Raw genomic sequence first — 285376 nt, 5'->3', positions numbered from 1 at the left:
TGCAGTTTCTGGACTACTTTATTTAAAATCCTTCATAATACTTTACCATTGCTCATAACTAATGTATTCTTTAGCCTAAAATTGACTCTATACACTAAGTAACCATTGGGTTTGCTGCTTTTAAAAGTAATAAAATAGGGTAGTACTACCAGATAAACTGGAAAGCACGGCCAATCCCACTTCTCATACACAAGACAGCACATAATTAAGTGACATTTCTTCACCACCCACACGGTTTTTGATGTAGGAATCAGCCTGCAGAAGCCCATGAAACATCTGCCTACTCAGCATTTAATGACTCTGTATATCTGCAATTACTTGGATTCGGACACTTGCAAATTTAATTGGTGTTATTTACTCTTTCTCCACAGCACATAATGACCAACATATCAAAGAAAGGCGTGCACGTCACTGGGACAGGAAACAAAGCATTTGCAATAAAAACTGCTTCATCAGGTTTGTTTATTAAGGAGAACAAGCAGCTTGACTAGGTTTTACCAAGGGCTTTCAGATGCTGCCCAGACCACATTAATGCCATTAGCTGTCTACAGAAGTTGTTCAGCAAGTCCAGTTGGTGTGCAACAATTACTGCCCAAAAGGACAACCTGGCACTATTACATGCTCTTGGTGAAGGCTAAGAGAATTCATTCATGGAAGAGGCTTTCCAAGTCTGTTGCGTTAAACCAAAGTAAGTGATTTATGGAGTTTTCACCTTCTTCCTTAGAGCTTCTAAAAGAAGAAAACTGCATGTGTAAGTTACCTGATGTCTTGGGAAAACAGTTTCTACTATCTGCTGGTGCTTACGTGTCTTGTGGGTAACTGCTATGACACCACAGTTAGGTTAATTTCCAAAGCACAAAATTTAAGAGCTATTTATTTCAAAACATTCTGGACCAAAAAAAAAAAAGTTTAAGCACACCCAAAAGCGTTTATTACATCCTGTAAGAAAACAAATCAAGTGATGATTTGACACACAACTCTGGAATGACTGTACAGTTGTAAAAATCATATGTAGTACATGGAATAGCAACTGGAAAAGAGGTACTAAGAGCCACCTGTTACCAATTTAAAAGTGTGAAGTAGATTTCCAGGCACCAGGACAAAGAAAGGACTCGTAACACAGCAAGGCATAATAGAGAGCAACTATCCTAACTGCATTCATCATTACTTAGAACACCATAGATTTTTAGATAGGCAATCACTATCAGAACACAAGCATGAAACCGGATTTTAACTGAGTGACATCCCCTCACTTTACAACAGAAGTGAACATGTGTACAGGAGAACAGGAATAAAAGACTAAGTAAAAAAGTCACACACTTCCTCCATGGTCAAAGGTTTTCTAGGAAATACCACCTCAGACTTAAAAGATACAGAGTCTCTTTATAGTCCTGTTAACCTCTGCAAAATGGGTTATATACTCATAAAAATGCCCATCAGATTTTTGCCATTTAACTCACCAACTTCAAAACTAGCATTAACAAACAGGTTTACAAGCAATATCAAACTACCTCAGTGTCTCTGAGGGTTTTGCAGCTGCCTAAGCAAGTTGCCCTTGCGCTAACACCTCTGACCCCAGCCTGCACTCTGCTGCTGCCTTTGCTACTGAACACAAATCTACCCATGGGATGAGCTTCCACATAGAACATTCTGTCACTTCTAAAGCACTCTGACAAGAAAACTTCCCAAAAGTGCTGGGGAGAACAGTTCAGATGATTCAAAGAACAAAAAGCCTCTAGTCTCCCCAAACACTCCTACACAAAAGACCTCCATGTTTCACAAATATACCGAACCTCTGGTTCAACAGAGAATTTTATATCCGCTGAAAATTAACAATACGTTCAACCTTCAGAAAATAATTTAATGTAGAATGTATGAATGGTCAAAAGAGGTCTTCAAATAAAATGTACTGGATTTACTACTGGTAGGCCCAGTGATTGCAAAGGATGTCATACATACAGGTTATCTGATGAACAGTTCAGAGCACAAGAGAAACAGACCTCTACTAAAAGAAACCAACTTTTAAACAGTTAAAATTTCTGCCTTACATCCACTAGACAGAATCAAGGACAACTGGCAGGTGAAGGCCACTAACAGCAGTCATGTCACAGCACACTCACATCTGCACATCACACACTCACACCTTCCTTTCACCAATGCCCTACACAGGAACAGGTTTTAAACTCCAATAAACGAGGACTACTGCAAGACAATAAACAGCTTCCAAACTCAAGTTTAACCTTGACTACAGAATATTTCAAAAGTGAAAGACAATTTAGCTGAGGAACAAGTCACATTAATTGACATTAAAAGTCGGCATTTCTCTTTCACAATGCAGGCACTCTACCAACATCCCTTATTTAATGCTCCCCTCTATCTCCTCAAAACAAACTAATCTTTAGAAAGCTGCCAAAATGGACACATTTTCCATCAAAAACTTTCCCATGTACCTCCACACCTGCATGTAGTACCAGTAATGAAACACAGCTTGATTTCATACGCTATTTTTATGCGCTTCTTTGAAATAAGTTTGGTATTTTATATGCTATGTGAAATACAAATATTTAAAATTGCTTTCAGAAAAAGGTTTATCTCAAAATTTACAAGATGTACAACATACTCCTCTTAGAGGAAGTTCCATACTCACTCAGATATGCTACTTAAAATTCACAAGCTTGTGATAAATATCCTCAATTATAAAATAGCATGAAAGGTACCTCTATCCTGTATCATTTCAGAAAAATGCAATAAGCAAGCAACTGTGTTCACTGCAGTTCAATGCTATACTGACTTCAAGCAGAGCAAGTCACTGACTTCTACAGCAGGAATACCCAGCAACAAGAGCAAGTCTGAAGGTGAATTACACTTACATGCCACCTGTCTGCAAATAATGCAAAATAAATACCTTTCAGCCTACATTGAATTTTAGGAGCTATTATGAACTTCCCAGAATTTTAAGATCCTGTACCTCTATGCTTGTAACTCCTTGAGATAACAGTTTCTTTTAAATAAGTTTTGATTCCCACCTATGTAGGATTACCTTCTCAAACACACACTTTTCAAATTACAGATAGCTGAAACATCACTGTTGTAGGCTTTAAAAGCAGAGTTAAATTTACAATAATTGTATTTATGACAATAACTGCCATTAAGCAAAAATACAAAAGAACCATGATGCCATTTCCAATTTGCACAATGAGAAATGAGATTCATATGCACCTAGAAGTTACAGGCTTTGTGCAGATATATTTTAAAGTCACCTTGGGTAAATTACTGTTTACTAAAGCATTACTACTGGTTTTGTTGTGGACTTTTGCATGGTTTTACCTGATCATATTTAATCCTCAAAGGCTGTATGAGCACTCTAACAGGTGACAAATCTGCATGCTCTCAAAAATCAATCTGAATATTTTTAAAAGAAAATCCTAGACATCACAAGAAAAACTGAGAATTCTAACTTGCCAGTGTTGCAAAGGCTTATGCCCTCCTTACAGCGGTGAAGTAAACCACAGTGAAATTGGTCTGTATTTAAATGGAATAATCTTGCTTTTTTGACAGCTATTATGGGACTCTCTACAGAACTCTCAACTCAAGTTTCTGTATTTGTTAACAGTCTGAAACATTTTTCAAGCCTCTGAAGGCTTTCAATGTATGCTACTTTTGAAACCATCACAGCACTAGAAACATCACTGACCTTAGTAGAAGCCTGTATTAAAAAAACCAAAAACCAACCCATACTCAGTTGTATTTTCATTTCCCAAGACACACTCTCCCACCAGGAAAGCATTACAGATGCCATGTCTACAAACCCAGGTCCAGATTTTGCAGGTGAGCAACAGAAAGGCCTCCCTATGAGGAAGAGGTAATCCCTAAGCACACATGCAATTAAATTGCTCAGCTGCAAAGCACGCAATGTTTCTGCAACACCTCTGACCTCAGTCACTATGCAAGTGTAACTCTGGGCTTAGGCAGGAGAAGGAAGCCACCTACAAGGACAATAAACAAAGACTTTGTTATTTACTTCAATTTGAAAATGAGCAAGCACAGGTGATAGCTGACTGGTGGATGTGAACACACTGCAGCTACAGCAGAACATTCAACAATTGAGTTAATTACTTAAACTCTTGTGAGTGCTGCCCCATCTTCTGCTTTTAAGGGTTCAGCACAACTGCTCATGCTTAACTGGATCTAGGCAATCAATCTTGCTGGGACACAGCACGACAAAAGCAATTGTTTACTTTCTGCTACATTAGGGCACATCTACCTCAATGTGCAGATGGAGTTAATGGAGAAAATGATGCAAAGACAGTTTTTGTGTCAGCAGCACAGCAAAGAAAGCAACAAGGCACAGGCCTTCAGAGTAATTTCAATTTCTAAAGGCTGTATTGCAAATTATTTATTGCAATTTCTACTAAGCTCCACAGTCACCACAAAGCACTGCACTGAGAGGAAGCCTTCATCCTCAGATATGTGGGCAACAAGTCAAAGAGTGGCTTTTGGATGTGAAAACAAGTGTTTAGCACTGGCTGAAGAACATGTGAAAGGTGCTGCTGGCAGTCTGTCTTGCTCTTCTAATAAATTACACTCTCCCTGTACAGAACTGCTGCCATGCAATTTATAAATGCTGACCCACGGCAATCTCTTCCTTGTAGGTAAAAATATGGGGCTCAGTCCACAGAAGAAAACCATTAAGAGAAAAATCAGTGCCCCTAACACAAAAGAGCAAAACTAGTCTTTATATAAAACCACTGATTTTCAAACTTTGTTCACTTTGTCTAAATGTTACAAAGCCTCCCCAAACAGCACACTGGCTGTTTAGCCACAGCTGGTATGCACAGCAGCAAGACACCAGCCCTCTTTAACTGTGTTTTCTTGTAACCCTAACAGAGTCTTCTGCTGTCCTCTCCTCATGATACACAATCATGTGGGATTAGAATAACAACTGTACTTGGATCACTTCCAGCTGCTCCAGCTCATTATGGAAGTGCGGGCTGGGGCTACGTTTGTAAGACCGAGCATAATACCATGAACATAACTTATCACCTGGAAAAAAAAAAAAAAGAAGTACTGAATTATCATGAAAAGTCTGAAAAGAAAAAAACCAAACACCTCTGGAATAAAAGATGACACAACCTGGCAAAGACGATTTCGTTTGCCGGGTCTCACCAGCGGGGCTGCTGTCGCGGCTGCCCCAGCAGCGCGTCTGTGCCTTACCGAGCCCGCGCTCGCTCACCGCGGTGCCTCTCCCGGGGCTCCGGGGCACAGCGCGCCGGGAGCGCGGCCCTTCCCCGCAGCCGGAGGAGCCGCCCCTGGCCGCCCGGCTCGCCGCGGCGGCGGGAACCAACATGGCCACCCCCACCGCGCCACATGCGCCGGGCGGGCCGGGCGGCCGCCGGGGCCGCGGGCGGGGCGCCACACAATGGGCGCCGCCGGACCGCGGGCCCCGCTCCTGCCGGGCCCCACCGCAGCCGCGGCCGCCGCACGGGGGTGGCGGTGCCGGCACAGCCACAGCGCCCGCCGCCCCCTCCCCCGCCCCGGCCCCTGCGAGCGTGCGCTCCTCGCCGGCCTCCCCGGCCAGCCGCCTCCTGCCTGCCCGCCCGCCCGGGGCCCCGCCGCGCCCTCGCCCATCGCGGCCGGCGGAGCGGCGTCTCGACGAGGAGGAAGAGGATCAGGATGCGGTGGGAGGCTAGCAAGGGAAAGGCGGGCGGGAGAAGGGACCGCGGCACTCACCGGCTCCACCGCCGCCATCTTAGAGCGCTCGGATCGCGGACGCACCGCGGGGCGGGGCGGGGGCGGGTAAAGGCCCCGGGCCGCACGTGATTGGTCGCCTGGTGGTCACGAGCGCCCGGCGGCCGTTTGGGGCGCGCTGCCCGCCGGGAGATGTAGTCGTCAGGCGCGGGGGCCGCTGGGAGCCCCTCCTACTGTCGCCCGGGCAGGAAGAGGCGGGCGGGGGCGGGAGCGCCCTCTGGCGGCCGCTGCGGGAGCGGCACCGCCTGCGCCGAGCGCACGGGGCGGCCCCGAGCGCCGGAGCCGTTTCTGCCTAGAACGCAGCGCTCTGAGGCGTCCTGTGCCCCGAACGCAGCGCTCTGGGGCGCTTGTGCCCCGAACGCAGTGCTCTGTGACCCCCTGTCCCCAGAACACAGCGCTCTGGGGCCTCCAGTCCCCCAAGGATAGCGGTGTGTAGTCCCTTGTTCCTTGAACACACCGCTCTGTGACCTCCTGTCCCCAGAACACAGCACTCTCGGGCCTCCTGCGCCCCAAACACAGCGGTGTCTAGCCCCCTGTCCCCGGAACAGAATCAGAATCATTTAAGTTGAAAAAGAGCTTTAAGAACATTGAGCCCAACTGTTATCCCAGCACTTCCAAGCCCACCTCCAAACCATGTTCATGGTCACATCCACGCATTTTTCTGAACACTGTCAGGGATGGTGATTCCCGCACTGCCCTGGGTAGCCTGTTAAACCCAGCCATGGGATTCATTTTAGTGCTGTGATTTGATTAGTACTTATCAAAGGCAAAGGGTTCAACAAAGAAAAACACAACAAAAATATAATTGAGTTCTTAACTTTTTGTAATGCTCTTGATAAAACAAATACCGTAACAGTTTTGAAAGTTAAAGAACTGGGGCATATCTTTATCCTAGGGACAAAACAGAAATTGCAATAGAAAATACTTCTTCCTAAACCATACAATTTTCAATCACATTATGACGGCAAAACAAAAACATAATCTCTGAAATTTGTACATTCAAAAAGTACACGAAGCTTTTTTAAAATTTTTTTTCCTTTTTTTTTTTTTTTGTCCAGTGGTATACAGTTCATTTTACCAATTTAGTACAATTTGATTTCTGGTAATTCTTTATAGATGGTTTGATGCAAAACAGTAATTCATAAATCTTCCTATTTATTTGCCTAATATGCCGCCATATGGATCTTATATTTCACTTTACTTGTTTGGCAGCCAAGCACATTCTTTGACTGCCTGTTTTAATCCTGCCTTCAAGTCTCTTAACATAAACAAAGATAATCCATCCAGAATCTTCTTCCTCCCTGATAATTTTTTCTTCATATTCTTCTGTGTTTAACTTTGCATTTTTATTCTCAAAGAGCAAAGTGTACAGACCTACATTTTACAGCCCTAAACATCATTTTACTGAGAAGAACTATAAGTGAGTGTAAACCACCAAATTGTATTGAATGTCATAGAGCATTTGGCTATTTCATTTCTCTCATGCAAGGCAGGAAGAACAGCATGAAGGTCTCTATAAGACTGTTATGCTTATTAACAGTGTTTAATTAGCTAGATGAATATAGCATAGCTGAGCTCAGAACATGGCCTACCTCATTGGCACACAAATGGGAAGCAAGCATTGTTGTGGTTTGGGATATGTTTTCCTTTGATTTGTTGAGTTTTGGAGGCAAAAAGCCTCTAAAGATGACATCAGAAGTTATCCAACAACTTACAATAGCAATGAGAGGATTATGAGCTACTGTCATCTTTTCAAGTGGCTAGCACACATCATAGACAAGATGCTCAGAAGTGGTGTGGCTGCCTTGCAAATGATATAATCTTCAAACTAAGAGGAAATTTAAGATAGAAAGCAGAGGTATCACAGATACAGCGAGGAAACCCCACCTTTTGAAGTTATAGTAGAGAAAAAAAGGGGCTGAAGTAAAGAAATGCTGAGTATCTCATCTTCAGCAATCCTTCAGGGATTTATCAGTTTCCAGTGTGAATTTAGGTAGTTGCTGGGAACATCTTCATTGTGCAAAGTGTGGCATCCAGGTCAGAGGTGTGTAGGTATGAGCTCTAATTGACCTGCACACCTGTATCTCACTGATTTTTAGAATCACTGTGTTTTATGTCATTGAAAACCTGATCATCTTAGTTTGATTTTGAAACTTGAAAATAAAAAGCATTTTTAACGTCACACAGTATTATTCATGGTTTCTAAAGTGGAAATAAAACACTGATTGTATTTTACTACTATTAAATCTATTTTTATGGCCCTCTGAAGACACAAACAGAGTGAAATTTCTTTGGATATCAGTAACATTCCTGTTGAATTCACTGGGCCAGAACTTCACTCCATGACTTCTACTCTGTTTCCATAGCAAAGAATAAAATTTTTCTCATCTCCAGACATATTCATGGATTCTTTCAAATATTTCCAGCAGCACAGTTTCTCCCTTTACAGCTTGCAACTTACTGGTTAAATAGGAATGCTTTTTATAAAAATACCTTTTTTTTTTTTACAAAGATACAGCTTGTTTCCCTTTGATCTTGTCCCAAGATAAAACAACCAATTTCATATGCATACATTGGAAAATGCTAAAATTCTTACATACCAGAAGAGTGTTCTTGAATGCAGAGAGAGCCATTCTTACATCATAGTGCAAATTTGATTCCCTATATTAATACAGACTCTGCAAGAGTGAACAATCAAATAAAACAAAACAAAAGGATGCAGGATCTTCCTTTTCACCACAACTAAATCTTGCTTGGGATTGGCTTTGAGTGAGGCTGCTCCAGCCTGGATTGTGGCTAGAGTGGGCCTTTCAGTAGTTTAGTTTACATCTGCACCAATGGAGAGGGAAAGAGTGGTGGGGGGCTTAAAATACATTGCAACCTCTTGACTAAGGGAATTGGATGAAACTTGAAATCCCACATGATTTTTCTTAAAGAAGGAAAATGGAAGCAGGTATTTATTTAATGCGATTGTGTTCATTTACAAAGGATGTTTACAATTATTTTTTTCTCTATGCTCTTAGGAAGACTATTTTGCTTTGAGCACAGGTTTGTCTGTTCCTCTAGGTAATGTTTCCTATAGGTCTGATTTCCATTCACTTTTTAGGATCATGCTTTTGTCACCATCTTTGAGGTGTTTGTGATGGGTTTGCAATTTCTCTTTTTTGCATGCACATACACACACACAAAACCTACATAACTGTTGCATTTGGTATTAGAAACTCACTAAGTGCCTGTACCATCTGGCTGAGCCACAACAGTGCACATTTGCATGTGGTCTGGCTCCTGGGTGGCATTTTTGCACTGTTTCAGCCCTCCCTAGACAAAGAGGCATTTAATTGTGTCTTCAATGAGCCTGAACAGGAGACAGCTACCAAGAGCTTCACTGGGAAAGGGGGACTGCCCAGCTCCCAGTGCTGCAATGTAGAGAAGCAAAGCGAGGAGGGGGGCTCTCTTAATTAAGTAATGTCAAATTCAGTGGCCATTTTGTCCCTGAGCTGCAGCTGTCTCAGCTGCCAGCTGCTCTTGCTTTTCCACGGCTGCTCTGTGACCCATGAGACATCACTGACCTCCCCTTGTGCCCTCTTTGCTGCCCTCACATTCTCCCAGCCCTGCATCACTTTGGAGAAGTTGGGAGGACAGCAGTGGACACAAATCAAGCATCATGAATGGGCTATAAATTCGTGACTCATGTGCTGGTCTTTGTGTGTGTTGGTCTGTAACACAGGGGGACAGGCAGCCAGAAAGGGATGTGAAAAGCCTGACAGAGAAAAAAGACCTCTGCTCAGGTAAGGTCATAGCAAAGGTCAGTGAACTTCCCCAGTGAGAATGAGTGTGCCACCAGATAATGGGAAACGACATGGATGGACTTCCAGGATGCAGGAGCCAGTTCACTTTGTAAATCAGAACATCAAGGCCAAATTGGAAAACAAAACACTGAAATACCACAGAAACCACATAATTTTTAATACGGGGATGATGTAGGGCTGTTTAAAAACCATTTCAACAGCAAACTCTAGGCCAAATCTTTCAGGATTTGTTATTCTAGGCTGATCTGCCATTGCAGTCTGTGTTCTTTCCAAAAACTGCAGAGAACAAGTACACAAGTTTGCAAATTCCTCAATTAGGGGGCTTGCTGTTCTTTAAATTACACATACATTTAAATTGTTTAATTAATACATGCATCCTTGGCTTCTCTAAGGAAGCAGGGAAACAGCATGCCTTTAATTTGCACTTCAGAAATACACCAAATAAATGAAACCAAATCACAGAAGGTACCCCATCTACTAGTTAGAGCAGGAGTCCTCTTTTTTCCTTACATGCCTCCTTGTTGACCACTACAAAATGAGCACAAGCATATACTGACATTGTTCCAGTAAGAATGAAAGGAAATGAAATGGGAATAAGTTGTGAATTTATATTCAGATATGAATTTGAATGTTAATTAGATGATCATAAAATTTAGTAAAGTATCCTAAATTATTAATAACAATTGTACTGAAATCTCATCAAGAAGCAGATGAAGACATTTGAGCAGGAGACAGACACCAAAATTAGATCAGCCACTATCCTTCAGGATTTTTATACCATGTCAGTGACAACAGGTACTTGCAAACCCTGCTTAACCAGGCAAACAATGTCTGCAACTCCTTAGAGTTCCTTAAATGGAACAAAGAGGCAACTTAAATGTATGAGGGTACCTGTCCTGCTTTGCTTGATAGCTTGGTTTGTTGGTTACTTGGAAAAGCAGCACTGATTTTTCACAGCACCTGCTAGCACATGGGTCATTAAGGGGTGATCTGCCCATTCAGTAACATTTTCCTTTAAGAAAAGGTTAAAGTAAGCACTCAATGATGTGTCCTTTAAAGATATTCCATGGTGTTGGTTGGCAGTTGGTTGCCTGTCTTCAGAATTTGGACATAAAAAGTGTCACAGTGTGAGCTGCATGAATCAGAACACAGCTACTTTCACTTGTTTAAGAAAATAATTATTGTAATCTTTGTGTTTTGCAGGCACCCTAGAAACATTCCTAATTTGCTCTGACAGTGAATTCACGCTTTCTACAAGTGGTAGGCTATGATACAAGTATTACCAGTACTGGAGAAATGAAGGTGGGAACTGTCAGAAACACAGGTGTCCACCTGCAACCACACTTCAGTAATAGCATGACATCAAATTCCTTTGGTTAATTTGCCATGCTAAGTGAAACAGCTTTTCACACAGCAAACCTGGGTCATGCACTGTATCTGCTGCCCTTGTCCCATAGTTGGCTGGGCTACTTAGTCACTTTTTACCAATCAATGCCATCATAATGCATCAAGTAGATTTATATATATATATACTTATTCTGAATATATTCTGATATACTTATTCTGAAAGAATAGGATCTATGCTTTTCTGTTCTGGAAAAGCAGAAATTTTCACCAAACCTCTAGCCTAGGAGATAAGCCTAAAGCCTAGGAAATAAAGATTTTTAAAATTACTGTTATTCTTTATTAAAATGGGGACAGAAGACCACGGGAAATAAGACAGCTGCAGAAAATACTGAGATTATAGTTTGGATTTTGAATCACACTTTTTGGGGAGTCATCTGGATGCTGGGAAAACAGGAGAATATTTTGTGTACTAAGATCAGAATAAGGATTGGTGCAGTTTCATTGAAGTTAATGGCACTGAAGTAGAAAGACAGAATCTCATCCTGCAAAGTTTAACTGAAATCATAGTCTGAAATTGCCAGCAGTGGGAAGACAGATGAAATTTAAACAAGGAGTGGGATCCCAGTACTAAGGGCTGGATCTTGCAGATACATGCTCTGAAGGGTTTGCAGCTATTCTCCCACTCAATAGGCATCTCCTCGTGCTCTTTTTGAAAGCAACTGCTTATTGACATGAACCAGTAAAAAGCATCTCGCTTTTTTAAGCAAGATGATATTAAGTTAGAGATGTTTTAGTACACAGGATAGTGATTGTTCCTCTGTGATACTGTTGAGGCTGCATCTCAAATCCTGTGTCCAGTTCTGAGCCCCTCACTACAAGAAGAACATTCAGGTGCTGGTGCATGTCCAGAGGAGGACAGTGGAGCAGAAGAAGGAGCACAACTCTGGTGAGAGGCAGCTGAGGGAGCTGGGGGTGCTTAGCCTGGGGAAAAGGAGGCTCAGGGAGGATCTTATTTTTCTTTACAACTGCCTGAAAGGAGGCTGTAAGTCATCTGGGGGTTGGTCTCTTCCCCCAGGTAACAAGTGACAGGACAAGAGGAAATGGCCTCAGGTTGTGCCAGGGGAGGCTTAGACTGGATATTAGGAAAACTTTTCTTCATGGAAAGGGTTGTAAAGCATTAGAACAGGCTGTTCAGGGAGATGGTAAAGTCACCATCCCTGGAAGTGTTTAAAAAACATGGATATGGCACTTGAGGACGTGGTTTGGTGGTGACCATGGTGGTGGAGCAATGTTGTCAGTTGGACTTGATGATCTTAAAGGTCTTTTCCATCTATGATTCCACAATGACACTAAGTTTGACAACACCCAGAGAACATAAGCAGTCATCTTACAGGCACAGGTAGTATCTTTTTTCACTCTCTAACCCATGCAAATGGAAGAAATATAATATGTGCATTAATCACATTTATTTTTATGACAGATCACTGGTTTCTAGTATTTCTCTTTCCAGGAAGACAATCAGCATCCTTCATGTGACAATGTCACCTTGACTCTGCAGCCTGTTTTTCTAATTTTAGTTACTACCTTACTGAATATTGAATTTGTGATGGTTTTACCTGGGCTAAAAATAGAGCAAAAGAATTGTTATAATTCTTTTGCACACAGACAGACCTACATACCACAGCCCACACTCCATAATAAAGAAGATATGCTCGAGAAATTTCTTGTACAGCCTCGCAGATGAAAACTACGGGAAGTTCTTCGCTGAATCAATTATGGTTGGAGGGGACCTCTAGGGATCATCCAGGCAGGGTCACCCAGAGCAGGAGTGTGTCCGTGTGGGTCTGGAGCGTCTCCAGAGAGGGAGAGTCCATGATCTCCCTGTTACCCTCATTGTAAAGAAGGTCCTCCTCATGTTGAAGTGAAACTTCTTGTGCTTTAGTTTATGCCGTTAACTCCTCATCCCCACCGAAAAGAGTCTGGCACCATCCTCTTGACACCCGCCTTTGAGGCATTTATGCGATGCCCTCTCAGCCCTCTGTTCTCTGGGCTAAACAGGCCAAACACCCTCCTTGCTGTGAGGGCGGCGAGGCGCTGCCACACATCGCCCAGGGAAGCTGCAGATGGCCCATCGCTGGGAGCGTTCAAGGCCGCCTTCCATGGGGCGTTGAGTCCCCGGAACCTCCTCCCTCCCTCCCTCTCCCCTCCCTCTCCCCTCCGTCCCTCCCTCCGTCCCGCTCTCCCCGCCCGCCCCAGCCGGCGGCAGCTCCGGGCGGCGGCTCCTCCCCCGTGGCCGCCCGGCAGCATGGCGGCGGCGGTGGAGACCCGCAGAGTGTGCGAGACCGCCGGCTGCAGCAGCGAGGCCAAGCTGCAGTGCCCCACCTGCCTCAAGCTGGGCATCCAGGGCTCCTACTTCTGCTCGCAGGTGAGCTCCCCCGCGGCCCAGCCCCTCGCTCGGCGCTCCGGGCGTGCGGCGGGCGCACGATCCAGCTCCCCGCGCCGGCTCCCGGCCGCCCGGGCCCGGCCCGGCGTGCCCGGCTCTGCCTCTCTGCCCGCCCGCCCCCCGCTAGCCTGGGCCAGCAGCGCCCGGCCGGGGGCCCCGCAGGAAGTTCCCCCTCGGTTCCTCGGTTGTTGGAGCCGGGGGAGCCGGGCTGGCGGCGCCGGCGGGGAGGGAGCCCCGTTCCTCCTCGTGGCCGCGGGCGCTGCGGGACCTCGGCGGCACCGAAGCGCAGCCGGGAGCTCGTGAGAGGGTGCACGGATGTTCTCTGCCTGAAGGGATGGGTGGTCCGTGTGCCCCCCTTGAAATAAAGGCTTAGTGGGACAAAGTGAGGACGTGCTCATCAAATTCCAGCGGCTGCGTTTCCCTGCCGGCGTCTGCTCTGGAGTTGCTCGGCTTTGATAGACACCGGGAGACTTGTTGCTCTGAAAACAGATTTTCTTTAAGTTATGAGTTTTTGTGAAAACTATTTGCTACTCTTCCGTTTTTGTATTATTCCCTTTTCATTCCTAACTTCTTTTTTCCCCACTGTGTCCTTTGGTGTTCTGCTCTGAGGGTGACAAACAGGAAGGTTCAGGTTAGGCCACATGTCATAGAGCAGTCAGCTCCCACGCAGAAATGTGGGAATTGGACGTGTTCTGTGGGCCACAGTGGTAACAGAGTGTGGTCCTTCTATAGAAAGAGCTGTCTGATGACTGTTTGACTGCGTTTTTTGTTTGTGGGGTTCCTTTTGGTTTTGTTTGGTTTTTTAATTAACTTTCAAATGTACACTGAAATACATAGCCTAATCCTTTGAACTTTTTGTATGTGTAATTCTGTCAAAATCACGGAGGACTTACGTGTTCAATTCAGAGATTAACACTAGCTTTCCTTGTCACAATTATAACTCACAGTAAAGTCACTGAACTTTTGTGGATAAGCATGAGAAAATAATTCAGTCACATCAGCTAGATTAATTTATTAATTGGGAAGAATCTTTTTCCGAGTCAGGGTGTAAGCTGATAGTTATGGTTTGCATAGCACTAGGGGAAAATTTCCCACGTGCTTGTGACACACCCGCTGCACAGCTTCTGGTACTTTCCCCTGAGGTCTCTGTGCCGTATGCTGGGAGTTGCTGCCAAATTAGAATGACTGCAGCTCAGAATTGTTCTGACAATTCTGCATCTCTAGTTCCCACGTGGTGCTTGTAGTTAACTTCTAGGGATTTGCTCTGTTTTGACATGTCCGATATAAAACTCATCATAAATGCATCGTCAGTGTATACAAATATTGGTTGGTGATGACAAAACCATTTGTTAAGAGAACGAACAGGCCAGTGTGAAGAGTTCCAGTTACATCTTCACTCCCCTCCTTCCCACCTCTAACTCAGCTAATTCCATGCAGAGATTCTGGTTTTCTATATACTGAGTTTAATTATTTGGAAATATCTGCTGCTGCTTTTAGAAAAAAGGAGAATTACTGGAAATACTTTTTGGCTTGTTAAAATAGGCTGCTGGATAACTGTCAACATGCTTGTAAAGCTGTCCTGCCTAGAAAATGAAGTACTGAACTGGGAATCCCAGTCATCTCATTTCTGAGTGACTTGGGGCGTGTTGTGCCTTGCTGTGCCCATCAGCAGTGTGGGTAAGCACACTGAAGGTGCACTGGAGGTTTTGGGGCAAGGTGTTACAGAGAAGGACATTAGTGACAGCCTGTTTTAAAGATGTGCAAGAAATGTCATGCACAGAGAGGAGTGCCCATGTTCATCCTGTGGCAAGGACCCTCAGCCCCCCTGAGAGCCCTGTGTTGGCCCAGCGTGGATGGAGCTGTCCCGAGGCTCCAGCTGTCCTTGTCACCCGGTGTGTGCCGTGGAGGAGACTCACTGCTGTCCTGCCCTGGTGTCTGGCAGGCACAGTCAGGAGGGTGAGGGAGGTGCTGCTGACAACCTGGCTGCCTCTTCAGATAAGTACATGGCAGGTGAACTTCCAGCTTATTTTCTCTGAACTTCCAGCAATTTCAGCTGACAGCAGTGGACTGGTTAGCATCGGTGAAACTTTTCTGGAGTTCTCTCTTTGATAGTTTTCTTTCCATTCTGGTCTTCCATGCATAAATAGCTCTTAGGTAAGCTAGTGAGTGGACCTAGGATGTTATTCCACCTCACAGCACAGCCTGTGTTGTAGCTGGCTTGGTGCTGCTCCCTCCCTCTGAGGATGCACGCTTCTACCCATTGCCTTAGGCTGTCCCTGATTCCTTGGTGAGCCACTTCTGAGGCCTTCAGAGTTTTCTTTTAAATGGAGGAAAAGGAGTTACATTAATTATTTGGGGTTTTTTTTGCTGGTTTAGCACTGCAGGGTCATGAAACACTTCAGGAGCATGCTGCTGAAGAGCAGGCTTGCCCACTGTGGCCCAGTTCAGCCCAACCACAAAGTCAGCCTGTCCTTATGGAATGCACTGGTGGTAGCCAGGTGTGTGGGCGCCTCCTTTGGGCTGAGGGTGGATTGGGAGCCACAAGCTGTCTGCATCTCCTTGGCAGGTAAAAGCATCTGTATGGCCTGGACACCTGGTAATTAATCTGCTTGGAAGCCTACAATGACTTTTTCTTACAGCCAAAACTCCAATCAGAGCTAAAACCAAATTTGTAGGAATTTATTTTCCCTAGTGCTAAGATTAAACAACAGAAGATTGTGAACTGCTGTAGGATGGTAACCATGTGAAGCCATGTGTTTGGATTATAAATCACTAACATATCATTTGCTAAGAAAGAATTGATAGAGGACTGAAAGGTATAGGAGGTATAGTAAGTATAGGGCTGAGGATCCCAGTGTAGTGTGGAGATTGATTAAAAATTATTTTTCATGACTGCACATAGAGAATTGAAGTGAACTTTCCAAGTAGATTGTGTCAAGACAATGATTTCCCTTGTGAATTTATCATTTGAGTTTCTCCTTTCCAGGAGAAAGGGTGTTATTCTGGTCACTTAATTTTTTTCTCTTTCTCTGCATCAGAACATATTCCTCAAAAACATGCTCTGAAAATGCTTAGGCTGGAGTAATTTGACATTCTCTGGGATTCCTTTGGGTCAACACTGTTTTCTCTCTGGCTGTTGGGCACCTTGGAAGCTGGGTACAGCTGCTAAATAATAGTTGTGCTTGTGGATCATGGACGGAAAGGGGGCCATGTTGCCTAGCAGGGAGGTTTTGAACTGGTCATGGAGACAAGGTGAAAATGGCTTTTAGCAGCAGAGAAGCTCTTGAGGTGGTATGTTGAACCCTGGCTTGTTTTTTTTCCCTTTCACTTCAAGCTGTAACAAGAGGAACTGTTCTGTTGAGGGATTCTGTCTGCTGTTAACCCTTAGTAATATTTTAGGCTAGTAAATCAAGTACTGTCACTACCAGCTGCCTTTTTTCACTGTCTGGTTTTCCTTTTATTTAGAGACTTACTGCAGTGTTGTGTGTGTTTATCATCTTATGGCGAGATACAGTAATTCAGTCTATCTTCTGAATGTGGAAATCACACAGATGTCCAGCATCACATCTCTCAGGTGTAGAGTTTCTCTTGCTAAGATGAATTTGTTATTGTGAAATCTGCCTTACAGATACGGTCACTTGCGTGTACATTGTGTGTGGTATACATAAAGAGTTTGTGTTTAAGTAGACAATTTGCATTTCTTTTATATCTTCTACAAGTGGCTGAAGGATAAAGAAAGGGAGAGTAGTGACTGTTCTTGAGAACTCCAGTTACCATTTTTGTATGAGCCTTCTAATTGTGAATGGTTCACTTATAAGTGATTTTGTGTTACTTTCGTGAAAAACTTTATCTTTCATACTACTTATGTAAGTGTCTTGGGCAAAACAATAGGTTTACTGTGGTGTGGACTAGATGCTGGATTACAGGGCCATTTCTCCATCCAAATTCACAAATATCTACTTGTAGACACATTCAGGAAACATTCTCTTCCTCTGAAGTCAGTAGCCTTTGCCATTTTTGTTTCTCTGAGAGCTGGTGGCCATGGGTTGTATCCTAGTAGTAGTCATAACTTACTCAAGGAGAAGTGCTGCCCCTTCCTGTTTTGTGTGCCCTTGTGCTGTCAGCCCCAGGTGTATGAAGTGTCTGGTTATGGAGTCAGAAGGGAGGACTGGGGTTACCTGGTGACTCTGCCATGTGTGTTTTGGGTGTTTGAAGGGGTAGCATTTCTCTGGACTGTACAGTCAGGGTCAGTGTCTCTCTTGCACTGGTGGGTGCCTCCCAATATCTCGTGATACCTCTTGACATCTGAGGTGGGGTATGATTTTCTTCAGCAAAGAAATGCTGTTTTGTTCTCTCAGTGAGTTTATATACAATTTACTGCTTTCTGGAAGGTACATTTTCACTGACACTCAGCCCTGGGCCCTTGACAGCTTTGGATGCTCAAGGTGACAGTAACTTGTGAAAAACTGTGGACCTGAAGAGAAGATTGCTGTCCCATCTGCTGCTTTGCTGTTCCCTTTCACTGTCAGGGTGCTGGGGATGAGGGAGCAGGGAGCAATAGACCTGGATGAAACTATTTTTTGTCCTCTTTCACATCAGACCATAGGACCTCAGTGCAGTGTTTCATCCTTGGTTCACTGTTCTTTGTGCCTGAAATAGGCTGGAAGCAGCTGCTTGGATTCAGCTGCAGCACGCAGGAGTTTCCTCAGGCATAAATGGCACTCAGCTGATACCATCTTCTAGAAAATCAGATCTCCTTCATCAGGAAGCTGACATTCTCAATTGCCTATAAATCACCATGAATACCTGTGTCTGAGGTAAGCACCTGATTGTTGGTGAGATTTGAAAGCTGAGCCCTTGTGACTTTATGAAAGTAAAACTTCAGACTCCTGTAGGGAGACCTGCTGAGCTAGTGTTCCATGTACTGACAGGATAGTCCAGTTGGAATTCCTCTGGTCCCTTGTTCACTCAAAAATCAGTTAGATATTTCTGTAAATTTGAAGAGCTGCAAAATGCAGTCCCTTCCACAAAGGGTCATGAGGGACCTAGGAGTCTCAGGGTAAGATGGGGTCTTAGATGAAGGAGAAAGTCAATCAACCCTGCTGACACCAAGGCTCTGCATGTAGGTGCGTCTCTTGGAGTTGAAAACACATATTCTGAAAACACATATCCAACTCTTCTGAAAAACTGACTATTCATGTGTCCTGCTTTGGGAATTTTGTGCAGAGTTTTTCAGGCTGGAGGCTGTCTCTGTGGGCTTGTACTGCCCTAGAAGTATTTCACTATGCTGAAAAGTATCAGCTATTTCATTTAACATCAAATGTATTAACACCTCAACATACTTGTACTTATGGGTAAAATATGAATTAATCTGTATTGTATTTAATATGTATATATAATTGATAGCCTGGTATTAACCTAAATGCTGTACTTCAGAGGGGTTTTTTTTGTCTTCTGTTTTGCATACCTTTAAGGTATTTGGTTAAAAATGAGTTCTCATTATGCAAAATGACTTGGTCTCAGGTTAAGCCCCAGACAGTTTTACATTCTAAAGGACATTTGTAAATTCTGTTAAAAAGATTGCTCAGAGTATTTTTAGCTACAGTGTGCTGCTTGGCACTTGCAGTTTGTCCATTGCAGTTCAGGATATAATGACATGCAAAGAGACAGTCTGTCCTCACAGTCTTGATTCTTTTTTTAAATTTTCTGTAAAGTAGAAAATGTTTGAAATTCATTGCCGTGGCTCTAAGTGATGACCATAGAGGATGGAGGGGGTGATTCAGTGGAAGTTGGACACAGGTTGGAGTGCTGACAAGGGGATTGCCAGAGCTAACTTGAAATGAGCCTTTCCCATGCAAAGGCAGTGCAGAAACACTGTCTGTCAGCAAGTCTTGGGTTCTGTGCTGTGGTGGACTTGGCTGTCATAGAGTGGCCTGGCTTGGAAGGGACCATAAAAACCATCAAGTTCCAATCTGCCATGAGCAGGGACACCTTCCACTAGACCAGAGCTCTGTCCATCCTGGCTGTGAGCACATCCAGGAATGGGGCATCCATGTCTCTGGGTAGCTTATTTAAATCTAGTTTGTTATATCTGTGCTGTACAGAAGTTTGTAGTATAGTAATATCCTAGTCTTGATTGAGCATCCTTTTTTCCTCTGGAATTTGCAGTTGGCTGTACTTTTCCACCTCTTAATCAGATTGTATGCATACATGAACTGAATCAATAAGAAGCTTTCTGTTATTATTGTAAAAATGACAATAAGCATAGAAGAATTTTTTCCCCTAATTACTTCAATAACTATTTTAGAGGGTTTTGTTCTTTCAATGATTGATTAAAAAAAAAAAAACTTACCTCGAGGTATTTGGTAGTGATCAGTGTGTTCATAGTGAAAATGCACCATACTATGAAACAAATACTGCCATGTCACATGATTCTCTTGATATTGGACGAGTCCTTAAGGTAAAAATCATTTTCAGAAATAGCACGTTTTCCACAAGGGGATCCAGCAGGAATCTTTTCAAATGGTAATGCTGGTTGTACCATGGTTACCTTTTGATATATTCTGATGAACACTGGGTTGAACTTGTCTCTAAACACAAAACCAGTGGGATTGGCTTAAGAATGTCCCGAAGCCAGAAATGTTGTTGGAGGTTTCAGTATGTTGGCTGCCTTTGTCTAGAAGACACATTTATATTTTTCTTTCTGGTAGAATAGTTGTACCCAGGATTGCCCTAAACAAGTCAAGGATTACCCCTCTGCTTTTTTTTTTGGGTCATACATTTGACCTCTCTTCTTGTACAGTCCTCTTCAGTGCTTCAGACATGGGTCTGTCTTGATTGAGGTGTAAAAGTTACATGCAATAAAAAAGAAAAATGCTTTAGGTGCAAAGGGTGGGGATGTTAATATCAGGCATGATATTGGATTATGTAGTGCTTGAAATGGGAAGCACTAGGAAGTCTTCCAAGGAACTTGAGGCCAAATTCATATTGTTCCTTTGTACTTTCCCACTGAAGCTAATGTTTTAAAATATAGCCATGCAGTGTTACATGTTCCTTTTTTCACTCTATCTGGAAAAAAAAATCTTTAGTTTCTTCATTTTAATATTAAAAGTCACCCTGGATATTTTTCCCCTTGGATTTTGTTTATTTAGTCATTGAAAATTTTCTATCCTGACCTGGATAGGAGCACGGAAGAATTGTTAAGAGACAGGAAGGGCGATAGCCAGATTGAAGTAGATGTGTCAGGAGAAGGCTCAGTGAAAAGCATGATTTTCTCCAGAAAATACTCCAAAAAGTGGCCCAGATGGAGAGAAAGAGTAGGTTTCTTCCACAGCTTGTTGGGAAGTCTGCAGTATAGAGGGTGAGGGTGTTTGCAATGTGCAGTGGTACTTTGGGAGTGCTTTGTTGCCAGAGCCATGGTTCTCCACCCTGTGAGATGACAGCTGCCATATTTTTGTGTGGAACTGCCAAGGCAGAGCTCTGCAGTCATGTGCAGTGTGGTGCTTGTGCAGTGGGTTGTTAGATAGAAATAATTTGCATGTACCCGGTCAGTGCAGTGCTCGCAGGGAGCGTATGACTGATCCTACACAAAATAGATGGGCTGTAGGTGGATGTGCAGCATGTCCTGTGAGTGCCTCCCAGCAGTGTCAGACCAAGGCACAGAGACTGATGGATTGTACAGTGCACCTGTAACAGCCCCTGCTCACCAGAATGTTCTGGATGTACTGTGCGTGCCTGTTGCAGTTGATGGCTGTGCCGGTGTCTGGCTGTAGTGAACATGGTTGCACCTTTAGAGCTGTGCCCCAGGAGTTCTGGCAGAGCTGCTGCTCCTCTGGAGACAGAGGGCAAGTAAAATCTGGGAAACATGTTTGGGACAACTTAGGCATGTGACAGCCTTATGCAGAATCATCTTAGGTTGTCCACAGCTGCAGGAAATGAAAAGCCAAAATGGAGTTCCTCAAGTTATGCTCCTGTCCCTGGTGCTGTGTTCGCCTGTTTTTTTCTGGTTGGGGGCCAGCACAGTGGAAGGGCTGTTGGTATAGGACAAAGCCAGGGCATTGGAGAACATCCCCCAAAATTTAATGGGAAAGCAGAGAATGAGCTACAATCAGTAATTGCCACAGCTGATGTATTCCTTCCTTCCTTCCCCAAATACTCCTTTATTCAAAATAGTGGGTTCTAGGTTTGCAGACTTGGTAGCTGCTCTAAGTCCTTAGCTGCTTAGTCCTTCTTTTATGCTTCAGAACAAAGACCTCGTGTTTGAAAGGGGATTAAAATCATATTGGTTCTTCCAGTGTCCTTGAAATAGCATTTTTAGATATTTATTTTTATTATTTTTCTTTTCCCTAAAGCAGGCCTCAGTTCAAACCTGTTCTTTCTTCCCAGCTGCCCAGCAGAGAACAGTGCAGTGCAAAGGTCTGTGTTGCAGTGGGTTATGTAAGTGTGACAGTAAACTTGGGCTGCTGTTGGAAGTGGCGTTCTCTCTGGCCATCGGAAGCGTTGCTTTCAGAGCTCCTGGCAGTGCAGCCCCTGCTGGTGTGTGGGGCAGCACAGCACAACCAGCGGCTGGTTCTGGTCATGAGGGGACAGCACACACACAGCAGGCTCTCTTTGAACGTGGGTGTGCTTGTGCACCACTGTTGTGCGTGTTTGTGCGTGCACTTTGGTACCTGCTGCTTGCAAGACTGATGAGGGAGGAGGGAGAGGGGAGGGTGGCTCAACACGAGCAGACTGCTCAGAGAGCTCCGGAGCAGCCCTGAAGCAAGGGTAGAATGTTACAAGCTGGGCTCAGTTCGCAGATGTGTTGTCTTGGACTGGTTGAGGGTTGTATACTTTAGGTTGAATCAGTTGTTGGCTCTGGGTGGTAGTTTTACAATGATGATTCAGCATTAGTATTGTTTCTCCTTGAAAAGAAAACCAGTTTGCTTCCTGCCTCTTTCTTCAGAAATTCAGCTGTAATTGTCAATGATTGGAATTAGCAGTTTCTTAATGGATGTTTTGAGTGCACATAGGCATTGATTTAGAATTTCTGCTATAAACCCAAGTAATTTGCTAATAAGTACCTTATAAGGATCACCTTTAATGCTGCCTTCTGCAGTTTTTCTGCTTAAATCTCTTTTTCTTTCATGTCTTTTCTTCATCTTAGTCCTTCTTTATTCTCCAGCTGCTAGTCGTTTCCATCTGCCCCTTTGCTGATTCTTTGTTCCTTGCATTAACTGCTCTATTTGTGCTTGGGAAGAAAAGTCCAGACTCCTCCACAGTCACTCTTTTCTTGATTTCCATTTCAACTTTCTCAATATTTTTTTTCAATTTCCTATTTTCACTCAGTAGCCCTCATTTCCGCCCTTTAGTCTACTTCATTAGTTCCCCTATGGTTGTGCTAATTGGCCTCTGTTGCTTTGCTGTGCTGGAGTAGGAGGCAGAAGGGATGCAGTTAGCAGGAGGAGGTGGATTTTTCTTGGAGTCAGGGGAGGACCTTGCTGCTCACTGCAGCTGTGTAAGGTCAGGTACAGAGAAAAACTCTGTTTCAGCCAACCTGCAGCCACCATGGTGTTTAGATAATGATAAATAGTCAATATGTAGGATTATGTCAGTGTATTTCACTGCCATGGGTGTTGTCTGTTTGGCTGTGCTTTTTCTGCCTATTCTGATTAATGAACTTTTGAATGTGATGTTTTCTATTGCTAAGACTAGCAGTTACCAGTAGCATTTGCTGCATATTGCTGCAAGGGTTAATAAAAACAGTCTTCCAGTTTTCTTTAAAATCCATTTGCTTCTCCATTTTATCAGCTTGGCATGTCTGTCCATGTAAATACTGCTTAAAACATATACTTATACATTTTTGTTTGCAATTCTAGGAATGCTTTAAGGGAAGCTGGGCCACTCACAAGTTACTACACAAAAAAGCAAGTAAGTACATTACTTTTTAAAATGCATTTTCATATTTCTTTGAATTGGTTTTGTCCTGTGCAGTGAGCTGTAGGTGGCCTTGCTTCAGCTGGGGATTGGACCAGATGACCTCCAGATGTCCCTTCTAACCTCATCTGCTCTGTGCTTCTCACCTTGGAATGGTATTGGGTTTTTTCCCAAGATACCTGGCACTGGGTGATGCATATCTGAAATTTTGTCCTGGTCTCAGCAATCTAAAGCACTGTGTAAAATTTCAGAGGCAGAAGTTCACAGAAGTGTTTGTTTCTGTTCACTTTTCTATTTGCATGAATTACTGCTTGAGCTACATTACCAACACAGAAAGAGGGGTGCTGAAATAAAGGACAAGGAGAATAATAAATCACTACTGTAGGGCAGTGTTCCTTCATAGCATTTTGATGTCTAATGCAGTCAAAGGCAGTGCAGTGGGAAAGGTTCTTGCAGTGTCTTTGTGATTAGACACTTGCTGGAACACAAGTGAGTCAGAGTGCAGCTGTTCTGTACATTTTTGGAAAAAAAGGGAGGATGCTTGTGTGCATGGTGCAGCCACTGATAGAGGATGTATCATAGCTAGGATTTTGCTGAGTTCAGTTCAAAGTAGTAAGAGTATCTGTGTGCCCTAGTGACAGCTGATAGCTCTGTCACAGAAATACCAGGAGACTGGTAGATTCTACCTTGTCTGAGTAGTGAAAATAACCCCTAAGTTTAAAACCAGAGAGAGGGCAGACCTCAGTTCTGCCTCCTCCCTGCCACCACCCTGCCTATCTTCATTAAGCCCTGATGAAAAGTGAGGTAGGATTAAAAAGTGATATGGCAGAAACTCACATCCTCAAATAATTTACCTCCTTTCCTAAAACCCAATAAAGCTTCTTTTTTCATGATAAATGTTGAATGGTAAATAGAGTAGTACTGATAAGTACAAATGTTTTCCTTCTTTCTGCCTTGCCAGTGTAGGGATCCAATAGTTCACACTTGCATTCTGCATCCTATTAATTTGGGTGATTATGAACAGCTTTGGACTTTCAAATTGTTATTTCTCAGTTTCATCTGAACTGAATGTCATCTGAGTAGATGGCTTAGATGTCAGCCACAGAGGCTCTGAGGAATTGACATTAGGCTTGCAATGGCAGACCTTTTGCTACCTCTTCATCCTTCTGAGATATAAAAAGAGAAAACAAACAAGTTATCCAGTTATGAGTTAAAGATTAATGTTATCATGCTCTTCCTTAACCCTTGCCTTCTGTTTCTGAATTCTCCTTTTGGTATTGCTCAGGATCTGCTTGTTTCAATCCTTTATTTAAGCACCTTCAATTTGCCCTCATAGGAATATGTTGTTTGTGAATGAAGTCAGTCATTGGACCACATCAGACATGAATTTCACAAGGTTTGGAGAGCTGGGAAGCTCCAGCAGTTTGGGACCATCTCCTAAGGTGTGAGCACTGTTTGTCCTGAACTGCAGAAGTGGCAGGACCTGCACTCTCTGCAGCAGCTCTGGAGGGGTAGCAGCCTCCATGTGTTGAGCCTGACAGTAGGATGGCCTCCCTTCCACCTTTGGATGGTCTCCTTCCCACCTCAGGTCGTTTTGGTCTCTGGGTGCTAAGGGAGATCACAAGGAAGGAATGTTCCCCTGCAGTGCAAGGGTGTTAATTGAAGGGATACTGAGTGCCTCTGTAGAAACAGGCTTTTTTCCCAGGAATGAAACAAGCACTGTGTTATAAAACTGCAAATGAAGAACAACTTAATTACTGCACTTCCTTTGTGCATTCAGTCCTGACATTCCCCAGTTTGCTGTTGAATAGGGTGGGAAGAATCTGAATTTGGAATGGACAACACAAAATGATAACTGCTACTTACACTTGCATATATCAGTATCTGAAATTCCAGAAAGACTCAGGTCTAGACTTAGGCACTTCTAAGTCACTTTCTAGACCCACAGTTCTCATTCTTACTAGGACAGGTTTTGCTGCTGCAACTTTTCCCCCCCTTTTTCTTATCTTTTCAGAAGATGAAAAAGCTAAACGTGAAGTTTCCTCCTGGAGCCTGGAAGGTGATGTCAACACAAATCCCTGGTCTGGTTATCGTTACACTGGGAAACTCAGGCCACACTACCCACTGGTAAGCAAGAGGTGGCACTACTGCAGCACTGCTGTGTTCTGAGCAGCTCATGGACCACTCCTGACCTGATGAACTCTCGCATTCTTGCTGAAGGAGGAGAGCTTCTCAATCTGAACCCGATGGCAAGGACATGATGGCTGTCCTAATCATGGTTCATTTTATTTTAACTTGTTCTATCTCCTGGTATATTTATAATTAAGGGAATGCCTGTGAGCATCAGTAACAGGATTAAGGTCATACTTTTTGGATGTACACTGTGACATTTATTCTGCAAAAAAGCTACTGCTAGTTCAGATAATATCTCCCAGCTGTTGGTTGTCCTCACCCGTTATAGAGCAGTTTTCTGTTTCTAAAAACTTCAGGTGAATTCATTTAGAATTTAAATAAATGGTTTTTTATTATATTATGTAAATGGTTTAAAATAACCTGGTGAGTGAACTGGTGAACAGCTGAAAGAACAGAGGTTACAGTAATCTCCTGCACTGGAATGGTGAAGAACAGCAGAGGTCAGTAAGATCTTTGGTTGTGAAAGCAGATTGGGTTTAGAAGATGATGACATATAACTCTGTGTATATATATATGTATTACACACACACAGAGGGACATACAGATGTAACTGTATTTTTAACTTGGTACAAGTTTGTACATGGAGTAAGCTTAAGCTTTTTTTTTTTTTTTTTTTTGCAGCAATAATAACATTTTCTTTACATTTGTCTTTTCTAATTGGCCTCTGCTAGAAAAGCTGCCCCAGTGGCATTCTCTCTCTAAGTCTTCTCCATGTTACAGGCTCATTAGAGAACAGATTAGCTGAACCTGAGCCCATGTGTGTTTGTTAGTGTTGTTGGAGAAAAAGGTGTTCGGGACATTTCACTGGCTAAGTAATTTAGTTGTGTTATCTCTGAACTTTGGCTTTTTTGTCTCATGACTGCTGTAACACTGATGCAAGTGGAATTAGAGATTTTGACTAAGATGATGATTAGAAGTATTCTCTTGCTAAAGAGAAGAGGGATGTATTTGGCACTAGTGCTCTTGCAGTCTGGAAAGCAGCAGAAAAAAATGCTACAATAAGGCATAATACATTATGAAACCAGTAAGATTCACTTGACAATAAAAATTTGATTTTTACAAAGCTGTACAGTTAGTTATTAAAAGTTGTATAATATGATAGCAATAGGGGGTAACAGCAGAATGTCTGGGATTGAAACTTGGAATTTTTGGAGTGTTTACATACTTTCCAACTTTTTCTAAATGGATTTTGCCATATTTCACATGAAATATTTCATATTGTATTTAATTTTACTGTGTGACTCTGGTTTTGTAACTATAATAAGTGTTGCTGCAACCTAACCAGCTTTGCCTGTGATTTATTTTAGACACCCACAAGACCTGTGCCAAGTTATATTCAGAGACCGGATTATGCTGATCACCCACTAGGTAACCTGAAACAAATCACAATTCTGAGTGTTACGTTTGCTCTCTGTTTTCCTTTCCATTGAAAAAGCCTTTAATGCATGAAGGAGATACTGGAGAAGGGAACCTCTTGTCTGTTCTCACCTTACTACTTCTCCCCAGTAACTTACTCATTTTTAAAAAATCATGGTTGCAAGTATTTTTTGGAAGTCCAAAGTTTGTAATTGGTTGTCTTTCAAAGGTGTACAGGAAATGGAGAGTTAGTTAATTTGGTTTTGGGGTTTTTTTATCTCAAACATACAAGTCCTAGTTCTGTTGCTAATTTGATAACAAGCAGCAATCAGTTGACTGTCACAGATAAATGCTACTAAACCATTCTCTGTGGCATCAGTGTATCTGTTGAAAGTGTATTATTTTATAACAGAACCAAGGAAACCTTGCAGTATGCAACCCCCCCAAAAGAAAACTGGGATATGAGTTCCAGCTGGTTTTGGACAGAGAGGGCATGCACATTAAATTACTTACTTACTGGATTGTTTTGGTATATTCCTCTTTTTATACCAGTATTGGGGCTTTGCATTTCCCCAAAAGACTGCTATGAAGTCTATTAGCACTATTTTTTAATCTTAAGATATTCCATAGTTATTTCTTAAAGAGTGTGAATATTAAAACAACATAAAATACTGGATTTTCTGGAGTTGTTTATCTATAAAGCTGAGATTGCACAGAATTTGGTAGGAAGGATTTACATGTTTTTGTCCACTGAATATTGCAGTAGTATAACCAGGTATATTCCCATGCTCATTATGACTGTGTTAGAATGTAATTTTCACTAATTATTTTCCAACAGCAGCTGAAAAATGCCTTTCTATGATTAACACCATTTCCTTGTCAACCTGGTATTTAAGGTTGTGTTTTGACTAACTGGACATGATGGTTTTATGCAGTAAGTAAATGGGTTTCCTGAGCACATGGGGCATTATGGTGTTGTGGAAGGCTTATGAATTCCAATTAATCTGAATAATGTTATCATACTGTGGCTTGGTGGGTTTCTTTCTTTAGGCTGTGGTGAGAAAGTCTGTACTTCTATTGCCCTTGGTAAGCTAAGGAAGTTCCTGGATTGGATATGTGTAGCAATCATCACTCTATATAGCATGGAGTTTTTTCTTTCTTTTTTAGTCTTCTCCCTTTTTTCTTTTCAGGAATGTCTGAATCAGAACAAGCTTTAAAAGGAACCTCTCAAATAAAAATACTGTCATCTGAGGATATAGAAGGGATGCGAGTAGTGTGTAGGGTAAGGGGGTTTTGATTTTTCTGGCAAAGTGCCTTTACAGTCTTTAAAAATCTATAATAATTTTACCCCTTTTTCACAGCACATTTGAGAGTACAAATGTTCAAACCACTTTAGAGTGCTGAAAAATAGTTTGGGAAGCTTGATATCTTCTGGCTTTTTTCCTTCTTGTGACCCCAGTTCCCAGTGAAGTATTTTGCAAGCAGAAGGATGACTTTTATCTGTTTCGTGCATTTGTTATTACTAGTAAGGCAATCTGTGCCTGACACATTGTGTTTGTTAAGAATATGTTTTATAGTGCATAAATGAGAACTTTTTCCTCTCTTGGAGTTGGTACTAAGTAAAAACTAAAGAGCAGAACAAAGCCCCATCCTTAAAAATTTTTTAAAAAGAGCTGGTTAATTGTAATCACTTCCTTGTGCATAAAGTCAAACTTTGAAATGCATTAGGTAGTTTGATTTAAGATTATGGCATTCAAGGAAAATGTGGTCCAAACCTTAACTGGAATATTGTCAGCTCTCACAGAGGTGGCTGAGTACATGACCTGGAGGCATCTCAAAGTCTTTCTAGAACCCAACTTCACACAGCTTTCCTGGTTATTTCCTGGTTAGTGTAGCTGTCAAAAAATGGGTTACAAATCTTTTAGAGAGTAGTTCTGGCCTGTTTAAAATGAACTTAAATTGAGCCAATAGATCAATTTAAAATCGGTTTTAAATTTTTTATTTGTTTCATTTGCAGCTTGCTAGAGAAGTATTGGATGTTGCTGCCATGATGGTGAAACCAGGAGTAACTACTGAAGAAATTGATCATGCTGTCCATTTAGTAGGATAAGTTTCTTATTCTTCTGGTGTTTATAAGTGTTTTCTTCTATCGCTTTATTTTAAATGATTATTGTGTGGTTTTCTTTGTTGCATGAATTCCATTTCTTTATTTCACACTGTTTCCCACTTTGAAATTGGTAGGTAGTGCAGATGGCAGAAATGAGCTGCAGTGCAATGGTAGGCTCAAAGTGGTTTAGGAACTCCTGGGCCTCTCTCTGTATTAGTTGCTTCCATATTTCTGGCTTCAGATATCTTCTAAGTTTCTTCGCTTGCTTTCTCAGTTAACATCATGTTTTCTTTCTTCTAAACCCTTTTTGCTCCACAGATACCATTATATAAAGAACAACATTTGTAGGCCATGGACTTCTTGTACTCTGTGGTTGGCTAAGACGTACAGAGGAGAAAGTTAAATTATTTATGATTGGGAATCAGAACTGAGGTGCCTCAGAGAGAACTGAAACAAGATGTTTGATGCAGTCTGACAAAGCCACAGTCCAGTGAAGTGTTTAAAAAACATGTTCAAGAATGCTTCCTGCCTTAACTTTCTATAGATATTTGAACTTTGCTTTGCTGTCTTCTCTGTGAATCATTTAATCTGTGCATTGTGAGAAAGGAAACAGTTTTGGTATAGTTAAGTTTGTTAGAGAGCTTCCTTTTTGTCTGCATCTGCAGGTGTTGAGCTAAGATGGCTTTCATTAGGCTGGAGACTTCTGTTGAACTGCATTAAACAGTTCAAAACTGTTAAACACAAACTACTGCTTTAAACATCAAACTGCTTGCTTAGGCACATTGTCTATATGAACAACTAGTAGTTAACATGGAGTTACCCCTCCTCAACAGTTTATGGAAACTTTGGCAGGTTGTTGATAGTGACTAATATCCCTAACTGGTATTTTTCAGTTTTAAAAACAGTATTTTTTTTAGAAATTAAAAAAAAAAAAGGTAACACAACATTTTTTTTTCTCAGTACTTTGCTCACAAAGTATGTGTATATATGTATGTGTAAATATATATGAAATGTGTCAGTTTTAAAAAATACAGTAAGGTTATTACAGTGAAAGGGAAACAGCTTAAGGTTTTAAAGCTGGGGGGGAAATAGTGCTAAATATTATTTTGTTTAGCTTGTGTGTCTTGCAGAAATCTCAGACTGAGAGCTTAAAAGCAGTAATTGAAAATGACTTTTTAAGACTGAGTCAGTATTGACATGCATTGTTCCAAACCTGAATATCTCAGCATTTGCAGTCAAAGATGAAAATGAGTAGAAACAAAATGAAAGTAGCTTTTATTTCTTCCTGGTAAGAGATGCAAGGTATAACAAAAACATTGCCCGGAAATGCTTGAAGAATCTTATTTTCTTGAGTCACTGCTTTTCGGCCTGTCATTCTTACTGTAAAGCTGTTGCACATATGTTTTTTACAGTGTTTTTTCTTTGTACAAAACTTACTAGTGTAAATTGTATTTTCTCTATTTAGGCTTGTATTGCAAGGAATTGTTATCCTTCCCCTTTGAATTATTATAATTTCCCGAAGTCGTGTTGTACGTCAGTGAATGAAGTGATCTGTCATGGAATTCCTGACAGGAGGCCATTGCAGGAGGGAGATATTGTTAATGGTAAGTGCTGTGAAAATGAACCTTCAGCATTTTTATCTTGTGTGCACTTAAACCATGCAATAAGGTGAAGTTTCAGAAGCAGGCAACATCATTAGAATAGCTTCTTAAGAGAGGCTTTTGTTCTCATTTAGCAGTTAGGTTCTTCTCATTTACCTCTACTCTTTACATACTTTAATTAATGAATTTATTAAATAAAATAATTTCAGAACTTCAGTCCACTTGAAGAGCTTTAGTTCTTCTACCCTGATCTGTGCATTAGTATAGTTCCTGAGTATTCCACTTGTAGGCTAGATTCCACTTGTTCCAGTGTATATATAGTGAATAGAATGTATATTGAATTATTCAACTGGATTAATTCCGTGTGAATTCTTGATTAGATGGCTCTAGATTGTTGCAATTTTGCTATGCTCATTGATGATTATGATGACTGTAGAGGGTCCTAATGTGCAGGCATTGTATAGGTGTATGTTATCTTTTTTTAAGCATCTCACAGCCTAACAATACCAGCTGATTTTTGTTCTTGGTACTCAAGGTGCTTAGGCCTTCTTGGGTGGTGAGAAATACTTTTATAAATTATTTGACCATGTCTTGTTTTAACCTTCATTTCTTCTTGGTTTGGCAATAAAAATTAATGACACTTTTTTTGTACAAACATTTTCACTTTTGTTTATTGCATTGGTTTGCTTTTCTCTTACCTGTAAATAAATACACAGAGTATGCTAAGGTTTGACCTACCTCTAGAAGCAGGTTGTAATTTTTTTAGATTATCAGATATTTAATACATGTTGGCTTGTAATAATAGCTGTTAAGTCTACATCTCAGTGCTGTGGGTACCAGCCTTTTCAGAACAAGTCTCATGATTGCTGCCCCTGTCTAGGTAAGGTATAGTCTGGTTGAAAGCTCTGAGCTTGTAGGTACATGTAACAATGTATGCCAAAGTTCCTTTGTCTTACTTCAATTTCAAAGATGATGTCTTTGCACAGCTCTTTATTATTGCCAGCTATTCTGGCATTGCTGGAGTCCAGCCTAAGAAGCCCAGCTCATAGAATCATGGTTTGGGTTGGAAGGGACCTTAAAGATCATTTGGCTTCAACCCTTGTGCTGTTGGCAGGGACACTTCCAGTATAAACCAGGTTGCTCAAAGCCCCATCCAGCCTGGCCTTGAACGTTTCCAGGGATGGGGCATCCACAGTTTCTCTGGGCAGCCTGTTCCAGTGCCTCATTACTCTCACTGTAAAGAATTTTCCTTTAGTATCTGATCTAAACCTACTCTCGGTTTGAATTCATTCCTCCTTGTCCTCTCTGTACATGGTCCTGTAAAAGTTACTCTCCATCTTTCTCCTTGGCTCCCTTCAAGTGCTGGGAAGCCACAATTAAGTCACCCCAAAGCCTTTTCCAGGCTGAACAATCTGAATTCTCTCATGTTTTTCTAATTGAAGAGGTACTGCAACCTTGTAATGAATATGGTTGGCTTCATCTACACATCTCTGCTATTTGCATACCAAGGCTGTACCTCAGCCCTAGAGAGCACCTTCTGTAAAGGGCTCTAGTCACACCTCTGTCCACATTCCTGCACTTGATTGAGCTTGGAGCCTTCTGCTTTGTTATCATGAGGAAGAACTGGGCTTCTTTTCTGTAAAGTAGAGGCTCAAAAGCCTCTTGAAAAGGAGAACCAGAACAGTTTACTAGGAGGGATAAAAAAGGTACCTTGGAGGGAATGTACCCAATGAACAACTGAAAGGAAGCGTCCATCTTTTTCTTTATTTAAAACTTTTTAGCCTGGAAACCATGCCAAAGTCCAAAACAAGTTTTTTGAACCCCAGGAACATGTCATCCAGAAGGTGATGTCTGGTTGTTGAGACCAAAGTGTGTTTTCCCACATCTTCCTATCAAGATGGTATTGATCTCTCTCAGCAGCTCATGTATGATTTTCCTAAAGTATTATTGAACACTACAGCTCCCTTCATGACTGTTTACCTGGGAGAGGATTTGGGTGTGGGTTTCTTCATGAATACCAGAGCATTGGCCCTTCTAGTGGGTTTGGTGATCTAGCAGCTATTAGACCTACCAGCTGACCAATGAAGACTTAGAAACAGAAGTTCCCATTCTGCCATAGCAGGACAACTTGATATGCAAAACAAGGACTACATACCTTTTAAAATTTAATTTCCCCCTAGAAGTGCTGGAATTAATTCTGAGAAAGTACAATAGCCAGGTAAATCCCCATAGACCAAGGAGCTTCTCTTTCCCATTTTTATATTTAAAAAACCAATGATAGCTTGCTGTGTTTGTGTTGCATTGTTGGGGGAATTTTTTCCTCCTCTTCCCCCTTTTATTTCATTAAATCAAACTGTTCACCAGTGCAACACTAACTTACAAATTATTATATAGACTCTACAGCATAAGCATGAAGGACCTGCTTCTATTGGAAGAGTTTTCTTAGGGCGTTCTTGTGCAGTAACACTTCACAGTTGGAGTGCCCCATTTGTTTGGGTTTGTTGTTTGAGCAGCGGGAGGCCGGGGTGAGAAGCAGGCGCTGACTGCCCGTGTGTGCTGTGTTGGCAGTGGATATCACCGTCTATCGCAACGGCTACCACGGGGACCTCAACGAGACCTTCTATGTCGGAGAGGTGGACGAGGGTGCCAGGAGGCTTGTCCAGACCACCTACGAGTGCCTCATGCAAGCCATCGATGCAGGTGAGCCCTGCCTGCAGCAGGAAGCTTTAGGTTCTCAGAAATGCTTGCTCATGTTGCCTCTGCTCAGGGCGGCTCCTGGTGAGCGCACAGAAGCACTGGTGTGCGGTCACCAGCTGGTGACGGGTGCTGTGTAATGCAGTCATGCTTCTGGGAGTGCTGGCTGCGACTTCTTTTTAAATGTGGGCTGACGAGGGAAATGTATTTGATGCTGAGCTGATCTGCTGATGATACTGACATGGAAACAGCCTATTTTTGACCATTGATGAGTAAGAGTCCTTGATCTGAGTAACTTAGAGAATGCAACAAGCAAATTATGTTTTGGAAAACCCTACTTTTATGATTTGTATGGTGTTGCACAGTGAAATGATAAGGTAAAACATTGTGTGAGCACCTAAACATATCTCCTTAGCCCTGCCAAACCTGATGGTTACTTCATAAAGCTAGTTATGAGCTCTTGATTTTGTGTGGCAGTGTGCCAGAGAAGACAGATCCTTATCTTCCAATACCTTCAGAACTTTAATTATCTTGCTTAGATAACAGTCAGGGCAGCTGCATCAAGATATACAATGAGATAAACATGCAGCTACCTTTCCGACTTCAGAAAACAAAAGAAGAATTTCTCAAGTCCCTGGAGGTACTTGTACCATTTGTATCTTTTGTACCGGGCAGCTTCTTAAAATCCCCATTATAACTTAATCACTTCTTGGCCTCTAAAGATTGAAGTTTAAGGTAGTATATATATTAAGGCTTTAAACTTGCATTTAATGAAAAGTAAATGTAAATAAAAGACATTAAAATGAGCACAATTTGGGTTAATAATTTGGAGATAGCTAGTCCAGCTGAAAAGACAAAAATCCATAGGATTGATGTCTTGTGGATCCGTTGTGTGATCAAGAAATTACTGCCAGGTTGAGCTGTGAAGAACAAATTACCTCTTTTTGTGGGATTACTGTTCTGAAATGACCACTTTGTTTTTTAGAGCTAAACCAGAACAGTGTGTATCTTTGGTCCTGTACTTTTTTATAGCAATTGTTACATGGGTTGTCTCTTATCCTTTGTATGCTGGCTTTGATGTAGAAACTATGACAGAAATTTCCCTGTGTTCGTTACAATGAGATTAAAATTCTCACTGTAAGTCTTTTTTACCAATTTTTTAGATGCTGTAATGTGTTTTAAAGGGTTTTAGACGTTGCATTTGAGTAGGATTTGTGGCAGAAAGTGTCTCACCTGTTAAAAGGGGGTCACCTCTCCCCTCTTTAAATCATCTCAACATCTTGATGTTGGACCAGCAGAGCTGTAGCTCTATGAGAGAGAAGCAGAGGGCTCCTGGCTCCATTGAAATGAGTTGCATGTGCTGTCAACCCCATACTTCACAGCTATTTAGCACAAACATCACAGATTAATCTCTTCCCCACCATGTCCTTTTTGAATTTTTGGAGAAGTGTGTATATTCCAGTAATACAAGTTTCTTGTTATTTTCTGTAAATTCAGCTTAAGGGTTTCATTTGTAGTTGCTTGCATTAGCAGAGAATTGAACTAAATAGTTGCTTCACATAAAGCTTAAGTTTTATGTGAACTCTGCTTAAGATGGCTCCACACAACCACACATGTGGCTCCTGAAGAAGCAGCATATATTTAGGGAGTTGGGAATAGTCTTGGGAAAGCTTGATATTTTGTTTTAAGGGGCTCAAGGTTGTTTTTGGGGTGAATCTTCATTAGCTGAATGATGAAACATTGTTGCTTTTATGGTATTATTACTCCCTTGTCCAAGTGCTCAAAGTGAATTTCTCACACCATTTTTGTGTGTTTCAAATTCTCTAACTTGTAAGGCTTCCTAAAGGGATTGTCAAAAAAGTTCAACCTGAATATGAACATTCTTATTTGTGTAGCATTGTCACTGAGAATCTTGTCTAAGAGTAGAGATACCCATATTCCCTTTATTTTTCTAAATATCAATCCTTTGTGTGTGTTTTGCACCTAGTAGAGGGATAAATGTATATTAAAATATGATTCCTACATTCATTGCAAAAAGCACTGCAGCTCAGGGTGTGAGAGCTCACCAAGTCCTTTATTTTTAATTTCAAACTTTGACATCCTTTTAATGTGGGCAGTTGCATCCATGAAAGGAAGAAAGTAGTATCCTTGTGAAAAAGGTGTTTTCTTCTGTCTCTCTTGTTTTTTTTTTTAATATGAGACAGTTTCTTCCCTCTCTCAAGTTACTGCACTCACATACACACTCAGTGGATGAAGTGATCGTAGGAAGTTGCACACTGGAACAGATGGACACACAAGCCATGAGTGCTACAGAGATGGTGTTTGATGGTTAGCTGTGTTGAAGGAAAGCTCTCTCAGTTCCCTTCTGTGTCTCTTTAATTTTGCAGTGAAGCCTGGTGTTCGGTACAGAGAACTGGGGAACATAATTCAGAAACATGCTCAAGCAAATGGATTTTCAGTGGTTCGGAGCTACTGCGGGCATGGAATCCATAAACTTTTCCATACGGCTCCTAACGTGCCCCATTATGCCAGTGAGTATTCATTCCCTTTGAGCTGTCCTGTAGACAAGTGATTTGCAGTGAATGCACCCAATCTACTTGAGCCATCAGGCTGGCATTTTGGCACTTGAGAAATAATTTTTGTTTTTTAACTCTGAACCATAGCATGCTTTATGAACCTGTGCCTACATTATCTGCCTGCACTAATGGTTAGTCTTAGCTCTTATCAGTACTGGGTAAGTGCTCAAAGTTTTTGCCTGAATTCCCAGCTGAATTCCCTTAGACATTCTTGTCTGACATGAACTGCCAAATGTTTCTCTCCTTAGAAGTTCTATGCCAAACCTCACTGCCATTTAGAGATGCAAATAAAAAGCTCTTTGAATAGTATAGATGGGTGTTGTGCCTGAATATGGATCCTGTTTCTTTCACTTCATTTGAGTGTTGTCATTTGGTATTTCTGGAAACTTTATCCTAGTGTGTGGCAGAGGAGGAGTGAGCATTCCCCCAGTAGTGGTAGTTTTTGTCAATGTCCATGGCACCATGACAATTTTTCCAGCAAGACTAAGAAACAACATCCACAGAGGCAAAGGACATAAGGTTAAGTGCCAGTGGACAACTAAGGGCAGAGTAAAAATCATGAGGCAGTGATCAGCAGTTCACACTCACTTCAGCTGTAAAGCTGCCCTGATCATAGGACACTTATTTCCTCAGACCTGACAGGTGCCTCCATCTTCCCATCTCCTAATGAGCTTTAACATGTGTTATGGTTATAGAATATAGTCTAGCAGTTCCCAACTTTCATGTCATCATTTCCCCAAGTTACTTCTCTGACAACAGAGAAAATCTGTTAATTGCAGGGTAAAGGGCTGTCAATTCCTGGTATGTACTTTTTGTTATGTAAAATGAAGAAAATATGGATTCTTTGGAGGTGGAGAGCTTTTTATACCAATTAAAATGCAATTTAATGCAAAGGAAATTTCTATCTTTCCTGGCTATTTGGAAAGATACTTTGAACTTTTTGTTTTTCATTGGGCAAATATGTCTGTTCCCAGAAAGAAAGATTCTGGTATTTTTAAATACAGAGTCACAGCAAAAGTGGAAATATCTGACGGACTTAAAGCCTCTTGGAGAAAAAAGAATGCTGCTGCTTATTTCTACCCTACTCTGAAAGGAGTTTGAAGAGCAAAAAGATAATTTTCTAAGAAAAATGTTCTGTCGCTGTTGTGGCAGCTTGATGTCTGAGATTTTTAAAGCCTCTAGGTGATTTAGGCAGTGTAATAATTTAACACAATTAAGGTTAGATAGAGGGATGTAAAATGAATGCAAATTGTCTACAGCAGCAAAGTAGCTTGGAGCTAGTGGTTCCTGTGCAGTTCTGGAGTTTGTTCCAGCTCTCAGGCTCGGTTACATCGGAGCTGTGCTGTCCTTCAGGTGAAACAGGATAGAGGAAATGGGCTGAAGCCTTTCTCCAGTCAAACTGCACTCTTGGAGTCATGCTGTCCATCAGTTCATGTGCTTCCACATAAGCATTTTCAGTGCATTTAACATCAAAATGTTCCTGTGATATTGTCCTGGATGCTTCAAAATGCTCTGCTATTTTATGTTAGCTGATGAACACAGCATTATCCCTCTGACACTGCTGTGACCCCATTATCCAGGTGATGAGGAGGCACTGTGTCTTTCATTAATGGAATCATGGGATTACTTAACCACTGTCACATTTTGACAATTTATTGGAGCTAATGGCTCAGTGCAAACAAGTAAGGAGATTCCAAGCCTTCTCTAAATATCTTGAGTGCTTCTTACTTCTGTTTTTTAATTATGATTTTCCATTATAGAAATGTGCAGAAATTCCTGTATTATATTTTGTCAGTGTTTTATAGAGCTAGAGTTTAAATTCCACTTGGAATTGGAGAGAAAGACAGCAATTAATTTTAAGCATCTTGAGTAAGTATTACAGTGTTGGTGGATGGGGGAGAAGGAAAGAGCTAAAGGAAATTTTTATGTATATGTAAAAATGGAGAAGTGAACAGGTCATCTCAGAAGGGTTTTTCAGACTTTACTGTGTTTCTGTTGTATTCTGTCAGGACAAGGATTTGTTCATTTTACTAGCATGGTATTCTTCTTTCTAACTTGAGTGTTTATTTTATTGCAGAAAACAAGGCAGTTGGAGTGATGAAGCCAGGCCATGTATTTACAATTGAACCAATGATCTGTGAAGGTGAGCAGTTTTAGCAGTAGAGTAAAATGGTTACTCTCGTTTGCTCCTAAGTAGTGATGGAACAGGGTGCTGGTTCTATCCTGTGGAGCTGATAGATTTTTCATTTCTCTTTGGGGGAGTGATGGCTGTTATTTAGAAGCTGGCAGGAAGCGATGCTCTCTGTTTCAGGGGGCTGGCAGGACGAGACCTGGCCCGACGGTTGGACCGCGGTGACGAGGGACGGGAAGCGCTCGGCACAGTTTGAGCACACGCTGCTGGTCACAGACACGGGCTGCGAGATCCTCACCCGCCGCCTGGACAGCACTCGCCCCCACTTCATGACCCAGTGATAGCCCACACTGAGCAGGTGCATCAGAACCAGAAATATATATCTATTTTTTGCCCCTGTACTATGCATTTTTTAAGAGTACAGACTAGAAAGATGTCACCATTTACTTTGTTCTCGGTGATTGTAGATAAGAGGAATATCTCGAAGAACCTGACCCAATGTCTGCAAAAGCAGAGAAGAATTTAAAGAATTTCCTGCTTTCCTCCTACCTACAACACTCACGCTGTACTTTCCTTTTTTCTTCAATTATCTCTTTAGCACCTTTCTTCCAATTAGACCCACAACTGCTTCTGTTGCTGCCATGATATTAGCTAGAAAAGCGTGGGTAAGCTTTCCCACTGGGAGTTGATATTTTGGGATCCAGGTTTTTTTCACCATTTCAGTGTGCCCTGTCACTCTTGGTTTGTGAGAGGCACCTGAGATTTTAAGCATTTCTTATTCCAAAGACTTGCTCTTACTTCTGCAGATACTATTTTGGGCCTTGTTTGTTTATCAGTTGAGAAGGGGGCAGAAGGGAGAAAGACACGCACGTACAAGAATGGGCTACCTTTAATTCTGCCCCCATCTCTCTGCTGGTGGTGATTGCCACTGTGGGTGGCACACTGTGTTAATGGCAGGACTCGTTTCTCTTGCTGGAGATTTGATAGGATGGGAAGTTAACAAAGTCTGTCTTATATGCAGCTGCCTGGAATAAGCTGCTTTTTGGCAAAGCAGTACTTGCAGGCAGCCTCCTGCACCAAAAGTTTGGTGAAGCTGTTGTATCAGACTTGTCTAGGTAAAGGAATGCAACAAGAACCAAAAAGATCCCATGATTCATGGGATCCCTACGTCTGTTAACTGTGGGGCATCTTTAAAAAGTACATCCACAGTAGCTGTGGGGGATTGGATTTGCAAGACTTACAGTGAAGTATCTCAAAACAAGTCTGAGTGTGTGAAAATGAAACACGTTCAACACTGTATTCATTTTCTTTTGGTAATTTTTAAACGGGTCATTTTCTTCCCCCTTGGTTGAGTGAGTTAGAGGCTTTTGGGAAGTCTTAGGGGGGCAGCTATGAAAACTGATCTTTTTTTCCTCAGACAGGGTATAGAGTGGGCAACGCTGGTATAAATACCCCTTTATATTTTGTTAGTGGGTCGTGGTGAGCTGAAAATGGTTGTGTTAAGGAGTGTGGATTGATTAAGCCTCTCTTTTCTCTACCCTTTTATTTTCCATGCCCATTTCCCTTCCATCATCTTTAGTGTCTCTGCTGAGGGAATAAATTTTTTCTTCTGAATTGTAATGAAAAATTTTTCAGACCCCATTGTAGACTTCATCTTACACCACTGTAACACAAGAAACTTAAGCCAACACAGACATTAAAAATCATACAATCATGGGCATAAAATACACCTCTTAGAAAATGTCTGGTGAATTTGTTGCTACAGATCCAAGAACATGAAGTGCTGCATACCCTTGGCTCCCTTTGGCACTGCAGAATTCAGGTGGGGGAAAGGGGTTAGTGCTTCACAGAACTGGACTCGTCTACTTCCAAATTTGCCAGAAAACATCTCTGCCCTGAGTGCCTCAGACCTCTGTTGCTGTATCACTGCAATGTTTTCATTACTTTATTCTTGTTTTAATTATGCAGTAAAGCGACCTGAAACGATGCACAGAGTGCGTGTGCGTGCGTGTGCGTGTAGAGATTTTTAACAAAACAGACTGTAGTACCTGAGTGGGATTACCTGTGCTGAATGAGCCGTGTTGAGGAGATGCCTGTCCTGGAGGTTTGCCCACCATATCCTTCACTTGAATGGTTACAACGGTCTTGCCTTTTCTATGTGTGTGTGTATGATGCAGGGGGTGGGGGGCTTCATTTTTGGTCAATAAAATAAAAGTTGCAGCTGCTTTTAACAGAAATAAGGTTTTTTTTGGTCTTGTAATCCAAACCCAGACATAGAATTTTCAATTACATCCAGGTTTGCTTGCAGTGGTGTAAGCCCCACTGGTAGATGCAGGTACCCACCAGAACTCATCCTTAAACCCACACATGTGCCACTTGGATACCTCTTTGTTGTTGCACTGATACAACCAAATTTAGCACATTTTTAATGCAAGTAGTCTATGACACTATGCATTTCTGCCTATAAATTGAAATCATAGCATGGTAACTGCTTGTAATAAGTTCATACTAGTGTATTTTTAAATGAGTGGGAAGCTTAGTTAGCATCTACACCTGATCTTGCAACATAAGAGGGCACATCAGCCTTGAAAACAAAATTTATTAAATAAAAATATTAAGAAAAACTATTTTTTCAGCTATCTAGACATGACATACTAGACTTGTTCTGACTGGATTGTGGAAATCAACTATTTTTATTGTTACAGAAGTTGCTATCTACTTAAATAAAAGATCCTATCTTAAATCTCCTTTTAATGACATTTTTAGCAATTGTATACACTTTTACCAAAAACACAATCCTGCAGCTAGTTCTGAATCAATCTCTTAATGTATTTTTCCTTTACAGGAGTAAAGGGAAAAAACATTAAAATTACTTATTTTACTGTAAGTCAGTGTGAAAATCCTTCATGCTGTTCCTGCAACTTGACTTGAATATTTAAGGAGAGGAGGTTTGGTAGATGGTGTTGAATAAGAGTACCAGCAGGAGGGGCCAGCCTGCATGTTTCACATGCCAGCCAGAGAGTGCATGCACATTGCCATCACAGCGGATGCGCAGTTCAATACAGTACCTTGGTCACCAAAAATGGGGTAGAAGCTCTTGGCTTTGAGTCCCTTGGTTTGCTGAACAACTTCAAAAAAACCCTATTTCAAACATGCTCCGTTCAGTCAAAAGCTTTGCAGGATGAAGTAGTGGCTGGGACAGCAACTCCTCAGGCTGGGAAGAAGCTGGAAGTCTTTAGCCCAAGCGCTGTGGTATCACTACATTGTTTGTTGTTGGTGTTACAGCCTGGCTTCCCACAAACACTCTGAGATGCAGATTCTCTGAAGTAATAATGTAATGCAGACAAGATTTTGTGGTTTTCATCTAGCCTGTGCAGCACAGAGGAACAGCTGTTCAGTGTAAGTATGTTAACTCTGTTAGATCCAGCTGGGGGGTGGTTTGCCAGGTTAGCTAGTATTGTATTGATATAATCTTCTAATTATGGACTACTCTCACTGGAACAGCTTAACAGCAAATTTTCTACTGGATTTTCTGATGTTCAGCCGGCCTTCCTGGAGCTACAAGGTATTGAGAGTCACCTCATTGCTGGGCTAAAAGGCTCAGTTTTATGTTACCAATTCAACTTTTATTTCCTCCTGATGCTCAAAATTGAATTCTTATGATATTCACATTTGTTCTTTACTGTGTAAAATTAAGTAGAAATGCAGTACCTCAACTACTTTCAGAATGCTGTAGGGGATATTTTTTAGTGAGAGATGGAAAAGATGTAATTGTCCCAGTTGTATAGCAGTGGCTTGGAGTAATTGTTGGTGGTGAGAGGGAATTTCTTCTAATAAGATTACTGTTTGCATTCTGTGTTCTCTGCTAGAAGTTGTTTTGACCAGAGTTCTTTAAAACATGAAACTTGTCCCTTAATCAGTGTCCTTGATTCACTGAGAAACACTGAGTTTCTGTGTATCTAACTTTTTTTTTTTTAACTGGCTGGGCTGCCTCTGCTTTGCAGTCTATTTTCTGCTATTTCTTTATGTTTTTCTGGATGTGAGGCACTGATTCCAGGTTTCAATACAAAAAGAACCTTATCTAGTCAGTTCACTAAACCTAGAGTTAAGAAAACCTGCAACTCCAAAACTGAGACTTAAACCCTTCCCCTCCAACAAAAAAATCCCAGAAAACCCTGCAGTCATCATCATGCAATGCTCTTTCCTGTTCCCCTGCAGCCCTCAAGAGCAGACTTGCTCTAATTGTAGTATATATACTGCTTCAATGGCACAATCAGGTTTCTGACTAGAGGTGGCAATCCTATGCTGTGTGTTATTGCAGTGTTGGCTGCAAAGTTTGCTTCATTTGCCAGTAAGTTAAGGAAATGGGACAACTGTCCTACTGCAGCCTTGGAGGACACCACTAGAGCAAGTGAGCAGAGCAGTTTGTGCCATGATCTTTACAAGAGGCTGCCAAAGAGACCAGTGAGAAATAAGGCAGAGCACGGAGCACCCCAGTGAACATGGGTAACCCTGGACACCAAAGTCTGCTCTACATTTGCCTTCACGGTGATCTGGATGTAGTTACAATCCACTGTAGCCCTAGAATAGCCTCAGAATCTTGGCAAGTTCTGGCCCCTCTCTCAGCACAGCTGCAGCAAATGCAGGCTGCTTCTCACCCCTGTGCTCAGCTGTGCCTTGTGCAGTGAATCCCACAGCGTTTGCTGCAGACTCTGCAGAACACTCCCTGTGTCACATACACACTGAAATCACTAGAGGAAAACAAGAAAGACACAGTCACTCTTAATGCTAAATAATTCCAACACTGGGTTTAGAAATAAGCTTTTATTAAGTCGATTTGAGTTAGCCACTATTGAATTTGAGGAATGAGTATAGAAACAGAAGTTCCATAATCAGGACTAATTCCATAATGCTATTCAGTGATTAACAGTTTATTATTTAGTACCCAGAATGCTCACCCTAAAATACACATCTTTCTAGTCCCAGTGAGTTTTCAGTTGCTTGATTCTATCTTCTGTCAAAAATTCCATTATAACAAGGCAGTCAGTCAGCATGGTGCTGGCCACTTAGAAGATCCATATTTGGCTCTAAAATTTCAGGACAGTTCGAATGCTTAAAATAAAAAAAGAAAAAAAAATTACCAAGAAGTCAGTTTTCTCCCCATCTCTCCCCTCCCTTTCATTGTTGAGACATATTTTAACTTCTGTCTTTTGTCATGAATGAAGTCATGCTTATGCCTATGATATTTATTAAAAATCCAGGATAATGCTTGTTCTCTTCAGTTTTTCTTTCTCTCCTCCAGTGAAATAAACTCCAAATGAACTCTTTTTCATACTAGGTGTCACCTTTCAGTAGTAGCCAAGGAGCAGTAATATGTACAGGCATTCTCCCTTTTGTCTGTTTGGAAAAGATTAGGTAGCTTTCATTATTAGTTTCCTTGGACATGCTCATGTATGAATAAAACCCTGAAATGATACTGAAGTTTGTAACTGGGACAGGGATCAACTGCTGGATGAAATTTGCATAAATGCAGTGTTTCCAATTGTAACAAATACAGTCGACTGATTTATCCAAAATAGAATCCATATGAGCTGAAGCAGATAGAGCTAATACCTTCTCCAAAGTTACATACAATAGATAGATATGAGGACTGAGATCAAATACAAAGACCATGCTGGTTTCTGGAGACAGTGGTCAAAACTATTTGTCTATCTGCAGAGGATCCTAAATATTACTGAATAATCTTCAGTCTCTTTAAATTCCTTATTATAAGGGAGAATGTTTAGCAATGGTGAAAGCCTGAGACTGACCTGTCCCCTTTACCAGCTTTTCATCTCTTTTTCTCTTTTATACTGTTGCTTGCTTTTACTGTGTGCCTGTGTTTTGGCACATGCCTGGAAAGTCAGAGAAGTGTGTTTTTATCAGAATCAATGCATGTGGTATATGTTACCCTTTAGCTTCCCTGTTTAAAATATGACAGTGGGCAGGGAGCCTGTACTTTGACAGTGTCTGATCAAGAAGTGTCTTGTATACCTTTCAATATTGTGAACATTACCTTTTTCCTGAATGCATCAGCTCAAAAGCCTCATTGATTTTGTCAAAAGGCAGCGTGTGAGTCACAAATTCATCAACCTTGATCTTTTTGGACATGTATTCAGTCACCAGTTTTGGTACACTGTCTACACTCTTCCAGCCTGAAAGAAGGAAAACATGCCTTGTTTTTTCCTTTTTCCACCCATCTCAGAAAATTAAAAACACAGCCCTAACAAAACTTGTATGATCAATATGAAAAGGAGCAGAGATGAGTGACATGTCTGTCCCTCCTACAGAGGTCTGGCAAAAGCACACATTACCCAAACACAAGTATTGGTGAAAAATCTTTTACTAGGTGTTTCAGCATTCAGCACTGACAGCAGCCCTCACCTAGGAAAGTATACACATGGCATCTCTGTCAGGCCCTCTACATTCTTTATAACCCAACCCAGTAAGTTTTTTATTGCTTGGACAAAGAGCAGTGTAATAATTCAAAGTCTGAAATTGAACTTCCATCAACTTCAACAACTACTGAATTCTCAAAAAAAAAGAACTCAATGTGGTTTTGAGTTGACAGCAGAAAATGTGTATCAAGCACTTGTTTTGTCATGTTGGCCTCACAATTTACTTAGTGGTTAAGCAACACAAATATGTAAGTTCCCATCTCTCCAAAGACCAAGTCCTTTCACTGGATGGAACTGAAACAAACCTTCACTTGGTGGTAAAGCAGTTTCCCTATCCCATTCCTTTAGTACTGAGTAGGATATAGATATATTCTCTCTTCAAAATATGTTAGATATGATACCAATGTGTTAATCTATACCCTTTCTATAGGAATAACAGATTTTAAGAGTCTTTATCTTAAAAGCCAACGTAGCATTTATGAATAGCCTGTCAATAGTACATTTCTTGCACAAGCAAAGCCAAGGGGGTGTGTTCTTCCCACCTTTAGCCCAGAGTAAATTATTTTTATCCCCACAGCAAGAGAGAGTTACCTCCAAATGCAGTCCCTTTCCACGTCCGCCCAGTTACGAGCTGGAATGGCCGTGTGGAGATCTCCTGGCCAGCAGCAGCCACTCCGACTATCACACTGAGTCCCCAGCCTTTGTGGCAGGCTTCCAGGGCAGCCCTCTTCATGGACAGACAGGACAGAGCAGGGTGTTTATTGCTGAGGTTTACACTGCCTGGACTGGCAGCACTTCCTTTCCCCCAATTAATGAATTGCCACATCAGCATTTAAGGAACAGTAAATACACTGAAAATTACATTATATTTTTCATTCAGGGTTCAGATTCCCTTACACTTTTAAAGATTCACTTTGCCCTTTTTATATCCTATCTAGTTTTCAGAGAAGTCACTCTGAACTCCCACTGAGAGTCAGGATAAACTGTAATCACAGACCATATTACCAACAGTAAGGAATGCTACTGTAATTCCTGAAAATCCAGCCTTACATTTAGTAGTACTTCTGCATTGCATTTCCAAAGGTGAAATTAATTACTTGAGAAATTAGGGAAATGCTTAGTGATCCCTGAGATTTTACTGTTCATTGCACAATAGATTTTATAAGAGTTTTGTTAATTTCAACTGTCAGCACAGAGAAACTCAGGACCTCAAAACAAGTCTGATTAAGGAAAAAACATTTGTAAGTGCCATTTTCAACCCAAGAAGTAGCAGCTGCTTCCATTACATAATTAGGATTGAGTGTGAATTGTCCTTATGAGTCATAGCAGGTATCATTATTATTAAGAAAAAAAAAAGATTAGTGAATCTGGCATGTTTTATCTTAAGAAAGCAGCTGATCTTGCTGTTCAGCTGAACTGGTCCCTCCCTGCACACGCTCCTGTTTGCCAAGCACTCACCATGACTCCGACGTTTCCAATGCACTCAAATGAGTAATCCACACCACCATCGGTCATCTCAACCAGAACCTCCTGGATGGGCTTCTTGGAGTCTTGGGGGCTGATGCACTCAGTAGCTCCAAATTCTTTGGCTTTGGCATACTTATCCTTGTTAATGTCAATGCCAATGATCCGGGATGCTCCTGCTACTTTACAGCCCATAATAACCGCCAGCCCAACGCCTCCCAAACCAAACACGGCACATGTAGAGCCAGGCTCCACCTAGGAGTAACAAAGGAATCATGAGCAACAGAAAAAAAATTCATCCTTCCAGGGGAAGAGGAAATGCAGGTTAAGGAGGTTGTAATAAAGGAAAAATGGAAGCAAATATACATGGCTCTGAGATTTTATAGACAAGGGAAGCTATATAGAAATTTAATTCTAAAAGCTCTTTAGGCACTACACCCCTTCTTTTGTCTGAAGACTCATGCCCACACACCTACCACTTCCATCTCACCCTGAGCTTCAGGTTATCAGAATGACTTGCAGCAAGATGAACATGAACCAGAAAAGTAATTCATATATAGCTGCTGTCAAAAGGGGTGCAGAATACTCCACCTGAATTTCCTCCAAAGGGCAACGGGGTTTTTCTAACCTGATCTGGCCTCTTATGGGGAAGTTAGAAATTCTTAGCTAAATTTCAGTTTGAAAGTTGAAGAGGAAGAAGGAGCACAGATTTGGTACATCCCCTTTTCAGTCCTAGTGTAGTTGCTAAGCTGTGTGTGCCATAAGGCCAGCCTTACCTTAGCAGTGTTGACAGCAGCCCCATAGCCCGTGGAGATGCCACAGCCCAGCAGGCACACTTTATCCAGAGGTGCTGCAGCATCTATCTTGGCTACAGAGATATCAGCCACCACGGTGTACTCAGAGAAAGTGCTGGTCCCCATGAAGTGGAAAATCTGCTTTCCCTTGCAGGTGAATCTGCTGGTACCATCAGGCATGACTCCTTTCCCTTGAGTGACTCTTGAGGCAAAGACAGGAAAGTGCAGAGCTTTAAGCAGCAAATACTTTCACCAGATGGAATCCACCAAGCAGCACAGAGAGGCAGCTGCATACTTGCACCTTTGTATTCTGACCACTTTAGTAAACCTAGAAGTTCACAGAAGTGAAATGCTAAACTCCTAAAACCTTATGCAGTTAATTCCTCCAGGGAAAACCTGAAAGAAATGGAGTTTACTCACATGTTGACCTTATTAGTTACCAATGCTACCTGTGCCACAGCACCACACCACTGTCTTGGCCTCCTTCAGTGCCCTCCCCTGAACAGCACCTGTCAGTTATGTCATTGGGGCTTTTTTTGAGTTTGGGAGATTTTTTTTTTCAGAACAGGAGCTGCAAATTTATCTGGGAAGCAGGTGTTAAGGAAAAAAAAAGAGCTGCCTGTATGATTTTGTACCACTTGAGAGCTTTGGTGTTCACTCCCCAGAGCTACATTCCCTGAATTGGTTCCCTTAAGTATGGATTAAGTATGGAGTCAGAGCATTTATGTTTTCCAACCTGTGGACACAAGGTAGTAGTTTGCACCTTCACATACTTGAAATGAGAGAAACAGTTTTATTTAAAGGAAGAATAGAAATTTTAAGGAAGACTGCAAAGAATTGCCTAAGTGGCTCCTGAAACACCTGCCTTCCAAGTCATTAAATGATGCATCAACAGATTTATTCTTCAAAGAAAACTCCTGTCAATTGCTTTTGCTAACTACAGCAGGTATACACTGAACAAATACCATAGCATGTGTCAAAGTCATACAGACCTTATCTTCTGGCACAGGTTTGTTTTAGGATTCTTACAGAACTTGCACTCTCCACATTGTGGGATGTACAGAGGGATAACAGTGTCCCCTAAGGAAAAAATATTCTGTGTCTAGTTATTGAGTCAAGCAAGGCACTGTGAAAAAAAATGGAAGTTACTTGATTCTGCATGTTTTTCTGTGAGCTTGAGTTCACTTAAAACCTTTGTGTACTAAAAGCTGTTTATTGTATACAGAGGTATTATAGAGTGCTAGATAAACAACTTCAATCCTGGCTGAGCAGACAACCCATCTGAAATTCATCATTCCAGAACAAGTAGCAACATTATTGTGAAACAAAACAACCCTAAATCAACAGTGAACAACAAGACTAAACACTTTAGGCCTTTTAATTAAACCAACAGATAAAAACTACAATTTGAAAAAATAATAAACCCCCAACCCTCTTGCAATTATACACTGATCTGATTTCAAGTAAAATAATGCTCTTCTGGGCTCTTTCAAGCTTTAAATCAAGAGCTCATTTAATAGATTAGTGTTTTGTCTCACAGACCACAGAAGTCTACACAGACATACACCCCAGAATAAAATACTGTATTAACTCCTGCAATATGGCATTTCAGTGGCCCAATTTGACAGTGAGTCTTCAAATAAAGTAACACTTTCAAGGAAGGCAGAAAACCTGTAAGCTATTTCCTTACCCTTCTTTACTTTTGTTACTCCTTCCCCAACACTCTCTACAATTCCTGCTCCTTCATGTCCCAGGATCACAGGGAAACATCCTTCAGGATCAGCACCACTCAGAGTATAGGCATCAGTGTGACAGACAGCAGTGGCAACTATCTGTGAAGAAATAAATCATCTGAGACACCCTGAAGAACAGAATAGTAGCACAGATCTAAACAATTCCCTGTAGTCAGAAATAAGGAACAATTGCCAGGTCAAAGTTCTGGCAGCATTTGGGATATGGGCAACATACTTTCAATTCCTGGCAAGCAAGTTTTTCTTATTTTGAAAATGCAAAGTCACAACAGTACATTTTTATAATTTCCATCAACCAAAATGTGACATTGAAAGGGGTAAAAGATGACCTGTCTTTTCCTATAGCTAGAAATCAGTGCTCCAAGTCCTCTCAAAGTAGTTTAACATCTCAGATTTTAAATAAGTTAAGACTCAGAGGTAAAATTTCCAGACAGACTGTGCAGAACTCTCAGTACTGCATAATTCCTGCTTAAGTCTTCAGCACCATGCATAAATCCTTTCCACAGGAATAATTTTCACATTAATGTATACTTTTTGGCAGACACAGGCTCCTGGAAAGTCCTGATGAAATCAGAAACTTGGGTATAGGGAATCCAAGAGACCAATCCCAGCTCAGCAGCCAATAACTTATGGCCTGACTGAAGTAAAATCCAGCTGGTTGCACAGCTGCCACAAATGACAAATGGCTGTCCTTGAAACAAGATAAAGGTGCTCCCAGCCTCAGATATTTTGAGAGAACTTGGTCTGTAACAACTGGAACTGATTCTCAAGATTAGCCATTATCCTCAGACCAGACTGTGAAGTGAGACTAGTAGAAATTAAAGGTGTTTTCCATAAACAGAAGATCTAAATACTGTCATTTTCTTCTCTGTAAAGCCAGATGAGATACTAATGAACTAATGACATCTATTCAACATTTCTTCTGTTGGCAAACAAACTATTCATCTTCAATACTCAGTCTCCTAAAATAGAAAACATATAGGTAAGAACTGATGTAATTACCTTGATACGAACTTCATGAGCTTTTGGTGGAGCAACCTCCACCTCCTCAATAGAGAGAGGTTTACCTGCCTCCCAGGCAACAGCAGCTTTGCATTTAATAACCTAAAAGACAAGACCAAGAAAAAACAAGAGGACATCTGTTGTACGGTTAATTTAAAATAATTCTTGTTCAGCCAAGTGAGAAAATAAAAGCAGCACTAGTGGCTTTTGGAAAGAATCCCAGATCTGAAATTCATAATTTCAACACAAAGGTTTAATTGCCCCACATTTGCTTTCAGCAAGCTAAACAATAATGAGTAAGCCAAGATCTGAAATTTGGATGTCATTCTCTTACTGTGTAAAAATATAATAAGCCTGGGAGTGCTTGGGAGACACGCTGCAGTGAAGGGAGCAACATGAATGGAAAGGCTGCGTGAAAAAATGGTGGTTTAACATCCAAGACTGCCATTCATTTCAGGTATGTTCATTAAACACTGTGCTTGAAGCTGGAAAGTTCAGAAAGGGAACTGTGGAGAACCACATCAAGACTGAATTTCCTGTTCCTGGTCAGGATGGTTTCCAAGTAGGATTCCAGCAAGGAGATGCAGCTGACATGCAGAGCCCCCAGCGATGCAGAGGGACTTTGCTGTAAGGCTCTAACACCTCTGCTGGGGCCACAGGGATCACTGTTAGCAAGTCTTCACTCACTGCTCTCAGTGCCACAACAAATCCTGCTCTGCAAGGTTTTCAATCCCAACGGTGAGAGCCTGGATAAGAGAGCAGGATCTCTGGATCTGGAAATCCTATTGACAGCTACATACACACCAGTGACTGAGAAAATTAGCAGGCATTACAGCCAAACACTCTAGAGCAGCTTCAGGATAAGCATCTGGATTACCCTTAGAGGTTGGTTTCATGAAGATGACAAGGTCTAAGCCATTGCTATTAGAAATATAAACCAAGAGAAGAACATGACATTTTGTGTGTTCAAAATAGCTGTGCTGTACCCATGGAATGCTTGAAAGAGAGGATTAATGTAAATTCCCAAGATCAGCAATACATTTACTCAGCCTTTTTGAAATTTCACTTGCTGGAAGAAATTACAGTGCCAAGAGCACCTTTTGAGCTTGCCAGCTCTCATGCATCACCTGTGATCAGCAGAAAATAATGGCTAGTCTATGCCATTCTTACAACAGTATTTCTGTTGTACAATAAACAGTACGAGGCTTTGCCAGAGCCAGTTAAAATCCTCCCTGCACCTGTGATAGCAGAACTTAGATACCTATCTTGGCTTAAATTTGGTAAAATAAATACTACAGACCCAAAAAAGCTTTGTAACAGAAAACAGGTGCCTATTCCAATAGCCAGCAGGGGTGTAAATTAGACAGAAATACCCCTAACTAGAGCTATGAAATCTTCTTGTCCTGCTTTTTAATACCAGGGTAAATATTACAAAAATGCACGGAATGCGCCATAGTAACTAACTGTGGAATCACAGGGTGAGCCATCAGTCATAATCTCTAAATCTACCAAAGATTTTGCCAGAAAAAAAAAAATCTAAATTCAAAGCACAAAGTGCAAGGGGAGCCATCATTCAGTAAATCATTTACTGGTTTTCAATCCATCCCCTCATCCTCCCCTCATTAAGTCATCACTTGTTCTTGCATGGGAGACTGCGCACTCTTAAAATTTGATTTCCACAAGCTTAGTTAAACACAAATTAAAGACAGAGAGGAGAAAAAAAAGTCTTCTTACAGGATAAATTCTGATCCTCTAAAACTAACGGTATGCATCTGGAAGCACATTTTGAAATAGTAATTTCTCAATCAGTCCATACAGCCACAAAGGCTCCTGGACTATTTAGAGTGGGTATCAGGAAAGCCCCATCTTTTTCTGCCCTATTATTATTCATAACTTTCCACTGTTGCTTTGCTGAAAATCTTGAAGCCAACAACTGGAAATAAAAAATTGGAAATAAAAACCAAAACACCAACTTCTAGCAGTTCTTCACTTCCTCTATTACCATGCTTGTGGCCGCGCACACCATCAGCTACCTCAGTCGGGATGAAACCGAGCTCTGGCAGGGACAGAAGCCGCTCCAAACCCCAATGCCCGCCTGGAGCAGCTTCAGCGTCCGGCCAGGCGCGGCCGCCGACCCGGCTCGGGCCCCGGGCGCTGACCGCCTGCACAGAGCTCAGAAAATACTGGCACAAGGTCTGGGCTATGGCGCTGTTCCTACAGCCGCGCAGCAAACGTGCCAGCAATGGCTTTGTGAGCAGGCAGGTCTTGTTTTATCCCTTCTTTCCAGCCGGTTCGGTCGCACCTGCCCGAAACCCACAGGAAACACGCAAAGCTCAAGGTCTTCTGATCATTCCTCCACGCCGCGACCCAGGAGCGGCCGGAGCGCAGCCCTCAGACCCCAGGACGCGCACGGGGCTGGAGTACAACACACGGCGGGGAGGGAACGCGTGTTTTCCTTCGTATCCTGCAAACACTCACAGCGGGAGCCTCCCACGCCAGAGCAGCGGCACCGACCCCGCATCACGCCTCACACGCGTGGAGCAGGAGCGCGGAGGAACCCAAACAACCCCAGAGCCCCGGCCAGCGCTGGGGCCAGAAAGGCCACGGCGAGCCCGGCCCGCGGCCCCGGCAGCGACGGCAGGGCAGGGCAGGGAGGGCTCGCTCGCCTCGTCCTGCCCGGTACGGGACCCTCCGCCCGCCCCGGGCGACCTTCCCGCCGCGGAACGCAGACGCTCACCCCGCTCGCCATCGCGCACGGCTACGGCTGCCAGCGGAAGGGGAAGGGAAGCCCGCCTCCTTCTCCGCTGCCTCTCTCTCCGCCTCCCTCTCAGGGGCGGGCGAAGGAAGTGGTTCCCTCCTCTCTTTTTCGCCTCCCACCCTGGTAGGGTGCGGGGGCGCTGGAGCAGTCGCCAGCTCCCTGTGGGCTTTTCTTCTCACAGACCGCGGTGCGGGCCAAGGTCTCTGTGTTTCCTGAGGGTGCCCGCAGTGTAGCCTTGCCGTGTGGCCGGGTTTGTGGCTGCACCAGTGTCTTCCATCGCGGCTCCTTTGGTCCGGCCGGCAGATGGACGTTACTGTGCCCGTGAGGGAGCAGCCCGCTGTCCCGGCCCATGGGCCTGTTCTCCCTGGTTGCCCACATTCCTTCGCAGCTAACGGGACGCCACGGCCGCCTCTGCGCCGCTCCCTGAGGGCCGCAGCAGTGCCTGGGTGTGCCTGCCTTCCCCGGGCGGGGGAATGCCGCCCTGGCTCCCGTTCTGGGGTGCTTGATACCGCCTACGTCCCACCTGGGCACAGGGGCAAGCCGAACATGGCTGCAGAACCATGTCCTTTGTGCCTGAATCTGTTCTTGGCTGGACAAACTGCAATGGTGCAGGCTTTCCTGGGTGGCAATGTGGAGACATTACTTCAGACTGGGTGAAGGCAGTGCACTGCCAGGGTAGGTGAAGGGATCCGCAGTAGGATGGAAATTTTGACTGGGCTTCTTGACGTTCCATCCAGCAGCCTTTGAAGCAAAGGAGCTATTGCTGCAAGATGGGATCATTCACTGGCTCATGTTGTTGTTTCATTTTCTGAAAAACAGTTTTTCTCCAGGCAGGGTAGGAAGGGCTTCTTGTGAGGTCTGCAGACATGATTGTGTAAAATGAGGAGAACAGTTCTGCCCTGAGCTGTTGGGATTTTCCACAAGAGGTGATGGTGCTCGAGGAATGGCAGGGTGTAACTAAGTCACCCTCAGTAGGAAAGGGAATTTTTAATTTCCAATGACATGCTAACAAAAGCTTAGCAAATATCACAGATAGACAACAGCACCAGCATTTGGAAAATTAGTAGCAGGACATAAGCAGCTATGGCATTTAGTAAATAACATGAAAGTAACATTTAAGAACAAAACTAAAATGAGAAACTAAATCTGTAGGCTCATGAAAGCTGCCATGGAATTGGAGGGTAATATGGCCATATGAAGGTAATATATAGGTTACACACCTTGTTGTTTAAATCAACACAGGTCTTGTCAATTTCCTTGGTTAAATTCAGTTCTGCCAGCCTCTCTCGCTAGTTTCACGCTCTTGACCACCCCTGATTTGTCAGTGCTTCCAAAAAGCCTCCAAGCATTTTATGTTTAGCTAAACTCCACAGATGCTCTGCTTTTTTTAGTATCTGAAAATTGTAGGCACTGATTCTGGTGGACAAAGAGACAGATACATAAATCAGACCTCTTTAGCACTCATTGTCCAGTTTCAGAGATGAAAAAAGTTGTTTATTTTTTCATCTTTCCTTCCCTTGCAGTTTTGTGATGCTGCCCCCAGTGTTGCTGTGTGCTTTTGGAAGCCCCTGGATACTGTAAGTGGTTTTGCAACTTTCTTTCTGTTCTCAGCACCGTGCAAGCAAATCAAGTTACCACTCCATGATCTTGACTAAACTATCCATGTTTTGTCACATGTTTCAGGTTTATGTAGGTAAGTTCTGTAGGAGAGGACTTCCACTGCTGCTCTGGATTTTACATTTATTTGGTTTTGGTGTTGTTCTGTCAGGTGTTACATGTTAATCAGGAGCATCAGCTTGGATGTGGAAAAGAGGAGGGCTTGGAAGCACTCTGAGCCTGTGGGAGGGAGACCTGGCAATCATGTTCTTGTTTGGTGGATGTGGTCTGTCATGTGGGAAGAAAAGTCCAAAACAACTAGGGATCTGTATTACATTTTCTCCCACCCTAGAGGCATTAGTTTTTCTGTACCTTAATTTAAGTTTGAAGCACAAGAAGATGTGGGGGAAGAAATCACTTGCAAGCTTGGGAGGCAGTGTATGGCTGAAGGAAGATGCAAGTGATGTGCCCAGGTGCCCATCCTGGGCCAGTGTGAGTGCCAGTGGCAGAAGCTGGCTGTGTGCCTCCCTCAGAAGGAGGAGCTGCTGCTTTGGCACTGGAGCTGCTGGTGACCAGATTGGCAAGGCACAGGGAGGCTGGAACAGACTGACAAGTCTACCCAGAAGCAAAACTGAAATGCATTAATACAAATGTTGCCTGGTTTGTTTTTCCCAAGTAGATATGGTCCTAGATTGACCCACAGGTAATTTCCCTTCTATTAATACTGTTAATTTTCCAAATCAAACCAGTAGTTTTGATGGAAATATTTCATTAGAGCAACCCTTTTAGAGCTGGGGTAACCTGTGCACTAGTTCCAGCAGTGGATGCTTGAGTGTAACTCTATTTTTGTGGGGCATTGCTTTTAAAGCCATCTTTTTGAATTCTGATTTAAGTTTCCTACATTTTTCTGTGAAGTACTGGAGGATAATACTTGTGCTCAAAAATGCTCAAAGCTGGTTGTTATTTCTTTGGGTAATTCTTAGGTAATTGCAATATTTTGTAAAGATAAATATAAATCTAATATTATCTGGTAATTCAAGAAATGGTTGGTTCCAAAGGAAAAACTTTAGGAATAATTTCACTAATTGATCCTAGTATAATTCTAAAGTATACTAGAGTAAAATACCTTTTCAAAGCAAATCTGATGTACTCAGAATAAGTGTGAAAGTGACCATGACAGTTTTGCAGTAGAGACACATGAAGTTGGGATGCTGAAAGATGTTTAATATTTTAGATATGGAAATAAGTAATTTGGGGATTTGGTGATTAAATACTCTCAGGTATCTGCATTCGCTGAAAACCAAATAAAGCACAAAAAGCTGATCTAGATCTAATAAGTGCTGATTTTAATATGTTAATATTAAAATAACTATGCAAGGGAAATTTGAAAGTTGAAAGTGTGAAAGTGTTGTGCTGTCACCTCCTTCTTTGCACTTGGCAGCATTTTCTTCTGGTTTGTATAAATGTCTTTGCTTTCAAATGTGACTATTTGGCCAGCTGTGAAACAAGTGATGTTTTAGGAATCAAGCAGAATTTGAGGAGCTCTCTAATTATCTGCTAAAATTTGAAGTCCTGCCCAGTTAGTGATTGTTGCCGAAGGGGCAGGAGGATCTCCGAGATCCAAGGCAGCATGCCCGGAGAGCAGGGACAGGTGACCACCAGGTGGCCCTGATGTAGCGGAGAGCTCCTCAGTACTCAGAAGGGCTTACACAATTTTTCATGTAACAGCAGTTCAAAAGAATTGGTAAAGTGCAAGTTACAATTTACTGTAGGCAGAATTTTTAATAGTGACCGATTTTTTTTTTCATCTAGGTCTAGATTTTTTCCAAAAAGGAAAAATTACTATCTTTTGTCTCAGTCCTGCACAGGTCTATGTGTTTACATTTGTTAGACAGATACTTGGCAAATTGATTACATTTTGAGACTTACCACCTGTATAAAATTAAGACGCATGTGCAGTATAGGGAAACATTGTTTATTGGAAGTTCTTGGAGTTTTCTCAATAGGGGAGTGCTAGAACTCAATTAACATTTATTGAATTATATTGATGTTGACTCATTACTGCCACTCTTATTGTCTTATGTTTAAAAAGTAGTTAGGTGAATTATAGCTAACTTTATCTCACAGCAGAGTAATATGTGCAGAAGGTACTAAAAATTGGTGGACAGGATGGGATTTGTTTACCTTTGATAACTCATTTGTGTGTTCATCATATTCTGTGTAATTGCTGATTGTGCTAAGGGGTTTCCAGAAGTTCAAAGGGCTGTGGGATGTGATAAGTGTTGCATAAAAGAGGTCAAAAGGCACAGTAGTGTTGTGGGTCAAATGTTCAGCACTGAAAGAAGAATTGATTTAGCAGAATGACCATTTGAAGTGACAAACCTGTCCTTTGGGGAAGATTTTTCAGAGTTGTACTGTAATATACCATGGGACTTGGTGTGGAAAATATATTAAAAGTACAATAACATTTGCCAAAAATGAAACAGCATCCATGGATGCTCTATGAGTGTTACATCATTATAAGAAACTTAGCTACTGCTTTCTATAATATGCTTCAGAGCAGCAGCAGCAGAGGTGGTTTCCCTGCTGGGCTTTGCTGGAAGTTGCACCATTCGCCCATCTGGGACAGGGGCAGAGAGGAGAGGGCCCAGTTCTCTGAGGGAGATGAAGGTGGGAGGCAGCAGCAGAGGAGGGGCAAAGGCTGTTGCTCACTGCTGACAACAAGGGTGTGGTAGAACAGATGTGATGTGAGGGGGAGCTCCCCCTGCCCCCTGGAAACGCTTTTCATTGAGTGCACGGCATGGGACAAGTTTAACAGAAAGCCTTTATTAGTAAAAGCATTTTCCTGGGAGAGACGTCCTTTTCTGTCCTGTCTGGGCACAGCAGGACCAGCAGTGACAGCAGCACAGGTGAGTTCCTCATTCTCTTCTCCTGGTGCCCCACAAGGGGAGGTGCTGGTTGAGAAGGGACCAGGCCAGGAGAGCACCTGCTGTGCTGGTCCCTCCGCTCGGCTTCCTAGGCCGCGTCCCTCAGAAGAGCAGGACAGTGCGGATACTGAAATGTGGAAGGGAAGGGAGGCTTGGCTGCAGCTCAGGAGCAGGCAGTGTGGCAGGCAGGTGTGCCTGGGGACTGGCCACCTTCTCTGCCATCCAGCCTCTTCCTGACTGAGCTGCATGAGGCGTACAGCAGCAGGGAAGCCTTCAAATCCTTGCTGAGGGGAGCCCCTCATGGGATAAGGCCACAGGATCTGTGCTGAGCTGAACCATGAGCAGGAGGGTTCCCTGTGCTGAACATGGGCTCTTCCCTCTGGGCTATGGCACAACTTGCCAGCACTCAGCTGGGAGGCCCCGCTTCCTCAAAAGGCTCGGGTGCTCTTTGGGAAGCCAGTGTTGCATGTTCTGCCTGTTGGAATTTTAGGAGAAGGTGCTGAGGTTGGCTGAACCTCCTGCTGGTCAGGGTCTCACCTTTTTCCTGCACGTAGCAACTCAAATCCCTCGTTCACTTTAGCAAATGGCAGGGTGTGTGTGATCAGCAAGTCCGAATTGAATTTCTTCTCCAAATAGCTGGAAACTAATTTGGGGATACATTCTCTCATCTTCCAGCCTAGAAACAGGAGAGAGCAGCTGCCTGAATATTGGGAGAAAGGCTGTTTTGGTAAGGTAGTCTTACTGTCAGGGTCAGGACTAGTGACCAGTGCTGGTGCCACACCCTTGTGAGATGTTTTCTGCTCTTTGGGATGAGTGGGTTACTGTGAGACACAGGTGGAGGATTATTTTCACGTCTAATGCTGATGTTCAATACAGGCAATGCAGTGCTCCTCTTTATTGTCTTTTCCTTGAAAACCCTCTTTTACTATGATTTGTCAACTGCCAAGAGAGGAAAAGCTGAAATATTTAGAGTGCATTCTTAAGTTCACTACCTCCGAGCACAGTCCCCTTCCATGTACGCCCAGTCAGCAGAAGTGTGGGATCGATGGAAATCTCCGAACCAGAATCCAGTTCTCCAATCATCACACAGACACCAGTGCTCATATTGCAGGAAGCCAGGGCAGCAATCTGATGGGACAGGCAGGAGAATGAGTGAAAGCCATGATGAGTTGGTCATGAGAGTCCTCTTTTTGTGCAATCTCTTGCTCCTCCCTGGTAATCTGAAAACACATATCCCCCCTCGTGGAGCAGACCTGGGGAGCTTGTGGGCTCTTTTAAGATTCGTGCCATTTTCTCTCAGAAAGATATGCCCAGCAGTGCAGGCAGCCTGTGAGGAACTTCCCATGGGGGTGATTTTTGCCCTGAGAGGGGCCTGTGATGATCTGGGAGGGAGGACAGATGCTGAAGTGCCACCTACCATGGTGTCCCTGTGCCCGATGGCCTCAAAGGAGTAGTCCACGCCCTGCCCGGTCATCTCAGTGAGCACCTCCTGGATGGGCTTCTGGAAGTCTCGAGGGTTGATGCAGTCGGTGGCTCCCAGCTCCTTGGCCTTGGCAAACTTGTCCTTGTTGATGTCCACACCAATGATGCGGGAAGCTCCAGCTGCCTTGCAGCCCATGACAGCAGAGAGGCCAATTCCTCCAAGTCCAAAAACAGCACAGGTGGAGCCTGGTTTTACCTGCACAGATGGGAGCCTATGAGTCTCCAGCGGGAAGAGGAGGAGGAAGAAGAGAAAGTTTCTTTTGTACAGGATTGATGAGCTTGTGAGGGTGGCTGTGGTGTGCTAAACACACCTGAATACCAACCTTGGCTGTGTTGATGGCAGCCCCATAGCCTGTGGAAAACCCACAGCCAAACAAACAGACTTTGTCCAGAGGTGCTGCAGCATCTATCTTGGCAACAGTGTATTCTGGGACCACGGTGTATTCTGCAAAGGTGCTGACCCACAGGAAATGATGGATCTGCTTCCCTTTGCAAGAGAAGCGGCTGGTCTTGTCCGGCAGCAGGTGTTGTGGTTCAGAGATACTGTGGAGAAGACGCAAGTATTTGTATTTGATTGAGTGAAGCGCTGATGGGGGTGTCAGATTTGTCATAAAGTCAATCCCATGTAGGTGTAGGGGAAGGCAAAGTAAACTTACTGAGACTTCTGGCAGAAGTTGGATTCAGGATTCCGGCAGAAGCTGCATTCCCCACACTGAGGGAGGCAAAGTGGGATTACTTTGTCACCTCAAAGAAAACAATATCCCATGTTATGTGGGTCTAAGGATGCTGCCCGTGTGAGAGCTGATTCCTGGGCATGTGTTTGTATGTGTGTGTCAGTTACCTGGTTTCACAGAGGTCACTCCTTCTCCAACACTTTCCACAATTCCAGCTCCTTCATGGCCAGGGATTACTGGGAATTCTGCATTGGGAAAGCAGCCTTGCAGAAGGTGTTCATCTGTGCGACAGATGCCTGTGGCCACAAGCTATTTGGAGAGGAACAAGCAGATATTCTGGCCTCTGTCTAACTCAGTTTGTAGAAGCAACTTTCCCAGGGGTGTTTTGATGCCCCTCAGTCAGTGCTGGCACTCTGTGGCAGCATACAGAGCCCAGGCTGGGCTTTCCCCTTCTGCTCACTCTGCTCCATGTGGCTTTCCTCTGCACTGAGCTGGAGGTGGAAGAGGAGGGGAGGCCACAGTGTGGGTACCAGAGCCCTGTCCAGCAGAGCCAGGGCTGGAGACAGGATGTGATAGCTTAGACAAGAATTAGTCCAAAAATCCAAGTTCCTATGTGACAGCTTAGACAAGATTTAATCCAAAAAGGAGCTCCTGGAAGATAGTGCATTTGAGCCAAGGTAGCTCTGGGCAATGAAAGCCTCTTGGAGGACACAGATCCCTGAGTTTTACTGAAGTTATAACCACAAGAGGAGCAATTCCCAAAAGGAATGAAGAAAAAGTTATTGAGATGTATTTTTACCTTGATCCGGACTTCCCCTGCCTTTGGGGGTGCAACTTCCACCTCCTCAACAGAGAGTTTGCCCGGGGCCCAGACAACAGCAGCCCTGCACCTGATAACCTGGAAACAAGCGAGAGGAATTCATTGCATGGGAACATTTGCCTTTAAAAGCCCACAGCTGGGGGAAGTCATCCTGCAATCACCTAAACCCGAGGTGCTCAAACCTGGTGATGCTCAGCTGCACCTGAAACCAAGTGCTGTTCAATAAAGACTGGCCTAGTTTAGGGTCTGAGGAAACCCCATTTGTGGTTTGTGATCCAAAGAGTATCAGGTGTAGCCTTGGAAAGCTACTGGGTTCTGATGGCTTTGGTGGATTTTTCACAATATCCCCATGTGTTACTGGCCAGAATGTGCTGTGATGACCACTGCAGACCCTACCTGGTGGAAGTGTCAATGGAGAGCTTTGATGTCACCTTTGTGACACACTGGGCTGAAGGTGAGAGAAGGGTTATGGAATTGTCCCCATCTGATTGGTACCTGGATAATTTCTTTCCTTTACCAAGGTTTGATTTGCGTGTGACATGGCACAAACCCTTCCCCAATTCAACTCAAAGCAGTTTGGCATCAGCAAGATGGGGCTTGCAGCCTGAAAAGGATATTGCCATGGACAAGGCTGAGTGCAGGAGGTGAGCGGCTGAAGAGGGCACCACTGGAGAGCTGCGTTTGCTGCCAGAGCAGGAGCTCGGGGTGGGATTGAGCAGGAGGGTGCTTTTCAGGGCAGCACAATTGCAAATTTTGTCTCCTGAGCAGCCGGGCAGGACAGAGTGGGAATGCGCTACCGGATGCAGAGTCTGGTGACATTCTCAGAGTTTTGGGAGAGGAGGGGGAGTAAGGTCAGAGGAGAGAGGGCCCGCGGAGTGCTGTGCAGGCTGAGCCTTCTGCCGCGGATTTGGCCAAGAGCAGGGCACCTCGGAAAGGAGGGTGGGAAATGCCTTGTCCTTACTTTTCCCGCAGTGGCCATGTGGTCGTAGCAGAGCCGTGTCTGTCGCTGTCGCAGGCTGGAGGGAAGCTGCTGCCCGGGCGTGCTGCAGGATCCGCCAGGCGTGGAGCGGGAGCAGTCGCGGCGCGACGCCGTCTCTGGAGAGCGCTGGTTAATGAGTGTCGGGGGCTGGATGCTGCACAGGGAGTGCTGAGGGGAGGAGCTGGACAGCGGCAGGGAGACGGACGGGGCAGAAGTCCTCCAGGGACTTCAGTTTTATCAGTGACTCTGCCCTTGGGTCGTTGCCTGCCCTCCCTGCCTGAAAGGCTCAGAGAGCTCAGAAAGGTTGGTTTATTTCTTCCAGTTGCTTCTGGCAGGTGTGGAGGGAGGAGATCTGCATCTCTGCTGGGGCTTCCTCGGAGTCTCCTTTTTGCCAGTTTGGAGCATTTGACCTGGTGTCCATTCACACCACGATATTTGCAAAGAGGTTAAAAATTTTTAAAAGCTAAAATAAAACAAATGCAAAGTCAGTGAAAATGTGGTGGATAAAGACACATGTCCCTCTGGGTTGAAGCTTTACTGTCTGTGATATTGGATTTATTTTCAGAGCTATTTTCATCAGAGCAGTAAGGGGAACGTCTGTCAAGAAAGGAATGGACCCATTTGCTTGACTCCAGTGTAGCCAGGTTTGTAGGTGGTTTCACACCTCCTAGGCTCTTCAGGTTCTTCCAGAGCTGTTTTCTGCTGAGACATTTGAAAAAGTGATGTATTGCAGGGATTGGATGAGCGAGAGCTTGTTGGAGGACCAGGCTGAGATGAGTAGCCCGACTGTGATCTAACCCCCACTGTTTGAAAGGAATCTTCCTTCTGTGTGAAGACACTTTTGCAAACCTAAGGAATGCGATAATTTCCTAGAAGACGGCCACTAATGACATAGACCCCCTTCTTGGATCTCTAGCCTTTTAGAATGCTATAATGAGGAGAAGTCAGCTCTTTGGCTATTGAGAAAGTTTATATGTGTGTGTGAATATATATATATTATTTAATGAAAAGACATTTGTTGACATTTGGATTAGCAAAAAGGACTGGACATGATCAGAAAAAAGTGTAGCATTCTTGGATAAGGAGGGCATTGTTCTGTAGATTTAAGCTTGGCACATTCAGCTCTACAGTTGATTCACACGTTCTTCACAAAATCACAGAATGGCCTTGGTTACGTGGGACCTTAAAGATCATGTTGTACCACCCCCCCTGCCATGGGCAGGAACACCTCTCACCAGAGGAAATTTCTCATAGCCACATCTGAGTGGCCTCAGATGCTGCCAAGGATGGAGCATCAACAACTCCTCCTCAGCCTGTTCCAGTGCCTCAGCACTGTCACAGTAAAGAATTTCTTCCTAATATCTGGTCTAAACCTACCCTCCCTCATGCCTGTTATCCTAGCAGGGCACCCACCAGATGCCGTAGAAGAAGAATACAGTTCTTCTCCAAGATTTTCATGTATATATTTTCCTGTGCCTTGCAATCCTCACTTTAGCCCCAAAGTGGGCTGATTTAGGTGCTCAGCCAAAACCAAAAATACTCTGTAGGCTGTTCAGACAGATCCACTTTACAGAACTCCTGGGACACAGAGTAGTTGACTTTGATTCCCATTCTGTCTTCTGCATTGCACAAGGGCTGGAAAGCACTTCCAGAGGATGAATGCTCTATGGCAGATATCCCATAGGGTTGGCAGTGTTTGAAGTTGAAACCAACACATTTCAAAAGTCCTGTAACAAAGAAGGAATTCATTCACCTGCTTCCTAGATAGCATTCCATACAGATGGCTTATGATTTCATCTCACACCTAAGGACGTAAATGTGCTACTTGTGCTGGCACTTCATGGCTCTGAAGACGTGTCTAGAGTCTGCTGTTGAGTGGATAACCTACACAATGGTTGTAAAAAGATCTTTCAAATATGTACTGTTATTTTTCCTTAAAACATCCATGTGATGCTCTAGTCCCCCAGACCTGCAAACCCACCACTGATGTGTAATGAGAATTTCTGTCTGCCCTGCTTGCAGTTGTTAAGGGCCATGGGGAGCTGGCACCTCTGCAAAACATTTGCAATGGATATCATTATTGTAGGGAGTTGATACTGAGATCTTGTTGCTGTGCAGATTTTTGTATCTATTTCAGACAGGAGGTTGTTGTTTTTGTCTTATCCAGGTAATAGAGGGAAAATAAGATCAAACTTGTATGTCAGCAGGCATGGCTTTAATGATTAACTTTTTAATGGCCATTCCTGTGTATCTTCGTTCTACAATATGTGCTATCCTGACTTGCTGTATGTAGTCATGTATTTTACAAGCTTTAAGAGCTGATCTGTGAGGTCAGATGCCATTACATTCAGGCACAGACCTCAAGGTGTTTGTCTTCATCTTGGTAGTCAGTTTTCTGTCCCCCTCTTTATGTTCTGTTTGTTTGCTGCCTGTATCAAAGAGGCGGAAAGAAGGTAGAATATTTGACAGAAATCTCTGTGGAACAGATGCTGATGCACTTATGAGGGCTAAGTACAAATCTTATCTTTCCTGGTGCCAGCATCAGGTTTCTGTAATTTTTAATTACAAGTCAGAGTCTGATATGAGTTCCTTTATTAATGACCCAGCATTACATTTCTGTCCACAGTGTAAGTGGGCACCTGATCAGAGACAATTTTTGCATTCTACTGTGAAGGACAAACTAGACCATACCCTACAGGATTTGTTAGCAGTATTAATAATTCCCTATTCTAAAAGATGCCCTGGCGCTTTAATTTCCATAAGAATAGAAATATTGTGTACCTCTTACAAGATGATAGCAGTATGAGGCAAATGAGGTAAGGAAAGTGGGAGTTAGTCACCCTGATATATTGTACCTAGCAGAGATATAGAAAACAATTCTGACAAAGATCTATTAAAATGAGCAATTGATTGTGTTCACCCTAGTGGAGGAGAATGGCTGAGGGAAAAAAATGCTAAAATAGAGACCAGGACTCTTGGAGCAATTGCTGATACTGAGTCCCTGCTATCATAGAATGATGGAATATCTCAACTTGGGGGGGACCCATTAGACCATAGCCTTGCCTTTCTGTTTTCTTTCTTTTTGCTCAGAAAAAATTCCTTTGTTGGACTAGCTACGATCATAGTACATCCTCCAGAATTTCACTCTGCAATTACGTTACTGAGGAGGAATTTTACTTTATGAATTCTGATAGCCTAGGTATAGCACCTCTAGCACCCACATTTGTGTGTGATGGGACACAAATGCACATGTAATGTCTCTTCCCCATTACAGTCTGTACATTTCTCTGAGGTTTTTTCAAGATGAAAACTAGAGCAGGAGAAAAGCCTCCGTTCTAAGATCAGGATCTAGAGAGGACAAATAAGAATGAAGGAAGGAAAACTGAGGAGGGAATAGTACAGAGCACAGTGATGGGTCTCTAGTAGATGCCCATGGTGACATCCACGTTATTTGTCTGCCCCTTGATTCTCACCCAGAGGCTCTCAACTGTGCCATTACATCTCCATACATTCCAACCCTTCTATTCCATGTAGTGCCACCTGCCTGCCTCTTCTGCCCTGCCTTTTCCTCCTGAAGAGCCTGTAACCATCCAAGAGGGCACTCCAGTCACAGGACTTGTCCCACCAGTTTCATTTATGCCAACGATATCGAGTCTCTGGCACCTGGCGAAAGTTTCCAGGTCACTGTTGCTTGTTCCTCAAGCTGCATTCATTGGTATAGAAACATTTTCACGAGTGGTGCTTTGCAGCCAACACTTGTGAAGCAAATTGAGGGGTTCCCTTACTGCTCCTGTCCTCACGTTTTGGCACACAATGCCATTGTTCATCACTGGCCAGCCTGGTATTCTCCCATTCCCCTTCCCAGAGTAGTTTAAAGCTCTATCAAGGAGCCCTGCTAGCTCCTGTGCTAGAACTCCTTTTCCCCTCTGAGAATGGCTCATCCTGTCAGCTGTGTGTAGACGAGGTGGTGAATAGATCACCCCACAGTCAAAAATGCAGTATTATTTTTTTGCTTGCGCCAGCATTGGAGCCATGCATGGACCCCATGGATCTGCCTATTCCTACCCGTATAATTCCTCGTTATCGACGGGTCAATGAAATCACTACCAGTGTTCCTGATCCATCAACCAATTGTCCCAAGGCCCTGGAGCCTCTGTTGATTGAGTGCACTGTGTCAGATGAGTTGGTTTAAAAACCTTTATTAGTAAAAGCGTTTCCCTGGGAGAGACGTCCTTTTCTGTCCTGTCTGGGCATAGCAGGACCAGCAGTGACAGCAGCACAGGTGAGTTCCTCATTCTCTTCTCCTGGTGCCCCACAAGGGAGCTGCTGGTTGAGAAGGGACCAGGCCAGGAGAGCACCTGCTGTGCTGGTCCCTCCGCTCGGCTTCCTAGGCCGCGTCCATCAGAAGAGCAGGACAGTGCGGATACTGAAATGTGGAAGGGAAGGGAGGCTTGGCTGCAGCTCAGGAGCAGGAAGTGTGGCAGGCAGGTGTGCGTGGGGACCAGCCACCTTCTCTGCCATCCAGCCTCTTCCTGACTGAGCTGCATGAGGCGTACAGCAGCGGGGAAGCCTTCAAATCCTTGCTGAGGGGAGCCCCTCATGGGATAAGGCCACAGGATCTGTGCTGAGCTGAACCATGAGCAGGAGGGTTCCCTGTGCTGAACATGGGCTCTTCCCTCTGGGCTATGGCACAACTTGCCAGCACTCAGCTGGGAGGCCCCGCTTCCTCAAAAGGCTCGGGTGCTCTTTGGGAAGCCAGTGTTGCATGTTCTGCCTGTTGGAATTTTAGGAGAAGGTGCTGAGGTTGGCTGAACCTCCTGCTGGTCAGGGTCTCACCTTTTTCCTGCACGTAGCAACTCAAATCCCTCGTTCACTTTAGCAAATGGCAGGGTGTGTGTGATCAGCAAGTCCGAATTGAATTTCTTCTCCAAATAGCTGGAAACTAATTTGGGGATACATTCTCTTGTCTTCCAGCCTAGAAACAGGAGAGAGCAGCTGCCTGAATATTGGGAGAAAGGCTGTTTTGGTAAGGTAGTCTTACTGTCAGGGTCAGGACTAGTGACCAGTGCTGGTGCCACACCCTTGTGAGATGTTTTCTGCTCTTTGGGATGAGTGGGTTACTGTGAGACACAGGTGGAGGATTATTTTCGCGTCTAATGCTAATGTTCAATACAGGCAATGCAGTGCTTCTCTTTATTGTCTTTTCCTTGAAAACCCTCTTTTACTATGATTTGTCAACTGCCAAGAGAGGAAAAGCTGAAGTATTAAGATTGTATTCTTAAGTCTTATACCTCCAAACATCGTCCCCTTCCATGTACGCCCAGTCAGCAGAAGTGTGGGATCGATGGAAATCTCTGAATCCAATACCCCAACCATCACACAGACACCAGTGCTCATATTGCAGGAAGCCAGGGAAGCAATCTGATGGGATAGGCAGGAGAATGAGAGAAAGCCATGATGAGCTGGTCATGTGAGTCCTCTTTATGTGCAATCTCTTGCTCCTCCCTGGTAATCTGAAAACACATATCCCCCCTCGTGGAGCAGACCTGGGGAGCTTGTGGGCTCTTTTAAGATTCGTGCCATTTTCTCTCAGAAAGATATGCCCAGCAGTGCAGGCAGCCTGTGAGGAACTTCCCATGGGGGTGATTTTTGCCCTGAGAGGGGCCTGTGATGATCTGGGAGGGAGGACAGATGCTGAAGTGCCACCTACCATGGTGTCCCTGTGCCCAATGGCCTCAAAGGAGTAGTCCACGCCCTGCCCGGTCATCTCAGTGAGCACCTCCTGGATGGGCTTCTGGAAGTCTCGAGGGTTGATGCAGTCGGTGGCTCCCAGCTCCTTGGCCTTGGCAAATTTGTCCTTGTTGATGTCCACACCAATGATGCGGGAAGCTCCAGCTGCCTTGCAGCCCATGACAACAGAGAGGCCAACTCCTCCAAGTCCAAAAACAGCACAGGTGGAGCCTGGTTTTACCTGCACAGATGGGAGCCTATGAGTCTCCAGCAGGAAGAAGAGGAGGAAGAGGGGGAGGGGGAGGGGGAGGAGGAGAAGATTTCTTTTGTACAGGATTGATGAGCTTGTGAGGGCAGCCCTGGTGTTCTAAACATTCCAACCTTGGCTGTGTTGATGGCAGCCCCATAGCCTGTGGAAAACCCACAGCCAAACAAACAGACTTTGTCCAGAGGTGCTGCAGCATCTATCTTGGCAACGGCGTACTCTGGCACCACAGTGAATTCTGCAAAGGTGCTGACCCACACAAAATGATGGACCTGCTTTCCTTTGCAAGAGAAGCGGCTGGTCTTGTCCGGCAGCAGGTTTTGTGGTTCAGAAAAACTGTGGAGAAGACGCAAGTATTTGTATTTGATTGAGTGAAGCGCTGGTGGGTGTGTCAGATTTGTCATAAAGTCAATCCCATGTAGGTGTAGGGGAGGGCAAAGTAAACTTACTGGGACTTCTGGCAGAAGTTGGATTCAGGATTCTGGCAGAAGCTGCATTCCCCACACTGAGGGAGGCAAAGAGGAATCACTTTGTCTCCTGCAACAAAGTGGATCTCTGTTAGGTGCCTTTAGCTCCACCGTCCCTGAGGGCACTGCCTATTGCATCACCTCTCCTGAACTTTATGATGGTAGAAACCTACAGTGAACTCTATGCTTTCCCTGTCAGTATGAATGCTTCAGGCCTCATTTGTCTACATGGGGAACAGATTGGAAAACTGGGCATGAGAGTCCAGTGCATTGCTTCTGCACTTAGTTTTTTAACCAGTGACTCAGGAGAAGGGAGTGGTTTCTGAGCTCTTGGCAGAGCTTTGAGGCCTGAATCCTGGGCATGCATTTTAGATTGTGTTGGTTACCTGGTTTCACAGAGGTCACTCCTTCTCCAATGCTTTCCACAATCCCAGCTCCTTCATGGCCAGGAATAACTGGGAATTCCACATTAGGCAAGGAACCTTTCAAAACGTGATCATCTGAGTGACAGATGCCTGTGGCCACCATCTGTTCGGAGAGGAAAGAGTAAATGGTGATTTCTAAAAATAGTCCAGCCACTGTTTATTTGAGTTTGTGGAAGGATGTTCCACAGAACTTCTCTGGGCAGTTAAGGTGATGGGTGGACACTGATCACTGGATTATATCCAAGCTACAGCCACAAGAAGAGCAGCTCCCTCAAGGGAGAAAAAATTATTGAAATGTATGTTTACCTTGATCCGGACTTCTCCTGCCTTTGGGGGTGCAACTTCCACCTCCTCAACAGAGAGCTTGCCCGGGGCCCAGGCAACAGCAGCCCTGCACCTGATAACCTGGAAACAAGCGAGAGGAATACATTGCTGGGAAAGGTTCCCCTTTGACAAGAGCCCAGGACTTGGGCAGGATTGTAGCACAGTTGTCCTACAATCATCAAAGCCAAGGCTGCACAGCACGTGTCTGTGCACACTGCAGCACACACTTCTACAGCTACACAACAGTCCTGTGCTGTTTTCTGAGGGTTGCTGGTTGGGTGGGATTTGGTGGGAGAGCAGAAACATTGGAGTGCTCAGCTGTATGCAAAGCCAAACAATGTTCAGTAAACACTGGCTTTGTGTGAAGTGTGAAATCAAAATGAAGTGACTGGTTCATCTGGTGTACGGGCAGATATGACAGCAACATGAGTGCTTCTGCAGGTTAAGGCAAGCAAGACAGAACTTTTCCTTTCAGTGAGCTAAAGCTATCTAAAAAGAGGCTACAAAACAGTCCCAGCATGACTGGCAACTGGATAATTTCTCTCCTTGCCAAAAGGATGATTTATGTGTGACATGGCACAAACCCTTCCCCAATTCAATTCAAAGCAGTTTGGCATCAGCAAGATGGGGCTTGCAGCCTGAAAAGGATATTGCCATGGACAAGGCTGAGTGCAGGAGGTGAGCGGCTGAAGAGGGCACCACTGGAGAGCTGCGTTTGCTGCCAGAGCAGGAGCTCGGGGTGGGATTGAGCAGGAGGGTGCTTTTCAGGGCAGCACAATTGCAAATTTTGTCTCCTGAGCAGCCGGGCAGGACAGAGTGGGAATGCGCTACCGGATGCAGAGTCTGGTGACATTCTCAGAGTTTTGGGAGAGGAGGGGGAGTAAGGTCAGAGGAGAGAGGGCCCGCGGAGTGCTGTGCAGGCTGAGCCTTCTGCCGCGGATTTGGCCAAGAGCAGGGCACCTCGGAAAGGAGGGTGGGAAATGCCTTGTCCTTACTTTTCCCGCAGTGGCCATGTGGTCGTAGCAGAGCCGTGTCTGTCGCTGTCGCAGGCTGGAGGGAAGCTGCTGCCCGGGCGTGCTGCAGGATCCGCCAGGCGTGGAGCGGGAGCAGTCGCGGCGCGACGCCGTCTCTGGAGAGCGCTGGTTAATGAGTGTCGGGGGCTGGATGCTGCACAGGGAGTGCTGAGGGGAGGAGCTGGACAGCGGCAGGGAGACGGACGGGGCAGAAGTCCTCCAGGGACTTCAGTTTTATCAGTGACTCTGCCCTTGGGTCGTTGCCTGCCCTCCCTGCCTGAAAGGCTCAGAGAGCTCAGAAAGGTTGGTTTATTTCTTCCAGTTGCTTCTGGCAGGTGTGGAGGGAGGAGATCTGCATCTCTGCTGGGGCTTCCTCGGAGTCTCCTTTTTGCCAGTTTGGAGCATTTGACCTGGTGTCCATTCACACCACGATATTTGCAAAGAGGTTAAAAATTTTTAAAAGCTAAAATAAAACAAATGCAAAGTCAGTGAAAATGTGGTGGATAAAGACACATGTCCCTCTGGGTTGAAGCTTTACTGTCTGTGATATTGGATTTATTTTCAGAGCTATTTTCACCAGAGTAGTAAGGGGAACGTCTGTCAAGAAAGGATTTTTTTCCCCAAGGACCCATTTGCTTGACTCCAATGTAGCCAGGTTTGTAGGTGGTTTCACACCTCCTAGGCTCTTCGGGTTCTCCCAGAGCTGTTTTCTGATGAGGCATTTGAAAAGGTGATGTGTAGGAGAGACAGGGTGAGCAAGAGCTTATTGGAGGACCGGGTAAGATGAGCACTGTGTGTGTTTGGGAACTGTTTCTGTGTTTGGGAAGAGGCCCCACGTTTACACGTTCAGTGGAGTGCCCACAGAGGTTTGTGTTGGTGCTGGCTACTGAATGTCCCAGCCCTTTCTCATGGGCTGAGGGGGAGGTTTGTAGCAGCTGCAGGGCTCAGAGTTGGCTGGCCAAGCCCCCAGCTCTCAAGTACCCTGAACATATCTCCAGCTCCAGGGATGCAGCCCAGCTGCTCTATCCTGCCCCAGCAGCTGTCTGAGCTCTTTCACAGAGCATGGCAGCCCTGTGGTGGGACAGTGGTCCCAGCCACATGGATGTGCTGCTTGGCATTCAGTTCTCCAGCCCTGCTGGTCAACTTGACCTCTAGGCGAAGGCATGCTCCTGTCTTGGAGGTGAGCAGCTGGCTCTAGCTCAGACATGCACTTGTGGATCACTTTTATCTGTATTTTAGGTAAACAGGGATGTTTAACAGTTTTTCCCAAGAATTGTCTACTTTTCATACATTTGTTTGCACACCTCTGGTAGCCTCAATCAGAGTATGAACGATGATGATGTATAATTTCCCAGGAATAAGGAGCTTTAGAATGAAGTTTTAAAGATTTTCAGTATTCAGCCCGGTCAACCTGTTGCATTTAAAAATAAATAAATCTATCATGACTTCTAGTATGCTTTGTGTATCTTGTTAGAGAAAAAAAATAATTCTTGTCCAGAGAAATTTTTTTCACTTGTCCAAACATTTGATAACCCCTGAACAAAACATGGGCTTCTTGTCTCCCAGGTATATGTGTATCACAGGTGTTCTTATTACTGGGATCTGTGGTCTCCATCTGATAACCTCGAAGCATTGGAGGGTATTTTGTGTGGGAATGATCATTTGGCTTTGATACACTGTCAGGGAGAGTGATCTTAAAAGCATGTGAAAATAGAGCTGCACACTGGAGCATGTGCCATTTCCTGGGGCAGTGTCTGGGTGGATGGAGTGTGGTGGGAGAACAGAAATATGGGAGTGCTCAGCTGCAGGCAAAGCCAAGTGATGTTCAGTTAAACTCTTCCGTAGTTCAAGGTCTGAGGAAACACCCTTTGTGCTTTGTCTGGTAGTTAGATTGCTTCCTGGGAAGTTACTGGATTTTTCATGTATTTGGTGGATTTTTCCTGGTATCATGTGCTGGTATCTGATGGGCATGCGGTCTCTACTTGTTGCCAGGAAAGCTCCTAAAAAGAGGCTCACACAGGGCTGTGCAAGAGCTGTCCAGAGCTGTCCTGGACCCCCCCCAGGAGTACCTCAGAGCCAGAGAGTCATCAGGAAGAGCTGGCAGAAACCTTCTGTCCAAGAAATACAGTCGCACAAACAAATTCATCTTCAGCTGAGTGTTGATGAGGGTCTGCAGGGCAAAATACTCTAGGAAAGTATGAACTTTTTGTTGTTTCTCAGTCAGAATACACTTCATTCCTCCATCAAAGGAAATGCAATTGCAGGAAAAAAAAAATTTAGAGACTACAAGAAAATGGACTGGGATTACATCAGTTGCAGTGCAAAGGACCAAACCAGGCCAAATCTAACCTCACAGAAGTTGCAAAAGCAGGGGAAAAATCAAGGAGGAAGACACAACTTGGAGGGGAAGGTATGAAGGGCATGGCATGGAGACTTAAAAAAAAAGTCTTTCCCAAAGTCAAAACCATCAAAAGGCAGGCCATATGCCATCAAGTGCAGGCACATGCACCAAAGCTTGCCAAAATTGATCCCTATTGAAATCACAATATTTGGTTTCCCTTCCTGAATGGTAATGAATTTTTGTTTCCCTTCCCGAAAGGAAATTATTTCATTTCCCTTCCCAAAAGGAAATTATTTCGTTTCCCTTCCCAAATGAAAATTATTTCCTTTCCCTTCCCAAATGGATATTATTTGGTGATTATTAGTTGGTGAGCTCGATGTGATTCTGACATGATCCTGTGGTGATTTGGGAAAAAGGACTTAAATATTAAGCAATGTGATCCCAAGGTGATTCAGGAAGATTACTGCAGACCTAAGAGAAATTAGAAGGTGGAGTCAGGCAGACCAAGAGTCTGAGAGCCTAAAAATCCAGATGAGCTATAGCCAGGCAGACCAGGGAGTCTAGAAGTCAGGACAAGGTATGAGATACCACCCCCAAGAAGAAGAGTGCTGGATATGAGGAGTGGACACTATGTACTTTGCTTATTTGGTGCACTGGAGCAAGCCCCGTGCCCCCTGCCAAGGAATGGCTGCAGTCCAGAGGGGACCCAGGTTGGTGCAGAGTTCCCCCAGAATGGCAGTGTGTGTGCAGCAGGACACAATGGGAAATAACACACGGTTTGCTAAGTTGCTACTACATGAGCACTGGAGCAAAAGCAACATGGAGCTCTGAGAGGCAGAGTCAGAGCTGCACAGACAATATGTAAGAGAAGCCCTCTAAAACTGTATAGTGGCCATCTCCACAGTAACCCGATGTGATTGGGGATTGGGCTGTAGGGAGAAGTGCAGCCAGAGATGGAGCCCAGTGTAGCACTGAGAGCAGAAGGAATCTTGCGATTTCAATGGAGACCAAGAGAGGAATCTTTGGTGCAGGCCCCTGCCCTTGATGGCATGCCATGCCTTTTGATGGCTTTGACTTAGGGAACGGTTTTTTCCTTTTTAATTTTTTTTCTTAAGTATCCATGCCATGTCCCTAATATCTTGTCCCCCAAGTTTTGTCTTCCTCCTTGACTTTTTCCCCTGCTTTTGCTACATCTGTGAGCTGAGTTTTGGCCGTTTGCAATGCAGCTGATTCCCTCACTTTTTTTTTTGGACTTAGGTTAAAGATTTTTGTTTTTTTTAAATATCCATGCCATGTCCCTAATATCTTGCCCTCGAAGTTTTGTCTTCCTCCTTGAATTTTTCACCTGCTTTTGCAACATGTGTGAGCTTAGTTTTGGCATGGTCTGGTCCTTTGCAATGCAGGCTCATTTCCTCACAGTCTATGTTTTAAAGACAGTAAAATTCCCAATTTGCTGGTTTTTTTCGATTGCATTTCATTTGTTCCTATCTCCTTTCCAGAGTGTTTGTAAGCCTTCATTTCATTTCCTTTCGGGAAGGGAAACGGAATCTTGCGATTTCAATGGGGACCAATAGGGGAATCTTTGGTGCATGTCCCTGCACTTGATGGCATGCCATGCCTTTGCATGGCTTTGGCTTTGCGAAATTTTTTTTCCTAAGTATCCATTCTGTTTTGCCTAATTCAGAATGGATCTCTACTCTGTCTCAATTCCATGTCCCTAATATCTTGCCCTCGAAGTTTTGTCTTCCTCCTTGACTTTTGCCCCTGCTTTTGCAACATCTGTGGCCTTGGTTTTGGCATTATGTTTTCCTTTGTCATGCAGCTCATTTCCTCACATTTTCTTTAAGACTGAGGTTAAAGATTTTTTTTTTTTTTAGAGTGTCCAGCTGTATCCCTAATATCTTGCCCTCAAAGTTTTATCTTCCTCCTTGACTTTTTTCCCTGGTTTTAGAACATCTGTGAGCTTAGTTTTTGTATGGTTTGGTTCTTTGCACTGCTCCTGATATGATCCCTGTCCATTTTCTTGCAATCACAATGTTTCCCAAAGTGTGATTTTTTTTTTCCTATCTCAATTCCTTTGATGGTATCTCCATTCCAGCGTGTTTGTAAGTCCTCCTTTTCTGTTTTGTCCTTCAACGGGGATCAATTTTGCCAAGCTTTGCTGCATGTGCCTGCCCTTGATGACATCTGGCCTTCCTTTTGATGGCTTAAAGTTTGGCAAATTTTTTTTGTTTTTTTAAGTATCTATAGCATGTCTTTCATATCTTCCCCTCCTAGTTGTGTCTTCGCCCTTGACTTTTTCCCTTGCTTTTGCAACATCTGTGGGCTTAATTGTGACCTGGTTTAGTCGTAGGTTACTTGAAAGTAATCAAAATTCATGGCAGGTCACGAAGTCCAGGGATATGTACTAAAGCTTGCCCCATTGATCCCCATTGAAATCGCAAGATTTCATTTTCCTTCCAAAATGAGCATTTTATTTTCATTACTTCCTTATCTTTATTTTCCACTTTCAAATATACTATTTTATTACTTTCGACAGGAACTTGCTTTGTCGTGCTAAATTTATTTCACTTCATGTTCTGAAAACTGTCCTGTTGTCTACAAGGGTATATTCTATTTTTTAGAAGTGCCCTTCTAATTCCCACTTTAGAAATTTTATTTCCTACATAACCACTACTGAACTGAATGCGTGGACTATTTGTACAAACATTTTGGATTTAAATTTGTTACATAACTGTAATATATATATATTACATTATAAAAAACATATATATATAACTCCTCGTAGAACTCTTTTCTTAAGTGCATCTCACACTTGACCTTGTTCACTGCTCAAGGCTAAAATAGAGAAATACTGATATTTTTTCAGTTCCATTAAGAGTGATTCTGAAAAGCAACCTTTTATGAAGTTTAAATATGTGCATCATCATTCATTGGAACACTCATTGAGTCAATATAAGCACTTTGCATTATTTGAAACATCTGTGTTTCATCCTTTTTAAAAAGGAAATTTTTTTCTTATAAAGAGTACACTGTATTTCAAAGCCATTATATATTAAAAAAAAAAAAAAATCACACTAATGCTATTTACATTGAGAAAAAAGCCCCAAACCCTAAATGAGTCACCCAGAATATTTTTAAAGCCTTTTAGAATAAGTTTTTAAACTAATGTTTCACTTAAAGGGCTGATAAAACATAACTATAACATGAACCATCCTGTTGTTACCAAAGTTTGTTTCCATTGTTAAGGCAATGGCCTAGTTCCTCCAACTAGCAACAATAACAACTCCACACATTATTCTAGACAAAGTAATATGAAATATGAATCGCTTGCTCAGTTAGGTGAAAAAAATGGTCTGATTTTACCAAATAGAGATTGCAAATCCAGTGGTACCTAGGTACAATGGTGACCCATTGGGTAGAAGTAATTCCATAAAAATTGTTTATTTGGGGAAGACAAGGATGGAGGTGAGGGGGGATCAAGATGAATCAACAAGAAACAAGACGAGCAAAATATAGAGAAGTCAGGGAATAAAAGAGACCTGACACATGTAGCCAAGGTACTGGTCATTAGGTTTTTCTGGCTCCTCTTGTTCATGTAGGTGAATGCTGTGTGCGTGTCTGCAATGGCTGGCTGTCCCTGCAGTACGTGTGCCTGGCTGTGTTCCCACTGGTTCCTGTGTGTGCCCACTGGGAACCAGCCTGGCTAGAGACTGCCTGCAAACACAGAGAAGCTGCCACCTTGCATCTAGCAAGGTTCACTGGATTCAGCTACCATCAAAACAAGCCATATTATTTTCATTCTGAACTGGCTAACATTAACTTCTTTAATTTTGTGGGGTCAGTTCACACTTCTTCTACCTCTTAATATGAGGAAAAATCAAATTAGATGATCATATCATCCATTGGTTCTTGTATATCTTCCATGTTATTTTTCTGCCTCATCAGTTCACCAGAGAAATATTTAGCAATTATTTGGTTATTTAAACACACTAGGATAGCTATAAGATCATTTAAAAAGGGAAATAAAAAAGTGAATTTTGAAGACATTTAAAACAAATTAATGTAAGCCCTACCCTACACTGTATTTATTAGGCTTGAACAATCAGGACAGAACAAGGTTTGAATTGATTGTAATCTGTAACACAGAGCTATCAATTCCATCTGCCAATAATAAATGATGGCAAATCATTCTGCTCAAATAACACACCAATATACTCGAATATATCAATACATTTTGAAGCAAGCAGTTTCCTTTTGGAACTTCTACAAGAAATTTCAGTTAATTCCATTTTGTATATCTTTACAGCCCCATATTTTCTGAAACAAATATATGCCTATCAACTTAAAAACAATGTTCATGGGAATATATGAGAATATAATGAATTGTGAGAGTTTTTAGATTGAATTTTGTTTGAGTGTGCTGTGCTATAGGGCAGCTTCTATTGATTACTCTTTTTAATTTACTCAGACAGCACTTTTTATCACAACAGGATGAGAATGCCCAACAGCCAAGAGAGCATAAAAAGAAACATTCCAAGCATTCTGCATCAAACTTAGCAAGTCTACTTTTATTATTTATTGGGTTTGTCTGGTTGGTTGGTTTAGTTTTTTAAACTTTTTTCATTTTTTTGCCAGGTCAATTTAAATTGGTAGCTCTACCAGTACTGATGGAACAGACAAGTTTTTACAAAGTGCTCACAGAAGGATATTTTAACTACACTAATATTTACCCTCAAAAAAAAAAAAAACAAAAACAAAAAAAAAAAAAAAACCACCTTTACAGATGAGAAAGTGAAATAGTCACACATTTTTCAGTAAAATCATATCCCAATTTGGTACAATGCAAGTCCTGAATTAAGGTACCTGAAAAAAGCATATACATAAATAAAAATAAAAGATACCTTTGAAGTCTAGTAGACCAGCCATCTCATGCAGGCAAAATTCTACTTAAAAAAACTTAAAAAGTTTGGAGATGAAGGCTAAAGATGAGGCAAGATGGATTTAACATGAAAAAAAAATCATTGAAACCCTCAGTCTATAGATAATTTTTCAAGTGATGAGACACACATTATCTTACAATGCACGCAGCATCTTTTGATGTACATGTGAAAACTCATCAAGAAGTGATTGAACCAATAAAGTTTGGCAAAGTTTTTCAAGAAATACAAATATATAATTGTACATGATATAAAAACACAGAGTTCACTATACAATATAGCAAGGATGTTTAAGGAAGAAGCAAATGGGAGACACATCATCCAAATTTTGTTGAAGGGAAATATGCACATAAGTTTTTCCAACTAATTAAACATTGTTAAAACTCATCAATCAAGCAGAGGCAGTGTATCATTTTAGAAGTTTAAAATTCTAGGTCTTATTTAGAAATGTATTCAGATCTGGATTCACATTCTTTATTCACAGAAAGACTTTTACTGAATTAGAAGGAAGATTAATTTTTGACCTAGCCTGCAATCATGGCACTTGAATAACTTCTCACTGAATTGTATGTCTGGTTCACCTGTACTCAGCTGTAGAACCTGAGTCCTTGCAAGTTCTTCAAGACAGAAGATATATCTAATTCACTGGCTTTATTTTGGAAGGAAAAAACATATATTTGCCTAAGAGAAATTTAAAAATGTCACAGAAACTTCATATTGATAAAAGACAAAGAATAGATGACATTGGATGTTCAATATGACAAGTTTTTTCTGTAATAGCCACTGCTCATTTAGGAGTGCTAGATAATTTGAAATTAATGCATCAGACTTGGGTATAATACAGTCCTTTTGTAACCTGTCTCCCTTGACACAGATCTAAGCAGGTATATATTTAAAGGCTTCTTATTTTTTAATAAAGTTGAACAGACCAAATATGATGTGCTAGGGTGCTACTTCAGGATTTGCAATAATAAAATGTCAAAGAACAAGCTGCAAGCTGTATTTTTTTCTTGAGATACTCAAAGAATTAATTTTATGCTGGCATATACTGTAATTAGAAATAGCTCTGTGCATCATGATTAAACTAATAGCTATGGAAACCAAAGCAGACTAGAAGAAGTGTAAAAGGAGAATAGTGAAGAAGCCAATCATAAAATTCCTTTAATCAGTTTATTTTTAATCTTTCTTGAAAGGCAAATTGGAATACTTAGGGTGAATACTACTTTCTTACTCTTTTTTAACCTTTGTATGTTTGGAAAGAACAGTATTCTTTCCAAACAACTTCCTATGTACTAGATTTTTTCACTCTAGAACTTCTCTACCCACACAATCTTAGGTGTTAAAAGCACACCATTTTAAAAGAACCTTTCTGTACTAAATAATTCTATCAATTTATCCTTTTTTGAAATGAGAACTCCATGTTTTCAACAGCTAAAAATCTCCCTGGTGCCCTACCCCCTTAGCTATTCCGGCAGCCCTCCGCTGAACGTGTTCCAGTTTAGCAGCCTCCTGATGGGTGTGGGGGAAGGATGGATGCATCTCTGAGCCAAACTCACCTGATGCAATCTTGAGTACTGAATGAGGGGGGAAAATCGCTTCCCTTGCTATGCAGGCTGCACATTCTGTGGCCACCAAGCAGGCAGACAGCCTTTGTGCCACAGCGCTGACTTGTGTTTAAATCCTCACTCAGCCTCGGGTTTTTCTGAAAGAGCTGATTCGTGTCAAGTCACTCACCAGCCAATGCTGTTGGCATGGGTCATGCCAGCCCAGGTATAACTCAGCAGCCTGTTCTTAACAAATTCCACCAGGTACCTTATAGTCAGATTAGCTGAGGTCCCTTTGAATGCTATCCCTGTGTATAGCCCAGTGTACAGGCTGACTCGCCCTGCCACCTATTTTGCTGTCATTCACAAACAAAAGGGCACTTTTCCTGCCATCATCCAGGTCAATGATGAAATTGTTATGTAATGTTTGCACCAGTATCAGCCTCTAAAGTGCAGCCACTCCTTAGACATCATGCTGTACACCTCTGTCCTTTGAGACTTACAGTGGAGCTGCCTTCTCACCTGTGTTCTGGCCACTAGTCCCTAATGGTTTAAGAAACCATGTCAAAATACTTGGCTTAGTCAAGGTAAACGAGGTTGTTTACCTCTTGTACCCTTGTCTAGAGACAGGTGCCTCATTACAGAATGCAATCAGGTTAGTCAGACATGGTTTGTCCTCAGTAAAGCTATGGTCACATTATTTACAAATCACATTATTTACCTTGCTGTGCCTAATAACGGCTTCCAGAAAGATTTCTTTCATAATCTTCCCAGGAACTGAGATGAGACTGTGCTGTGTACAGCTCTTTGAATGTCTTTCCTTTCCCTTTTGAAAGTGGGCACATTAATTAGCTTTCTCCAGTTACTGAAGGCCTCTCATAATCACCACATTTTTTAAAGAAAGACAAGAAATAGCAATATTGGATGCACATCCTGCAGTCTCAGTCTGCTAATATGAACACTTACCTCAGTCTTCCTCTCACATAGTTAGCATTCCTCCCCCCCAGACTTTCCCAGGAGGCACAGAGGTCTGGGAGGCTGGTGACCTGAGGCCCAAAGATATCACTTTAAGGTTTTCAAAATGGAAAACCAGCAGGTGTACTAGCTATATTACATATGAGCAAACTGTACCTGCCTTCAGACAGGGACAGTTTATGACACTCAATATTTGGTCATTATTGTGTCAATATTTGGTACATTATTGGGCCATTAATGTAAGAGAACTGTTCAAAAAGTACACTTTTCTCAGAAGATAACTGTGGAAGGGGATCTGGTCCAAGCCCTTCTCTGGGCTATGGCAAAGGATGAATAAACATTTCAGATATCATGCTTAATATCTGTACTTTCAGACAGACTTATTCAACAGTTTCCTAGTATGTAAGACCTGACATTGACCTGGTCAAAAAGTACTTAATTGTTGATCAGTATCATGCTTTGAAATGGAAAAATACTACAGATCAAAGTAAAACCTTTTCTCCCCATTACCTAAATAATAAAAAAGTAGATAAATCTTACACTTCTAACTCTCTTTTCAAGAAAACACTTGGTCTAATAAGTTCAGTTTCATCATTCTCATTTAAGTGTTTTCCTGGCCTACTCCTTCTGCTGCCTCTCAACACCAGTGCAAATATTCATAAAACAAAATATGAAGAGCAACACTTTGAAGGACTTAGACCATTTTTCCCCTGCTACTTCCCCTGCCTGGAGTTTTTGCTTCAAAATGTGCTTCCAACTATTTTATTTCCTCTACTGCCTAGGCTCCAACATTTTTGAAAGGAAGAAAATCTAGAAGAATCAGCAACAGAATCTCATCAACACTCATCAGACTAGTATCACTTGGGTGATAAAAACTGTCATTATAATCATCCTTAAATTCAACATCTGAGTCCTGCATGGTGCCTATATTCACCAATTTTTGCTGCATTTGAAGTCACAGCTTCCTCAGTAGAGACCTTCATCAGAGAGGTAATAATTTCTTTGGAACCTTGGGAAAAAACAGTTACCAACACAAACTGGATTTAGTTTTGCCGCTGTATTTTTACAGCTGGAAGAGAAGAAAATGCAAAAGTCCACGCCTACAAAAATATCCTGACTAGCCACGTCCCATGACCTATACAAGTCTTACACTGAAAGATGAGGAAAATCTCAAATTACTATCTTTACTATGTTATTGAAATAATTATAGTTTTAAAAATCAGCTGGAAAAATTTTCCTCTCAGAATACTGTGATTCTGTCAAAGAATCTGAGTGATTCTGGGGGAGAAGAGCAAATGAAAAAGACTTCAGTAAAATGAATTAGTATTCAGGATAAAGAAATAATGCCTACCTAGGATACCTGTGATATTTTATGGGTTTTGTTAATAAAAGCCAGGAGTTCTCAACGCATAAGTCATCAGCAAAGTATTTGCAGTATTATCAATATTTTTCCTATTCCAGTATCAGTCCCTTCATTCATTTATGCTACTATCATCCTTTTTTTCCCCATGCTAATAATTTCAATGGTTGCACTAGCTTTCTCATACAGTATCAAAGCACATCTGACAATACTCTATAATCAGTTTCACTACTAGCAACAGGATTCTCACAGAACACAAAATTACTCAGGATGAGATTACAAAGAGGGTTTGGGGTTTTTTTCATAGTGGAGAGCATGCTTCTTTTCAAAGATCACCAAAATATTTGGAATAAGCAAATTTGGAATAAGCAACAATTTGGAATAAGCCTTCTTCAACATGCTCCCTTTACCCTCCTTTTCTGCCCGTATATTTTATTTTCTTGGGCAGAAAACTGATTACTGCAACTTTGTTGGGCCACTGCCTACCCAGCTCTGAAGCAAGCACTGGGCTGTTTCACGTGCTTGTGAAGACAGAAGCAATTACCTTCCAGGACTGTGTGTTTTGCCAGTTGTATTTGGGTTATGCACTGAGGTTTTCTAACAGGGGATGGGGACTACAGGGAGACTTCCCTGAGAAGCTGAGAGAAGTTTTGGCTTTGTCCACTGGAAGCACTGTTTTTCTTTTGAACTGTATTCCTCTGTGAACTGAAACAGCTCTAATCAATCATAAAAAAAAAAAAAAAAAAGAAAAAAAAAAAAGGCTGTGTTTATGATGGGGCACTGACTTGAAGCAAGATCGACCATTCTGACTTCAAGAAATTCCTGTCTGAGATTAGGAGAGGAGTTGTCTTCTGTGTCCGACCGCATCAAACCTTAAATTATCCTCCAGCTCTCCACCTGCTGGAGGCTGCAGGAAAAACAGTTTCCCTCCACTCTTCAAGGAAAAAGGATTTCCATTCTCTTTAAGAACAAATGACGTAATCCCTGCTTTTCCCTCTTTTTTGGGGGGTGTGGGGCGCTGTTTTGTTCTGTTTTTGCATGGAACAGAGATAATTACCACGAGGTTTGAGAGCAGCCCCCCGGTGCCAGCCGAGCCCCGCTGTGATGGCGTTCGCAGGAGCCTTAGGATGAGGGAAGAGACGAGAATGTTGGCTCCATGTTTCAGAAGGCTTGATTTATTATTTTAGGATATATTTTATATTGAAACTATACTAAAATAATAGAAGAAAGGTGTTACATGGCTTTGCAAGGGTTCCTCAGAGTGAGAGAGATAGACGAGAATCTTGCTTCATGATCAGAACGCTGGATTTATTAATTTATGATATATAATACATTACTACTATACTAAAAGGAATAGAGAGAAAAGTTCAGAAGCTGCTAAGCTAAGAATAGAATAACAATAGTTCTGTGTCTAAGCAGAAAACAAGGACAACTCCCCTGCGAGTGGTCAGCAAATCCAAACACTCACAAAAGACCAATCACAGCTGCACCTGTTGCATTCCACAGCAGCAGAGAACCATTGTTTACATTCTCTTTCTGGGGCCTCAGTTTCCCAGAAGAGGGAAAATCCTAAAGAAAGGATTTTTATGAAAAAATGTCGGTGACAGAAAGGATTTCATCAGAAGGCTAGCTAAGAATAGAAAAGGAATGAAAACAAAGGCTTGTGACTGACCGAGTCAGTCCGGACAGCTGGACTGTGATCGGCCATTAATTAGAAACAACAACGTGAGACCAATCACAGATCCACCTGTTGCATTTCACAGTAGCAGATAGTCATTGTTTACATTTTGTTCCTGAAGCCTCTCAGCTTCTCAGGAGAAAAATTCCTGAGGAAAGGATTTTTCATAAAACACGTCTGGGACACCCCGCACCCCCGGCGGATAGAGCGGCGCCCCCTGCCGGCCGCGCTCCGCACCCGCGCCTCCAGCGCGACATTGCACCCTGCTCGTCCCCCTCCGGCACCGCGGGCAAACGTGCCCGCGGGTTCTCACCCTGCTCTTGCTTGGGGTTCTCTTTTTTTATTTTTCCTTTTCTTTCCTCTCTTTTCCTTTTTGGTATGTCTTTTTAATAGCTGGCAATCAACGTCTGCATGCTTTTCTTCTGCATAAAAAAGAGACTGGATTGTTTTTTACATAGTTGTCAATTATTTTTTCCAGCATGGGAAGACTCCTCTAACAAATTAAAATATTCATTACAGCAGATGCTCTCAGCAAGCTTCTTTGGATGAACAAATGAGATCAACCCGAAAAAACACTGTTTGGCTGAATATGAGCATCACTATTAAAATTACCAAACCCTTTTTTTCCCCCATGGTATGAAGCAGCCAGGAAAATTTATTTCAATACTAAGTGTTGTGAACTAGTCACATGCATGGGATTTAAGCCATCCATCCATGGCAATGTTGCTGGTCTACTGGAGAAGACAAATCATGAGCTGAGCTGATGCAAAGACTCCCAAGACTGTTGCAATCATCTCATGCTTTACAGATCAAATTCAGTACCTGACATATTTAAAAATATTAAATTATTTTAATAAGTTTGTTTACATTTCAAACAAATCAGCAAACATTGTTAAAATTCACTTCATCTCAAAATCACAGAATCAAATACTCTGTGAAAATTCTTACACCTTACAGTTTGACATTAATCCAACAGATAAAATAGTATCTGGAATGATTCTACTGATTTCTGCAGCTCACTGATAGAAAATATCCCAACCTACTCAAACAGTAAACAGTTATGATTTAACCCTTATCTCAAAATATCTTTTTGAAGTTACTTAGCAAAAATAAACAACTCTGTACTTAAAATAAATGATGTACAATTACAACAGCTCTTATGCAACCTGTAGCATAATCTTAAAAAAAAAAAAAAATTCTCGTTTGTTGTCATTATATTGCAAAGGTTCCATCTTACAGAGTTTTGTACCTCCTTGATGTTTCTCGTAGGCAGCTCCTCTAAGCATTGACTTCCTTCTTCTCACAGCAGCCAACTGACTCCAATTCCCCTCAACCAACCAATCCACTCTTTTATAACACTTTTCTTATTGGCTGCAGCTGTGGCCTGTTCCTCACCTCTAGTAATTGGCTCAGCTGCAACTCCTTAAGGGGCAAGACTACTTTCCATACTACCTTTATTTTCTTATATTGTATCCCCCTGCACTCATTTGACTGTGAGCCTGGTTCCAGACCTGTAAATAAAGATTAGTGATAAAGTCTCTGGCTGCCACCATGCCCACGGGAGATCTGCTGAACTAGACTCAATTTTGTCACAGAAACTTGCACAACTGGAACTCAGACACAAAAAAAAAAGTAAATTACCATGGTACTTCAGAAAAAGAGGATACTACAGACGCTACAGTGAAAAGCATGTATATAAGAATTTGTACGAAATATGGGCTGACAGATAAATGGCATTTTAGGAGAAAGCATATCAGAGATTTGTATTTTACCTTGTGAAAATTCATCAAGTAGGGCTACAAAAAGAAAAACAACTATGAAGTTCAACAACGTTCTCTGCAAGAGAGCAGCTATCTGCTTTCATGCAAAAAAACCCCAAACAAACAAAAAGACCAAACTTTCAGGGGAAAAAAAAACCACCACCAAAAACCATAACTCTGAAGCAGTTATGATGGTCCAAATTTGTGACTCAAGAAAGAGATCATATGAAGCAACTGATAATTGATTAATACTTCTCCCTCCTGCATGAATTTAAAATGGAAGTTTTCACAGTTCCATTGATGCAGTTTAACAGTCAGAAGAGCAAAGGAGGGCTGGGAGGAGTTGGATTAGTCAAACAGTCAGTGTTCTTAACAAAGTTTATTAATTGGTTATTTTGTGGCCTGAATGTAGGTGGAAAAAAGGGTGAATTGTAATACAGGGATAGCAATTTTTTTTTCAAACCAAGAGCAACCAAAATACATTATTCCACTTTTCAGAACAACCATTCTAATGCAAAGTTGATCACATTAATGGTGCACTTTGTAACAGCCCTCAGAGACAAAGCAAATTAGTACTTTGGCCTCCTTTGAATATCATCTTATCTGAGGCCTGGGGAGTAAGCAGAAGTTGCTAGTAATTAACTGTGGCCTTCAACAATAAAATCATATTAATCCTCCAATGCCAGATTTTGTAATAAAGGCATAGCTCCATGGTGGCAGAAGCACAAGAAGATAGCAAAAATAGCGGAACATGTCTTTACCCATGAATGAGAAGCTTCTTGTTTTGTTTTATGTAATAATCACAGAGCATGAAATTTTGACAACTTGGCATGTTTTGAACTTACTTTTACTTCACTCATTTTTAAGAGCAAATGGCTGATGGTGTCTAAAAACAACATTCAATGAAGGGCAGCTTTGCAGGAATAGATGGGATCCTTAAAGTGGAAATCTGAAGAATTAGAAATATAGAAAAATACCATCATTCTATATTAATGAAGTTTTTATTCAACACCCAGATCTTCCATTTGATGGGGAAGCAGACAAACATATCCCTTAAAGAAGAACCTCAAACAACAGAGTACTCCTCTACTACTTTAGAACTGATGAATGCACACCCATTTCTCCTAGACTTTGTAAAAAATAAAAAAATTCATAGGAACCCTTAGCAGAGTGCCTCATCAGGAAGGGCCAGCCCAACCACTGCTCTTTCAGTTCTTCCAGGAATGGCTTATTTGTGTGCAATGAATAAGCAGATAGATGCTGGATACCATTGGAGTACATCACAGTGAACAAATACTGCCCACAGGTTGGGGTGGCACAGCAGCACACAGGCCCAATCCCTCTTAGCAGGTGCTCAAATTACACCTTCTTAAAAGCTTAACACTTTGTCTGGATTCCAGATATCGACCTCACTGCTAGCAGAAGTCACCAGTACAAAAAGAAATTGCTGTAATAGGCTTCAAAGGACAAACAGCTTCCATGCTCCTCTTTATTTCAACAGAGATGATTAGGTAAGGTGCTTTAGGATTCTGCACGGCAGACAGGCTGGCAGAGGTACCCATTTAACAAGCTCTGGAGTCTTTAGCGGGTATGTGAGGGCAGCCCCCGGGGCAGAGCCCTGAGCTGCTAGTTTCTGTAGCGGGGCATCTGTGGAGCAGGGGCTCCCTCTAAGGGGCCTGAGGAGGAGACTGTCATCAGCTGTCCCCCGTGAATTCTCTCATTCACCCGCAGGTCACAGCCATCCTGCAGCATCCTTATGGCGATCCTTGCAATGTTTTTAGAGTCATCAAGTCCACTGTGAGGTCTCCCATCATAACTCATGCCCAGATTTTCAAGCATGATTGTCAGCTTGGTCTGATTCCTAGGAACCTGATGGAGAAAGTGAGTAACATTCAAGGATTAGGTTGGGTACCAAGTCTTTTTAATCTAACAGGGCAGTAGAAATGTATGCAGATTTTAAGCCTACTTAAGTCACAAATGACTTTCATGTTGCCTTCTGTCAGATCACCATTTAACTTCAAAGCACCTTGGTGAGACAGAGACTCGCATTTTCACAGAGGAGAAACAGTCAACAGGAGTTTGTCTAGACCTGGGTCCTGGGTCAAGAGCCTCTGACCAGCACCAGCTCAAGATACACTTGTGCTGGCAAGGGTGGAAGCTGTGACCTAGACAAGTTTAACCATCTTTATAAAAAACATTGACATTGCAGAGGCAATCTGAGTTTGGTTTTCCTTTTAAATTCTAAGTGATTACAGATACACCGAGCTCCTGATTCTCACTGACTTCGAGCTCCTGAATGCCTTCAGCCTTCACAGGATCTGATCAGCAACACCTACAGCAACCCTGCAATATTTGTCCAGCACAAAGTAAGGCTCTTCCCTAATTAAATATCAATCTCTCTTTTATCTAGAGGTTATATTTAGGATGAAAAAACCCTTCAAATGAAGACCATTACCTACACTGAAATCCCTTTCAAAAAAAGTACTTTAGTGTAGGCTGATCGGGAATTTGCTAGAATCTTCAATAACTCATTTTATGGTAGTCTGACAGAAAGCAGCAATAAGGCCCAGCACTGAACTCAGTATTACTTTTCTCTTGACAATTTGATTCCACTGTAGATACATCCTAATCTTTCTCTGCCTCCATTACACTGTCAAAAGTCAAGATTCTATGAGAAATTAGTTTTGTAGTGTATTGCATGAGAACAGGAAAAAATAATCAAAAAATCAAGACAGTCTTTTCAGCTGAACTACTTGATCTAAGAGGACTGGTATAACATTTTTAGACAATCTTTCAAGGAGCACAACCCGATTCTTAAAAGCAAGATTAAAATCAAAATGCAGTAATTATATGATCTTCAATTAGTGAAGTGAGATCTGCACATGAAACACATTTGAAAATCAGGCACCAGGCAAGTAGTTCAGGTACTATAATTTTATACTACACAAGTAGAGATGACAAGCACAACAGGTCACTCTAGACTTTTAAACCAAAACTTCCCGTAAGAGAAACAGCAATTTGTACAAACCTTGTAGAAGTTCCCATATGATTTGCGAATATTGATCCACTTTTTGGCAAAAGAAGGGTATTTGATACGGCTTATACGGCACTGGATGTTCAAAAATTTACTCATGTCCCAAGATCTTAGAAAGTCAAAAGAGGAAAACATTAGTCATATATAATCCTGTGTTCTACGTATTGCACTGGTGTAGAACTAAAAGTTGTCTTGTCTCTGGTGATCAGTAGAATGAAAACAGTTCAGGAAAAGCTCATTTGCTGTAATCCTGGTGAAGAATTTTTTGATATGAATCTGTTAATCATGGGGAAAAAAATAATGACAGGAGCAAGATTTTTACCAGGATGGTTTCAGGTCCACAAGGGTTAGGACAAAAACCAGCACACCAACTACCACATCAACACTGAAAACTGCCAATAAATCAGATGCTTACACAGCCCTTGGGGAAGCAAGCAACACCTTAAATCTTCCTGATTATTTGGGTATGCATTGATCTCTCTACTTCAGGTAGGTTATTGAAACTAGACTGCACCAAGTTTTATGAGAAATCAGATCTCTATGAAAAATATGAAGAAATTATAACCCTATTTATTTAGCAGCTTGCCTTCCTGAAGGGAACCACCCCAACAAGTTTGTAAACTGCAAGCTAAAGTAAAGCTTTTTTCCCCCATCTCTTCTAGTTGTCTATGCAACCTCACTTTTACAACAGATATTTTAATGCACCTGTTTTCCTTAAGGAATTTCACTGAAGGGATTCCTCTGGAGGAGAATTCCAGAGACCCAGTAATATAACCAGTCTTGCATCAGCTTTGCTTTAGCATTTCCTTTTTTTAATTCACTGTTGCTTCCAAAGATAGCAATGTAATTATAGGTTAAAAATGAAAAATTGCAGAGTGTTATTTTCAGGTATTATGTGCTAGATATAAATGGAGAATTACAGCAGCAACAAAGTATAAAGTCTTCAGCATCACTCTGTTGCATACAGACCACTAGGAAAGCAACGGTGCCATCTGATGGATTTAAGCTTCATTCTGAATAGTTCAGTTCAGCTTTACCAATTTTAACAAAAGCTTCAATTAAAATAAAACCAGCAAAATGGCAGCGTCCTGATCCATCTTTAGCAGTACTCTCACAAACATTAAACGTGGTTTTGCAGTTTTAGATTGTGCTGAAGGCTGCATAAGGACATACCCATCAGTCAACATGGAATAGCTGTACTTTGTTCCCAGTTCTCGTTGTCTCATCCACTCTACGACATTCTGCAGAACTTGAGGAAAAATATCAGCTTTATCAACAATGTCCTAAGGGAAAAAAAAAAAAAACAAAAAAACCCACAACAAAACCAAAAACCAACAAAGTAAGGAACATTTTTTCAGAAAAAAATCCCTCAGCATTAGGTGTATCAACTGTATCGGTATATGGGCAATTAAAAACTTGGCTTCATCTAAATCTTTACAAAACCAGATTACACATTAACAAATGACTGGACAGGTTTTTCTAAACTGAAAAAATAGCACCACAAAAGCTCTGCTAAAGAGTCAGCCTCCTAATAGCTTCTGTAAAGGTAACAAGGTTAGTCTGCAGTTAAACCTGGATTAAAACCTTTGAGGTTGTTTCCCAGGCTGCTTCTTAAGTCACTTATCACAAGCCATTGCCATCCTAAGACTCTACACTCTTCAGAGCAAAAATATTAGGAGAGGAACTGATACAATTCAAAAGGTCCTTTGCCCTACTAAAGATTAAATTTCACCACATTAATTAAAAAGAGAATATTCTTCCCAACAAAATGACCAATTTAGTGAAATCAGCTCTGTGATAATTGGGAGAGGGGAAAAACAAGGATTAAGAGAATAGGCCTTACAGAAAAATAACCATGAAAGACTACCATTTAAGGTTTCCAGTCTGAACACATCAACAACATATCCCCCTTTTTTTTCCTATTTCTTCCTGAAGAAACAAAAGTGCAAATTACCTGGGTTATTCCTGTCAGACTGATGCAGAAGTCTGAAAGCTTGGGATTAATCTCTGGCTTCACGTATTGCTGAAAGGTGTCCTCCTGTAACAGGAGAATCAATGGCTCAGCTGCAGCACACTCTGCAGCCTGCAAGGCAATTCTCTGGCTCGCCTGCAGCCCAAAGGCAGCAGCAGCTGCTTGTCCTGCTGCAGGCAAAAAGGAATGTGCACCTCCTGAGCCAGCAGGAGCCTCCTGACTGGCCACCATCACATTCCTAACAGGACAGGTGGCTTTGCAAACAGAACATGGCCTTCCTCTCAGCCAGCAGCCACCAAAGAGTGGGAGTGTGGATTTAAGAGGGAAAAAGGACTTTTTTCTTCAAAAAAGCAGAGGATTTGGGAAGAGCGAAAGTAATTAAAATTAAGTGAGAGGCATGAGGTTTTTTTAGGTGGTATCTCTAAAGGTTCACCTGCAATTCAAGGAAAGCAAGCAGCTGCACACCTCAGAAGCTGCAGGCAAGTGCCTCTGGATGCCAGCCAGGCAGAGACAAACAAAATCTCACTCTGGGAAACTGAGCAACACAACTGTGAAGACTGAAGGCAAGTTTCATGGAAAAAAGAAAGCCCCAAATCCCTGCTGTTATACACAACCTTTTGGACAAACAAAAAAAAACCACTCTAAGAGCCATAAAAACAATCCTGGTAATCTGCACACTCCTTTTCCTGCTGTTAATAATTCTTTATTGTAGCATCACAATGACTACTGGAAATCCTCTTTCCATTAAGAGTTCTTCATAAATGAATCATTAGTCAGAGGTGTGTGCACAGCCTCTGTTTCACTGGGTGACTCAATTTCAGTTAAGCAGCAGGTAGTTTGTCCTAAAAGAAAGCTGTACTGCAGTAGAGCACTTGAGGCTACCAAATGCCTGTGAAGTATGTTTAAAATCAGGTTACACAGCTGTCAGGCTGTTGGGTACAGTGTGGAGACAGCTGAGCCCGGCAAGAAGTGGAGTTCACTCAACCTCCCTTTCCAGGCCTCTGCATTAGTGTCTTCTAGACTGCTCACACAGGACCACAGAATTGATCCTTTTTGATTATGATGAATGCCTTGAGTCCCATAAATAGATTTGTGGGCCTTAAAACAGAATAAAGCAAGGGCAGGAGGGAACATACATGGACAACTGAGAAATTCGTATCTATAGAGGGAGTCAACAGCAGGAGAATGATCTACTTGGATGATCATCTGGAAAATGCTTTCAGAAGAGAAAGTTTTGTTTGTACCTAAGAGGCACAGAGGATAAAGCCTTATGAAAAAAAAAAGTATGCTATTTTTAATGAAGTTCAACATCTACTTAGAAACTAATCTAGACTTTCTGATGCAAACAAGTTACTTCAAAAAACATCAGACGAACACAGACATTAGATCACTTACTATTTCTAGGGTACGTGTGTTTACCAAGACAACAGGAAATTCAATTATTTCATGAACAAACTCAGGCGGATTTCCTTCTTCACAAGTTGCTTCAAAGTCAACGACACAGATGTAGTCATAGCAGCTGTCTCCACTAATGTGTTCCTTCTGCATCAGCTTCTGTTTCTTATAATAGTTTTTCAATCTCTTTTTCAGTACATCTTTTACTCCTCTAAAGAAATAGGGAAAGTGACAAAGATCACACTCTTGTTTAATTATTTCCTTGCTGTAAAACTGAAGCTATATTTAACATTTGAAAGCTCAACACTTCTTAACCTCATTTTGAACAGCAGCACATGTGAAGTCTGAATTCCGCTTTCTCATAGAGAAGTGTTAGCCCCATTATCTACACCACGTTAAACCCACTTCTGGGATAACCCAGAGGCTGTGGTACCCCTCACAATACAACACCAGAGACAGACTGGGAAGCATGGCACAGAGCCACTCTGCAGTCACCTCTGCTTCAGCAAGACTCGCTATCCAAAGCCTTTCCAAAGCTCAAGACTTTGCAGATTACTCCTGGTTGACCTCTGGCCCTGGAAGAAGCACTGCTTCACCTGTATTCATTCCCCTCTACTGAAGTGATGCATGCCTGAGGCCCTTCTGCATCAGTGGCATTGTGTGACAACACAGAATCCATCTTGAACGTCCACATCTTAGATTTTTCTAAATTTAAATTTTAAATCCAGCTTGAATAACTCAATTAAAGTATTTGAGATTTCAGTTGTCAGAAAAACCTTCTGGTCAAGATCCTGCTTTTCAAGATGTGGCTATAAATAAATTCACATGGCAAGATTTTCTCCTCATGAGGCACTAAATTAATTTAACCAACCAACTCCCCAGCACTACTTCCTCATTCCTGCTGCCTACAGAAACAACGCACTATTTTTCTCAGCTGACCTTATACACAATATCTCAATATCTTGCCTGGCCACAGAATTATTAATCTTGAAGGTCATTTCCAGTACAGCAGGAACTATACTATACTCCCTTGCCTCTGCCCCAGTGAACACGAATCCAGCTTATAGTACATTCATTTTTTCACATTTTTCTAGTATACATATTCAGAGTAGCAAACTCTCCCTCTAAAGGTACTTCTCCTCTGCAGTGATTAAATCCTGAGCCCCATCACCAGGGTTTGTAGCAAGTATCAGATCTGTACTGGTACACTAAATAAAAATATGGATGTTCTGAAGCAAGTTGCTGTATGATGAAGGTCTGCAGCAACACCTGAGAACCACAGCAGTTCTTCTTTCCCTCTTGACCAAAAAGTGATGAGAAGTACCTTTCAGTTATGTATTCTTGCATTTCTTTGGGTTGCCAGTTGAGATAGCACACATTAAACAGCATGCATTAATCCTACAACAAAAAAGCTGCAACAAGATCGCACATTAAACAACTGGTGTCTGGCGCTGAGTCTGCTTTTCACTTTGTGCTGAGTTTTTAAGCTTTAAAAAAATCATCCCTCATGACTCTACTGCTCTCAAAGATAAACCAACATGTTTACAAATCACCTGGTTTCAAGCTTGAACTCTGCGAGTTTACTCCTGAGCTCTTCTCTGGTCATTCTGTTGATATAACCATTGGTAATAGCAATTTCTTTGTAAATCGGATCGCTGAAGTCGTTTGAACTGGCAGCTGAGGTTTTGCCATTAGTTTCTTGATCACTGATCCTACAATGTTGTCTACCCTAGAAAAGAGAGAAATCAGGAAGTCATTTAAGAACTTCAAAACAAGATGCTTGAGCGTTTTACAGCTCGTTTTGGCACCAGGTCGCAGTAAAGCGTCTCACTGTTACACTTACGATCAAACTGAGTGAACTAGTTTACAGATAGGCAAGAGAATCAATACTGAAGCCTGCTCTGAAACAATGTTTTCCTAAACAGCAACAAACAGAATGAAGAGCTACTAATCCCCATGTCTAGAGCCATGTCGAACAGCAGCGCTTGGAGACACAACTTGAGCACGCATCCTAATCTCAGCAGAAGGAGTTCTCTGGTGCAAACGGACAAAGCCTTCAGGAGCAGCGAGATTTCCCTCGACGACGGAATTAACCAGAATCCACACGCGGGCCGGTGCCCAATGCGTGCAAGATAAACAAAGCAGTAAACGAGAGAGTAAACTATGGGCGCTTCCCGGCTCCCACCCGCTGCTCGCGGCCTTCGTGGGGCCCGCACGCGGTGCGGCAGCGGCGGCGCCCCCCGGGCGGGCGAGCCCCGGGGCGGGGCAGGGCCGGGCGGGCCGGGGCCGAGGCGGGCGGGCGGGCAGCCGGGCCCCCTGGGCGAGCGGGCGCGGGGCCGCGGCCTCGGGCCGGCTCAGCTCAGCTCGGCTCGGCTCGGCTCGGCTCGGCCCGGCCACACCGCCCCCGCCGCCCTGCGCACTCACCGGCGGGCGTGCTGCAGGAGCAGCCGCCACCTCGTCCCGGGCGGCCTGCGGGCGGTTCTCTTTCTGCTCCTCCATGGCGGCGGCGGCGGGAACCGCGGCGGGGACGGCGGCCCGTCGGAGGCGGGAGAGCGCGGAGCCCGCCCCTGGGCGGAGCAGCGGCCCCGTGAGAGCCGAGCGGCTGCGGCCGCGGCTCCCGGCGTTCCCGTGTGGCACCAAACGCTGCGGTGGGCCGGTGCCACGCGTGCCTGGCCGCCTCGGCCTCAGCCCCGCTGCCCCGCCAGCCCTCGGCCCTGCCCCTCTGCAGCAGCACCGCCGCCTCCTGAGCCCGCCTCAGCCCGCCAGGGCTGCCGCCTGCAGTGCCCCCGGGGTTTGGGGTCACGGCAGCTCGCTGGAAGCGCTCTCCGTGTTACGGGAAACACACACTGGGCAGACACCTCATTTATGCCTCCGTCCTCCTTCTCGTGGCATTTTCATAATCTCCTGTGACTTTGCACAGAGCACCCGAAACACGGATCTAGGACACCCGTGGTGTGTTGGGTGCCAGGTCACAGGCACGAGAAGGATGCAGTTGACCCCCAGCCCCTTCCTGCCAGGGAATTTGCCGTGCCTGCTGTTCCCCATATCCCTTAATCCACAGTCAACAAGCAGGGTTTGGCGGGCGACACAAGACGCGTAAAGCTCTCTGGATCTTCTTGGCCAGGAGGTGGAGGCAAAGCGCTGAAGTCTCTCTGTCCATCACAGGTCAGTTGATTTTCTGCTAGTGCTTCCAACAGTCCCAAAATGCCGCCCAGTATCCCTCACCGATGGAGGCTCATGTGTATTGGCACCCAACTAAAGCAACCACGCCAATACCTCCACATCCGCCAGCCACTAAACAGCGCAGAATCTTCTCTCTGCCCTGCTCTGGCTGGCACCCCAGCACCCAGCCTCAGCCTCCCATCTCACTCTGGTACACCAGCATCTCCTTGCAGATGATGACAGCCCCTCCCCAAGATTTGCTGTGCAGCATTTGTCATCCTCCGGTGGGTGCGCCACAGAGGTCTGTCTCCTCCACATTGAGTGCTGACAGAAGTGAGATCACACACGTCCTTGGGGCTATATGTGCATGTCCTGATTTTTGGGATAGTTAGCTTTCCTGGAGAGTGCTGCAGCGCTGTGTTTTTTGGATTTAATATGAGAATACTGTGGATAATACACTGATTATTTAGTTGTTACCCAGTAGTGCTCATTCTAAGTCAAAGCCTTTCAGTTTCTCGTGCTCCACCAGTAAGAAGGTGCACAAGCTGGGAGGGAGCATGGCCAGGACAGCTGACCCAAACTGATCAAAGGGATATTCCACACCATGGAACATTTTGCCCAGTATATAAATGGAGGGGAGGAGGAGGAGTTGACTGGAAGCTGCTGATGCTCATCCCCCATCACTGGGGGAGGGGCTGGGCATCAGTGAGTGGTGAGCAACTGTACTGTGCATCACTAATCTTTCTTGGGTTTTATTCCTCTCTCTTTCATTGCAATTACTATCATTAGTATTATTATATTTACTTTGCTTCCATTCTTAAACTGCTTTTAACCCACAGGTTTTACTTTTTTCCTTTTTCCCTATTTTCCTTCCCACCAGGAGGTGGTGGTGAGTGAGCAGCTGTGATGATGCTTAGTTGCCAGAGGGGGTTAATCGGCAGCAGTGGGAAGGGATTTGCTCCCATTTTTAATTCATCCTCCTGGTGCTGCCACAAAGGCTCCCATTGCCAAGCAGAGGACCACCTGCTTATTACTCTGCCTGCAAAACCTGCTCTGAACGTGAGCAGGAAACCAAGCTTTACACAAATGCAAACAACATGGTACCAATGAGAACCACTGAGTGGGCCTCACGAAACCATAAAATACCTTAAAAGTGTGTAAAAAAGCTGTTCTCCAGAAATCACCTGCCTTGCTGAAGTGGGCAGTGATTCACAGATACTAAATAAGGGGCTCTGTGCACAGATTCACTCAATGGCAAATCTCTTAATGACTTTGCTACAGCAAGGATCTACAGCTAGGCGCAGACCCTCCAATAGCGAGAGCCCAAGGAGGCACTGCAAGAGGAAAAACAAATCACACAGCCAGGATTCTCGTGGAGATTGAGATCACTTTTATTTTCAGTCATTTTGGCGAGGACGTGTGGGCAAGTGTGGGTGTGGTGCGTGTATGTCTGGGCATGCATGTGTGTGTGCGCAGAGTCCTGCCCAGTGGTGTAGACTATATGAATACCTGCAGTTACAGTCCATGAACTGAGCCATGAAGTGTGTGATGAGTGCTACACTGAGGCCCACTCACTTGCCTCTTCTTGTGCTTACTGCAGTGCAGCATCTCCACCTCCCGGCACAGCTGTTCCAAGGATGCCAGCCCAAGATCCCATCCAAAGGGCACGAGAGGAACTGAGCTCCGGGATCTGGCTCTGCAGGAGTGAGCCAGTGCATTTTCATCTCACTTAGTGAGTTCCTAAGTAATATTTGCAGTTCCCTTTGACACAACTGTATCTAACTCCTCACTGAGAGGAGCCTCAACTGCTTGGACAAACTTTAGCTGCCTCAGAGGTACAATGGGAAAGAGAACAGGGACCCCACATAAGTTCCAGTGCTACAGCACAGCCAAGCACATCTTGAGTTCCTGGGAAAGCAGCACCCAAATACACTACTGAGTTTTTACAGCCACCACGAAGCTGTGGCATGGGGGACGCTGCAAGGGAGATGACCCATGCTTCTGCAGCCCCCAGTCTCTCTTCCATCTGATCTGAGAGACCATAAAGCAGGGAAAATCCCAAGATAGCCTCTATTTCAGTTTAGCTTTCCAAAGCTGAATCCCCCAAGCTCAGAGCACAGACAATGCAGAAAGAACAGCACTGCCATGAAAGGAGACTAGTCAAAGGGATCCTGGCTTTGTGGCAGACTGGAAACAATCTTACTTCTCTGACCTTTTTGCTTAGAGCAAAGTTAAAACAGAGGTATCCCATCACTCAGGAGCCTCTGCAACTGCCAGAAGTCTCCAAGTACTCCTGTAAGCCCTAAAATGACCTAAATGTGCAGCATCACCCTTTGGGCTCACTCTCTCTCACCTCTACCTAGTTGTATGCTGCTTAGGGACATGCAATTCCTCACATTACACAGACCCAGAAGAAGGCAAAGCTGCTATCCTGGGAGTTTGGCTTGGACGGATGCAGTTTTGAATCCCAGGTTTTGCTTCAGAGCGTAACACAAGGTACTCCAGGGCATATTCCAGCTGCTGAAAGTCCTGGAGTGCAAAGCAGCTCGCTAGCTCTGCTTCCCAATCTGTCTGAACCAGTTTCAGCAGGAAATCAAAAACCGGTCAAGCAAGGGGTCTGCAAACCAATAAGCAAAACCAGTACAATCGTCTTGGGTGAAGGAGGCATCTAGGAGATTGCCAGGAGACTCTCCTCCTATTCCAAAGGAGTTAAATTCATTGTCAGCTCCACAGGGCTGATGTCCCAGTCCTTTCTGACCTCTTTATAATACATCTTCAGTAAAGGCTGCAGAGTGCTCCACAGAGGCCTTAGTCATTTCTAAGTTTGGTTAGCCCTATCCCACTCTCTGAGCAGGGACAAGAACTAGAACGTAATACATACTCTGAACTCAGGTATCTGCTGTTAGGGCACTGCATTCAAACCCTCTTTCCTTGTGGATTGATTGATGAAAAATGACAGATCCTTCAAAAATTCAGGGCTCTTATCCCTGGGGCTGAGGGATATTAAGTGAGGTCTGAGGCAGGAGCTCAGCAAAGGGACACTGTATGAGGATCCCAGTGTGCATCCTTAAAAACAGCGACAGCAAAATCAAAAGTACTATGAGCCGCTTGGTTTGGTTCTCCTGCATGGATCTCTCACCTGGCAACTGCAAAGGCGAGATGTTTCTGAACTGCATAGAAAATTAAATGGCTTTTGCATATTAAAAAGATTTGGATGAAAACACAGTTACACCAGTTACTAAACAGTGGGTGGATGAGTAATCACCGTTTTGTATTAAACAGACCCAACTAGATTGATCTCCATACTGCCACACTCCTGGCATTACGGCTTCAGTGCACAGCAGCAGCCTGCGTGCCTGCAGAGGCCAGGGAATGCTCCCACAGAGGTGGCACAGCACACCCTGGCAGGAGGGCTGCAGTCCCAAGGAGCAGGCTGTAAGTCCTCTTGCAGTCTGCTCTGTCCTCTCATTCCTTCAATGCTCACACATCCCAGACCAGATGGGCACACTGGGAAACAGGCCTCCGGCTGGAAAAGGATTCCAGTTTGTGGTTTCTTTACAATGTGGTTTCCACGCAACTTCACAGCAACAAATCGCTAGTTTCTTCCTATGGAGAACGGAAAGAGAGGTGAGTAGCAGCAAAACAGGAGGAGAAGGCCACCCAGCACGGGAGGTGACAGTAGGGAATGCTCTAACACAAGTTCTGCCTGCACCAGGCATGGTTCATGGGCAGCAAGACTCAGGACAAAGGAGTTTCCTAGCATTATTCCTGAGCACCATTCAAAGATCTCACCTCCTTTTCACCTTCTCCAGCCACCACAGACAGTGTTGAGTCTCCAGTTTATCCACAGCAACACAGAAGCACAATCAATGATTCTCACTGACATGAGGTTCATTGCCAGAGGTAGCAGGTCAACACATGAAATCTGAGCCCAAGCTACCCTCCCAAGCTGGAATGAAACCCTGAAGAGACAGGAAGCTGACTGAGCTGCCAGCTTTTATTTGGCAGCTTTCCCCCCTGAAGAAAGGTACATAGCTTGATTTCTTCTACCTGGCCTCTGGATCTCCTGCTGGAGTGGATGCTGCCCTGCTTTGCCAAGCATTAAGTTCTTGCCAATGGGAAGATTTACAGCCTTGCACAAGGCTGGCATTTGAAGGATCAGAAACCAGGGGAATATCATCTGTGCAACTGCAGCAGGTCCCAATAGGACACACCACTCTCTTGCAATGGTTGCAGGCCTGGCCAGCTCACATCCTGGTGGGCACTGCCTGTACCACCCACCCCAGGTCTGCCATCACAGCCCAAAGAGTTAAGAGCTGTACATTAACACAAGTATTTTAAGTCCCTCATCTCTCAGACCTCCCCCAGCATCTGATGAAGGGATCCTGGCTCTGGAAATGCCTGCCTCCTATTGATTTACATTAAATTAATATTTGCATGGAGCAGGACTCACACAGCACAGTTACCAGGGCTCAGCTGCAGGGCATAAACTATCAGCAACATCTTAGAAGTCCTCAAAGCCACACAGCTGGGGGAGAAACCTGAACTTTGGTACCAGTGCTCAGCCTGCCCTTTCCCACATCTGGAGAGGGAAGACGGCTGCTCATGAAGCATGGCTGCCAGGGGGATCAGGATCAGTTTGTACTACACAGCCACACACTGGTTCTACCAGATCTCTGCACAAAGATGCCTGAGTGGCTTTCCTAGGAGGACGACCAAGATCTAGATTTTTAGTGCTCCAGTGGACACAATGCACAGAGAGTACCAAAACGGCAGTGCAGCAGTGCCAGCCATGGCAGACCAGCAGCTGTTCAGGGATAATGGTTACACTAGGGATAAGAAACAGCATGTGCCAGAGGCACACTGACTGCCCTGCTTTTGTCTCTGCATGATCACAGCGCGTCCTCACCACTTCATGGCACAACGTATGAGAACACACAGGGCAGGAAACAATTCCCAGCCCGCTTCCCTGTCAGCCTCCACTCAAGATTGCTGCATGGGACACAGCCAACCATTTTGTGGTGGAGCAATTTTAAAGGCTTCACAGTACCAACCCATTCCCCAGCAAAGCTCTGGCCAACTGCCACAAAACTCACTTGTCCAGGACCAAATCCAGGGAATCCCGCTACAGCTCATTTCAAGAGACTTTCCTCCAAGCAGGTCTGAATTAAATGGTATACCAAGAACATTTTTACATTCATCATGAGATCCAAATGGGTTTTCAACACGCATTCAATGGGTCCACAGAAACCTATCCCCAGTGTTTTCCCTCCGGCCAGCGGCCCTGCCATCTGCAGCAACCATTTTCCTTCATGCCTTGTCATCCCCAACCTCCAGATGACTTCATCCACTCCAGCCACGAGGCCCCCACCTGGGAGCTGCCCCTGCCCCACAGCATTTCTTTTAGGGTCCAAAGTCCTAAGTCCCATTGATCCCTGTCAGCATCAACTCCACAACTGGAAAGATGGGAGCACTGCAGAGCATCAGCCATGTTCTGCCCGGTGGAAAACCTTTGGCACCAGCACTGACAGTTTATCTGGAAGAGAAAAGGATAAAGAAAAAGTAATATAGCAAGGTTCATAGTGCTTGTGATGAATAACATAAGACACATGATTTTCTCTAGACTTCTAAATAGGGAGTGTGAAGTGAAGAAAAAGTAACACAGGCCTTTTTGAGAACACAAGTTTCCGGCCAGCAGAGTGACTGTAAAACTGGGACACAGTTAACAGACCAGAGGAAGGCAGGCAGGCTAGAGGACAAGGAGGATTGGAGGCATAGCCTGACAGCACAGTACAATAAAAATGGCACCTGCAGGTTAGAAACATGCTGTGCCAAGTACACACACACAGGAGAACCAAATGAACAGGCAGTAATGGCCTGTGGCTCAGTATCAGAGCATCTCTGTTTTCTGCCTCACACAGGTACTTCAACCTCACCTTCACACACAGCTCAACAGCCACCTATCACTGGAGCTATTCTCTACCAAGAGTGGTATTTTGGAATGGGAGGGTACGGAACAGAGAGAACAGCATCTAAAGCTACTGTCAAGACACTGAAGTGAAAGTAACAGGCATTCACATACAGCACAGCAGCAGACACCAGCAAGACACTTAGCTGCTCCTCTAAGCTCCCTACCAAATTCCTTTGTGCCGCTCCAATTAGACAGACCCTGGCTGAATTTCTGTTTTTCTGGAAAACTCAAGCATCAAAAAGCCAAGGCACTGACTGCTTTTGTGAGTGTTGTTCCACTTTTTTCCCATCACAATACAGCTCTGTTTTCCAAGTACATTCCCACTCTGTGAAGTGCATATAGACTATAGATACACAAGAGGGTAGGGCTCCTGTCTAGGAGGACTGAATCAACAACAGTGCTGTAAAATTCAACAAGGACAAGTGTATAACTCTACTCCTACAACAGGACAACCCCAGGCACCACCATAGCCTGGAGTTCCTGCTGGCTTGGGATCTGGTGGAAAACGTTGAACACAAGCCAGTAATGCATCTTATGGCAATGAAAACCAAGTCAATAAAATAAAACAATAAGAGAGAATTAGATGGAACAAAAGGAAAGAAGTTCTGTCCCAGAATAAAATCTGGGGGGGGGGTGGTGTTAGCACCTCCATCCTTGTCACCCAAGGATGACACCCTCACCTCTACAAGGTCCCAAGGAACCTGACCTGCCTGTGAGAGTGGTCCTGCTTGAGAAGGGAGTGCACAGAAATCTTCTGAGCTCCCATCCTACCAAAACCCACCTATGACTGCACTATCTCCTGATCTTGCATCTGCCACAACACAGCTCAAAGAACACCTCAGCCCATTTCACTGTACTTCTTATCCTCTGAGTGGGCTGTCTATAGCCACAAATAATTAGAACAGTCCCCAGGCTGTGGGGCTGCTCCCTTCCAAAAGAAGTGCTTAGTGAGGGCATGTTTTACGTAGGCTTTCTGGTGTCTACTGACAGGGGAATAGGTCTGCTTTCTGGTCTCACTTGGAACAAGGGCTGATCACAGTAGGAGTGGGGGGGTAAACCAAGGCAACATTAACTCGCTCGCTGCCGTTCTTGGGACAGATGATCTCCGTCAGTCCCTCTGGTCTTGGCTGACTCAGCAGTTCTCCTGTGAATAAAGGAAAACAGTGAAAATTTTTAAGCATCAGCAAGGCAATTTTTGCTTTTAGTATGCCCTTCCTCACCCCCTCACCAGGTAAGCATCGGTGAGTGATGCAGGCAAGCACTGCAAGAGGGCTTCCTGGTCCTGCACTGCAAGCAGGTCCCATACATGTAACCATGGTGAGTGTCCTGAGTAGGCCTTACAGACATGCTGCTCCCCACACACATAACTGCCATCTTTCCAGTCTCTGCTTTGAATCACTGCACACAGCCTCAAGACCTCCTTAGGCATTCACAGCATTTAGATGGAAGATTCCCTAATGCCTCTCTCCTTGGGTGCGTTTGCCACAACTGCCATGGGACTGCTGCTGCATCCTATCAGGACTCTTGGCTATGCTGTACTCTGCTGAGCATGCAAATCCCAGCTCCCAGCTGTCAGCTCTTCCATATTGGAAGCAATACCAGCTCTGTATTGAGTCACTAGCAGTGGGGGGCTCTCACAACGCCTGCTATCCCTCTATGAAATGAGTTGCCTCAGCTCCACTGTTCAAGTGCCAAGTTGGCAGCTCCTCACTGCTGGCACCCTTGCAGAATGTAGCTCAGGGCAAGACACAGGTCAGCACAGTGAGAGGGGAAAGCCAGTTGCTGAGCTGTGCCCAGCCCTGGGGAACACTCCCCAACAGCTTGCTCAGAGCAAATCAAGTTTCCTCCTGGCTCCATTCCACACATGACTGGCCCCAGCAAGGCAGATCCCCCAGCCATCAACAAGTCATCTCCTCAAAGCAGTCCATCTTCAGCTTAGACACCCAACAGCACCAGAAACACCTCTTGATACCTCTCTGGGAGATAGGTCTGCTCCCAAAGGCAATATGGGATGACCAGCAAGGGCTCAATTCTGAGTTTGCCTGCATGGCTGCCAAACAGACCTACCCAAAGCAGAGGCGCCAGGTCACTGCTGGCTTGATCAGTGACTTTCTTTACAGAGGCAGGCCAGCTGTGAGTGGGCTGCAGCCACAGGTCCACCCAAAACTCTCTGGACCCATCAATCAAGCAGCCACTGCGAGCTGTCCCTGCTTCCACTAAAACACTCAAGACAGATGGTCCTTGGACTCCTCTATTTTTAAATGCACTTGCAATAAATTCCTCTACTGTTAAAGAACATCAGAAAATGTCTCCTTCTGTCTAGTGGCTACTGCTGGGCACCCCAGGAAAAACAGAAAAGAAATCACACTTCAAAGTACTGCTCAGTCTGTGCAGCAACAGCACAACAGGCTGCCCCATCACAGGACATGAAACCCTACAAATGCTGCTTCCCTCTTCTCCTTCCCTCTTCTGCTTCTCTTCTCACCTTCAGAAAACAGCATGTCATTTCATATAGAGAAAACAGAGGGGTGGGCTTGGCAAGGAATATGCACAGTTCCCCTTGAGAGATACTTGTAGGGCCAGCAATTCTAGTTTGCTCCCATAGTCTGCAGTCTGAATTCACATTTGGTTTGAGTATCTCCCCTCACCTCACACCTACACTTAAACCTGAACTGGCAGAACAGCTTTTAAGTGAGGAAGATGCGTCTTCTAAACCAGAAGAAATGTCATGGCATTTGCAATTCAAAGTTAAGTCTGCAAGGCAGCGTCTTCAATTACATGAGCTGTCATATTTTGAAAGCAGCATTGCACCCCATCAAGCATGTACACCACAGAGCTCCAGCTCCCAGCAATTCCCAGGTTTCCAACCCCAGGCTGACTTCCAACCTGCAGTACTGATAACTGTACTGAAAGCCCATTTCTGAAAAACGAGTCACAAAATCAGTGCACCATTATGCACTTTAAAGACAGGGCTGATATCCACTAAATCTTAAATCAGAGGAGTGCAATAAGACTGGTCTGTCTGCTTGAGCCTTCATGCCTATTTCCATCTTCCCACTTCAGAAATACTTAGATGGTGATTTCTCACACAGAGGAGATTGCTGTAGGGTAAAACAGATGTCTGATTTGCAGGCAAAACCCTTACCACGGCTCTTCAGTCACCGTCCTTGTTTTTATGGCTTTACCTTCCTCCCTAGGCTGTCTCTAGGATAAAGCTCACCTTACCCTGTACCCAGCCCCAACCAAATCTCTTCCAGCCCCACTCCCATTTCCTGCTGACATACATGCTGCTCCCCAGAAGAAAGACTTTTCTTACAATTTCACCATAAGACATATCATGCACCAAGTGGACAGAAGGTCATCTATGGGTCCTTACTAGTCCTTCCCCCTTTCAGCTAGAAGATGTCCTGCTGTTTTACTATACTGTTCCCATCCCCTTCTCATTGCAAACTGATCATCTTTGCTGCACAAATTCATCACAATACTAAACTAGGTATAACTATCTAAATCACACCTCATATCACTTACTGAATAAAAGTCAATGCAAATGCCATTGCTATATGCACTGTGATGTATGCTGTAACAAACCAGCATTGAGACACCCTGCTTAGATACAACTCTCCAGCCCAGAATCTCTTGGAGGTTTCAGAAACCTCACATTTCTATTCAGAAATTATTCAAACTGTAGGAGATTATTATTGGATAATCTCCTACAAGTCCTCAGGGCCACAGCAGGATGGGAAAGAGGAGCTCCAAAGAGATATTGGACTGATTGATACAAAAGGATACAAAAGGAAAAGCTAAGTGCCTGGCACGGGCAGGTGTTTCCTTGGTTTAATTTCAGAGTTTAAATGCAGTTTAAATGTAGCACCTTGTGTCTGCAGTACTTGTTCTGCCCCTATGTATGGGCTGTATTTTGCACATTCCTCTGTGAGCCTGTCACAAATTTTACTGGAAGCCTCAGCTCTGCTTGCCCCCTCTGAAAGGTTGCCTGCAATAGCACACACAACCACAAAGCTTATCTTAGTCTCAACATGGACTTAGTTTTAATGTTAACACTGAAGCCAATAAGGTTTTAACCAAAACTCCAACTACTTTGTCTTAAGGTTAAAGACTATGACAGTCAAGTGTGTGAAGAACAACTTCATTTTTCAGTAGACAAATCTGCTTGACTAAGATTATTCATCTGATTTAAGAGCACAAGCCCTATTTTTAAAGGCACTTTAATGCTGAGTACTTGATGATCAAGGCCTGATGTTTAGATGCATCTAAATCCCAGATAAGTTTATAGTAGAGAGCCTGGTTAAAAGCACCTGCAAATAGAGAGCAAATGCTTAAGAAGATTCTCCTTTGCTGCCTCTCATTTGCAATAGCACAAATGGTGCAGAAAAGTTCTATCTGTTCCATGGCCACCCTCCTGGTATTTTGGCACAGAAATTGGTCTCCACAACTTGGTAAACTGTGCTGCTCAGCAAGTTAAGATTGAGGCACAAACCAAGACCTTGTGATGAAGCTTCCATGGTCAGTTTGGCTGCTGCCATAAGCTGGCTTGTAAACTCTCCCAGGCAGATGGGCTGAGCAAGTCATGATGCCCACATTGAAAAGAAATGTGCTACACATGAGCAGTACAAAGGAATGACAGGAACCAACCTTCACCCTTTCCTAGAGCTCTACCAGAAAGGCCTGTTTCCTTTCAGCATTAGCCAGCTCACCTGAAGCAGTTACTTCTATGTCAGCAAGATGTTCTTCACTGCCACTGTTCTATCCCAGAACACACACAGGCACAGGCTCACTCAAAGCTCATGCCAGTGATCAGAGCCATGCATGCTGCAAAGCACACTTCACTGGCCTTTAGAAAATACCCGTGAAATGCCAGATACCCGTGACAAATCACAGAGCTATGAGAGAGGCTGACAGCAAGAAAAGCGAGTACTTGTAGCAGTGTTTGGTTACTCCATGCTGGCAGCCAGACAGTGTCAGCTGTAAGCCTACTTGGCTGCCTAACAGAGGAAGGTTTGCATGCAGGAAGAAAATCCCACCTAGAGCACTTGCCTTCACGCAGCTCCCACTTGCAGTGGCTGTGCAAAGCGGCTCAAGGTTCCCCATTCATGTAGGAAGAATCTGCTGCAAGGGCATAGGGATGAGATACTCTAATCCAGCCTGTTGTGCCATCTTCTCTCCCTCAGAGCTCTCAGGACAGCACATTTGCACAGTATCAGCCTATGTTTACCATTTTCATGCTGTCAGGATCTGGGCCCCATTGGGACAAACAGTCAGAAGTGGATGAGCAGGACCTGGCCCCAGCTCTGTGGTGTTGCTTCTCTCTCCAGTCTGCCAGAGACTTTGAGGATATATTGCTCATGCTTTACAACAAGGGAATGAGAGCCAAAACCAAGCTGCTCCTACATCTTGCCCTGCTTCAGCACTGACCCATTTACTCCATCATATATCCTAGAGCTGCTCTGAGCAAGGACCCACTGGTTTTTGCAGCCTCAGTACTCATATGTTCTCTTACCCTAAATCCCTCTCACTCTTCCTCCTTGCTGAAGGCCTTCCAACACAAACCACTGCAAGTGTGGTTGACTGGGGACAGACTTTACATCCCAGCCTCAAGTGTTTCTCCCTCAAGCCTCCTTTGACTAATCTTTGCTTGTGACATCTCTCAGCATAGTACTCAGCAGTCATGCCTTCAGGAGAATAGAGAATAGAACACTTCAACACTGCCTGCATACCCAAAGCATGTGCCTCATGCTTGGTTTCCAACAGCAGCCAGAAAACAGGGCTCACATGAGAGCCCTGGCTCTCAGAACACCCCTCTGTGTTGCATGCAGTCCTGTCCCCTTTCATCCATACGACTGCAAAGAAATTGGGGCTGGGGAAGCTACAGCTTCTCTGCCTGGCTGTTTGTTGTTTTAAGGTTCAATAGCTGGAGCACGCACACAATTACATCAAAGCTGTCACAGAGGCAGGGTGAGATGAATACCCATGTGCACAGATTTCCCCTTCTGCTTTAAGTGCAGGAAACGCCCTCATACACTGGGACTTTACAGCCAGCTCTACAAGAAATCTTCCAGGAGTCTTGGCAGAAGGAAAGGGAAGGAGATTGTGTCTCACAACAAGCCTCCATCTACTCCACACCATTTAAATCTCTGCTTAGATGAAACTAATTACTTTCTTCATACAAATGTTGCTGTGCATGACACACAAGCTTATTCTCAAGCACTGTGCTCAGAAAATACTGCTCTGTACTGGTATGAATTTTTAATATGCTCCTTGCAGCACTGCCTGCATGTCACGCACAAAAATATTCCCCAGAAAGAGAGAACACTGCACTTGATTTATTTCTGGAGTCCTGAGCGACCTGATCTACCCAGCCTGCTTGAGGCAGAGGGCTGGATAGAGACCTCCAAGTTAGGATTTAATCTTTTTCTCACTCAAGGTCATTCTCCTGGCCATAAATCAAACAAAAAAAAAAAAAAAAAAAAAAAAAGGGAGCAGTGCAGAGTGAAATGCACATTATGAACAAAAGTTTCATAAGCCTCATGTTGCAGTCCCCAGTCTGAGGAGCTTAGAACTAGCAGACAAAATCAACAACAAAACTCCCAGCCTGTCAAAGAGCCCTACTGGGAGAGACTGCTGTGCAAAAAAGGCAACAGAGAAGAAAAACTCTGTTGGTAAGTAATCATCACAACAGCAGGCTGGTGAGCAGAACCACCATCAGGTAGAGCACATGCCTAGGAACAAATGAGCCTGGGATTTGATATAGTTTAAAAAGAAAAGGAAGACTTGAAAACAAAAAGAAAGTTTGCTCTGGAGATGTGGAGTGGGAAAGGCAGCCAGATGCAAGGCTGGCAAAGGACTAGCCTACAGAGGTGAGTCCCCAAGCCCAGAAACTGATAGCACAGAGAAAGGGGTGCAGAGAGCAAAGGTCATAGCTTTCCAAAACATGCAAGAGGAACCAATTTCTCCTTTGAAGGGCTCAAGACCAAAAATAGCAACAGCTCCCTTGAGCACAGAGCAGTCTCCTGTGCCTGCCCAGCTCCAATCTAGAGCATTACAAGTGTTAGAGGGGTAGGCTCAGCCTTGGCTGATCCAAGCACTGGACAACTTTCCAGCTTCTGCATTCACAGCATCAGCTGTCTCTCGAGACAGCACCTCACCTCTAGGCCTCACAGCTCTGACTGTGGACATACATATGGCTCACCCTGCCATCCCCCAGATGGCTGCAAAGGAAATTGTTTTCTCAAGGCTCTTAAGTCATGTGAGGTGAAGGAAACGCAAAACAAGCTTTGGAAACAGACAGCAATGCTTCTCCGCTTGGAGCTGACAGGTGAAGCTTCAGAGCCCAGAGCTGCATTTCTCCAGGCCAGGAACCCGGGAGGTGCTGCAGAAGCTGGGCTCTGCTCAGCTCAAGCCTAGGCAGCTTTTTCCCCAGCAGCTGAGATCACCCTGCACTTTACCTCCTACCTAAGGAGCTGCCAGGCTAATTACCCTGGCAGGAAGCCCAGGGCTGTGCCAAAGGCCAAGGTGCTCTGCAAGGCCTGTCCAGGAGACACAGGCAGACAGATGCAGTACCTGGCAATCACTAACTCTATTTTCTGCCACTCAGGGAGTGGGAGAGTCACACAAACACCAGCTATGGTCTGAAAGGCTTAAGGGGGTTAAATACCCTCCATCTTCCCCAAGTCATTATAGGGTTAGCCAGCTCTTAACACATCACTGTCACAGCAGAAGAGGACATTGACACACCTGAGCATTTGCAAAACCTCTGGGGAAGCCCTTGGCACTGGACTGAGCACACCTCTGGGTGGAGAACTTGAGTGGAAAGTGTTCTGGATGTTCCACTCAACATCTACAGGGGGTTAATCATTCAAATTCAAAATACCAAATTTCAACTCACACACTAGTTTTCCCCTCGTGAGTTATTTGACATCATCCCTTACCAGTGTGGCTGTACAAGGCTTCCAAGTACAAAAGTTGCAAGACACTATGTTTTCCCAAAACATTAGTTAATTATGTTTTTCTCAGGCACATAAAAATTAATTATAGTTATAAATGGAATTCAATTAAAAGCAAATTTAAAACCCCCTTATAATCCCCAAACCACACAATTTAGTACTTCCCATCTGCAGACTCACAAGCACAAATGCAGAGAGCAGTAAATGATCAAAACAGCTCCATCAAAATAACTCCAGGAGCAGTCATAAAAGTTTGAGCCTTGTGTCTCCTGCTGGCAGTACAAAATAAGTAATTCTGAAAAATAAAAGATGGTTGCCATCTAACCTGCTCCTAAGCCACTGTGGGTAAGTGATTGACCACCAATGTGGCTGCACAAAGAATGCAACTTCTCTCTCCTCCTCCTGCAGTCCATGAGACAATGAGTGCAGACAGCATGTGTGCCAGGTGACACTGACATCTCAGCAAACTGCCATGAGGAGGGAGGGCTGTGACTTTTGACACTACTGCTCCTTCCAAAGAGATGAGGAAAGGGGATGAACGACATGCCCTTTCTCCACTCTGTTCCATCAAACTCTATATATTTCAAATAGTATTTCAGCATGAGTAGTCTCTCTCATCCAGCTTCATCTTTACCTATAGGCACTCCATCTCTCTTCTCCCTGTGCAGTAGGGAAGGTGCAAACCAGCCATCTCTTCCCACTAGTGACCAGAGTAGAACAATGGAGAAAGGACGTGACCAAAGGGGACAAGCAAACAGCACAGCATAAAGTCTTAGAAAAATGAGAGGGGGCACTGGGGAAAGATGGAGAAAAGAAAACATCCTACAAATTGCTGAATGTTTTGCTGTCCTTCTAATATCTGAAAAGCTTTTTGAATTGGCAGGCTGCAACACAGCACTTTCTGACAACTGCAATACAAAGCCATGAAAAATTGATTAGCTTCATTAACATTTTAGGACCTTATTAGCTGGAACGAAATTGACTGTCAAGGCATTTTAAGGGAGAGTCATGGTGTAATGAGCTCAGTGCGAATTATCCTGATCCCAGAATAGAAACAGGTCTGTCACTGACTAACCAAGCCCAGAATCTACCTTTTGGTTATTTTTAATTCCACTCCTTCAGCCATATCTGCCATAAGCACTTTTTTAGTTTGCCAAGGCAAGGTACCAGCTGGAGAGAAAGCTGCAGCCAGCCCCAACCTGTCTGTTCTCCCCCATAACAGCAAGGGACACCTGCACACAGAGCATCCACCTGAACACTACACACCACTGGCTGCAGACAGTCCAGACAGCAACAATTCCCACCAGTCTCAGCCCATCTTTCCAGACAGTAATTTCAAAGCTATTACTCCTCCATCACAAAGGAGATGCTGACCCTTTTTTCATCTAGATGATCGGCCCACTGCAGGTCCAACTAAATGGAAAAATAAAAGCAGTTTAAAGGAGTTCTCAAAGCCATTACTATTGATAAACAGTTAACAAGCAGGGTCCACTAAAGTCTGCAGGGGGTACCAGGACTTGTCACCATCCTGCTACCTCTCTTTCTGTGTTTAGGTCACAACACATGAATAGGTTGAGAGAAGCCAGTCCCCAGAGCAGGCCATACAAGACTCAGTCCCACTGACTTCCAGCCTTAAGCAACTGATGAGACAGAGCCAAGATTCCGCCTGTCCTTTTACTAAATTCAGAGAATTAGTCAAGTCTGCCAGACATATTTCCTCACAATAGTCTAGCTACTAATATTGCACCCAGAACTGGCTGATGGTTTTCTGCCTGCTCCAACACAAAAGCTAGAAAGCCTTAATGCAGGTACTACAGACCATGAACTGGCAAAGTGTCCTTAAGCATTACTAAGGAGACAAGTCCGTGTGCTGATGTCATCTGCTGATGAGAGACTAAGGCTGGGAGAGCGCTTGAGACAAGTCTTTTCCCCTCCTGGCTTGCTCCTTCCTCGCAAGATGTCCATGCATGCCATGGCTGAAGGTTGGATTCTGGCTAGGAAGCCCCCCTTCTAGAAGTTGGCAGGTGTCCAGCTGCTAAGTGAAATACTTGGAGTTTTCCCTTTTACACTCTGCCAAAACATCCTTTCTTTTCTTCTCTCTCTCTCTTTTTTTTTTTTTTTTAACATTTACTTATCTTTTGGCAGCCAAGAAAAAAGAGAACAAACCAAAACACATATGCAAGACTTGTATCTACGTGTTCTGCCCAACAGTTTTCTCTGAGATTAAGTAAACTCCTTTCTGGATAAAAGTAACCTGACTCCATGAGAATTGCTCTGCCTTAGGGCCATTCCAAGGTTTCAGTGTGTTTTGCAAATTGAACTGGAAGGAATTGTATTTTCAGACTAGTGGTGGTAGGTATTCTCTCCCAGATCACTTAAGGTGAGATTTATGCACAATATTCCTCTGTAAAGCCATTTTAGTCACCCTAGAACACTCGCTGCTCATCAGGACAACCACAGAGCCCACTTAAACACAGGAACATTTATTTTTTTACCTTTCAACATCGACTGGTCTAAGGAGAAGTCTTTACACCAAAGGTCTTGCTCATATTCAAATGTTAAATCAAGTGTTTTACCCACTTACTGAACCAACTTGAGGGCATCCCTGTTCTAATCTATCAACATGACTTCGTAGTGAAGTCTCTATACTGGGGAATTTGGTCTATACACGTACATCACAGAATTTATTCTAGGCTCATGCTTAATTGGAACAAAGTGCCTCCTTGGCATTTTTCCTTCAAAGCTATCCACTTTCTACATAATAACAACTAACCCCACACTACATGCTGTCCACAGGTATGGCTTTAGCTGACCACGAAGCTGCAGGATCAGAGAGGTTTCCCTAATTACAAGGACATCAGATATAACTTCCTTCTTTGCATATATTTGTTTAATTTACATAATAGTTTGTTGAGTACATCCTTAGTCAAGTGTTTCTTCCTTATGAAACAAAGTGTGGTGCAGATTTGCATCAAGATATATGGCTAAAATCAGAGGGAGCAGAGCACCAAGACCAGCCAATTCTCCTTTTGGAGGAGGAGAACTGCATAAGGCCACTCTAAAAGCATTGCTGGCACACATGGAAGTGCCCAAGCAGCACTCCACAGAGCTCAGAGCCTGAGTCTCCCTATGCCAACAGAGGTGGAAACCTGATTTTTGTTTTCAATCTGCTCTGTTTGTTTGGCTTAAAGTACCTTTTGTTATTACCAAAACTGCAGTCTTCAAAGTTTGAGTGACCTGCTGGCTTTCTCTTGCTCAATGATAGAATAAAGCTCAGTCTGTCCTTCTACTATTAACAGCTTTTACTTGCTCCCTTTTCCAGATGGGATGAAAACTTACCTTTTAACTTTTCTTTTTGTGTTGATTTGTGATTCCTCAATATTTCCAATAATTTAACCACTCTTTTCTGACCCCTCTCATTCCCTAATATCCAAACAGATGACAGACAACTAATTGCCGTAAATCAATGCAATAGCTAGCTTTTTCTTACAAATACCTTTTTCCCAATGAAAAGTGCTTGTTTATGAACTTAATATTATTATCTCTGCTGAGGCCAATGCTTATTGCTTTTTATTCTATGTTGGAATGCCTCCCAGTGAGAAGTCATGTGAATACAGAAACAATAGCTTTGCTACTTAACTCTTACAGAGTTCACTGCCTGCTAAATGCCATCTGGTCTGAGTTCTCAGTGCCCAAAAATCACCTGCAGCATTCATCTTTGCTGTTTAAAAATCACTTCTATAGTAGTCACATTTGTTACTGCAATAGGAAGGAGCTCTGGGGCCCAGAAAGAACTTATCAGCCTCACAGGGAAGCAGCAGTGCTGCCAGGAGAACATTTAACTCCTCCACCATTTCTTCTACTCTGCAACTTTCTCTCATAGGGAATTCTGTCCTAGAGCCGAGCTCTCTCCTGGTCCTCTATTTGTACTGTAAACCAGTATTACTTCTAGGTTTCCACCAGGTGGACAACTCTGGGGTACTTACTCACCAGTGTCATTGTAACACAACCCTGAGCTCCCCCCCCTCCTTCAGATGTTTTATCAGCTCACCTGAACTGCAAACTTACCAGCTCTCCTCGGATGGGATCTGTCTTGGGGAGGAACCACCTTAAAACTTCCCAGTCATCAACTTACACTGATCAAAGAGGAGACTCAGGGATATCTAAAGCATGCACTGGAGGTGTGCTCCCCAAGAGTGAGAACTACTGGGATTGAAAAAAACCAGGAAGCAGCAGAATGCTTGCTCTCAAACGCCAAGTGCCAGAGTTAAAGCCCTCAGTCAGGCTTGCTCTGGGAGGAGGTGAAGCAGGCATAGCAGCTCAAGAGGTGGCTACTGCCAGAAAAGTGGGAAGAGGATACACTTCAGAGCTACATAAGAGTTCACACGCTGTTTTAGTCAGTGCACTTTTCACAATACAATGGCAGAGCAACAGCCAAAGAAATAAGGTCAATCACACACACTGTAAGCCATTGCCATTACAAGAGAAGGAAATGCTGCCCTTTGTCCAGGACCACAGCTTGTTCTGAGATGCAGGAGGCCCTAGAGGACTACCAATCAGTGTTTTGGACACAGAGGGTTAAAAGAGGGAGTAGAAGTCAGACTGGACTAGATCAAGCCTTTCCTTCTCTCCACCACCAGAAGTCAGCTCTGTCAGTGAAAAATTCTGAGAAAGCACAGACGTATGAGCTGCATCTATCTGGGCACGTAGGGATTTTGCACGCTTGGTGCTACTGGAAAAGTGTCCCACAGTTCTGGACTTCACCAGCAACCACCTGGGTGCCAGACAGAGGCACCAGCCTCCCTCCTCCCTCAGTCTCCTGCATTTTGTTCTTAAACACTCAAGCCAGGAAAACAGTCCTCCAAGCAAGGCAAAGCTTTATTAAAAATGAGTTCTGATTAAAAAGGGGTTTTAAATCCTTTTGTAATGATGACCGGATTATCCGCATCACGCTGCATTATGCAACTGAGAATAAAGCAGCACAGAGCAAGGGGTGAAGTGCTGTCTCCAGGAGAGCCATAACGTCGTAGGCAGCTCTCAGTTCCAGTGCTCACCTGCAAGATTCAGATGCGATCAGGTGCACTTTGCGCATGCCAGAGGAGCAGAATCATGCACAAACCTTGTATGATGCAGCAGCTGCAGAGCAGAGGTTGTTTTGCCACACACATTTCAACCAAAGGTGCTATTTCAGAGAAATACTGATGCTAAATGCTTCAGGAAGCACAGCTAAGAGCAATAAACTCTGACCTGAAGCCTGGGCACGGCTCTGCCATAAAATGTGACAACTGGTGATCCCACAGTGGTGATAAACCAGAGTCTGGTCAAGAACTGCCTTCAAGGCGCCCAGGCTCACTACGAGGACCCTGATGCCAGCATCCAGCCTGGGCCCAGGGGCAGCAGCAGCCATGCACTAAGTGAACAGCCACACTGCTCAGCTTCCCTTAGCCAAAGACACCTGGCCACACTTGCACAGCTGCCAGCTTTTAATGTGAAGCACTGCAAAGTGCTGGGCCAGAAGTCCAGATTCAGAGCCAACCTACCACACTTCCCAAAATAGCCCACAAAGCATCTCCTCTCATCACACCCTCTTCAGCCCAGTGGTTGGTTGGAGGGTTTCTTTATTTATTTTCACTTTTTTTCTCTTTTTTTGAAATCAGATCCTGTCTGAATCACTAAACTGAACATGATCTTGCTGTGCTCGGCAACATTTTCTTAACATTGTGTTAAACTTCACTGTAGGCATTCAAAAATGTGCATGTGTGTAAGTACATAACATGCTAAACTCTTTTGTCAGAGAAGTAAGATGTGATTTATTTCAAAGAAGGATAAAGAACAAGTTAAAATTAACAGGCAGCTTCAAAAGTTATGTGGTAGCTTTCCATTACAAAAGACACAGAAAAAGGTAATATTTTTTTTTTCTGATCCCAACGGAAGGTTCCCAAGCTTTTCTTTCATCCAAGGAAGTCTTTAGTTTGGCTGAGCCTTTGAGGTACAAACACATTGCTTAGGAAAAGACGCACACAAGACTCAACTCTTGATTGTTTATTTCAGCACCTCACCCTAGGAAGGCTCCAAGCTGACCACAGCAGCCACTTGCCAAGCTGAATTATTGTCCTATGCAAGCATCAGCTAAGATCTTTCCAAAATCCAGTAATGATCACCTCAGAGCCTGTAGGGCTCCCTCTGGGCACACACATGCTCCTTTGAGAAACTACAAACTTCCTGCTTGCTCAAGCTGCCATGAAAATGTCACCAGCGCTGGATCACAGCACGACCCTTCACGTGACAGCGTGAGGAGACTCCCTGCCCAAAACTCCTGACAGTACACGTTCAGGTGTGCAGATCTGGCTGGACCTTTCAGTGAGGACAAAGCACACTGGAGTTTCACTCCCTGCAGAGCCCTCTGGCACCACCACGAACCTGAACAAAAGCACTTGGAGATGACCAAAGCTCCAGAGTGAGGCTCACACTGCCTCCATTTTCACATGTTGAACATTCCTACATAATTGTCCACCAGAAGCTTAAAATTATGAAAAAGTAAGAAATAAATTCTTGCTCAGCAGATTTCTGGGATATTGAGGTCAGCAAAAAAAGACATCTCTTCCCAACATCCCAGCTGTCTTCCTTCACTCCATCTCAATATGAAAGCAGGCGTGGGATGTTCAGAAACAAGTCAGAAGGCTGTTGAAGCAGAGCAGTTAGCTATAATAAAATATGGGCTTGAACCTCCACAGAGAAAGTTTTAACAAAAGAGATGGCTTTAAAAACAGCAAACAACCCAAACAAATAAAAATGTCAAACCAAAATGAGTAAAAGTTGGCAATATGCATGGGAATATGCCGAAAGTTGGCAGCTTGAATTAGATATTCCTGACACCAAGAGCTAAAGGTGCTCAGCAGGGCATGATTCCACCAGTGCATTTTCCAGGCAGGGATGGCACAGTCCTAACAGTGTACAGTGAAAGATCCATGTATTAAAGAGACCTGTGAAACCAGAGGCATGACTAGCTCCCATGCAAAGTCCCATTGGTCTCCTACTTTGCTGCCAGTCAAACATCTTTCCTATACTGTCCTCCTTGAAATTGGAGGATGAGTGAAGTACTGGAGTGGGGGGATGTGTATGTGTGTGTGTGTTAAAATCCATCACCACTGCCACTCACTACATCTACAAGATGTTGAAGAAGTTTAGAGCCATCAAAGCGCCGAGCCCCAGAGACCCTGTACTGAGCAGTCAGAGCTCAAGAGAGCTGAGCAGGGCTGGAAGGGGGCCCCAACACAGCAATGGCACATGCTCAGCATGAGCAGGCTGCTCTGAGGGCAGCATGGCTGCCTCACTTCACAGAAACAAATTTCTTCTTTCACACTGTAGCCATCACTTAGTGCCCAAAAAATAGATTTAAGCTGCTCCATAGTAAAAATAACAGCGACCAAGAAACATAATGTCAGATCACAGGAAGGGGAAGCTCTTTTCTGTTAGATTTTCTAAATTTAGCCACTTTGATATACCAGAGTCATATGGATATGAGACTTTTCCAAATCTAGCGCATGCATCACTGTCTGAAATAAGAGCATGAAAATCTCTCGGACAAAGAAAGAGGCTGCTCACAAGGAAGATTTAGAGAAATGCACAGGGAGCTGAAAACTCATTTGATTATGCAACGAGTGTAAGTAGGCCTGGTGCTTGCTGCTGACTCCCTGGTTTGGAAACCTGCCACCAAGCATCCTCTGCTTCAGTACATTCAACCCCATCCAGCAGTTCTGCCTATAAAATTGTGGTGGGTTAACCCTGGCTGGATGCCACATGCCCACCATAGTCACTCTTATCACTCCCTTCCTCAATGCGACGGGAGACAAAATACAATGAAAGGGTCATTGAGGTAAGAGCAGGAAGAGATCACTCACCAGTTGCTGTCATGGGCAAAACAGACTTGACTTTGAAAAATACTTTAATTTTTTTACCAGTCAAATCAGAGAAGGACAATGAGAAATAAACCCAAATCTTAAAACACCTCTGCCCTACCCAGTACTTCTTCCTGGCCTCAACTTCACTCCTGACTTTTTCCTCCTAATTTTGTCTACCTCCTCCCTCCACAGTGGCACAGAGGTTCAGGAATGGGGTCTGCAGTCAGTTCATCACAGATTGACTCTGCTGCTCCTTCCTCCTAAGGGAAGGACTCCTCACACTTTTCCTCTGCTCCAGTGTGGGGCCCCCTCCCACAGACTGCAGTTCTTCATGGACTGGGGTCCCCCATGGAGTCATAAGTCCTGCCATAAACCTACTCTAGTGTGGGCTCCTCTCTCCATGGGTCCACAGGTCCTGTCTCAAGTCTGCTCCAGCACAGGCTTCTCACAGGATCACAGCCTCCTTCAGGCATCTACCTGCTCCAGCTGCAACTGCTGCTGCAAGGGCTTTTGGTTTTTCTCCCCTTCTTATCTGTCACCCCAAAGGCACTGCCACCACTGCCGATGGGCTTGTCCCTGGCCAGTGGTGACTCTGTCTTGGAGCCATCTGGCACTGGTGGTCAGAGAGATGGGAAGCGCCCAGCAGCTTCTCACAGGAGCAAACTCTGTAGGGCCCCACTTCTGCTACCAAAACCTTGCCATGGAAACCCACTGCAAAAATACAGCCACACACAGCAAGGGTGTAAGAAGCACCATACAGACCAGGAGAAGAAACAAAATCCTCCATCTCTTCTCTTCCCTGCAGTAGCACAGACATACAAAAAGGAGAAGTCTGTCCATCTTCCCCTGCCTGGAATATCCTGAAAATGTGGAGAGGTCCACCTGCTTGTTTCTCTCTGAACACACAGCATGCTGGATTCCTGAAGATACAGTCCAGATGAGGCTTCCCCAAGAAAACCAATCCATCCAAAGGACTACCCAGGGAATACTCTGAGCCAGAACTGATTATTCCAGCTCTCACTGCTTGTTTCTAGTTGGGCTGCTCAGCAATACAGAGGTGCAAAACAGAGTGACCCAAGAAGTTCAACAGTGGGACAGAGGCTGGCTGGCTCAAAGCCCACATTAAGGCAGTGGAGGCCAAGCCAGCAGCTGTTCTCTCAACCTACAGCACACTTTATAAAAACATTTTAGACCCAGAAAAAGCTCTCTATCATTAGTGAGAGTTTGTCACCACACAGCTGTTACTGAGTCAGACACCAGTTTGTCTGGATTTGCAATTTCCCATGCCCTGTGGCTACTCCCGGGTGCGTCTGCAATTTGCAAGATGCATTCTCTCAAAGGTGTGCAGAGCAGCCCAGCTGCCACCCTACTGTCACTTTGCTCCAGCTCCTGTGTGTCCCATCATGACTAAATCCCCCTGCTAAGGAAGGTCATTGCTCCTGTGAGCCACTCAGCTTCACAGATGAAGAATTCCAAAAGTAAGGGGACAACTAAGTTATGTAGTTGCCTCTAGTCCCATGTAGACAAGGTCCCAGCTGTTCAGCTCTTTTTGGGGGGAAAAAAAAATTCTGCATAAACAACTTGAACAATTCCCCATCACACATCACAATAAATACAGCTGCATACTATTATACACTGAGGGTGTAATCCTGTAAAATGCAAAGATCAGCCATTTGACAGACAATCATGCTGTTTTCCCCATAATGTAGTAAAAGAGAATATGTGTACAGACTGGTGAGTTAGACATGATATAAATACAGAGAGAGGGTGGAATGATAAAAATTCAAGCGTCAGGAACATCAATATGAGATGACTGCTTCTCAGAATGGATCTTTATCATCAGCCATTACCCCATCTTTTAGTACTTCACTCTTTATTGATCTCAATTTCTCTGAGAATTTTCATGAGAGATGAAAATGCAACTATTTGGACATGGGCAACAGGAATATTTAGAGTACAAGACCGAAGTCAGGCAGCCTCAGAGAGAGGTCCCTGCCTCTCCATCCTCCACACTGTACAGCCTGTGCATTTCAGCTCTGCACACTGCTAAGTTCTTGCTTTCTAACACTATCTGTTCAGAGAAAAACCGCTTGCCATCCTTACCTGACTGCTGCTTTTAGCAAAGAGGCCACAGGGAGTGGAGAGAGGTATTAAATAGCCAGTGACAGAGTTCCACAACAACAGCTAGAGGTGCAGGAGGGAGCTGCTGCACCATGCAGACTCATGGTCTGTACTGAAGGACAATTTTGCAGTTCTGCTGTGTCCATCATAAGTTTTCAGAAACAGCATGATAAAGATGCCTTTTTCTTCTGCTGCAAGAAGCTCTCCCTCTGTATGTTGCCCATGCAGCAAGTGGGAGGGTCTTCCTAAATGTGAGAACACTTAGGGATAGCCTAGGAACAAATCAGCCCTTCTAGCAGTCCTCTGCTGCCAACCATGCACTGATCCAGAAGAACCAAATGCACAGCACACGTCTCTCAAAGTCAAGCAAGGCCAAATCACTGTACACCTTCAATATTTTTCCATTGCATGGTTTCATGGGGCAGAAACTGCTAGATGCATTTGCTAGAAGCAAATTAGGTCAAGCACCTCTGTCTCAAATCAAACCCTGCAGATTTTGATGCTGTGGAAACCACAGCAAATTAATTTTTCAGGAAGTTCATAAACCACCCTACCCTGCTGTATGGCAGGATCTGTTCCTTATCAGATGCCATTGCTCACTAGGTATTGCTGTAGAGAAAAACACCTGAAAAAATGTAAAAAACATGATCCAAGGGGAATTCAGCACACAGACTGCAAAGTTACTATATACACATCATTGAAGAAACCAGTCTTGAGTGAAGTGTGCCATAATCTTGTATTCTGTTAGGACAAAAGCCTACAATATTAATTTTATCACCAGTCATTTGTGGGCAAGAGACACATAAATCCCTGTCCTACCACTGTTGTACCTTTGTTTTGTTCCTGGCATACTGTAACAGGAAGAGACTGAAAACTCTACAGAAAGTGATGGGTACCATGAATGGAGGAGGAAGGAGCTTTCCCAAAACAACGTAGGTTCCCTCAGATAACACAAATAAAAATGCTTCTCTAAACTAGACTCTTGGCAAACATCATCCTGAAACTGGATAAAGAGATATCCTGGTATTGCTTTCATAAAGAGTCTTGCAGAAATGCACTTGGAAAAGCCTGCGAAATAATCCTGCCAGTAAAAGCCCAGCAGAAGTCTCCCATCATCTTATCAGCACAATTCAATGTATCCTAGATCAACAACACTACAGCTGCTTCCTGGAGTGTTCAAGCACCAAATCTGAGTCAGCACTTGGCAATACAAGGCAGGTCTGAACAGGATTTGAGACTGAACTTTATTTTGTGCTGAAGGTTACTTGCCCTGAGAGTTCAGTGTAGTGTGATCTTCACAAAGTGCTCAGTTTAATGGCCTTCCCAACTGAAGCACCTTGCTCATCTCAAAGCTGTTCTTTGGCTCAGGCAGAGCGTGCCATGCTCAACTGCCAATTCAAAATTAATGCTGCCTTGTGAAGTGGTTAAGTCCTAGGCCATTTTCACACTCCTCCCCCAGGAATCCACAGCTAAAACCAGTAAGGAGTGCACTTGGTACACCTTTGGGTAAAGCTCAGAGCTCTTGAAAATGACCACTGGGAAAACAAAAAAACAAAGCTGAAATTAAGGTCTTGCTTTAAACCACAACCAACTCCAGCAGGCAAGCACTCCAGCAGTCACAGCTCAGTCTGAGCACAGCCTCCATCCACTGGCCACAGACAAGTCTCCCCTAACCACAGAACCTGGGAAGTCTGAAATCACAGTACCACTGACCATGTTGGCAACCTAACCAGCATTACCACCAAGCTTTAGCCAGCAAAATACCACAAGTGCAATATGTCTTCAGCCTCCAGCAGCCTCCTGAGGAAGAACCATAAGCACTCCGAGGTGGGGATGTTGAATCCATTTGAACATCCCAAATTAAATTTCTAACAAAGCCACCAGCCATTTTATTTTCACAGGTCTCACATCCCCCCATCTCAGTTCTTACATCTGGTTCCCCTGAAAGAAATTGCCAGAGGACAAAACTCTCCCACCTGGTCTAGCTGGAACAAAGGCCACATTCACACAGGTGACCTTGATATCCAAGACTGTAAACTTCATCCATGCAACAGCTTCCAAAAACACCACAGCCTCCTCATCCTCTGTATAAGACAGGTCCTTCATGCTGTGGTCACCAGAATCCCATCAGCTCTCCTGATGTAGGCAAGTCCACCATATAACACACCATGGAGGCAGGCTGAGACTCCTGTAACCCAAGTGCATTACTTTCTTAGCTAATCAAAAGCACTGACACATTTTGTTTGCAGCAGAGGAATTTGGTGGTTATAATTCACACTATACTCGAGGCAGTCCCTTCCCACTCCTTGTCCCTACAAGGAGCTCCCTGAAATAGGTATCCCACAAGCTCCAAAGCACCTGAGAAGAGCTGATCTTATTTGGCACCAGCCTGCTTACTCTCACAGTTGTCCACACGTGGGTGACAAGCACAGGTATCACAAATAAGGAGCGGGAGGTAAAAGGCCCCAACTGATGATCTTGTACTCAACCCCCAGAACACAATTTGCTTTGCATACCTACAGAGGTTATTCCTCTATTCACAATGGGGGTGAGGTAGAAAAAAAATTGCACACTGATGACTTCCAAGAACTAAAACCCCACAGAGGACTTTTCACTATATAAATTTTCCCCCTTCTTCCCTAGAAAATTGTTTTCAAGAGTCAAACAAGTAGCCTGCACTATTACTAGCAAATTACTAACTGGAGAGCATGCTAGGCTATCACAGTTCCTTGCTTAATACCGCAAAAGCAATGGACACCACAGCATACAGGAGAATTACCTACCAGATGCATTTTTATGTTGTTTTTAAACTGACACTGTTTTTTACATCTCTGTCCCAATGTCAAGGAACATGTTCACATCCCCAAATGCCAACAATTCAGCACTGTTGGTGATTCCCCACCATCCTCTCCTGAGATGCAAAAGGACCTCTCCTGTAATACACCTGCATGTGGATCATTCACGTGCCAAACCTCGATTAAACTTACATGGGAAAACTTTTCCACTTCAGTGCTTGTAGAAGCAGGTATCACATCACCAGATGTGTGAGCACACAAGACAATGCAAGGCATGTTTCATGACACCTGTGTCCACAGCATGCTGAAGCAGCACACAAATCAGTAACCAACTCATGTAATCAACTGACTCCAGAGAGGGGAAAACCTCCAACAAGAGCTTATCTCACCCTCACAGTCAGCAGCTTTTAAATAGATCTCACGCAATGAAACAAAGAATCACTTGGTACCCAACAACTCTTTTATAGGTCATTTCCTGCAGAGACAAATTTCAGCAACGGTAATAAAAAAGACAAACCAAAAACACAAACTAAAAAAAAAGTAATGCACTGAAGGCCAAGAACTCTGCTTTGCTTCACTGACCAAACCAAAAAGAGCCACTCAACCAAATCTAGCATCTCCCTGGTTCAGTGGTGACAGATCAAAGTCCAGAGGCTCAATGCCCAGAGATGACCCCCATGGGGAACAGGCCAGGGCAAGACAAGTTGTTAAGGGACAAACCAGAAGAGCTTCCCTGTACCAGAGCTGACATAACAGGAAAGCTTTCTTTTATCAGAAATGCATAGGAACTTCTTGAGTAAGGAAGAGGACTCCTTCAATAAAGAAAGAGGATTTCTTCAAGCAGTGTTAAGTGTGCATGTTGCCATTCTAATTTCAAGTAATTTTAGCAAGTTCTATATTAAGAGCTTAAAAAAAAAGAGCCCCCAAACACACACAATATGAGTAACCAGACTTTTGGTTACTCATATTGCAGGACAGCTGTAAGAAGGCAATTCAAAAACCTCAGCCTTTCTTGTGGCATCCAGATTCCCTCCTGTTCCTGCATCATCCCAAGCCAGACTGTCAGGCACAAGCTAGGGTCTGCACTGACTACTTCAGTTCTCTTCAAAGACTGATTCCACATCCATATTCCACCAGGGACAGTCCCATGGCAGCCACCCACTCTGCACACCACACTTGTCCTCTGGCAATTTCTCAGCTTTCTTCAAGACCACAGAAATATTTGTTGTCCCTTTCAACATGTTGTTTAGATTAGAGGATGCCTCAGCCACCAAACAAGAGGACTTCAAATACGGACCTTGCAACACATAGGTTAATATGAAGGAAATCTCTAAAAATCAGTGATGGCACAAAGGCTGCTACTGTGTTCCTACAGTTACTACAGCAGGTCACAGCAGTCAAGGCTGTCACTTCAGCAGCACAGAAATCAGCTCTAGTCAGTAAACTTAATTATCCATGCTAGAGCCACAGAATGACAGTAGCTTCCTCAAGTCCAGCAACCAATCTGTGTTCTTCCCTTGAACCACAGGGCCCTGTTCAGCTTCATCCTGCCACCCAGATCATCCTCACCCATCCTCACCCATCACATGGTGCTGAAGTCCTGTCCCTCTGTCTCCAATTAGTACACTGCTGAAGCCACAGCCTGCAGGATATGTGACAACAGCCCCAAAACAGCCATAGCATCTACTTTGAAAGTCAAGCAAAAAAGACTCCACCTGCAAATGGGGAAAATAGAAGGCTGCCTAATGTTAGGATCAGGCTCTCTAACAAGCAGGTGTTGCTCTATTGCAATTGTCTATGAAAAGAACCCCAGCTACTTAAAGCATGACTACAAAGTGGAATTAGATACCTGACATGAGCCTTTCACCAAGCAGCAGCTCAGATTTTGAGGCAACTTCGGAGCCCTTCTGACAAAACCAGTCTCACCTGCTCTCGCCTCACCCTGCATGGGTGACTCCACAGCGTGACACACCACAGGTTCCTCCACCTCTCTGTCTCCTGACTCCATCCCAGCCACCAAGGGAGGTCATGATACCTTTTGACTCCAACTCAGGGCTGGTGAGCATGTTCACTTTGAATCATGTGCATATGGTGGCCCAGTTAGCCCTGCTCTAGCCATGACAGAGAGACTCACAGGGGAACTGTGATACCTCCATCTGTACCCCTTAAGGTGACTGGCACTATAGTCCCTGCTTCTGCTCACCCTCAGTGTGGGAGACAGGCAGAGTAGAGGCATGTGATCTCCTCCCTGCTCTGATACCTCAAGAAGGGGATAGCAAGGCAGGTGGCAGATGTGCACTTTCCCTCCACAAAAGACCTCTTGCTAATCCTCCAGAGCCTTTCAAAGCTCCCCAATAGCTCTGAAGATCCTTTTGGACAGGGGCTGCTAGGCTCACACAGTATTTTGGCCCATGGCTTTCTATTTGTTGTTATGTTTTTATTCTGTGAAAACCCACACCACCTTATCTTACTTGCCCATCTTCTGCAATGGACACAGACCCCGGCTTTCTTATGTCTACACTCATACAGCCCCTTCACAAGGCAGGAATAAAGGAAAACCAGCAGTCAAACATAACCCCTCCCAGCCCAAACACCAGAAGAATCATGCACAGGACATCAGGACACCTTGTACAAAAGCCAGTCTGCAAGAGCCCGTGGTGCCCCAGACCCAGCCTAGCACAGGGCAAGGGGAAACAGCAGCAGGGCAGTTAGCAGGTGCATATGAATGCAAGCTTGGAAAATCCAGTCACATTTGTCCAAACAAAGCACACGTGTCTACTATCAGACAGATGGCAAACCACCTCCACCCCCCCATCCCAAGTCATTTAATAGCTTACAAGACATGAATAACCTAAAAGCTCTTCAGTCCAGGGGCTAAAAGAACATGACATACAAATGAGAGCATTCCACAATGTCTTGGAGAAGTGAACCATTCCTGTTGGTTACTCAAAGAGAGATATGACTTTCTTAGCCTGGTAGGGACACTTTCATTTATATATCATGCAAATGTAAAAGAAAAAAACAATTTAACACATTGAGTTGTTATCAGCCAAGTGGATGACTGCAGCCTCAAAGCATACTAAAATTCCAACTCAGATGCCAATTCAGTTACTATTTTGTCCAGCTACAAAACTGTTTCAAACACAAAAACTTCCTTAAAAGGACTCCAACAAGGCATTTTTATTTCACTTTCATTCACTCTTTGCAATAAACCCTCAGAAAGCTGAATCCAGAACCTTAATTTTTATTTACCATTTCTATACACAGTAGCCCTATTCCTGGAGATTTGTGTGTGTGTTATCAATGGAAGCTATAGTGTGCAGGACAGAGAGGAAAGGGAAGGAGAGGAAAACCAAAGATTAATCCTCAACTTGTGAACTCCCTTTTTGAAAGGGACTCTAATAAAAATTTTGGATGACCAAAGAATGCACCATAAGTTTCATGAATGACAACACAGATTGCACAACCACACAGAGAGCCAGACTGCACTTCCATTTTTGAGCACAAATTTGGCAGTGTCTACACAGAAATATTTCCCTTATTAAGGTCAACTGGCTGCAAAGCACTTCTTTAGTGCAGTCCTAAAAAGCCCACAGACCTATTTAAGTATTAGGAACATTGTAATTGTCAGTGATTTCCACTAAAAAAGCTTGGAAAGAAACACAGACATCTCCCTCACTACATGTTTTTGTAACATTAGACTCCTCTCTTTCCTACACCTTGTCAAAAATGACACCAACCATGATTCACTTGCATGACAGCAAGCTTGGCAGCATGGCTTAAACATGCACGCCTCCTGATCAACAAAATCAGAAGGGAAAAAAAGTCCTGAGCTTCACGATTGCCATTTAGGGGCTCCTAAACAGTCTTTTATTCATAGAGCAGATACACAGCAAGGAGTATTTTAGATTAAATGCAGACATACAGGCCTCCCAAGTCAAATCACAGCTCACATTTTTCATAAAGTCCAGATCAAACCTGGGCTAGATTCAAGCATCATCCATGGCAACAAGCAGGCTTCTCAATAAACTGATTTAATCACTCTTCAGCATTTCCACACATCAGCCTTGCCTTTTAAACGTGTCTGTCTGCTGTTCTCCCAGCTAGAGTCACAGGGTATCCATGTTTAAAAGTCATTTCCTGCCCCAAAGCAGGGACACACCTGGGATGCTATCGTGTGCCCCTGATAGCAAGGCCTGAATTCCCTGCTGGAGTGCCTCAAAAATGCTGCAAGCCCCTTTCCACAGGCAGCATCACCCAGGTGTCATTTGGAGACCTGGCACACAAGCCCCAGCTCCTCCCATGCTCAGCACACTGCTTACCTGGGCCTTCCCTTCCCAGCACACCTGGCCTGGCTGCCAGGTGAGATAAATCCTTTCCCACCTCTAAGGAAACATACATGGCACAGCCAAGTCCAAAGGAAAAGGCCCTTCAATGCCCCTCTCATGCTTCTGAACCTGCTCTGACCATCACTGGGGTCAGCAACAGCCTGCAGACAGTCTGGCTCCTCTTCAGATTTCCCTTCTAAAGCATCATCTACTCACAGGGAGAAAAGGGACAGCCACAAAGCATTCACCAGTTTAAAAAAAAAATGAAAGAGATGCGTGACTAGAGACTGGAATTCACAAGCTAAATCTTCAATAGGTGCCCATCACACTGCACACTCATGTGTCTGCTGTTGTGACTAATTTTGGCAGTTTTCTGGGGAGGGTTGTTGAGGATTTTTTCAGGGGTTCTATGCAGGTGTGGTTTTTTCAGTTTCCAGAGTGTTTTGTTTGGAAAGCAGATCACATTGCCCTATGCACCATGTCAGCAGCAAGATATCACTCAGCAGGTCTCACAGCATGGGCTCACCCCCCAGTCCACTGGCTCTTACATAAGTGAGCAGTTGGAGGGAGACACAGCTGATGGAGCCAGGACTCAGGGTGAGGAGCAAACTGCACCTTCTTATTCTAAATATCCAGAGGAAAAAAAAAAAAACAACAAAAACCAAGAAACCAAACCCCAAAACAACCCCAGAAAACCCACATCTTATTAATCACATTTGCTTATGAACAAATTCAGCACCGCTGCTTGCTCTAAGTCAAATCATGCTTACAGTTCCCTGCTACCTCTTAATAATGTGCCAACACACCTCTAACATGGTTGTTACAATGCAGATTTCTGGAGCATTGCTCACAGTCCAGACTGCATTTTGATTTCATGCAGATTTACACATCAAAGCACCTTTCCCATGGCACCCTGCAAGCCGCAGAGCAAACCCAAGCAGAGCAGGGAGGACACTACTCAGTACCTGCACACACAAAGTAAAACAGATGCTGCTGGAAAATATCACCGATAAAAATCACAGCTTTAGAGGTGACTGCTTTAAAAAGCACCACAACCTGTCACATTCCAGAGGAGAGAGGTTATGCTTTTTTCATTTGAGGAAGGGAGAGAGAGGAAGGAAAAAAAAACGTGCTTGAGAACAGCTCCAAAAGGCACAGTTTGGGAATCACTTCTAGGTGAGACACTTAAACAAAGAAGATGGAGTATCCTTCTCTCTTCAGTGAGGAATGCTTCCTACTAGAGACAGGGCTCAAAGAAAGCTCAGAGAAAGCTCTTTTTACACAGGGCTATGGAGACCAACACACCCATTGTCTGCCAGGAGGAGCTTTCCTGCATTCAGACAGACTGCAGCATAGGCCAGGTTTTGGGGGTGAAGGGTTAAAGGGGGGGACGGGAGATACCTGCAATGTTTTAGGCATCTCTACTTATGTTTACAAATAGCTCCAAGGAAGTGGGAGCTGCAGGGTAAAAGGAACTAGGGGAAAAAAACCCCAACAGCACAATCCCACTCAAAGAAATCAAAACAAGGAGGACAGTTCAGAGACTTCTCAACAATGGCACTGCCAACCCTCAGGGCCAAAACCCAAAAAGCAGAGAGAAAAGGCGCAGACAAAGGGGGATGTAACACCCCCCTCCTCTCAGAATAAGGTTATTTTAAGCCTGTCTCCTTGGAGCTACCCTAATATTTTCTCTCATGACTCAAACCACCAGGGAAAGGAGTTAGAGCAGAGAAGAAAAGAAAAAAGAAAAAAAGAAAAAAAAAATAGAGCTATGGCTGACCTCACAAGACACCTTTCTAGTAGGGGCAAAGCTCCAAAAGAGATGAAAGGCAAGCTGGGCTGTGCCTTACCTGGAAAAGTATGTGGGTTGGGTGACCCTCTTTTAAGGCACTTTGAACAGAGGACATGCACAGTGTAGTACAGGCCCGGCCATTCCTGGAGCAGGACATTCAGTTCTTCCACTAAAGGCGTAATAGCTTGCCAAGCTGTCCAGATATTTGGTAGGGACGCGTGACTAGCGATAGACAGAGTGTCTGGCTGCAGAGCTCCCCTGGCAGGCCGGTAGCTCACCACCACAGGCACCTTTCCCCGGTAGGCATAAATCTGGTATTTGCCATCTGACCGCTGAACCACGTGGCTGTTAATCTGGACACTGTAGCGTGCAAACAAGCCGGGTGGGAAAATGAATGGAAAGCTATATTCAATCTGCAGCTGCTCAACCACGAAGGACTGTCCGCTCAGATTGGTGCCATGGATCCATGCCTCCGCATGGGGCACCTCGTTTTTCACGTAGCAGGGAAACTTATACCAAGCAGCCGCCCCATTTAAGGGCTTGCATTTGGGTTTATTGACACAGTAACATAGGCCCATCTTCTCCAGCAGCTCCAGAATGAGCTGCAGATCCTCCCGACTCTGGATGTGGGGCTTAAGAAGGAGACGGATAACGTGGGCGGGAAGGAGGCCATGCAGCAAGAAGCCCTCCACGTAATGATGGAGCTGAGTGGTCCTCAGTTCGTCAATCTGGGTGTCGCTGAGCAGTTTCTGGAGCAGCACGGTGGCATCCCGCTGGCAAAAGACGTTGAGGATGTCTATGAGCCGCGGCAGGTTGTGGAACACATACTCCCGCAAGGTGAGATGCTCCTCAAAGTAGAGCAGCTTTCCGCTCTCGTGCAGGTAGGACAGGGCACTCTGCAGCCGATCCTCCGTCAGGCCCGCCTGCAAGCCCAGCCGGGCAGAGTCCCACCAGCTAAGCCACAGCTGCTGAGCTTGAGGCTGGAAGTGCAGCTCCTCCAGAACTTGCCAGGACTTGGGCAACACCCGGTGCAGGTTTGGGAAGATATCCCGGTGCTCGGCCACCGAGAGGAGCTTGTCCCGCAGGCGACGCACCTGGCAACGGTCCTGGCAGCTGAAAGGCAGCACTGGAGACAGGATCTGTGGGCGGTGGTTGAGAAGATACTGAAACTGGGCTTTCTTCCGCCGCAAGTTCTTGTCTGAGACCCCGTAAAAGGCAGCATGCGGGCTGGAGCAGCGCAGATCAAAGTCCTGTCCCAGAGCCTCATCCACCTGCTGAACTAAGCTCTGGAGTCCCTCAGCATCCCTCTTCTCCTGCTGAGCGATCTGGTGATGGATGTCCAGGCACTTCTCTTCCAACTCCCGCTCCGCACAGAGGTCAGCATGGGTTCCCACCATGCACACTACGGCATGGGGTACCTTGGAGCTGAGCCAGTGTAAGAAATAGCCCACAGAGGGGTAGAAGTGCTGAGGGACGTAGGCACTCAAATTCACCACCAGCACATACAAAGCTCCAGGGGAGAGGAAGAAAGACTGGATCACATCATAGCTCGGGTCCCCCGCCAGCTCATACACAATGAATGTCAGGCCCCTCTCTGCATCTGCTGTCCAGTCCATCACCTCGATGCCCTTGCTGCCTCCTGATAGTCCTAGTCCCAGTGGTACTCGGGGCACATTGGGTGGCAGTGACGGTGCAGGGGATGTTTTGTCCCCTTTTGCTCGGTGAGAGGGCACACGAGAAGGGATGTCCTGCCGCTCAATAGGGAGACGTTCCACCTGTTGCATGACAGGTACCCGAGTTGAAGAATTGTCTTGAGGCTCTGGAAAGGGGCAACACCCAACTGCCACCCTCCCAACGTCCTGCTGCTGCCCAGGAAACCCTCTGTGCTGGGTGTTCCCTGCCTCCAGGCTTCCCATGTCCTCTCTCTTCTCATTTTCCTCCATGAGGCATCGTCTCAGCAGGGTCTTTCCTGCATCCTTTAGGCCCATGAGGACTAGTTTGAGGCGGGGTTTGAGGGCAGGCTGGGAGTGTGCCAGTTCCTGCTGGTAAGCTGCAATGTAGGGGATGCCTTTCATGCACACCTCATAGGGGGGCTGGATGAGGGGGTTGTCTTTGATCTTCCACAGGGTGACACGGGAAAGCTGCCCGAAGCCCTCAGGCAGGATGGCGATCTGGTTGCCTTGCAGGACCAGCTCCTCTAAGCTGTGGAGGAGCACGATGGAGTCAGGCAGGTAGCGGATGCGGTTGTTGTCCAGCCAGAGAGTGCGGAGCTGGTGGAGCTGACAGAGGTGAGGGGGCAGCACGGTGAGCTGGTTGCGGCTCAGGTAGAGCTCCTCCAGACTGGGCAGTGCCAAGATGGCAGAGGGGAACTCCTCCAGTAGGTTGGATGAAAGGTTCAGCATCTTGAGCCGCTGTAGTCTGCCGAAGCCAGCGGGCAGCGCCTGCAGCCGGTTGCCGTCCAGCATGAGGCTCTCGAGGGCACCCAGCTGGCAGAGACCCTCGGGAAGGGACGCCAGCCCGGTGCCGCTGAGCCAGAGGATCTTGAGGCGGCGGAGAGCAGCGATGCCCTCGGGCAGGGCCCCGAGATGGCGGTTGCCGGAACAGTCGAGCTCCTCCAGGGCGGCCAGCTCCAGCAGCGGGGCAGGGAAGGAGGGCAGCAGGTTGTGGTCGACGTCGAGGGTGCGGAGGTGCCGCAGGCGGCCCAGGCCCTCGGGCAGGCGGCGCAGGCGGTTGAAGCTGAGGTCGAGCTCCTCGAGGCAGCCCAGCTCGGCGAGGCGGGGGGGCAGCCCCGGGCCCTCGGCGCCCAGTTCGTTGTGGCTGAGGCTGAGCTTGCGCAGGCCCCGCAGCCCCGCCAGCGCCCCGCCGTCCCCCAGGCCCCGCAGCCGGTTGTGGCTGAGGTCGAGCTCGGCCAGGCGGTCCAGGTGGCGCAGGGCGGCGGCGGGCAGGCGGGCCAGCCGGTTGCGCCGCAGGCTGAGCACCCGCAGCCCGCTCAGGGCGGCACCCACCTCCTCGGGCAGCTCCTCCAGCCCCCGCCCGCACAGGTTCAGCGCCTCCAGCTCCCCCAGCGCGGCCGCCGCCAGGGACGGGAGGCGAGGAGCGGCAGCACCGGGGGGCGGCGGCGGCCCCCCCGGCGGCCCCGCGTCCGGCTCGGGCTCGGACTCGGGCTCGCCGGGGCCGCCCTGCAGCTTCCGTGCGCGCAGGGCGGCGTCGCGCCACAGCCGCACCGCCTTCGGGGGCTCCGTCTGAGCCATGGCCGGGGGAGCGGGCCCCCGCCCCGCCCGACCCTACCTGCCGCCGCCGCCGCCGCTGCTCGCCATGGGCGCGGCCGCGCTGCGCGTCGCCGCCGTCGCGACGGGCTCGGGGCTCCCCGCGGCTCCGCGCCGGCACTGCCGCCGCGCCGCGCCGCTCCGCTCACGTACCGCCGCCGCCGCCGCCGCCACCGCCCCGCCGGGGGCGGGACACGGTCACGGCCCGGCCCCGGCAGCGCCGCGCCGCCTCCGCGCCGGGGAGAGCCGGCCTTGCCTCTGGGGGACACCCCGCCCCTGCCAGCCGGGCACCGGCCCCTTCTCCCCGAGAAGGAACGGTCCGGAAGAGACTCCCGGCCTGCGGCTCCTAGCCCCGGCAACGCCCGAGAGAGCGGCCTTCGGGTGCCCCGGTGGGGTGAGCCCGCCTGGCCCCGGAGGCGGTGGGGCAGCGGCGGTGGCGGTGCTGGTGGCCGTGCCGCCGGGACCCCGGTGTGTGACAGCCGCCGCCCCGGGTCTCGCCCAGCGCCTGGGCTCGCTGAGAGCTTTGCGAGCAGCCCGACTCACCACGGAGTTACGGCAAAAGGTGTTGTGTTGCCCCGTATAATTTTTTCTCGAGGCAAGGGCTGATTTTTCATCCAGCCTGCAAGAAATTGAGGTTAACCTTTCTTCCCATTCAGTAAATGTTCTTCCGTGTTGAGAGAGTGCGAAAGCCTGCAGCCCTCTGGTTAATCGGAGCAACTCTGCCACCTTCCTGCCGTGCTTTGTTTCCTGTGCTGCATCCATCTGGCCAGACCCTAAACACCGCCTTCTCCAGGTTCCTCAGTCAAGCTTTGCCCCAGGGGGTCGCAGAAATAGGCGTGGAAATTTCCGCCTCTGCTATCGAGGGGGAAGAGAGCCCCTTTACAGCGGAGCCGCGAATCAGGGTGACTCGGGCTGTGGGCGCTCAGTTTTCCCGAGATGTGTGACCTTACCCTTACAAATGTCAGCGATGCACCGTGGCCAGAGGTTCACAGATTGTAAAACGTCATTGTCTTTGTTCAGCACTGGGCACTCCAGCGTGCCTTGGGGGCTTTGGTGCTTCCTTTCACCATGGAAGCAACCCTTCGCCTTGTTGTTACAGCTAACATTAAAGCATGCTGTAAGCTATTACTTCAGACCCACGAAAAGAAAAAAAAAAGGATTTGAAATTAAAAGTAGTACACAGGGCAACCAGATTTATTGTCTTCCTTTATTGTGGAAAGCCATCACAAGAGCGACACCTTTCCTTTTGGGTGGCCTTGTGCATCTGACTGTGCCTGGAGAGGAGGAGAGAGCTGAACCAGCTTTGTGTGGAGCCATAGTCACTGCACTAAATTATTAAATTTACAAACTACTAAAACTACAAGATTGCAAAGGCTCAGATTTAGTTTCTGTATTTCCTATTATTAACAGACAAGCAGAGGTAGAAGACTTTCAGGCCCTCGGAGTTCTGGGAAACCTTCACCAGGTTGCTGCTAAGTGAGAATGGCATCACTGTATAGGGAAAATCTTCCTGTGTTGGCTGGTAAAGCCAGACAAAGGACACAAAGGACAGGGAGGAAAGTCCATGCTGAGAGAAAGTGTGGCTGTATGAAGGTAAAACTCATTTCCAAGTAGAATTCAGGAGCTGCCCAAAGCCAGCAGAGGCAGTCCTGAGCTCATGTTTTGGCTCTAGGGCCACTGTCGGGAGAACAGGGATACACATGATCCATGAGACTCTGCTGAGAGGTCCTAAACCTGGGGATAAACTTCTTCCAGATCCTGGCTCTGGGAAACAGAAATACTTCATGGCCTCTTGCTAAATTGTGCCCATCTAGAAGTAGTTTCCGAACTTGTACTCATTTATTACAGAGCATCCCTGCAGTGGGTCAATACATCTTTTATTTGGGCTAACCTAATTTTTGTGTCTTTCCTTTTCTGAAGGTTGCATGGGAAGTAGCCCTTCTCTGTGCTCCAAAAGGAGCACTCTCCTTCCTCATTTCTAAAGTGGCACATTTAATTCCTACTGGGGAAACAGTCATTCCCTTGTCCCACCCTCTTGCCCAATAACTCTTGTAGAAATAAAACCAGGTTGATGGTTTAATATCCTGCCCTCTACATGCAAAACCACCCAACCTGTTGCTATCAAAATTACATTTCTAAATCAAGATGGTGTTTCTAGAAACAAAAAATCTCTGCAGGGAAAATTGACCCTGGCTTCAAATTTGCAGCAAATTTTCTTCTTTCCAATGCCTTGTGCAGGTAAAGACAGCAAAAGCAGCATCATTATTGAGGGCCACCCACCCCAGGATTCCTGTGGGCACTGCAGATCCTCTCTGAGGCCAGGGCAGGCTTCCAGTTCCTACATGACCCGCAGCAAGTGAACTCAAAAGGCTGCCACTGCATGATCCTCTCGTTTCCCATGGGAAAACTGGAGGAACTCCTCCACTGGGGATGCTCTAAGCAGCTGCTTGGCTCAGCCAGCTGAAAAACACCAGGGAGAGCAGTGCTTATCTCCATCTGCCTGCTATTAGAGGTCATAGCCTGTATTAAACGTATCTTCTGGCAGCATGCAAAGACAGACAGGGTAAGTTTTTTTTCACTAAGCAGGGAAAGCTTTGACTGTCAACCTTCCTATTGAAATATGCAAAGCAGCAGGAGTTGAATTCCTCCCCATTGAGAAGGAGAAGTCATGTAGCACTATTCAAACTTTGATAAGCTCCTGTAGGTGATGAATGAAGCTAAGGCAGAAGAAATGTGATGAACAGCATGCTGACACAAAGACATCCCCAGGGCTGCTTGAAGGTTGTCCAAAGAGGAAAGCTCTGCTGCTTTCCTATGATCCTTACACTTTATCCCATTATGCCTGCATGAGTGTGCAAATCCATGATGGTGCCAGCCAGGGATGGTTTCTCTTGGCTTTTTCAACACATTCACCACAGTCAAAGCTGCCAATAGGGAATGAGATAGGTAGTTTCTGGGGAAAAGGAAGATTTTGTTTCTCATAAAATGTGGGTTTTGGTACAAACCTAGATGATTCCTTATCTTCCCATCTTCTTAGGCAGAGAAGATATATTTTTCCAAACATGACTTCCTCATTTCCTCTCAATTTACTCAGCAGCTTACTAGGGGTCCATTAAACATGAGCATCAGCATACTGGATGCTGGTTTTGGAGCCATTTCCTAATTTTTAGAGGTTAAAAATATTCAGAAACCACACCAAACCCCTTTCTTGCTGCTCAGGATCAGCTGGCACTTACAGCCAGGTGGCTGTCAGATTGTCAGGAAATCTATAAAGCATTTTATAAAAAAAAAAAAAAAAAGAAAAAAATCCCATTTCAGTGGGTTCCATTATATGTCAGAATTGCATTTGCAGTTATTAATTTTAAATAGTAGTCCTGTGAAATCCTATTGATGGAATTTAATTATTCAGATGAAATCTGAAGTGCTTCCACTTTACTGAGCCCTGCACCTGCATCATTAATAAGATTTCTATGTAAAGCACCTTCTTCCTGGGTCAGGGAAAAGGCACTGAGTAATCAACAGTATTTCAGGCCCTTGCAGGACAAGAGGTGCAAATGGAACCAGCTGCTTGTGACAGGACATGAACTTAAATCAGGTCAAGAGAAGCACCAAGCTGCTGTGGCAGGCGGATGCAGGGTGTGCTGTGGGCCAGGGCAGAGCTCACAGGCTCTGGCAGCAGCAGTGAGAGAGGCTGGCAGGCCCCTGGGAGCCTGCATGCCCTCTGCACCACCTGACACACAGCCCAGGGTCCTGCTTTGGCACCAGTTCAGGAAGCCCTGTTTCCAAGGGCTCAGTGGCTGGCTGGTGAACAAGCAATGGGTTGACTGACTGCTTTGACAGGTCCTCCACATGTTCCTCCTCAACCTTAAATAGAAGCCCTGTGAGGATGAAATTTTGGCCAGAACTGCATTCTCCACACTATTTTGCCCACCATTTCTGCAGGAGTGCTATGAATCTACCCCAAGGCTTAACAAGCCACATACAAATGGTGATGACAGCACTTGAAAAGACCCTGGACATGCTCTGAGCAGGAGAAAAGGAGGGGCTGGGATGAAGAGTATTTCTGTTTGTCTCAACCCTCTGTAGGGGAGCAGTCGGGCTGTACTTGTGGCGCAGGAAGACTAAGGAGAAATTTGGGAATGCAATCGGATAGGGACCCCCACCCAAATGTGAGAGTCTGAAGAGGAGGTGCCTCCCCAGAACTGCCCCATGTAACCCACAACACAGCCCCACTTTCCCATAGGTAGGTCTCATACTGTTTGTATGGCAATTTTTATGTCAATTGCTCTGCTTGTTTCTTCCTAGGTACAGGAAGGATGATTCCTTTCATAGAATCACAGGAAGTTTTGTGTCGGACGGAACCTTTAAAGATTATCAAATCCAACCCCCTTGCCTTGGGCAGGAACATCTTCAACTAGAACAGGTTGCGCCAAGCTCCATCTCACCTGGCCTTGAACACTTCTGGAGGTGGGGCATCCATAATTCCTCTGGGCAACCTGTTCCAGTGCCTCACCACCCTCATGGTAAAGAATTTCTTCCTAACATCTAATATAAATCTCTCCTCTTTTAGTTTAAAACTGTTCCACCTTGTTCTGTCACTACCTGCCTGTGTAAAAGTCCTTCTCCCCTTTTTCTTATAAACCCACTTTAAGGACAGGAAGGATACGAGGAGGTCTCCATAGAGGCTTCTCATCTCCAGGCTGAACAACTGAGCTCTCTCAGTCTGTCATAGTAGCAGAGGTGCTTCAGCCCTCTGCTCATCTTTGTAGCCCTTGTCTGGACCTGCTTCAACAGGTCTAGAGGATCCCAGAGCTGGATATGGTACTCCAGGTGGGGTCTCACAGGAGAGCATTAAAGGGGAAGAATGTCCCTTGACCTGCTGGCCATGCTTCATTTCAGGCAGCCCAGTACACAACTGGCTTTCTGGGCTGTGAGTGCTCATTGCTGGCTCATGTCCTGTTTTTCATCCACCAATGGCCTTCTTTTGAAGGCTGACACAGAGTATAGCATTCCCTACTCAATCCTACAACCAACAATTAAATTTTAAGGCCACCATGGATCCCTAATTTTAAAAGATATTACTTGTACTTTTAAAATTCGTTCAGGAAGCAGAATAAATGTTTGCATACCAATACATTTCATAAAAGTGATGTCTTGGTTTATCTGAAATAGAGAGGAGCAAAGGAATTTGAGGTTTTCTGCCACTGATGCCATAAGAGTAATTGGAGGGTGACATATAAACTGTGGGAAGGCAGTGGTGAGCTGAACAAGTGCATACTGATGCTCTGGCTTCTTAAATATCTTACAAAGATTGGTTCTGACAAAGGGGGATATTGCAATTAGCTTGCAAAATTCCTTTCGGAATTTTGAAATGAAAGGCAGCTATGAAGCAGCAGCTGTACAGATTGTGCCAGGGAGGTCTTGCTGAGATTCTCAGTGTCTGGTCAAGGCCCATGCCTCCTAAGTCATGGCACAAACAAGAACTGAGCACATTCAAATGGATCTTCTTTTACTTCTCCACTAGTCATGGCTAGTGATTTAATGCCTCCCTTCTCATTACCAACAGGAAGGTACTTTGTAGCACTAGGCCAGATCCCAATTTCTTCTGAGTTCCTATTTTCTGTGCTCACATCACTAGACCTGCAGGTCCTTCTTCAGCACATCACATGGTGGTATGCAAACACTTCCTAAAGCCCTTTTGCTACCAAACAACGAAGGCAGATCTATTTGCTAGGATGAGGCTGGCTGACCTTGGCCACATTCACTCATTTTAACAGGAATTCCTCATCACTCCTCCCATTCTCTGACCTGTGGCTGCTGCCCCACTAGGTGTACTGAGAATTTTCCAGAAATTGTTGCTGTTGTTATTATTCCTGTCGATGGAATCTCCCTTTTCTCACAGATTAAAGTAAAGGTAAGTGATCTCTCTCAGTAATAGCTATTGGAGCTTTCTGACTTAAACTGTAATTGGTGTTTATATCCTCCCTAGATATCAGAAAGCCAGGAGAACTGTGATCTCAGCTTTCTTCTGTTTTCCAAATCCAAACCAAAATCCTTATTTAAATGCTTCTGCTTATGTTGTTCAGATCTGCTCATTCTTACAGAGGGCATGTCTTGGTCCCTGATTTCCCTAGATTTGTCTTCCTTATCTTTTAGCACTGGTTGCCTTGGGTAACCTTATGCCTGGCTGCCCCAGCTTCCTGTTCCACCTCTCCACACACTGTTGTTTCAGAGCGATGGAGTGTTCCCCACTTGGCCTCTCTCCACCATTGGCTCCACGTGGCTTTTTAGTGGCTGCCTTGCTCTGGCCAATGGGCTCTGTGCCAGTGCTGCTTTCCTCCCTGCAATGAGTGAAGAAGTGGCCTTTCAGCTTAGCTAATCAACTTTTAAAGAACTGCCAGGCTCCACTTAGGTTTCTCCATCAGCTTTCTCTCCTGGTCTCAGTCCATCATTTCCTGGCTTTAGGAAAGGAGCTGTACTGGAATGAAACAGTGTTCAAAGCCAGGTTGGATAAAACCTTGAATAGCCTGGTCTAGAGGGAGGTGTTCCCTGCCTGTGGCAGGGGATATCGGGACTAGATGATCTTTAAGATCCATTCCAAGCCCATAACTTGTACGATTCTGTGATTTTATGAAGCCACGCTGCCGGCTGGATCGCCTGCAGGGAAGGAAGGTGAGCGCCAGGCCGAGCGCTGGCCACCCCTGGGGGCCGGGTAACCCACCTACCTCCGGCGTGACCAGGAAAGGAATATGATTTGTTTGTGACCGATGCCACAAAAGCACCTGGATGGTGAAACAAACTGTGGAAAGCGGAACAATTCGCACCAATGCCTCTGAAGTACTTCGCAAAGCTTGGATCTGACAATGGGGCGTTGCAATTAGCTGGCAAAGTCCTTCCGGAGTTCGGACACGAACGGCGGCTGTGAAGAAGCAGCTGCCCACATTCTGGTGTCGCCGCCGGACCGTGCCGCGCAGGCGGAAGAAGGCTGCCTCGCCCCTACAGCGGGCTCCGAAGGAGAACACCGCCCCTCGCCCTCCCCTCCGGGGTCACCCCTGAGGAGCTGCCGTCCCGCCCGTCTCCCGGCACCGGCAGCCGCGCAGGGGACGCGGTTCCGGGCGGCACCGGCCCCACCCGGGGCTCCGCCCGCCCCGCCCGGGCTCGGCCCCGCCCGGGCCCCGCCCACCCCGCCCCGCCCCGCCCGCCGCGGCCGGCAGGGGGCAGGCGCTCCCCACTCGGGGCGGTGCCGGGGCCGGTGCGGCCGCGCCCCGCGGGCCCCGGGCGGGCGTCACGTCCGTGCGCGGCTCTCGGGGTTGGCGGGCAGGCGGAAGCGCGGGCGGGGCGGCGCCGTTGCCGCAGTGACGGGGTCGGGAGGGGCGGAGCGGCGCGAAGATGGCGGCGGTGCCGCCGCGTCGCTCCCAGCACCACCATCACCACCACCACCCGCCGCCCGGCCCGGCCTCCCCGCCGCCCACCGCCGCCTCGCCGCCGCGCAGCCCCAGCCTGGCACCGGCCGCGCAGCGCCACAGCCTGGCCGGCCCCGAGGGAGAGGCGCCCCCCGACGCGGACCGGCCCCCGGCCGCGGAGTGCGCGGAGGGTTCGGGCGCCGCCGCGCCGGCCCCGCCGCCGGGCTCGGGCAGCAGCTCCAGCGGCTCTTCCTCGTCGTCGTCGTCCTCGTCCGCGTCGTCGTCGGCGGCGTCGAGCCCGGCGGCGGAGAGTCCAGAAGCGGCGGGCCCGGGCGCGGCGAGCGGGGCGTTCCGCGAGCTGCTGGAGGCCTGCAGGAATGGGGACGTGACGCGCGTGAAGCGCCTGGTGGACACGGGCAACGTGAACGCCAAGGACATGGCGGGGCGCAAGTCCACGCCGCTCCACTTCGCCGCCGGTGGGTACCGGGGCCTCCCGTGCCCGGCCGGGCAGTGACAGCGAGCGGGACAGGCAGAGTTCCCCCCGGAATAGCTTCGGGCAGGGGCCTCCAGCGCCGCCGTGATTCGGGAGTGGGCAAGCCTAAGTTGGAAGAGTGTGAGCACGCTCTCTTCCCCGGCGGCGTTTCGCTACAGGCTGTTGGGAGAAGGCTTTTAAATCACCTTCTCTGGGTGAGACGAGTGGGAGAGGAGATCCTGAGAGTGTAAAGAGACTGTAAGATCTAAAAGTAATCTCTGTGCTTGATATCCATGGGCTGCTGCAAACTTGTGCAGTGGACTTAGGAAGCAAGAAACTGGAGCTCAGGACAGAGTTGACTTGAAGTAAGGGCTTCGCCTGTGTTGTAACAGCTCAGGGACTCCTGTGTGATGCACATGCACTTCGTGGGCATCAGTTTTGATGCCTTGTACTTTGTAACTTCTTTCATTTCGGTATGGTTGCTGGTTCGTGTCTGCATCTCTTGTGGTCTGAGTAGGCTGGGGAAAGGGATCAAGTGGAACAGCTGAACTGTATAAGTTACAAATGCGTCCAGGATAGAATACACCTCTTTGTGCAGACATGTCATTGTGATCAGAACTAGTGTTATAAAAGAAATTAAGCAGTAGGGTCCAACAGTGTAGAATAACTGGAAGTACATATTACATTTTGGCAAATAGGGTTGTAATAGATTACTGCAGCTCATAAAAAGAATATTTCTTATGGGATGTATTCTTCACTGGGGGCACAAAGCACACAAAATTAATGATAAAAGTAAAATGAAGAAAATCTTTTAAATCATTACTCCTAACTCAGGGCTTGTACAATTGCTAGGTTTGTGGTCAGTCTGAGAGTTCTCTGGGGTGTGCCACAGTGTTACAGAACTGGACCTTACATAGTGGAGATCTGGTTTGAGCTTTGTTGTGCACTGGTGCACATAAATTAAGATAATTAACAAGTCTGTATCAAGTGATCAGTGTTTAACTGCTGGCATGTGGCTCTAAATCACTGTTGAAATCAGTAGCAAAATGAACATTTTATGGTGCAGTGTTGCCTGGCACTCTGAACAGTGCTGTACAATTTATCAGTTAGATAACACACTCAGAGATTGTATGGGTTTGTTTTCATTTTCACAGTGTAAGAGGCATTTGACAATGCCTCTAAGCGAACTTTTGGTCCTGAGCTGTTTCATTATTCTCTGCTCCCTGAGCTCTACTGCTGAAACGGGGCTTAAGCAAGTGGAGTTTAAAACACAGCAACCTTCTGGGGTATGGAGGTGGACTTAATTTTGATGAACCCTGAACATAATGTTGGTACCAACTGCATGTGTGCTTATGAAGTTCTTAATGTTTTGGAAGGCTTGAGTCTGCTCTGCTAATTTTGGATTCAGGCCTAAAGTTAGATCTTGGTGCTTCCTCTAAAACTCTGAGATCTCAGGTTGTAACTTCAGTGCCTGTACAAACTGCAGTGGGTAATATCTGCTCTGATTAGAGAAGAAATGGACAAAACTTACTGGAGGGGGTAAGGTGTTCAAAGTTGGTAATATTAAGATGTTACTGTAATAGCAGTGGAAGGTGGTTTGTTATAGCATGAGGAAAATAGCAGATGAAGTTCTTGTATCTAACAAATTCCCATATCTATTTTTCTAGATTTAAAGACTTTCCTTAGATACCATACCTACTTTATTTCAAATTGCTGCTTGTCTGGTGCCAGTGGATTAGACATGTAAGAGCATTAGGCATATTTCTTATTGCATACATCTTGAGAGCCTGCATTTTGGAAAGGCCTGTAAGCAAGCATGTTGTTCGAATGCAGCTGATCTTAAGCAGTGTATACCTGCCAGTGAGGCAGTGTGTTGATTTGATCTCCTTTGTGGGCCAAAGGTAAAATAAAACCTGTTTGCTTATGAGCACAACAGTCTGCTGTGTATAGGAAGCTGTTTTTTGGATAATAGCCAGTGTTTGTGATCTATACCTAGATGTGAATTGTATGGCCTTCAGTAGGGGAATGGGTGGATGAGAGTGCAGGATGTCGTGTTTTAAACTGCTTTTTTCAAACTTCTTGAAGCTAAACTCTTAGATGAATAGAACTTCACTTCTGATGTTGTGATTTGTGAAAGAGAAATTTTTCTTCTAATTTCTTCTTAATTTTCTGCTTTTGGGACTGAATTTTGTTGGGGTTTTTTTCCTTCCCCCTCCCACTGGCCACTTGACTTCTCAGCTGTTTTTTCAGATGTCTATCTTGGCAGCAATGCCAGGCAGTTAAGTTCTTTTACTGTAATAGGGAAGAATAACTTCCCCAGTTATAGTTCCTTGTAAAAAGTACTAAGTTTGGATTTCCTTAAGCTTTGTAAGGTTTCTGATTTGAAAATCACCTTTACTTCCTTTCTTGTGGCAGGACTATAAAAAGAGGGACTTCTGAGAGCATTCAGAATCCTTAGCATAGGTGTAAGCTGGAGGTAAGACAAGGGATGAAATCTGTTACCAGTTATTTAAAAAGCTTGGGATGGGTCTGAATCTGTTTCTAGGAGTCAGAGTCACCTGTCCATTATTCACTTCCAGATAAATTGTACATGGCCACATCAAATTGGAGCAACAGTTTTATCCACATTTTCTCTGTATGGCATACCTGAAGTGCCAATTGAACTGCATAAAGGGGAGGTGGTTCTTCAGCTCTGTGTTGAAGTGTCGTCAAGTAGTGTGCTGAATAAATCTGACCTGCTTTGGTTAGCTGTTAATAAAGGAGAAATTATTACTGAGGTGATATTACAGGTATAGAGGCCTCTGTTGTATGTGGGAAGAGGTTGAGTGTCAGAAGCCAGGACATCCCTCTGGCTATCCTGAGCAGCCAAGACTCCTGCCAGGGGGCTCAGAGACCCTGGCACAGAGCCCAAGATGCCTGTGGTTTTGATTATGACCTGTGGAGCAAGTTACCAACCTTAGATGAAGATCTGCAAGCCACGACAGTTTAAGTAGAATGATAGTGAATTTATCACGGGGTGAAAAAGTAGACTTTGGTGTTTTTAGCATGGGGCTTCTGGGGGCAAGATGGAGGGAACTGAGTGTGTCCAGCCTTTCTCCTTCTTCTTCTTGGCTTCCATCTTCTGCTGTGATGTTGGCACTTTTAGATTGGTTTAGAGTAGAAGCTCACTGTCTAACATAGGTGATAGGTATTGGAAAGTAATTGTAAACATTGTATACGTAGTTTTTAGTATAAAGACATAACACTGCCCCGGGGGCAGGCAGAGTGCCTCTGTCTTGCTGAGCAGACCTCAGCTGGACAGGAGAAAATATTTTATAGATAAGATACAATAAACAACCTTGAGACCGAGAATTGAAGAGCTCTGACTCCTTCTTTGAGCGCCGAACGGGGAAAAGAGACTTTCTAAATTTTCTTGGGGAGGCTCAGCGGGAGGCCCCGAGAGTTGAGCAAACTATAATTTTCCTTTCATCCTCCTTGCTTGGACAGAGGAAAACTCAGTACTGTCTCAGCTGCTGTATGGATTGCAGGATATTTGTGTCTCTGGTACTAGTGCAGGCTTTGGATATTGTACAGCAGCACCCAAACCCCAGGTTTTAAAGACTTGAAAGTGACTGAGTGACTTTAAAACATGTACAAAAAAAAAAAAAAAGAAATTAAGTGGAGGCATTAATGTATGCATCCTGTGCATCATTCTGTGGTTTGTGAGTTGAAGTGCCTGTGTTGGTCCCTTGTGTTTGAAGCAGGCTGACAGTGATGCATTCACGACTCTGTGTGTGTCATCCTCCATGCAGAGCACTCCCATACCGAAGCTGATTTTCTGTGACTTTTCTACCATTTATTTACCTGGATGGGGAGGACTCCGATGAGCATTTGTCTGAAATCTGAGCTTTTTTCTAGAGCTAGCTTGGGAACAGACTTGCTTTTTCCCTTCTGAAACAATGCCGAGCCCTATAAAAGGAAACATTTGTATTTCTTGCTGGCACCTTGTTTCATATGTTTTTAGACCTAGTCCTTGCTGGTAAATCATTAATAATAGCACCTCTGTCAGAGGTGACTAGATGGATGGACCTGGTAGAAATAAGCTGAGTCCTACTCAATTCCTTCATATAGCCACAATCATAAGCTTGACCAGTTCCACACCCATTTTAGGGGAAGTTAAACTTTTTTTTCATCAGGAAGTTAGCTCCTTGCATTCTTGTGCAACACATTCTTTTAGGTTTACAGATGTTGTCTTTCTAGTGTTTTATCCAGGGATATAGAGAGTACTACTAATAATTGCTGAACTGTGCCTTAATGCCCACTTCTGTACCAAGAAGAGGTAGAAGCTGCCAGGAGGGGCTTTTGAAAGTTATGGAACTGGGATCACAGAGTGGAATGTTCTTGGTCTCACTGAAGTTCAGGCTTGGAGAAGCCTGATTTAAGGTGACTTGCTAAAGCATCAGTGATAGAGCTTGTTTTTTTTCTGCTCGTGTGTGTAGTAATGGCAAAATGCTGTTGGGGAAAAGCAGTTTTTTTTCTAAGCATGCCTTTGATATGACTAGTAATGGCTGTTGGAAGTCTAATCACTTTGTGAAGGCTAGCATAAATAGCTATGCTCTAGAAAATTTCTGGAGTATACAGCTTTAATCCTGAAGGCAAAGGGATCTCACTTGGGTTGGGAAGTAGCCAGTGGTCAGAGTTTGAGAGCTGATCAAGTTGATTTGTCAGCTAGCAAGCTGTTAATCATAAAAATACAAGCTGCTTTGGTGTATATGAGTAAGATAAGCAACTGCAGAGGCAGAGCTGACCTAAGTAGTGACTGAGTGTTCCTTGAGGGAGAGCCAGGACATGGCAGGAGGTAGTTGGTAACTTATGACACACTTCCACTCTGTTCAGAGACACCTCAATCAAGCACTCCACCTGTGCTGCAATGTAGAGCAAATTAGATTACGTTGCTCTGGAGAGCTTTGCTTGAGACATCACTCTGACTCTACTCTGACTCAGCTTGTTGCAGGTGTGCCCTGTGTCCTTGTCATGGGAGAGATGTCTGACCTCACATGGGTGTTTGTAAAGCCAAGACACTGTTCAATTCCGCCTTGTGCCACTTAAAATGGGGTTAATAATTTTCAGCCGGATTCATATGGATACAATGAAGAATGCAAATTGTGTAGTCAATTAAGAAACATCTGGCAGTCTTACAGCCTCAGAGCCTGCAAAATGTACACTTTTTCATGTTAACAAAAAAGATGAATTGATAAATTACTGGCCTTGACTTTGAAATTTTTTTTTATGTTTTTGGCAGCATTTGTGGTACATGAACTCTGTTAGTGTCACAAGTGTACTATTTAGTAGAAAGTTTGCTTTCTTGGTAACTTATTCTCTTGAATTATCTTCTGATACTTTGTGCAATATGTCTCCTTCCCATTTAAAATTTTTGGAAGGAATTTACAAGAGGATATAAATGCAAAATGTTAGACTTTCAGTAATACTGTGCTATGTGCACTTTTTCCCAGCTTGAAGGCTTTTCAGTTTACTTAGTTAAATCACTTAGTTTAATTGTTTTCTGCCAAGTGAAGTGGGAGAAGTGCTTGGGAAAGTCTTAGGGAAAAGGTCTGATCCTGGTGTGTGCTGTAGTAAAGCAGTGGCACACAATGACTTAGCTTGGACTTCTTTCCCCCTTTACTTATAGCATAAGACAGTTTTGAAAAGATCATGTCTCTAAGAGTGCTCCTCTACCTCAAGGGCTTCTATTCCCCTATAAACTGTGTTTAGTGCTCTAACAAGTGGGATTGCATTTAATAAGCTCATCTTTCCAGCTTTGCTTAAGGTCCTGGTGATACTTACAGATGTGCTTAACCTGTGATTATACACTTCTGTAAAATTTATCTCCTTTTGGAGTCTTTTCTTAAATCAAGGAAGTGAAAGGAGGAGGAAAAACACCTAAGGAGAATCATAAGTCTTCCGGATCATAAGTCGAACTGTGCACATAGCAGCTTTGCAGAGATTGGAATTGGCATTGGAGGAGTTCTTGCTATGTTGAGATAAAGTGTCATTAACTGGGTGATGGGTGAAACACTTCACCTGGACTTGAGCTGATCAAACTGACTAGTTGATGTATTTACTCACCAGGGAAAGCCTTCTTCCAGCTCTTCGGGGAAGTCAGTTAGTTTTTTGCTAAACTTTCTGAAAATTTGGCAAAGAATTGGGTGTCTTAACTATTACCATGTGAAGGCTTTTGACTAACTGAAGGAAGGTTTAAAGTGGAAACCCTAGTGGGCATATGTAACAGAGGGTACAACTGATGCTTCTCTTGCTTTCCTTGCATCCCTCTCATCGTTCAGCATGCTCAGCCTTTGTGGAATGTCTTAATGAGATGGAATGGCAGGCTCTGGTACGACACAGTTCCATTCTGTCATGACTGTAAGTGAATTGTCCAGCTGTTGTTTGAGCAGGTGAACAGAGTCTGACTTTATGGTGAAATTAAGCAAGAAGTTGATGAGGAACATGAATAATGTACAGTGAACCAAGAGTGAACAGTTTTAGGTACTAGGTCACATTGTTTTGCCAGACAAATGAACAGAAGTATGTTGTGTTGCAGGTTTTGGAAGGAAGGATGTTGTAGAGCACTTGCTGCAGACAGGAGCCAACGTCCATGCCCGCGACGACGGAGGACTGATACCCCTGCACAACGCCTGCTCCTTTGGCCACGCAGAGGTGGTCAGCCTGCTGCTGTGTCAGGGGGCTGACCCAAACGCCAGGGACAACTGGAACTACACTCCTTTGCATGAGGCTGCTATCAAGGGCAAAATAGATGTGTGTATTGGTAAGTGTCTGTCACCTGTTAGGTTGAAATTTTACCCGATTATGTTTTGTGAAGCTGTAATTGTTTATGTGCTGAGAGCTTATTTTAAAAGTGAACTACTTTTAATCCAGCAGGTAGGTATACTGATAGTATTTTAACTTTTTCTTGTCTGTGAAGTTTGCAGAACTTTCATCAGAAAATCTATCCTGGAGAGATTGGATGAAGTCTCCTTGTTTGTTAAATTACAGTATTTAAAATCTGGAATATGTAGGTTTGAATTTCTTGGTTGCTGTCAGGAAAACTAGCTTTACTAGATAAAGTCTTCGGCTTTTTTGGCTGCTCTATATGTTGTAGTAGTGGTTTGGAAGATGGTAAACCTTTCATTCCATGCAGTATGGAGAAACAAGTCAGTCCTTTGGAGCTTCCCACTACAATTTACAGGACACCATTGTTTAGGGGTGATCTATCTTCAGTATGTGCTTTTTAGCCTGGAGCCAAAGCAATTTCAAATAAAATTGAACATTTCAACTGTTTAAAATTTGTTGAGAACATACAAAGAGCTTTTCAGTCAGGATGTCTTTAACCTCTGTGGTTTTTTCCTGTACTAGTAGTACTTTGTTTCTAAATGGAAACTTCTATTTTTATTTTTTTACACTCAGAGCAGTTTCTTGAGTTTACACTCCCTTAACTTCTACTAACCTGAATAAAATTATCTGCTCACCATTTCTTTTTAATCAAACATGTAAAGAAAAGCCTGACTTTTAGGTACTTTAGTTAAGATTACGAACTATATGTTCTATGTGTTATTCAGATAACAAGACACAATTATCACACTTTCAGATAATGTTTTTTTTCTGAAAGTTTTATTACATAGAAATCCTTCATAGAAAGCTACAAAATTTACAGAATGAAGTATTGTGTTAGCTTTTTTGCAATATTTAAGTCATTACTTAACAATAAACACCAGAAATTGAGTGAAGGAAAACTGAAGGAAAAACCAGTCTGTTTCTTGTTTTTACAAGCAATGTGATTTCATCTCTGTATGCAAGGTAAAACATGGAGAATATTCAATAGAAATCGAATATAGTTGATTATGCAGCATTATGTGGGAAGAGATCCATTGATATAGTAGGTTCCAGTAACAGTCTACTATGACAATGTTGAATAGAAAAGTAAGTTTAATTCCAGTCAGTAACTGGAGTTCTAGTATGAGATTTAAAGGAAGTAATTACTTTGGTCTGTTTTCTGCTGGAGTCAGCCTGAACTGCTGACTGAAAATCCAAATTAAATGGAAGAAAGTTTGACAGTTAGAGGCTGAATAGAAAATTGATCTTTTGCTTTGGAAAAGATTTGTCTTTTTCAGTTTTTGAAACCTTGTATTAGAGCAGGAAAGGGTGCACACTTTTGTCTTTATAGATTGGTTGTGACAGAGGTTTTAGGATTTGGCAGAGCAAGGCAGCATGGGTAGTGTTGCTTTTGGTGGTTTGTCTAAAGACTGATACTCTGGAGGAGTTGGGGCAGGTCAGCTGAAGAGGCAGATTATGTAATACATCTGTTTTGATGTGTAGTGTGGGTAGAAATTGAAGATATTTAATTTCTGATGGTACTGATCAGAAAAAACTGATGGTACCTTTAAAGTTCACTCTTAATTCAGCAAGATGTTGTGGACTTGGGGAAAGGAAGTGCAGGATTAAATTTATGGCTTGTGTTACACAGACCTTCATTCCGTATTCTCTGCACAGGGTAGATCTGTGACTCTAAATGTTGATGCTAGACTTGGGACATGATCCATGTATATGTAAATGTTCAGCATGTAGTACTTGCTGATCAAATCCCAAGGCCCTTCTGCCATCTGGAACAGTTGTAGAGTTCCTTGGAAGCAGTGAGCAGGCTTGCAGCACTACACACAGTTCTTCTCCAATCTGCCTGCAAGTAGCTGTGGAGGAATTTTGGGGCATTTTTGTATAATTTATTTTAAAAAAGCAAGCATGATGCTGTTCTGCTTGGTTTAGTTACAGTTGTTCATGTCTGTTGTACTTCAGTCAGATATTTCATTTGTCAGGGTGAGAGTTCCTACTAAAGGCAGTGGCACCAGTCACCAGATTATGTACTGTAGTATGATGCTACTTTAGGATTTACTTGATTCTATAAAACTGGTAGGACATGAGTCTAGACAAAGAGGTCTGTTCTGTCATGTTTATAGTCATTTTGCAATTTATATCTAGTGGGCGAGTGTGTTTTGTTGTCTTCAGCAAAATTCCTGTTTCTTTCTAGCAGTTTTAAATAAAACTTATATTTTAAGGTCTTCAGCTTTAATTTTAAGTCTTTTGGAGGTGTATGTTTTACACCAGGATAATGCAACAGTGTTTTTAGGGCATGAATTCTGACTAGGAATATTTTAATAGCTTTTTGGAATACATTTGGAAGTAATATAGCTTTTTGGAATACATTTTGGAGTACTGCTGTTTACACTTTAAGTGTGTGCTGTTGCAACTGATATGATGGAAGAAACTGGTCTGTTAAAAAAATATTAAAATTCAAAGAACGCATCCTGGGAGCACTTCTTGTTAAACAAGCAGGGCGTGCTTTTTAAAAAGCATTGTTTGAAGAACAGGAAATCCTGACATAACCTGGAATTTTTTGCTGAATTTGGATATCTGTTTGAAAAGTGATAGACTGTGTAGAAATTAGTCATTTAACCTCATTTTTGGCTACCTACTCTTGGCATCATCTTCTGAATGATGAAATGAGTGAGAATTTTCCACTTTACCTTCTCTCCTTTGCAGCTTCTTTGCCACCCTAGCCTGCATATTTTCTGTGTTACATCTAACATAGAACACTTTTTTTGGTTACTTTACACGTCAAAAAGGGAAAAAGTGATAACTGAACAGAGTGTGGAGATGCAGCACATTCATGAATAATGGTTTTTCAGAGAAAAATCTCAGACATTGAAGCCTGGTAGAAAGACCAGCAAAAGACACGTAATGACTCCAGCAGTAGAATACTCTTGTGTCTAGCACAAGTGTTGGACTGGAGTATCTGTATTTGTGCTAAAGTTACTGTAGGTGCTCAGCTTTTGTGCTGAGATTAGAGTAATAGGTACAAACCCTGCCACTGGAGGAAGCTTGTGTAGAAATAAGTATACATGAACTGGTGAAAACTCACCGGACTGTGCACCCAGGAAGCTGTAAAACAGCAAATAGCTCATGTGAGTCCTTTTTCTTCTGTTTTACTGATTGCACATTGCAGCTGTAGGGCAGTGTAGGGAGGGGTGCTGAGTGTGGCAGGAGTATTGGCTCTCTGGGGTGGCAGTCACTTTTTTGTTCTGCTTCTGGAGGGGAAAGTCTTGGTAAGCAGTACTCAGCTGGTTTGCTGACCATCTCCTGCCATGTATTCAGTCATTGCAGATCTGTTTAGTTGTCAGGTAATTACACTTGAAACACTGTTTGCTTTGTGTAATCAGTGTTTGGAACAAATTTATTGAAGCATTGGAACCAATCGTTAGCATCCTCCAATATTTATGACTTCTAGGATTGTTTTGTCTGTCAGGAAGATGCATTTTCAGTGTCTGTGAACTGCTTCTAGAGCTTATGAAAAGTGGTTTTGTATCTCAGTGTTGTATTTTGTCCTGGAATTGTGGATGAGTGGTGAACTCTGCAATGTGCATTTGGAGGAATGCTGTGACGTCAGGGTAGTGACTGTTCTGCATGTTGGGTTGTGGAGAAAGAATTATCTGTTTCTTCAGTCTGACTGCAGCATAGACTTTCACGTGAAGACCCACATATCTCTTTTTTTTTTTCCAGAAATGAAGCTCATGATCTCAGACTGTAAAATCCTTAAATGCATTCTTCTTTCCCATGGCAATCAGTAATTTAGGAACTTGATAAAGAGCCTGCATTTGAACTGGCATAGCAATTCGTGTATAAAATTCCTGAAAGCTCTAATTCACTTCTTAAATACTGTAATACTTTTGGCTTTGAAGGTGTTCTGTGACAAGAGAATTTTGCAGTTTAAAAGTCTTGCTGAAAGAAAACAACCCTTCCTATTTTTGGAAAGGAGATTATTCTTGATGACTTTTATTGCAAGCTGTTCAGGAATTTAGTGAGAATTAGTGAGCAGTCATATCTGTTTGCAATTTGTATGTCCTTTGTGATTTTATAGATATCTATCTTTTTTTTTCTTTTATTAAATGTCTCTTTTCCAAGCTGAAAAGCATAGTCTTCTGTTAAGTCATCCTGTTGAATATTCTTGTTTTTCTGCCTCCTGCCTTCCTTCACCCTCAGCCATTTTTTTAGGGGTGAGCAGTTGGTATGGGGGATATGGACACCAAATATGGGTGAAGTAGATTTATAGGGTAACCTAATTTCCTTTCTGGTTTGGTTTTCTGGTTGCTGAGCACTGCATGGGAATAGTTCAAGGTAGTTCCTGTGTGCTAACAGCTCCTTTAAAACTATTTGTGTAGCACAGTTGGTTTTTTCTTGTTAAAAAAAAAACTAGGCTAAAAATAGCCTTACAGAAGCTGTGCTTATGCAGTTTGTCTGGGTTTGCTTTGCCCTCCACTGCATTTGTTACTGCAGAAGCTGTTCTTGCAAAGATTTTTTTTTTCCATGTGGATATCCAATTAAGTGTTGATATCTATAGGACTGCTAGGCTAAATATTATCTCAGGTGTCATACACCTGCTTAGTTTTTAAGGGCATCCTTCAAAATATGCAAACACAGGCATATCTATGGTAATGCCATGATTTATGGCTCTGAACATGCAGAGTACTGTAGTAATTTTAGTGAAATAAAAAAATCTACTGAAAAGCTCCCTTCATCACTGTACAAAGCTGTAAAAGTTTTTAAAAATCACTTTTAGTCCATGCAGTGTTAAAAGGATCCACCTAGAATTACTTAATGTGACTTGAGAGTAGTGTTTTTACTGGCTTCCTCAGGCTAGTTATAAAATCTACTGCAAAGATCCTGTGGCATGATGAATTTACCATTCCAGTGCTATGAAGTGACCTCTAATGGTACTGTCAAGGTGCATTTGTCTCTTTTTGACCAGAGAATTTATGTGTGAGTTGATTTTTTTCCTCTACCCTTTCTGCACTTGAAAGATACAACAAGCAAGCAAGCCAAAACTTTTTTAAGCTAACAGCTTTTCTGATGTATAGGTTGTGCCCTTAATATAGAGATCACTGTTATTTAAATGCCTCTTTGTAAGCATGTCAAAACATTCCTCATCCTGCTGTGCTTCCTCGCAACTGAGCAAGGAGAAGAATTTATTAGTTATTACCTTCTGCTAGTATACATGTTTTGGCTGAAAGATGTGAAGGGAGAATTATGTGACTCCTTTCTGCAGGGCAGATAAACCTTCTGTTAGGATTAAAAAAAAAATCTATGAAAGATATTCTATGGGTAGAAACAGCACACAGTAAACCTCAAATGAATTGCAGAACTGGTAAAATCATTGAACTACTAAAAATCATTGAACTACAAAAATCTTTGAGCTACTCATTTGTTTGGTCACCTTGCAAAGAAGACATGTACAGCAAATAGTGAAACTATTGCAGTTTATGGTAATTTTGTCCTAAGAGATTTTAGAATACTTAGAGTGCTTCCAAGCACAGGAACTGTAATACTGTAAAAGTTAAAACAGTGTCTAATTTTACTATCTAAAACAGTAATTAAAAAAATCATAGGAGGTGCTGTCAAGGAGCAAAATTGTATAGTAGCCAGTTCTTTTTGGAGGTGGGGTGACCGGGAGAAGATTTGGCATCTTAACTGAAAATTAATTAAACTGACTTAGATTTATCCGCTGGATAGACAGAAGCCTGTAAGAAGACTAGTAGCTCCTTAATAGGAATTAGAGGGGATGTTGGTAATTGGAGTCCACTGGGATCTGGTTATGCATGCTGTTTGTGGGAGATGTACTGAATTCCTGAAGACTCTCCTGGAGAGCTGGTGTTCTAGAAGGAAACTTAGATTCAAAGAGGCTTCCTGGATATCTGATGTTCGGAGGCTTGTAAAATAATTGGAAAATACTCTCAAGTAAGTACTTTAAAATGTAAAACGTTTTCACTGTTGCTGTTTATACCAGAAGATTCTTAATATTGTTACTATTCCTGCTTTGAGTTTTGAACTACTGGAGTACTACTGTTAGTGACTGTTCGTAGTGTGTTGTGGGGAGACAGTGACTTGTGTTTGAACTTTAAGTTGTAGAAGAGTGTAAAGAACTTTAGACTGTTCTTGTGTACCAGAATTGTGAGTTTTGCTCCATTAGGAAGACGTGAATTAGTCCCTACAGTGTGGAGCTTTCCTCTCTGTTAGCTGCAGTTAATGTTGATGTGAGAGGAAAGATACTTTGTATTTGATGAGCTTAACCACAAGCAGTCCTTGTTAACAGCGTCCATCTCTTATATGTCCCAGTATGCAAAATAAAAATCCTAGCTCTTCTTAATAGTATTTATTATTCAGATACTGATCAAAGCCAGATCAGTTGTCGTGGAAGCACGCTTGTCAGACTATAAGGGTTAGGAATTATTTTGATCTGTTTCTGCTGTGAAAGTTACAGCATTTGTTTGGAACCCTGCTTCTTTGAGTAGCAAAGTGATTTTAAATTGATGCATACCTAGTGACTCAAACACCTAATATGCTTCTCATACTGTTTCTTCATGGGACCTTTCTCAAAGGAACCTCGCATGATAGCAGACACAGGATGGAAATTTCATGTTTTAGCTTGTGTGGAAGAATACTTTTGTTGTCTCAATTAAGTACTTGTTTCTGGTTTGAAATAGTTTCATGTTCTCTAACTGCTTGTTTAAGCTATGTGAGCTTCTAAATGTCAATATTCATCACAGAAATGAAAGCCTCGAGGGCTGAGTCTCACATTTTTCTATCTACAGTGTAGTTCAGTATCTGTAGTTCAGACTTGCCCTATTGAAAGAGACCCGAGAATAAGGCTGCCTTCTCTATGAGCTGTTGGGGGTGGAGGAACCAGGACTGAAATAATACATTGGTAATTGGGAGGCATTGTAATACTGTTGTCATAGTAACAATGGACTGGAGCGTGAGACAACAGGGCTTTTGTCAAAAGTGACACCAGAGAATGGTTGGGGCATTCTGCCATGGCATATACAACTGCAGTGCTCCCTGGTGGACTTGGGCAGAAAGACACGAGGGAAATGGACCAATTCCTGGATGAGAAGGACACCTCTGCAGTGTGTGGCATCTGAGTGCAGGCGGGTCTGTTGTGGAGTGTCGTCTCCAGGAGTTACTGTGCGCTGGTACCTGTGCATGTGTGGCTGTGATAGATACTTCTGGAAGAAATCTCTGAGCAGTGTCAGTCACACATGTGTACCCAACAAAGAAAGGTCTTGGAGTGCAAGGAACCTTAAAATAAGTGGGTCATTGATGTAAGGTGGAAGTGGCAAACCACAACATTTTTTTTTTTACACGGACCAAACATTGAGCTGGATTAATCCTCAGGTTAAATTCTCTTCAGGAACAAAATCAACAGTAAACTTTATAGCAGAGAGGATGACGCTTTGTACAATTCAGATGCCGTCTCTGGGATTTAATGCAATGCATAATTTGAAATCTGTCTTTCTTTCTGTTAGGTTTAAATTGTATGGACAGTTAATATGTTAGGACCTATCTAGCTTTTAGACTTTTTCCCAGTCTTGTTTCTTTTTCAAAATTCTGGTGTCAAGAAAACAACTTTTTTCCTTGTTTGCTTGCTTGGCACAGGAGGATCTCTGGAGGACAAATAAAAGAGTAATTTATTTTATGATGTTTCTTTACAAGCACTCATCAAATGAGAATATGATTTCTTGCAGTGAAGGAGGTGGTAGGATAATATGCAAACACTACTGGAAAACTTGCTATAGGGTCTTTCTGGGAAGTTAAGGTCTTCAAAAATACTGATGTTAGCTATTTGCAAATTGAGAGGGAGGGGAAGTTGTTGCATATCATTCAGAACAGAGTAATGGAACAGATGGTCTCTTGCAGACACTGAAACTGCTTTCAAATGTCCAGTATGGGTTTAGAATGGCTTTCTAAATATCTTGCAGAAATAATTAATGTTATGGGACAATGCTTCTGATTACTGTAGCAATATCTGCTTTTAGCATCTCAGCGGAACCATGTGGTCCTTAATGGAGTTCATATGTGGTTTAAAAACAATCTGTAGATAAATGTGTAGATGTTAAGGGCACAAATAAGTGGAGCACATTCCAGCAGAGGTCTCAGATGCTTTCTTAGACTAATGGAACATTGATTAAAGTATTACTACAGGATGTAAAAGTCTTTCTTTTAAAAATGTATAGGCAAATAAATCTTTGTCATATAGTGAATAAAGGAAGGGATCTCTTTTTAATGATTTGGTTTTTCTATAAAGCAAGTATGCAAAATAAACTGTGGTTGCGTGAAGCCTACTGGAAATACTGAGCTCTTGCCTCTTGTTCTGGGTGATCTTCAGCTATTAGTACTTGTGATTGATAAGCACAGACTCCTGTAATTCGTTGTTTCACCATGTTTATACAAATGCACCATGCAGCAGCAAGGCTGAGGTGTCTGATGTGAATCCTGCCATTCATGCTGCTCTGTGTAGCCTTCCTGTTTTGCTGATGTCTTGTCCAAGCAAGCAGTACTGAGCGGTTCCTTGGTTAGGCACAGTGCTCTTGACCTAACTATAGTATTGGATACTGAATGTGAATGTATATGATGAGGGATGCAAGAAGAACATTTTGTCTTTGTATTCTTGTTTGGGGTGATGCAAGGCTGGCACAGGACATGTGTGACCCAGGGAAGGAACTCACTCAGACTGATGCAGCATGCATTGCTCCCTAGCGTGAGACCCTTAGCACTGATGATATCTCACCTGACAGACTGAGATGTTTACATTGTAGGATATTTGCTTGTCAAGGACCTACTGTTAAATATGCTGAGACCTGCACTGCTCTGTATCAATAGGCCACGCTGGTGAGCAGTTCTAGGGCTGCAGGAAGAAAAGTGGATATAGCACTAGACTTTAAAAATTGACAGCAATCTTACTGTTTTACTTAATAATGTGATCTAAGATAGTTGCTGGGGAAAGTTTACAGTTCTGATATTTGTAGTCAGTTCTTAGTAGAGCTCTAGGTCTGCTTGAACTTAGTATATTCTTAGCTACCTCATTTTACTTCTTTACTTTACAGAATTTTTGAGAACACTTGTGTCATCTGGCTAACCCATAGCTTTAACCACATTTTCATGGACTGAACAACTTGTTATTCCTAAGATTTCATATGTTACTTGTATCTCTTAAACATTTGGTAGCTATGTTGTGGACTAACGATGAGTTTACAAAATTGACATAAGGTTCAAGTTTATGCAAAATGTGCAAAAGTTATTTTACATTTTGGGGTTTCTTTAATCCAAAGAGTTTCAGGTCTTAGTTACATCAAAATATCACTGTGCGTATGCCATAGGATGTGTCTAAGACACCATCTGTGTACTGTTGGACTTGTGTACTGTTGAAAGCTGGTAGGCACTGAAACTCACCTCTGGAAAAGGAGGAATGTGCTGGTGGAATGTACTTGTGGAATGTGACAATTATTCTGGGGTTTGGTGGTTGTTTTTTTCCCCATCCTGTGCTCACCTCACTGAATGGTGGCATGAGAGCTGCTGCTGGGGTTTAACTACTTTCAATGAATGTTTTTTCAGATGCTTTTCTGTTTTGGAAAAGTGGTAGATCCAGGACAGGTTCTCATAAACTTTTAAGATCCTTTTGTTCATGTTGATTCTTGGGTGTTAGATTTTGGTTCACTGGAAAATAATTCCTTCTCATAGCCACACAGCCAATTTCACATGCAATCTGTAACTTGACTTCCACCAAGACATTTTTCCCCCCTCAAACTTCATCAGGAAGAAATGGTAAGCCTATGCAGAAGATTGGAGTTCATCTTTGGTTTCTCTTAACTCTCTTCAATTCCTTTTCCTCCTAGGATGTTCTTTGTTGACCTAATTTGCCTCAGTGACTGCTTTTGCTCTTCAAGGACTCTGAAAGCAGGGCTCTTAATCTGTCAAGTAGGATGTCAGGATTATAGCTGACATTTATTTGTATAAAACTTGAAGTAGAAAGGTGAATTTGTTCAGAGAGAAGTTAAATTGGGACCAAACAATGAAGAATTGTCCTTAAAGCAACTTTCAGTTTGGGATATAGGTGAAAACATAAATTGCTCAGACAGTAGGGCAGCAGTTCAGATTTCTAGCTGTTCAGTATTGTATATTAAACCAATTGCTTGAAGCTGAAGTAGTTGCAGAATTGCTGCTTGCATGAAAAGGGGTTGTGATATCATTGTCTCATAGCGAGTCCTCAATCCATACCATCTACAAATGAGCTAAATGGGTTTTGTTAGGTTTTTTTGGACCTCTTTTGATGAAAAGGTCTTCTATCCATTTTGCACACTTAACAGTGTACGTGTTCCAGATGACTACTCAAACACACTGAGATGTGATTCTTGAGCCCCTTTGTGAAATGGCCACAAATCAAAACGTGGGAGCTTCCTTCTGAATACCAGGAAACACTTTTTGCCATCAGTACAGATTACCTCTGGTTTACCAGAGAAGTTGTGGAATCTCCTTCCTTGGAGATACTGAAAAGCCATTTGGACAGAGTGCTGGGCAGCTGAGTCTAGGTGGCTCAGCTGCAGCAGGGAGGATAAGCTACAGAGGTTCCTTTGACCACAGCTGTTCCATGATTCACTGTGGTTCAGTGTTAAAGGAGTGCATGTGCATGGCTGCAGATAAATGGGATTAAATAAATGCTTACTGTCTTTCGTTGGTTGTTAGCTCAATGAAAGGTTTTCCAGTTTTTTCTTTTTTCTTTTTTTTTTCCTAGCCGAAGCTTCTAGGGTGCTTGCATTTTGCAGGCTCATTGTGGAACTCCCAAAACTTACTTTACACTACACAGCTTTTTGTGCAGATAGTGTTCTTGAAGGTAATGTTTTGGAATGGCAGCACTGTCTCTTAGATGATGTAAAAAAAAAACACAAACAAAAGAACTGCAATTGCACTTAGGTTTTGAGGTGGCTTTCCAGAAGACTGTTCTATGTAACCTGCATATACTTTTGTTCTCACTCTTAGCTGGAATGGAAAATTTTAGCTTGAAAACTGCTACATCAGAAAAATGTAACAGGGATATTTAGTTCACTTAGTCCAGGCAAGATCAAGGCTTTGAACTGCTGTTCATGTAGGCTGAGCAATCTACTCTGGCTCTTTCTCTGAGGGCAGAAGGATATTATGAGCCTCTGCTGTGCTGCCTACGGGCTCTGGAACCTTCTGCATGTTCTTTCTTTCTATGCATATTTAATCACAGGTAGGCAGAACTGGCATACCAGGGAGCAATTTTGTTGTGCTTCCTACATACAGAGAACTAATCATAGTTAAAATCACAGAATGAGTAAGGTTGGTAAGGACCATTGGAGGTGATCCAGTCCAACCTCCCTACTCAAGCAGGATTCCCTAGAGCATGTTAGTCAGGATTGTGTAACTCAGGATGCACCTACTTACGGGGTAAGACTTGAAGGCAATCACAGAGGCACCAGGGAGCCTTTAAAAAAAGTATCTTCTTCCCCTGCTGGAAGAGCTCTTGTTGTGGCAGTGATACGTGTGGTTTTGGTTGTCTGGTTCAGATCCCTTCTCCTCACCTTGCTTTGATTAGATAAATCTGATCTCTGGAACATCTAGTGCCAGCTTAAGCCTAGAATGCATTAAAGTCTTGCAGTACATTGAGAAGTGAGGTTTATGGTATGGAGATATAGACAGGATGTCAGGTTGTCTTACTAAGAGGTTGAAACTTCATTGAGCAAAGTCTGAAAGTGCTTCTGGAGCAAACAGTTACTGAGACAGAACAGTCTTCCTGAAAAATTAGGAGTTAAGATCCTATTCAAAGTGATGCTGTGTAATTTTTTGGTTTTGTCTAGACCTTTTTTCTCTTCAAAACAAGCAAGCAAAAAGGTGGTACTGGGGGACCTTGTTCATGATGCTTCTTTGTTTTCTTACTGCTGCCTTGAAGCCTCTTTCTGTGAATTGCTCAAATAAGCTGAAGGAACCTGATCTCTGATCTCTAAGTGTTGTTTCCACTTAATCTTTTCCTGGGCCTCTGCTCAATTTGGTATTGCACCTTGTTACTGTAGGAACTAGTGCAGTTTCCACAGCATATGGAGTCATGAGAAGCTGCCTTTCAAAGATCAGATCTGTGTCAATAAAGGGAGGCACTTGGTATGGCTGTCCTCTGACCCTGCTGGATTAAATGGGCATTTTATGTGTAAAGCAAGAAATGCCTCTGCTAGGAGAGCCATATTCTGAGCTGTCTGTGTGAATTGTCTCTTCCCACATACTGATGCCCCCAGCAGTTGCTGCATTGTGTATCTAATGACAAGGCAACAGAAACATGCAAGCTGGTGCTGTATTTATCCAGATCACATCACATTTGGTCCAAGTAGCATTTTTAAATAGAGCTAGCTTTCTTTTAATTGAAAATGACCATTTAACACCATCTATCTGTATAAGTTTTAAAACTGTGGATCTCCAGGAACTGGCCTGCAGGACTACAATCATGGAATGGTTTGGGTTATAAGGGACCTTTAAAGATCATGTAGGCCATATCCCCTGCCATGGGCAGGGATAGTGTTCACCAGATCAGGTTGCTCAAAGCCCTGGGTAGCTTGACCTTGAACACTTCCAGTAATGGGTATCCACAACTTCTCTGGATGTTCCAGCTTTGCAAGAGGTTCAGGTGGATGACATCTGCTTTTCCTCTGTCAACTGATGGAATCGTTTCATTGTGGGAGGCTACCACAGGAGTCAGGCATGATCTGCCCTTTCTGTCTCTAAGCAGCTCGCTGTCTTCCACATGTTTTGATGTGTCTTCCAGGAGAATCTTCCATAATTTTACTGGATGTGGACTGAGGCTGCTTGATTAGTAGTTCCCAGGGTCTTCCTTTTTACCTTTTTTAAAAATGAGCCTGATGTTTTTCCAATCTGGGGATTTACCTTACTGCTAAGACTTCTCAGATATGATTGAGAATTGCTTGGCTGTTTTCAACATCAGCCTATCCCTTCAGAACCCTGGGATGCATCTCAGTGGGTCCTATGGACTGACATATGTTCAAGTATCTCAAGAGGTCTTCAACCTGAGCTTCACTTAGAGTGGAGGGAACTGCAGTCTACAGTCGCAGCCTTGAGGTTCAGGGAACTGAGAAATGTGGGAAGAGAGATTCATATTGAAAGCTGAAGTGAAAATCTGTTGAATAGCTCAGCCTTCTCCATATTGGTTTTTGCTAGTTCTCATGTCTTATTTGTCAAGGGGGGAGTATGTTTACTTCAATCTTCCTTTTTCTAGCCAGTGTTTCTGTAGAACTGTGCATTTCCTTCTTACACTTTGATCAGGAGGTCCTTGGTTAGTCATGGTTATCTCCTGCTTCCCTTACCTGTTTTCTTACACGTGGTAATTTGAGAGCTCCTGGGCTCTATGTCCTTAAAGGGCTGCTGTCGTAGGAAGGGGACCAGGACACCAGTTGGTTCATCACAGGCCCAGTCCGGTCCTGTTTATTGAACAAAGCATCAAACACTTATACAGCAAATAATAAGCCTATGAATATTCTGTAAGCCAAGCAATCTATTGGTTAAACTATGCCATGAACTCTTCCTCATTCCTTAGGGGTTACATCTCTCTTTTCTCATGTCTCTTTCACTGTTTGTTATCCTACTACAGCCAGGCCCAAGGACACACTATCAACACAGGTGCAGGACTTGGAATTAGCCACGGTTTTGTACTTTTCCAGTCCTTAGCCAGCCAAACTCCCAACAGGCTGCCAGTTCTGTTCAGCTCCTTTGTCCCTGAAGGCAGCTCCTGGGGGATCCCAACCATGAATTCATTCAGCAACTGAAAGTGTGCTCTGAAAACTTGGAGTCTTTAGTCCATTCTTCACTGGGTCTGCAAGGGTCTCCTGGACTGCTTACAGTTTACTGTGCTGCTTTTCCTGCAGATGTCAGGGTGATTGGAGTCCCCCAGCAGGATCAGAGCCGGCAAACATGACACCTCTTGTAGTTGAAGGAAGAACTCATTATCAACAAGCTTCCCTTGATGAGGTAGACTGTAATAAACACCAGCCATGGTTTGTTGGCTAAGCCCCTAATTTTTACCCATAAGCTATCAGCTTTTTCATTGTTGTGTTTTTTTCTTGGAGGGCAGCCACCTGCTTGCTTTTTCTTCTTGCCTGTGACTTCTGAAAATTTTCCAGTTGTCTATTGCAGCATTCCAGTTGTGTGGTCCTTTGCATGATGGTTCAGAGATAGTGGTTAGATTGTAGCTTTCCTGCTCCTCCTGTTTGCTGCCTGTGCTGTGTGCGTTGGTATGGAGATGCTTCAGCTGTCTCTGACCTTACCACCTTCTTAGAGGACCATGCCATAATTCCTTTGAGGCATTTCACAGGTGTTTCCCTCCTAGTTCCTAATATATCAGCAGTCCCTGACTTTTTGCTATTGCTCAGAGCTTTATCACTTTTTCTCTGCTACTTGTCTGCTGCTTCCTCCTGCTGTCAGAACTCTTGTTTCTGTCTAGGAGATTGGGGAACACCACCTAATGCCCTTTAAATTTTTTTGTTTCAACATAGTGGAGCCTAACATTGCTTTTGTAAGCTTCTGCTTCATACTACTGTAGTTGGTGTATTTGTCTCTTGCTGTCTGGCCCCAACAAAGAACAAAACCAACATGCTGGTTCATTGGGGACAAACCCATGTCTGGGATAATGGGAAACTGGAATGCCCTGAACAATGGAAGTAGAGAAGGCAAAATGATGGGAAGCACTAGGCAGCTCACACTGACCCAGCAGGACTTTGGCTGGTAACGTTACATATACTCTAAACTAGAAACACAAAATTACTCCTTTCAACCCCTATCACCAGCCTGTGTCCCTGTGCTGTCCTTGTTTGTGCCAACCAGAGCATGTCATGTTGTTGCATGAGGATTGGGCAAGTGATTGCTTCTCTAGTCTGCCTTGTTGCCTGAGCAAATGTTTGCAGCTGCAGCCCCCCAGACCAGGGTTGGCAGCACAGGGCTAGGTGTGGCAATTCTGCCAGTGTGGTCCGGGTGAAACAGGTTGCCCAGACAGATTGTGAAAGTCTCCTTCTCTAGAGATGTTCAAAAGCCTTCTGGACACTCCTGTCCCTGATCTGCCACCAGGTTATCATGTCTTCTTGCCATTGAATCTACCTGCAATGTTTCCAGATATGTCTGGTTATTGCCTTTATCCTATCCTGACTCTGAACTATGTGCTTTAGTGTGCTTAGCCTTTCTGCTCCTTAATCCTCTCTTCATTCAACTTTGATGGCATTCACTACAGAGGGGCAGTCCAGAGCACAGGACCTGTTTCTCCTTTTTTTCCAGCTCCTCTTGACTGAGCTGGCAGTGATTTTTGAGGCTGTGGATGTCATCAGGTCCAGCAGTGATACTTGAATCCTTAGAGCTCTGTAGTGATATTGTCTCTCCTGGTTTTTCCTTGCAGTTCCAATGGCTCATGGGTACTACAGCATGTTTCTCCAAGACAAGACTGGGTTTGCTCACAGAGGTGGAACTTAATCTGTGATTCCATGGTGGTTGATGTTATTACCCATATCTTAGGTATTCAGTTTTATAAAGCTAAGACTAGGGTGCTATGACTTTTGTTATATATGGTCATTAGCAAAAAGGCTTATGTATCTGGTAACTTGCCAAAATTTAATTATTGGCTCTAAATCACAGAAGTATAATATCTGGGCAAGAAACTGGTGTTTTTGTAACATGAGAAAAGATTCAAAACTTTAGTGGTTTGATTGACATGCACTGGTAGTTTGATTTACATATACTGGTGGTTAGGGGAGAAGATGCATTTAGCATTGGCTGAGAGAAGTTTATACTTTGAATTCCAGTGTGTTGTCTAGATGTTTTCACAATGTGGAGGTAAATAAGCACGTTATGTTTCTTGTTAGCTTGGAAACATCCTACACAAGGCCTAGACTGAGAGGTGTGTGTGTTCCTGGGACGTAAAGTTAGTGAGAGACTGACCAGCTCTAGAGGTGCCACTTAGAGAAATGGAAGATAATGCTGTGTTGTAAATAAAAAAGAAGCTGTTTTTAGACTGTATCCTCTGTACCTTGATTCTTCAGGAGTAAGTAGATAAAGCTCAAGTAACATAATTTGAAAAAAAACCTTTGGATATCGTCTCCATAAGTTGAATTTGAAAAGAAGAAAGAATATATAGTAAAGCTGGGGTAGCTGGAAGGGATGCCATGCACAAGACAGTGGGACAGTGATAAAAAAACTGATGGGGGGAGAGTAGGCAATGGTACAGCAGTGAGCAACTCTTGAAATATAATTAAAAGCAGTTGGTAGCTTGCAGTACGGATACTTCTGGGAGGTCTTCCTGCTTTTCTTGCACTTTTCACTCAACAGTCAAAAATTTGGATCTGCCTTTTTTTTTTGTATTTGCATGCATCTGATTTGAAACCAAATGTGAACTTTTCCATCAACATTCCTGTAGGGATAGTCAGGAAGCTGTAGATTTTGGGCCTAGAGAAGTCATATCTGAACTATACTGATCTTTGTGCTAATATGAACAAACAAATGTATTTTTATCCTTATTCTATTTCCATTGTATTTATGTCTTTCAATCAAAAGTGTTTTCATTTGGTGCACTTTCAACTGTGGGAGTAGGAAGCAGGAAGGACTAAGTACTTGGGTGATGGTTTCTGTGTAGACAAACTCCTTCCCCCACCCCAGTGAAAACACAGTAGTGGATAGCTACTGGGCAAGTTTTTGCCATACCTTGTTGGTGAAAATGTGAAGGTTGAAAGGAGCAAAAGTAAAAATGTTTGCTCTTGACAGCTGAATGAGGTTGTGTTGGTTTACTTCACAGTTCAGTATACCTATGCCAGGAGGCTGTGGGCCAAGTGTCTTATTTTAGGAGTCATCCTGCTGTAGTGAGTTGACAGTAATGTGAAATAATTAGTGGTTGTAGTATATGCTCTATGCAATACAGCAGCTTTAAAAAAAATATAGTAATGCTTAGGGTCTTTCTTGTCTCTAGTACTGATCTGATATAATAGCAGTGTAATTAAATAAGGTATTTCAGATAGTGTGTGAAAATCAGAACCTGAAGTATTTTAGCAGTTGCAGTGAGGGTAAAAAATATAACTCCAGGCCAGTCTATGTTTGTACTATAGATAATGTTACAGGTTTTTGACATCTATATGCAATATGAAAATTCAATAAGAAAAAGACTTTCTTTATACTGTTTGTACAGTATGGTCTGTAGAAAAGGCAGGGCTAGTCTGTTAATGGTATTGCTAGATTATTATATAAGGGTACTGCCTCCAATACAGACAAATGATACACCCCAATGTCTTCATTGTCCAGAGGAAATAAACCAGCATATCCAAGTATGCTAATTAACAAAGTTTCAGGAGTTAATTTTTGTTCACAACATCCTTACAATACAAGGAACAATTTTGTTCCTTCCAGAACTGGAACAGAAGTTTCTTCATAGAAACTTATTTCCACATCCCCTTTTTGGCCTACTCAGAAACCATCCTCTAAAACCAGTGTGCAGTGTTTGAAATCCAAAATAGCTACAATTATCTAGACCAATTATTTTTCTCTGTTGTGTTTCTTTATAGAGGGAAAGTTTTTTCCTCACAGAGGAGATCTATCTTGCAATTTTTACACATCGCTGGTGTATTGAAAAGGAAATCTAGAGAGACACACTGTGTCTAGATGTCAAATGCCCTGTTGTTAGAAGAGACTTTGTCTTGGGCTAAAATGCTGAAGGTTTTGAAGATGCTGGAGAACATTCAATTAGAAGCCACCTGGGGTTCACCAGGTATTGAAGTACAGTTGTGTTATACTGACAGCCTAAACACCAAATGCTGGATTTCTCTTCTTAATTCCTGTTGATGACAGCATTGCTCACTGGGATACCTTTTTGTGAAATTTAAAATGTCTTTCATTTTTAATTTAAAAGGTATGTGAAATTTAAAAGGTATAGAGATGTTAGAATAAAATAGTCAATATAGGAAATACAATAATAGGATGGCCTTTGTGACTCATTTGCTTCCTTTGTTCATATGCATTCTAATGCAGTCTTTATTTTTATAATTGGTTTCTTTTTCCAAGATGCCATTGCCTCAATTTCATGGTGTAGAATTGTTTCTAGGACTGAGTAAGGGCAGCATCTCCAGGACCATACCTGTGGCTGTTGGAGAAGCTGGAAGATGAGTGAGATGAATGATTGCAGAGACAAGTAGGATGATTCTCATGGTTACAGCAGTTGAGTTCTGATAAGTTATTTTTCTGAACCTCATTTAGCCTCTTTAAATGTGTGTTCCACAGGCAGTCAATAATTCCAGGTTTTGCAGACAACCAGCTTAAGCCTTGTTAGTAAATATTTTATGTATTTGCCTGGGTTTTAAAAAGGCCTAAAAACTGGATATAGAAGTTTTTTGTTGTAAGCTGTGGCCAAATCTTTCATGGTTCATTAGTATGACTGAACAGGTTAGATATAGTGTATAATCCTTTCATTTTACCAGGAGAGGAGCTGGAAGCAGTACTGTGTGTGTCGTCATCTGTGTGTGCCAGCAGAAGTAGCAGGGAAGCACTCTTGATTGGTTTGCATAGGATGGAAGAATCAGGAGACTTGAAAATGTGCTTGTTTTAGCACCGAGCTCAGGCAATTGCAGATACCTTTGAGAGTTCTACATCTGTTATTTGGCATTTTTTAAAGTCACCTATCTTGCCCTAACCTGCCTCATCTTGGCATCACATTCTAGTCCGAACCTCCGAATGGGTCGTATCCCAATCATTTCTCTGTCTTGGTCTTTCTTCATGGACTTTTTTTCTGGGCTATTATCTTTTCCCCTGCCACATCTTGTTTTTCAGTTTTTTCCCCTAGCTCTGTCTGAGGCTTTTCGCCATGTGAATCCTTTGTTGCCTTCTGGTCTGGTCAGAACTGTGTTCAGTATTTTGTACTGCCTGTTTTCTCTTGATAGACAATTAGTTGCTGGTAATGTCTTTCAAGATACTACTCCTGCACTGGTGCCTCTTGGGACAAATGGCTTCCCTCTTCCCAGGTACATGGAGTCACTAACAGCATCCAAGGGGAGAGAGATGGGACATACAGAATCTGTTTCTCCATACTCAGTTCCCATACTGCCTGTTATGTTTAAAAAAAATCTGCATGAGGTCTCGTTTGCCTGTTCCTACTGGAATGTGCCTGAGTGGCTGGAGAGGCTGGCTCAGCCTCAAACCTGTCCGTGAGTAAGATCTCTCAGTGGGTGGTAGCACGTATGGCACAGATGGTGTCTTCAGAAACGTAGGTGCTAGATCCTAGCAAGATTCAGTGAGCACGTGCTAGCTGCTTGTTCTTCTCCCCCCACGCCCATTTTGGTGTTTTTGTCTTGACACAGGGGAAGAAAACCCCACCACCAAACAAAAAAAGCTGAGGTTTTTTCATAGGCTTCCTACTTGAGTCTTCTTTCAAAAATATCAGGCAATTGTGCCTTCTCATCAAAGTGTAAGTCAATTTACTTCACTGAAGCACCAGACTTCGGCAAAAATTCAGCTTGAGGACAAGTATGTAGCATTGCACCCTGTAAGTTAAAATCTATGAAGTTTGGCAATGTTTAAAGATTTTGAAGTCAGAAATGTATAAGAAAAGAGGTTTGAATAAAAACAATAGTACCAGTTAAATTTTTAATTTAGAAAAAAGGTTTTCAGAAAAAGTGTTTCCTGGTTAAAGTTTTTTTAAAATATTTATGTGTGTGTCTATATATATATATGCAGTATCAGTAATTAGTTTTGTTATGAATTAGATTATGTTTTTTCTGGAGAATTCTGTGTGTGAAGTATTTTTATACCCTTAGTTACAAAAACTGTTTGCAACTATTTCTTTGTCTTGACTTCTTCAGTCCAGCTGTATCACAGCAAATGTTGTTAACCATAAATGTCAGCTGCTTTTTATTACTCATCTCTGTGACCTGAGTTTCTGTATACTGTCCTGTTATTCACCTATACAAAATAAATGTGTTGCTCTGAATTTGTAATATGTTGTGCTTATTTTGCATGACATTTGGGGCCTTTCTGTCAGGCCTCTAATGTTGACATGGGCTTTGTTTCCCAGTTCTGTACAAAATGTCTTGGTCGTGATCTGTATTGCAATATGTTGTTTCTGACAACATAATGGGTTCACAGGTAAAATACTGGAATTTTTTAATGAACTTTTCTAGTTGGTAGTTTACTGTATCAATGCCTTCCTAGCCTTATGGTTGTATATTGTATTCTAAGTGGTTTTATGACTTGAACTTTCATGTATTTATAGGCTTAGTAGGGAAAAAAAATACCAGTGAGTATAAACAGCCTCTGAGCATCCAGTCTGCAGGGTAGCAGGTTACAAATCTTACCCTATTTGTTCCACTTCTTGAAGGTGAGCTGATATGCCATGGTTAACATTTCCTATGCAAGTGATGAGCCACTGAAAGGCTGTGAGTGTTGCTGACTTACAGAGGCGGGGTGACTTGGAATATTCAGCTGGAAAAGGAACAGGAGTGGTAACAAGCAGCAGTAGTGGTAGTAAAGGCAGGAGCAGGTTCCACAGCAGAGTTCCCAGTGTGAGTCAGTGAATGCACAGCATACCAGCTAGCTGTCAGGAGGAACCCAAACCCGACTCTTGCAAGAGAGTCAGGGTTCATGTTTATCATGCAAAGTCATGTGGTCCTACCATATCTTAACTTGCCAACTTAGCCTTAGCCTAGAGAAGATCCTTTGCTGCAGTGCTTAACAAAAAAAAAAAAAAAAGAAAAAAAAAAGAAAAAAAAAAGGGAGAGAGAGGGAGAAAAAAACAGAAGGAAAAATAAAGAAAATTGTGCAATGTTTGTTTATGCCTTCATCATGCCGAGGAGACACTTGACAGTAAATAACCTATGTATACCTGAGGTAAGATACTGTTTCTGCTTTCCCTGCACAGTGCTGCTGCAGCACGGAGCTGATCCAAACATTCGGAACACCGATGGGAAATCTGCGCTGGATCTGGCAGACCCTTCAGCTAAAGCTGTACTCACGGGTAAGATGCATACATCTCTCAGTACTGTAACCTGAGTTTATTTTGTGTGTATAAGTTCAGCATCAGAAGAGCCTTCTGCCTTTCCAGATTTTCTGTTGTGTAAGAGCATTTAAAAAACTGTCTTCTACCAGGTTTATGTTGATGTAATTGTTTTAATCTGCTGTGCTGCTCTAGGTTTGCTTATTCTACTTATGCTAATGCTGTAATTTTCTGTTACCATATCATCTGTTATTTACTCTATTTTTCTGGAATTTTTCTTTTTAATTGATACCCAGTAGACAGATTGAACAGGATGCTCTAGCCCCTGAAAAAAAATAGGAAAAAAATCAGCTCAGTTGTTTTAAGACCTTCACTGTTAGGCAAGCAAGGACGTTTGTGTAACTATAAAAGTACCTGTGATCTGAAAGACAACCTGCTACTGATTGCAGAGATCAATACTTATGTTAGATTTTGCTGCAGATTCAGATGCTGTGCTTTCCTTCCTCTTCCTTGTTAGTCATTTTGGGTTGAGCCCTTTCTCATCTACCAGTTTTTTCCTTCTTTAGGGGCTGTTAGCTGCAAAACAATGTCTCATGAAAATATCCTACAGATATAATTTTGTTTTTACAGAGCTTTGATTTTTTAATAAATTAACTGTTGCGGCATACCAGTGAGCATGAAAAGTATAATATAGTTGCCTGTCAAATTGGTATCAAGAAATACATGGTCCTCTGTGCTGATTTTGTCATCTAGGAAATAAAACAAAGTAATATTGGATTTTAAAATATATACAATTAGATTTATAGAAAGGAATTCAGCAGTTGATGTTCATTTGAAGGAATAGCTGTTTTTCTTTTGCCTTTATTTCCCCTATTCTCTCTCTCTTTTTATTGACAGCTTAATTTATGGGTTATGTGCTATAAAACACCCATATTCTTTCTTCAGATTATGTTCAGAGCACACCAGCTCCCTTCACTTTGTCAAGAACATTTCCTCATCGTCTTTCTTCAGTGCGCTGAGTGCTATACATAATTATCTACAGCGCTGCAGTGATTTGAGAGTGCCTTTGGAACAGTGTACTTTAAATACATATGATTTACTTTAATTACTCTGTGTCAAATTTAAACATGTTCCTACAGTGTTAACACTAATGTTAGCTGTGCTAAGCAGGTTAATCTGACTTTTGGCTGTTAATGGGTACAGTTGTGCAGATGCTGAAGATAGAGAGGGCAACAGGGAGTCAGTGTACCTCAGAAGTGTTAAAGGATATATGCCATTTACTTGTGGGCAGCTTGACACACCTGCAGTGTGGGGGTTACAAGCCCCAAGCTGCTCTTCAGGCTATGCATCTTCAGAGGATAGTAGAAGATTAGGAAAGTCCGTGACCTCATGTCTGCTCCACTGATTTCTCTGGGCACTGGATCACCTTGTGCTTTAGGCAGAGGAGAGGGCAATGTGTCATAGCAGATGAGTGGAGATGAATTTGAAGCAGCCCTCTGAGGACATCCTGTGAAATGAAGCCAACCCCTGTCTCTGGGCTTACCCCTAGTGCCTCACACACAACATCCATGACTGAAGTGGTCTGCTGCCAGTGAATGTTACCAGGTTGTGCATGGAGGCACACAGAGTGCTGTAAACGTGTTTAGTTGTTCATAAGAAAGCATCATTTTTGTATGTGTTTGTTCTTCCCATCAAGAAAATCAGCTTTTGTTTTATCAGCTTTGTCCTCAAGGTGGCTCTTGGCTACGCAGGGCTCTGTGCTGTGTACCTGAGTTCCAGGCTGTGCAGACAGGGCTGTAGCTGCCATGTGATGCACAAAAACTGAAAAACCTAACACTGGAGATGTCATTTCAATGGAGGCTAACTATTAAGAGCTGTATTTTTCTGGGTGTTGCCCTGTTTTATACTATCTCTGTTAGGCTGCTATTTCTTATGCATTTTCCATACGTTGTTACCTTCAGGTCTTGCTTCATCCCTCTGGAAGAAGGAGGCTTAAGGGATTTCTTAGGATCTATCTGACTGGGGATAATCTTTAGCTACAGCAATGCTTTGCAATTAGGTGCATCAGAACTTAAAGGTATTACTGGATTAAGGATGAGGAGGATATATTAACTTGATTTTCAGTATTTAGTATTGAATGGTGGGGTTGTAGGAATGCTCATATTTAGAGTTTTTGAAAATGGAGCACAGTCCATAATTTGTTACTGTATTTGCATCTTTTAGCAGCATGTATGTCAAGGCTGCTCTCATTGTTATTTTTGATTACTTTTTCTATCTGTGTTTATCATAAAATGTCCTAGTTCCAACCCCCCTTCTGTGGACAGGAGGTGCCTTTAATTAAGTCAGGTTGCCCAGAGCTCCATCCAGCCTGGCCTTAAACTCTTCCAGGGATGGGGCATCCACAACTTCTCCGGGCAGCCTGTTCCAGTTTCACAGTAAAGAATTTCTTCTTAACATCCAACTTAAACCTACCATCTTTCAGTTTGAATCTATTTCCCCTTGTCCTATGCCTACACTCTCTTGTAAGAAGTCTCTCTCCATCTTTCTTGTAGGCTCCCTTCAGATACTAGAGGTGCGCGATTCAGTCACCCCACAACCTTCTCTTCTCCAGGGTGAACTGTTGCAGTTCTCTCAGCCTTTCCTCGTGGGAATCATGATAGATCATATGACCATAACAGACTTTTCCACATTGCTGCTTTATTGATTGTTGAAGAATATGGGCTCTTCTTAAAGCTTTTTTAACCAAGTATTTGCATAGGTTTATGCATCTGTTTTGCTTTGTGAATGAACTGTGATTACAGTGTCCCTTTGACCTCCAACACAGCAAAAGTAAACAGAAAACTGGTAATTTATTAAACCTTTTCAATTTGACAGAGAATTCTGTATGTGTTTTAAAAGGGAAATTCCTGCTGCACAAAAAGCATTTCTGCTGTTCTGGGAGCAAATGCTCAATCCACAATGACTTGTTCTTTTCTGTCTTCCAGACTAGAATAATGTATACTCTCCTTTTCACCTAGATAGCAGAAAGGACATGTAATGCAGTAGTTTCTGGCACGACTTCCAGCCATTTTCCTGCAACACCCTCTAAAATATGTGTTTTATAAGGATACATAATGCAGATGAAAGTCTAATATTTTGATGGAAATGGACTTTGGAAACTTCTTTGTCGAATAAAGGGAATTAAATAGAAATTAAAGACCCAGTACCATCATCTTCTTCAAAAGAAGTTACATAATTGAGGAATCTGCTTTTTCTACCTAGAAAGTAGCCTCTTTTCCTCCTTTTGCAAGATAGGCAGCATTTGTGTGAACCAAGCACTTCTTGTTTGAGAGGGTAAATATTTTGTTTCTTCTTAGTTAGCATCCCATACTGTTCCTGAATCATGTTGTCAGGGAAAGGATTGTAATCCTCTTTTTCTCTAGGCTGAAGTGGTACTACAGGCTCCAAAAACATATAATACCTAAGAACTGTTAAATACACCAGATTAATATCCTAGTTTATTATTTTTTGTAGTTTAATTGTCTTTGGGATGTGTGGTTTCTGAGATGGGAACTCATCTTTGTTGCCATACATAGCAGTGTGGCACTCCCATCCAAAACAGGGCCTTTGGGAGCTTTTGCACTGCTATTCATATTAGTCCTCATTTTTTTCTTACCCTGATTATTGCCTCTTTAAAGATTAGCATCCTTTTATGTCTTCCCTGTACAGTATATGACAAGCCAACACTATTGTTAATTATGTGAATGATATTTTTGTTTGGTTTTTTTTTCCACACAGTGATGCTTTCTTGCCACTTATCCCTCATATTATCTGCTATTCAGAAATGCTTTTTTTATGTGAATAGTTGTTCTTTGTACTTGAGCAGTTTCTAAAGGAGCTGTTAGCAGGAGCTGAAGGCATTTTTGTTGGATAATATATTTTTATCTGCTTCCTGCCAGTGTTTTGTGGGGTTGGTTTTTGTTGGTTTCAAGGATTACTCCCTTGAAAAAGATCAAAATGGAAAAGTCTGAAAACTGCTGCATCTCTAGATTAAAGGAAGATTTCTTAGGCATGAAATAATGTTTTATTTGCTAATAGAATCAATTTTCAAAGTTAAACAAGACTCTGATCTGCCTGCTTACTATGGAAATAATGTCTTTTACAAGCAAAGTGCTTTAGGTCCTATTGAGCATTTCTCACTTGAGTTTTTTGGAGGTGAAGGACAGCTTGATGAGTGAAAGTATAGCTGGACTAAGGTTACTAGAGGTGTTAATGAGGATTCATGTTTTCATCGATTTGTCATGTCAACTTTTTAATTTAAGCAGGAAGCATAGTTCATGTATTGAAATATATTTGCACAATTCTTTTCAAAGTGAACTGCCATTTATGCATAATTTGCCTGCAAGGAAGAGAAAAATCTGATATTCCATTACAATAAGTTTACTGAAGTTCAGAGAATGGAAAATGGATTTTAGGTGCAACTTACCCATTTTAAAAACACCAGTAAGAGAAGAAACTTTAGTTTGTTAATTTTCTTTTTCCTGTGGCACCTTTACAGCTTGACTGTCTGAAATCCTGAACTATTTCCTTTTGGGCTGGTGTTACTTCCTTCTAGGTGCTCTTAGGATACTGAAGGCTTCTGGAGAGGCAGTAGCACTTCATTTTGGGAGATGCTAACCTCCTCCAGCTTCCCTTTAATTGATCTAATTCTTACATAGTGTGTACTGAATCAGATCATTTGGACAAGGTTGAGCTTCTGTCTTTACAAAACTGTGTAATAAACATCAGTACAAAAGAACAAGCCATTTCATGGTAAGGAGGGCAGGTGCTGCTAGAATGGTTTGGGCCACCCACTTGTCCAGGCCATTGTCCTCTCTGGCAGTAACACTGGATCTGCTGCCTTACAGAAAAAAGCAAGAAATCCCTCAGCTGAGGAATATTGTGGACCTGCAGAAAACATTCACCTTATTTCATATAAGCTGTCGATACGCATCTTGAAGCAAAAGGTCTGAAGAGCCTTTTCCAGAACTTGTTTGAGCTTTGAATGTATGTTTTTGTGATTGTTACTTGTTCAGCATTTAGGCAGGTTTACTCTTCCTTTTCACCAAGACCTAAGAGGAGGAAATAAACCATATGCTCTAGTTCACTGCTATGAATGCCATTTTACATTTGGAGTCCATGGTGGTCTGTTGCATTTACTTCCTGGAGCATTATGAGCAATATCAGTTTTCCTTTAGGAATGCTGGGGCCATTGCTTTTCCAGTCTTTGGAAAGATATGGGAAAAAGGTACTTGTGGCACAGACCTGGATCATAAAGTCTACCATTTTGGGGGCCCTTATCTAGAAACTCTAATTCTATAGATTTTAAATCTCGTTTTATGTTTTTTAGAGAATATTATAATGATAACTGTCTTGATGTGTTTATAAATGTATAGTTTTAAAAATCTCATTCAGTGTATGGTCTAGTTCCCCCTTTCCTCTTTGAGGAAAGTGCACAGGTTGCTTAGCAAGCCAGGAGTTAAATGCCGTCTTCTTTCAGTTCTGGCATGGTAACATTTCAATTCTAAAACTGAAAACAAACTTCCCTTTTTTTCTCATTGAGAGGAATGTGGAAGAAACAGTCCTGTCTTTGTTCTAGACATTGTGCCATACTTGGTGTGCACTTCTGCTGTATTACTTTGAGGAGAGCAGTTCTTGATCTTTAGAATGTGGACATAGGAAGTTTCACCTCAGGGGAAAGGAAGTTGGGCTGTGGTGGGTACTGCTGGAATCGCCGATTCTCCTGCTTTCCAGCACTGCATTATTATTATTATAATGTATCTTGATTTGAGCACTGTGCTCTGGTACAGCATCCCATTGACTTCTGCAGGGATGATTTAATAGCTTTCATGGCATTTTGTTATTCCAGGTTTTATTCAGGCTAAGTTTGTTTTTTATTACCTCTCTGATTGCAGAAGAGCTAAATGGTTTATGGGAACCTCTAAAGCAATTCTGAGTTCTGAAGTTTGTGGTTTATATTCCAGTATAATTCTAGGTGATTTATATTATGCATGCAGTGTTTATTGCTTTGTCAGTTCTCCATTTTGTTGCTCATTCCCTCGGTTTCTTTTAGGTCCTTCTAGCTTCTGCTGTTTTTTTCTCTGGTAATTAAATAACTTAAATATTTCCTTCAGTGTGGTAGGTTATTTAACACAAGTTGCAGGGTATTTTATCCTGAAGGAAACAAGTTATTCCAGCTTTTAAGTGTCTGAAGTATTTTGGTTCTGACTCCATAAAGGTGTAATTTCTTTAATCTCTTATTGAGGGACTTGTGCAAGGATTTGTGTGAGCTGATGTGCATGTTCTGCTGCCTAAAGTCAGTTTCCATGCCTCAATGTGATTAGATTTCTTCCTATTGTAACTTCAGGTCTGGGCGCTTGTTTCATAGGGCTTAATTTTAGGATAATGAGAGCTTCTCTCTTTCTTTCCTCCTGCTCCATATTTTAGAGTTAAGTGCTATTATCCGTATCTTTTGTTTAAGCTTAGATGTGTATCGTGAAGTGGCTTCTTTGGAATGTGGGTGTCAACCTAGACCAGGCACTTTTCATTCTTTGTAACCTCAATTTAGGTAGGGAGTTAAAAGTCTGTAGTATGTTGTGTAGGTAGTCATGTAACAAGAAGCACAGTGGGATTTAGGATTGGTGCTTTTATGAAAAGCGTGGTTTTGATTTACACAATCCCTCTGGCAAGGATTTTCACTCTTTTTTTCTTTTTACTGTTATAAGAGTTCAGTAGTATTTACTCTTCAAATGGAGTCCAACCCTCAAGTAGCCAGAGGAGCAAATTATCTTTTCAGAGTTTTCACAGAACACCTAAATCAGGTGTTTTGGTTTTCTGTTTCTCAGTTCTGCTGTATATAGAGTTGTGGATGCTTTGAAAGCGTTCAGAAACCTAATGTACAGAAATTTATGTAGCCTATACTTCACACAAAATTTTGCAACATCAAGCTGAAAAAAGCATTTCTTCCCAGAGTTTGTTGTTATTCATATGGGCAGAATAATGAGTAAGATCTCTGTAGCTTGTAGGTAAAGAATACAAAATATATTTTTCATGGTGCACTAGGAAAAGTAATAGAAATGTGTAAGAAGCCTTTCTGTTTCCATAGTGCATCAGAGCACTCTTCTTTTCGTTGCTCTGCCTTGAGCACTGACCTATCTTATACTTCATTGATTTTTTTTTTTTCTTCTCTAAGTGTTGATTAGGTAATTTAGTTTGTTGCTAATTTTAAGCTTTATTTGTTTGGTTTGGTTTTTTTTTCATATTCTATGTTGTACATTTCTGATTTTCATAGCAATTTCTGCCAGTCTTAAGACCAAATACAGTTTTGATCTCTACTACATTTTTCCATTGTCCATGGCCTTTTCATACTGTATACTGCATGTGATAATAAGCCAGGTGCAGTGGTAAGAATTAAGTGGATGCAGAATATTATGTCATGTAGCTTCTTATTTATTGAGTTCTGTTTGTAAGTAGGATAGTTAGGCTGCAGTTTTAACTATTTAAATGTAGTTTATATTTGATTCTAATATGAAATTTACCTGTAAGCAAGCATAGAACTCTTAGGAAGGAATTTTTAGCTAGCAAGACAATTCTTGCATACAAAAGCTCCCATTGCTTTTATATCTCATACTGTTTTCTTTAAGTATTGAAAGTGATGAGCCAGTCACAGCTGAAATCTGTGGGGTCTGTGAATTCATGCACAAAACATTTAAGTTGATATTTTTCCAGGTTTTAACAGATGAATGTAAAAGAATGTTAATGTTGCATAAGGAAAATATATGAACTAAGAAATGGGAGAGGGAGACAATCTTAATTTGCCTTTTTATGCATATGTTAGGACACAGCCTGCTTATAAGACTGTGTACTGTTCCCCACTGCCTCATTCAGCAGGATGGATGGCTGTGCTCTGGGGAGGAATCGAGACTGCACAGTGTGGCTCTGCTGGGCACTCTTTCTGTACAGAGCTGCTGCACCAAATTTGTTGTGGTGAGAGTGGGCATGTTCTTGCTGCCTGAGGGGTGCTCCTGCTGTCACGAGCAACGGGCACAGGATGCAATTCAAGTTCTCTGCAGCATAGGGCACTGTGTTGCGTCAGAAACTGTGTTCCCCCTTTAATTTCGCTACACACATACTTGATGTAATTTAAGTTCAAGTGTAGGACTTTGCCAAGGAGTTAATACTCTTGAAATTTAAAGGGACTTGAAAATTCTCTCATAGATCAGACAATTTGTACTGAAGACAGGAACAGTGCTCTGTGAGTTGGTTTGAAGCTCTTTGCAACTTTACATTCCCCAGGTTTTGTATTCTCTTCTGCTGGGCTTGAAGCACACCATGTGTATTTGTCTTGGCTATCCCATTTCACCTTAGGATGCTCTGTCATAAACTGATTGCTGATGTGCACTGGACTCTGCTGCTGAGTTGCTCCTTCCAGCTGTTTCTCTGTGGTTTCCCATTTGTAAATAAAGCAAGTGTCCTGCAGATAAGATTTACTTTGTTATGCTGTCCTTATTCATGATAGTGAATACAGAGAGTCAGGGATCCTGTGAAAGTGGTAAGGTCATAGGGGAATGCACATACAGACAGGTTGAGTTTAGCATGCGTGGAAAGTCAACCAGATATTGGAGGGGAATGTGTTTTATTATAAATAGATGCCTGTAGCTTCACCTTTTCTAGACCTTCCCCCACACTCTCCTTTATTCCTGTCCCTTATTTGTGTAGGTATCTACTTGCTTTTCCCTGGATCTGTTAGGATCCCTGTAATCCTAGCTGTAGTCTTCAGCAGTTTAGACATATGGGCTTGGATTTATCAGGTTGGCCATACTAGGCATTTCTTCTAAGTTTGAAATGTGGCAGAACTCTTGGGTCAATCAAGTCTCTCTTCTAAAATATCTAGATGTTAAAATTTCTTCTCAAAGAGAGTAGAAGAGTTTAATATTGTATTCAAATACATAAAACATTATGTATGAGCTTTGTGGACAGCATAAACACTCTTTGTTTTACAGATGTGAATTTATAATTTAAAAAAAAACTAAACTGAGATAAGCAAGAATTTCAGCCTGAAGGATTCAAAATTGGCAGCATTAGGATTGGGAACTAGTGTTTAAATCACAGTTGTTAAATAACCTTTAGTTTCCTAGCAGCTATCACAAATACTACCAGCTCTGCTTACCATTGATTTATTGTAAAGAGTAATTTCTTGAGTGAAGCTTGTTTTGCTTTCTTGTGGTGCTGTGCTTAGACCACCTACCTTGAAGTCTTTCAAAATTAATTGGCATGGAGAACTTTTATAATTGTAGAAATATGTAATGGAAATGGAATTGACCTGACTTATTTGATGAGATGATCTGATTCAGCAGGCTCAGATGCAGTTTATATTTCACATTGCTATGGGTTAGATATTTCTTTGATATACAAAACTCTCCAGAGATGAAGGAGGTAGGAAAAGCTTATTTTTAGCATCATGTTACTTATACTATCCCACAGGCCAAGCACCACAGGTCTGATGTGCATCTTTTGTGCCGTGACACAAGCCCGGTGTCCAAACACTTGAGGCCATCCACACAACTTGTTCTCTTGGAGAGGCAGTACATGGAAGAGCGAAGGGAAGGGGGGAGGAAAGTAATCCAAAGGAAATGGCTGTGACCTGTTCCTTATTGGACAGGTTGCAGAGAATAGTTGGAACCTATAACAGACTCTGTTTTCTTTCTAGAAATATTCCAGAAACCCCTCTGCAGCTGACTATGGCATCATATGGAGTGTTAATGTGGAGTCTTGATACATGTGTCTCCACATAAAGAGTGTCCCACTTATAAGAATAAAATAGAACTGCATTGCTTCTGTTGTATTTTACATATGCTTTTAATTCTGGAGAGAGTTTGTTGTTTTATACTGGGGCTGTAGTGTGTGGGAGTGTTGTAATTCTCATGTGCACACACGTGTGTGTGTGTTTACATTATCAACAAAAATGAAGCACTTCTGGGGTTAGGCAATGGCAGTATTATTTTTATGTAGTTGAAGTCGAAAGTGTTGTTTTTCATTGGTGCATGAAGAAGCCTCTAGAAATATGCTTCTCTCTGAACAGGTATTTTAGTGGTACAAGTTTATGAATAAACTAAGAAGTTTCTGTAAACTAAGGAGCCATTTCACTGACTGATTCATTCAAGCTGTCACAGATAATATAAGTATTGACTACTAAGTCTGAAGTCATAGGGTTTGGAGTCTTGGGGACTTCAGCTTGTTTTATCTTTCCCTTTTGCAGTGGTGAAAGAGAAAGCAGTCTTGATGACAGAGGTTTTTTTTTTTAAATTAAATTATTTAATTGTTGTTAAAAATCATCCCCAGCTTACCTGCACTTTAGAATAGAATGTAGCTTAAAAATGCTAAAACCTAAACAAACCAAACTATATTTATATCCTCCTAGGAGGCTGCAATAAGAAAGGGAAAAAAAACCCCTACTTCTATACTGTTTGTCTAATTTCCTAATTTATCATTGGAAGGCAAACAGATGCTGTGGTGGATAGTGCTGATGCATTAACTTGAACTTTGTAGAATACAATGTATTTTATATTATACATGTAGCACTAAAAAGAAATCTTCAAAAAAATTGTTTAAGTAGCTGGGTGTTTCAGTTTCCTTTGTAGGATGCCAATATGTGGATCTGTAACTGAAGAACATGGGAAATTTAGTCTAAAATGAAGAAAATTGGATTGAACTATTTTTGAAAACTTTGAGTACTTTTGTTTGCTGAAAATGTCAAGCTCAACAGAAGATTTATTAGCTTCATTTCATGCTTTCTAACTATTCATTGTGATCATTAAATAACAATCAAGGCTCTTTCTGTGTGCTGAGAGATCACTTGTTATACTTCAATTTTCACTGGGAAGAATAAGTATTAGCATTTAAATAGGAATCACTAATTTCTTCTTGCAAATCCTTAGGTCTCAATCCTGCCAGATGCTGAGCCACTCTAGCTGTGGTCCAAGAAAGATCTAGGGTTAAGCTGGGGTTTATTGAGAGCATAGTGAAGCAGGGCCACAATGCTCACCATATCGGGAAGGGAGATGGAGACCATTCCAATGAAGCTCTCAGTGGGTGCTGTTCTCCTCTGGGGTACAATGGGTAACAATGAAGGCTGTGGCTGTAGTCCGCATCTCCTGAGGAGGCAAAGCCTTGTTCCAGATTTTATAAAATGTAGCAAGTTACTTTTGAAAGTGTTGGTCGTTTTTTTTTTTGGGTTTTTTTTTTGTTTTGTTTTTTTTTTTTTTTGTTTGCTGGTTTGCTTTTTCTGCATGCAATTATTTAGAAGTATGATATGTGGGTATAAAGGAATAATGCAAGTCAAAGCAGTATTTCCCCTCAGAGTAATGAGCATGCAGACCCATTATTTTTCATTTTCTATTTTCATTGTCTTCATGAACAAAGAAACACGGTGGGTTTTTTCTTTAAAAATTGAAGTTAAATTTCTGAGCTGTGGAGAGTGTGGTTGAGATTTTAACTAACTTTGAGCATTATCCATGATTGTTGTTTACGAAAGTGTTGTGTTAAGGTATGAAAAGGCATAACTTGCCCTTCAAACCATATGTATTGATGTGAGTCAGCTTCTTTTGTGTGTGTGTCCAACATCTTAGCTGCCAGATGTTTGGCTTGGTGCTCTCTCTGGAAATGGGGCCTCGCATATCAAATCCTGGCATGAACATAAGATCTTGTTCCCCTTAAGCTTTGTCCCACAGCCTCCTGCAGTCACTGCAGTGCAGTCTTACACTTTGGGCACGTGTTTCTTCGTGGTAGCATTGGCAAGAACCTCTGATAATTCAAGGGCATAGCACAAGCCTTGAAAATCTTCCTATGTTTATTTCTCCTCACTCCAAGCAACACAAGGGGGACAAGGAACAATAGCCTTTTTTCTCAGTGTGTCTTTGGTCTCTTTTTAGAAGAGATTAGAAATGAACATTGCTGCTTTTTATTTTCAAAGTTCATGAGTTCTTTTTTTATTTATTATTTTCTTATCTCATGGTCATTGTTATGTCTAGGTGGTGGATGTCTACTGGATGAGGCTAATTGCTGCACTTTTTTGTTGTTTGGTTGGTTTTGGATTTTTTTCATGTTTCTTTTTCTGTTTTCTGGGGGGGTTTTTTCTGGTTTTTGTTTGTTTATTTTTTTGTGGAGTTTGTTTGGTTGGGTTTTTGTTTTTTACTGCTTTCCCAAGGGTAGGGAAGGATTTTACTAGGTAGGGGGGGTATTGTCACTCTCTTGTGGATGTATGATGAAGATTGTTACCGAGATGCTGATATTTTCCCTAAAGTTAGACTGAATTTGTCATTTGTATGTGGCTGCTTGTCAGACGCGCATGAAGGTTCAAAGTTTATAACATAGCAAAAGTTAACTTACTATCAAGCTTTATGCTGAACCTCTATGTAATATTTTTTGAGGTGATATTAAAAAACTTGACCTCACTGGGAAGTAAAATGTCATCTGTGTCTTTGAAAATGCAACAGCTATTGTCTTCCTTTATCTTTACATCTTCCATACATGGAAGGCAAACTCAGGCAAAAAAAGACTGTTTTTCATGTCTCACGAGCCCATTTGTTTTCAGTGTGCTTTAGAGACATTTCAAAATTACAATTTTTGTGATTTGCACCCAATTTAGTTGCATTTAATCATATGCTTCCTAACTACCCTCTGTAGTGCAATGCAACTGTTCTTATGCTTTAAAGAACTCTGTGATTAAGTGCTTTACTTGCTTGGTAGCCTTGAACACTTTCTAATTTTAACATAATAGTTAATCTATTGTCAGTCTTGCATGAAGACACAAAATTTTGAATTGGTACCACATTATTAATGGAAATCTTTCATGCATCTGGCAAGCTGTATTGTAAGTTAAGTAAAACCCTTTTGTTTTGGTAATGCATTGATAAATCAGACTCTGTCATTTTGCAGCACTTACAGAACTAGAATTGTAAAACAGTAGACCATAAAGTATGTGTGCTCTGCTATTGACTATCTCTAAATAGTTAGTATGTATCTGAATCCTGTTTACCACACTGCTTTTTCCTGTCCCACAAAGACAGCTACACTTTTGTTCATAACAGAATAGTAATTTTCAATGCTGATTTAGAGGCAGGGTCCTGAGACTTGTTGCAGGTGTTATAGATCCCATTTACAGGCATTGGAGGTATTTTTACTTTTCCTTGCAACAGTTTACAGGGCCCAAACTTGGATAAAAGAGGTTTTATCCTGAGTTGCAATTCTTGTAGTTTAATAATTTCCTTTTTATAGTAAAAGTGGGCTGTGTCTGATATTTCATTAGTCTGAAATGTTTTAAGATTAGGCTTCCTACTTTATGGATAATAAGCTTATTTCTCTGCTGCTTTGTCTCGGACACCACAGATCCTGCTGCTTTGGGTGATAAGTGTTTCCATAATGTTAAGCACTCATTAGACCATAGGTGGCTCATGTATTTTTCATTGTTGCATGTATTAGTCCTTTAAACAGCTTGGGAAATGAATTTTGGCAACAGAAATTGTGGGATTAGGTCAGCTAAGTTTGATCTTTGAGAGCTGATCACAAGAAGCGAGTCGCAGAGTTAGAGCCTAGATTAGAAGTGAGAAAGGCAAGTTATCTCAGTGAACAATTTTATAAAATAAAATATGAAATCAGCCCCCTCAGACTTATCCAGTAGATAAAAAGGAGTATAAAATACTTTCCCCTTTCTCTTTGAGAACATGGAAGAGAACCTGTGAGTTAAATCTTTTCTCTTCAGATTCCCCATGCTTCTGTGCATATATAATTGTTGGCTGAAGAGCACTATGTCAGTGAGCAAGCTGGTTTTAGCTGTCTCCTTTTAGCACTTCTTGGGGAAATTGTTTTCATATCCCCAGGCTTATTCCTTTGGAAATGGCAATTTATATAGCTGTGTCTGTGAGAGTTAGGACAACTTGGGTGTTGAGAGGGGTACCCTAGGCAGAATATGGGGCCACTTGTGTTAAGTCTGGACAAAGTGTTTTGGAAGTAGAAATGAAATAGTACGGGTATTTATTTGACACATAAATGTAATGGGCCATCTCTGCAAACCAGCTGCATCTTCCCTTACTAAAGCCTCAGATCAATTATCTTTTATGCAGTTATTCCAAGGAACTTTCTACAAAGCTTTGCTTGTCAGTAACTTCCTTGTCAGTAAAAAGTTGCACCCATGGTAATTAAACTTGCAAGCACTGATCATCCCAACAAAGTCCAGACCTTGGAAGGAAGAAGCTGAAGGTTCATGTCACCGTGTCTCTCCCCTTGCACCTTCCTCAGTTTCCTAAAGTACCTTTATGGTTTTCACAGCTTTCACTTGGTTAGAAATTGCAAGAGGGCCCTGAGGGTATTCCCTTCATCCCTTCTTCCCTTCTTTTTCTTCTCTTTACTTTTCTATCTGATACACCTTGTTTCTAGAGAATGTCGATGGACTGCAGTATGGATGGATATCTGCTCTGGCACTGTGGGGGGAATCTTCTCTGGCACCTGCAACACCTCCTCCCTCTTCTTTTTCTCTGACCCGTGTGTCTGCAGGACAGTTCCTTTCACACGTTCTCACTCCTCTTTCACAGCTGCTGTGCAGTGTTTTTAACCCTTTCCTGAATACATCAGCACGGAGGCACTGCCAGTGCCGCTGCTGGGCTCCACTTTGGCCAGCTGGGTCTGTCAGAGCTGGCTCTGAGTGGCTGTGTCCGGCACAGGACAAGGCCCTGTCCCTTCTCAGAGGGGCCACCCCACCCAGCACACCTCATGCTGCTCAGCCCTGGGCACCTGCACACCGTGCACTCTGGAAGCTGCACAGACAAAGGCTCCTCCTGCCCACATTGAGACTCCAGCTTGCTAAAAGCACTGCTAACTTGAGCTCCTCATATGAGCCTCTGTTGTAATGATTGGCATCTGCTGTGGGCCATGTATACATTGCTATCAGGCTAATTTGAAGTACAGCCCTCTGGAGTTTAACCTCAGTTATTTAACACTGCCCATTCCAGAAAGGCCTTGGGTCCGTGGTGTCAATGTATCAGTCTTTCTGCTTCTGTCCACAATGCAATTCTTCTGCAATGTATCTGTCATTATAAAGAAACCCAAGCCAAACATACTGATGTGAAGAAAGGTTCTCATCTCTTCTTTTTTACAGTAAAACAACCTAAATTTGCAAATGGCTATCCTCATATTAAAACTTAGAATAATTGGAGATAGTGCAAAAATAGGTAGACCTCCACTGACCCCAAACTGCATGATTTAATTTTGACATTTTACATGTAGTCTTTTGGTAACATTTTTGCAGCATGAATTTTAGATTTTCTATTTTACATTCTTAACCATCTTGGAAAATACTTTGTCTCTACAGAAGTAAGACATGAAATATTATTAAATTTCTGATTTGAGCTTTCAAAAGAATGAATATGGAATGCTAGTAATGATACTATTTATTCAAGCTTTATCTCTCCTTGGAAGAAACATATATTACTCGAAAAAATTTAAATAGATCCTTTCTGCAATAATTCATGAGATTTTCTTGAGACTTTTAGCTGTAATTAAAGACCCAGTCTATGTCATTATAAGTAGCATGATCTTTTAGCTCTTCAAAAATGACATTAATGTAGAATGTAATAGTAATTTGTCAGTGTGCATGAAGAGGAGCTGTAATTTTACATTTAGCATTCAGCATGTACACATTTTGACTACTGTGAATTTTAGTCATTTCTATTGCTTTATGCTTTACAGTCTGGTAATAATTTAATAATATGTCTAGATTTCATTTGGCGTTGCTGCAGTGATGGTTGTTAGTACTTAGATAAGCAAAAACATCTATAATGTTAAAAGCAGAATTTTATGCTAATGAGGATAGCACTTTCTATTCTAAAGAAAGCATTTCGTCCTCCATATAGAGCAAATATAAAAAAAGCTGAGGATATTAAGTATTGCATTTAGTGGGTAAGGAAAATGTCATGCTATGTGACTGTTTACCAGAAGTTTTACTTCCTGGTGTTCATCCTGTCCCAGTAAGTCTCTTAACATTTTCCAGAGGCTTCACAGCTGGTACTTCAGCTAATAGGTGTTGGATTTTGGTATCACAGCCAGAATAATCATTTAGGAGTTGACAAATGTGCTTCTAAAATGTCCCTCACCTCCCTTTGTCCAAGAGCTGTCACTAGGAAGCACACAGTCCTCTGTTTGTTGTGATGTTTCCACATCTGTTCTGTTTTTCAGGATTAGTATGTAGAGAGCTGTTCATCATGGGTGCATACTGTGATGGAGAAAGCACAGAGAGAGCCACCTCTGCCTTTTTCTGGTGCGAGGAGACCAGAGTGTTTTGACAGATCCCAGAAGGTGGGATCTGCTAAGGTGCATATACCAGTGTGCCAAAAGAAATCCTAACCTGGGAAGCAAACTCATTTGAATACCTCAGATATCATTAAGAGTGCTGAAAGGGAAGGTTTTTTCTGAGGCCCAACTACCAGTGGTGCTGCCCCTTGTGTTTTTCCTTTGTGCCAGAGTATCTTGTAGTTTTTTTCTACAGTGAGATACTTTACCAGGAGGTTGCTCCTTTGCCCTGTGTTAATGGTGTTCTATAAATCATGTATTAGGTCTGGTAAATTTGCTTCAAAGATATTAAGAAGTGTTAAGTCTGGAAGATTTCTACAGGGGAGATTTTTTTTGCCTCTCTTTGGTGTAGGTAATTTTGTCTTGCTGCAGGCCATCTGCACAAACCAGTAAATTTGAATATTCACTACAAGACAGTTGTAGTCAGTTTTTAAATCAGACTTAGGTGAGCTAACTCTTACCCAGGGTGGTCTTCTGAGAGCATCATGGGCATGTCAAAGACATGATTTGGCATGACGCTGCTGCATTGTATTCATGCCAGCATGCTGCATGACCTACAGAGGTGCATTTTTGAAAGACTGCAGAAAAATGTCTTCTCAGTTTGGGCCTGCCTGTCTTGTTGCTGTAATGTTCTTCTTGTTTCTGATTGTTTATTCCATAAATGCTTGTCCTAGTTTCCCATATTTGAAAGGAAAAGCGAGGAAGTGTTGTCAGGCTGTGCAGTTTAAATTGAAATTTGCTATAGGTCTGTTCAGAAAAGTCTGCTTAAATTGAAGCGCTGAAATTATTTAGTTCAACAATTCTGCTTGATCTCATTTCTTCCTTCTTAGTTGTCGCTTGCCCTTGGGTTTAACAGAGATATTAAATTGCCTGGGAGCCAGAAATACCTGAGATTCATTTATTGCTGCTTCATTTAAGCCTACTGTTAAAGTTAATGGATTTATGTCGTTTTTGTACTGTAGAGTTTGAATATCTAAGATCTAAAATCTGGTCTGGTGTCACAGAATTGCAGAAGCTCTGGGGCTGGGAGGGACCCCTGAAGATAATCTAGTCCAACCCACCTGCTCAAAGCAGGGTTGACTGGAGCAGATTGCTCAGGACCATGTCTGGTCAGGTTTTGAAAAGCTCCAAGGATGGAGACTCTGGAAGTCCTCTTGCCAGTCTGATCGAGTGTTTGATCATTCTTGCAGTTGATAAAAAGTAAAAAAGGTTTAATGGCAACACAATAACTAGTTGTTTTCTCAGTGTCTGAAATCAAATATTTCTGTTGAATTGTTTTAATATATCCATGGTTGTGCAGAAACTTCAAACATGGCAGGTGGATTCAGAGGTGTGCCTCTAGCTGCTCCAATGGAAATCCACTTCAGTTTGAGTGACTGTAAGTTTCTGAAAATTTTTATTTGCAAAACCTCCAAAGAACTTATTTTCAGGTTACAGCTGAAAGATGAATGCTTATTGCTGCTGGAAGTATTTGTTCCTGTGGACTTCCTGAAGGTACCAGCTATGCTCCAGAATATGCTAGCAGTATCAAAATGGTGGGAAATTGAGGAAACAATGCAAATGCACACCAGCAAGCTTGACCATGAGTTGTTAAAGACCTGTTCACATTATGAGGTCATTCCATGTAATTAGGGTGTACAGAGTTAAGTAGTTGTTAGTGAACTGCTTTGGCCACTTAGCAAGGTGACAAAGCAGTTAACAAGGATGATTTTTTTACAAAAATTGCTGTTGTCAGAGGCATACTCATTTCAAATTAAGGAAGCAAGTAACATGAAGCAATTAGTATGCTGTAGTATGTGTTGTGTAAACTCATACTGGGTTTTAGTTGCATTTACTTTGCATTTCTTTCCTGATAACAGCTAGGATCTTCACTCTTGAAAAAACAAAATAAGCTGTGTAAATTATATTTCTACGATTTCCTGATTCCTCCAAATAAAAACACCAAATGTTGCAAATGGTCAGTCACAGTTGGTCAGTCACAGCAGTTAGTAACACTTCTCCAGGACTGCTGCTTCTTGTTACACCTCTGCTCTGGAAAACAGAGGTGTAATCTGCTGGTGGGAAACTACACAATTAAGAGTTTGTCTGCAGCTTTGCTTGAATTGAACCAAACTCAAACTTAGTGAAGCATATATAGAAATGGGGGGAGGTAAGACAATTGCAGGAATATCTTAAGGCTGAGAGTCAGATGTGAACATTCTCAGAAATGTCAGAATTGAAGTTGCACAGGTAACCTGGGTCCCGGTCTTGGTATTTTTTTCTGTCTATGCCAGTAATTGGGGCTCCTTATATGCTGATAGCTCCAGATCTTAGTTAAGGTAGAAGGACTTGTGTCTAGAGTATAAATCAATTGGTGAATTTAAAGTTGCAGGATTTTCACTTTGATTTAAGACATAGCTGAAGTAAGAGCTACAGTGGGAAGCATCACCTCTGTTTTTAAGTAGCTAGACTTTATAAATAAGGTATTGACAAGGGCTATTACGATGTCAAGGCTCCTGGTTTTGTCCCAGGCATTTTGTTTACAAACACTGGTTTCAGCATTTGGAAGCATCAGATTCTTCCAGTCCTTTCTCCAGGAAGCTTTTTGGACTGTATTAGGATGGGCAGGGAAGGGCAGCTGGATATTGCTAGACTTCTCACACTGATATGCTGAGTGGAAGGATACTAAGGGAGAGTGTGGATAAAGGTTAATTTTCTTAGTACTGGGAGACACCTTTGGAACTGTCCCTTAGCATACTCTGCTGTTAGCCTTCTGCAGTGTGTCAGAAGAGCTGGCTTTAAGCAGGCAATACCATCCCTCTCTATATACTGGTGAAGTCTAGTTTTAGCCTCCTCTCCTAATAAAATGCTTATTTCTCTACTTCCAATTTCTGTTCCAGGGTGAGATTATATAAAATACTGAAAAGTTCTGTCTTTCATTGCTGCTTTGCATGAAAGTTTTAAATGCTAGCTCTGTCATTGTGAAGGCATGTTCATTTTTCTCATATAATTATGCCTGGAAACAATTTTCTTTACTTTTTCCCTGATTCATGTTCCTTCACCATGTATCTTCTTTCTGTTTTCTCCTCTGCTATAATTTTTTTTTTCAAGTTAGGTTTTAAAATACTGATTTTGGGTGTTGCTGAGCATAACAACAGTCAGGTTCAGTTCCCTGCTTTGGAAATAAAAAAACCTTATAGGCCTTTGCTATCTCTCCTATATAAGGAGAAATAAAAGGCTTTTTGACTTTTGTTTGGGGTTTTTTTCAGGTAGGGTAACTCTGATCTGGTTCAGTCCTGTGGACTTGGCACACACTAGCAGTTACTAAGTAAGGCTCTACAGTCCATTCTTTTGAAAATTTCCAGAAGCATCTATGTGGTGTGCACAAAACTGCTGTAAGTCAGGGTTATGATTACTTTGAAAACCCTCTCCAGATGTAGAATTAAATGCTTATGTGAATATGCCATAGTTCATAAGTATCAGAGACACCTTTGTCAGTCTGTCTTGTTGCAGCCCTCTGGTTAAACTATTCTAGGTCATTGAACTAACTCAGACTTTTACACTAACTGTATGGATTGGCATTGCCTTTGGCAGAAATAAGGGGGGATATTTCTGTGTATGGCCAAAGATACTTTCTCCTTAGAGGATTAGGTTTTTTTCACTCACTTTGCTTTTCATTCTGTTAATGCCAGATTTATTGTCCCTAATTCATTTGATCCTGCCATGCTATGTTTAATGCTATTCTTTGTTATTGAAGCAGTCAGAGCTTTTTTAACAAATTGAAGAATGGCATGAGTATGAATTTGCTGGCCTTTGTGTATTGCATAAGCACAGCTGTATGCTGCAGCTTGCAGTGTTGCTGTTGCTCTCATTCCTTCAGTCTTTGCAGGTGTTTGCTAAGCAAATGGAGTCACCATTTGCTTCATCATGGAGGTGTGATGAATCTTGCTATTGTTTTGAGGGGTGAAGACTGAGGAATGTCACCAGGTCCTGAATATATTCACCTTACCATCTTGTTTGCATGTGTCATAGCTGTCAGGTGAATGTGTTTTAAAAGCACTGCTTCTCAGTACAGTGTTGGGAGAAAAAGACTGCCTGGAGCAGAGCCTTACTGCTTGTGAATGTGGTTTGAAGAACTGTGTCTGTAACAAGGCATATGTCAGTGGTCAGTGCTTTATGACTTCAGTCCAATGTGTCGTAAATGTCTGGAATGGATTTGGATGCAAAATCCCTATTTTTACTATTTTTTTCTGTTTGTATATGGGCTCATTGTATCCAGTGAGGTGTGCTACGCACCAAGGAAATATTTATACACCTTAATTCAGCTGGAGGATTCTTAATGTCTCTCTTAGTCACTGTTGGGTAAGAAAGCAGCACAGTCTCCAAGAAGGCTGGTTTGCACAGCAGCAGCTTTAGTACAAAAACCTCTCTCTTTTATAGACTGTTCCAGTACATTCCACCTGATTGGCCAATTAACAAAAACACTTTCTCACAAACAATTCTTGAGAAGAACAGGAAAGCAGAGAGTAGGAAAACACCACCTGCAGGTTGTTTATAATAACAAGCTGTCGTTTCTCTACAACTCCTAAAAGTCTCGCCAGTCCGTGAGAACTTACCTGGTTTTCTCTCTCTCTGACCTGGCTGTCACATCCACATCTCTTGGTACTAAAGTAGTTCTTGTCTGTAACTCTTCTTTCTGTTGTCTGAGACCAGCTCTGTCTTTTTCTTGTTTTGCTTCTTTTCCCTGTCATCATCTTTAGAACAGCTTCTTTCTATGTTTCTAAGTACCTATATACTCTGAGAAAGTCATGTCTGAAACAAGTCCTTATTTTTGCCCTTGTTTTCCTCGTCCTCTAGTGGTCTCCAGAGGGTTGAAGTATACCTCCCCTTGCTTTACAATCAAGGAGAGGTTGGAGAGATTTGAAATAAAACTGCCTGAATGGAGTCCCAATCATGTAGAAGTTGAAAGAAGTGCATTTGCTGGCCTGTCAGAAGAGAAGAGGATTTGCTACTTGATGCAAATATAGGAAGAATCCAGATTTTCATAATTCAGTACTCAGAGTTGCTTATTGTTCCCATAGACTACTGAGTGCTTTAGACAGACTGATAACTCTATTGCTATTATTGTGCTCCTCCACCACTGTACAATGCATGTGTAAAACATTTGAGGAAGGAAGGCTGGCTGTGATAATGGCACCAGACAGAGCAATTGATTATGTGCTTGAGCTGAAGAGTAAGGCACTTCTTTTTTTGTGGTGAAGAAACATGATAGCTTGTCTCTGTAGCTGCAGTTCAACAAAGTGCATTAGACATGAGAATATCAAGGTCACTAGGATGCTCACATGCATGCCTAAAGTTAAGCATACTTTAGAGTGTTCTAACTATATTATTTTGGGGAGCCAAGGGAAGCTGAAAAACTGACTGGTCTTGATTGTTTCCTTTTTGGCAGAAGAGCAAAGTGTTATGTTCCAGAGAGAACATCATGATTTTTCAGGGGTTGGGAAAATGCAGGCATGGAATTTTACTCTGCAAAGAGTACAAGCAGTGATTGGAGTCTTTTTGGAGAATGCAGGGAAGAGGACTGGTTATATAAATGTCTCCGTATATAAGGACTATTTCAAATAATTTACAAACACAAAAAGTTCTCAGAGGTATCTCCAGAAGACTGTTATTCATAGATAATGTTCTTTTTTGTCAAGTATCTATTCTTTGAATAGAAGCTTCATTCTGTGCAGTACTGCACTGCATTGAGATAAGAGGACTGATGCTATAATGTTTCAAGCATTTATTTTCAAATGTCTTCAGAACAAATTTTACATAGCTCCTGTTTGTAGGGTACAAACTTTAGAATGGCATGTTTCCTTTCTCTAGACCTGTATTTTCCTTTCGTCACCTAAAAAGTAAATGCTTTACTCTTTTGAAGGCATTCCCTTGTGTTTTGAAATTAAACCTTGTGTATTTTCTGCTGTTTCAGTAGCATTTTCAGTTCATAACTTAATTTGATTATTTATTGGCCATAGAACATCATGGTCCATATCCTTCTGTGCTCTGCAAATTTGTTTTTGCTTGCCTTTCAGGAATACAATGTTGTACTTGTCTATTTGATGTTTATTTTGTATAATGCCAAGAACATTTTGGCATAAATTCAGAATTCAGTTTGTTCTTTCAGTCCAGGCAGGCAAGCAGCTCTGTCCTTACACAAGTAGCAAACTCATGGCAGCTTTCATCTGACCGCCACCTTCAACAAAGTCATTACCTCTTGCTATGTGTGTGTCTGGCATGGCCAACCCCAGTGGTACAAGTGACTGACAAGGCTGCCAGCTGTTCTCAGGAATAAACCTAACAGACTTGCTAGAGGAGCTTGTCTCTATCTGAAAATTAAAACTCCTATAATGCATATCAGTACCTTTGAATACCTCTCAGATCCTCACATCTACCACTGTCAGCCCTAAAGTAGCAGCTTCTCATGAGGAAGGACTGGTTCTGTAAAGAATGCCTTCATTTTCTGTATGCAGTCTACCTTTACTTTCAGGAAGGTAATATGGGAGGGAACATAAGTAACAAAAGCCAAACGTGTGATGTCATCAAATCCAGGGAAATTGGGCTATTAATTTCTAAAAAGCTTTTGAATAGGTTCTTGTAGGGAGCTGGACTCTATAAAATATGCACCTTCTTTTTACAAGCTCTGTTCCTACAAACAGTGGAAAAGGAGGGCAGAGCCTTGAGAATCTTCCTTCTGAGAATCTATTTTTTTATTAATAAAATCCAGCCTTTATTATGAATATTTTTGTAAGTAATTTTGGATGATCATATTACTTCTGCTACTTGATTATATTAATAATAACTACTCTAATAGACTCAGAGGATTAAGCACCATGACTTCTGTAACTAAAATACTCTTCTGCAATCACTGACTTGCCCAAAGTCATAAGGCAGGTTGGTGTGTGTTCAGCTGGTGCCTGATCTCCTGCTGTGGGCTTCCCTGGAGGGGTAGGCTCAGTGCTCTGCTCAGGAGTGAGGCAGGGTGGAGCTGCACTGGCATCTTGGCTTCCATCCACTGTTGAACTGGGCAGTCAAGAGCTCGCTTCAATGCTCAGTGGGAGTTAACCTTCTTCAGGACAGACTTCCTGCTGTGGCCAGGCCTGTTGCAGGAATGAGTGCAGGGAGTCTGCATTTCAGCTACCTTTGCCTGCAAGGTAAATCTCACACATTAAAGGCAATTTTGTGCCGAAGTTGAACAGATAATCTGATGCTGACTGCTGCCAATTTGCAGAACTATCCAAAAACCTGGATGTCTATTGTGCCGTTGTAAACAAACTTAGGTTTTTGTTCTTGTTAAGCAAGTTTTTGTTAAAGTATGTGCAAGGCAGATCTGTGTGAGAGACATTATTTTCTCAGTAATATTCATTTGTGGCTTTGCTGGTTAGTCTCTTGTCATCTGTTGCCCTGGAAGTGAAGGATTTATTCTATCTGGCCGAACAGACAAAAATAACCTTTCCTTAGAAAGGAGGTGTGCAGATTTTATTTTCTTTCTAGCACTCATAGCCAAAAATCTTTTGTGAGCAGCCTTTCCAGTAGAGAAAGACAATTTCTTTCTTATATGCACAAGAAAAAAGAATTTTTTATAAAATTAGAGGGATGGAAAGAGCAAAAACCCAAACCAGCATTGTATGTAAATATAAGATTAAATATACTTGTTGAAGAATGGCGGGAATAACATTTCTGTGTTTGCATTGCTGATCTTCCCACAAATCTAAAAGGTAAGTATTTTAAGTGATGCCTTTTCAAATGGTGCATTATCCTCAGAGAGCTAGATGAGAACTCTCATCAGTGTTCTAGAAATTGTTGGTCTAAATATCCAGTAAATCTTCCTTTCATGGATCTCTCTTCTCTTGAAGTCATGTTGAGCTATTCAGGGAAGCCTGTTCCTGCCCACTGGCAGGGCAAATGTAGCTCCATCTCCAGAGTCTGCCTACTTTTGTCTGCCTGCACTAATGCAAGGCAGTAGGTAAGTGTTTTTCTCCTTAACAGCTAGCAGATCAGAAGGAAAATAATTTATGACTTGCGTGCATTGTGGCTTCTTACTGTATGTGGCTGTAATTTCTAAATAGGGTATTCTGTCTTTGCTGAGGCTGGGAGCAGCATCTTGGAGAAGGTAAGAAAAAGGGAAAGGAAAAAAGGAATTTGTTGAGACCCTTCTTAACTGCTGGCTAGGAGTCTCCCTACCCAAAATCTGAAAGTATCATACTTCCAAGTGTGGTTTGAGTTGCTGAAGGACACCACTGAGGGAAATTTTCTTGGGAAGCGCTGTCTGTATGCTCAAGAGTTATGTGGGCTTCTCTATCCAAGCACAGCCTTCTATTTGGACCAAAATGGTAACTGTAAGATCTGTCTGACAAAAACCAGAGGCAGACTGACATCTTAGACTGTTGGACTCCTAGAGAGCCCACTGCCAAGGGTCAGGGCTGCGGGTGTGACTGTTGAATGGAAAAAGAGAACCAGAAAATTTTTGTACTCCCTCTCTTTGACCTTGCTTGTTCCTTTCCTTGTGTCCTTTATCTAAATCCAAAACCATTTTGATTGCAGTGAAGGATGTTATGGCTAGAACTGTTTTAATGGCACAGTGTGATCCAGCAAGAGCTGTCCTTTCTCTGGGCATTTGTTCTTCCTCCCTGCAGTTTTCATTGTGCTGCTCTCTGAAGACAGACCCAATTCTCTTATAACCTATCTTTGCTCTGCTAAAGGATGCTCAGAGGATGGCAAAAAGGAGAGTCAGCATCAGGAGGCAAGTTCTGTCAGTAATAATCTCACCCTTTCCTGCATCAGTAACTGGGCTTTTATAGAAAGGGACAAGCAGGAATCCTAAACTGGTGTTGGGGAAGGTACAGTATGATTTCTCCTTGATGGTATGTACTCTCTGGGAGGAGTGGTAATACTGAGTTAGCTCCTGCTGAACTAACACACCTAGGGCACAGTAGAGAGAACCTGTGCTAACTCTTGCATGGTCTTTCCTTTTAGGTTAAATTGAGATTTAAATACTACTTTTTTGAAAGATAACAATCAACTGTATCTCAGAATAACTTTGAAATAAAGCCATTGGAAAAATAGACTGGTTTAGGAACTGCTGGTAATCACATTACCTAATAAGAGGATCACTTAAACATATTTTCTTTAGTGTTTTTAAGATCATTAGTGGTTGTGATGAATGAGGAATGTAGAAATACTTTCTGGCCAATTATATTTTGTATTACAATATATATTTTGTATTATTTGGGGTAGGCAGAATCTTTAAATCTAGTGAGAATTCTGAAAGTGAGTGAGAAAGCAGTATTTTTTTCCTGCTTCATGCAGAACACAATAAAACTATCTTTTACTGCAGATTTACACAGAGACCTGCAAAATTGTTATGCTGAGAATACATGCAGTTTATGTATTTCCCTTCTGTCCAGCAACAGAGGGAGCACCTGTTTTGGAAGATGCTTTATTTATGGTTATACCTGTGACAGAGTTCTTGCACTTAGTGTCTCAGTAGCAGTGAGGTGTGCATGGTGTATCAGCAGTTTCCATTTGGGCAGGACTGATGACTGGAGTCCATGGTCACACTGGACACGGTATGTCTTGAACAGGCAGCCCTGTGCTGCATCTGATCAAACTTGCTGGTGTGAATCTAAGATGAAGAAGGAATATCCTCCTTGTAATGACAGCAGTCTGCTAAACTGAAGCTCTTTAATTAATGAGTTAGTATCTCTTTCTTTCTCTCAGACTTTTTTCCTGTGGTGCTATTTTGTTTCCAGTCTTCATAATGAACTAAATTGTCATTTAGGGCAATAAATTATTATTTTGAAGAAATCATATGTGTAAATGTGTTACCTCTGAGGAGCAGCTAAGGAATTTGGGTTTGGATGGTTTGAAGAAAAGGGGGCTGAGGGATGCCCTCACTGCTTTCTCAAGTTTCCTGAGGGAGGGAGGTGCACAGGAAGGTTCTGACCTCTTCTCCCTGCGATCCAGTAACGGGGAGCATAGGAATGGTTCAAAGGTGTGCCAGGGGAGGTTTTTAGACTGCATGTTAGCATTTTTTCACTGAGAGGGTGGTCATATCCTGAAACAGGCTACAAGATATGGTCAATGCCCTGGGCCTGTTGCTGCATAAGAGGCATTTGGACAATGCCCTTAACCACAAGCTTTAGCTTCTGATTAGCCCTGAAGTGGTCAGGCAGTTGAACTACAAGATCACTCTAGGTCCCTTTAAACTGAAATAGGTTGTTCTATTATGTATTTAACCAGTATTTACATGTATTTAACTGTATTTACTTTAATACAGTAAAGTATTTAAAACAATGAGGTTGATATAAGGGACTGAAACTGTTTACAGAATTTGAGTTGTGTGTAGTATTTAATTATTCTTTCATTGCTAAGGGTAAATAATGTAACCCTTTTCAGACGTCCAGGACATTGGCAGTAGGTACTGTCATTGCTATACTTCTGTCTTGTGGTGTGTTATTCCAACAGGAGTAGCAGAAAGTGCCTGAGTGTAAATAGAAAATTCATTTTTTCCCCAGCTGGTGTTTTAATAGTTATTTTTTAGTGAGGATAGCAGTTTGCAGATTGAGATTTCAATCATTTTCTGTAAACTGCAGCTTTTTTTCATCTTAGAATATGCTCTTAGTCACATTAGGGCACAGAGCTGCTCTTTGCCTGAGTGAATACGCAGAGACCCTACCATGGCTCGGATCAGCTTGAGTTGAGTTACTGTGACTGAGCGCTGCTACTGCAGATGTCTTCAGAAAAGGTGTTAAAAGATGACTTTTAAAAATGAGACAAAACAAATGGAACTGTTTATCTTTATCATAAAATCTCATGGGGAGGTTAAGGGAGGGGAAGAATGTTCCAAGTTAAGCAGCTGCTTTTTACTCTGGGCTACCAGTACTAATCTTTCATATCAATCCACATATCCTGTTTCCAGTTGGGGCACCATCTCCTTTCTTCCCTTGATTTGGACCAAACTTTCCTTAGCTTTCCAGCTGTCTTTTGACTCTTAGATAGCAAATAAAAATCCAGGAGGGAAAATTTGCCCACAGCAGGAAGGCAAATGGGTTGATTTTAGGGAACTGTTTTTTTACCATCTTTTTGTTGGGCAGATATGCGTGTTTTCCAAAATGTTTAAAGTGAACTGTTGACAGATCAGTTTGGTGGTTTTTGCCGTGACAAAATGGTTCATTATAACAAAATCTATTGCCTCTGTTTTGTTATTCTTTTATTAAGGACTTCCTTGCTGTACTTTGCTTTAAGTGTTTCATAAATATATGTTGGCTCCTTTGTTGCTGTGTGTTTGACAGGTTTGCCCCATTTCCTCCGGTTATAAAGGAGTTCCTCCTTTCTGCTCACTGCTCTGGGGCCCAGCAGGCAAAGGAAATGTTTTGTATTTTTGTCTAGGAGCTAGAGGAGTGATTTAACTGGATTTGAGTTCCTTCCAGGATGTGTGCTGCAGGGCAAGCGTGGCAACACGCGTGCATTTTTTATGAGGTGGCAGCCTGTGTTTCCTCAGGTTTGTAGAGTAAGTTTAGATACACAGGGCAGCTTCAGACACACAGAGGAAGGATTGTACTGTTCAGTAAAAAGCAATACTTTGGCACATGTGTACATTTTATGTCTCCTGTTCATTTTCTAGCAAACATTAAAAACCCCCACTTCTTTAAATCTGTACAATTTGTTACTACAAAATCTGTCATGTTTGCTGTAGCTAAGAGAATATAGATTTTTTTGGTTAAAATAAATGCTTCAGTTTTAAATCCAGCTATGGATTTTCAGACACGGCGTCCCCAGCTTGTTAGCATGTTTTATCTACAATGGGAAAACTGGAGAAACTGCAAAATTTAGTCTTCCTGTATTTACTCTAGAGTTCTTTTCAGAGAAAGATTAAATGATGAAGCATAATTTTGGAGCTTGCCTTTATACAGTATGGCTTTCCTGAGGGTTACATTTTATATTTTTCTTGCTAGTTTTCTTCCATGCTTTATGTAAGTTATGTAAGGTATTTCTGTGGTCTCTCTTTAGAGAATATTCTGGGGAATTGAATGATTTACTTGTTTGTGGATATTGTTTGGAAAGAGAGGGTAGGGAGCTGGCTTTTGAAAAAGATGCAGTAATACAAGAACAGCTTGGCCATCTATCCACCCCTACTGTACTCAAGTATTTGACAAAGAGAGTTTCTTAGTCCTTTGTCTTCCTCCAGAAAGTTTGCCTTGGAATCCTGGAGAGAAAATGCATAGTGGGCATGTTGCAGAAATGAGAAAGTAATTGTGGCTGAAAAATTGAGCAGTTTTAGTTATTAATACTGAGCATGGCCAAAGTAGTGGCAATTACAGTGGCTGGCTGTTTTTGCTGATAGCAGGAATTAATATAAGAAATGAAGGGGAGAGCCATGGGAATGTTGCTTTTGCTATAGGCGTGAAGGGCTGGGTAATGGGGAAGAGTCTGGAACCGTCAGATTTCTTTTCTATATGTAATTTCACAAAAGGTGTCACGAGTATTGAACTTTGGTGAAAAGATGAGCCTCAACCCCTTCAATTTTTCCATCACACCAGTGTATTTTGAATTGCTGAAGGTTTGGGTTTTCTTCCCAGTCACTTGACGTGATATTCTGCAGACTTTTTAAGTTTTTCAATCTCAATCTGAAAACATGACAGACAAGAGCGGTGGTGTCTTCAAGATAAGTACAGCGTTCTAAAATAGTACAGTTGTAGTGAAAATACTGATTTTTTCACACTAAGAATAAAAAATGAATGTGTGTGTGGTGTTTATATGAGTAGCATGCACTGAAACTACTTGTACAGGTCCACTAAACAGGTTCTAGAATGTGTTAGGTTTAATATTTCAGAAAAAGCTATATGCTAAACTTGTAGCATGTGGTAACATTGTTGAAAGTAAAATTATTTATATGGATTATCACATAATGAGTAGTTGTAGGGTTTTTTTGGGTTTGGCTTCATCTTTGGTTTTGTCTAATTATTTAAGAGTTAACACTTGAAATCCTCTGACAAAGGGACTGTTTTCATCATTCTGCTACTATATAGGAAATCTGGTAGCATTATGTTAATGAATAGACCAGCACCACTGAAAAAAGGCATTCTGAGAAACAGAATTGTTATGTGTCACCTGTGAACTTACTGGTGCTATAACTGCACGTGCACTGAAGACCCATTTTGATACACCACCTAATCCCTAGTGACCAAAACCCTAATGTGCAGTGTGTGTAATCTATGCCTTGATATGGAGACGGCATTTGGTAATTGCAGTATCCTGTGTATGCTTATGTAGTAGATGTGCTTTGAACTGATGGCTTAATAGACAAGAATCTCTTCTATCAGATAAGACCCTGGCAGAGGTTTTGCCAATCTGCACTATATAAAACTGCAGATTTTTTGACGTAGTGCTTTCTGCCAGGCCTTAGAGGAGGCTTTTTTCTCTGGAGCTGTAAATCAGGAATGCTCTGCATTTGAGCTCTGTCTACTTAACTGAAAGATGTTCCAGGTAGGATGTTGCTAGCTCAGTGGTTTGGTGGAGTTGTGGCCAAAACCAAATGATGTTTGCTTATTTCTTTAACTTCCACACCCCCTTTTAAGGCTTATCCCTGAAAGACTTCACTATTAGCTGAGTCATTTTCAGTTTTTAAATTTCAGTTACAAATGTCTGCTTTGAGTCCAAATGTATGGTGCCTGACTCATCTCATAGAAGAGGCAGAGTTAAGGTGCCAAACCTTTCCTCCTTGGTAACATTCCTCCTTGCTGGAACTTGTTCTTGAAGGCATTATCTTCTGGGTTGCTTTTCTGTCACTTGCATATACTAGTGTAGCTTTGGTGTTTTTCATCCATGGCAAGAGCTTAAAATTAGGGTCTTGCTGTGTTCCTGGTTGAGCCTATTTAGACAGCTTATAAAATCAGCCCATTTACATGTGAGAGACTGCTGAGCAGAGAAGTGCAAGAGGCATAAAGAAATTAACCCTAAACAAGTGGGAAGTAAATTATAATAGAATTATTAATAAAACCTGAAATTGTTATTTTTTGCTCCTTTTTATTCTTATGTTTTTCTCAGAGTACCAAGTTATAGATGCCTTTTCCCAAACAATATTATTTCAACATACCTCCTTTTTTTTGTTGACTCTTTTTTTTTGGGCAGGTATTCCCTCTACCTGGTGCTATTTGGATGGTTAAAAACTTTCTTACTCTGATTTAACTCCATATTTTAGTGTCACCTGCTGGTTCACATATAATAAAAATTAAATGGGGAAGAAGGAACTGATTAGTTTTTTAATAGTATTTTTGGACCTTTCAAAAGCAGCCATATTGAAAATAAAATTTAAATTTCCTAAAAAAATTGCTAAAAAATTTTAAACTTAAAAAAAACCCCAAGCCTGAAATCTCATCCTCTCCCCATAACCCTAGCAGTCTCTCAGAAGCACAAAAAGTCTTGTGCTCTGATTATAACTTGAATATTTGTTTTAAATACTTAAATATTACTCAGAAGACCTTGGACGATTAAAAAGGATGGTATAAGTGATGTGTATCATTGATCACTCATAGATGTGTGCAGTCCTGGAGTGTCAGGGAAAAGGTGTATTTTAATTTACTTCTGTGGAGTTTTATTTCTTTGCTGAACTCTATGTAGCTTTTTTTGTAGCAATGGCAGCCCAAATGTGGGGTTTCCATTGCCCTCCCTCTTGTTGCAGCACCATCCTTGTTCAAGGTCTTCATTCTCAGGGACCTGTTTGGGTCCCTGGCCATGGACTGAGCTGGATGAAGTAACAAACCTGATAGAAAAACAAGTTCTCAGCCCTCCCAGATGCATCAGGACTCTGTTGTTTTCCCAACAACCCCATGCATTCCTGTGCTATCAGACTATATGGTTGGAAAGGCACCAGAAGCACTTCTAAATGAGGAAAAATGGGAGGTTTTGATACCTGCTGTCTCTACTACTCTGGTGGAGAGCCCATGTCCTCTGTGTTGCTGGGTAATTGTGAATACTTGTTTGAAAAAGAAAAGAAAATAATCTGCTGGGCTGCTGACAAAGATCTTGTCAATCTTCTCATGGAAGGTATATTTTGAAGAATGGAAGCTCAGGTTTTCATGGCAAGCCACCAATACTGACTTCCAGTGCTGCTAGACCTGAGCTGCTAAGAGAGAACAGGAGGTCCTGAGGAGGTTACCTGAGATTACCATGAAACTTAAGGTGTTGAGCTCAGTGGGACCACTGAGCACAGGTTGCCCAGAGAACTGGTGGAGTCTCCATCCTTGGAGAGATGTAAAAGGCACCTGGACACAGTTCTGAGCAGGGTGCTCTTAGGTAACCCTGCTTGAGAAAAGGGTTGGATGAGAGACCTCCAGAGGGCTCTCAATCTCAAACATTCTGTGATATTCATGAATTTTCCCTGCCCAGCATGTGGCCATGGTTGCATGTTCATAAGACTTGTGTTCCTTTGTCACAGGTCAGAAGCAGGGGATCATTGGCTGGCATAAAAATTTTCACTGTGTTTAAGTGTTCTGGGGATTTAAATTTATAATTGTGATTCCATATAATGTACAACTTCATATGGAAAAACCTCTTTAATTTTTCAGTTTGGTTTAGAATAGGTTAATCTATTTAGTTTCCATTATATGTTGCCACTGGATAGTAATGGCTTGGTTTAATTTGTGGCATTATTTTTTAGGAAATTGTCTTCACTATGGAAAGCTGATGTGATATTATGGTGAAGCAAAACCTGCTTTGTCCAGGCTGACATTTTAAGTCTGGCTGCTTTCTGTATTGGCTGATGTGTATGGAGGGATAGGAAAGGAATTCACTTTGATTTTGAGCGTAGATTCATTGAAAAAGCACTGTTGAGTTATGCCACACATTCAGATAGGTTTTTCAGTATTCTGTTGAAATTTCAAGACTTTCAGGAGAGATTGAAATAGGGTTATTTGTCTGTAAAGATAGATTCATTATGTTATTTTTTTCCCAGCTTCCCGCTACTGATCTGCTCAACTGCCAGGTGCAAGCAGCCACTGATGTCTGATAGTTAACAAGCATTTGCTAATTTGCTAATCAGCTACTGCAGAATGCAGCTAGGGCCAGACACAGCAGTGACAGCATAGCAGCAGCTGATCAGGAGTCTTGGAGGTAACTGGTTTTCTCCTGGGAGGGGAGCAGAAAGAGGGCTGGTTAGCTGCCTGATGGTAGCTGTGATCTGAGACACTGATTATGTGTGGTTAGCTGGGGTGACTTTCTCATTCCAGCATAAATGGAGCAGCAGTGGTGTGATCTGGAGCTGGGATCAAGTAGAGAACTTCATATAAAGAATGCTGAGCAAGCTGTAAACAATGAAATGGATCAGATGCAGTGAATATCACTGCAATCCCCATGGTTTCTGCTTCTCTACTAGCTTTTGTCTGATGAGATAGGAACAGGGCGCTGCTTTGCTATGGTGCTCTCTGCTCCCCATTTCACACCTTGTCTTTGCCTTAAGAAATTCCCAGGCCAGCTGTCTCTGGGCTGCCTGGCATGTAGATGCCCTTTTACAAAACTATAAATTCTAACCTGCCTAGAGGAGCTCTTTAAGAGATGTTATTAGCTTAGTTAAAGTCGATTTGACATTCTTTGAACAGAAGTGTTATGTGAGGTTGATGGTCTGTAATCCTGTACTTGTGCTTAGAACTTGAAATTCATCTCTGCCCATGCACGCATGGTTTGTTTTCAAACGCTTGCAAATGAATATTTGATGAGGTAGCTGTGGCCAATAGCTGCAGGATGGCCTTTGCTGAGCTGCGTGGCCAAGCGGCGTTGGCTGTGTTGGCAGAGCCCTCTGCTGGGAGCACAGCCTGTGCCAGCAGCAGCCGCTCCTGCGGCCAGCGCCACCCGCTTCTCCCAAATGCCATCAGCCAGACCGCTCTCAGCTCTGTGCTGGCCCACCAGCTGCCTGCTCCAGTGCCCGAGGGGCTCTTCTTCATCCCACAGCGCCTCTGGAGTTCACTTGACCTTTTTTTATTAATTTTTTTTTTTTAGCAAACCTGGTGGTGGGCTGTGAATGCTTATATGATTTTAGGTTTTGATTTGCAAAATACAGTGGTGCTTTGAGAGTAATAAAGTTAGCCAATTACAAAATAATGTTTTCCTAATCCTAATCAGTGTGGGAGAACCATGATGAATTTCTAAAATTGCATGTATGGATTCCTGTCTGAAAATACCATTTTAAAAAAAAGTACTGCTTAGTAAAACTAACTGACCTAATTGGGCATACACGGGGACATTCCTAAATCAAGAGCCGCAGCTTTCCTTTTTCATTGGACAGTAAGGCTTCTGCTATTCAACGTATTAGAGGAAACAGCTTTTGTGTGATAGAATAGTAACTTACTGAGCATGAAGGAAAAATGTTATTACTCTTCTCTAACCTAGTATGTTCAAAAGCCTGGTTAGGACTCTAGATGCATTGCCAAACCAAACTGTGCAAAGAGGTATTTTAATCTGGTTATGTCTCTAAAGTGTTGATATAATGCAGGCCAATAACTCTACTGCCGGAAATCCAGCTGTTTGAGATTGTTGCACAAACAATGCAGTAGTAATAAAGGGTCTTTTTTTCTTCTTCACATGCTGGCCAGAGCTTTTCACTTACCATTGATTTGAAACACTCAGAACTGTGCCCAGTATTTTATCTTCATTAAAATAAAAAAAAGAGGAACATGTACCATGGCTTAGAAAAGGCTGTTGCCTGTGGTGGACAGGCCCCCCCTTCTGATGAAGCAGAAGAGTGGTAGAAGTCAAAGGCAGTCATATTTCTGTGTCATTTGATTTGTCTCATGATGAAGCTTTCCTTAACATAGACATAAATTCTTTCAGAACCTAGGTTTACCTTCCTGGCCTATATTTGAAATAACCAGTTTCACCTTTGCTTTGCACTTGCTTGCTCCATTGCTGGGGTTCAGCAACACAGAACAGCTCTGTTGGGAGACCCATCATGTGAGTGGCATGATGGAACTCCTTGCTGCAGGTTGTTGTGAATTCCCAAAGCTGAGTATTATTCAGAAAGAAATTAAACACACCTGTGAAAGGAAAAATCACCAGTATGATGAGATGTAGATATTGCTTTTGAAAATTCCCCATCTGCATCCAAGGGAATGGGCAGGAAGTGCATGGCTGTGTGTACTCACCCTCCTCCTCCTTACCGTTGTGTGAAGGCAGGATGAAATAAAGGGGACTCCTTAAGGAAAAGTCTGGTGTTGTTGTGGTTCCTGTAACCCTCTGCTGTTGGCTGGAGAAGCCATGGTGGGGGGAGGACCAAGCTCTTCATGGTGGATGGGAGTCCAGCCCTCCTCCTGCATCTTACAGCTGTTCTTTAAGGGATGTTTTCAGGTGAACCTGCCATCCGATCTGGCATTTTCCATGGCCCAGTGCCTTTCCTTACCTGTAATGAGAGTTTCACTGGAGGCTTATTACAATTACGCATAGGAGGCAGCACACAGGGGTTGTTTTCCTCTTTCGTGACAGCTTCTTCTTCCTGTTTTTCTTACAGCATTTTGGTTAGAGGCTTTAATGCTCTGGCAGATGGTATACAGTATGTTTTTCAAACCCTCTACCTTTTGGGTCTAGGATACACTCTGTTCTGTGACTGCATAAAGCTGCTAAATAGCTATTTTTTCTAATTTCTGACTTGAAATTCCATTCCATTTCTATTGCACAATGTCATAATGATTCAGCTTTGTAGAATTCTCTTACTTCTGTAGGTTATCTTGTCCCATGCTCTTTTAAAAATATGAACATGCAGTTTTAATCCTGTGCTGCAGCAACCCTTGTGAGTTGTCTGTTTTAACTCAGGACTTCAAATATAAATGTTGCTTTAACATTACTTGTGGTTATCTCTAATCTGAGAGTCTTGTAGCAAAATCTGTTGCAGAGTTCATCCTCTTTTGTCTGTGCTTTTTATTTCAAACGTGTGTTTTGTTGAAAAGTGGCTGATGATATAATACCTGGATTTTTTTAATAATCCGTGCTTTTCTAAAGAACTTAATGAAGTGTAATATTACCATTCAAATAGGCAGGTGAGAGCCTCGGAGATCAGTAATTTGTACCTTTTCAAAAGCCGCACTGCCTTGCTTTGTCTTGGAATTTATTATGCTTCCCAAGTATAATGTGACATACTGAATAGGGCAGGGGGTGGGGACATTGTCTTCAGCTGACACGCTGCTATCAGCGGGACTGTGTTTCTGGACACAAGATTTCGCAGTCATTGGTTGTCCGAAGAAAGCCTTTCCATCTGAGGATTGGACAAGAAGATGCGTCAATTTGCTGCCCGTCTCCAAGGTACTGGTGATGCTGCCTCCACAAGCTGGCTAACGTCACAGCTCCATCACCCAGCGGGGTGTGGGCTTTTTTCTCCTCTTCTCTGTTTTAATTCTGTATTTGCTTCCTACTGCATTTCTTAATCTGTCTTCTGCCAAATGCTAACAGCATGATATTTTGCAATCATTTAGGTGAATACAAGAAGGACGAACTCCTGGAAGCTGCTAGGTGAGTGCTGCTTAGAATATAAAGCATATTTTGGGGGTGGAAGCAGGCGAGGAAAAGGGGTTTTTAAAATAGTACTGTTTTGTCATTGCCTTTCCATGAAATGCTGCAAGCAAACCACTTAATTAGCATAAATCTCTTCAGACTTTAGTCTGGTAAAAATGTAAAAGCCTGTTTATGTAATTGAAATCCCCCACTATGGTGGTTATAAGGTTAATATTGAGTTTTTGCTTTAAGCTGCTTAAATCCTCTTTATTGTTTTGTGACTGTTCTTTTTAGGGGCAATTTAAATATTGGGATCTTTTTTTCTTTGGGTTTTTACTGCTACCGTAGGATGCATTTTGAAAATAGGTTTTATCCGAACAGAGCATAAGGAAGCCTATACAAAAGGTGTAAAGTTCAATTGTATATTGCAAAGGTGCTTTTCATCCTTCCTTTTGACTGCACAAGACCATTTTATATAGCCTGTTAACCCTTCTAAAAAAATTTTCTGGGTATTGGTTTATAGCTGTTTCAAATGTTGTGGGCCGTATGCTATGAAAATATGTTAAATTCAGAACATTTATTTCTACAAATGGTTTCAGAGGATCTGTAAAATTAGAAAAAGGAAATACAAGGTTAAGGAGAGAAATTGAGGTGTTTTTGTATGATCTTTTGCAACACATTTAACTGCAAATGTAGTATTCTTTTTTGTATTTACCCTTGGTTTTGAAATATTCAAAAGATTCTTTAGCCATCCAACATTCTCCCTGCCACAGTACAAATTTTAAATATACTATACTTTGCAAAATACTTGCTAAGGAGATAGATATCAGAGAGCTCTGCCCTTTTCCCACCCTTTCCATAATATTCTCCTCATTTACAGGAGTGGTAATGAAGAAAAGCTGATGGCTTTATTGACTCCTTTAAATGTGAACTGCCATGCAAGTGATGGGCGTAAGGTAAGTTTATACCTGCTTTATATTTCAATTATTTAAGAAAGGCCAATTTAAGCATGCTGATAAGCATAGATGTATAAACCAGGAGAGTGTATGTGTGGGGAGGGAACCTGTGATGCCTTTTCACCATAAAATTAAACATTGGTGTACTTGACACTGGCAGCTGTGACAGATTAAGTCGGCAGACTGTGGGTTTTGTCTGTGTCATTCAAGTATCAAGCCCTGGTCTATATGTAAACAAAACTTTAAGATCTTTTGTAAGAAAAACAAAATGTACTGTTGCAGATGGAGAAAATTACTAAAGGAAGAAAGTTATTATTTGTATTTGAACATTGTCTGGGTGAGGTGCTTGGTATTCGGCTTAGCTCCTAATACACTGCCACATAGACTGGCACTGTATTGCTATGTTTAACACCTTCTGCATTTTTTTAAATTTGACATTATTGTTTTGACTTTTTCTGGCAGAGATGTTTGAATGAGTTAAATTAAGAATTAGGCTGAAACTGGAGGAGGGAAGAACATACGGAGTGAGAAGCAGATCCTATGATTTTTGATGGTTTAGATTTTGAGATGATAGTCTGTCTAGACTGTTGATTTACAGATGTTGGGGGGTTTTTGTTTGTTTGTTTGATTGATTTTTTGGGATTTTTTTTCGTATTTTTTAACTGTATCAGAATGTCTTTAATATGTATCTGTTAAAGTGTTTCACCTGTAACAGTACCTCTCATTTTTGGAGAGAAAAGCATAGCAGTGTTTTCTTTTCTATTTTTTTTCTAATTTTTGATGGGGTGTGTTGGAGCACAGTACAAACCTCTGCCCATCCTGGACCTGTTGTGGAACAGCTCAGTTCCACTGAAATCAGTAAAGATAGGTTAATTTACACTTTTGGTTAAAAGGTATGTTGTTACTGAATATGAAAAAAATACAGCTCCATTGTACAAAAATTCCTGGTTTTTATACACATTTTAAAATGTTTCTCAGTTGTAATGGCTATCATACATACTACGTGATGGAAAACCCAGCCAGTTTTTTGCTTATTTACATTTATCACTGATTGAAAGTTGATGCATCTTCCAGGTTTCGAAAGCAATTGATTTTATTAACTGAGGACAGGCAATTGAACAAAGGCTTTATTTAATTTAGCAGTGTTGAAAATGATGAAATACTTTCCACATTTTAAGATTAAAGATATTGCCCGTATTTCTTGAATTTCCTTTTCTTATTTTAAGACTTTGCTGTTCAAGTAAAAATGTATTTAGGTATTAATAGTGCCCTCTGTTATAATTAAATGGAGTGGTGTAGAGCAGTGAATTACTGAATAATTCAGCCCCCATCGCTATTGCTCTAAGGCCAAATGCAGAGTTATGACTTCTGTCAGCAGGGCAAAGAATGAGCCCTTGCAGATGTTTTCTTGAACATTTATCACTTCAAAGTAAAAATAAAAAAATTTACAAAACATCTAAAATTCCTATTGAGATAGCAGAAATTGAGATAGCAGCCTCTGAATTAGTTAGGAAATTTGTGCCCAAAGATTGGAAAGCATATTGCAGTTAAAGTTCCTGTGTGTGGAAACTTTGAAAATATGTTTGGTTGGTTGGTTGGTTTTTGGTAGGTGCACTGGTTTTTGAAACACCTTTTAAGATGCCTTGCCATTGATATTAATTAGCTTTTTAAAAATTATATCTAGCAGATCTATTTTTTCTACCACCACATATGTACGGGAAGGTTTGAAAAACGTTCCTCTAAACCTATGAAAGGTTTACTAATGCTTTGTAGTAAGCATGCTATATAACTGTTAAGTATTTAATTTGTAAAGCAAAGTGTTCAGGTCCTGTTCTAGTGCAAGATCACTTGGGGCTTGATCATTTTAAGCTGTGCTGCAAATTAACTAAGCTTGTCAGTGGAAGTCTCCATTGGTGTAGCTGCCTGTAGTTGATCTGTGGTGATTTACACTAACTGAGGATTTGTCCATTTTGGAAGTTGCTTTTTGCATTCCTTGATGCCTTTAGTAATTTTTTTTGCAGATCTTCTGAGCATTCAAGCCTCAAGCTTAGGACAGCATAAGGCCACAGTTTGAATGCAGCTTTCAGGCCAGGAATGCAGACTCTGCGGATTGGCCCGAGATTTTCAGCATCATGCTTGTTCTGCAGTACAGCTGTACCCACAAACTCTTCCCTCAGTCTGCTTGCCTCTTTCTTCAGTCTGTGCATTCCTTGATTTTCTGAGATGTCCAGCTCTAGTCTAGTGATAAGGGAGCACTTGCTGTGTGGGTGAACAAGTTGGGTTCCAGTACTGAATGGGTAATTATTTTTTCTGGATTAGCAGATGGTGATATTTTTTCATCATACTTTGGGGTGCAAGTGTATGCAGTTTAGTTTTTTCCCTCTGGAGGATTTCTCTCATGCATACTAACATCTGGGGTTCTGGATTTCTCAAACACCACATGTGCTGTGAAGTTGTGCTTTATAGAATGGGTAAAAGGAGTGGAAAACTCTGACAGTATCTTGCTGGTTTGAAACCAGCTAAGGTTGGAAATAAAGAAGATTTATTGCATTCTGGGTGCTGCATGCAGCCTTTTTGGAAAGTATTGACAGCCAGAGTCTGATTCCTACTGGACAGGATTCCATGATTCTGAAACAGTTACATCTAGTGCTGATAGCCATTGCTCCATCTGTTTATTTAGGATAGAGGTCAAGACAAATAGGAATGAAAACTGAACTTCTTTCTTGCCCTCCAAAGTCACAGTTTAGGTAGGTTATAGTCATTGTAGAAACGTTCACATTACTGAAGCTTTTGAGCTGCTCTCTGAAGAGAGAATATATTCTGTGTGGCTTCTCTTGCCATTATCTTCTGGAGAAAAAAATGAATTAGTGTGCAAAACAAAGAGCAATTTTAAACATCAGCTTAAGTCTTCCTGCATACCAAGTGTCATGGTGGTTTTTGGGAGTTTTGATGACCAAAGAAAATCAGCAATAATCATCTCAGGAACTGCAATTTCATTAAGCTAGGTAGTGATTGATTTTTGTGCAAGTACTGGCTTCAGTGTCTGTCAGGGCACAAATAATGAGCTGTATAGTGCAGAGCTGTATGGTACTGTGTAAGCAAATTAGTATTACACAGGGGTAAATTTTACAAAACCTGTGTTTTTTTAAACTGTCTTATTTGTTTACTTTTTACAAAGCAATGCTTGAGCTGAAATATAATAGTGATTTTTCATGGCAATTAGTCCTGCTTTGATGTTGGTGTTTTTTAACAGGAGACTGGAAATTTGCAGTTGTTAGGATGTGGTGTTGTAAGGCAACATTTACATGTTGCATCATTTCTGTTCACACTGCCTCACCAAGCATCAGAACAGAACTTAGACACAGTGCACAGCACCTGCCTATTGCTGTGGGTCTGAAATTTCCCTGCATCCCTGTGAGTTCTGCTGGTCTCCTTGGTCTTCACATTATCTGTAGAAGTAATGACTTCTAGAAGACAAGCCCGTGGTGCTGATGTTAGCAGATGGTAATGAATTTCACACTGTTAAGAAGCCAAGGCATCTATTTATGTGTCTATATATGTAAAGGTATGTCAGTTTTAGAGCCCCTGTTATTTTCCCTCAAATATTTTTCTCTGGGGTTGTCTTTTTCAAGGCTTAGTTATGGGTGAATTTCCAAAAAATTATTTTTGACCATTTTAAATCACCGGGTTCCTCTGCTGGAAATTAACGCTATATTACTTCATCATGGACGCTGGATTTCTGACTTGTTACAACAGTCTCTGCTTACCTAAATCAGTGGCAAGAGGCAGGTTTAAAATTGCACATATAATGGTTGCAGGTTGAGTAGAAGCACTTAGTCCACTTATTTCCTTCAGGAAGCTGATGTGAACACTTGAAAGCTGTTTAAGGAAGAAATTGTTGTTGCCTCCATTTTAAAAATGCAGAAGTATCTGACCTGATAAGAAAGGATTGGTTTCAGCAATTCAGATAAGAACTCTTTTCTACAAGACACTTTCCATATGACTAATCATAGCTTTCCAAAGTGATCTGTGTCCAGCTGACATGGTAGCTATTAGCAATAGGAGGTTGGATTTTTGGTTGTACGTGATATCCTGCTCCTACACTACATTATACACTCTCAGATCATGCTGGCACTAAAATATTCAGGTGTTGGTTGAATAAAATCTTGTCTTATGCAAGGGAATCCTAGGGAACTCCTCTATTTAGGAGTTACCCAAAAACCAAATCGTTGGGTGGTGTTCTGAAGGTGCACCCCTTGAAGTAGAGCAAATATCTATTTTGAGCTCTTAGGACCATAGAAAAGTCATTAACTTAAAAATAAAATGCTTGCTTTGTACTTTGAAGTAAAGTTTCTGTTGCAGATGTGTTTTGTATTTACATTTTGTATCAACCATATGAAAGACAGAGAATACAATGGCATAACCAATGACAGTGTGATCTCAGGTATTAGTTCAACTTGAAGCAGGAATTGCTACCAGAAGGCAGCACAGAATGCAGTTCCTCCGCTGCTACATTGTTTTCTGTCCTGTACCTTCCCTTCTCACTTCCTTCTTTGGAAACTAGAAATGTGGTTTTTGCAACAGGTGAATCAGGGATCCTGCAAACAACACACCTCAGTTTTTCCTTGCATGGGACCATCCAGTACTGTGGATAATGTAGCGATCCCATGGGAAAAAAATAGGCAACTAATTAAAATGCCATTTCTATCATGCACGTGGTCATACCTCACTTATTTGCACTGTTGTCTTCTGACTTGTAGTGTCCTTTTGTTTATTCCCAGTTTTCAGTCCTTAGGAGCTCCCAGTACCAGTCTTTGGTGTTTTGCTTCTGCATTGCCTTTGTGGTTACACCTTTCCAAACTAGCTGTAGATGACCCTGGATCCAGAATACCAGTAACAGGCCTTTTCATTAAACTTTGTGAGTCACAGGAGACATACTTGCCTCTTGGGTTTGACTGAGGCTGTTGCTTCAGTCTGTTCTTTCTTGCCATAGGGATGTTGGTTTTTCTCATGCACGCCCTCATTCCGGTTCATTGGCACAGGGTTCAGATGTAAGAATTCCAAGTCTGAGAAGGTCTGCAATGCAGTGCTGAGTAGCAGCATCCTTGGCCTTAGGTAACCACTGCAAAAGATCTTGAGAACAAAGTGCCCCTCGGCTTTTGCTGTAGGACATCCCTGATACCAAGTAGCATTGGTAGTAAGTAGTGTTTGGATGAAATTGCAGATTCTTTCTCTTGATTCCTCTGCGTCTTTCTCTCTAGTGAGAGATCAGCCTGTAAACAAAGGGCTGGTAAAGAGAAATTAAATTCTAACAAGATCAGGTGAGTTATGTCTCTTCTTACCAGGGAGTCTCCAATTTGCTGCTGGTAAGTGAATTTGCCAACCCCTGTTCCACAACTCTGGTTGTTTGCAGCCATTTTCAAGAAAAATCCTGCAATTGGAAAGAGAATTAGTATAGCTTCCAATTTCTGAGTCTGTATGGAACAATCGATCCACATTTTCACAAGCTTTCCCTTTACAGTTATTAAGCCTACAGACTTGGGTGGAGGTTTAAATTCCCTTGTAATATGCTTGGCTCTAGGAGCTGGAGGTTGAAGAAAAATGCCACGTACTGCAAGATGTGAACACATTGTGTGCTGGTGAAACTGTAAACCTTCAAAATTGTGTGCATTTTTCTTGTCCTGTGAAATAAAAATCAAAATTAATACCAAATAAATCCATAGGTCCGTTTGTTCTGTAATGTATGTCATAGAGATTATATTCAGATGGGTGTGGAATATATTTTGGAAGAAACTGTTTCACATACAATAAAAAAAAGTTGTTTGAGTATTGGGAAAATCTACTTTTCTACAGACAAAAGCTGTTTATTTGAGCAAAAGACTTGTGAACAGATAGGCAATGTAAGGCCTTGTCATGCCCAAGGGTATTTCTGAATGTCACTGTGGACTTTACATGTTTGTAGTTTTTTGTCACGTGTAATATCACACCTAGTTTCACAATTTGCATTTCATCTTTCTCAAAGTTTTATGAACTCTTCAGCTGGTATACATTGTTTGTTTGTGTGGCTTGTAAATACAGTCCCTACTCTTAAGGCTTCTCTACAACAAAAAAATAACTAACTAGTGCAAAGAAGAGGAATCATCCAGAATAACAGTTAACTGTGTATTATTCTTGGTTCAGAATTCTTCTTCATTAATCTAATAAAATGGAAAGATTAAAAACTATTTATTGAAATGTCATTTTGTTTCAGAAAAAAAGAAAGCTCTACAAATCCAAAGCAGTTATTTCAGAGTAACTGGAGAGACAAGTCCTTGCTAAATCTGCTCACTTTCTGCTTACTAGCATAAATGTCAGTCTGGTTTTGATGAAATGCTTTAGACTCAGTTTTGTGGGTGGGGAACGTGCAGATTTTGGTTTCTACATTTGTGGTCCTGCAGGGATTTGCCAGAAGTTTCCTGATGTGCAATTATAGTGCTGTGGAACTGCAGTTATCAAAATAAGCAGTAGCCACACAGGCTGTTAGCTGATGTTGGCTTGTGTAACGCTGGCTGTGGCTGATGGCTTCTGGACACTGCAGCCTTTGTTGGCACTGATCTTGTGTGTGTTTCATGAAATACATAGGTAGCAAGGTTATATCTAGGGCTCTGAGCTGGTAGATTGATAAAGAGAATCACAGAATGTCCTGGCTTAGATGGCACCTTAAAGATCATCTAGTTCCAGCCTCCCTGCTATGGGCAGGGACGCCTTCCATCAGACCAGGTCAAATATTTTAAATCAAATCCTGTGTGCAAAACTGAAGGTATTTTCTGAATTTAGTTAACGGTGTACTGCAAAAAAAAAAAAAAAAAAAAAAAAAAAAAAGTGTCATAAGGTTTGTGTTGTGCCTTGGGCAGAAGTGCCCAATGCCATATATGTACAAAGAACATTCAAAAATGGTCACAATTGTGTTTTGCCTTTAAAACACTATTTTATTTGTTATAAAAAGATAGTTCCCAGGCTTCATGCATGTTAGAAAAAGTGACAAGTTATGCACTTTGTTATGCTGTGATCCTGTCTTACTTCATCTGCCAAGCATGATCAAAGTGGGTAACACAAGAATGCCTCTGCAGACTTTGTATGGTATAGATGACTTGGCTTAATTTCTATCCCTGGTGTCACTTAAAACCTTTTATATCCAAGGATGATACCTTTTGAATAAAATGTAAAACTGATCTACTTGATTTAGGTTTCTGAGATCCTAAATATTTTCCCTAATTCACTTCAGTGAGTATCCCTTCATGTATTATTTGAAGTGTATTCTGTCATGTCCACAAATAGAAATTGTGCACCAAAGGACCAGAAAGAAATTGTTTACACTGTCATCATTCGCTTTGTATTGTTCTCTGAAATACAGGAAATCTCATTTATTAGATCTTAATTAATGTGCTCTTCAGGAGGCCTCAAATGTGTTGAAGGCATGGGGGATTTTTATACCTGAACTGTTTTCCCCTTGATGATTAGCTTCACACAGGAGATGACTTCCTGCATTAGGCTGTTATCCATCTCTTGTCAGGAGAAAACAAGTCAAACTGGCAGATTTGGGCAGAGCTGCCATGTAATATTTTATGCACATTAACTAAAAGCTGTGTTCTGATTTGGCTCTTAACAGCTCATAGAGCATCCAGAGGCCGAGTACCGAGAATATTTCTTCCACTGTGATCTCAGGGGTGGAGCCCTTTCCAGAGCTTGCTGAGATTGTTTTGAATTGAAATGCAGCAGCTCAGTCCAGGGAATGAGTGCATTTAACTTCTGTCTATGGTTCCCTATAGTGAATACTGTAGGTGATATTTCCATGCTTGGTGTCACTTTCCTCTCAAAATCCCTGCATGGGAGCATAAGAAGTACTGAGAAGCAAACTGATCTGCTTTTCTTTTTTGCTTTTTGCTTTGGAGCGTGGTATTTAGTGTACTTTGTGGCCTCCCTCTGTTGTGATATCTATCACTTCGTTTTACACTATTTCTCATCTCTCTGTGCTGTTGTGCAACCACCTGAGGACCTAACATCATCTTCCTAATAAACCACTGGTGAGGATTTAGTTAAAAAACCCATTGGGTACCTAATGTAACTTGCATGTGTTGGCTTACCCTTATGCACGTGCTTGTTGTGCTTTAGAAAACCCAAGTTTTTGACTCTTCCCGAGCAGATTGTGTTTATGCAGGTGTTCACTAATTCTAGCTGTTATTATATTGTATATTTGCTGGTACAAACATCAAGATTATGGGCCTCTGTGTAGTTCCCCAAAATGTGCACTGATGATTGGTTTGTAACTTCTGTGTCTTCACATACCAAAATAATCTTAGGTGAATGTCACGTATAGCTAGTAATTCACCTGTTTTATTCTCCTGTGCTCTAGAGTAGATCCAGTTTGGTCCTGGCAATTTGTTGATGTTCATTTTGGTTATGGGGATGGAAACCTCTTCTATGCTTAATTCAGAGAGATCCTTTGCCTAGCTCCTCCATGCTCCCAAATATGTACATGCTCACTCACCAGGATTTTGGAATAAGACTTACTGTTTTTTCTAAGATGTATACCAAACAAAAAGATCCTTCAGTTCTTCACAGTGCCTTCTTGCCTGTAAGATCTCCATTTCTTGCCCTAGCATCTCCTTGCCCCACTGAACTGGCTGGTGCATTTTGTGCTCCTAGTTGGTTGCAAGAAATTATGTCTGGTTTGAGTCCATTTCACCAGTTACTACTTAAACTGTTTTTGCCTGTCTACTTGGATTTTTTACCTCTAAACTACTGAAGTTTGTGGTTCTTGTGTTTTTCTCCAGCTTGTAAATTCAGCTTTTTCAATGTCCTGATAATTCTAGTAAACTCTTTTAGCTTACTGTTGGTCATACTGGCTTCTTTCACTATATCAAGCCTTTCCAGTAGAAGGTATCCATTAGCAAAATGTCTCCAGTATTGCCCTCACTAGTAGTTTTTGTGCTGTCTGTAAGGACATAATTTTATTACTTATTAATTCCAGCTTATTTTTAAAAACTTGCCTTTTTTTCATAGCTCCACTTTATGAAGGCTGGTGCCTCATGTTGGATTATTTTAGCAAGCATTTCCCCTGAAGATGACTTGTATCTGAGTGTGTTATAGCTGCTGTTAAAGACAACTTCTACTGAAAAGTTTTGCTTCAGGTGTCATTTGGTACCATCCCAGTAGTTGCATTTACCCATGTGGTGTTCCAAGCCACTTTCTCTGTAGGAGAGTCGCTGATATCATCCAAACATTTCACCTCTTAGGTCACCCAAAGCCCTTGTGTTTTCTGCCCTTGCTGTCTCTCTGATTTCTCTCAGGACATCAGGTATCACTTGCTCATACAACCCCATCACTGACTTCAGTGGTTGTATGGATAATTTATACTGATCAGTTTAGTTCTAAATGAAAAGAATTGCAAATACTTATGTGCAAGGAGAGATGTATTTACATAACCATTTTAAAAAGTATTGTTTAAGTTGACTGAGCAGGCAGCAGATGAAACATAAAAGGAAAGGAAAATGCCAAAATGCATTGTAATTGATGATGGATGTGTCATTGATGAGCAGGAATATTGAGGTGATTTGATTAGTCTTTTCCAAGTAATATTATATGCGACTACTTAAAGCAACTTATTTCTTACAAGTGAAATACTTTAAAATATTCATATTCTAGTAACCATCTTTTCAATTGGAATTACAAGAAAAATTCTCTGCCTTTTTCCCTGTATTTTGCAAGGCTGCTCTTCAAAAGGAATGGTAAAGGCTATTTGATTGGATTATAAAGTAATTTAATTCTAAAATTTGCAAATTATCACTGTAATGCAAAAAGACCATTTTTGTATTTAATTTTAATAATTACTTTATGTTTCTTATTTTAATTAAATTCCAAAATATAAGGTATGTTTATTTCATATGCAGCACTGGAGCTGAAGTGCAGTCAACATGCAAGTGTTGCTCATAACAGTTTATTCTGACCCAAGTTTCAATAAAATTATTGAAGTGCTGATTTGACAGAATGATCAAATTAATTTATTCCTTCTTAATAATGTGATAATATTATGAACTGAAGCCCAGAAAGTTTCTAGTTGGAAGGGGAAGGTGGGGAAGCAAAGTAAATACATCAAGGAGAAGTAGTAAAAATAATAAGATAGGTAAAAAGAAAAGGGAAATAAAAGATTATTAGTTGACTGTAGTAGGAAGAACATTTATGTTTGTACAGACTGGAACGAGGCTGGAGCAGCGCTGCAGGAAGGGAGCTGGGGGTGCTGGTCCAGGGCATTGAATGTGGGGCACTGAGCCCTGGCAGCCAGGAGGGCCAGCCCTGTCCTGGGGGGCAGCAGGCACAGCCAGGCAAGGGAGGGGATTGTCCTGCCCTGCTCTGAGCTGGGGCAGCCTCACCCCCAGTGCTGGGGGAGCTCTGGGTGCCACAACACCAGAGAGACCCTGGGCTGTGGGAGAGTGTCCAGAGGATGGCAACAAGGATGGCAAAGGCCTTGAGGGGAAGCTGTGTGAGGAGTGGCTGAGGTCACTGGGGCTGTTCAGCCTGGAGCAGAGGAGACTGAGGGGAGACCTCACTGCAGTCACAACTTCCTGGGGAGGGGAAGAGAGGGGCAGGCACTGATCTGTTCTCTCTGGTGACAGTGACAGGACCTGAGGGACACCTGAAGTTGTGTCAGGGCAAATTTAGGTTTGATATTAGGAAAAGGTTCTTCACCCAGAGAGTGGTTGGGCACTGGAACAGCTCCCCAGGGAAGTGGTCACAGCTCCAAGCCTGACAGAGCTCAGAGGTGTTTGGGCAACACTCTCAGGCACAGCGTGTGACTCTTGGGGTGTCCTGTGCAAGACCCAGAGTTGGACTTAATGATCCTTGATGGGTCCCTTCTAACTCAGGCTATTCTATGACTGTACAGAAGATTTTCATAGCAAGTGGAAAAAGAAGAGATTGCAACAGCAAAAAGCCCTGGCAGTTTTGGTTCTCTGCTGATTCAGTGTGCTTCTTCTTCAGATTGCCAAAAATGGCTATGCCGGGCACAATAATACTGTGAGGAGTTTCTGTGTAGTGTTCTACCATATCTTTCAAGTCAGCATAGATCTCCTTTCAGTGTTAAATAACATCAGCTGCATTCCTTTAGGAGAAGAGAGTGTATCTTTACTGTAATTTTTTCCTTATGTAGCTCAGCAAGCCACTATTCCCTCAGCTGTCAGTATCTATCACCAAAGAAACAGCGTATACTCCTCTGCTTCTCTGATTATCCATCTCAAAGTTCCTCTCCCTCTGTCCTTGAGTGCTGCCAGAGATGTATTCTGTGCTTCTGAATCTGGGAAAACTACAAATGCTTCTTCGTGGTGAAAGCCCCAGAATTTCTTTTTCATACTGCAGTTCCATCCCTAGCTACACCCTTATCATAGGCATGTAGAAATGAAAGAGATTCTTGTAAAGATCAGTCTTCTGAGAATACTATGGTTTTGTGAGAAGTGTTACTCAATTTTTCTGACACATCCTCTGTGGAACTGTTTTGCCAAATGGTGTCTGAGATACATGCCTATACAGAGGATTTTCGGGGAAGGGAGGAGGTGTTGTATTTTAATTCTCATTTAGGAAGAGGTCAGAGATTACTAGTGCCCTATTTATGGGATCTGCTATTTGTGAAATCCTTCAGAGATCAATGGTGTTCCTATTTAAAGTGTCTCTCCCAGTTCTCTACTTTTTTCCCCTTAGTCTATGTTTCTAGGTTTGTTTCTGAAAGTAATGACAACCCCCTGAGCGCTACAGCCTGAGGACAGAGTGGCTGGATAGTGGCCAGGCAGAAAAAGGGGCTGGGGGTGCTGGTTGAGAGGAGAGCAGCTGAATGTGGGCCAGCAGCATACCCAAGTGGCCAAGGCCAGTGGCACTGTGGCCTGTGTCAGGAATAGTGTGGCCAGCAGGACAAGGGTGGTCGTTCTTCCCCTGCACTCATCGCTGGTGAGGCCACGCCTCGAGTGCTGTATCCAGTTCTGGGCCCCTCAGTTTAAGAAGAATGTTGAGGTGCTGGAGCAGGTCCAGAGAAGGGCAACAAGGCTGCTGAAGGGTTTGGAGCACTAGTCTTGTGAGGAGGAGCTGAGGGAGCTGGAGTTGTTTAGCCTGGAGAAAAGAAGACTCAGAAGAGCCCGTATCAATGTACAGCTGCCTGAAAGGAGGCTGTAGCCAGGTGGGGGTCAGTCTCTTCTTCTGGGCAACCAGCAACAGGACAAATGGACAAAGCCTTAAGCTGCACGAGGGGAGGTTTAGATTGAACATTAAGAAGAATTTATTCACAGAAGGCATGATTGGTCAGTGGAATGGGCTGCCCAGAGAACTGGTGGAGTCACCATCCCTGGAGCTGTTTAAGAAGAAACTGGATGTGCTGCTCAGTGCCATGGTCTAGTTGACAAGGTGGTGTTCAGTCATAGGTTGGATTCAATCTCAAAGGTCTTTTCCAACCTAGTTGATTCCATGATTTCCTGTTCTACCTTATTTTAACCTTGAGATGGAGACACTCCAGTTATTTGTCTACCCCTGTGCAAGATCATGCTTATCATCCTGTTGGTCCTTCCCCATGCTAGGCATGTAGGTGATGGGAAAAAGCTTGTCTCTCATCAATCTCCTGCCCTTTTATTTGTCAACACTTAGCCCAAGTTGCTGTACAACAGGGTCACTGTGTTAATGTGTGGGACTGATGCCAACCCTTGTCATGTGGTCTTAGAGGTTCAGACATACAGTCAGAAAATTGGGTTGTCTCTCAAAGGTCAGATCTGCTAGAGAAGCATTCAGTAGTCAGTAGTTTGGACAGTACAGCCCCCTGAGAAGGAACAGATTTGAATAGTCACTGGATATGAGCAGCTGGTCTGTCACCCAAGCAGACCTCTTCCAAATGAGGCCTTACTCTGTCAGTGTGTTTGCAGTATTTTTGGCCTTCACTTTCTGTGCTTTTTAACTCTTCCTTGAGTTTATGGACATTTTTGCCCATTGATGCTCTGCCCTAGCACCGCAGTGTCTGTGCAATCAAGCTGGTTTTGTCTTTGCTGGTTTACAGCTCAAAACAGTTGGTTCCTCACCACCACCACCCCCCACCTGCCAAGAGATCATCTGATATACCACACCTCTAAATTAAGATACTGGTTTGCCTCGCAGATTCTGAATTGATTAACTGTTCAGTTCATTTTCCCTGTCATTAGCTGTTAGAAAGCAGCATGTGAAATTTGTGACATGATGTTTTGTGGAATTTTAGTGTACCAAGCCTGTCCAGTTCAGTAGTCTAATTAATTACTACAGTTTTTAATCTGAAGATGAAGCAGTTAAATTACCACTGGAAACAGTGGAGTGAGAAATGTTTTCCTTAAGTATTTCTTAGTTCTTGTCTTCAGGAATTTTGTTTGTTTGTAGGGGTGTTAGTTTGTTTCTTGTTTATTATGGTTTTTTTACATAAGAAAAGTGGTTTAAGCTCTTCACCTGTGTCCTTATCTGCAGCTAGCTCATCTATAGTCAGCAGTCTGACATGACTTGTTTTCCTGAAGCAGCATCTATAAGTTTGTCCCTAAAGCATAATTGTCAGCCACGATTTAAATAACTCAGTGCTCCTATAAAATGTCCAAGGAAGCTGCATGATTAGGGTAACAAGTCATGTGGCTGGTGAACAGAAGCATGGACCCTTTCCTGCTCATTAAAAGCTTAATTATTCAGTCAAGGACAGGGAACTTCGTTACTTTTGTACCAAATGTGTAAGAGCATTATAGCATGAATATAAAATAATTATTTTGAGTTACTTGAAATATGTGTTTATAGAAGGAAATATTTTGTACCTAAGTCCTGTCTTGGCACAATACAAACAAATGTTAATGAGCTATTTCCCAAGAAAGCTTCCAAATTCATTTAACATGAAGGTGTAAGATGGGTGCACTGTTTAAAATTAGAATGCAAGTTGGTATCTGAGCAGCAAAGGAAAAGCCTCATAGTTTCCACAGTGAAAAAGTTTAGGAATGTGTCTGTAAGATTTTAGTGTTGTTGCAACTTGTTTTCTTACCCCATTTATCAGAATGATAAAGTGGTGACAGGAGGTACTCTGCTTGCATCCGGAATGTCTTCCTGATGTACTCTCATGATTGATGTGGTTCATTTTAGAGATGTCTGCAAGACAGCAGCATCAAGCACAGGCTACTGTGATTGGAAAGAAAGATTCTGTCATAAATTCTGACACAGTAAAGAGGAAGTTGTTTGCTTTGCCAGGAGTCAGGACATCTTTCAAAACAGTTTTATGCAAAACTATGTAACAAAGGTCCCTTCTGCGATTAGAAATCCCTGTGCTCTTCCTTTAATTCAAAAGAGGTGAAATGCTTCTCTTAAGGGCGTTTGTATGACAAACTACAAGAGTTTTAAGATATTTTTATTGCTGTTTTCTAAGGGCAGTATGATCTGAATACAATAAATGTTTTTTTTAACTACATTTGTTAAATGTGAGTTTGCTGCATACCTGCAATTTCCAAATCTACTAAACCTGAAGATTACTACAGACATGATATAGAAAGTCACAAATATTTAAATCTACATTAAACATTTTAATATCCCTCCCTCTTTTCTTTTCTTTTTTTTTTTTTTGTGTGTCCTTGGTCAGCAGGGTGTTGTAGAAGAATTAACAATAAGCATACAAGTATCCTTAGCTATTTTTTTGCCAGGCTTTACTTGTTTCCCCATCAGTGTAAAAGCCACCCTTACTGGTTCATATCCCTGTGGGGTGAACATGAGAGTAGCCATATGTCAAGGCCAGAGCTGGCCATCAAAATCAGAGTGTTGACTCTTTATTATGAGAATGTCCTTCCTGTTGACAATTATATGAATTTATGGTAATTCTAAATCACTGTATATTGATGTAAATAAGATGTGTGATGAGATCTTATTTATGTAATAAGATTGTTGATTTTAATAGCTTTCAAGATGGCAAGTTGAGAATGAGAGAAACATATAGATTAGGATTTTTATCAGATAGCATTATATAAAGATTTTGGCAGTAGAAAACAAGAACAGGAGATATTAGTTTTTAAAACAGTTCCTGCAGCTGTTATTAATCATGCAGATAATGCATAATATAAGATGGTTACATAAGATCCCTTGGTTTAAAGTTGCCCTTAAAATGTGTAATTTGAGTCTGAAATGAAACTTTCTTCTGAGGCAGTGGCAGCATTACCATCTGAAGGCTGCTGAAGACTCTTTAGCAAGATAAGGGAAATGGATGGTGCTTGGAGCTGGAACTCCCACATTGCCTGTGGACAGCTTGTTGAAACAAATTTTCAGATTTTAGCAGGAGGTGCTCAGAGCCTGCAGCACTGGAGATCCCTCACGGCCCCTTTTGTTTGATGCAGGTGAACAGGGGATGGCAGGTCCAAGGCGGCTGACCTTGAACAGGGGTCATCACATCAGCTCTTGGTAACAAAGCAGTGCAAAAATACCTAAGGCTCACTGAGAACAGTATCAAATCTAAAAAATGCATTTCCTGTATTCCCAGGCAACACATTATCAAAAAGACTGCAGGCAAAACCACCTCCCTTACTATAAATAGTAGGTATATAGGTTGACAGCGATTGCCATCTTGTGTACAGTGATGTTCCTTAAAGTGCTCTCAGTATCTGCTTTGACTCAGTTACAGCTGCCATAAAATTTTCAAATAATATGAGCATCTTGCATGATGGTCTACTTTACTTAATAAAAATGAAGTTATACTCTTTTTAATTATACTAGCAAGTAAGCCATTGTGATTGGCCTGGTAACTGTGAATGTGAGTCTTGGAAGGTAAGTGCCCTCTAAGGATTTTGTTAGTAAGTCTTGCCAAGTTTTGCAAGATATGGGAGGAGGGGTTAATTGATAAATCTGTTTTCTTAATATTGATTTGATATACCTTTCAGGTGCAGTAGACATTGCTGTCAATGGTATTTAGTTTTTACTTCCCTGATGCTATATAAATAGCATGATAATTTTAAGAATCACTCTCTACTGCCATAGTTAGCTTTTTTTTTTTGAAGGCTCATAATGTCATCTAATGAGTAGTTCATGTAGCACAATATTATCTTTTAGTTACCTAGATTCTGTAATTAGCATACAAAGTTGTAACTCCACGTTAGTATTTTTATCTATTAAATCTATAGTATGGATGAATCCTCTTTCTTATGAGAAAGGAAAAGATGTTTTTAAGAATCATGGAGAGAGCATCTTCCTGCTTTCTCCTTCCTGAAACATATGTAAGCACGGCATTTATAGGAGCCATTTAGCCAAAATAATGAGCAACTGGTTTGTGAATAAAGGGGAGCAGCACTCCAGGTTGTGTGCTCCTGCCTCCTGCACCTGTATGTGTGTTCACTTGTCCTTGACCATCACTGAAGTGGTGTCTCTGGCCCTCTGCCTGCCTGCCTCTGCAGCGCTGGGTGCTTGCAGGTGCAGAGTGGAAGCATGCTGCCTGCTGGAGATCTCAGCCCCCTCTCCAGGACGGGCACAGGGAGCATCAGTCGATGCTGCTTGGAGAGGCAGCCACAGCACGGGACACAGCTTTGCTGCAGCTGCTCTGGGCCACAGCGCAGGCACACCAAATGTCAGGTGCCTGGCTGCAGATAAGTAATTCTGTGTGCTGGGCAACACAAGATGCTCTGTATTTGGGGCATGGGTCTGGGGGATCTGCATGCCCTTGCTCAAGAGAAGGAGGTAGCTCACCTTACTGAAAGACAGGGATATAAGTTGTCTAAAGATTTGGGTTAATGCTGATTTGCTTCATTTATGCCATTTGTTGTGCAGCTATAAGCTTGAAAAGTTTTGTGTTTCTTCTCTAATGAAGTTATTTGGCAAATGCAGATCTATTAACCCTAGAAATACAAAGTGTATAGTCCCAGCATGACTCATAATAGTTTTTCTTTTAATTTTAAGGAGTGAGCAAGACTCAGGGATTATGTGTCTTTATTGAGAACATCTCTGTTAATAATGTTTCCTTTTAGTAAAGCGTTGTTTTGGAAGTCTGCCATTATTGTTTTAGAAGTGGCACACAGACAATAAAGGATGAAGTTTAATTGTTGTGAGGTTAAAGGATCCTGCAGTGTTCCAAACATTTAATGCTTGGCTCCAATTTTTCTGGAGTCTAGACCTTTGAATGGACAGACTTCTCTGTAGTACATTTCAGATAAATTTTATGTTTTCTGAGTTACTAATTCAGTTGATAAAACTAGATTTAGTAACCAACCCAAGGCAGCTGTCAGAACAAACAGTGCTGAATTATTCTGCTAGTGTCAATAGCAGCATCATCCTTATCCACATTTTCATTAGTATTTATGATATGCAGAAGACAATTATTTTCTAATAGGGGCAGATATAAAAAGAATATATGGCCTTCTAGATCAGTCTAAATTGTTAATTCAGTAGCAGAAGCCTTAATAGTAATAGATCCTGATAATGTGTGTGGTCAAACAACTGAATGTTTATTGTTACTGGTATTTTGTATCTTGGAAACACTCGGGGGATCTTCATGTTAGAATGTTAGAGGTCCTTCAGTAGAGATGAGTCTGAAGATGGGTCTTATGGAAACTTGTATAACTACTTCCCTAAATTTACTGAGTTTTCCAGTTGTTTTTCTAAGAGATATACCCTGTGTTGTCATTTCTGATAGTACAACCTGTGTCCTCAGTATAATACACAGGACACTTAGTTGTTGTCAAAGTTGTTACTCTTTCTGAAGCCAAGTAGCAAAGTGTTGAGACTTTAGTAAAATATAATACACACTGCTCCCAAGTTATGGACGTTAAATATGTGTTCCTGGAAATCCATACTGTTTATGGATGTATAGTACTTGCTTCTGTTTATCACAGATGAGACCATTTGTCTTGATTTTTATTTTAACCTCTTGATAATAGTGAAATGTGATATCTCCCCTTGTAATACGGTATAATGATGTTTTAATGCTGACAGTAAATTTATACTTGGCATAGTACAGTGAGATATGTATGTTTTCCCATGTTTCAAGCTGCTTTATGTGTGGGGTTTTACTGTGAGAAAATGGTATCATTTGGTTGCATGCCACAAAATAAATTGCAACAAAGATTCCTTTAAAATCCTCTGCTTCTCAGCCTTGGGAAGGAGGAAACATCATCCATTTCTGTAGGAAAGCAGTCCCCTCAGGCTGAGACAGCATAGAAAAATTGTTTTATAATAAAAAAGCTTTTAAAAATAAACTTCAAGGGAGATTACTGTTGTCAGCTCAACTCAAAAGCTTTCAGTTAAAATTCATATGAGCTAGCTATGGAGAAAGGTGTTATTACTCTGTTTTTATGCAGCAAGGTGCATTACTGATGAAGACCTGTATTCTGCAGTAAACTGCAATCTGCATACAATTTTCTCTTTGTTTTACCACAGCACAGTACAGAAGAAATATGGATACATTTTTGGTGCAGAGATGATGATGATGATGTTAATGATTTTTAAAATTAGCTTTAAATTAAGAGGCTGTTATTGCCTTGGGGATGCCTGTATTCTTACCTACTTTAAGGCTTTTTTTTGTTTTTGGTTCAACAGCAGGAGGGGCCTCCTGCATGTGCTGTGTATTTGTTAATTCAGCTAATCACAGAAGGGTACTTTAACTTATCTTGGTGCAATGTATAGGAGTAACTGAGAGTATTTCAATGGCAGGAAGTACAGGACTTCAGATTGATGTGGCTCCCATTCTTCATCTTTTGTTTTGCAGTCCACTCCTTTACACTTAGCAGCTGGCTACAACAGAGTTCGGATAGTCCAGCTTCTGCTTCAGCATGGTGCAGATGTACATGCAAAGGACAAAGGGTATGTAAAATTAATTGATTTGTTACCTGTTTGCAGCACTGGTTTTATATTAGCCAAGATATAGAATTATTTTTTTGATTCATGTTGCAGCACAGTCTCAAATAGTTGTCTAAGAACGTGATGTTTGCTACCAAAAATCTGAGTGTGCTTCAGATTAGTTGTGATTGCACTTGTTTTAAGGCTGCTTTTACACCTTTATTTTTTTTTTCCAGACTTTGAGCTTTACTTCCATTTACAGACTACCCTTTAAAATTACAGACTAACAGCATTTTTTTTTGATAGGTGATGGGGAGAAAATACAAGAGCTTAGTGAAACATGTGCATTGAAAAACTTATCTATGGCCTCATTATCTTGTTTCACATATATAGATGTAATTCCAAGTAACATCAATAATGCTCATGTGCTCACAACTAGTGGTCCTCATAGATCTATCTTCATCGAAGCTGACAGCAAAAATCAACATATAGTAGAGGCTAAACTATTCTATTTTTGCTTTAAGGGTGGTAGTTATGTAAGATATCAGCAAAGTGCACAGCAGTCAGAAATCTGAAATGATACTTGCTGTGTGTTGTTCTCAGCCATACATTTCTCATCTCTAAGATGATGATTTTCATGATGGTTGGATTGGAAGGCTTAGTCTTAACATGGTAGAAATTGGTTCCCTACTTAAAGGCATACATTTTGTTTTCAGAATCCATAGAAGTAAGATATGTGTGTGTGTTGTCTCCAGCAGCAAACCTGAGGCACTTCCTGTATTTTCATTTTCTGCTAGTGTTAGAAGTGATTTAAAATTTTCTTAGCTTCTTTCCCTTTTTTCCTTTCTCTCCAAAACAGTCCTAAGTTTACTTAAAACTCTTAAAGTTTAACTAATTGTAGCTCTTTTGTCTGTCCATTTACCCCAATGGCTTTTATAAACAGTATTGTTGTTAAATGCATAATGACATATTATGCAAGTCAAAAAACAAAAATACACCCAAAAAACCTCACAAAAACCACAGAAAACCAGAACACACCACAACCCCCCCCCCATCCCCCCCAAAAAACAGAAAAGACAATAAAACACCTTCCCCCTGCCCCTCAAAAAAACCCACAAAAATAACACAAAAGTCCTACAGTAAAGCTCCATATAATACCTATTTAGGTAGATCAGCATTATTTAAGCAGGTTGAAGGTCTTTTGTACTTTTCCAAAATTTCAGCATCAGTTGTTAGAAAATTCCAGTGTAGATGCTCTATGATGAGTTTTGAACAATTTGCTTGGAATGTATGAGAGGTAGTTAAGTTGAACTTGAACTTGGGGCTGGAGCAGGAAGGGCAGGAAAGCAAACAAAGAAAGGAAAACTTTTCAGTACTTAGTCTGTACTGAACTTTAAAACAACCCAAACATATTTAGAAACATCTAACATCCTAGTAAAGTCCTGTTTTTTTTTTTGGTGGCACCACACCTTTAGAATCAGTGTGGTGTTTTGTTTCACCTTGCTGTTTCTTCTTTATACATAATTTATAAGAAAATAGGCTATAAATAACTGTCACTTTTCATTTAAGGAGCTAAATTAGGCTACATTGATTTTATAGAACTGTTAGGTTCTCTTCAATGGAGTAAATTCAGAGAAAGTGCTTAGGAATTGTTCTGTATTTTCAAAATGGTCACCACTTCTAGTTAATCCCAAAGAGTAGCCCAGCCAGGGAAGCAGCTCTTTCTCCACCGGTCTTTCCCTTACTGCTGTTGTGCTGGAAGAGGGAGGGGGATGCTGCAGAAGTGGAAGATGCATTGCTTCAGGACTGTCTTTGCTGACAGGCCTTGAAGCCCTCAGTCCTCTGAGATGACCATCATTTTGGAAGTGGCAGGTTTTTTGAGTGCTCTGTGAAATGGATAGTCTCTCTGTCTCACACATGCACTCATAAGTTGTAATTAAGAAAAACAGTGATGGAAAAAGCAGTCTGAAAAATTTTCCCCAAACAAATTTTCCTCTCATGTGACAAATGTGTTGCTGCTTCTGAGAGTATCCACCTTAAAATTAAGTTTATTTAATTGCTGTCTACTACTTGCTGTCCTAATTATCTCTGGGTTGGTTTTGCAGTCTTGGGAATTACCCCCTGTATTTTTCCTAGGTATTATGGGGTTAATTATGGTTTTCATATATTATGTGTACTGATCTGTTGAGCCATAACTAGCCTGTCATGCTTGGCTTGAATTAAACTCATTTTGTCCTCTGCAGTAATTGCCCATCTCACATCTCCTTTTCAATGCATGACTTTTATTACATCTTGTGCTTGTGACTAAATCCCTGTTATTTACTTTGCTAGTGTCATTTTTAAGTATGGCCTGCAGTAATATAACACTACAAAAATTACAGGGACTCTCTTAGAAGTATCTTGAGCAGTTAAATAGGTTGTACTGTAAAAAATGGAGGAAAATCAGGTCATTCCACAGTCTAGAGCAGCAATTTGAGTCTGCTTTCTATGGATATTTGTACATCTACATAAAATACCCAGGAGTTACGTTAGTGTTATCTGGGGAGTTTTTCCTTTCACATAGCATTTAAAATAGGAGTTCCTATTCAGGCAGAAGCAGAAGACTGTTGAGGAAATTGAATGTGGAATGGGACTTTTCCCCCTCCTTAGTAGCTTCAAGAAAGATCACATCAAAGCCAGTTAATGCTAGTCTTAATGGTAGATTAAACATCTGTGGCCTGTTAAGGCAAAAAAAAAAAAAAAACCACAGCAAAAAAACCCTCCAAAAACCAAGCAACAAACCTCCAAGTTTTAATGCCTCTCTTAAGTAATGTGTTGTTTGGGAAGTCAGATTTTATCATTAGTTTGTAAATCCTAATTTTTAAATGCTTAACTACTTGAATATTTTAACTTTTATTTGATCTTTTCATTTCAGTAGGGAGAAAATTGTTCCTCCCTTAAAAATGTCACTTTAAAGAAAATTGTCATTTGCCTTCTTCTTCCATGCAGTGGTCTTGTGCCTCTTCATAATGCCTGTTCCTATGGACACTACGAGGTTACAGAGCTGCTGCTTAAGGTAAGCAGAGGGATGGAAAGTAATTACTGTTGATTTAGATGTGTTAGATGAGATATGAACTGTTTATATCAGAGTTGAAAAGTAAGATTTTTTTTTCCTACTAGTAACAGGTTTCAAACATCATATTTTCATTTCAGAAGCCTGCAACTGTAGGTCTTTGAAACAGTATATGTGGTTTTTTCTTTATCTAATTTCTTTGGACTGATAGTAGAGTTGAGTCTTTCTGTTCAAAAATTAGCTCACATAAAAATTCCAATTATTTTTCACAGATTCAATGGTATGTTTGTGTATGCTGGTATTTTTAATTAAATTTTGTGTGTATGCGTGTTCATACATGAGCGATTTGAACCAATTTTTATAATAAAATGTAAATCTGTAAGCTTTTTAGTTGTTGAAGCTGATTTCTTCCTAAAGCAAGGCTGTTTTTGCTGTGCTAGCACGGTGCCTGTGTGAATGCCATGGACCTGTGGCAGTTCACCCCGCTGCACGAGGCTGCTTCCAAGAACCGCGTGGAGGTGTGCTCGCTGCTGCTGAGCCACGGCGCCGACCCCACCCTGGTCAACTGCCACGGCAAGAGCGCCGTGGACATGGCTCCGACACCCGAGCTCAGGGAGAGGCTGACCTGTAAGTGCTCCCAGACTCACAGCACTGGGTGGTGGGTGCAGAGGGGTGCTTTCCTTCCGGGCCACCTTCCTCGAGCTTCAGAAGTGGGTGCAGGGCGGCAGAGTAGCTGCAGCTGTGCTGTGTGCTTTGGAGTGCACAGGTACCTCTGTACATCGTTTGTTGTATTGCCTGGTTTTCTGAAGTTTAGAATTATTAAGGCACTGCTGAATCAGTGAGATTGGGGTTTTTTTTAATGTTTAAAGTCCAGTTCAGTCACGCAGGACCCTCTATATTGAGAGTCTGTATTGCATTTAGAAACTTACAGAAGGTAGGTAGCTTTGGTGTGCAACTGGAGAGATGGAAATTCCATCACCTTCTTTTGTAACAATCCTTACACTGTTTACAAAGCAATATTTCATCTCTAATTTTAATTTGTATGCCTTTGCTTTCGCTCTTCGGGGGATTTGTTTCCTGACTCTTAGAAAATGTAAAAGATAATTAAATGAGACAGATATGGAAACAGAGCATTATGAAGTTACAGAAAACTTCTTGAGGATTAGAATCTCAATTGTAAATAAGTTTTTGGTTTTGTCTCTCAACTTTCCAGTATAGCAGAAGTCCCTAGACATTAATAATGTGATCCTGCACTACTCACAATCACAGCTAGTCAGGTTTTAGTCTGGTCACTATTATTTGCAGGGGACAATGGTGAGATCATGTGCAACAGAAAACTTTCGTCTAGAAGAAAAGAGGAGGGCATTAGTATCTTTTAGTACTTCTCTACTCTGAGTCCTGGGCTATATCTTCTGACCCTGAGGAGGATTAATTTAGCATTTATTTAAATTACCAAGCAAAATAAAATCAGTTTAAACTTTGGTTTATTTCTGTTTAGAAGTCCTCAAGAGCAATGAAGGAAGATACATGTCCATTAATATCCACTGAAATTTGTAAACATACGTGAGCATTACATCAAACTTGACAGTATCTTGATGGGAGAGCTTGTATTTTCATCTCAAAAAACCATGTTTTTATGTTCTTGAGTTGTTTTGTCTTATAATTTGGGAATAAAGTTACATTACATTTGTTATTTCAATATTTATTTGCACTTGTGCTTTGAGTAGTGCTTTGCTTACAAAGAAATTTAAACCAGACATTAAAACAAAGTGGGAGAAGAAAGCCCTTTATTAAAAAACTTAAGATTTCCAGGTTGCTTATGAAACAAAAATATTCATATTTTTACTGAAAATGAGGTATTTTTTTCTAGTTCACAGAGTCAGATGTAATTTTTGCTAACCTGCCTTTTGTCTGAACATTTTTGAGAGAAACACTTCTTTTCAATTTCAAAGTTATTTAAAACTCAAATGAACTAGTTGCTGAGCTAAACAAGATTTGGAAATAGCAAAATTAGTGATCTGTACTTGCAAAGATACACCTGCTGTCAAAACTTGTTTAATCTTGGGAGCAGACTGGCTTCAAATGCCCAGCTAGTTACCTTTCTTTAAGACCAAGAGTTTAGTATTTTATATATGTATTATTGTTGGTTTTGTTGTTATTGTTGTATTTTATAATTTTATAGAAGTTATATATATACTTAAGCTTTATAGTGAATTCTTGGTCATGTAAATAAATACAGTTTTTGAAAAACAGCTTTAATTCTTTATTTTCTTAAGAATAGCTCATGGCATTGTGCTTATTTGAACAGAGACATGGGTAATGGAGAGGTCACATATGCATTTTGTGTCAGATGGGTGGAGGATAAAAGGGAGAAAAGCTATAAGGATTTAAGGCATAGCTTCCCCTATCCTTTAGCATATCCCTTTGGTTTCAGCAAAGCTTCTTTCATGTTCTGTGTCCCAGGTCAGCTGGCACCAAAGACATGCAGAAGCACTCCTCTTTCCTGTTAACTGAGTATAGCTGTCTTTCTGCAATAACATTTATAAATGTGACATTTTACTGAATATTAAATGTGTCTTTTTCCTCTAACAGATGAATTCAAAGGACACTCTCTACTGCAAGCAGCCAGAGAGGCAGACCTAGCCAAAGTGAAAAAGACACTTGCTTTGGAGATCATTAATTTTAAGCAGCCACAGTCGCATGAGACTGCACTGGTGAGATTATACAGTCAATCCATTTGCTTCATGATAAATGTGCTGGTAGCCTGGAGTCAAGGAGTTTTATTTCTACACTATGAAAATACATTCATCATCTGAGATAGGGAATTTGGCATTGAACACTTTCTATGCTTAAATAAAATCACCACTATAGAAAAAACATAATATAATTTATTTTATCACTTTTTTCCTTCCTTCTGGTAGATTACAGAAGCTCTCCAGCCACTCTTCACTTTCTCATTTTTCACTTCTCTTGCATTTTTTCCTATAAACCTCTTTTTTTTGTTGGACTGCTGCTGTGGATTTTTATGGGGTTAAATTTTATTTCTGCAGCCCAGTGGTTTCCTTCATGTTTTACGTGAGCGAACTTGGATTACAAATTTTCTTCTCAGGATACATAAAATTGTGGTGAAAACAGGTGTATATCACAGGGTCTTACAAATTTGGAATAGTACTGACAATACCGCATTAGCTGTAGAAACAAGGTTCTTTTGAGACTTTCCTGGCATTATCCTGCTCTTATTTAATTGTTTAAAGAAGCAATGGAAGCAAAGAACACAGCCAGTATCCCAGAGGTAGTGTAAACTTTGAAGCTGAGACTGATGGTATTGTTAAAACCACTATAGTTATGATACTTTATTCCAATGGAACATTTTCTTCCCAGTGGCAGGTCTCAGCTCCAGGCATGCAACTGCATATTTAGTGTTGGAAACATTGTGATTGTGATCAGAACATTGTGTGTTGGGTACCAAGCATCCATATGCTCTGTTTCCTCTGTCGAGGACTCAGCATCCTTGCCTGAAGTTAGAATCAAGAGGGGAGGAGAGGTTTATAGGCTGAATATGAAGGCAATATGAATTTTGGGATGATGTTATCCTTTTCTTTCTGAGTGTATCAGCTGCTGCTATGTGGCATCTCTTTAGCTGTGTAATGATCACTTCATAGTCCTCTAATGTTCTTTGCTCTTTTCTGCCTGCTGATTCTGCAGAGACAGCTGGACCAAATGGAATATTTTAGGTCTATTGATGTATTTGGTTCAGTGTTCATTAAGTGCTTGACTGCGATTTTTCAGTTTTTGGCTGCTATACATGAGCTGTCCAAATGAAAGGACTTAGCTTCCAGGATCAGATGAGGTTATGTGTAATCTAGCTGAGCTATTTCTGCCCTAAGCATGATAATGTTTTCCATGGGCCACTGGCATCTCTGCTGTATTAGCCAAAAGGCCACAGCAAGCACCTGATGTAGGTTTTAGTGTTGCTTTGAGATTTGGCAATATTTCAGCATTTGTGTGTTTTAGTATTTACCATATAGGCAGGAAATAGAGACAAGATATTATCTGCAAAGCCTTAAAAATGCTGCCTCACTTCACAGCAAAAGTTGATCTTAATGTTTATTTACAAAGCTTGCCTTTGCAAAATTTGGATGTGCCCTGCTGATTAACAACAGTGTGGAAGCTTGAGTGAAAGTTACTTCATAATGAGGGCTGAAACTGGACAATAGATGATTATTGGTACTAGTGCTACCTATTAGCATTGGCTTTGGGGTCTGTCTAATTGTAAACATTATCATTTTGCTGTTGGAAAGTTAGAGAACTCTTCCAGGAGACTTTCTGCCTTTTATGGGTTACTGGTTTAAAATGTGGGTAAAGATATAAACAGAAAAATCCAAATGTTTCTCCTGTTTCTCATGGTCTGCTATCTTGAGATGTCTAAACTTGAAATAAGCATTTCTGGATTTGATTTTAAAGCTGGGTATTTAATCTCACCTGGAATGATGCTGGTAATTCCAGGCTTCAGGAATACATTGATAGGGCCACTCTTGAGAAGCCGACAGATGCCAGCCACATTTAGGACAATAGTTACACCTAGCAAAGGGCTGTGTGGTCCCACAAGGGCAGGCATAGGCATTGAGAAACCCTGTGTTGAAGGCTGTGTCTTTCTCATAGCATGGGAAGAAAGATACTCTAAGAGAAATGTATTGCCTGTTTGCTTTATTGCATAGTCTGTAGCTGGGTGTGTGACACAAATGGCCATTAACAAGGTCGGTACACATTGGAACAGAGGAAGAACCAAAGCAACATTCAAGTCCTGTCAATTGGACAACTGCAGCAGAATCCTTACAGACCCCTTTGGATACTCTCTGTAAAAAGTTAGGCTGTTTCAAACTCTTTGTCTTTTCCTCCTTTGTTCCTTATGTGTCAGTTTTGTCCTGACAGCTGGTTAATGTAGTTGGTGCCATACTGCTTTATTCATAAGTGAAAAATAGCTTTAAAATTAAAATTGTTTTTCTGAGTAGAAATAATTTAGAATAGAATAATTTAGCATTGATCACTAACCTGTGTTTTGTTCAGTATGATGAATTCTGTTTGTAAATTTTGTAGTCTGTTTTAGCAGAATAATTAAGGGATGAAGTAATATATCTTTAAAGTTCTTTATTGTCTGTGTATTTGAAATATGCTTTGTGTTTACTTTTTTGCAGCACTGTGCTGTTGCTGCCGTGCATCCGAAGAGGAAACAAGTTACAGAACTATTGCTCAGGAAAGGAGCAAATGTCAACGAGAAAAACAAAGAGTAGGTTTCTGAAATGTTTGAGTTTTCCAAAGGCCTCTGTCATACTAGAAATGTAAAAAACTAATACATCACTTTTTCTCCCCCCCTAGTTTCATGACGCCTTTACATGTTGCAGCTGAAAAAGCTCATAATGATGTCATGGAAGTTCTGCATAAACATGGAGCAAAGGTAAATATACTTGCATGTATTTTATTTAAGACAAAGGGCAAGAAGAAGTGTTGTGTTGATTATATACCACATAAATTTTTTTGACAGTTGCTGCTTTTTTATTCTGTATGCCTTGTGCTTCTGGTGTTAACCTTGAAGTGTGCTTTATCTGAATAAGTACAGGATCCTCAGGAATCCCATTTGAAAAGTACGTCTCTCCAAGCAACCAAATAAAGGGTTTTTAGTATTTTAAAATACTCATTTTTAATGAATCTTGATATAATTTCTAATAAATACGATTATCTAGGTGCCTCACATTGTTTTATCTTGTTGGCTTGAAAATATCCCATGGCTGAGGGTACTGACACTGAGTTTAGTATCCTAATGCTGAGTATTCCTTAGCTCTTGCTTGCTTTTATTCTCAGGGTCAGATTGTTTTGCTGTGCCCTTCAGCTGTTCATAGGTGCTGACCTAAGTAATTTGTGAGCTTGTGACCACATTGTTCAGCAAGTTATTAAAGACAGAGAAAGGTATAACTTAACTTTATTTAGAACGTGGTTTAACCATCTTTCGGAAGTGTTTTGGAATGATCTTTCTTCAAGTTCTTGCAGCAAACTTAATATTCATAGTAATGATATACATCTCTACTTAATTTTTTCAGAAACTCTTCTTGATGGATACTTACTTTGCATTGGCTAAAATATAAAAGATCTGTGTTTTTGCTTTGAATGGGACTCAGATTACTCTTTTTAAGTCTTCCTCTCCGTTCAGCGAGCTAGAAGTGAAGAACTCATTGTTACCAATTTTTACCTGTTGTATTATGTTATTGCCTGTAATGATGATCAAGTGTCACTCTTGCTGTGATGCGAGTTATGAGCAATGTAGTTGTATACACAGTCAAGTGTTTTTATTTTGAAACTATGAATTTTAATTTGTAAGCCTTTATGAGAGCTCACTGCCAGATTTTTTATTCACTTCCATAGTACTTTAATGGATCATAAAATAGCTTAAAAGCAATACCACAGTGAAGTTGATCGTGTTTGAGAGTCCTAATACACTAGTGACTATTAAGTTTGGCCTAAGGGGGAAAGCAAGACCAAAGTTCTTGGTTATAATCATTAAAACTGTTGGTTATTATTTTCCCAAATTCACTCTTAGTAGCATATCTATGCACTGAAAGTAAAAACAATCATTTTGTCATAGGAATAGATATCTCATGACTTTTATGGATCTGCTTTTGCACAGTAATTCAGTACTGATGGTATTTGGGTAGGCACTGAACTGGACATGCTGGAGTTTTAGATGTACTGATACCAAAGTACCACCTGCTTTGAAATCCAAGGAGCTTCTGTGTGCTGCCACTGTACTCTCCTTATTTAAATTAGTGCTCCCTTGAAAATCTGTCTCAGTTGTAGTCAGGTTTAGGAGTAAGCTCGAAGATGGCATCCTTACTAGAGTGGTCCCATTTTGTTTTCTCAGTAGCACATTCTGATGATAGCTTGTCATTCTTTTATCTCCTGAAGCTGAGGTTCCTAAATTGTGATCCATGAGTCACGTGTGGACTGATTAATGGTGCTGAGTGGTGCACAGTTATCTACAGAATGATGCTGAGTGGTGTGTTCTGTCTTTTATTCCATTAACAGCATGCAACTAGAGGTGGATAGTGGTCATTAAACCTCCTCCTTCATTCATATCCCATATCCTGTGTTATTCTGAGCATAGGCCATTCACATTTATGGTCTAGCAAAGCACTTAAGTGCATGGCAGGAGACTAATCAAAGTTAATATTAAGTGCATATTTCCGTAGTGCAGTGGATCAGTGTCCAAAGTTTCTTAGCTGTAAAACAGTAAATAACGCACCCATAATTTTCAATGAGAGGTAAATCATTAAGGCTTTATGAGGCACTTTGAAGTTCCCAGATGGGATATGCTCACGAATATTAGTTAGTTAACTAGGCATATTTAATCACTCTAAAATGTTTGTCTTGCTTGTATATTATTATTTGACCTCTTGCTGATGCTTTGAGGTCAGAGCACTGTTGTATGTATTTGGTTCATCAGATACTCTTGACACTGGGATTTCTTTTGTTTCTGACTGTTGTGACATGGCAGCTTTTGTTCCTGAAGCGTGGTGCGGGTTTTGATGTTTTTCTTTCTTGTTTGGAAGTTTTTCCTTTATGTTTTCCCTTTTTGTGTCTTGAATTTTAGGTACTTCATAAGATGTAATCAGATATATTAAGCTCTTTGATCATGTCTGGTTGTATTTTTTTGCAAGAGAGAGTTCTCATGATGTGGTGAATCTAGTCTCCCTGGCATAGCAGCCTCCCAGTGAAGATCCATTTGTTCTTTGAACTGCACCCTCCTGATTTTTAAATACATCTCTTCTTATTTGATGCTTCCTTCAGTGAGGTATTTGCATTGAACAAGCTGATTCTTCTTAGCCTTTGGTTTGGTAGGCTAAAAGCCTCGAACACCTAATCTTCCCTCGTAAGGGAATGTTGCCTTTCCTATTCATCCTTATAAGCCCTTCTCTTTACTAACACCAGAGGAAATCTGGGAGTTCAGGCAGCAAGAATAGAATTCATTCCACCAATGCTTTCCATGATGGCACTTTTGTACCTCTTTTGTAAGTGCCTGACTCATGCATACTGGGATCATATTTGCCTTTTTAATAGGCATGAGACAGTAGTACTCAGATCCTTCCTGTAATCTTACAGTGCACAGAGAATCTTGGTTTTGCTAATATTTTATATTTGTTCCCTTCAGCACAATTCTCCTGTGCCACAGTCATTAATGTAAATAGTAAAGCAAAATTATCCCACAACCAGCCACCATGCAGCCTTCCCCTTTTCAAAATATTCAGTTCTTCCATTAAACTCTATTTTTTCAATATAAAATAAAATAAAAATTTCCACTGTGATCTCTTACAAAATGCTTACTGAAGTGTGTATGATGATATCTACTGTGTAGAGCTTTTTCACTTTGCAGCCATTTCTTCTGTCAAAAGAGAGGTACTGTTAAAGCCAGCTTCAATCCCCCTTCTGGAAACCACTACTGATTACTGAGAGAGTAACAATTTGAAAAAGATGTGTAATTCAAAGAAAGAAGAACTTTGTTCTTCTGAAATACTGTGACAAAAGGCAGACAACTGATCCACAAAATTACCAGCAATAATAGCTCTAGGAGACAAAGTCATATAAAGGTCTTTAGATAGAAAATAATTTGGGATTGTTTTAGCATTTTATAGGAAATTCTTCTGTTTTCATAAGGAGCAGCTGTGTCAGACAGCAAAAGTGAGTTCACACACAGTGGAGTATGTATGTGTAGCCTTTTCTGTTCTATGGAAAGGGCTAAAGCATGATAAAGGCTGCTTTAGGGAATTTGGGATGGACCGGGGATGGTTTGTGGTCTTGGAGCTGGATTTAATTATCCATAATGTTATCTCTGTGTAAATTTGCTGTTTGAAGTATGTTAGATGATAATAAACAGTGAAGGGCTGCTTGAATAAAGTGCTTGATTGAGACTTATTTTACAGAAAGAACATCTGAGAACATCGATCTCTTCACTCTGGTGACCAGTGACAGAACCTGAGGGAACAGCAGGAAGTTGTGTCAGGGGAGGTTTAGGTTGGATATCAGGAAAATGTTCTTCACCCAGAGGGTGGTTGGGCACTGGAACAGGCTCCCCAGAGAAGTGGTCACAGCTCCAAGGCTGACAGATTTCAATAAGTGTTTGGACAATGCTGTCAGGAGCATGGTGTGACTCTTCGGGTGTCCTGCGCAGACTGGACCCATCGATGATCCTGATGGTTCCCTTCCAACTCAGGATATTCTGGGGTTTGTATTGGCAAGGATTTGCCTACTGGCAAGCAATTAACCCTGAATTGCCTATTTTGGTGTGTCTTGGTGGCCCTTACTGACAGGACAGACTAGGTTCCTGATGTGAACTGTGAAGTAATCCTTGTGCACATTAGTTGTGCATCAGCATGTTGTGTCTAATCAACGCACATTCCATGGAAGATGTTTTCATTAGCTTGGTACTTGAGTTTGCAGAAGTTGACTGTCAATTTAAAGAACAGGTGAGAAACCTTGGGATATCTTAGAATGTTCTTCAAGAATGTTGATCATGAATATCTGTGGTTTTAAATGCCAGTTTTTACTTGTTTGCCTGCCCTGTTTGTGTGAGACAGCATTTCACACCACTGCTTTTTTGATGTGGAATATTCTCAAAGTACTATATGAAAAATAAAAGCAGAGCATCTTCAAAGAATCCTCAAACATAAACAATCCTTATTAGACCCTTAATCAAATCTTCAAATGCCATGATTTTATCTTTGGAGATTATAAAAATCTTTAATGTAAAAAATAATTTGAAAATGGTGAACTAGTGAAAAGTGCATTTCATCCTGTTGTTTGATTTCTAGATAGTTGAATATTTCATATGACTAAGTTGTTGTCCAAATTTATAGACACATGGGAAATTAATGTGTTCAGAAAAACACTCAGCTTTCTAGCAGTGCAGAAGTAAAGGATTAGAATATTTTCTGAACTGGGAGGATTGTTGGAAAGAAAGACTTGCAACCATGCAAGTTCACTGGTATCTTGGGCAAGTGCAGAGATGATGATGAATGCTCTTTAATTGTGATATGCCTCTCTTCTGCAGGACAAAATGAGCCTTTTAAGGTCATGCCAGAGAGATAGTGTCCCTATTCGTGATGGCAGCAGAAGTTAATTTATTCTGCTCTGCTGGGAAGATCTTGCTTTATGCATCTTTGCATAATGCAGTTATTTCTGTGCATTGGAGTAGCATGTTGCCAGCCTTTCATGATCATGGATTTGCAAATGTTCACCATCCATCTAGACCCACACAACAAACGGAAATGTTTTTGAATAACCTTGTTGTGTAACACATTTACTTCCAACATTTCAGGGAGAGGTATGATTTTCTCAGGGAACAGTAAGAATTGAAAAATTAAATTGCCTTTCAGAAATGTAGCAGATTTTAGACTACATTGGTTAACAACATAAAGACCTGTGTGGTCTTTTGTGATTGAATGGTTCAGTTTTTCCTCTGCTTAGACATCCAGACATCCTGACCTTAATCTTAAGCTTTTATGAAGAAGAGGTAATTGTGGAACATCTGACTGGATCCTATAGGAGTTTTCAGAGTGAAACTGACTATTTTTTCCTGCTTTTTTTTCTGCTGATTGAGCTTGAAATTGTCCTCAGTGCTGCTTCACTGCTATGCTTATTGTTGGACAATGTCCTGGTTTAGAGCAAATTTTGGAGGAGACCTCTGCGCTTCTTCTCTCTCCCCCTTCCATCCTTGGAACCAGTCTTAAAGGTGCAAAACTTATTTCTGGACTAAACAAACAAATGGGGATGCAAACATCATAAAGTCACCCCAGGACAGACAACAAGACACAAGACATACTGCAAGCTTGTCTTCAGAATTACTGCAGGAGGAGAGCAGTTAGAGCACTTGCATTGCAGGGAAGCATACTGTGGTGTGGAACTGCTGGCAGAGCACAAGTTTCACATGGGATTGTTAGAATGTACGCCTTTTAGAAAGATTTTACAGAGAAAATCACAGTTCTTGGAAGCTTTGTGCTGCTGTTTGTAGTGTCAAGGAGCAGGAGGGATATTGAGGGCATTTGATCTTGATAGAAAACTGATATGATTATGAAGTATTGCAAAAAATGTTTCCTCAACAGATCTGAGCTGTTGAGCTGCCACAAGTGCCTGGCAGCCAAGGGAGTGTTGCCATGACTGTGTGCACTGCTCCAAGAGAGCAGCAGTGAGGGAAGGGCAAATCTCAGTAGTGTCTGATGATATGTGACCATTTCCATTTCTATTCTGTGTCTGTTCAGGATGGGGAAAGGGAAATCAGGGGAAGGAGAGGAAAGAACAGAAGGAAGTCTGCATTCGGTAATACTGAATGGGACTGTATCTTTCTCTGAAACCACTAATTTAAAAACTCTTTTCAAATGATAACTGTATTCTGCTTTTACATTGCATTTTGAGCAGTGGAATGACTGCTTCCATGCAAAAAGGTGAAGAAATTGGATCCAGAGCCAGTGCACTGTGGAGTAAAGAGCTGTCAAACCTGTCATTTTAACTCCTTGCAGAAAACCTGTCTGTAAGATAATTCAGAGATACAGCCTTCTAATTCAGACTGCTTATAAAGGCGACCAAATTTATATTTATCTTTTTTTTTAATAAGTGCAGTTGGAACAATCTGGCTACTCAGGGCACAGTTAAAGCAGTATACCTTGCATATTTCACATTTTGTCAAACAGAGTTTAGACTTTGAATTTGAAATGGCACATGATTTTGGACCTGGTATTGAAGATTGTTTAACCAAGGCATATGTCTTACCAGGTCTGATTTTTGAGTCTTTATTCTCAATTTTGTATTTCAGTTTGTTGTGCTTAAGTTAATTTTCATTTGGAAGTAAGTCCTCTTGCTTTAAGTCTTATTGGGGTATATTCTTTGGTTGGTTTTAGAGAAGTGGTGCATTATTGCTGAGCAAAGATCTGCCCCAAAATAAACGTATTCCCAGTGAAATTGTCTTGCAAAGCCTAACTCTGCTCCTGAGGTAAAGAACAGCTGCATTTGGTGCATGCATCTGTCTGTCAACTGCAGCTCTTTTTGTCTCAGAAGGAAGCAGGTATTTCTTCAAATGACTGATGTTCTTCTGCCAGAAGAATTGATTGTTGGCAAAGATAATGGTTTAGAGGTGAAAGGAGACCTGGAAAAGACATATGAGATAGTGGCTCTGATGACTCTGACAGTGTTCTTTTCAAATGAATATTAACATTTTTTCCAGGGACATAGTCAGTATTGAATTGTGCACGGTGAATGCCTTGCTGCTATTGCTTCTACACTTTGTTCAGTACAGGCCTGTTTAACACAGGAAGTCAGTAATAAAGAATACATTACTTATGATTTTCTTTTTTGGATGAATGGAGCATTATCAGCTACTTTGAGAATCCACAAATTTCATTTCATTCTTCTTTTACCATTAATAAATGTGTGTAGCCCCAGAGTTCTGCTTACCTCTGTGCCCTAATCAGTGGTGAAAGGTCTCTGGTATCCTGAAAGAGATGAGGATAATCATATGGACAAAATGATGGATTTGGGACATTCAGCATCTAGCTAACATGTATGATAGCAGTAGGTTTTTTTTATTTGAAACAAAACTTTTAGGGCAATCCTATTAGAGTGGCACAAGCTGAGTGCAGTTAGAAGAAAGCAGACCTGTTCTCCTGTCCATCTTGCTGCAAGAGAGGTTTGTGATCTGAGAAATTCCTACTCTGTCAGTCTGTAAAATAATTTCAGACAATATCAAATTACACTTTTCTTCATTTATTTGGTTGTTCTTTGTTCTTTTTTGTGACTTGATATTACAGTATTGCAGGTATTTTACTTTTTTACCCTGTCTTGTAGTAGATCTTTGCGCAGTTAATTTAATTTAGTTTTAGTTGAATTTTGTTTAGTTATAGAATAAGTGTCTTAACCAAAATGCTTTTTCACTGGTTTCATGAAGGCTAGCAGGGTTTGCATACTGCATTTTAGGTGAGAAATAACAAGCAAAACCTTTGTTTGCTGTCACCGCAAAGATTTTGAGACGGTAAAAAGGTGAATTTTACACAGTAACAAAGTTTATTATGCATGCAGTTCACAGCCTGCAATCTGTAGGCTTGGAAACAGATAACAGGTTCTGAGTTGCTTGCAGAGACTATAGAGTAGTTCTGTATTTCATAAAGTGGTAAAAAAGCTGCTGGGCATTTGCATTTAAATTTGTCATGAATCGCTGCTAGATACAGAGTATCTTCTTGAAAGGTTATTTTCATGGGAGTGTTTTTCCGCTTTTTAAAGCTCTCTATTATTCTCTTCCTTTTTTTGATAGCGCACTGGGAGAGATACTTCTAGTTATTTAGCTGCACTGTTAGATCTTGACAGATGGATGTGTTTCCATTATATCTCACTCTTTGAAAATTATACTCCATTTTTCCTGTTTATACAGCCTTGTATTGAGAAGAATTATATTCAGTTATACTTAACATTGATGTAAAGGCACAAAAAGTGAGGAGGAAATGTTTGTATCCAACTTTCCCCCCCACCCCCCCTTCATAGAATTCTTCATTTGACATCTTTGTTTTACATTGGTTCTTGGTACTGGGTCATGTTGAGTTGTTCTTCTTCTGACAATGACAGATGGAAATTTCCTTAAAGCTGTAAGATCCTTAAATTGTTTGGTGACAATTTATGTCAAGTTACCTCTTTCTTGTACTGTAATAGTGTTTCTTTTCTTGCACAAGATTGATCTTCATCAAATTTCACAAAAGCTTGATCACTATTTAAAGTATGGCTCTGGGGATCCTATATTGTTTGTTAGCCATGCAAATAAATAACCTGTGTTGTTAAAAGACAGGAAACATCTGTGGTAAATTATTTTTCCTTTGGAGTGTTTGCCTGTTTTGTCATTTGGTTTTGTTTAATTGCAGTGCAGAAGAATTGATAGGTAAATTTGTATGCCGAAAAATTCTTCTTACTAAGGACAGGGACAGGTGCAGTCTTTTAATTACAAGAGTGTTTTATTTTATATTGCTGCTGCTTTTTCAGATGAATGCACTGGACACACTTGGTCAGACAGCATTGCACAGGGCTGCCTTAGCAGGGCACTTGCAAACCTGCCGGTTGTTGCTGAGTTACGGCTCTGATCCCTCCATCATCTCTTTGCAAGGCTTCACAGCAGCACAGATGGGAAATGAAGCAGTGCAACAGATCTTAAGTGGTGGGTAAAAGCAAAGGCTTGTGTATTTGAACTTCAGCTTCTCCCTTTACAGCTTTGAATCTTGTTTCTTTTTTTCTCAGAGCATGAGACTTGAAGTAGTTTTCTCATCTCTCCCCTCTGCCATCAAGTGCACACAACTACAGTATGTATTGTGTGACACTTCTCAGAAAATAAGTAAATAGCTCTGCTCAGTTCAGTGATTTTGTGCAAATGGAGAAGAAGATAACCATCTTGTAGATTTAGGATATGCTGTCTGTACAAGAGGGTTGTAGGAAAGCACATGTAGGGAGTTTTGGGATTTTTTTGGTAGCAAGTTCCAAGGCAACTGGAATATTGCTGAGCATGTAAGAAACCTTTTTCCCTGCATCGGCCAACCTGTTAGGTACTCCCTACTTCAGCAGTCACAAGCAGAGTGTAACTGGCAGAAAAACACTGGTAGTTGCTAAACAGTTTGAACTTTTACTTCAAATCTCTTGCTTGTCCAGTAGAGAAAGATTTTATTGTGAAAGTGCTCTAGATAGTGCTTAGGTAACAATTTATCTATATCTTCTATTGAAATGATGAATAGATGTTTGAAAAGGGTGGCACTATTTTTCATAAAAGTGCTTAAGAGTTTGCATCCTCTTACCCATGTTACATTTGAATTTTTGCAAGTACAGAGAAAAATAATTGCATCAATAGCGAGTGAAGAGCAAGTGACTCACCTTACAGTGAGATGTGCAGGTAGTCAAACAAAGGCAGATATCCAGATAGATGAGAAGACATCTAGCTAGAAACTCCATTTCCTCCAGTGTTTTCAACAATATTGCCTTAAAACAGGACAAAACAAAGAAAAAGCATTTTACAGCAGTGCAAAGGACTGTTTTGAGGTGTACCCACTCCTGAAATGTAGCTGGTTACCTGGATAGTGTTATCTGTTGTAATGTGTACATGGATGTATGTATGTGGATTGAGAGAGAAGAATGTTGGCAGAATCATGTCAGCTTTAGAGTCACAATCTGACTGATTTGCTCTAAAACTAAAGCTCCTTATTCAGACATGTTGGAAATATGAACTTGAACATCACAACCCCAGCTGCATTTTCAAAAGTAACAACAGACCAACTTCATCCCCCAGCTGTGGAAAATATGTTGAGGACGAGTTAATACCACTTATGTATCCTAAGTAATCTTAAAGCATCTTTTCCCCGTGTAGAAAGTACACCGGTGCGCACATCCGACGTCGATTATCGGTTGTTAGAGGCGTCCAAAGCTGGAGACTTGGAAACTGTGAAGGTAGGTTTGCACAGTTCATGGGAATTTTCTACTTGGCATTGCTGTGCAAGGCTTGTGGAAACAGTGCCCAGTGGATGGTAAATCATAAGAAATGGGAAGTCATGGATCTTTCTTTTTTTTTTTTTTTTTCTTCTAGGAAGTAGTACATTAAGATGTACTGACGTGTGTTTTTCTTGGGTTTCTGCTTGTTTGTTCTGCCAGTCCTTCCCACATTCATGTCTTTGATGGACTCAGATGTAGCCATAATTCTTTGAAGCAGGCTCTGTGATTCTCAGAATCACAGTTTAGTAGAAACAAGCCCTCAGGTGCCTGATTCAATCAGATGGCAAGCAAATACTGTTAACAGGTATCGACTCAATATTTTAAACCATCCTTAATCTGAAGGAGTGGGTCAGGCCGTGGAATCCCACCATCACAGGAAGGTTTGATCTTGTTTTTGATGCTTGGTCTGTGGACAAAACAGCCTGCAGATGGACTCTTGTGCATACTTTCCCACCTTGAACTTCAGCATGATATACATTAATATTCAAACAGCAGCAATTTTGTGTACCAGCAGCTCCTTTGACTGCTAAGCTAGATATTTCTGGTTTTCTGAAGGCAGTATAGACCAGACATGGTGATATATCTGGAGAAAGTTACATGGCCTTGAACCTGGTACTTAGTGATGTAGAGGTTCACCCTTTCTTATACATTGGGAACATCTTCACGCTGCTTCTGTCATTTAAGTCTTATTTGTTATAGAAGTACATTCAGCTGTAAATTTAGAACTGCTATTTTTTAAACTTTGCATAAGTGGAAAGAAATTTCCTGATACTTCAAAAAATTTGTGTAATATAAGTGGATCAGATTTTGTGTTGGGGTCTTTGGAGGTGGTAGTTCAGTTATTTGCTTTTGTGTTTGTTTCATGTTTTGTTGTTGCTGTTTGGTTTTGGGGAGTTCTTTATTTGTTAGTTTTAGTTCTGTACTAGATTTTGTGGTTTTTTGTCTCCCCAGCAACTTTGCAGCCCTCAGAATGTGAATTGCAGAGATCTGGAAGGCCGTCATTCAACACCACTGCACTTTGCTGCGGGATATAACCGCGTGTCAGTGGTGGAGTATCTGCTGCACCATGGAGCAGACGTGCATGCCAAAGATAAAGGGTACATTTCATTCCTTGATATGTTCTGCTATTCTCTATTGGTGTGAGACTTATATCCCTTATATATTCATTCTGATTCAGATTTCAGTGACCATGGTGTTTTTATCTTGAAAATTTTTCTCTTTCCTCTTTGTTGAGCATTGTTCCTGTGCTCTAGGGAGGTTTATAGACCATTACAGCATACTTTGCTTTCTGGAAAAGCCAATATCAAGTACATAACCTGGCACTGTGATACGTGATGCTTCTCTTCCCCTTTTTGCCCATTTTGGAGACTTTGTTTTGCTTAAAAGCAGACTTTAACTTGTTTTAGGTGATCTAAAATTAGTTTTGAATAAAATGAGATAAATACCAGGGTTATCTCTGGGCATTTTTCTAATTATGGTAGCTTTTATTATTAAGTTAATTATTTTTACAGTTAATATTCAGTTAAATTATATAAAACATTTACTTTTTTTTTTGCATTAGTTGTGCAGCAGCATGGTTATGTTCACTCTTTTACTCCATATATTAGTTCAGGGTGGGGGATAATAAATTTCCAATACTGAATTTTCAGGCTTACCCTGGAAGAAGTGTTTGGGTATCTTTCTGTATCTATCAGATGTGCCGTACTTACTAATAACTGCACTTCAAACAGATTAGTGTTATGTCTTTCTTGAAATTTATACTCAAATATCCAAACTTAGAACTACTGTGAGCAATTTAGTTTTTGTCTGTTATTAACAGCATTGAAGTTGCGTATGGAAGCTGTAACATTGGGGCTTGCTAAATATTTAAAAGTCTTGTGGATGAGAACTGAAGGAGGATAATTAAGTTTTAAGTGATTTTTAATAGAAAAATAAAACCCTGAAAACTGGAAAGACTGAAAGATAACAATAATGTCTGGTGAAAGTGAGAGTTTTATCTACTGATTGCATATAGGACTTTATTTTCTAGCTATTAATGCTTTATCTTTGATTAGTGGCTTGGTACCCCTGCACAATGCCTGTTCCTATGGACACTACGAAGTGGCTGAACTCCTAGTGAGGCACGGTGCTTCTGTCAACGTGGCAGACCTGTGGAAATTCACTCCTCTACATGAAGCAGCAGCAAAAGGAAAATATGAAATCTGCAAACTGCTTTTAAAAGTATGTGCTGGAGATCTCAGATGTGTCTTTAAATGCATATATATTCCTTTTTTCTGAAGATTAATGCAAAGTTAATTGCATTCAGTGAATTCTTTGTTGTATCTTTGAATCAATTTTTATCTTGCAATGGTCATATGGTTTCTTGTGTAATATTGACTTGAAAAGAATCATCTGTACAAGTACTGTTTCCAGCATGTGTATTAATACTGTTAGCCAAGTAGGACAAGACTCTGAAACTGGAAAAACCAGCTGAATTCATGTGAGGATGGCAACTCCCTACCTTGTCCTATCCGTCCCTTTCTGAAATAGTTACTGCATTTAAGTAAATTCTGTTAATACTTATGCAAGAGAGTGTTATAGAGCAATAGCGGAAGGTGGGTTCTAAATGCTGTTCAGTATGAGAGGAATTCAGAACTGTTATGTTAATGTATAATTTATCAAGCTCCTGGAGGAAATGCATGTTAATATACTGTGGCATAAATATTCATTATACTTGAAGGAAGAACCTGTTAAAAGCATGAGGTAATGCAAAGATATTTCCAGTGAGAAACATGAGTTTGAGGAACTTCTTAACATAAGGTCAGATCCTGCCCTGAGAGGATGAAAGGGGGTGCTAGAGTCAAATTTTTTGCCAATCCCATTTCCTCTTTCAGCCTTGCCTACTTATGTCCCTCTGAAGCACAACATTTAAGATAGGAGAAAGTCAGAATATGGATGTCTTAAGATACACATGGTCTACCCCAGCTGCTTTTCATTTGCTGCTACAAAGCCCCACTATTTCCCTCCTATATCATTAATTATTTCACTTGATTACCAAAAAAGCAGTCAGAGAGAGAAGAATGATAGTTTGAAGCACATCTGCAGCAGAAACCAGGGGATATTAAGAGATGTCTGTGAAGTAGGCATGGTGGTGGCCTGGAAGTAACACCCTGACAGAGATGTTAGCTCAAGCTATAGGAACACCTGTATACTCTCAAGCACAGTGTTGCATTATAGATACTGGAGATCTCTGGCCTTTTTTGGTCATTCCACAGGGAATTTACCCATATTTTGTCTTCAGAGGATCCTGAATGGATGTCCAACAGGAAATAGAAAAGTGCTGAAATTATTTTTTTTAGATCACTCTTTCACAAGATAAGAGCTAAATATGCCCTTAAGGTGACACAGATGTAAAGTCTCTGGGTGTCTGTGAATATGTGCTCACACTGCAGTTTACTCAGGGTTTCTCCTGCTGTGCCTCTTATGCCAGCTGGCAGTGTTGTCAGTTCTGCTGAGTTGTGGATGTTGAGCTTGACCCCTCCTGACTTGTGCTCCTTCTCTCCTGATCTGCTTGAAGAAGGAAACAAAAATAAACAGGCATTTTGGAGACAGTGTCTTTTTTAATCACCTTTCTTTGAAATGACCACCTTCATTTATTTCTATGCCTTGGAAGGGGTCACAGAAGACACTGTCTCTTCGTTCAGATATTTATTTTGGAACTATTTAAATAGTTCCAGTTTTGATGAGTTTTAAATTAAGGGATTTTAGGTCATATCTTAGAGAAGTTGTTGCAGTCTAGAAATCTTTTCACAAAGAATGCTCTCTTCCTAAAAGAGCCACAGCTGTGGAAACTGCTTCTATGTAATCAATACTCTGTCCTTTTTGTCCCTTGCTCTTCATCCTTTGCACCATGAGCACAGTTGTACTGCTTCCAAATACAAAGCAGTTAATTCTCTCTGTTCTCCCATTCCCAGTCCAGTGGGAAATGGCAGGGTAGACTTGCTGGCAGGGACTGTGTTCGACTGTTCTGAAGAGGTCAGCCAGAGAACTCTAGCACCAGCAGCTGCCTCTGCTTTATCTATCTTTGTTTTGTCCCACTGCTGCTGAGAGTGAATAGGGAAGGAGCTGTCCTCCCACAAACCTGAATGTGGACGTGACTCACACCATATGCTCTGCATAGTTCTGCGTTCCCCTTCTCATCCCCTGATGCTCCAGTAGCGTGTTCTTATCACTGCCTGATCTACATGTTTTGCCAGCACAGACACACTCCAGCGGATATCCAACTCCACTTGTCCACCAAAATTTTTTTTCACTTCTTCCAAAGACCTGTACACTGCTTAAGATGGTGCTGTTGTCTATTGGAAAGTGTAGAGAAGAGTATTTTGCTGGTTCCCTTCTGAAACAAGTGCCTTTTGATATCAGGGTGACATTTAGTAGAACTCAGAGCCTGGCTTTGCTAGCTCAGAAGGTTGTGCTCAGGAGATAGCTCTGCCAGCCATTTGCTTCCTGCCAGTTTTCAGGAGAAGGGGAGGACTGGCAGCAAGACACTTGCAGTTGGCTTTCTTTTCACGCTGCTGTGGCAGTAAGAAATAGCTACATGCAGGAAATGCTCCTCAACATACTGCAATTGCAAGTAGAGCAGGGACAGCTCTTGCAGAGGGCTGCTGTTCTTGCCTGTGGAATTGAGATTCACACAGCTGTGTTTCAGACTAGTGCTTTTAGGCCTCAGACTTGTGAATTTATTTTTGTGTGCCTACTAATCTGTACAATTATTACTTCATTGTGGTAGGTCTGCAAAATCCCATTTTGTTTGGCACAATAGTGACACACGTGCACTGCTGTGTGCATGACTGTGACACCAGCATTCCACTTGCTCTTTGCAGCATGGAGCTGATCCAACAAAAAAGAATCGAGATGGGAACACTCCATTAGATTTGGTGAAAGAAGGGGACACAGATATCCAGGATTTACTGCGAGGAGATGCTGCCCTGCTAGATGCTGCCAAGAAGGGGTGCCTGGCACGAGTGCAGAAGCTGTGTACTCAAGAAAATATCAATTGCAGAGACACCCAGGGAAGAAATTCAACACCATTACATCTTGCAGGTGGGTAACGTGCCAAGTTTTCAAGGCTTGTATGTTTGTGGTAGATCTACAGATGTAATTTGCCAAAATCAGGATTGGTATAGGAAGAGTTGTCCTGTACAAAGAGTTAACTAGGGCATCTATTTTAGGAGATAATACAATTACTAGGGAAGAGGAACTTTTGCAGTTGAAAAATTGCCTTAGCTTTTCTGTTGAATATTTTTCTTTAATTTAGCTCTCCTAATACCTAATTTCTTTTCCTGTGCTTTTTCTACAGCTGGTTACAACAATTTGGAAGTAGCTGAATACCTTCTTGAGCATGGTGCTGATGTTAATGCCCAAGACAAAGGAGGATTAATTCCCCTACACAATGCAGCATCCTATGGGGTATGTGCAGGCAGTCTTGCCATGAGTAAAACAGCAAGGGACTCCTTGAAGTCATATCCAAAGCCAGATATTTTGCAGCTGTTTTCCTGTGAACACAGTTCAGGTTTTGATGAAGTATTTATCAGGCTAGGTTGCTGTTGTGAGCCCTATTTGCAGTCCTACACATTAAATAGGGCACAGATTCAGGTATGCTGTAGCAGTTCAATGCTGCAGTTTGGAAAGATGACTACAATGTAGCTTTTATGCAGGCAAGCAGATGCACAGGATTGAACAGTTTGGGATGATATTCAAAACAGAAAAGACCTCAAGTTGTGTCTGAAGGACTTAGATGGAAGGAAGAGAAAAATACCAGGGGGTTGTGTGCAGATGATGACAGGCAAGTGAGGTGTGTTACAGCTGGTGTTTGGTGGCAATCTATTGCTAGAGTTGAAGTAGTCGACTACTGTGTTTGTAATGTGGTTGTTCTCCAGGGCAAGCCATCTGCTGCAGGGGGTGCAGAGACAGATTCAAGCCATTTCAGATGAGGCAGGCCCTCTTTCCTCCCTACAGGAGTAAGCATCTGTGTCCCAGTTGCACAGATGCCTAATAGATTGCTTATAAGCAGTTGTTAGTTGTGGACTGGGTGAGAAAGAAGTCTCTTGTAAATAGTTGTACAGAGACAGTGCTTGAGAAGCTTCTAGCACTGTGCTTACAGTCAGAGAGGATCTGAAGCTGATGAGGTACTGGGTTTGATGGTCATGATATGGTATGTCTGTTACTTACCTGACTCTGGCACTTGTACAGCAAAATCTGGGACAGGTGACCCTAACAGAACCATGATTGCTTTTGTTTGAGAGCAAATGAAGTAAAAAGTGCAGTGTACACCTTGTTTTTAAGAAGAGCATCAATGGAACACAGTCTACACCATTTGTATTGGTTCTTTACATCACTCTGGGATCCCAGTGTCACAAAGAGCAAAAGGCCCCAAATCCTGATGAAAGATTAGAAAGCAGCACAGAATCCTTTTATGTTACAGGGTCTTATACCAAGTAATATTGTTTATCAGCATTTGCCTTTAAGCATTCATTCCCAAGATGTTTCTAAGATCTAGAGATAAAATCTGTTGGAAAGACTGTGTTCTTTTCTTTGGCATGAGAAAGCCAAACTATTTCTTATTGACATAGACAAATGTCAGAGATTGGTTTTAGTGGATTATCATTTCTAAAAATTATAATGCCAATCTAACCTGGTTGCCCTGCTTCCTCTAGGAAACATTAAAAAGGCAGGATTTGGTGCTTTTCCATCAGCTTATTTAGTTAAGAGTTGCTTCATACCTTTCCTGGCATCCCACACTTCTCTGTGAGCTGTCATCAGCCTGTTCAGATCTCTGTGATGGGAGGTAGAGAGGAGAGGAGTAATGGTTTCAGAAGTTCATAGCTGGCAAGATTCACAAGCTCTGCCTTTTCCTCACAAAATTTCTTCAGTTCTCCCACCCAGTACTTCATGCTGTGTGTCCCTCAATAGGGCTTTCTGTGACAGAAAAATCACAGGAACAGCAATTGCTTTAAAAGTTTGGCAGAGAGGAAAAATAAACTTGGCAGTATTTTCAAACGACACTTGTTCAGAGACCAAGCTGTTTTATGAGAGCTGCAAAGAGTCATTTAATTGCCATTGAGGGGAAGAAGGAAATCCATTGGCAATTCTTTGTGCCTCTGCTTACAATTTCAGTGTTTCATGCTACCACCCATTCATTTTGACTACCTGCTTTTTTTTCTTTGCTGTCTTGCACAAGAAGCATATACTGGTTAGAGGCAGGCAAAATTTTTCATTTGTCAGTTTTCTCTTATTTTTACTTGGGAGACTTCAAGGACAGTATATTGATGGAAGCATGGGGTTATAAGTTCATTACTTTTATAACCCATGTAAAACAGCTGTTCCTTGTGACACTCATAATACATTTTATCAATTACAGCTCTCATAAAGTATGAGTGAAGATAGAACAGATCTGTGATGCCACAGATGAGTTCAAAGTCTTGCAAGAAAGAAAGCACAACAAAGACTTCTGTAATACACACAGGGGTGGCTCAGTATCACAACACATGGATCTTCAGAACTTCTAGTGCTGTGTCACAAAAGTTGCAGCCCAATAAATTCACCAGTTCAAATTTGTCCTCAAATAATTATTTTATGCAGGATTAAATATCATGTCTGCTCCTGCAGCTGGCACAAACTTCATGCTATGTACTTGGGGTGATTTGACAGAAATCTGCTTCTGTGCCTGATCCCAATTCTTCTGTGCTGGTGAATGATCTGCTAGTGCACAGACACAGATGACTGTGGAGCTGCAGTATGAATTGGTCTCTGGAGAATGTACTGCTCCTGTGACACAGGAAGCAGAATGAGTTAAGGAAAGAGAAACCACAAGGGTCTCTAGGCACCATTACCTCCAGCATAAAAAAAGGATTGTATGTTTTACCAGTGTCATGTTGATTAGGATGTTCTTGTGTTTTCCAGCATGTGGACATAGCAGCACTGTTGATCAAATATAATACATGTGTCAATGCAACAGATAAGTGGGCATTCACACCTTTGCATGAAGCTGCACAAAAAGGAAGGACACAGCTCTGTGCTTTGCTGTTAGCTCATGGAGCAGATCCAACCATGAAGAACCAAGAGGGTCAGACACCACTGGACCTGGCAACAGTAAGTTCATGTTAGCCAGCCACAGGCTGCTCTGGAGGATGTACTCTGCATATTAAATTCATTTCTATGGCTCTCTGGCATCAGCAGTCCTCAGCTTCCATTTTGCTGAGCTGGAGAGAGAAGGGCATCTCCTGTGTGCCTCTTTGTGGCGTTTTATCCATGGGACCAGGCATTTTCCTTTGGCTGGAACCTTAGCATGGCTTGTGATTTAAGGTTTGCTTCTCCTTAAGTATTCACTCCTGGGATCAATCTCCTCATTCCCAGGAGTAAAACTCTCTGAGATGTCTCTGATGATGGTCAGTCTGTGCACTGTTAGTGATTATTTCTTTGAACCTAGGAGGAACACCAGATGGGCGTTTAGAGGAATGGGAACATTTGGTGGATTGTTATGCTCAGTGCCTCCATATTACCTCAGTTCCTTTTTAAAACATTAACTCCAAAAGAACATTCCAAAGAATTCATTCTACCTCTAAAATTTGTAGGTGGCTGTCAAACTTTTTCTAAAACTGGCTTCTGTAAACTTTCTTTTAAATGGTTTAAAAGCCTAATAAGGTTCTATGAACATGTATGCCCTAGCTTAAACAATCTTGGAATAGATAATGCAACCAGATTGGATGCTGTGTCTGGTCTCAGTGCAAGTATCTTTTAGGGTTATTGATTTATTTATGAAGAGTTCAAGAAATATCCTCCGGAGTAATCTGAGCTCTAGAAAACTTGCTTTGTGATGAAGGATATGAAAATTATTTGATTTCTCTGTAGGAAAATAAGGGTGTCTTAATCATGTTCTACAAGAATTTTTAAGGAGGAAGTTCTTGAAGATGAGGGTATTGCTTAATTAAGTCAATAAAAGCTAAATCCAGCTGCTGGCGAAGACTATACTCATCCTGAGCTCCTGTCCTTTTTTTTCCTATTCTGACCCAAGAGATGTGATTATAGCAAAGGCAGCAGTAATCTTTCCACTGAAACCATGTTCCAGTGCACCTGAAATTGAGCCTGACAGAAATTAAGAAGTGGCATTTCCTGTCCTAGGTTCTGAAGGATTTCAAATAAAGTTGCTGCATTGTTCTCTCTGACTTTAGCACTTACAAAGCCATTCTGCCAGAAAAAAATTAGATGTAGCTTCTTATATACCTTTAGAAATGGGGAGAACCTGATTCACCTATGTCTTGAGTGGTCAATCAAAATGTTCTTGCAACTGTGAATTCCCCTATAACAGAAGCTGGCAGTTTTCTTTCTAATGGGGACCAGAGCAATCAAATAAAGCAATTAAAAATTATTTCCAGAGATCAGTGACTTGTGGCAGTAGGAGCTCATGTTGAGTGTTCTTTCTGTTTTTCAGGCTGATGATATCCGAGCTCTGCTGATAGATGCAATGCCTCCAGAAGCTTTGCCCACGTGCTTCAAGCCCCAGGCCACTGTTGTCAGTGCCTCTGTGATCTCTCCAGCATCCACACCGTCCTGCCTGAGTGCTGCCAGCAGCATCGATAACCTCACGGGCCCACTGGCAGAGCTGGCCGTGGGAGGGGCATCCAATGCTGGGGATGGAGCTGCAGGAACTGACAGGAAGGAAGGAGAAGGTGCATTTGCTGCTGGACAACTTTACATTGCTAGAAGTACTGTAGTTTAGTATCAAAATAGGCCTTGGTTTATCTGAAAAGCATTTCTGACTAGCCAGAAAATACTGTGCAGTTTGAACTGTAATCTGTCTGGTGTTTGTTAACTGTTCATTGTTAACTGTTCATCTGTGTTTGCTATCAGTCATTGGGTCTGACTACAAATGCAAATATGATTAGGTGCCCAGATGTTCATTGACTTCATAAAAAAATCCAATGAGAATTATTTTGATGAAGAAGTTATGATTGTGATGGCTGGGGATTTTGCCAAGGTTTTTTAAACCCTTTGATTAGTATCTGGAGTCCATGCTTTAGGTCAGAATCTAAGGGGGTCACATAGCAAAAATATACCCATCCTTCTTTTCCTTCTCTTTGCAGTATGAGCCTGTATTTGTCACAGATGGTTTGGGCTTTAAATAGTTGATTCTGAAGAGGAAACGGTGATGAGCTTTGCACAGAACTTTGACACAATGGAAGTAGATTGTTTATTACAGACATAGACAAATTGATTTAAAATTCAAAACTCTGATTATTTTTATAGAGAATCAGTGGTATTGCTTGATTTTTTTTTAAGGAGGTTGGTTTGGTTTTTGTTACTTCAGATGTATAGCATGTAAAGACTTGTTTCTTCTCTTACAGTTTCTGGTCTTGACATGAACATTACCCAGTTCCTAAAAAGCCTGGGTCTTGAACACCTTCGGGACATCTTTGAGACAGAACAGGTAAGTGGCAAGCCTCATCTCTATTTCTGTGTTTAGGAGATAAACTAATGCAATAAATTTGAGTGACATTTTCATTTTATAATTGAAAAAGGGAAGGAAAAAATCCACACTTCACATCTACAGAAAAAGAAGTGTGTTCAAGTTTTCTTTCAGTTTTCTGCAAATGAATTGCCAGATACAATATGGTGAAGTTGCAAACTTTTCTTGTTGGATTTAGGTGTCAAGTAGCTTTTAGTTACACATACACTGTGACTGCCAATTTGGCTTGTATTCTGAGAGTTATTTTGGACCTTGTGAACTTTGAACATGATGACTATAATGAAGTTAGGTTCAAATGTCACCTGTGTTTGTCCTTCAGCAGTCTTGACAGCCAAACAAGCCTTTCACCACCTGTAGTGCTGCGTGTGATAGTTTGGTTAGTTGAGAAATAGGGGAATAAAACCTGCAGATTTATCAGTAATTCAGCGTATATGAAAAGGGTACAACTAATGTAAATTTCTCAAGCTTTCATTATGTTTTACAGCAGAAGTACCTGTAATGTATTTGTAGATTCCTTTTGTGTACCGTTTCTTAAATTTAACATGTTGCAGTTAAATTGATCTGTTTACATGACTGAGATGGAATGTGCATGTGGAAGTGAAAGGTACAAGTGCAAGAGACTGGATTTGATGATTATTTTTTCCTCTGGCCTCTGCTGCTAATCTTTTATTGGGGAATCAGGAAACAAAGGTTTGAAATGTGATGTGTTATTTACAGTTCCAGCTGTTTCTATAAAATGTTCAAAGATAAATGTTCAAAGATAAGGGGAACTTTTCCCCTTCTCATACATGAAGCATAAGCTTTTCTCTTTAGTTTGGAACTCCTTCTGTTCAGAAGGAAACCAACCTCAAACCAACCTATGCACTTTTCAGGTTTTATTATTATTTTTCACACCTTCCTGTTGCTTAGCTGGTCTTGTTCTACTTTTGCTTCCTTGACTCCTAACCTGTTAAGAGCTTCCCTGCTAATAAGATTTAACAATGCAAATCGGATTCAATATATTCATCATTTTGAAATCATCCAGCTCTTCTTGTAAGTTTCTTTGTACAAAAAACAAGCTCATCTTCTTTAAGCTTATTCTTTTAAGCTGGTTTTCCAAGTGCTACCTTCATGTGTACTTTTTCACCTTGGCTCATTATTAGTAAGTTTGTAGAATATTAATTTCTGCTTGTGTAGTGAAAGTAAGGAATTGTACAATGCTGTGAAACTTTGAATGCTTCAAAAGCACTCCCATATTTATGCCAGCATTTCAGTGCATCCCCCTTCTACCTAAGGAAAAATGTTTGTGAGAACCTTCTTCGAGAACCAGCTTTTGTTAATTGGTATGAGAGAAGTGAAAGTTTTGCACAATTTCAGGCTGTAGCAGCTGGGCATGGTCCTGTGATAGGGATGGGTTTGCCAGAAGGTGGCAGCAAGTAGAAGTGAAGCAAAACATTATCTACCTTTATGCTTTTGGTTGCACCATAAATACTTTCCAATTTCTGAAGTGATAGGTCTCCAGCCTTGAAAGTCAGGCCAGGTTTGACAAGTGATTTTTGTGATCTTTTACCTTTCCAGATAACCCTGGATGTGTTGGCTGATATGGGGCATGAGGAACTAAAAGAAATTGGGATCAATGCGTATGGACATCGCCACAAATTAATAAAGGGTGTGGAGAGACTTCTAGGAGGTCAGCAAGGTAAGTATGACACTTTTACTGGCTGGTCTAAGGGTACCACAAAACAGGCTCCCATAAGTCACTTTCTCTAAATGTAGGCGTTGTGACCAGACTTGAAAGAATCTGGATGTCAGAGAAGTGTGTTTGCTGTGACATGGTGGCTGAGTGGGTTGTGATAGCTAAATATATTAAGGAGATACCAGACCAAGTGATCACTTGTCTTTTCAGAGAATGGATACCCCTGAGGCAGCTTTGGAAGCTGTTCCCATTTCTCAGGACCCTGTTTTACCCAGAGAGGAGCTTTTGGATATGATTTACCCTCCATACCTACCCCCAGGCCAGTTATATCCTGAAGGATTGGTCTGATAGGGTTTTAGCTGCCCCATGTTTCTAATGGAAAGAGGAAGCAATAAAGGGCAATTATATCCCATATGCATTTTGCTTCTCTCTTTTAAAGCCTCTGTTGCTAAAGAAGGCACTTCTATTTGTTTTTGAGGTTGTGCTTATGCCTTGTGTTTGTTTTGCATTTCCTGTACTGGGGTTGTTTAAGAACAATGATGATGATGGATATAAATAAAGCCAGTATTGATTTTTCCTGTTGATTTTTGCTCCTTTTCATTCCTTCTCTTTGCAGGTACCAATCCTTATTTGACTTTCCACTGTGTGAGTCAGGGGACCATTCTCCTTGACCTTGCTCCTGATGATAAGGAGTATCAGTCTGTAGAAGAGGAGGTAATCCAAGTCCCTTTCTTAATGCTTCAGGGGCTGTATATTTTTCTTTCCACTGATAACCTGTCAGAGCTAAAGTGTGCAATACGTGTTGAAAGTGCTAAAATAGGCTTTGATGTATGAATTGCATAGTGCTGATATGAAGTTTCAGGTTCTTTATTTGTCCTTTCACGTAGAACAATGATAGAAATTATTTTGCCATGTCCTTCCAATTTTTTTAATAAGAAGTCTCTGCTCACTTAGTGTTATTCCAGTTTTATTTTGTTGTTGTGTTTTGGATATCGTCTCATAGGGAGGGTTTGCACAGCTTTCTGTAGGTAGGTGGACCTGTGAGAATTAAAAGCTGTGTGTGAAACCAAGACATCAAGGCCTTGCAATTCTCTAAGCATTTTCTGTGAACCAGCTTGTTTTCTCTTGTCTCAGTGGCTTAGTTAATCTGTAACCCAGATAAACAGCTCTTGGACAATTGAGAATTGACTGTAATTTTGCCTCCCACACACACACATGCTCTTTTATTTAAGTAAACTACAGGCACATACCATTTTGAAAGCAAAAATCATAACAGAAAAGAGACTTTCTGAAGAGTTGTGTTTGGTAGAAACTCCATTTTCCTCTGAATTTGCTATTTGTGTCATGTTCCTACACTATAGCACAGAAGTGCTTGGAGTCATTTAAAAAGTCTAGATAATCAGGATTGCTGCCAGCTTAGATGGGCATATTTTTTATTAGTAACTTCATAAACTAGAATTTGTGCAGATCATTTTAATAAACTCTTCTGAAAAAAAGGGTCACTTGTCGTAGTAAATTGGAATATTTATTTGAACTATTACAAAATATTGTTGTTGTAGCTATAAGTACTTCTCTAAAAGACATAATGCAACTATTTCTGAGGAAATCAGAAATGCTCTTCTAATGACGTAGAAGAATTTACAGTGCAGGTATTTCCCTAATACTAAGAAATGCAAACTAATCTTATTAAAATCACATTTGTTATTACTATGAAGTGATCTTTTTGTATATTAATCCTCAAATATTGGGAGTTTTTTCCTAATTTAAAGAGGGTTTTCTAGTAGTGTATCATTTTGATAGCAAGTACCATTATTCTGTTTTTCTTATGTGGATTTTTATTACAAGATTGGATAATTGCATCATTGGGTGCTTGAGAAATTAGGGTATACCTCAGTTTAAAATAGAGGGGTTTGGGGTTTTTTTCTTCTTTTTTTTTTCTTTTTTTTACACCTTTTAATTTTCCATCAAGACCGTCTGTTGTTGCCAGTGATATACTGAGACATGGCATGGATTCTTTGCTGGGAAGGTTTATGTGCTGAACATTCAGTTTTGGGTTTTTACATAGATGCAAAGTACAATCCGGGAGCATCGGGATGGTGGAAATGCTGGTGGGATCTTCAACAGATACAATGTCATCAGGGTAAGTTTCAAAACCTCTTGGTTTTCTGTGGTAAAGTATGTTAGTATTGATACCAGCAGGCAGAATCAATTTAATGGTTTGTCCTTTTATATTTAAAGTTCTTTGTTGAAATAGTATTTGGAAACAGAGTTAATGCAAGTGCTAAAATGAATGCATGCTCTGCACAGGGAATGAGGGAAAAGTGTCACTTGGGCTTCTAAAGGAGTCTGAAGGACTGATGTTGAAGGCAGAGGTGGTGAAGAACCTGACTGAATTTCAGAGGCCTATAACTTCTGTGTTTGACCCTTGCAGCACAGATTTATCTTTTTTCTCAGTGTAGACTTCTCTTGCCATTTTAAAGGGGATTTGGGATATAAGTGTATGAAAGATGATCATTACTTCTAATAAGAGGTTTCTATCTCCCTATGTAACTTTCCAGCTTGATACCACCTCATTTGCCTTTGCCAACTAGAAAAATGCATTTTCCAAGCCATGGTATTCTAGAAAATAGTGTTGTCTTTCTGAGGGAAGGTGTGCATCTTTTTCTGGGGAGAAGGAAATAGAGGAAATCAGAACAGAACTTGGTTTCTGAGCTTCAGCAAACCTGTGCTGCCTTTCTCTTTGAGAAGTAAGCCTGTGCAGAGCCTTTGCAACTTAATCCAGTAAATCATGGGCCCTGAAGTAAACTCTTCTTCCATCCTACTCCCAATCAATGGTAAAGTCCTTTACAGAAACCACAGTGGTATTAAGAGCATGTGGCTGAAATTATATGGATAGATTAATTTATTTTTTATGAAAAGAACCAAAAGTTGGTTCTTTTCATAAAATATAAGCCTAAACTAGATAGCAAGTTTCAAAGAGCTAGACAAGATCAGTCAACAGAGCTCAAAGCAGAGCAGGGAGGAGTTTCAGTTTGTAGTTCTTTGTGGTATTGAAGGCTCATTGAGAAGAAGCCTGAAAGTTGTCCTTTAACCTGAGCTGCAGTTTCACAGTAGCTTTAGCTATTTGTAGGTGTGGGCTACAGAGTTGTTGGAGACACTTCAGCCTTGTGTGCAGAACAGCCATGGGGTTTCTTCACAGCGTTCATGTGTCTTCCATCAGTTTCCCTGTCAAATTAATGCGAACTCTGTGAAACTAGATTTCATTTCAATTGCAATTCAAATACATTTGAGAGATTGAAATGTTATGGTAAGAGCATGGTTGGATCTGTTGTTCCACTGCAGATTCAGAAGGTAGTGAACAAGAAGTTGCGGGAGAGATTCTGTCACAGGCAGAAGGAGGTCTCAGAGGAGAATCACAATCATCACAACGAGCGCATGCTGTTTCACGGTAAGGAAGTCATGTCTCTTTGTATGTATTGGTACTTAACAAAAAACCCAAACCTTAAAAAGACCCACAGACAATGTTATTGTTGCTGTGTCACCATCCTATGCAAGTAATTGTGTTTCTACACTGGAAATGCAGGGGGTGCCTCGGGGGTGTGGGGGAGTTACTCAGTTTGGTAACTGCAATCCAAAAAGCTACACTGGATAAGAAATACTTTTATTATGTTTTGGTTTCTTAAGAAAGAGGAAGGTTTTTTGCTAAGCTGTATCTTAGTCATTTCCAGTAAAGCTGCTGGGACGATGTTACATTGCTGTGAGAAAGACATGGTGTCTTCTAAACGATGGGAGCAGCACACAATAAAAGTGTTTTACCCTGGTGCTTTAGGCAAGCATCAGGGAAAGGAATCAAAACCAACCATAAGTTTCAGTAAGATTTCTCTAGAAATGCCTGCAAATGACAATTGCCTGAAGGTCCTTCTGTCCTAGATTCTTCTGTGATTCTGTGTAGGAAATTGGTTTTGTGTATGATTGTCCTGACACCTTGCCCCACCTTAAGCAGTGCTGACTCCTGGAGAGGGTATGCATTGACAAGATAAATTGCACTGAAATGTGAGTGGGGGGAAAGCCATTTAATGAGATCTGTGAAATGAGTAAGAAATGAGTCACACGTGGGATTTTGGTATATAATGATAAATCCCACACATCACTGCATCCTGCTGGGTATCGCCCCCTTGCAGCTGACTGAGCACACTTTCTGCTATTTAATGGTCTATTTGAGGCAGATCAACGCCTCTTGACATTGAGTCCTGTATTACTATACAACTTAACAAGTATGTGTCTTTTTGTGTCACTGTTCTAGGGTCTCCTTTTATTAATGCTATCATTCACAAAGGATTTGATGAAAGGCATGCATACATTGGAGGAATGTTTGGAGCTGGAATTTACTTTGCTGAGAACTCCTCAAAAAGCAACCAATATGTGTATGGAATAGGGGGAGGAACTGGCTGTCCCACACACAAAGACAGGTCCTGTTACATCTGCCACAGGTAGGAATCCAGCAGAGTTCCCCACACATAATTCTGTCTCTCCTGGTTTTTATGGTCCTGGCAGAGGGTGATATGCAGGCAAAGAATGGCCACTTGAGCTTGGTCATGGCAGGAAAAATGCAGTTTTCCATTTGTCAAGGTTGAACAAAACGAGTATAAATGCAGCAAGTCCCACAGGAAGGTCAAAAATTACATCTAAGCATGCAGTGAGTATAAATCAAAGTGAGCAGTGGCTCAGGAAAGAGGCTTGAAACAGCAAGTTTGAAAATGAAGAGTCAGGGGAAAAGAGCAATTAAACTCCAGGCACTCTCAGGACAAAACTGCAGTGCAAAGAGGTGGTCAGCAGTACAGTGTGGTACTGTGGATCAGATAATATTGGAGGTAGATAATTTTGGAACAGGACTTAATTGCAGCTTTGTTTTGTCCTGGAGTAGATCAATGTGTTTCTCACACTTTGACACCTGTCCATTACCTGCTGGTGGGATCACGGAGAGTTTCAGCTTCTTTCAACAGCTTTATATGAAATGAACTAGAACAGGCTTCCATGTGAGGACTAAACAAACTGTGTGTTTTCCCTTCTGAGTGTCATGAAAGATTTTTGTGACAGGTTTTATACAGCTTTAGGACTGGGTTCTTTAAGTGTTTCTCTAAAAAGCCGTGAGAAATTAATTGTAATGAAATAATCTCAAAAGACTGAAATCCTTCTGGAAGCATACAACTTGTAGTAAGATATTTGAAAATGACACTCTTTTTTCATTTTAGACAAATGCTCTTCTGTAGAGTGACCCTTGGCAAATCCTTTCTTCAGTTCAGCACGATGAAAATGGCTCACGCCCCTCCCGGGCACCACTCTGTCATTGGCAGGCCAAGCGTGAATGGACTTGCTTATGCTGAGTATGTCATCTACAGAGGGGAGCAGGTAGGTGGCTTAGCTGGGACTGCCTTTATGCAAGGACAGAGCCTGAGCTGGAGATGGGCTGTGCCTGCTTTCCACACCAAGCATGCTGTGATAATGCTGCTGATTAGGTTGTTGGGTTTTCTTTCATTTAAATGGGGAAATAAACAGTGAATTGCATCTAGATAGCAAATGCTACTCTTATCCCCTGATCTGCTCTGATTTATGCCATGCAGAATTGTCTAATTTCCCCTGTGCAGCTCTGATGGAGTCTGTTAAGAATTGTAGCTTCTCTCAGTAAGCTGTCTTACTCCCATTGCGTTTTAGTGGCACTACTGCAGCATCAAGGTCACCTGCATTTTTGGTGCTCCAGTACATCTTGAGGATCCTGGGCTTTTTACCTGTAGGTTCCCAGCAGTGACAGAGACTGCTCCTAAATGGCAGCTGGAGTAGCACAGAAGTCTTCAAAAGTTGATTCTTAATCTGAAGAACTCAGCTAGACCTTGACTCCATAGAATATTTTGGTTACTACCATGAGTGGCTCCCAGATCACATGATCAAACTGAATAACTACAAATTTGTGATGACAAACATCCCAGGTCCTGAGAGAGCTGGCTGGTGGTGTTGCCAAGCCATTCTCCATCACACCCTAAGATTACCTTGGTTGGTTGGAGCATGCTGCTAATAATACCGAGATCATGGGTTTGATCCCTGTATGGGTCATTCACTTGGACTTGGTGGTGTCCTTGCAGGTTCCTTCCAACTCAGAATATTCTGTAGTTTTGTGAAATTTGAAAAGTCATGCCAGTCAGGCAAGGACCCCAGTGAATGGAAAAAGGGAGACATCGCTTGGATTTTTTAAAAGGGGAGAAAAGTAGACACAAGGGAACTACAGATTGGTGATTCTCACCTCTGTAGCTGGGAAGATCATGGAACAGATCCTCATAGAAGGCACCCAGGAGGTGATTCAAGACAACCAGCATAGCTTAAGTAAGCACAGATTATGCCTGACCAGTCAGGTGGCCTTCTATGATAGAGTGACAAATATGGTCTCAGAAAGCCTTCTCTTTTTTGATCAAGCAAGCCCATCTCTCTCTCAGCATCTTCTTTATCCTGTGCTCTCTGCCCCAACTATCTTATTGTCCTTTGCTGAACTTGGCTCCAGCTTGTTGGCATCTTTCTTGTCTTGTAGAACCTGAAAGTTGTGTGTGGTTTTCTAGATGTGGTCAAGGAGGGAGTACTGAATGAACAGCAGTCGCTCCTACACCTGATAATTTACCACAGGATGCTCATAGCCTTTGCTGCTGCCAGGACTCACTACTGGTTCTGCTTTAGCTTGCTATCTCCCAAGGAGCCCATCACCTTTTCAACTGAGTAGCTTCTCATCCTGCAGTGTTAAAAGGAATTCATCTCAGGTGCCTTTGCCCTTGCTTGCTTCTATGAGGCTTCTGTAGGCCCAGTCTCATCTGTCAAGGTTCCTTGGAATGGGGCCCTGCCCTCCATCGACTCTAGCTTTGTTCTGGGGCTGAAATGGCTACCAGCTGTCTCCAGGAAACACTGGACAGATAGACAGATGACTTACTGGGTCATGTGCTTTGGGTGGGCCAAGTATTTTACTGCCAGTGAAGGCCTATGCAGGTTACATTGCAGGCTGTTGTCCCTTTTGAGGTCAGACTTTATCAGTCATCTGAGATTTTTGAGGAACTTAACAGACATTGACCGATTTGTAGGATTATCTAACAAGGAGAGTAACTCTGAATTCCTGTTGCACACAATTTCTGGCAGTGACTGTGCAAGAATGGAAGAAACATCTTTTTGTTTGTGTATTAACCAAGGTGTTAAGTACATCCAGCAGTTCCACACAGTGCTGACTAGGTTTGAAATACCCACTGTTTCTTGCATGCTGTGAACATAGAGCTGGTTCTTGTGCTGTCCTTCCTGGTCACTGTTTAGTGAAATGCAAAAACTAGAACTTGCTGAGTTACCCTTGCATAAATCAGGGGTTTCTTTCTTATTTTACTTTCAGGCATACCCAGAATATCTCATTACGTACCAGATTGTGAAACCAGAAGCTCCCTCACAGACAGCAACAGCAGCAGAACAGAAGACCTAGTAGCTTCAGAGCAGTGGAGAAGGATGTGACTTCAATCTTGGACTGGATGGATACATGTTTCAGAAAATCAGTATCACATAAAATTCTTAACAACCTGGAAATAAGCTGTATGTCTTAAAGTATTGCTGTCTTGATGAATATGATAATGAGTAACTCTTGCATACTCAACTGCTACTGTTCCTCTTGAGGAAAGTTTACAAGGGACTGCCTTTTAATAACATATCTCAGGCTCCTAGTCTCTGCAGATACCATGTGTAAAATAATATTGTTTTGATCTAGACCTTGGGAACATTATTGTGCAAATGGAAATCTTTATTGCTGCCATCTCACGTGTTAAAATTTCAGACACTACTTTTCTAGTTATTTTATTTGCAGATAAATTACATTAAGCTCATCATTTTCTTTTCAGCATACACCATTCATTTCCTGTTTTCAAGAGATCCTATTTATTCTCCTTTTGTATTCTGAAGTTGAGCCAGAACTTTCTTGAAAATATTTTGCACAAAGTCAAGTCGACTAAAATCATTAACAATGCAATATAAATTTCATCTGAGGAGGGGCTAGGTCAAGTTATTCAATATAGGGGTTTTTTTGCACACCTCTGAGCAAACAATAACATGAGTGAGTGTAACTTTGGAGTGGAAACAAACGATGTCAGTTTGCTGCCTTGTCTGTGTGAGTTTTCTGGGGGAAGCCCTGGGAAGTGTTTGCAAGGGTAGAACCAGCTCTTGTGCTTAGAAGAACTTCATGCCCTCTTCTGGCATCTAAAAGAACATTTTATAAGGCTCCTGTTAAGTACAATGTAGCTTTTGAAATGTTCTCCAGTTACAGCAGGGTATGGTTTGCTGGGAGAAGCAGGTGAAAAGTCAGAAGACTTCATACAGGAGGGTGTATCTGGTTCATGTCTCTCTGTAAGATGATACCCAGTAAATGGGTTTTGGGCTGGTAAGGGAGAGTTATTACAGCAGTTTCCTGTCACATCTTTGTGTGTGACATCACAGTTGAAGAGCTCAAGGGATTTACAAAAGTAATAATTTTTTAAAATATCAATTTTACATTTTGATGAGAACAAAATTTTAAAGTGTCAGTTGGCAAGCAGATTTGTTTGCAGGTATACCAGAGAACAAAGTTAGGATTTATTCACTTAATACCCTTCTTCCCAAATTCCCAGGTTTATTTTGCTGGGTAGGAGAAAGTTATTTTTAAGCATTGCATAGCACAGCATCAAACAGTTTCAAAAGTCCCCCTCATGGTGGATATGGATTTAACAAAAGTAGAAACTGTTTCTTTTTTGTGGTGTTTTACAGTTTCAGAGAAGGTTGAAGATCAAGACTTGTTAATTTTTTTCCTAACAACCAGTACCACGAGATGTGCTTCAGTGTTGACCATGTAACATCTGGAGGAAAAAAATGTTCCTTTGGACACAACATGTGGTACATTTTCCTATCAACCAGCACTATCTGATGATCCAGTTCATGCATTCAGGTTTTATCCCCCTTAAAGCAAGAAAGCAACAGAATAGTGTGCTCTTAGTTCATAAAAATATACGTGCTCCCCAGAAATGGGATTTTGCTAACACGTTTGTATAAAACAGACTTAATCCTGAAGAGCATTTCACTTTCAGCATTAAGACACAACACTTTTATTTTTAATGGTAAGGCATTAATGTTGAAGCAAGTCATCCTCACAAGAAGTAATCACCCACTGTAAAATCAGTCATTTGATGCAATATGGCTACCTGGACATCATCTCTTTGTAATATCTCTAAAGGATACCTTAGAAATAGCAATACTCCAACAGAACTTGAACTATTACTTTTCTTGAGCTGACAGTGGATATATGGTTCTCGCTTCATTTTGTGACCTGATTAAATATGTAGCTTTGAAGTCCCAGCCAGGCTCTAGCCTAGTTGTCCTTTTAAACAAGTTTCATTGATAAAATTGGGTGCTTGTATTTTGGCTACTCGTTTCATAGTGTTAGAGGATTGCAAAGATCACCACTAGGCTTTGAAGCTTTGTATTCACCATTGAAGTTTGGGGTTTGTTTTTCATTTAGTTAATAAGGGTGTGAGGGCATGTGCCTATCTGCTCTAGGGTTTCAGATAGCAACCAGAGTGAGTGCTGCTCTCCATCCCCAGTTAGACATAGTTTTAAATGGTGAAACAGCTGTGCTGCTTAGGTGAGCAAAATGGTTAATGTGGGTGTGAAAGTTAAAACTTTACATCTTTCATAAACAAGAACAAATCTAAAAAGGAAAGCCCCACCGAGCCCGCACCGGATGCTGTTCTTGCTTGTTGTTTCCTATGTGCTGGTTGAACTAATGGCTAGGCAGGACTCCTTTTGCAGCCTGAAACTTCTAGAAGATAAAAATAGCCTGGAGGAGACTGAGGGGAGACCTCATTGGGGTTTTCAACATCCTCTCGAGAGGAAGTGAATGTGCAGGTACCAATATCTTCACTCCCATGACCAGTAACAAGACTGGAGGAAACAGCATGAAGCTGAGATTAGTAGGGAGATTTAGGTTGGGTATTAGGAGAAAGGATTTTCACCCAGAGGGACCCCAGGGAAAGTGGTCTTAGCACCAAGCCTGATAGAATTCAAGAAGCTTTTGGACAACACTCGGGCACATGGTGTGACTCCTGGGGCTGTCTTGTGCAGAGCCAGGAGTTAGACTCAGTGATCCTGATGGGTCCCTTCCAACTCAGCATATTCTGTGATTCGACTTTCCAGTATCTTTGAACTGCCAGTGTTAATGTTTCTGATGTTCTGTGCAGAGTAAAGGTGCTGTGTGAGGAAATCATTTTGCAGTGGTTTTTGTCTCGTAATGACGTGAGCTCATATCTGTTTGTGGCCAGACACAGAGGAGTACCCAGGCCTGATGATGCATCTGTGTGTTGCAGACACCTATGCAGGAGTAGCATATGCTGTCATAGGTGCCCTTTCAGTTCAAAACAAAGTGAGGATTGCCCATCAATACCAAAGTGACCCGTTGGTAGTGGTTGTGGTGCTTTTGGCAGGCTGTTAACGGTACGTACGCTGCTGTTTCAGCTGGGGGAGTTAACTACAGTGGGACCTTACAAATACTGTGACCCCATAACCAGGCAGGTGCTGCCTCCTGAGAAATGAAGTTTTTGACCTCCTGAGAAGAGCAGTCCCCTGATATGGGGATGCTCATTTTGCAGCATTGGATCACCAGTGGGAGGCACAGTAGGAGCTGAGGACGTAAAAACACTGGGCTAAGCCCTCATAGGCTTGGGAGACCAGGGCCAGAACTTGGTGTCTGCTGGCACCAGGGACAATGTGTCTCTCAGGCCTGTTGATCTTTGTCAGTGTCCCTTTGAGGCAGCATTTTGGACCTTCTGTGTAGTTTCGCAACAGGACCTTAATAGGCAAAACAGAAAGAAAAGTCACCTCCTAAAAAAGGAGGGTTCTGCTCTCCACTGCTGAAACTGTTTCCATGAGACTGATGACTTAGATAACTGGTGCAGAGTCACACTGCATTCTGATTGCTGTCAACAAAACTTTTGTTAGGATTAAAAGCAGACAGTACAGTACCTTAATAAGGTATATTTTATTTTTTCATTCTTATTTTTATCTACCAATTGTGTTTGATCCCAGCTCCATAGAGACTGTTACAAACCTCTTATACTAGTTCCACCATGTGGCAGTCACTATTGGTTTTTTAACCTCTGTTTCAAGTGTTTGCATGAGATGCAATTGAATCCCACTGCATTATGTAGCAGGAATTTATTTTGTCTGCAAACTTAAGCTTTGCTTGTTTGTTATGGGAGTACCTCAAAAGAAAATTCTACACTGAAGCGGAGAGAAAACCCTGCAAAATGTTGTGCACGGTTGGCTGTGGTGGCCAGCAGACACAGAAAAGGGATGTGGCATATGGGAGGGAGTAGCTCCTGGAGAAAGGCACTTTCTTGGCTCTGGAAACCAGCTGCTCCTGCTGTTTGCTCTAGGTTCGAGGAGGGGTCTGCTTCCCGTGAATGTGTGAGGTGCTGAGGGATGCAAGCATGTTGTGCCACTGCATCCCTCCAATGGCATCAGTTTCTGCACAGTTCATGCACTGCCTGCAATTTCCATGTGGGACTGCTAACAGAAATTGCCCTGAACAGGATTTTTCAAGATGGGTAAAAAGGAAGGGTCCAGCCACAAAACAGATTAGTTTGAACATTGCTAATCATTCTCAGCTCAATGCCAGGAAATGTGTGAATTTATTTTCAGTGGGATTTCTCTGTTTCCATGCTGATTTGCTACAGAAAGGCTAGCTCAGAAAAATAAGAGGAGGTGCATCTAATGCATGCTTCAGGTATGTTAAACTGAATATTTGTGCCACATTGTAAGCTGTGCTGCAGCCTGCATAGGGAACACCTGGAAAGCACATCCTCAGTTCTTATCTCATGTAGCAACTGGCTTGTGAACTTCCACAGACTTGAATCCATTGGTGATCAGAGGTGGTGGCTTGGCACAGTCCCAGAGCATGTTCTCCTGGTCTTTCCAAGAGTGGCAGGACAGATGTGCAGAGAGGGAGCAGCAGTGTTCCCACCTCTCTCAACAGAGAGTAGATGTGAAACCCAGGGGATTGGGGAACACTATATATGTGTTAAAATCTGTGAAGCAAGGTGATGAGCCTGGGAATCTGTAGGGGACATGGGAAGCAGATGGATTTCCATTACACTGACACATATGCCTGTCAAGTCACATTATCTGGCTGGTTTTGATGTATCGGTCTTGCTGAACGTGTTGGTGGCAAGTTTTAGTGCTGGTCCCATTAATTACTAATGTAGATTATTAGAATCTCTGTTATTACAAGATAATTTTGACACTTTCTTAACATCTGCAGAACTTGCTTCAGCTTTGGAAATTGAAATGGGGATTTTCTGTGCTGCGGTCCCATGAGTTTGTGCTTTGTCATTCCTAATTGCTTTCTCTGGCAAGCCACATGGCAATGTAGCTGGGGGTTGAATTTCTAGACCTTTTTTGTGTAACTTGTTTTCATAACTAGCCCTGTATTTGTCCTCTCTTGGTTGCCAATTACCTGGAGCTGGGATATCATTTATTTATTTCTTCTTTTACCTTCTCTCTCAAAGTTGAAGACAGTGGGCAGTTTCTCAGCCTACCTACATGGTGGACTTTAGGTAACATCTCTGTAACAACTGAGTTTGATCTATAAGTGTGCTTGGCTAAATGTCTGATCTGCAATACCTGTAATAGTTTAAAAGTCAATAAATACATTTTTAACAGTTGCTCTGTGAAAATGGAATGTGTGCAGAACCTGCTGCTCTGTCTTGGTTTTAGGACAAATTTGCTCCAGCCAAACTGTTGAAAACAGTTTTATTTTTATTTTCTCCAAACAATGTTTTCTCCCTCCCTCAGGCAATAAATAAAAAGTTAATTTCTAGAAAAAAAAAAAAAGGAACAAAACCATACATATGTACATCAGCCACACAGGCATCTTGTGTGTTGGACTGGGCTGGAGGGAAGGACAGAGGTAGGGTGGGAAATAAGGCTCCAGGTGGGTTGAAGATGAGGCATTTTCAAGGCTTGGGCCAAAAGCTGCAGAAATGTTGCACAGGTGAACAAGACTCAGCACAGGAAAAGGGCTGGTCATGAGGTGGGAGAAGCTTGAAAATGGTGGATAAATGACACCTCTGGGCCAGCCTGTCCTCCACCCCACAGCTTCTCTCTTCCATTATGGCCCACCCATGTCCCTTCCTGCTACTTTTGGAAGAAGAGCAGCAGTGGGACCGGTGAAGAGGAAACTGAACAGAGTAATCAAAAGCAGCCCAGACTGCTGCCCCAACCCCTTCTTTCTCATCTTAAAGCCACAGGAGATTGGACCTAAGTTTTCTAGAAACCAGTGATCCACAGGGGCAAGAAAAGAGGCATTTAAGACTACATCTCTCCCTCCAAACCACTTCCCAACCACAAAGATTACTCTTCCCCTGGAATAGGCTCAGCTGGTGATTTGGCAGGTGCCTGCCAGCTCCTGCCTCATCTCCCCAGCCACTGGCAGGGCTGAGGTTGAGTGCAGGCAGCCCTGTGCCACCACTCCTGCTCGCCCCAAGGCCCTGCCTGCAGCTCTGCTTGTCCAAAGTGTACCTGGCTCAGGTAAGCAGCACCCACCACACACACCAAGGTGTCTCTGCAAGAGGGAAGGCTGCTGCACAATAAAAACAGGGAACGCTCCCTTGTCAACCTAGATGAGCTGGGACCAGAAACATGGGGAGAAGGGGAGGTGTAAAAAACAAGACAGTAAAATGGGGATGGAAACACGTGAAGACCAGGCACTTGAGGAAACCCAGTATACTATTTTGTTCCTCCCCCAAAGAGCCTGGACAATGTCAAGGTTTGTGGCTTTTACAACTTCGTGCTTTTAAAACATAACAATAAAAAGCAAACAAACCAAGATGAGGTAAGAAATTTCTCTACGAAAAAGATGGCGAGTCCAGGGTGAAGGGCAGTGTCCGGCACTATTGCTTAACATCACGGGGCTCGGCGCCCCTGCACGCCCGGCACTGCCGCCCGGCTGGCCTGGCCCTGAGCTAACAGCTGGGCGACGTGGTGATGGGGCTGTGCAGGTAGGGCAGGCTGCTGGGGGTGGCATGGACACCGACAGACACCGGGAAGCTGAAGACAAACTGCGAGGTGGGGGTGGAGGTGGCCTTGCCCCGCTCCCGCAGCGTCCCCGAGGGGCTGACGGCCTCCACCGCGTACGAAGTGGCCAACACCTGCGACTCGAACTGCAGCAGCTGCCCCATGAAGCTGAAGTTGGGGGAGATGATGCTCCGGCGCTGCTTGACAAACTCGAAGGCCTCCTCTAGTTTGACACGCTTCTTCATCATCAGGTACGCCAAGCAGATGGTGGCCGAGCGGGAGATGCCAGCCTGGCAGTGCACCAGGACACGGCCACAGCACTCCTTCACTGAGTCTGGAGGGCAACAGGGGTGAGATGTGAGACCCACACCCTGCCACCACGGCCTGGCCCCTCACCAAACCTGCAGGCGGTGGCCGACCTCCCTCCCACCGGTGCCACCAATGGACACAACATCTCTGCACAGGCACTCACCGATGAACTCAATTGCCTCCATGAACCAGGAGCTGATGTCAGCTTTGTGGTTGTCCTCCACAGGGATGCACTTGTACTGGTAGTGCCCCTCGAAGTGGTTGGGGCAGTCTGAGGAGACGTTCAGCAGGGCTGTGATGCCCAGTGCATCCAGCATGTCCCGCCGGGCTGCGTGGTAGGCGCTGCCAAGGTAGAGGAAGGGAAGGATCTCCACAGGCCCACCCTGTGACAAAGGAAAAGAACTGGTTGGCCAGGGGACAGTGGGAGGCAGGACACACATCCAGATGGCTCGGAAACATGGAGCTGTGTAGCAACCTGGCACCTGATCCAGGGCCCTCAGAAGAGGGAGCAGAGGCTGCCCTCCTGAAGCGCTAAACGTGTTTCAGCCCTTCCTCTCCCTCTCTGTCCTGTTTGGAAACAGGCAGGTGTGGGTTAACAGGATGTGGGCTTGTCCACTCTGTGGGGCACACAAACACCTTGGGCTTAGGAGCACCACCATGCTTTCCCATGAGAAGAAAGTAAGCAGGGCTCTGGCTCCGCAAGCCCCAGCTGAGGCAGAGCAGAGAGACTCCCATTGGAGCAGGCTGCAATGCTGGAAGGACAGTCAAGATAGCTGAGCACTGGGCTTTTAGACATACCTGGTCATGGAAGGGGGTCCCACAGGAACTGCAGCCCAGATCCAGGGGCTCAGCGCTGGGGGGGGGTGACACATTGCTCAGAGACTTGGTTTTTGCGCAGAATTCGGGGTACTCCGAGGAGAAGCGCTCATAGCCCCCTGCAAGAGGAGAGGCACCAAGTGTTATCCCAGACCGCATCCACAGCACTGCAAAATGCACAGCCGGAGATACCCTTGGCCACTAGATGATGCTACAGCGATGGAGAGTGGTCCCTGCCCCTGGAGGAGCAGTCGGGCTCTCGGCAGCAAGGGGGGATCCCTGAGGCCCCACCATTCCCTCGGAGCAAGAGCACCAGGAGCAATGATCTTGGCCACCCAAAGTCCCTGCTCCAGGGCTCAGTCCCCTGCATACTGCCAGCCAAAACTCCAGACTGGGGCCAAGGTTGCTCTCTGAGACAATGGAGAGAGCATTTATTTCCACCATACTCGGACTTCAATGGGAAAAGCTGCTCTGAGGCCAAAAACTGTTCAGTTCTCGTTTTCCCTTGACACACTATTTTGTCACAAAAGACAGGCAGGTCTCCCATTCCCAGCTTGACCCTCCAGCTCAGAGCTCCCAAAACAATAGAGCAGGAAAGCCCTGGCTCTGGCCAGGTTCAGCCAAGCTGCCCTCTGAGAGAGGTGTCTGCTGCTTCCCAAGGACACAGGTGCAAACTGAACGTGGAGCAGCTTGTTCCTCTGCCCTGCTGCCAGGGGGATAAGCACAGGGGATGTCAGGGCTTTGTCATGGCAGTCAAAATGAGAGCGAATCCCGAGTTCCCAGGACAGGGAAACTGCAGTGTTGGCCTGCCAATAAACACTTCTGGTGGCATTTCCTTCTCTCATTCAAATCAAATCAACAACCCTGATATCCTTGAAGGGTCTGACTTTGAGCCTCGAAATCAATGAAAATCAAGTACTTTACTATCACCACAGGACTCCAGCTGGATCAAGCTCTGACTCCCAGGATGGTTCCTGAAGACTCAAACCAGCTGCAGGACCTATGCCTGCAGATTTCAGCTTACCAGAGCATACAGCAGGACACATCCTTCTTATCCAGCCTTAGCTCTGAGACTGCCCTGAACAAGGCTGGATATTCAAAACAATGGGTGCAAGCGTCTCAAGCAGCCCAGGAATCCCCCACTGCCAGCATCCCAGTGTCCTTTGTGGCTTCCTCCCCCTACAAAAGGGCTCCAGTACCTTAAAGCAGATTTATCACTGCATTTGCATTGTCCCTCCCACGAAGCCAGGACAGTTAGTAGAGGCTTCATTTCCCTGGCCTGACATCCCTTTACAGTCCTACTGCTTCGATTTGAAAGAGCATCCAAAACCAAGAGCCTTTGTTAGACAACTTCCAGGGATCTGGTCCTAAAATCCCTGGATCTACCACATCGCACTCCAGTGGTCATCACACCATGAGAGGGAAAAGCTGCCCAGGGTGATGGGCAGAAACATCTTGGAAATAATGGTTCTTGGAAATAAAAAGAGAGCTTTTCAAATGCTTCTCTTCAATGAAACTCATCAGATTCATTGATCCAGCAGCTCCTGGCTGTTCATGCCAGCCCTGCCCGCTGTAGAAGCCAGGCAGAGCAGGAGCCCATGGCCAAGCAGCCCCAGCCAGGCTGTTCCACAGGGAACCTGGCAGCAGCCTGACCTGCACAAAACACTTCAGGATCTTCACTGTGACTGGCGCCTGACAAATGTGCACTTGGGCATGCACAGCTCTGGGTTAGCGTAGCTCTCATGGAATCAGAGCAAGATCATTTTAGTGGCTCTGTGGAGCACAAGAAGAAGACTGTAGTGCTGAGACTGAGTCTCTCAGAGCCCGTTCCTTAAAAGGGCTCCCATTCCAACCAACCTCCCACGAGAACCACAGAGGCACCAGGAGCTCTCAGCTGACAAAGGCCACCCTTGGAGCAGAGCAGCGTTTCCTGCCACATGCGTGGCTCCAGCACCACGCTGGCTCACGGAGAAGGAGCCGGCTCCTGAGCGAGCCCTTGCTGTGCAGGCACTCCCACGGCAGCACATCGTATCGCATCCCGGGAACAGCTCCTGCTGCTTTTACTGTATCTAGTACAACTCAAGTGCTAGTTCCTCCATCTAACAAGCCTCTTAATGGATTTGCTACTCTGCATACACATCCTTACCCCTGCTGTAAGTAAGCCAAGGAATAAATTGACTCTCAGGCTGTAAACAAAAAAGAAAAAGCCCCACAGAGCTCATCCAGGAACCCCAGCTGAGCATCCCCCGCCCCTAAATCATCTCACGGCAATTCTCAGGACCAGCAGCTCCAAATGTGCACAGCTTCCCATTTAACACACGGAAGGGGGGAAGCCCTGATCCCTGCTGTAGTGGCAAAGGGAGCACAGAGGCATCCCCGGGTTTTCTGCCCGCTGCAAGGGGACATCGCCGTGACAGCCGGCGTTTGACCCTGCACAAATACCTCCTCTGCACCTCCGTGGGGCTGGACTCGAACAAAGCGTGGGGGATTCCCCTCACACACTCGCTTCCCTCAGGTCCCGGGCAGGGCCACGGCGCCCGCTCCATGTCCCTGAGCCGGCTCAGACGGCCCGGGCACCCCCGCTCGGGGCTGACGGCCGCGCTGCCACCGTCCCGTACCCAGCTCCGGGCGGCGCTCCCGCCGGCTCCCAACTTGGGCAGCACGGATGGCCGGGGGCGGGAGAAGGCAGCGCCCTGCCCGCCCGGGGCGCGGCGAGCCCGGAGCCCCATTCCCGGGCGGGGGCAGCCGTCCGCGGCTCCCAGTGTCCCCCCCTGGTTCCCGGTGTCCCGCCCCGGTTCCCGGTGTCCCCGCCGCCGGTACCTGCCAGGAGGCGGATGTCGGCGCGCGCCGTGTCGCGACGGAGCGCGCGCACCACGAGCGCCACGGTGCTGTCCTCGCGCAGGGCCTCGGCGCGCGGGCTGCGCTCGTCGTACACCACGACGGCGGCGTAGAGCCCGGCCCGCAGCCGCGCCCGCACCTCGCCCTCGGCCGGCAGGATCTGCTCCAGGCTCACGGCGCCCTTGGCCCGCCGCCGCACGATCGTGTTGCAGCGCACGTTGAGCGCCCCGCGGATGTGCCCGGCGCTGTGCGCCAGGAAGGGGCGGCAGTCCAGCACCAGGCACCGCGCGGCGCCGCCGGTCCCGGCCTCGTCGCGGCCCACGAGCCGGCGCAGCGCGCTGCCCTCCATCTCGCGCAGCCCCTCGGTGGCCACCATGGCGGGAGGGGGCAGGGAGGGAGCGAGCGCCCGCCGGGCCCCGCGCCCGCCGCCCGCGCCGCTCGCGCACCCCCGCGCGCGCCGCGCGCAGCCTTTACTACCCGGCGGCCGCCGGCGCGCGCCCCCGCCCCGCCCCGCCCCGCCCATCCGCCGCGCGCCGGGGCCGCATGAATGGAGGGGAGGCGGCGCGCGGGCCCGGCGACGTCACAGCCTCCATTCACAAAAAAAGAAAACCCGTCCGCGCCGCCCGCCGGCCGCGGGCTGTGAATGGGGGAGCGCGGCGGCCTTTGTCACCGCGGGCAGCGCCTGTCACCCCCGGGCCGAGCTCGCCGCGCGCGCCGAGGGGCACACGCGCACGTGCACATGCCGCGGGGCACGCGCCCAGCAGGCGACACACACACACACACACACAGACACACACACACACACACTTAGGCACACAGACACACAGAGTCAGGCACACGCAGATACACACACACACAGACACTGTCAGGCACACGCAGACACACACACACACACAGACACATACACGCACACACATACACACAGACACAGAGTCAGGCACACACACACACAGACACACACACACACACACGCACACACACACACGCAGAGTCAGGCACACGCCGCGCACACTCTGCTCCTTTGTCCCCTGGCTCCTGTTCCGCCCGGGCCGCCTGCCGCGGCGGGGGGCGCTGAGCAGGGCCCGCCGCCGGCCCCGCAGGGTTCCCCTGGGTCCTTCTGGCTGCGTATCTCTCATGGGCACGCTCCCCCTGCCAGAAAACGGCATTTCATTTGCTGCAGAGCCCTGAAACCACTGCAGCACCCTGCCTGTGATGCGGCTCTGTGGAGGGGGCTCCTCGATTTCATTCCTCACATAGAGGAATTCTATTTTTGGCTAAAAGCCTAAGGAGTAAATGCACAGCCCTAGAGGGTTTCAGGAGGGTCTCCCCATAACCACCACCCAAACACCGAGCCATCATTTCACCCCAAAGTCCCCTTTGGGACTGCTTTCAAACAGAAGCAGTGTTGCAAACCACAATGCCAGCAACCGTGCTCAGGGCATTTCCTGCAAACAGATGCCGGCCAGTCCCAGGTGAGTCTGCTTCAGAGACCTGAGGTGTTCAGCTATCCCCGTGTGTACCCAGATGTGGTGGGTGTAAGGTTGGGGGCACAATGGTTATTCAAGCCCATCTGCCCCATCACTGCTTTTCACAGAGGGCAGCACCTGGAGAGCAGCTTGGCTTCCCTTCCTCCCTGCGTGCCGCTCGCTGTTTGCCCGGGCACGGCCGGGTAACACCTGGCTCTGTGTGTGTGTGAGAGTGCCTGGGAGGAATCCAGCCGCACACACGTGCAGGGCCTGCAGCTGGGCACACTCCCGCCTCCTGCACACTCTGCTCTCTGACCGCTGCTGCTGCCTTCTCCCCTTGGCCTGAGTCAGCCCGAGCTTTGCTCTGGTGTCTCTTGTGCCGTGCCCAGCCGAGCCAGATGAGCTGGGGGAAACACAGCTGCCATTCGTGCCATACACCCTGCTCCAGGAATGCAACGAGGCTGGAAGGCTAATCGTCTCCCATCCCAACCTGCGCCAAACACAAGAGCAGCAAAACCCTTTTTCTGCTGAAGTAAAGCAGACTCTGGGTAGCCAGCGACATAGCAGAGACATTCTTTCTTCCTTTGGAGAAAGCTGTCAGAGACAAAAAACTCAAACTGAGAACTTGATTACAAATTAATGGAAAATTATGCAACCACACCAACAATACTTGAACTAATGCTGGATCATCAAAACATCTTTAAAAGTTTTGGGCAAGGCCTGATGCCAAAATATGTTGTTTTCTTTTTTCCTCTTGGGGAGATGTTGGCCATCACCCCAGGATGAGCTAGCCTGGTGTCTCTAGTGCCCTCTGCACTATCCATTCCAGTTTGTACACTAAAATCAGATAAGCAAGGGCACAAAGTGTATGTCCTTTGAGGCAAGCCTATAATCTTAATTTTTCCCTCTCTCATCCAGCATGTGACTGGGACAAACTGCTCTGAGGTGGGAGAGGAGGGCAATATTGTCATGGGTGCAGGAAGGGGCATTGGGACTGATGTCTCTGGATGTTTGCAAGATCACTGATGAAGGACATCATTTCAGAGTGGAGTGTGGAAGGATGCGTGTGCATGTGCATCTGGTGGAGATTTTCAAGTATTTCCATGTGCCTGAACCCTTTCCCCACTCTTAATCCTTTCCTGCTGTCTACCTAGATGTGGCAGGTTCTTGGCTCTTTCTTCCTGGTCAATAATCTGCTGGGAATGCCACTGTGCACCCACACTGGGCATTGTCACCGCTGTGCTCCCGGCTGGTCACCTCTGGAGCTGTGCTGTGCTGGGGCTGCCGGCTCACAGACATGTGCAGAAATGGAACCCAAAGGTGAGAGTGCCCAAAATGAACCAAGTCAAGGCCAGGAATCACTGCTGGAGGAGAAGAGGGATCTCCCTCACTGCAGTTAGCCCAAGAGGAGATCTAATTAACCTTATTTATAGAGGTTTTAAGATAGCAGTCATCAAAAATGCTTGTAAGGCAGAAGGCACAAGTCAAAAGAAGCAGCACAGCTATGTGGGGCGGAGGGGCAGTGTGTATGGAAAGGATTGGGGAAAGGATTTGGGATTGGAGGAGACCCCAGGGCTCCATGCCTGACTTTGTAAGCCCAAAGAAGTGTGAAAGCCAATATTCCTGTCAAACAGCATCCGTATGGTGCAAACTGAAATATATCCCACTGGAAAACAAACAACCAAAAGAAAAGAGAGAGAGAGAGCAAGAGACATTCATTTCCTTTGCAGCAGAGTCAAGGAATCATCTTTTATAGGGCCCTGGCCAGAAAAGGCAATTGTTGAAAGGGTTGAAGGGAAATGAATTGTCAAAGGAGGCACATATTTGGATGATTAAATGTCAATATGTACCTTGAATTAAGAAAAAGGAATTTACACCTCATCTCACTGTGGCAGTGAAAACCAAATTAGAGTCAGACTGTAAATTTGCCAGCCAATAGATGCCAATTTGTTGGGCTACCTAAAGGCTTTTTCTGGCCAGAGAAATGCCAAAGCAGAAGTTCCCCTGGGTGGGCAGTAGTAGCTGTGGGCAGCTCTAAGCTGCTGGCTCTGTGAGCCCTCTGGGCTTCTCCAGCTTTTCCTGGTTCTGCTCCCCCAGCTCCCGGCCCCAGCGTGCACTCAGGGAGTCCTGATGTCTGTGCCAGGCTGCAGGTCTCAGCCACCTGGCTGATGTGCCTGCCTCTGTGCCACTGGGCAGGAACACCGGCCAGGACGTTGCTATCCTGGAGTTTTCCCAAGAGCTTGACTCCCTCCATGCTCCTGGTCAGCTGTGGATGGACAGAGGTACAGAGCACAGAGCTACATCCTCCCTACTCCTGGCATGTGACAGAAGCTGCAGCATAAAGAGGCTGCCACCTTTCCCTGGCTGCTCCCAGGGGCTGGCCAAAGGGTTGAGTGGTTTGCCCTGGCATGTGCGGGAAGCCTTTGGCAGAAGTGAAAGGCGGAATCAAGGTCTCAGCAACTTGCAACTCTGCACTTACCGACAAAACCCAGCTCTCCTGGAGTGCCACAGGGGCATGGTTCCCTTCTGTCCTCTTGGAGCACCCTGCAGCTCTCCTTTCATGCAATCTCCCTTCCTCACAGCTTTCCAGGCTGGGGAATGCACCCTCCTGTCCACAGAGGGAAGTACAGCAGTGAAAGAGTTAAAAGATTCATGTTAATAAATTCAGGCTGTCTTTTCCTCTGGGGCATATTTACATATTAATGGATGGGAATTGTAATGAACCTGTCTAGGGAGGCTAAAGGGGAAATTATGCAAGGCTAGCTGAGAAGGTGGAGGAGGGGGAAATGTTCATTTTCAGTGCTTTCCAGCCCCTCAGCTGCAGAAGCATGTGACCAGCCTGGGCTCCAGGGCAGCGCCTTGCCTGGCGTGGGACACCCCAGAGTGAACACAGATCCAGAGGGCAGGAGCTGTCTGGGCCCTCCTGCATCCCTCCTGCACTGGCTTCTCACTGCTAAGCTCCACACTGTCCCAGATGTTATTTTAAGCCCAGGGTGACAACAGCATATTTCAGCAAGCATGCCCCAAATCATCACCCCTCCTCCAAGGCAGCTCTTGGTGGGCAGTCCCAAGAGCAGCTCAACCACAGCTCGTTTCCAGCAGACAATCTCTCAGGGCCTTTCAACAACACTGTGTGTGCTTGCAGCAAGAGGCAAGGGAGCCAAGGAAGGGCATTTGTTCCAGGCTGGGCTGCAGTGCTTCCCTATCCCATCCCTGCTCCCTCACACCAGGCTGCTTGAGCCCTGCCACAGTCTTTGCTGCCTCAAGCCCCAGAGCCCTCTGCGTGCAAACCCAAAAGCCTTTGACAGCCCATGAAAAATGCCAGGAGCTTTGCCAGCTCTGCTTTCTCTGCTCGCTGCTGAGCCTCAGTGTGCAATCCCCACTCCAGCCCTACAGATTTTATCTCAAGAAGAACAAATAATCTGTTGCTTTTGCCCTGCAATATCAGATAGAGCTATAAATCACTAGATAGGAGCCTAATTACTGGGCCTCTGATCTGATTTAGATTGGAAGATGGAAAAAGCAGCCTTTATTTCTGAAAGCAAAGGAGCACTTCTTCAGAACACTGATGGGTCCTCCATGTACCTCAATAGCTACAAATGGTTTATGCCCATGCAAATGAGATCAGGGCAGGACCCACTCAAATTAGCAGGATACAAAGTGGCTTGCAGATTTTCTGTTGCAGATTTGGTTTCTCCCCCTGCCCCCCTCCTCTCTCTCAACCCCCTTCTTTTGGCCACTGCTTTATCTCTGCTTGTAAAAGTCAGTGCAGCTCCAGTTGCTCTGGGTGAGAAACATGAGGTCTGATCCAGCATGGTCAGTGAATGCAAGTAAGATTTTAAGATCAATGGCTTCTTCTAGGTGAGGGTTGTTCTGCAACAGGCCTAAATGCTGCCTGCAGAAACAGGGAGCCTTCCAAAATCCTGTGCTGTTTCTTTTTGACCTGCCTGGTATTGGTGGGAAGTGTGAGGGGACACCAGGTGCAGGGTTTGGGGGTTCGCTGCTGCTGGGACTCCTGAGGACTGGATGGTAGGTGAGGGCACACAGAACTTGTGCATCCATCACTCCTGCTCTGAGGCACTTAGGAGCCCAATGTCCCCACAGGGGTGGCAGACTTGTCCCTCAGTATCACCCCTCAGAAGCACCAGGACCCAGAGGCCAGCCCTGATTCGGGTCCTGGCAGGTGCAGAGCCAGCCTGGCTGTCCCCTGGGCACAGCCTCTTCCAGCAGGGGCTTCAGGCTGGGGGGTGCATGGTTGGATGCAGGGTGATTGCTGAGTGTTCCTGCAGCCTTGGTGCACCAGCATAGCCCACACCGGGAAGCTTCTTCCTGACATAAGAATCTGCACGCGCTGTGCTTAACATTTTGTCATTTCTTTATACAAATGTGGTGCTGTGCCCGCTGTCAGACCCCATCAGCATCTTCTGCCAATCCCCATCCATCTCCTGCCTTCCACAAAAACCCTGAAGCTTCCCCCATTCCAGGTGTCAGGACACACATGGTCTGTGGTCATGTTATTACAACAAGGATTTTAAAGCAGATGTATGTGAGGTGGATAAAACAGGCACATGGGTTCCTTAATCCCAGAATTTTAAGTGCCATGGGGATTAGTCTTATATCTTTGGCTGCAGGATTTGGGGATGCAGCAGAGCCAGAGAAGTGAATCTGTGAAAGCAAGTTGATCCCCTCCTCTCAATTTGCTGTAAGACAAAAGCAGAGTAAGGGATCTGCTTTGAGAACTAGATTGAAGCTGGTAAGGGATGTGGCATTTTAGCCTTTAACATAGCCTGTGACATTTTGCCTCTAACACACATTATATCCCCCATGGCTGTGGAGCCAGGAATCTCTTCTGAAAACTCTCCAGCCCTGGTGCAGTGTTTAATCATGGGCACAGAGATCCTAGCAGCTGCCTTCTTTGGGGACATCACTGTTTGCAAGTTGAAAGAGAAATGCCTGGCTTGAATTTCCCAGTGTTTGGTTAAGCATCCGGCCTCAGTGATAGGATTGAAGCTGAGCTTTGAATGACGTTTTTTGCTAGGAAGAAAGGGCTGGGGAAGAGACATTTCTCCCTTGGGCTTAAGATCATAAATAAGGCAGTGTTATGTAAGTGTGACTATAACCTATTTATACATAGTGTCAGACTCATACACTCAGGCTATGAATGACAAATCTCCCACTAATTTTTATGAATGTAGCAGTGGTACCTGTATGAGTTTTGAAACAGCAGTGGAAATTCAGGCTGTTCTGTGCCAGCAGTAACTGGGACACCCCTCCAAGTTACACTGAGGGAGGCATGACTTGTGTCTGGCACTTCTTTTACAGACACAGAGGGTGCAATTGGCTTCAGGCAGCTCCCTTGTACCCATTCCTGATCCCAAGGCCCAAGTGGCAGGCACCAGGGGAACGGAAATGTCCTGCTTTTCCTGGGACAAACCCAGTCTCTTGTCCCTGAAGCAGTGGGCTGGGTGGGAGCTGGGCTCCTCAGAGGCTCTTTCAACAGGACTGTGCCTTCTTCTGAGGCGTGGAGATGCTGAGGGTCCACCCAGGTGGCAGGACATGGGAGCCAAAAGTGTCATCTGGCAAGGTCAAACCCACATAAGGAGCACCAGCTCACACAAGTGTTAACCAGGGCAATACCTTGCTGCAGGCCCCGTGCATGCTCCGAGTTACAGGGCATCAAAGGAAAAGGATAAACTCCTGGAAGTAACGCACATGGGTGGCCACTAAACACAGGGAGATCGCTGAGCTGGAACTGTTCAGAGGCCAGAGGTGTAGCTGAACTCCCCCTGGCACACACCTGTGCTATTTCTATGTGTCTGTGCCTCATACTGGTGTTGCTCAGTGTAAAGTGGCTGAGCAGAGGGGTTGGAACCAAAGTGGCCTCATGTAGGCCAAGGCAGCCTTAGCTCTGTGTGTCAAACCTGGCTGGCCTGGGACCAAGACAATGGCAACAGCACATAGAAAAAATCAAAGGAAGATTTATACCCAGAAATTACTCCTGAGGCGCAGAGAGTCAATCATCGTAATTGTGACAAAACAAAACCCCAAATCAGCCTCAAGTTTAAAGACAGGCTTTTTTCCTCTCCATTGCCTCCCAGCCTGGGCTCTGCCTTGGGCGCTGTCTCAGCACAGCAAACAACCACACATCCCTCTCATGGGCCCTGTGCCAGCAGCCATGGACCCCAGAGACCTGAGCATCACAGCCATCCACAGGGGGCTGTAACAAGAGGAGAAAGTCTGAAATCCCCCTGGGGCTTCTTTGTGCCTCCAGTTAATCTCCCTTCTCTGCTCCACAGATGATCTCAGCTCCCGCTGCGACCTGATCACACGGATCTGGCAGGGACACGTGGCCCTGGCTTGTCATGTCCTGCTGTCCCCTGCCGGAGATGAGGCAGCCGTGGGGTCAAGTGTGGATGGCCCAGGGGGTCAGGAGTGACCGCAGCTGCCGTGATTTTTCCCTAGACACCCCCAGCAGAGCCCTGTGACTGATTCACCTCCTGCCTTGGTGCATCAGGCATTGACTCACACCCAGAAGTACGTCAGATGGTTGTGTCCGTGAAGGTCCCTATGGACTTGCCCCAGGCGTCCCCACTGAACTTTAAAGCTGGGCCTTCTTGAGAGGTGGGACAGATGGGAGACCTTTGCTGGCCAGGTCTGTGCCTCCAGAGGAACCTGAAATGGGGCTGGACAACTGTCCCAGCCTCCTTCAGTTTGCTTCTCAGTGGGTTCCTGTGCCAGTGTGAGGTCTCTCTTGTTTAAACAAACAAAAAAAAGACCTTATCTGAGAAAGGCCCGATCCTGCTGCCTTTGCCTTGGTAGTTCCATCAGGGGCAGAGGCAAGCAGCAGAGACCTCGGGCTCTCAGGCTGCTGCCAAACATATGCTCTCAGGGCTGAAATCAACTTCTGCAGCAGTTGGCATGCAGACAGACAGGCACATGCCACAGCCTCACTGGCAAGATTTTATGCCCTTGAAAATCTCTCCCAGAAGCTCACTTTTTCTGCACTCTGCTTTGCCCAATGCATTCAATAAAGGGAAAAGAAAACCTCAGAAGAACAGGAAACACTCTGGAAGACTACTTGCCAGCAAGAACACACCACTGAGCTGGTGACTCTCTGAGCAGCCCTTTCAAAGGGCTTAGGTCACCCCAGGAGTGCTGTCAAGCACCAGCAGCAGAAATACAGAAAAAACCCAGTAAAGACAGTAAGTAGTGCAACACCAGGAACAGCAAAAACAGTAAAACTGTGTGCTCAATAGTAAGTGTCCCATCCAGTCCAATAACATGGGGATCACTCAAAGGATGTTCATACTCCAGCCGTAATAAGGAGATGTAAAAAGTCCTGCTGGATCAATGACCTGGCTGCAAGGGCAACTAACCTGCTCCAGGCAATTTGGAAACAGCAGGAACCCATGTTCCAAGTGAGCCATTGCTTCCCAGGCGACTCTTCCCATCCTGTGCAATGTGCCTGGGGGACTTCCTGAGCCACTGCTGGGATCTGTGCCCCTAATAACCCCTAATAGGTATTTCCTCCATGAATGGGCCTGGGTGCTTTTTGAACTCATGCAAATGTTCAGCATCCACAGCATCCTGCAGCAAGGAGTTCCACTGCTTCATTATGCCAGAGCCATTTCCTTGGGCTGGCTTTGAACCTGCCACCCCCTTGTTTCACTGCTCCTCTCCACTTCTGTCCTGGAAGAGACAGTCATCTCAAACCCATCTCCTCTCAGTTCTGGGAGCAGAAGAAATGGCATCTGGCTGCCCTATTTGGGGAGATAACAGTATTGCACTGAACTACCTAATAAAATCAAAGTGTAATTCCGCCCAACAGATTGAAAAATATTGCTCTTTTAGCAGGGCAACTCTCTTTGTCACACGAAGGATGCATTGACCTGCTTCAAATCAGCATTTGTAGACTGCTCTTCTCCATCAAGACTTGCCACATAATTGTGTCAGGAGATCATCTCTGAGGCTGGCAGAGTAGAGCACCATGCTCTTCTCAGGGGATGAAAATGATTTATGCCAGTGAGGGCTCCCCAGGTTGCTGGTTATTCAAGCTCTGTCATTCTGGGCTCTGAGCTCCAGCTCAGTGAGCTCATGGGGTGTAACACGACTGGCAGAGAGGAAGATGTGTTTTTGTAGAGTGCGGCATGACAGGGGAGCCCATGCACATCTGGTCTGTGCTGCCAGCACATCTCACCAGTGGCTGACAATAAAGGGAGACGTGGCCAAAAAAGCCCCTCTGAGGGCAAAGATGAATGAGCAGATAGGCTCCAGGAAGCTTTGCATAGGAGGCAAAATATCAGGGTGTGACAAGTCACAAACATACACAAATGGGTATGCCAGGTCTGGGGGTTGTTCTCACCTGTTTTCAGCATCACTGCTGAGAGCCTTCAATACACAGCTCCAGAGACAGAGCCATCTGCTTTGCCATGACAGCTGGCAGCTAGCAGAGGCCACTGTGAATAATCTGCCTCCTCTGGAGTCAAACTCGCTAAGAAAAGCAATTTCAGCCATGTCAGATGAAAGCCACCTGCTGCCCCAGCCAAAGGCATAGCAAGCGTGGGCACCATGGCACCAGGTTCTCCCAGCTCCCCACCACATCTCTCTGGTGCTGCAAGGCAGCAGGACTCTAGAACAGAGGAGGTTCCCAGCAACATCTCTTTTCACTCTTGCTCTTTAGCAGGGAGAAGCTGCAGTAGAGCTGCTCTGGGTGGACTTTTCCTGTTTCTTTGGAGTTTTAAAATTTTTCTTTTGAAAAATGAAGAGTTTTCCTCTCTCTCTCTCTCTTCCAGAATCCCTGGTGTGAGCACTGCTCAGTGGTTGAGAGAGTGGTGAGTAATGGTACTGGGCATGAGGAAAGAGTGACATAGGAAATGGAGTGTGGAGAAGGAAGGGGTGCAGACAGTGCGGCCCCACAGGCTCTCCAAAGGGCAGAGCAGTGGTGACAAAGTGCACAAAAGAGGAAGAAAAACAAAAAAAGGGGAACTGCCAGCCCTCCACTGGGCATCTTCTGGGGAAGATATGCAAGACAAAGTCCCCAAAGTGAGTAATGTGTGGCCTGCTGTCACAGCTGCCTGCTGTCACAGCTGCCTGCTCCAGTGCTGTGCCACCTCTGGAAGGCTTCTAGGGAGACACTGCACCACAATCCTGAAGCCCCCTTTGGCTGGTGCTGATTCCATGTTCCTTGCTGCAAGGGAGAGGGGTGGTCTGTAATCATAGGGACCCCTGGGGATGGCCCCCTCCTTCCCAAAATTTGCTAGGCTTCCTCATGCAGAGAAAGGGCCTGGCACCCCTTCTGGGAGACACAGCTCCAGCTGCTGCCTTTGCAGCCTCCTGCAATCCTCTGAGCATCCTTGGGGCTCTGCTGAATAGAGGAACACTCAGCTGGTGGGCCTGGCCCGGGTCTGAATGCACTGCTTGGAGAAGTTAATCTGAATTATAATTTCAAATGTTGCCACAAAAGGATGGCCAGATACTTTTTAAGAGAAGTAGCCTTCAGACTGTCCCAATAGAAATTGGATATTTTGTGAGGGAGGGACGGGCCCACTGTCAGCATCAATGATGCCACCAGGAAGCTTCGCAGATGGGAAACTGAGACTATTTTCCCAGAAGCAAGGACCTCAACAAGGTTGCCACCACACTAAGGGAACCTCATTAATCAGGAATAGGGCCTGGGCTCTCCTGCTGAGGTAAATCCAGAGGTGCAATTGCAGCCCACGGCAGTCCATGGAGCCCCCTTGCAGCGTGTCCTGGTTTCAGTCCCACCCAAACTCCTGGGCTGATGTGTGCCATGTAAGCCAGAAGAGGAAAGGAACAGTTCCAACATGAGGGTTTTTCGAAGCTGTCCCTTGTGTTTGTTTGGCCATGTAAAAACTCACTTTTATCTGCAAGGAAAATTTCTGTAAATGTGGTCACAGAACTACTTTGCAGAAAAACTTTGAGGGCCACAATGGCATCTCTTCCTCAGGCTCCTGGGCCAGGAGAAAACCTGCCTGGCTTGCCTTCCCTGCATTTGGAGAGCAAAGTAGCAGGGATATGCTAGTTGCTTCCTTGCATGAGGGCTGGCCTCCCTCTTTCTGTGTGCTTGGAAAATTCTGCAAAGATCTCAGGACAAAGCTGAGCTTTCTCATTCTCATCAAATCTGTTGTGGTAATTTCCACATTTTCCTCCCTGAGTTACACATGTCCCTTATCAGCTTTGCTGCCCTGTTGGTCTGGACATTTCTTATGCCACTCATTCATTTTTGCTGAACTTCCTTGGCTGAGGCTGTTGGAAGAAGAACAGCTGTGCCTAAGCATTAGAGACTGTAAAAGAGCTTGGAAACACCAGGACCATGAGGGCAGAGCATCCTTCTCCCCTGCAAAGTGCAACTGGGGCATGCTGCAAGCACTGACATGCACGTGCCCACTCTGTTGGGGTCTCATGGGGAAGGGGACTGGGATGAAGGAGCAGTTTTAACTGTACACACAGCCTTTTGCCCAGTCTCACCAGCTGAGTGCTGGTTTGGGGCACACTCGTGCTCCAGCATCGCCTGTTGCACGGGGAGCAAAGGAGCACTTAGCCAGCATGGAATCGTTTTGCATTAGTCTGTTTCCTTTTCCCTGACACAGGAGGAATTTGTCTTGCATTTGCGTTGTTTCTTACCCACTTGGAAAGGAAGAAGTGGGTGGTGGCCACATCCCCTTCCCTGAGGGCCGTTCCTGGTGCAGGGGGCCCTGGGCTGGAGAGGAGGGAGCAGAGGGGGCCCAGTTCCTCATGGCATCCGCTCAGAGCATCTCAGACTGAGCTTTTAACCTGTCATCACACAGCCAAGGGTCAGCTCTGTCTGCCACACACCCTCCTCATCCTCATTTGTCCACCACAGCAGCACAGATTGCTCCTCACTGCCCAGTGATGCCAGCTGCAGACCTGCTCCCCCACCACAGCATCTCTTCCTTAGTATGAAATCCCTGGCAGGCAAAACGTCCTCTTTGTCCCCTTGTCCCCCAGCAGCTATGCCATCCTGCATTGTCCATGCTCAGTGGGGAGTTTTCTGGCGTGACTGCAGGCACCAGCAGGGAGGCTGTGTTGCTGCTGTGGCCATGAGACACAAAGTCCCAGCAGGGAAGGCTGGCCCGGCTCATGAATGACTGCTGCTTGCTCGATGTAATGAGCAAATATTGTTAACAAGCAGCTGTAATCTCCTGGCTTTGTGTGCACTCCCCCCCGCTGTTCCACACACAGAGGTGATGTCAGGGCGTCAGGGAACATGTCCCTCGCTGACACCCTGTGTGCTCCCTCCCAGGGACCAGCAGAGATGCTCTCTGGAATACACCAGCCAGCAGTCCCTTTCCACCTTCCCTTGGTGCTGCAGCCTCTGGGCCAGCATGTGATGGTGTGAGGATGCATCCATTTGTGCCCAGACACCCAGGCCGACTGAGTGCCCCTCTCACTCATCCATGGGGCAGGGGTGAAGGGGCCAAACCCTTCAACTCAAACAGATATTCAGCCTTGCTGGCACATTTAGGCCATAGATGCACCCTCTGAAGGACAGTGCTCTTTGGCATTAAGGGCTGACTACAGCATGTTGATGGGAGAGATGCTAGGATTAGGGGCAGAGGAAAGAAAGGGATGGAAACGTGCTCCATTTCCTAGAGACAGCGGCTTTTTTCTCCTCCCAAATTGCCCAGCCAACCACAAGATGAGTCACTGGTCTCCCGCATTTCCACCTGACCCACTTTTGGCTTGTCAGGGCTGACTGCAGAGCTTTTGTTTCTGGCATGCACATATGCACAGCCGTGCAACTGGGATGCTTTGGGCTTCTCCTCTGTGAAACAACCTGGAAGCAGGGAAGCTTTTCAGCCCTGGGCTTCCCTTGAAGGCACAAAATTACATCCATCCCAGGCCACCATCATCCGGGCTCTGCTAGGAAGGTCCTGGGGGCCTTGCCTGAACTCTGCAGGGAGCTTTGATCCTGGCTGCTCCAAGCTAAGCCTGGGGGTCCGGCGCTGTGAAGCCGTTATCCCATAGTTAGGTTTCCCTCTGGGAAAAGCTGAAAGGAATAAACAGCAGATGGGACTGCTTGTTCTGCTTGCCTGCTAATGGGTTTCAGTAGGCTGCTCCCGATTTTCATGCTCCTGTCTGTGAAAAGGTATCATGACGTGTGAGGACACTCACCCAGCCCAAAATAAGAGCACCTCAGAGGTGCCCAGGTAACTGTGCCCACCAGGTCACTGTCTGCCTCCTCAGTGCTGTGCCTGGCATGGACCTCTTCTTTTCCAAAACCAGGAGCAGCACTGTCTCGAACCACAGTGGAGCCGGAGAGATGAGAAACACAGATTAGTGGCAGAAAGCAGAAATGGCACTCTAGGCACAGGAATAGCCCTGGGCAGCAGTATAAATAGTTAGATGCTTGCTCCATTTTGTGCATGGTGGTGTCATTTTTTTCCACCACTCAAGGGAAATTCCCATGGGTGAAATGTCCATCCCAATTGTATTTTCCATGTCCAACTCATTGTACTTCCTCAGCCTTCACATCTTGAAGGATGTTGCAGGAGACTTGCCTTGCAACCAGATCATGTCTTGCTTTCACCTCCCTTTGCTGGCCAAAGGGATGGCTTGTTCCTCTGTCCTAAATGATATTTGTGTGCCTGTCTCTCTCTGTGGCTGCTGAAAGGGCCCCTGCCTGGCCTCTGCTACCTGCAGCCAGTCCCTGGCTTACTTGCCTCTCACCATGCTTTGTTGCAGTGTTTTAGGATCCCAGATTCAGCCAGGTGTCTCAACACCTCCAGCCAATGGCTATGGCCCTCATGGCTCAGGTGCAGGGCCGCAAAAAATCCAAGCTCACCCACAGGGCATGGTGGGATCTCAGGAAATCTGCTAAGAGAGGCAGCGAAGGGGAAGGTTGTGCTTATATGGCTGCTAAAGGTACAAGGAATAGTTCTTCTACCTTAGGACTGCAAAAGCCCCATTTGACTCAGGACCTATCCCTCACATGGCAGCATCCAGGTTATCCCAGATCCAATTCTAGCTCACTTGTTCTGAATGGAGGACATTTAGTGTTAGACTGAAAATCCTTCCTTAGCTGGCTGCTGACAGCTGAAGGAGATCCGTGTGCATGCACTGTCTGTTGTGTACCCCAGAGATGTTCACAGCCCCACTACAGCAGGGCAGCCATAAAGTGGCACCTTCTTTTGGCTGTCCCCACCCCTGAGAAACCCTGAGAGCAACAGAGCCAGCAAAAAAATCATGCTGTTCCTGCCCACAGGCTGTAAAACGTGGGAGAAGGAGCCCACACACCCCAGCGAGCGGCTTCCCAGGCATCTGACCACAGCGAGGGCTGAGGGCCGGGTGCTGATGAAATGGCCTGTTTATGTTTTCAGTGCACATGGCACTAATTACTGGTGTCTGCTCTAATCCATGCTCTGAGGGCAAGCCAGGAGGTGAGGCTGGGCACGCCTGCCCGGTGTGTGGGACCCAGCCCTGGCCGGGTCTGGCAGGGGGGTGAGGTGCCTGTGCTCCATGTGTGCAAGGCACCCGACCTCTGCCTGGGCCCTGGTCATGCCCACCACCCCCTCAGCAAAGCCATGCTGCCCAGCATGAAACCATCCAGAAAGCCTTGCCAGGCCCTGTCTCCCAGATTCTGGAAGGATTTGGGATGCCAGGAACTGGTACTGCCTGTGCTGGAAACGTGCTGATCAAGGCAGGGCTGGGGCTAAACCCGTGCCGGAGCAGGCTGCACCCTGGCTCCCATCCGAGGAGGTGGCTCCCTTGGCCAAGGTACACTCCTCCACAAATGCTTACAATATTTGGCACTGGCTAAGTCCCTGACTCTCTGCGCCAAGATTTTGGGTGGTGTGACAACTATTCGTTACACCCTGGAAAAGTGGGAGACTGCATTTGTTTGGAAATCAGGGGTTGTTTATTCAACTCTTCCCATGATCATCTCTGACAAATGAGAAACTGTTTCATGAGGCTTTTTCTCCTTTTTTTTTTATGGGAACTGCAACTTCTGACTTGACATTTCTCAAATGTCAGATTTCTCAACCTAGTACCTATGATAAACTGCAGCTACTTACAGCCTCATAAACCCAAAAGAACCAGATCCTTTTCATGCCTTTCCCTCTGCCCCCAAGGTCAGCTTGTGTTAGAGTCCTATCACATCCATTCTATTAAGTTTCTTTCCCTCCAGAGCAGGGCACACAGACTGCTGACCATGCTTCCTTCCCAGCCACAGCCTAACACTGTGCCCCATTGCTGATGTCCACATCTGAGGAACTCCTTCCCAGGTGACTTGCAAGGATAAAACCCACTCCTTGTTTCAGGATCTGGAAGTACATGGCAAAGTGTTTGCAGGAGGCGCAGACGTACCTAGGGTCACTAACATACAAGCCACTGCACTCAGCCAAATCTGGGAGCATTCATGAATGCCTGGATTTACACTGGCACAGCAGAGCAAAATTTAGCCTTTGATTAAAAAAGAAAGAAAGAAAGGAAATCCCACATAAATATTTTAGGTTTCAAAGGAAGATGATGGTTTTTCAGTGGTGAGAAATATAAAATTGTGCTGAAAGTCAATTAAGCGAGCAAG

At 43.0% G+C, this 285376-nt stretch overlaps 9 protein-coding genes across 14 annotated transcripts in view; 2 read left to right on the top strand and 7 right to left on the bottom strand.

Moving 5' to 3' along the window:
• Positions 1-5882, bottom strand: part of EIF4E (eukaryotic translation initiation factor 4E) — a 20040-nt gene extending 14158 nt beyond the window's left edge. The window contains exon 1 of the mRNA XM_064711035.1: positions 5731-5882. Within this exon, the coding sequence (XP_064567105.1) occupies positions 5731-5748 (18 nt within the window). The 5' untranslated portion in view covers positions 5749-5882. The remainder of the gene's footprint in view (positions 1-5730) is intronic.
• Positions 5883-13146: 7264 nt separating this feature from the next.
• On the top strand, positions 13147-40157 carry METAP1 (methionyl aminopeptidase 1). Its single transcript, XM_064711034.1, has 11 exons — positions 13147-13329; positions 23205-23256; positions 25277-25389; positions 26763-26823; positions 28002-28093; positions 28829-28912; positions 30384-30522; positions 33088-33219; positions 35601-35744; positions 37867-37932; positions 38101-40157. The coding sequence occupies exons 1-11, from the start codon at positions 13210-13212 to the stop codon at positions 38259-38261; spliced, it is 1164 nt and encodes a 387-aa protein (XP_064567104.1). The 5' UTR covers positions 13147-13209; the 3' UTR covers positions 38262-40157.
• Positions 40158-42706: 2549 nt separating this feature from the next.
• Positions 42707-52267, bottom strand: LOC135446772 (alcohol dehydrogenase class-3). 2 transcript variants are annotated; one of them, XM_064711033.1, is made up of 9 exons: positions 52106-52267; positions 49369-49470; positions 48306-48447; positions 47608-47695; positions 46598-46817; positions 45816-46076; positions 44949-45084; positions 43976-44114; positions 42707-43032 (listed from the first exon to the last, which is right to left on the bottom strand). In XM_064711033.1, exons 1-9 carry the CDS (start codon positions 52115-52117, stop codon positions 43008-43010), a joined length of 1125 nt encoding a protein of 374 aa, XP_064567103.1. In that variant the 5' UTR covers positions 52118-52267; the 3' UTR covers positions 42707-43007. The 2 variants fall into 2 exon arrangements, with proteins under 2 accessions (XP_064567103.1, XP_064567101.1); XM_064711031.1 differs by lacking the exon at positions 52106-52267 and adding an exon at positions 51371-51676.
• A 4260-nt stretch (positions 52268-56527) lies between these two features.
• Positions 56528-60966, bottom strand: LOC135447364 (alcohol dehydrogenase 1-like). Its single transcript, XM_064712298.1, has 9 exons — positions 60587-60966; positions 59605-59703; positions 58973-59114; positions 58788-58875; positions 58455-58674; positions 58067-58327; positions 57642-57777; positions 57187-57325; positions 56528-56776 (listed from the first exon to the last, which is right to left on the bottom strand). Exons 1-9 carry the CDS (start codon positions 60602-60604, stop codon positions 56752-56754), a joined length of 1128 nt encoding a protein of 375 aa, XP_064568368.1. The 5' UTR covers positions 60605-60966; the 3' UTR covers positions 56528-56751.
• A 3817-nt stretch (positions 60967-64783) lies between these two features.
• LOC135447363 (alcohol dehydrogenase 1-like) lies at positions 64784-69190 on the bottom strand. The gene is made up of 9 exons (XM_064712297.1): positions 68811-69190; positions 67798-67896; positions 67453-67594; positions 67049-67136; positions 66716-66935; positions 66315-66575; positions 65896-66025; positions 65441-65579; positions 64784-65030 (listed from the first exon to the last, which is right to left on the bottom strand). The coding sequence occupies exons 1-9, from the start codon at positions 68826-68828 to the stop codon at positions 65006-65008; spliced, it is 1122 nt and encodes a 373-aa protein (XP_064568367.1). The 5' UTR covers positions 68829-69190; the 3' UTR covers positions 64784-65005.
• Positions 69191-84408: 15218 nt separating this feature from the next.
• On the bottom strand, positions 84409-92384 carry ERI1 (exoribonuclease 1). 2 transcript variants are annotated; one of them, XM_064711029.1, is made up of 7 exons: positions 92252-92384; positions 91381-91556; positions 89828-90038; positions 88415-88498; positions 87634-87743; positions 86455-86569; positions 84409-85295 (listed from the first exon to the last, which is right to left on the bottom strand). In XM_064711029.1, the coding sequence occupies exons 1-7, from the start codon at positions 92324-92326 to the stop codon at positions 85053-85055; spliced, it is 1014 nt and encodes a 337-aa protein (XP_064567099.1). In that variant the 5' UTR covers positions 92327-92384; the 3' UTR covers positions 84409-85052. The 2 variants fall into 2 exon arrangements, with proteins under 2 accessions (XP_064567099.1, XP_064567100.1); XM_064711030.1 differs by lacking the exon at positions 92252-92384 and adding an exon at positions 91671-91787 and having other exon boundaries at positions 84907-85295.
• Positions 92385-94356: 1972 nt separating this feature from the next.
• MFHAS1 (multifunctional ROCO family signaling regulator 1) lies at positions 94357-129218 on the bottom strand. Of its 4 annotated transcripts, none has more exons than XR_010439881.1 (4): positions 125914-129218; positions 99978-100104; positions 96782-98525; positions 94357-96595 (listed from the first exon to the last, which is right to left on the bottom strand). XR_010439881.1 is itself a non-coding variant. In XM_064711028.1 (3 exons), the coding sequence occupies exons 1-3, from the start codon at positions 129104-129106 to the stop codon at positions 98522-98524; spliced, it is 3324 nt and encodes a 1107-aa protein (XP_064567098.1). In that variant the 5' UTR covers positions 129107-129218; the 3' UTR covers positions 94357-98521. The 4 variants fall into 4 exon arrangements, 1 of the variants encoding a protein (XP_064567098.1); XR_010439880.1 differs by having other exon boundaries at positions 94357-96951; positions 98086-98525; XR_010439882.1 differs by having other exon boundaries at positions 98086-98525.
• A 7283-nt stretch (positions 129219-136501) lies between these two features.
• Positions 136502-264027, top strand: TNKS (tankyrase). Its single transcript, XM_064711026.1, has 27 exons — positions 136502-137000; positions 143574-143798; positions 164802-164897; positions 200714-200750; positions 201613-201688; positions 220425-220519; positions 223484-223550; positions 223988-224174; positions 226140-226261; positions 228743-228834; positions 228924-229002; positions 237609-237780; positions 238975-239054; positions 240048-240193; positions 241151-241316; positions 243959-244178; positions 244435-244544; positions 247038-247226; positions 248566-248803; positions 249479-249561; positions 251158-251278; positions 251892-251989; positions 253341-253415; positions 254618-254723; positions 255579-255765; positions 256528-256684; positions 258687-264027. The coding sequence occupies exons 1-27, from the start codon at positions 136511-136513 to the stop codon at positions 258771-258773; spliced, it is 3801 nt and encodes a 1266-aa protein (XP_064567096.1). The 5' UTR covers positions 136502-136510; the 3' UTR covers positions 258774-264027.
• A 71-nt stretch (positions 264028-264098) lies between these two features.
• DUSP4 (dual specificity phosphatase 4) lies at positions 264099-269754 on the bottom strand. Its single transcript, XM_064711027.1, has 4 exons — positions 269324-269754; positions 266486-266622; positions 265851-266070; positions 264099-265712 (listed from the first exon to the last, which is right to left on the bottom strand). Exons 1-4 carry the CDS (start codon positions 269715-269717, stop codon positions 265327-265329), a joined length of 1137 nt encoding a protein of 378 aa, XP_064567097.1. The 5' UTR covers positions 269718-269754; the 3' UTR covers positions 264099-265326.
• Positions 269755-285376: the final 15622 nt, after the last annotated feature.

Source organism: Zonotrichia leucophrys, chromosome 4, assembly GCF_028769735.1.
Source record: "Zonotrichia leucophrys gambelii isolate GWCS_2022_RI chromosome 4, RI_Zleu_2.0, whole genome shotgun sequence".
In the NCBI taxonomy this organism is placed as follows: domain Eukaryota; kingdom Metazoa; phylum Chordata; class Aves; order Passeriformes; family Passerellidae; genus Zonotrichia; species Zonotrichia leucophrys.
This window is presented reverse-complemented; position numbering and strand designations above follow the sequence as displayed.

What these genes read in the sequence shown, in the direction of transcription:
- METAP1 (XM_064711034.1), top strand. Translation starts at nt 13,210, where the DNA reads ATGGCGGCGGCGGTGGAGACCCGCAGAGTGTGCGAGACCGCCGGCTGC. An exon ending in GGAGGGAGATATTGTTAATG is followed by an intron (nt 30,523 to 33,087) that starts GTAAGTGCTGTG and finishes CTGTGTTGGCAG; the next exon opens with TGGATATCACCGTCTATCGC. An exon ending in CATGCAAGCCATCGATGCAG is followed by an intron (nt 33,220 to 35,600) that starts GTGAGCCCTGCC and finishes TTAATTTTGCAG; the next exon opens with TGAAGCCTGGTGTTCGGTAC.
- LOC135446772 (XM_064711031.1), bottom strand. Translation starts at nt 51,394, where the DNA reads ATGGTGTGCGCGGCCACAAGCATG. An exon ending in AACCTGTGCCAGAAGATAAG is followed by an intron (nt 46,818 to 47,607) that starts GTCTGTATGACT and finishes CTTTGCCTCAAG; the next exon opens with AGTCACTCAAGGGAAAGGAG. An exon ending in CTGATGCATTCAGGAAAAAG is followed by an intron (nt 43,033 to 43,975) that starts GTAATGTTCACA and finishes TTTTATTTTAAG; the next exon opens with CATTCGAACTGTCCTGAAAT.
- LOC135447364 (XM_064712298.1), bottom strand. An exon ending in CTGCCATCAACACAGCCAAG is followed by an intron (nt 58,328 to 58,454) that starts GTTGGTATTCAG and finishes CCATCTGTGCAG; the next exon opens with GTAAAACCAGGCTCCACCTG. An exon ending in GAAGGGGACTGTGCTCGGAG is followed by an intron (nt 57,326 to 57,641) that starts GTAGTGAACTTA and finishes TCCTGTTTCTAG; the next exon opens with GCTGGAAGATGAGAGAATGT.
- LOC135447363 (XM_064712297.1), bottom strand. An exon ending in CAGGAGAAGTCCGGATCAAG is followed by an intron (nt 67,595 to 67,797) that starts GTAAACATACAT and finishes CTCTCCGAACAG; the next exon opens with ATGGTGGCCACAGGCATCTG. An exon ending in TTGGGCACAGGGACACCATG is followed by an intron (nt 66,026 to 66,314) that starts GTAGGTGGCACT and finishes CTATCCCATCAG; the next exon opens with ATTGCTTCCCTGGCTTCCTG.
- ERI1 (XM_064711029.1), bottom strand. Translation starts at nt 92,326, where the DNA reads ATGGAGGAGCAGAAAGAGAACCGCCCGCAGGCCGCCCGGGACGAGGTG. An exon ending in CTCCTGCAGCACGCCCGCCG is followed by an intron (nt 91,557 to 92,251) that starts GTGAGTGCGCAG and finishes TCTCTTTTCTAG; the next exon opens with GGTAGACAACATTGTAGGAT. An exon ending in ACACACGTACCCTAGAAATA is followed by an intron (nt 88,499 to 89,827) that starts GTAAGTGATCTA and finishes CTCCTGTTACAG; the next exon opens with GAGGACACCTTTCAGCAATA.
- MFHAS1 (XM_064711028.1), bottom strand. Translation starts at nt 129,106, where the DNA reads ATGGCTCAGACGGAGCCCCCGAAGGCGGTGCGGCTGTGGCGCGACGCC. An exon ending in CAACCCACATACTTTTCCAG is followed by an intron (nt 100,105 to 125,913) that starts GTAAGGCACAGC and finishes CTTTATTCACAG; the next exon opens with GAGAACTGCTGAGTCAGCCA.
- TNKS (XM_064711026.1), top strand. Translation starts at nt 136,511, where the DNA reads ATGGCGGCGGTGCCGCCGCGTCGCTCCCAGCACCACCATCACCACCAC. An exon ending in TTACAGAGCTGCTGCTTAAG is followed by an intron (nt 223,551 to 223,987) that starts GTAAGCAGAGGG and finishes TTGCTGTGCTAG; the next exon opens with CACGGTGCCTGTGTGAATGC. An exon ending in ACTTCTAGGAGGTCAGCAAG is followed by an intron (nt 251,279 to 251,891) that starts GTAAGTATGACA and finishes TTCTCTTTGCAG; the next exon opens with GTACCAATCCTTATTTGACT.
- DUSP4 (XM_064711027.1), bottom strand. Translation starts at nt 269,717, where the DNA reads ATGGTGGCCACCGAGGGGCTGCGCGAGATGGAGGGCAGCGCGCTGCGC. An exon ending in CGACATCCGCCTCCTGGCAG is followed by an intron (nt 266,623 to 269,323) that starts GTACCGGCGGCG and finishes CTCCTCTTGCAG; the next exon opens with GGGGCTATGAGCGCTTCTCC. An exon ending in GGACCCCCTTCCATGACCAG is followed by an intron (nt 266,071 to 266,485) that starts GTATGTCTAAAA and finishes CCTTTGTCACAG; the next exon opens with GGTGGGCCTGTGGAGATCCT.